Source organism: Lissotriton helveticus, chromosome 11, assembly GCF_964261635.1.
Source record: "Lissotriton helveticus chromosome 11, aLisHel1.1, whole genome shotgun sequence".
NCBI lineage: Eukaryota > Metazoa > Chordata > Amphibia > Caudata > Salamandridae > Lissotriton > Lissotriton helveticus.
This window is the reverse complement of record NC_136072.1, coordinates 839,680,784-839,969,141: the sequence shown is the minus strand read 5'-3', so window position 1 is coordinate 839,969,141 and position 288,358 is coordinate 839,680,784. Positions and strand designations below refer to the sequence as shown.

The 288,358-nt window shown below is 45.6% G+C and overlaps 1 protein-coding gene across 4 annotated transcripts; it reads right to left on the bottom strand.

Annotated features, from left to right (window-relative positions):
- Positions 1–63,622: 63,622 nt before the first annotated feature.
- Positions 63,623–250,455, bottom strand: LOC144791238 (uncharacterized). 4 transcript variants are annotated; one of them, XM_078665890.1, is made up of 3 exons: positions 250,315–250,455; positions 82,846–83,478; positions 63,623–64,353 (listed from the first exon to the last, which is right to left on the bottom strand). In XM_078665890.1, the coding sequence occupies exons 2-3, from the start codon at positions 83,459–83,461 to the stop codon at positions 64,214–64,216; spliced, it is 756 nt and encodes a 251-aa protein (XP_078522016.1). In that variant the 5' UTR covers positions 83,462–83,478; positions 250,315–250,455; the 3' UTR covers positions 63,623–64,213. The 4 variants fall into 4 exon arrangements, with proteins under 4 accessions (XP_078522016.1, XP_078522015.1, XP_078522017.1 ...); XM_078665889.1 differs by lacking the exon at positions 250,315–250,455 and adding an exon at positions 230,482–230,728; XM_078665891.1 differs by lacking the exon at positions 250,315–250,455 and adding an exon at positions 138,829–139,554.
- Positions 250,456–288,358: the final 37,903 nt, after the last annotated feature.

The following is a 288,358-nucleotide window of genomic DNA, read 5'->3' as shown; positions in this document are numbered from 1 at the left end:
TCCACAGCAACAGCAGTTTTCAATGAGGACAACTTTTTGAATAGAAATTCTTCAGGTGAAAGTTTTTTCCGATCTCTTGTATAGGTTTGTACTTCACTGGGTTGTTTGAAGCAGCTCCATCAAATGCATTTGTTGGAAGAAGATCATGCCACAGAATGTCCTTGATAAATACACCCCTTCCTTTTGCTACATGCATCTCTCGGTGGGCCTGCGAAAGTTGTTTTTTTGTAACCTGATTTGTAATGGCTGGTTGGATGAAACTCTTACTATATCAATTAAAGTGTGGACATTTTGCTTCAGTGATTATATCAAACCGCTTTTTCTCTTTCAGTTCAAATCTCTCCTGCTTCAGTTCTGCATACAGGTTCGCTCCATGTTCCAGAACATCTAGTAGATGTGTCTTTTTATCATTATCCTCATATTGTTTGGTCACAAAGTTGTGTAGTCGCAGAGGCTCAATCATTTCAAATGGGTTTCCTTGATGCTGCATGAAATGAAGAAGGCTGTCAACATGTTTATTAAAACATTGGCCCCTCTTTCCCACAGGTTCCTGGTGAGGAACAGTTTCATGATGGTCCATTAATTTTGCATTTTTCATCTCTCTGAAAAAATTGCAAATAGAAAGAACTTCATATTAAACTAGCTGTCATTGAGCAACAGGTTCACTTTTAATTGTCTGACCAATACTTCCCGTGGAGCTTTTCTGTGATCTCTGAATCTTCTGTTCTGGTTTCGTATCTGGAGCCACAGCATTGAACCTTCCCTCTCTGTCTTTCACCACAAAATGTCTTTAGATACATTTTCTGTAGAGGTATGGTGTTTCATGTCTAGCTTCTTCACTCTTTTCAAATGCTAGAACCCATATCCCAGGTAGCTTATGCAATCGAATTCGCGAAACACAGTAATCAAGGACTCCACAGTCTTCACGTGCGGTTCCCAATCGCCCACCCGATCAGCATGTACCAAGTTTTTCACTACAGCTATCATGTGTAAAACATTTCCCTACCACTTGCAAAGTTCTGATTTTTCTTCACAATCTTTAATAAACTCTGCAAACTTGGTTTTCTGATTTTGAACTGAGTGTATTGAACATTGCCTGCCTTTGCATTATGCCTTTTGAAAGAAGTGCACCCTGTGCCTTGTTCACTTCTGATATAAAATATGCAAAACCTAATTTGTCATTCTTGTTCCAGAAAGCATTCCAATGTAATGTTTCTATAGCCTCAGATATCATGAGCATACCTTGTAACAAATTAACATGAGTTCCGCTCAATTCTGAATGGTCAGTTTTGCCTCCAGAGATTTCAACCTCAATAGGTGCATCGTCAATGCCACATCCACTGACATAGCTTCCTGTAAACCGCAACATAACTTTTGTCATGTGGAAAATGCCTATCATTGGATAAAGATCATCAAATTCTGCTGGATTACTCATTAAAATGGCCGCTACAATACAGAAACCAGCTCCATAGCAAAAAATTAGAACAATAGACTGGTGTTCAAGCTGATCACGCACCTTATGGAAATTCTTTAGAGCTGTGTTACGGTTGCGTAGTTTGTGACTGAAGATGATATTACTGGCAAAAACCCAACCTTCAAAGTGGGACGGTATTCTGATGGATACATCTGCCTGTGGATTCCTTTTGAATTTCTCAATGCGCAGCATTCCATAGAAACTTTTCTCCTACATTCTCCCATGTCGACAAGGACGTCACAATGGAACGGCTCAGCATGCGACTCGGTGTGACGTCATCGGAGCCCTAAGAAGACCCTGTCGGAGCCATAAGAAGACCTTGTCAGACTGCTGACGTCAGTTCCCTTTTTTCCGCACTGTCGACGCGTAACAATTTTTCCCCAGGCTCTCCATTTCTGGGAGTTGTCGAAGATGACTACTCCGAGGAAGTCTGGTTTTAAGTTATGCAGAGAATGTGGGGGGCAGATGTCCATCACTGACCCCCATGAAGATTGTTTATGGTGTCTCTCGTCAGACCACGACGTCTGGACATGCACTTCATGCAAGCGCGTGAATCCAAAAGCGCTGAAGGAGAGGGAGGCCAAAGTATTCATTGCCAAGGCCAAACAGCAAAAGAGAGGTCACAAGAGGTCAAGGACCCGCTCGAATTCGCAGACTTCACACACTACGAGGTTTTCGAAGAAACATAAGAAAAAGTGGAGCCATAGTTCTTGGCGTCGCTCTTCGAAGGATGCGACTCCAGTCGCTATCCCTGAGTCTCATAAGTCATCGCAGAGATGAGATCTCTCCAACTCCTTCATCTGGGATGACTCCAGCCCCATCTCGGATCTGAGAGCAGTGACTCCACTGGCTCTGAGAGATACAACGCCTCCACCGTCGCCAAAATCAACCACACCACCTCTGGCTCCAGGGTCTCTGGCGCCACAACCAGAGCCGAATTTATCCCCTCCGAACTGCTCCAGAGCCTGTGATACCAAATCCAACGTATCCTGCTTTCCTGGCTCCGGGAGCTTGTTCGCCAGAGCAGCATACCCTACTGGTGCGCCCGTTGGCCCCATGGGTCTGTTGACATATTCACCTAGGAGATTTGCCACCTCACTTTCCCCAGGCACCACTCCATGCCTTTCATGTCTATGGCTCCAGAGAGTTGGCCTCTTCTGACACCGAGATTTTCGACGCCGTTGCAGTCTTTGGAGGGACGAGCTCCTCTAGATGGTCATCCCGGCGCCGTCTGGTTTCGAACTGACGCCGTCTCAGCCAGCTTCAACTCCTGTTCCTGTGGACCTCCCTTCAACGCCGACCCCGAAGTCACCAGCACTGCGTCTGAGGTTTCAGCCAGAGGCGCAAAGACTGTTGGAGGAAGAAGAGAACCAGGAGAAACATGGCCGGGGTGAGGAGGGAGAGATTGTAGACCCATATTTTGAAGGTTTACAGGAAGCTCAGGGCCAGGACACCTCTCCTGAGTGGGGACTTTCGTCACCAAAGGGTTTGCCAACACAGGAGGTGGTCACATATCACTCTGTGATCAGAAAGGCTGCAGACCTCTTGGAATTGCCTCTTTCTACAGCGGAACTGAGGTCTAATATTCTGACATAGGTGCTCTTTTCCCCTTGCACTATTTCAGAACCTTTACTTCCCTTCAATGAAACATTGACAGAGCCCATTCTTGATGTCTGGTAGAAGCGAATGTCCACTCAAGTGGGTTCCAGGACCGTGGCAAGAAGGTACAAGGTGGGTCCAGGGGATCCTGCTTTTCTGTTCACCCATCGTTCGCCGGAAAGCTTTGTGGTCCAGGCTTCGTTCTCTTCAAGGCGGTCTGCAGGTTCCTTCCCAACTACGCCTGCGGACAGGGTGTCAAAGCGCATGGAGCCATCGGCAAAGAAGGTGTTCTCGTTGGGGAGTATGGCCCTTAAGTCCACAAATGCCACATGCCTTTTGGGTTGTTACATCCATGCCGTCATGGACTCAGCCAGGGAGGTTGTCCCAAAGTTGCCTGAGGAGGTACAAGGGCATTTCTCAGAGGTATTGTCGGATGCCCAAGCTGCTGCCCACTAAGTGATAAACTCTGGTCTGGAGATAGTCGATTCAGTTGCCAGGGCCATGGGATCGTCTGTGGCTACTAGGAGGCACGAATGGTTGCGTGGTTCAGGGCTCTCGTCCAGGTTACATTACTGGATTTGCCCTTCGATGGATCTTACGTGTTTGGGGCTAAAGTGGATTCAGCGCTGCAGCGCTTTAAAGGCAGTAAAACCACAGCAAGGTTTTTGGGACTTCAATCTCAACCCAGGAGTTTTGGGTAGTTCAGCACGTTTTGTAGCTTTGGAAGAAACTTGTCCTTTCGTGCCAGGCAACAGCCACAGCAGCAGCAGGCTGATCCCTTGTACAGATCCTACAGGGGAAAGGGCAGAGGTTGTCTGTGGAGTGCTGCATGACAGCAAGTCTCCTCTTCCTCTTCTGCCCCTCCAGCTGATGTGGCAGGAACGTAGCTCTAGCTCCACCATCCTAGAGCATACTTGTTCCGTGGGAGGACGGATGTCCCATTTTCTACAGCATTGGAGGTCTGTTACTACAGATCTCTGGGTGTTGAACATCGTAGGGAATGGGTATGCCCTACCCTTTCGGGAGTTCCCCCTCCTTTCCCTCCCCGTCAGGGTTTTTGTTCGGAAGAGCATCTTCTGCTGTTCCAGCAGGACATTGTCATTGCTGCAAAATGGTGCAATCAAGGTGGTTTCAGAGCAGGAAAGTGGTCAGGGGTCCTACTCTCAGTACTTCCTGATTCCCAAGAAGGGCTGTCATTTACAAGCAATCCTCGACCTCTAGGTTTTGAATTTTTACCTCAAACCGGAGAAATTCAAAATGTTGACCCTGGCTCAGGTTCTTCTTGTGCTGGAGAAGGAAGACCTGATGGTGTTGATCGATTTACAGGATGCCTATTTTCACATTCCCATCCTGAAGTCGCATCGGAAGAATCTTCGTTTTACGGTGGGGTCTCAACATTACCAGTTTGCGGTCCTTCCGTTCGGCCTTGCTTCCACACCGCAAGTCTTCACAAAGGTGATGGTGGTAGCTCATCTCAGAAGATTGGGAATTCCTGTTTTCCCTAACTGGACGACTGGCTGCTCAAAGCAAAGTCGCCAGAGATGGTGGTGCATCATTTGCAGGTTACAACACAACCAGGCTATGATTCCACTTTTTCAGACTGGAGTGGCTGTTCCAGTCCTGAAGGTCTTGCTGTGAGCATCCTGTGTATCAAGATCTGCTACGCCTTGGCCAAGAAGGAGCCTCCTGAAGGTCTTGCGCCTGCTCCGTCTTTTTGCTTCCTACATGCTGTTGGTTAACACTGCACGCTGGCATATGAGGGCCCCCCAGTGGTTCATCCGCAGGCAGTGGTTTCAACACAACAGAGAACTCGAAGAGGTGGTCAGAATCTCTAGAGACACTGCTGAGGAGCTGCTATGGTAGAGTGTTCCGTGCAACCTGTCTCAAGGGAAGTCATTTCAAACTCCTTCTCCGGTGGCCACAGTGATAACAGATGCCACCACTTGAGAGTGGGGAGTCCATCTGGGGGATCTGGAGGTCAAAGGTCTTTGGTCTCCAGAGGACAGATTGTTTCACATCAATCCTGTAGAATTGCACGCAATACGTTTGACTCTCAAGGCCTGCCTCCCTTTGCGGGCAGTTGGTTCAGGTCCTAACGCACAACACTACAGCGATGTGGTACATCAACAAACAGGGAGGAGTAGGGTTGTATCTTCTCTGCAAAAAGGCTCTGCAACTCTGGTCCTGGGTTCAGGACCATCAGGTTTGCGTAATCGCAAATCATCTGTCCAGAAAACTGCGGACAGTCTCAGTCGACATTATTTGGCCGATCACGATCATCCGGAGGTGGTCCTTCACATTTTCAGGATGTGAGGGTTTCCTCAGTTGGACCTGTTTGCCACTCATGAGAACACGCAGTGCTCGCCATTCTGCAGTCTCCAGTATACGACATGGGCAGCGTTGGGAGACACGTTTCAGTTAGATTGGGGCTCACATCTTCTTTACTTGTTTCCTCCCATACCCTTGATTCCTCTCCTTCTGAGGATAATTCGCCAAGACTGGGCCCAAGTCATATTGATTGCCCTGGATTGGCTGAAAAGGTTATGGTACACAGACCTCCTTTGCCTCTCATTCTACACCCCGACCGCCAGAGCCTGCACTTCCATGCCTGGAGATTGAACTGGGAAACCTGAGTTCCTTCTCTCTCCCACCGGATGTGGTGTACGTTATATTATCTGACACTCCACCAAATCTGTCTGTTCTGGTAGGTGGGCCAAGTTTGTTAAATGGTGTGGAGAGAGATCGATTGATCCTTTGCAGGCCCATTTATCTGATATTCTGAGTTGCTCTATTTCCCTAGTGCAACTGGGTTGTGCAGTAGCTACTGTTAATGGCTACTTGTCTGCCTTGTCGCTTTTCTCTATTAAACAGATCAACCCTCGTTGTTTAAATCTCCCATAGTTATGAGATTCATTAAGGGTCTCACAAATAGGTTTCCTCCCACTGCTTTGATCATGCCTCAGTGGGATTTGAATTTAGTTCTGACATTATTGATGGGTTCCCCCTTTGCATCCAAAAATATATTTTTCAATGCTATAAACCTTAAGGGACAACTATGTAGTGGTTCAATCACTTCTGCTAGGAGGGTGAGTGGATTGCAGGCGCTTAGCTCCAAGCCTCCTTTTACATCATTCCATGTGGATAAGATGGTTCTTAGGACCAGAGCTGTTTCCTGCCAAAGGTGATCACTCCTTTCCACTTGGGGCAGTCCATCACCTTACCCACTTTCCATCCTGTCTCTTACCCTTCTAGAAGGAGCAGAAACTTCATTGCCTGGACCCCAAGAGAACGGTCAGTTTCTACTTGGACAGACCCAAGGATTTCAGGTTGGATGATCAACTTTTCATTAGTTATATGGCCAAGATAAAGGGCAAGAGTGTCCACAAAATAATGCTGTCCAGGTGGATCATCCTGTGTATCAAGATCTGCTACGCCTTGGCCAAGAAGGAGCCTCCTGAAGGTATTTGCGTTCATTTTACCAGAGATAAGTAGTCTTCATCGGCTTTGGCTAGGGGTGTCCCTGTGGGAGACATCTGCAAGGCAACAACTTGGGTTTCCCTCCACACGTTTACGAAGCACTATTGCTTGAATTCGAAGGTGAGTAGGGACTGCCTTTTTGCTCATTCTGGGCTGCAGGATTTTTTGGTATAAGCAGGCATGCACCCTCCCTCGGGAGCGTGACTGGTTGGGGATTCAATTTAAAAGGTGAGGAATCCACAGGCAGATGTATCCATCAGAAGTTACTTACCTTCTGTAACGCTTTTTCTGGTGGATACAGTATCTGTCTCTGGATTCCTCAGTATCTGTCTGGTTACACCAAAAAATAATCAATGTGTATTTTATGTGAAGTATTGTTGGAATATTGTGATACTTGGCACTAGGAAATGTCTATGAGAAAGAATTTCCAGATTTTGTAGTGTTTTGTATACTATGTATACTTGTGAGAACGTTGCCAGTTCACTCGTTCTCCTCGAAGGCATGGATTAAATGGGTGGAACTGATGTCAGCACGCTGATGATGTTTTCTCATGGCTCTTATGACGTCATGCAGATTCGCGTGTGGAGCCATTCCATTGTGACGTCCTTGTCGAGGTAGGAGAGCTGAGAAGAAAAGTTTCTGTGGAATGCGGCGTGTTGGGAAAGTCAAAAGGTGAGGAATCCACAGGCAGATACTATATCCACCTTGCTCTTTTGGGAGATCAGAGCATGAATTCCAGACCCTGGAGGAATCAGCTTTTCTTGATCCTTCAATTCGCACCGAATAAGCGATTTCATAAATTCAGTTAAATCAGCTTTGCAGACCTCAGCATCAGGTAGAAGATCCATGTCCTCAACCACTTTGACACTTTCTGGTAGACTGGGGCATGTTGATGGCTTGTAGTGATGTTGCACACATTGGCAAGGCAGTTGGGTTATAAGTTTGCTGCTTTCATTTTTTATGTCACTGGCCGACACAGCTTTTTTTCCAGGCATCATGTGTGCTGGTTGTTCCAGACAAAGAAGAGCTGTCTTCAAAATCAAAATTATCAAGAAGTGGTGTGCTGACGGATTCACAAGATGTTATAGCATGAGCTGCTAACATGTTCCTGCTCCGTACTATGTCAATATAACTTGTTGATACACAAATCCTATTCATTGAAGTGATTAGCTCTCTACTTTTGCACTTGTCATAGATTGCATGGGCAGTCATCATGTGTATCTGAGTTTTCTTTTTGCCATGATGTAATTAATAAAACATGATTTGGAAAAGACAGTACATTCACACAGCACAAGCTTATCGGTTCATGGGATTGTCTTCCACTTATTCGCTTATATCTTCAAAGCCATCATCAATGTTGTTGATTTCTGTTCCGACCTCACGAACTTCAGTTTGTAACAGTTTTGCTTTGCTGATATTAAACAATGATGTAAAAAAAATTAAGACAACATTAGGCATTCGTGTTGACCCCCATGATTTGTGTGACACTCAAGCATCCCAAAATTGGTCATTAGGTCCAAAAATTTAATCTTTCAGGGCGTTTCTGAAATTGGTTCCTGCTGATTTTACTGTGTACTGTGATCTTATTTTGGCAGTAAGAGCTTCAGGACTCAAAGCAGCTGAGTACATAATAAGTGGTCCATTCTTTTTGTTAGACTGACAAAAACGAATTCTGTCATTGTACATTCTCACCAGAAAAATCTTAATTTCATTATTATGGTTCAATACAGTTTCATCAAAATTGACCCTTAGTTCTCTGATCTCACTGTGAATCTGTAGCCAGCACTCAAGTGGCTTTAATACTTTAGTTCATTTTGCACTCTTTGGAAAAGCAAATAAAGGTTTTCGCTTACGTTGCTGCTGGGAGCTCATTGTATATTCTTATTTTCGAATCTATGCATGCATGCAGTTCAGGTGGGTGTACAAATCCTCTTCAAATACTTTCATCCGGCTGTTTAGATCAGCTTCTTGGCTGAAAACTGCATCTTGGAATAAACTAGCTGCAGATAAAATCATTTTTGTATTTTGAGACTCGCATGCTCTGTGCTTTGTTCTTTCATCAATCCCATTGGCCCTTGTTCTGGCTAACCCACAGATAACACATAGAAGATGGATGGCTACCCCTCATCCACCTCCGACAACTGTTTATAAAGCAGAGGATCTTCAAAGTGGAGGGGCATTGGTTTTGGTTGTCATTGCTTTCTCAGAAGACTCTGATTCTTGTTGTGATTGACAGGTTTCTGCTATTTTTTAACAGATTTTTTCCAGGCTTTTTGCAATACGATTTGTAGCACTTGTTGCATTGATAAAATATTTGCTCCTCTTCACCCATCACTTTCAATCTTTTGTGAACGTGCCATATTTGTCCAGCATCTTAAACTCTTTTCTATCCAGCCACAGTTGGTGTTACCTTTTCTTTTGGATTAGTTTGGCATATTACACATTTATCTTTGTTGAAGGAGTCCTCAGATGTTGTAGTTAGCAACGCTCTGTCAGGAGTTAAAGATCTCTGCTTCTACCTGCTTCGCTCATGTTTATAAATTTGAATCAATGGAAAACCTAAACAAAAACAATATTAACATAAATTGGCAATGTGATGGCTAATACACATGCTGCCTGGTTCTGGGGAGAGACCAGAATAGAGGATACAACAGAATATAAATATCTGGGTGTGAAGCTGGATACAGGCGGACGCTTTTGGCACAGAAGAAGAGCATGAGGCATAAAGGTCTAGCACTAGCACTCTCCCTAAAAACGCTAAACTCTAAATTGACTGGACCGTCGATCCTGCCGCTCGTTGAAGTGGTTTGGGCAAAACTCTTGCCAACAATCACCTACGGCAGCGAGGCACAGAAAGGCAGGGACGCGAAAATACTCAGAGCCACAGTAACAACAGCATATAGGGTCATTTTTGGGCTGCCGAAATATAATTCGCCTGTGCAAATTAGACTTGAGTTTGGCGTTCTGAAACAATCATTTGCTAGACAAGGGGCTTTCATCACTGCGTGGGACAAAGTGCGAAAGCTCCTTGGGGAACGCTAAACTAACAGCTGTGGAAGGAGTTACAATCGCACGCCACATTACCAGCTGCGGAATATCTTTATAGCAGTCTACATAAATTGGGGCTAAACCAGCTTTGGGAAACATCGGCAACTATCCAAACCTTTAAAAAATTAGTGTGGAAGACATTGAAACTTCTCTCATGGCTGAAGGACAAGGCTGCACTATCAAAGAGAGCCCACGGATGGATGATCCTGAATACAACTCTCTGCTTCTACCTGCTTCGCTCATGTTTATAAATTTGAATCAATGGAAAACCTAAACAAAAACAATATTAACATAAGGCGTTCAAGCTTATTTTAACCTGGGATATGACAAAAAATATAAAAATTGATTTTATGAAATACAGATTTGGATTGCTCCCCTGCGTATAGCATCTTCCACCCTGGCTACATAATAAAGGAGGCTCCATGTGCCGCTTATGTGGATCGGCTCAGGAAGACCTGCTGCATTTACTATGCTCCTGTAAAGAACTCCTCAAAGAACGAAACAAAATGCTGAAACTACTTTTCAATCAACGAGGGATTCGCACCAGGAGGCAAGCTTTGCTGGCATGCTTTGCACCTAGTGATACACAATTGAACTGCAGAGTAGTAAAGTATTTGAGACTGTGCAGAAGCAAAATGCCAGAAATGCAGACATTAGGAACCTAGTCAGAAAAAAATACATGTAAATGTGCAAGGTAGTTTGAGGAGACTTATCAGTTTTATCAGCTTGAGTTGTATGTTGGAAGACACTTATGCTGCTACAGTTACTCAAAATCAGCAAGCTTTTTCCAGCATAGTTTTTAGATATAGGAAACATGAAGGAATTAGGTTTATATATGTATATGATAGTTTTTAACTGAACACATTTTTTGTAATGCAACAGTTCTAATTAACTATGCAAAATAAACTACTTGACACAATTATAGGAACACTATTTTGGAAAATGGCGGAAGGGTTTCTCTGAGGATTTTTTTTCTGTCTCTATAAGACTTCTTGACCCCCAAAACCTATGTTTTGACCCCAAAATTAAGTATATAGGTCTCATGGTTCCTGAAATATTACATCATCGCTACAACCCATCCGCCACTTTTAAAAATGTCGTCCAGAAACATTCGACCCGGATTTGCAATATCTACTCCATCTAAATTACTTCTTTTATGATACAAAAACACAAATCAAAAATGAAAATTTATGGACAACAGTTTTGTTACGAAGGTATATCAAGGGGCCAGAACTAGTGGCTAAAAATTAGGCATGGGGCATTTAAAAAAGTACTTGGCAGGGAATATATCCCTACACAAGATGTTGTGATTATATATTTACAAGTGATGCTGTGATTTAACTATTGGTATGTATCTATAAAAATGATGTTGAAAGTGCCTGAGGCAAGAGGCACTATGAATGGTTCTGTAGATGGGATAGAAGAACCTTGTAGCAAAGGTTTTATTGTTGGCATTTGGACTTTCCACATCTGCATTACTTGATGGTCCAATGTAAACTTACCATCATGGGTTTCAAAGTATATAGTCGGCTGAAGGGTATTAAACAAAGAGTACTAAGACATAAAATAACTAGCATTTTTAAAGCTTTCTTTTTCTTCTGTTCTGTATATTTTTTTAACAATAGGTTAAGACAGAACTAAAATCAAAAAGCTATAGATTCTTCGAAGAGACACCTGCGAGATTCAACTACATGAGATATAAGTTGCACCTAGCCAAGTTTAAAAGATTAGTTTATTATAACAGGTCGTAGTTTAAGCTGGCAACAAGAGGTGCCAGTTTGAAATACAGATTATACATACAGTGTGCCAATGAGACAAAAAAACACACCTGCTTGACAAAGAAATTAAAAAATTTACACATGAAGGCTTATGACCCGTTTTTTTCCCTTTTGTTTAGGCTTTCTTTAGTAAGTGTTTTATACCGTTTACTGTTGTGGATGGCAGATATACTATTCTGTATGTGCAGTAGATTTTTCTTTCAATGTTTTGTTCTACAGGCAAAATATTTTCTTGTGGAGAAACCTCTTCCTCAACAAATTTTGAAGGTTCTTTCTTCTCTGAATATACCTTAACTCTTACACTGGCAGAAGTACATTTCTTAGCATTTCAGGAATGGGAATGGGTTGGAGAATGTTAGAAACTACCACCATTTTCTCGAAATAGTGCTCTGGGTCACCAACGCACCAAACCTTTTCAGTAAAATTTACTTAGCTGCAATATTACTCTGTTGTTTGGTAATATTGTGTATTATTGAAACAATTTATGAGTGCAAAGACACCTTTACAAAATGCCTTTTATTTAATCAATCAAGCTATTTACATGTGTATGTTAGACTTTCATGCGCAACTGGCTCTGTGAATTGGGCCTTCTATGGGCAAAGTAATGTGTGAAACTTGTAACAAGATTACTCTGGCAAAGATAAATGAGTGACTTATATCAGAGTGATACATTCCTATATCACCTACCATGACAGTTTCACCAGTATCACCTCAAAATAATCCCCTAATATTCTCAGATCCTTTTTCCCTTCCATGTGGAGTGCCTCAGGGGTCCTCCCTCAGCCCTACACTTAAAAAAAAATAAAAAATCTTTTTATTCTCATAATCAAAAGAAAAAGCATCAGGTAACATATGTTGCTTTCACATTCGCCAAGTATACATTTCCATACTAGAAAATAATACATACAGGATAACATTCAGGGATCACAGGGATTCCAACGCTTACTGTTACATCTCTAACATCTGGAGGAACGCAGATATCCCCTCGGTAACTATTCCAAGCGCCCCAAACCTTCACCCACTTCCCGGGGCAGCCCCTGGCAACGTAGACTGACCTCTCTCCCTGTACATGCACCAGTCTAAATCCTCCATCCACTTCCCGATCTGGGGCGTTTGGCTGGCGCCCCACAACTGAGCGATGATACGCTAAGCAATCATGCACGCCAGGGTCACCCACTGTTTCCCATGAGTTCAGGTCCGTAGGTTCCCAGACATTCAGGACACAACGTCGGGTCTCCAGCGCTAACTCCACCCCCAACACCTCACGGATCCTGTCGTGGACTTTAACCCAATAGTCCTGTATTTTAGCGCAGTGCCACAAAATACGCATGAATGTTCCGGTCTCCCAGCACCCCCTCCGACACTCCCCACTCTCCGCTATACCCATGTGCACCAGTCGAGGCCCCGTGGTGTACGACCGGTGAAGGATCTTCAATTGCTCCAGCCTAAGTCTCATTTGAATGGCCACTACTTTCGGGGAGGAGACTGCCTCCCTCCAGTCCTCATCATCCAGTACTAAGCCATCAGCGCCCCACTGCTCCCTAATGGTCACCAGCGGATCCCCCATATGATTGATCAGTTTTTTATATATCAATGAAATAGTCTTTTCGGGGAGATGACCGTCCAAGACCCGGTCCTCCAAGGGGGAGGCCTCTGGAGGCATAGTGTCTCTGGGGATATTTGCAAGTAGGGCATGTCTGACCTGGAGGTATCGGTAACGCTCGCCCTCCTGCAAATAATACCTTTCCTGGAGGGCGTTGAATGTAAGGATCTCGTCTTTCCCCCAAATGTCCTTAGTCTGTGAGATCCCGATGAGATCCCATTTATCAAAGCCCTTCGTTTTCCATAGGACACCCAACCTCTACGATTTCCACAGCGGGGTCACGAGAGTACGTTTTCCATCCTACTTAAGGTGTCGAGTAGCAGCATGCCACACTTGCACCGCGTGCGCCGGCGGCCCGACAAGGGGAAACCGGCCGTTCCTAGCATATAGAGCCCTTGTGAAATCCCCCCCCCCGGCATCTGACCACGGTCCATCGCATATCCGGGGTCCAGTGGAGACCCATAAACAGCGTGGTTTATCGCCGCTAACTGGGAGGCCCAGTAGTATTTCCGCAGGTCTGTATGTATGTGTCTTGTAAAGCGCACTGCTGCCCTGAGGCGCCGTGGCGCAGTAGACCGCTGGGGAACCCGTCCTGGCTATCCCTGTGAGATGGTCCCTACTGGGTATCTCCAAGGTGAAACCAGGCATCCCCGGCGAATGTGGGGGGCCGTTGTAGAGGTGAGGCAAGCTAATGCCCAGAGTTGCCGAGTGTAATCCCTGGTTAAAGTAGGCACCGAGGCGAGAATTATCGAGTCCGCTAACCCTGGTCCACGACCCTGCCGCGTCGGGAATTGAACCCTGGTCCCGGGCCGTTCTCTGCTTCCGGGTCTGCCGCCTCTAACCAGTGAGCCACACCACTCCACGTCTGGCAAGCCGATCTCTCCGTCGTAGCAGGGAAGAGTAAGCTTGGAGAAAGCGATACGAGGTCTGCCCTCCCAAAGAAGCTGCAGTTGGAGGGACTCTATTTCCTTTAAATATGAGGAGGGCACCGGATCAATTGCGTTTTGAAGCGCGTATAAGAAGCGAGGAAGGGCCATCATTTTAAATAGCACCGCTCGACCCAGAAGGGAGAGCGGCAACAACCTCCATCTCCCCACATATCTGCGGAACCTGGCCAGCGGGGGCCCCAGATTGTTATCATATCTCAGCTTCGGGTCCATGGTCACATAGATGCCCAGGTACCTAAATCCCACTGGCTCAATATGTAGTGGGCAGGAACTCGGAATGATCGGGGGATCTCCGCTGAGTACGAAAAGCACTGACTTCGTCCAATTAATGGCGAAGCCAGAGTACCTCCCAAATATGGCCGGGACATCTAGAAAACTGACCAGAGAGTCCCTGGGAGTGGCGAGATAAAGCAGAATATCATCTGCGTACAGCAAGATCTTGTTTTCCCACTCTGGCATCCAACGCAGCCCTCTAATCAATCAGTCCCAATGGACCCACGCCGCCAGCGGCTCGAGCGCCAGTGCGAAAAGTAGTGGGGACAGAGGACAACCCTGGCGCGTGCCTCTATTCAGAGGGAAGTCAGCGGATTTGTGGTTATTCACCACAACTCTGGCACGGGGACCCGTATACAAGAGACGGACCCAGCTTATAAACTCGTGGCCTATACCCATCTTCCCCAAGACTGCAAATAGGTAGGGCCACTCGACCCTATCAAATGCCATGGTTGCATCTAATGACACCAGGACCGCCAGCTCGTGTATCTTCGAGGCACCTCCCAGGATCCCGTGCAGCCTTCGTTGGTTAAGGGCCGTATTCCGGCGCGGCATAAAGCCCGACTGATCCGGGTGGACCAAAGTGGTAATTACTTTGGCTAGCCTGGTCGCCAGTAGCTTTGCCAGCACCTTAGGCTCGGCGTTTAGTAGCGAGATAGGCCGGCACAGCCCTACACTTTTTAACATCTATGTCACCCCCCTTCCCAATCTTGTCTGCAGCTACAGTTTTTGTGTGTTGTCTGCATAGGAGATTACCACAATTGTGGTGTTGATTTCATCTGAAGAGGATGTTATAGCTAAAAAGTTTTGAAACTACATGGCTCACATTGTGAGCTGGAAGCAAAGAAACTCACTGAAATTAAACTCAGAAAAAACTAAGGTGCTACTCTTTGGGAACGGCTCCACCTTTTGGAACTCTTCATGGTGGCTGTCCAACCTTTGTTCTCTTCGTTCCCCAGTCCAAAAGGCAAAAAATCTGGGAGTCGTATTTGGCACTAACTTATGTTTTTCAGACCAAATAAGTCAAACCACCTCCTCTTGTTTCTTCCTGCTTAGGACTCTAAAGAAGATCTTTCTTTCATACTTTTTTGAATTACAAAGAATGGTCATTGTGGCACTTGTCATTACAAAGAAAGATTATTGTAATTCCTTGTATATGGGCTCACAGAAGAATTTGGTGAAAAAACTTCAATTTCTTCAAAATGCAGCTGCCAGCCTGCTTTTGAAAATTCCAAAATGCGCTTCTATTTCTCAATCTTTGCAGACTCTTCACTGATTACCAGTTAGGGAACTGATTAATTTCAAAGCACTATGTTCGGTGCATAAAGCTCTCCACCTGCCAGGACCAGAATACTTTCAAAAAATCTTTTTCTGGAGGAGGAGCCTAGCCTGCAACCATGATGGCCGCCTGATCCCTCGGCTCCGCCGACCCTCTCGCTTTCCCTCCGAAGGGCTACTGATCCTGCCGGTTATCCTGTGCCCACGTTGATGTTTCGGACCCAGGAAGTTGTCCTGATTCCAACGGTGCGCTCCCCGGCGTGCTCCCTGCAGCAGAGGCGGCGGAACGTCCTTGTCCCTTTCTGGGCGGACTGGCGGTGACCGGGTCTTTGTTCTGCGAGGGCGGCCGACCCTGCTAACACCAACAGCTCCCACTCACGACGGCGCGCGGTCGGCCGACGGAGAGCGGCTGCAGTACTGCTCGTCTCGCTGCAACATGCTACCCCGCCCAGCTCACCTTCACGCTCGCAACACTGTTCCCGCGGACGGTGCTACACTGTGTCCTTTCCCCAGCCTGTAGACTGCTTTGAATGCCTCTTTGCCTTCCAGCGCTGTTGTGGGTGCCATTTTGGACCGAGCGCTCGGCGCTCGCAACTGCCGACACCGGGCTGCACTAAGGGTATCTATGACGACCGGCGCTGCACCGCAACTGAGTGCGGTGTTATAACGGAGTGAGTGGCCCCTGGGCCCCCAATGTGGCTTGCTCTACGGAGTGCTGACCGGCTACTAACGATGGATGTCGACGACCAGTTTTGGGGTGAAGCTTATGTTTGTGAGCCCCACGTGCGGGAAGCTGCTGCATCTGCCTCACCTGCGGCGTCTCTGTCGCTTGACGATGTTCTGAGCGCTTTGGGTACTTTGCGAGCTACCCTATCTACTAATGCCCGGGACCTGGGGGACCGACTTGATGCCATTCAGCCCGCAGTGCCCTCAACTGGCCGTGTTGGTTTTCGTGCTATGACCGCTTCGCCACACCCTGTGCTCGGCTGCCGTGAATTGCCTACCCAGAGCTACGTGGAGACGTTGGAGGACCCAGCCGTGGTATTGCCTGTTATGGTTAAGCTGCAGTGTGGAGTGTCTGGGCTGGTGCAATGGCTGGGGAATAGTTTTGGGACGCTGTGCCGGACTACTCCTTTGTGTTCTACTGGCGTGTCTTTCTGCCCTATCCTGACTTTGTTACTCTTGTTTTGGCCGATCGCTTTTCGAAGGTTGCTGCTGTGTAATTCCCTGTTTTGTGCAGCCGTCGACCACGGGACATTGAGGTGGACAGAGCTCTGTATTGTGGTTGTCGTTTTATCTGCTTTTTCCATCCAAGATGGCTGCGCTACGATGGTGCCTCATCGTCGCGCTCGATCGGAGGGGACAAGGTTGATGATGTTTTTTCCCTTTTTTGCCTTCTGCTGCCTGTTTTGAATGGATAATGCTCGCTGGACTGGGGAGTTGGACGTTGGTTATGCTTTGGGTTCCGGACCCGGGGGGGGGGGGCGGCTGGGACTACTGATGTTGATGGTTTTGTTTACAACTGTTTAGCCCTCCTCCGATCTTCACTGATTCTTTTTTCTTTTTCTCTTTTACTATTTCTGTATTTCGGGTACTCTTCGGGGCGACAGGCACGCTGCTGGGGGGGGTGGCCGTAGCCTCTGCATGCGTGTAGGGTGGGGGGAAGGGGTTTTCTCTATTCCGTTTCAGTTTCTATGGGCCTTCTCTTTCTTTTTCTATATTCTTATTTCTGCTCTCTTTCTCGGGTGGTGGGCGGGATCGATGCGGGGTGGGTAACGACTGGCGAGTAACGTGTTGTGGGATTGTTCATCCTTTTGTATTGTCTGTATGCCGCCATTTTGATTTAGCTTTACGACTTGATGGATCTCTGTTGGTGTACCTCGCCCGCTTCTGTTTTAGACGGATTATATTGACTTCGATCCTTCTCAGCTCCTACTTTTTCGTTATACTTTATAAACTTTAAAATGTAAACCTTCACTTCTCCTACTTCTCGGTATTACGCATGTCCTCAGTGTAATTCAGAATGATTGTGCTTTGTTCCGATTTGCTACCGAGTCGCCATATAGATTGCTACTTTGACCTACAAGATGTTGAGGCCGGCCGGATGGTTGTAGGCCCGTATTTGTTTGCCAATACTGCGTAATAAAGGTTTTTAAAAAAAAAAAAATATCTTTTTCTGGCACTCACCTGGTCGTTTGCTCAGATCAAGTTCTGCCAGACTTGTGGCTGTTCCCAGACTAAATAAAGCTAGATGGGGCGGCAGGAGTTTCTCCTTTTGTGCTAGCAAACTTTGGAATACTTTGCCTTTAAACTTAAGATCGCAACCAAATCTGCGGCAGTTCAGGAAAATGCTAAAAACCTGTTTTTTCTCACAAACAGATGCTATCGTGTTTTTTTCTTTTTTGAAATGCGAGTGCCAAGACACCCTTGGGTAATCGTGCGCTATATTAGTTTATTTACATTACATTACATAAAATATTTGTGCAGTCATGTCGGATACATGTAATTAGAGGGCATATGGAAATTCAAAATCCGATCCAGGACATCTCTGGATGTTGAACGAAAGGAGATAAGAATGTACACATCACTTACAATTGAAGCAATATGAGTGGGAAACCATAGATGGATCTTGGTACATATTATCGTGCCCCCTTGGAAAACGAACTGCTAGTGCCAGGACGCCAGAGGAATACGGCGGACTTTCCCTTTTTTTGCTGACCCCTTGCGGATTTGCTCACGACTCGCCGGACCCGCTTCGCGGGTCCCGCAGCGCGTCGCCTGCCAGGAGGCAGATCCAGTGACCACAGGAGGAGCGCGGGGACAGGCGAGTAACCAGCGGGGCTGCGAGCATAGGCAGGGGACTCCAGCGTCCAGGAGCCCCTGCGCGCCCAATCACCATCACCTGGGCTGCTCTCCCCGCTGGCCACGCCCCCCCGCCAACAGTGGTTAAAACCTGATCTTACCTTGTGCCTGTGGGACCCCTTGGAAAACGAACTGCTAGTGCCAGGACGCCAGAGGAATACGGCGGACTTTCCCTTTTTTTGCTGACCCCTTGCGGATTTGTTCACGACTCGCCGGACCCGCTTCGCGGGTCCCGCAGCGCGTCGCCTGCCAGGAGGCAGATCCAGTGACCACAGGAGGAGCGCGGGGACAGGCGAGTAACCAGCGGGGCTGCGAGCATAGGCAGGGGACTCCAGCGTCCAGGAGCCCCTGCGCGCCCAATCACCATCACCTGGGCTGCTCTCCCCGCTGGCCACGCCCCCCCGCCAACAGTGGTTAAAACCTGATCTTACCTTGTGCCTGTGGGACCCCTTGGAAAACGAACTGCTAGTGCCAGGACGCCAGAGGAATACGGCGGACTTTCCCTTTTTTTGCTGACCCCTTGCGGATTTGTTCACGACTCGCCGGACCCGCTTCGCGGGTCCCGCAGCGCGTCGCCTGCCAGGAGGCAGATCCAGTGACCACAGGAGGAGCGCGGGGACAGGCGAGTAACCAGCGGGGCTGCGAGCATAGGCAGGGGACTCCAGCGTCCAGGAGCCCCTGCGCGCCCAATCACCATCACCTGGGCTGCTCTCCCCGCTGGCCACGCCCCCCCGCCAACAGTGGTTAAAACCTGATCTTACCTTGTGCCTGTGGGACCCCTTGGAAAACGAACTGCTAGTGCCAGGACGCCAGAGGAATACGGCGGACTTTCCCTTTTTTTGCTGACCCCTTGCGGATTTGTTCACGACTCGCCGGACCCGCTTCGCGGGTCCCGCAGCGCGTCGCCTGCCAGGAGGCAGATCCAGTGACCACAGGAGGAGCGCGGGGACAGGCGAGTAACCAGCGGGGCTGCGAGCATAGGCAGGGGACTCCAGCGTCCAGGAGCCCCTGCGCGCCCAATCACCATCACCTGGGCTGCTCTCCCCGCTGGCCACGCCCCCCCGCCAACAGTGGTTAAAACCTGATCTTACCTTGTGCCTGTGGGACCCCTTGGAAAACGAACTGCTAGTGCCAGGACGCCAGAGGAATACGGCGGACTTTCCCTTTTTTTGCTGACCCCTTGCGGATTTGTTCACGACTCGCCGGACCCGCTTCGCGTCGCCTGCCAGGAGGCAGATCCAGTGACCACAGGAGGAGCGCGGGGACAGGCGAGTAACCAGCGGGGCTGCGAGCATAGGCAGGGGACTCCAGCGTCCAGGAGCCCCTGCGCGCCCAATCACCATCACCTGGGCTGCTCTCCCCGCTGGCCACGCCCCCCCGCCTATCACGCAGTAGCCAAGTTTTAAGGAGACTAGTAGCCCCGCTTCGCGTGAGCGAGCGGGAGCGACCGGGAGAAGCCCGGGACAAGGGCGGGACCGTCTGTGGCCGTCCGGGGCCGAAGGAGGCCGGGCTGGGCCACCACCCCTGGTCATTGTGACACTCCATCTACCATAGTAAGTGACATAGTTTCCCTTGTATTGTTTCGTTACTATTATGGCAACTGCTGTAAATACAAGTCCTGTAACCAGCCACTTGATGTCTCTTCCCACGGAGTCTGGCCCCTTGGCCATTGGTCCTCTAGATAAATTCTTTTTTAATCGCTCACTGGCAATAGATAAAGAACTAACTTTGGCAGAGAAGCGTGCCGAGCGTAGGCTTTCCATTGAAATACTCAAGAACTCTACGGACAAGTTTCCAAATATAGTCTATCCCACTCTGGTAACCCCTCTATCATCAGTGAGCATCCCGGTTACAAACAGAGACTCTGAAGCCCCGGGAGATAAAACTACTAAGACTGTCGTAGCAGATTTAAATAATATCAGTGGTAGTATATCTCACCCACTATTGCATACTGATGTGGGTCCTCATGTTGTATCGGCTAATTCCAAAACTGGGGCTAAAAGGAAATGTCCAGCTTCTGTTAAAAAGTGTATGAAAATGGTCCGACCACCACCAAAAATCAGGAAGTTACATAAACTTGTCAACATTGGGAATCCAGTTAAAGAACCAGTACAAAGAACAGGATGTGTAACATCAACTATTCCTACTTCTCAGGATATCCAAGACAAAGTGGACAATTCTTGTTCTGTTCCAAAAGCATCAAGTAATGTTAATGATGTACTATTCGCAAATGTGCTTCCAGAATTGGAAAAAATGTTTAGACTGGTACTTATTCCCATTGAGGATAGAATTGCAAAACTCACAGATAGGTTAAACCACTTTGAGCAAGCAACTTTAGATAATTTCTATTCTACTAAATCCCTGATTAAAACGAGTAGGTTGGAAATAAGCTCAAATCCTCAGGTTGTAAACAACCCCCACACACAGGACAAGGGTAGAAATCCTAGAAATGGCTCACCTTTACCTTCTAAACAAAATAAACCCCCAGCTAAAGTCACCGCAAAACCCTTAGTTAGGGTTGAGAAAGCGACTACGGGCTCTGAATCATCGCAGTCGAATTCAACACATCCCGTACAGTCCTCATTACCCCAGCCACAAAACCAACCGGCCGTTGTAAACGTTGTGGTTACTTCGTGCCAACAAGTGGGTAAAGTACCAACACCTGTAAACACAACTACCAATACACGTATACCTCCTAACACCACGGGGGTAGGAAACAGGGTCAGTGTTAACCAGTCGGCTGTTAAAGCCACAACTGCGCCCCTAGCAAATAATAAACAGGTGCAGAAACCAGCCCCCCAACCTCCTCCCCAAGTTCCCAAACCTATCCCAACGCCCTTGCAAAAGCCACCTCATAGAAAACCCCCGATCAATCTTACTCCAGACTCCTTCCCCTATGTGGCAGTTCTCATCAATGTACCATCTTTACCCCCAGGGCAGAGAGAAAATTTCCAGATGCTTAAAAATAAGACCATGCACTGGTTAAAGGAAAATCGTCCTCTGCCGGGTGACATTGATGGGTTAATAATAGGGGCAAGGAGAATAGACTGGATGGGTTATACACCAAAAACCCTGGGGGGGGACTGTATAGTGGTTAATTTTCAAGATCCTAGGGTGGTGGGGTGGATAACAAGGCAAGGATGGGGAACAAATAAGGGCGGTATTGGTATTGTGGACCTCACCTTTTTTTACCCCAGATCAACAAGTGTAACTACAAGTCTACTCATCGAGCCCATAGTCCCCCCAATGGCGCTACGGCCAGTGATTTCTTTACCACCTCCCCATGTTAGCTTTAATTATACCCCACATACACACAATAATCCCCATGTAGGATGGCAGGACTCAGGGTGGGGGTATTGACATACTGGTATTGACAACGTGGGTGGAATTACAAAAGAAGTAGAGGCGCCAGGTGATGTCTGTGGTAATATTATTGCTACAGACATTATGGAGAATAGCACTGAGGCCGGGTGTGTGACCGACGAAGGTGGTTCTAGACTAGGAACATTAAATTCAAATGTCGTACACCCTGTAATGGATGATTTAGCTGTGGCCACAGTAGATGACCCAGAAAGGCTGGCCAGCCTAATGGGAATATCGATGTCATCCCATGAATCTCCACTTGTCAAAGCCAGGGATGGGTCAAATGTAGATATTGGCACCTTTTTGTCTTGGAATGTCGCCGGATTGGCTAGCAAGTTGGACTCCCAACTTTGGGTGGATTTTATAAGTGGTTTTGACATCTGTTGTTTTCAAGAAACCTGGGCTTGTGATCCACTCTTTTGCTTAGGTTACTTGAATTACTATATACCTGCCACAAAAGGGGGAAGAGGGAGGCCAAAGGGTGGCCTAACTGTGTGGGTTAGACAGGGTTTGCACATTGATATAAAAATCCTAGACCTGGGAAATAGTGATTTACAAGCCCTTAGAATCTCTGTTGTAAATGGTCCACCAATAGATTTATACAATGTCTATGTGAGAGGTGGTAAAGTAACAAATTCATCTACAATCGAGTTGTTGTCTGACGTTATGGAGGTCAATTCCCAGGGTAATGTAAAGATAATTGCTGGGGACCTAAACAGGACTTTTGAACCCTTGACTTGTACAAACGTCCTCATCGAGTGTGAAGAGGACAATCTATGGGGAGTACCTTCTTTAAACTTACAACCTGTGAAGCAATGGACTAAAGAGATTCTCCTATTAAATGGAATATGTTCGGAATACGGTCTAAGAGCCCTCAATGGTAGGACACCTGGTGATAAGGAGGGCAGTTTTACCTTTGACAATGGTATTAACAGGAGCCGAATCGACTATATACTGTGTAGTCTCCAGCTGTGGAATGGGGTTGTTGACATGGCAATCAGGCCCCGGGTTGAAAGTGATCACAACCCCCTATGTGTGTCACACAAGTGGTGGAATGCAGGTTCAGGAAATCCTAATGAGACACATGACGAAACTCCTCTGTTAAGTAATGATGAGCGAAGGTTAAAATGGCCCAAGGTGCTAGCAAATGAAGTCACTATGACATATATAACTAACAAGGTAGATTGTGCAATTTCTGCGATTGAAGCAGTAGCCCTAGTGGCTCCTGGGGACAACGTTATCACAGAAATCCACAATAAGTTATTCTCCGCTTTAAGACCATGTTTTTTCATAAAGCAAAGAAAAGGGAAGAAAACTAAAGAAGTGGGTAGGTGGTTCGATAACCATTGTAGAGCAGCACGTCTAGATTTGGGGCATGCGATAAGGAACAGGGATCGTGCCTCAGTGACAAAGAATAGGAAATTGTACAAAGCAGCCATTTATCGTGCAAAAAAGAAATGGGACGAAGATCACTGGGCCCAACTAAAAGAAGCCTCTGATAATAAAGACCCAATGTTATTTTGGAAAATTATCAAGTGGGGTAGTGGTGCGGGCCCAGCAAAACCCGACAATAATGTATCAGTGGAATCCTGGGTTGATTATTTTGGGCCCCAGTACGCGGAAAGTAATAAGTCTGTGACAGCTGATGAAATAACACCGGTCTACGCAATCGAAGATCTTTTTTTCCTTAGTGAAGTAGTAATTGCCATTAGTTCTGCGAAATGCGGGAGGGCGCCAGGCCCAGATGGTATCCCCCCTGATATTTTTAAATATGATGTGGCCAGATGGGCGAGATACATCCTGCTTGTAGCAAATGCTCTAGCAAAGGGGGCAGTGGTTCCAGATATCTGGAAATGTGCAACCATTATCCCCATCCACAAGAAGGGCGACCGCTCATTGCCTGCTAATTACAGGCCTATAAGCTTAATAGCCACCGTGCAGAAAATAGTCGGGAGAATGGTAACCAACCAGCTAATGGACTGGGTAGAAGATAACAGCGCCCTCTCGCCATACCAGGCGGGATTTAGGCGTGCTACTAGTACCATCGACCAGGTCTTTCGCTTCACTATATTGCGGTGGAAGACCGTTGAGCTGGGGAGGGGCAGCCTGTATGTCGCGTTTGTTGATCTGCGGGCTGCGTTCGATCTAGTCCCCAGGTACAAACTATGGTCGGTGCTCCAAAAGTTGGGGATTCCTGCAGAACTGCTAACTTTAATCATGCGACTGCACGAATCCAATTTTGCCAGAGTCCAATGGGGAGGAAGTAGCGAGACAACGGTGGACTTTCCTGTTGAAAGGGGTGTTAGGCAGGGATGTTCCATGGCCCCTCTGCTTTTCTCGTTATTCATTAACGGGATAGTCGAGAGAATGTTGAGGGCTAGTGTTGACGCCCCATCGTTAGCGGACACCAGGGTCCCGATCCTGATGTTCGCTGACGACACTCTTATTTTGTCTAAGACTCCTATGGGGCTGCAACGTGCATTAAGCATTTTTGATGCTTTTTGCTTGGAGCACGGGCTTGAGGTAAATGTAGGAAAAACTAAACTAATGGCCTTCTCTGCTGGACGCAGAAGCTATCCTAAAATTACCCTAAATAACAGCAGGCTCGATATAGTCAATGAATTTACATATTTGGGAGTGCAGATTGCGGGGGGGACTGGCTGGACGCATCACGTGAACAAAGTAGTCCTAAAGCACCAGCAGCTATCGGGTGTCCTAAGGGGGGAACACCGTAAATCAAAAACAAAACCTATAAAACCCGCCCTGACGGTGTATGACGCGAAGGTTCTGGGTGCTACCTTATACGGCGCTGAACTATGGGCTTGGAATGGTCTGACGGCTCTTCAGACCTCCGAGAACAAGTTCATGCGTGGAATTACAGGACTTCCACAGAGCACCCCCCTAATCCCATTGTTCCTGGAGCTTGGTAGACGCACGATTATCGACAGAGCTCGATTGCGGCCAGTTCTTTACTGGAGACACCTTTGGACGACTCCGGAAATAAGACAGTACGCTGAGAGTTTTCTGTGGATCATCAAGGAAGACGTCTTCCATAAAATAAAATGGTTAAAACATCTGAAGACCATGTTGGAAAATCTAGGGTTTTCAAATCTTTGGAACAACCCCGAGGGAGAAACCTTCCCAAGTAAAGAAGCTCTTAAAAAACAATATTGGGATTGGGTGGGCGGCAAGATGCTGAATGACAATAGGGCAGATTCTATGTCTGGCCGTTTCCTGGAGATTAAAATTTCACCTGTCTTGGAAAACTATTGGGATAATGTTACGGTACCAATGGACAGGAAACTTGTCTTCCAGCTGAGGTCAGGATCTATCCCTCTTAATAAATTGACATCTGGCTGGCACAGATCCACTAACAGTCTATGTCCTGCCTGCGAAATTGCCGAGGAGAGCCTTGGCCATTTTCTCTTTTCATGCGAAGCCTACGTGAATCCGAGGAGGAAATGGCTCTCGCCGGTATGTAAAAACTTGGGGACACGCGAAAGTTCAGTGGCCCTAAGAATTTTATGCACAACACAGCAGGATTCGATAGTTATGGGTGTCGCCAAATACATGGGTTGGGCTTGGGCGATAAGACGACGGTTCTTGGGGGGTTGTATGTAATTAGGAACTCCTTTTTAAAGTTTTTTATGTATTGGCATATATTGTTTTATCAGTAATGTTGTATGAGCTGCACTGTGTTTAATGAATTTTTTTATTCTGTATTATGTATTTTGTGTAAATATTCTGATTAATGTGCTTTTATGAGAATTGTCTCGAATAAAGCTTATACAAACAAACATATTATCGTCACCAGGTTTAGTATGTTCTTTGTGTTGCTTTAGAGAACATGCAAAACATACAAGGAAACGGTGTTACAGGTAAAACATTGGTTTGCATGTTTTTTCCCCAAAAGAAATCTAGTAACCATTCTACGTTTATTAGACAATAATATATTTTGGTGTCTCCTTACTGGAGCACGTGTCCTTTCCTCAATCGCTAATTAAACAAGCATTGGCAAAGCCAATAGGTGTCGCCGATGCAAGAGCTATTTGCTTTGCCAATACGTTTTAGTCATGTTGAACACCAGTGAGGCGGCTGTTCAGGATTGCCAAAAGTTAGTGAGGTAAAGGTGAGTGGCGTGGAGTGTCATAAAGTCGAGTTGAGTGGAGTGTTAGGGAGTATCATAGAGAGTCACGCTGTGACACAGAGTAGAATTGAGTGGAGTGGAGTGTTGTAAAGTGTTGTGGAGTGTAGGGAGTAGACTGTTGTAGAGTGGAAGGGCGTAGAGTTCAGAGACATAGAGTGGAGTAGAATGTCAGAGTGCAGTAGATTGTTGTAGAGTGGAGTGACATATAGTGGAGTAAAGTGTTGTAGAGTCGAGTTGCGTGGAGTGGCATTGAGTGTCATAGACTGGAGTGGCATAGAATAGAGTAGTAGAGTGGAGTAGTGTGCTGTACAGTAGAGTGGAGTAAAGTGGCATAGAGGGAGTTGCATAGAGCATTGTAGAGTGGAGTAGTGTAATAGAGATGCACAGGGTGGAGTAGAGTGTTGTAATGTGTAGTGTTGTAAAGTGGAGTAGTGGCCTAGAGTGAAGTGGGGTGAAGTACAGTGGTGCAGAGCAGATTGGCCAAATGTTCAGTGGCATACAGTACACTAGTTTTGAGTAAAGTGGTATAGAGTGCATTGGCATAGTGCAGAGACGAAGTGTAGAGTGGCGCAGAGTAGATTGCCCAACTCCATTGTGTGCCACTGCACTCTCCACCACTGCAGAGTGACATAGAGTGGCTTAGAGTGCAGAGGTGTAAAGTAGAATAAAGTGGCGTGGAGTGGTGCAAGTAGAGTGGTAGGAGTAGAGTGCAGTGATGCAGAATAGAGTGTAGTAGTGTAGAGTGAATTGGCATAAAGTGCAGTAGTATTGTTGCATTGAGTGGTTCATAGAAGACTGCAGAGGTGCAGAGAGGAGTGTCATTGAGATCTGTGGCTGAGACTGCAGCATTGCAGAATAGAATTTTGTAGAGTACAGTGGTGCAGAGTGCAATGCACAGAGGTGTAGGAAGCAGTGGCGTACACTACAGTGGTGCAGAGTATAATCGAGTACAGTGATGTAGAGCACAATCGTGCAGTGGTGTAGAGTGTTGGGGAGTATAGTGGCATGTGGTGCAGAGTAGTTGGCGCAGAGTGCACCGGTTTTTCGTAAAGTGGTGTAGAGTGTATTAACGTAGAGCACAGTGGCACAGAGTACAGTAGAGTGCAGTGGCATAGAGTAGATTGTTTCAGAGCAGAGTGAAGTGGCGTGAAGTGGTGCAGAGTAAAGTGGAGTGATGCAGATTGCAGTGCAAAAGGAGAAGATGATGGACAGAATACTGAACAAATCAAACATTCATCCCCTAATCACAGATCTGTTTTAATCTATAATGTGTTTGCTTACCACGCCACCCCAGTTTCGATCCAGTCATATGCAAATCAGTCTTGACCGGCTCCCCAGGGGAACAGTCTGGCCCGAACTGCCAGGCCAGGTCCCCCCGGGACGGGAAACAAGCATCCTCTGACCTGTTTTGGGGTATTGCACCATATCAGCCGGGGCTTGAATCCGGTGGCACAGTGAACGCGGGACCCACGTCTGGGCATACCCTTCACACTTAGGGTCACAAAAGCAAAAAGAACATGATGGACGGAATACTGAACAAATCAAACATTCACCCCAGTCACAAATCTAGGATTGGTCCATTGTTTTTTTTCTCGCCATTCCAGTTTGGACCCAGACATATGTAAATCAGTCTTGACCCTGCTCCCAATGAGAGCAGTCCAGCCCGAACTGCCAGAGTGCAGTGGCATAACGTAGTGGTGTAGAGTGCATCGGGTAGTGTGCAGTGTTGCAGAATAGAATGGAGTGGCGTAGTGTGGAGTGGCCTAGTAGAGTGGGGTAGAGTGCACTGGCATAGAGTAGAGTGGTGTAGGGTACAGAGCGTAGCATATAGTGGTGCACAGTAAATTAAAGTTATGTAGAGTGGATTGACATAGAGTAGAGTGGCGTAGAGTGCGGTAGAATGGAGTTACAGAGTGCAATGGTGTAGAGTGGCATAGAGTGCATTCGTATAGACTGTTGTGATATAGACTGGTGCACAGTTGAGTAGAGTAAAGTGCATTGGTGTAAAGTGACAGAGTGCAATGGTGTAGAGTAGAGTGACAGAGGGCAGTAGCATACAGTGTTGTAGAGTATAGTGGCGTACAGTGCAGTGGTGCTGAGTAGATTAGAGTACAGTGTATTGCTTTTGAGTAAAGTGGTGTAGAGTGCAGTGGCATAGAATAGAGTGGCTTAGATTGCAGTGACGTAGAGTGCATTAGCTTACAGTGGTGTAGAGAGTGCAGTGTTGCAGAGTAGAGCGGAATAGAGTGTAGTGGTGTAGAATGGAGTAGAGTACATTGGTGTAGAGTGAAGTAGAGTGCATTGGTGTAGAGTGCTGTGGCGTAGAGTGATACAGAGTAAAGTGATATAGAGTGCAATGGTGTAGAGTGATACAGCGTGCAGTAGCATAGAGTGTTGTGTAGAGTATAGTGGTGTACAGTGCAGTGGTGCTGAGTAGATTAGAGTACAGTGCCTTGGTTTTGAATACAGTGGTGTAGAGTGCATTGGCGTAGAATAGAGTGGTGGAGATTGCACAGGGCTCGAACTACAGGTCTCTAGAGGTGAGACTGGAAGACTTGTCCCTTCTGGTCACTGGCATAATGAATCACTGACAACTTTTAAAGATTGATCATTTATTTTATATCTGCACTTCTTGAAAGGAGGGGTATTACTTGACATTACTCGGGTCGAAGAGTAGAGCAAACACAGGATGTGGCCCAGTAAAATTAGTTTAATATGTACATGGAAGTAGTGCTGTGCAGGCAGGTTTTGATGACAGTGAGCCTCATGGTAAAAATATCATTTATTTTAAACGAAGACTGAGAAAAACACATTCTAAAATTCACACTGTACTTTTCGAGCAGCATCAGAAGTAGGATCCTGTGAAAGGAACACTTAATGATATCACAGGCCCTGTAATGTGATGTCATGGAGCCCCAGGTACGCGCAAAGGACATGCCTCCGCTCAAACAGAGGGAAAGGAGACCGCTGCTGGAGAAGTCCTGTCAGTAGGATAGGATCGTCTTTCATTTCGGCACAGAATCATTTTTATGATTAAATAGATTTCTTCCAGAAATGCTTGCCTGGCCCCCCTGTTAACCCGAAACACTTGGTATCACCCACAAAGTGGTGATGTATGATGACAAGTTGAAAAGTCTCCATTGTGACGTGTCCTTGGTATAAAACGCTGGTAACCAAGCAGCTGCAGCAGTGCACTGAAAGACTTCGGACGGGGAGGCCCGCTGCTGTGCTGAAGGCTGAGAGGCCGAAGCCTCAGGGGCTGAGCAGGGTCCAGAAAGGAAAGGGGGGTTGGGGGGCAGGGGTGAATCCAAGGTGAGTGAATAAACCAAACGAAAACTGAACTTGAAACCAAACTGAACTTAAAACCACACTGAAAACTGACTTAAACCAGTGCTTTAAATGGAAAAAGAGAAGTGCCGGTACTCACCAAATTGATTAGGGTGGGCCTGGGAGGGGCGTGTCTGGGGGCGTGGCTTCGAGGCAGCCTTGTACACTATCAGCATTTTTTTCTTCAATGTAAAGTGCCCCTGTGCCCTTGGAAGTTCTGCTCATAGCTGCAGGGTGTAATTGGTGTTTGTTGTAATTATATATGGCGTGAACTTAGCCCGAGGGCATTAACGTGAGAAGCAGAAGTTATACGCAAAAACAGACTTTGTTTTTTTTAATGGCACAAGGAGATTTAAGTGATTTGCCCTGGATCACAGGATGTTGAACCCACGCTGGGATTTCACCTGTGCCATAAAAACAAAAAGTATGCGTTCATGTAGAACTTGTGCTTCTCATGTAAAGCACTTTGATGCCCTCCTGCCAAGTTTTCACTATATATAACTGCAAAAATTGACCAATGTGCCCTGCACACACGAGCCGAACTTGACCGAAGGGCGTGAGGCGCTCTGACCGACAATGGCGCTGCAACCTTTCCCTATAACTGACAGCGCGACAGTTCCAATGTCGAGAGCTCTAGTTGTCAAACCACATGTGTCTTCCTGTCCTGTCAGGGTGTGAGCAGGGCCGGCCTGTAGAGTGGCGAGCTGGGCCCAGGGCGCCAGTATTCCGAGGGGCGCAAGGAGCTGAGCGCATTAAGGGAATACCATCAACAGAACGCATGTCATTTTGCAACCGCCTTGTTCATGTCCCTGCTTCTGTCTGACTTGCCAGATTAGAGTTGTTTTAGTCGTTTATGATTATGCTTTTGTGCAATGTTTTAACACCTCATTGCCCCTTTCTTTGCCCTCTTTCACCGTCTCACCCCTGCTGACACACACCAACAGACCCATCACCGTGAGGCAGCTGAGCTATAGGTGATTTAGGTGAGCTGGGGAGGTCCCGAGGTGTTTGGGTTCACAGGGCAGTCACTGATCATCCAGGGATTGACCAGTCAACTTAAAAAGGACCCCCTGCTGCCTCATTTCAAAAACAATTAGCAAGGGCGCCAAATGCCTAAGGCGCTATCTTAACAAATGCCGGCTCCGAGTGTAGGGCTGCAGCCGCACCTAGAGCTGGAATACACTCCCATTATCTGTCATGCACCCATAACCCAGAGACTGACCACAGCATGCCTGTTACTGGGAGTACCGGTACTCTCTAAACACAAGAAGTCCCGGTACTCAGTGCGAGAACACGGAGAAGTGCCGGTATTCAGTACCGGTGAGTACCGGCCCATTTAAAGCACTGCTTAAAACTGACCTGAAATTCAAGTTTACCGTAATGATTAATTTCTTCACCCCTATTTGTGAAAACCATAGTCCCTCCAGCTCCCCTTTCACTTTCGCCTGCTTCTCTTCCATCTCCAACCATGCCGCTTCCCTAATCTCTCCTGCCCTTTGTACATCACATGTTCATACTCTTCCCCTACTCTCTAGTTCCTTTCCTACCACTTCTCTCCTTTCATTTGACTTCAAGTCCCTTCCCTCTCTCCCTTACCCCTACTCTCTAGCCCCATCCCATTTCCCTGTTTTCGATACCCAATCCGTCCAGTCCTCTTACCAGCACCTTCTGTACCCAGCAATCCCCTTACCCTATGCACTCTTTTAAATCCCTGCCCCATACCACTCCTTACGCATGCCTTCAACTTCACTACCTTTTGTCATTCTTTCCCTTACTCCCTTTCATCTTCTTTTCCATCCACTTCATTTCACATCCCATTATACTATACCCTTTCCCATCCATTTCAAGCTCAACCCGGGTCTCCCTCACTTTCCCTACCACTACATTCCCTTATATCATCTTACACATCTGATTTTAATCCTCCCTTTCAAATCCCTTACCTTCACCTTATCTAAGCATTCCCTTCTCTTCCTTTGCCCTCTGCTACCTTCACATTCCCTTGCCAATCTCTCATCTTTCTCTTTGCCTCTCCTCCTCCTCTCCACCCTTATGCCCTTCCCCCTCTTCTTTACCTAGCTCTCCTCTCCCCTTCGCTCTCCTCTACCCTTCCCTATCCTCCCCTTCCGTCCTTTCCCATCAGCTTCTCTGGCCTTTTGCTTCCTTTCTCCCCTCCTCTCACTTCACATTCCCATCAATCTTCACCTCCATTTTTTCTTCCCAGTTATTTCTGCTCTCCTTTTCTTTTCCTCTTCTCCTGTCTTCTTTTTTCTCCACCTTTAATTCGCTATCTCTCCTCCATCTTCCCTCCCCTTCTCTCTTTCCCTAGCTTGGCTATCCCCTCCACTTCCATTCCCTCTTCCTTCCATTCCCTTCTACTTTACTTCCCTTTATTATATCTCCTGTCCTAACCCCTCTTCCCTTCCTTATTGTTCTCTCTTCCCCTTCCCCTCACCATCCCATACCTTTCTCTTGTCTCTTCCCTACCAATTCCATATTGCCCCTCTCCTCTTTTCATTCCTTGTCTCTCCTCCCCTTCCCATTGCTTTCTATTCTCTCTTCTATTCTTTTCCCTTCCCTTCCTATACCATAATTTCCTTCTCTATCTCCTAAACATTTCCCTTCCCACCTTCCCAATCCTTTCTATCCTCTGCTCTCCCTTCCCTTCCGCCGCCCCATTTTTCTCATCTCCTTTCCCTATCTCTCCCCTTCTCTTCACTTCACTTCCTACAATATCTCCTCTATCCTTCCACTTATGTTCCTTCTCTATCTCTAGTATCCGTCCCCATTCCCTTCCCATCCCAACTTCACAATTTCTATTGTCTCCACTTCCCCCTTCCCTTCCATTTAATTCCCTATTCCTTCTCCTAGCCTTCTCTTTCCTCTCTGCTCACCCTTCCTTATATTCCTACATTTCCCCCCTCGTCTTCCCTTCCATTCTTTCCTTTCCAGTCTATTCTATCCTTTCTGCTTCCCTTCCTTCCCTTTGTTTTCTTTGCCACTCCCAGACTCCCCAGTTCTTCTTTCTTCCCCTTCACTCTACCATATTCTATCCTTTCCCCCTTGCCATTTATCCTGTTTTCCCTTTTCCCCTGCTGTCCTCTCCCATCTACTCTCCTCACCCTCCATTCCCTTACCATGCCTTTCCCTCCACTCCCCTTCCCTATTGCTCCTCTCTCATCCTGTTCCCTTCCTTCTTTCCACATCTTTCTTTTCTTCTCTTCTCTTCTCCTCCCCTTCCTTTCCCATTTGTTCTCATCCATACTTTACCTTGTCAATCATTTCCTCTCCATCCCCTTCCCTCATTTCTCCCCTATCCCTACTCTCCTACCTATCTCATCTATCCTTTCTCCATCCCTACTCCCTTCCGACTTCCTTTCCCTCCATATCGGTCAATTCCACTGTCCTCCCTTGACTCACTTCCCTATCCCTCCTACCCCCTTCCTTATTTTCCTTCCCTCCCTAACTCTTCACTTCCCTTCCTACATTCTCGTCTGTATTTCGCTTTCCCCCTCCCTTTCTTCGCCCCTTCCCTATCACTCCTAACCTTTCCCTTCCTTGCTCAGACCTCCACTCCCTTCTTTCCCTATCTCGCCTCTCTTCTTCCCTACCTTCCTTTATTCCTTCTTTATCATCTATCCCCTTCCCTTCCTTCCCTACCGTCCTTCCATATCTCATTTCCCCATCCCTATCTCTTCTGTCCTTTCCCCTTCTCTTCTCACCTGTGTTCCCCTTTTCTTTCTTCCTTGTCTTCTCTCCTTCCTCGTCCCCATCTCTCCTCCTATACCCTCCCCTCTCCTTCCTCAACTTCCCTCCCCTTCTGTCCCTATCTCTTCTCTCATTGTCCCTTCCTTATCCTTGTCTTCCCTTCCCTATCACTCCACTCCCTTCCCTTTCTCAATTTCTTCTCTTCCCCAGTCCTTTCTCCCTATATTCTACTCCTAACCCTTCCCTCAGTCCCCATTCCATTCCCTTACCTTCCTTATCATTCCTCTCCTAACCTTCCTTTCCCATCCCTTCTTATCTCACTCCTCCCTCCTTTCCCCTCCCTTCCTACCCTGATCTTCAGTCCTTTCCCAGTTCACTTCAATCCCCTTCCCTATCTCTCCTTTCGTTTCCCCTTCCCTATCACTTCTACCTCCTTCCTTTCCCTCCCTTTCTATCCCCTTCCTTTCTCTTGTACCTTCCCTATATCTCTTGTCTACTACTTTTCCCTTCCCTTGTCTAGCGTTGCTTCCTTAGTTATCCTTTTCCCCTCTTCCGTCCCCTTCCCCCTCCCATTTCCTTTCCCTTTCTTTCTTCCCTATCACTCCTCTGCCTTCTCCTCTGCTCTCCTTTATCTCCCCTTCCTTTATCTTTTCCTGTTCCCTCAGCCCCTTCCCTATCTCTCCTCTGACCTCTCTTACCCTTTCCTATATCTTCTTTACCCTTCTATATCTCTCCACTTCTCTCTCACCCTTTCCCTGTCCTTCCACCCCCTTCTCCTTCCCTAGCTCTCACCTTCTCTCCCTTTCCTTCATTCTGTATAAGAGATAGAGTAGGAAGGGAAGGGAATGGAAGGGAGAATAGAAGGGTTATGGAGAAGAGAGATGAGGGAGATAAAGGGAATCATGCGAAGGGGAGAGAAGAGGAGCAATAGGCACGGATGGAAAATGGGAAGAGAAAAGATAAGACACAGGGATGGAAAGAATGGAAGGGAAAGGAATGGGACTGTAGAGAAAGGAAGAGAATAGGAGAGTAGAGACAGGAAAGTAAGGAAGGGATGGGAGACCAACCCTCTGCTGCACACAGCATTCAGCTATGCACAGTGGAGGTTGGATGTAAACTATCCGCAGGCGACCAACTCTGTGTGTAGAAGAGTGGGTTGTGTTTTTTTCATTTTTTGTTGGCGTTTTCAACTACTGTTTTTATTTTTTATATAATTTTAAATTTTTCACATTTTGTCAGCTTTTAGGGAGTTTGTAAATTGTTTTGATGCTATTTTTAACTTTTTAAAAACCTTTTACTGCTTTTAATTTTTACACAAGTATTTGTGTTTTGTTTGCAGATGCTGCTCAGTGGGTCTTCTATTAACATCACCACAGGCCACACTTTTGACAGTGTCTGCAGTATATCCCGAAATGCTGCATGATGTCATCATTTTCATAAATTTTTTGTTGCAGTACTTCCTCTGGAGCACTTGTTCTCTTTCTCCAGCTCACTTCTTTTGTAACTCTGCCCGCGCTATGCTGTTTGGGTACATAGTCCTCATGTACCTCTACATTCCAGTGGTTCCCACTGAATACTGGCCAGTCTGGACTCCGTGGAGCACCTTCTGGCACAGATTGCACATCACCTGCTGCGCAGTATTTTATTTCCCAGTTGGAAGGTCAAAAAAACTTCCACACCAGTGTTTCTTTTACTGGTCTTTGTGGTGCTGCAGAAATGACGTCATCATCTTCAAATTGTGTCCCTTGCATAGACATGTTGGATGATGCAATTGGTGTTTGCAGGCCTCCAGTTTTGTTTGAGACCATGCTAACTTTGTATTGTATTTAGTGCAAAATGTCTATGTTAAACACCAATCCAGTAACAAGGATTAGGAAAATCATTTAAGATTGTTTCCAAAGTGTGTAGTGTGTCCTGAGTGGCCAATCAAATGGCTACTTTTACTTCATTTTTAGGTCTCGGCCTGCGAAAGACTGCGCACATGCGCAGTCTCGCTGGCGAGACTTAATGGGATAGAGAGAACATCACTAGCGAGGTTAAGCCCCACCCCTCTTCTCCATCGGCTGGCCTCCTAAACGGTGGCCAGCCATTGGTGAAGATGTCCTAGTGACGTTCTTCTTTCAAATTCTTTCTATCTAAGCCCCGTCCTTTTCAGATTGGGGGCCGTGTTTTCCTGCTGAAGTAAAAGGTTCCTTATCTTCTCTAAGGGTCCAGGTGGCCCCATAAAGATGATAAGGAACCTTTTAAGTAAGCAGGAAGTCCGGGCGCCCAGTCTGAAAAGGACGGGGCTTAGAGATGGCGAGCGTTTGTTTAATTGAACCGCTGATGGCGGGGCAGATGTTTCCAGGCGGTGGACTCAGTCGTTAGTTTGGACGGAGCACAAAGGGTTGGATTAGGTTCTGTGTTGAAATATTTTTTTTTGTTACGATCTCGGCGTCTTCCTTGTTAATTTTAACAATCTGGCCGTCTAGGCAGGTTGTTTTTATTTCTACGCGCTTTAACTGTTTTGGCTAACTGTCTGTTGGGGAAAGGTTTGAGTAAAATCGTGGTGGGGGAAGTCGAAGTTCGAGCATACGTAGAAGACGGTCCCAGCTCCCCTCCCCCTTTCTGTTCTTCGAGTTGAGTTGAAGGTCAGACTATTCGCTTCAAGTTTCTTCTGGGTTTCGGTTGTTACTTTGAAGTGGAAGATGGCGGCATCTTTGGAGATTTACGTCAGTGCGCACGCCGGTGTCGTGCATCCTTTTTTTTTTCTTCCCATGTGTGGGGCTATCGGGTAAATTATGTACAGCGCGTGTTGTATCGTTGTTTGCACTCAGGGTTTCAAACGGTAAAGCACAACATCACCGACAAACTGTGCGGCTGAGAAGGGAGGAGCCACTCTCCCGTCCGTCCCCGGCTCTGCCCATGACTGTGCCCGGCTCCTAGCCGCTGAGGGCGGCCGGACCCGACACCCCAGCCCCACTCCTCTCTGGGTGGCAGCGTGGGGAGAGCTCGACCCCCGCTACCCATGCCAGCAGCAGCCGAGGGGCAGCAAAGCCTTCAGAGAGGACACGGGCGGGGAGTTCGCGGGGAGGCACCATGGGGAACACCGCGTCCTGCTGCGTGTCGTCCAGCCCCAAGCTGCGCAGAAATGCCCATTCCAGGCTGGAGTCCTACCGGCCTGAGACAGACCTGAGCCGAGAGGACACGGGCTGCAACCTGCAGCACATCAGCGACCGGGAGAACATGGATGGTAAGAGGAAGGAACTTTAAAACTGAATCCTGAGACGTCGAGATGGCTGGGTGTCCCTCTGAGGTTAGTGGTTGAACAGGCAGGTCTTAGACTGTTTACAGAATTCCGGGTGGTGAGTGGTCGCTTTTATATTAATGGTACCTCAGAAGGAGCTCACGGGCGGCTTTGGGAACTTCTGGCAGAAAGGGGGGGTTGGTACATGGATAACTGTAAAGGAAGTCGTTGCCATGGCGCAGTTGTTCTGCACAGCAGGCCATGAATAATCAGATCCATTACACCATAGACATGAGTGATGAGCTTAGGCAAGAGAAACCTAGCATTGGCACCAAGCACCTTTGAACTCCAGAGAGGGATGCGCGTGACATCATAGTCCGAGGGTAGCCTCAGTCAGCACGCGGGAAGCCAGCGGCAGATTTACTGGTTGCCTCTGAGGCGGCGTCTCCCGTCTGCAGGCACTGCGCAGTCTACCCCTGCAAGCACAGCCTTGATGAGATGCAGTCACTTACTGCCACCAACATCAGTCTGGTGGAACAGACAGCTCCCAGTGTGTTCTTTTTGTGTGCTCGCTCTCTTTAACACACACGCACTCAGCAACTCTCTTAACATTATTTCTCTCAAGGGCCGATTGCGAAATTAACCCTACACATTCTTATAAAGTATGTGCAGAAGGCCTGAGATGTGCTCTCAAGCCTGGGAATTTGTCCATCCTCCCTAGCCTACATGCCAAGGCTATCCACGATTTAGAATCTTTATGTAGCTTATAACCATCGGCTGTACATTTGTTTTATTAATAAATGTTTGACGTGTGTGTGGCTCTGTGTGTGTGTGGCTCTGTGTGTGTGTGTGGCTTTGTGTGTGTGTGTGACTTTGTGTGTGTGTGGCTCTGTGTGTGTGTCTGTGTGGCTCTGTGTGTGTGTGGCTCTGTGTGTGTGTGGTTCTGTGTGTGGCTCTGTGTGTGTGTGTGTCTGTGGCTCTGTGTGTGTGTGTGGCTCTGTGTGTGTGTGTGCGCCTCTGTGTGTGTGCGCCTCTGTGTGTGTGCGTCTGTGTGTGTGGCTCTGTGTGTGTGTGGCTCTGTGTGTGTGTGTGGCTGTGTGTGTGGCTGTGTGTGTGGCTGTGTGTGTGTGTGGCTCTTTGTGTGTGTGTGGGTGTGTGTGTGGCTCTGTGTGTGGGTGCAAATGCAATAGGTCTCGCATTTGCGAGAGATTAAGCTATTGGCATTGTAAATGACAATGCCATTTATTTATCTGTTTTTAAAACCAACACATAAATAAAAATGTTGTCATTTACAAAGTCAATTGCTCTAACTTTTGCAAAGGCAAGACCGTTGCATTATAAATGCTTGTTTTTTTTTACCTTCCACTGTTATTTCGGTACTCCATCGGGACCCATTAAACCAATATGAGGGTCCAGACGGAATCCTGCTTGGATTTACTTCCACTTCCGGGTCCCGAATAGTGTTCACTATTAAGGGGCAGTTTTAGTTAAAGTTTAAGCCTAACGGGTTACTCACAGGTCCAAATGAGAAAGGTGTCTGGAAGGGTTTAGGGAAAACTCTGCGTTTTTAGGTGACACAGTACGGCAGTACCTGAAAACGGTACACAGCACCTATAACTGGCTGAGAAACACCATCTCTTTGGCTAATGTAATAGGTCTAATGTATTCCTAGGATGACCCCGCTCTCTTACCATTATTAGGGTGTGATAGTTGAACATTCACACCCTCTGTAGTCTTTGGAGCTTTGTTTTTTCCAAAGATATTTTAGAATGAACCGTAATGGCCTCTCCAGAAGAGGACAGGGAAAACAGAACAGCAAAGAGGGAGCAGCAAGAGAATGAGCCATGCACCAGACAGAAGTGCTTTGCGTGGGAATGTTTTGGGGGTGTAGCTTGGTCAGTATGATTGGGATGGGGAGTGAGCTTCAGATTTCCCAACAATCACGCTGGGACATTATGTTAAAACACATTATATGAGAAGCAGGACATGAGGGGTCTTACGAGGTAGTGGATGGAGAGGAGTGCAGATTGTTAGGGGTATTTATAACACAATTTTTTTCAAACTAATCAACATTGTTTGAGGCCTTCAAAACATAGATGAGAGAGAGAGTGTGTTTTTGTCAGTAGGGGCATATAAAAATCCCATTTGAAATCTGACAGACACTTCACATTACCCGACTGAAAGCACTTGTACCCAACTATTTACTACAGAATACATTATTTAAGGGGGTGTAACACCCCAAACACCCCCTGGAGCTACGTTCCCGGTTTTACTAGTGAAGAAGGGCAGTAGAGGGTCTCTACAAAGATCATGACGTGCAAAATCTGAAGTTGTAAATTCTCCAAAGAACTTAAAAGAAGTGCTCATTTGGAACCTCTGCCATGTGTAAACACATTATGTCTTACCACAACAGGTCGCTAATCCCTGCAAAGGCAAGAGTGATAAAGAAGGAGCATCGACATCCACAGCATTTCTACCCACCGTACAGGCTGGGCACGCTGCTCCTCCTTATGCAGCTGCCGCCTTGAGACAAGACCGCGACTCCCTGTACCAGTGATTGCACTTTATTGTATGGGAGAAGAGCAGTGTATAGCAGGAGGAGAAAGACTGTTCACTGCCCGGGGAAAGCTTTGCAAAAGTAGTTGATTTTAGGCTTTGTTTTGAAATCCAAGTGTTGATTCCCTTTTTCAGTTGTATTGAATTACAATATCTACATAGCCAAATCTTCCCTTATGTGGGACGATGACGTGCTTGCCTACAAGGGAAGCACACTACACCTTGTAGGGTGTGTGGCTGGATGTGTGGCGTCTTTGCTTTGATTCTGTGTGGGAAGTGTTTTCATGTTGCATGTGAGACCACAGAAGTGAGGTAACCTTGTTGTGGGGCGGTGTGCTTAGCAGTGTGGGAGACACGTGCAGTTTCTGATTTTCGAGTAAACTACCAGCTTTGATAAGCTCTACTGGTCCCATTATGTTATTTCTTGAGTTAATAGTATACTTAGTGGGTTACTGCATGGGGTTGTCCATTCTGAGATAGTTTGTTTAAAGTTTACGGTCCTGAATAGGAATAGGTTAAAAAGAGAAATGCGGAGAGATATGCTGGAATGGATTTTTGAGAAAATGTTCTGACAGCTATTTCAGAACTCGGGCCTCAATCCCTTAGTACTGAGAAAAAAAAAGAAATGGCCCATAAGGGGATAGGGTGAGCAAACTGTGACCTCCTGGCCCATATTTGGGGTGACCCTCCCTTAAAGTACTTTTAAAAAATATGTTTAGTTAACGTAGCCATGGTTTTAGGGACTGAACCAAAGGTACCTGTAGGAGAGTAGGGTCTGCTTCTTATCTTTACCCCTACTTTTTGCTGGTGTTTCACTGTTTTTCGACTTTAGTCTGGCTGGGGCCCTGCTATCCAGGACCCCAGCCAGGGTCCTCTCCAAATTGATTGCAAGTACTTTAGTTACACTCCAGTTTGGTTACTGGGGTACCCTTGTGAGTCCCTAGTATGTGGTACCTTAGGTACCAAGGACATAGGTACCCCAGAGGCCTACCAGGTGCTGAAGCATGTATTATGCCTCCCCTGGGAAGCCTTCAAAAATGACACCACATGTCTGCTACTGCTGCCTGTGTTAGGTGGTGTATGCACCCCTTACTTAGATATAGGTACCCTATATCTACCTTATATCACTACACATATAAACCTATCAGTAAACCATATGGCAGGCCTTATCAATCCTGAAGGCAGGGTGCTGGATTTTGTGTAAGAGGGTGCCCATGCATGAGCAGGGCCCCTCTGCAGCCTTCGGAATCTATTCTCTGGGGCTGTTCTGTGATACTCTTAAGTGCATTATAATCTCACGGTAAATGCTAACTTTGGAATGGCTGCACGGAAACATGTTGTGTTTGATGTCAAACACTTTGGAATACTACCCCTCGCCAGTTCTAGAGGGAGAGACATGTACACACCGGTATACCCGGTACCAGTTTAAAAGAGCCCTGACATCACAAAATGGATGCTGCAGCCACAGACACGAGTCTGGCCTCCTGCTGCTGGACGAAACTCCGGCAGGGGAGGCCTGGACAATAGGTTTCCTGTCACAGGGAAGTGTCACCACATCCCAGACAGGCTTTAGTGTATTGGGGCTGGGTGGAAGCACTCCAAGAGTACTTTGAAGTCTGCACTGGGGGCACATTCGGTGTCCCTGTGCATAGCCCAGTTCAAGCCGGTTGCAGGGGCTACCAGCCCCTGCTCTGACGCAAAACTAGACAAAGGAAATGGGTGTAGCCACCCCTCTTTCCAAACCCTCCCATAGGTGGGTCCCCAGAGTGTGTCTAACCCCTTCCCTGGGTATAAGAAAGGAATCCCTGACTACAGGACATTAGATTACACCTGGACGAAACTCTGATACTGAATCCTGGAACTTCGACGATCTGCATGACGCTGGATGACTGAAGAATCTCCTTTAGAGTAAAGGAGTTACTACCCTGCTTGGCAGGCACCAAAGATGCATGTGACCGGTCTGCATCTCAGATGCTTCCGACAGGCTCTGAAGTAATTGCAACCCAGGAGGTTGATTTCCATACTTCTCCGAGGCCGACCTGAGTCCCCAGCAAAGCTGACACCCTCAGCCCTCGTGAGTACCATGGAACCGGAACCCCTGGACACCTGCACTTGCAAGTGCATTAGTTTCTCGACGTCCCTTGAGGCTGTGCATTGGGTTACTTGTAGCCCAGACCCCGAGCACCTTTTCCACTGAAGATTGCCGGCCTACACTCCACGAGTGTTCCGTGAGCCGGCCCTTTGTGTTTTCGCTCGAGGTACCTTCGCGATCTCTGGTCCGTTGACTGGTGGGTCCCTGAGAAGGCAACTTTGACTTTCCTTGGGATTCCCTGGTTGCTCCAGACGTGCCCTGACTCTCCACCACCTGGTGAATCCCCCGCACCGAAGCATCTTTTCTCTTCCTGCATTCGTTGCTGTTGCCAAGGCTTGTTGGGTCCAATCCGGGCACTGACATCGTCTATCGTGCCGCTGGTCACTGGCTAGTGACCCAGACTCTGTCCCCTCTGCTTTCAGGTTCTCCTCATCCTCAATCCAGGCTTGGATCACACCAGACACTTTCCACTTCAACGGCATCAGCACTTTGCAGCAGATCGCCATTGAAATCAACAACGATTCCCGACACCAAAAGACACCTATGCACCCTGGGTGAGGTAACTCGAGTACTCCGGTGCTCTCGTGGGTGTTGGCCCTAGAACCCCTTAAGTCTAAAGGGGTTTGCTCAAAGTCCTCTCCTAAGTGTCCTTAATCTTTAAATTTCCAACCGAGACTTTCCCCATAGAAGCTAATGGAGTCTCTCTACTGTGTTCTCACACTGCACGCGTCCCCGTGGGTCCCCTGTGTCACCCCCTTGGATGGTTCCTTGTGGACCCAGCAATTCTACAGGCTCTAGTCCTTGTGTCTAGTCAAGTCGTGGTTCTTATACCACTTTCTGAATATCTGGTTTGGTCCCCCCCTGTGGCCCAGTGTATATTGTGCTATTTACTGAGGTTCTATTGCATTGAAATTATGTTCCTTGCTCTGTAATCTCATAAAGGGATTACTAGAGTGTTTAGAAATAAATACATATATTCTATATATATACCTTGTGTGGATCTCTTTTCATTTAGCCATTCAAGAGGTTATAATCTGGTAAACCAAGCTGCTTTACACTCCTTCAAGACTTACCCTGAATGCTGCTCTCCATAGCTACCACTAGGATAGCTTTCAATAAAGGTTGTCTTAAACCTATCATCAATAAGGGTCGTGTGGACTGGTGCAAGGTGCCCACTAGAATAGTGGACAGCTTATGTCAGGCCAACTTCTCACAGTGCCAAGCTAGGCCTTCCTGTGTGGACCTGTGACACCAATCTGGTACTGCGGTACCAGAATTATTATTATTATTTTTTAAATAAGAGGGGTCTGGCCAAAGACTAGTCCCGGAGGCCAACTGCCAGTGAGCAGGCCATATTAAGGGTGCATTCAGGCCAAATATAGGCAGGTTAAACATTTTAAATTAATTTGGGGCTAACGAAAAAGATTATGATTATGTTGCTACTTCTTTAAGGAACAGATTTGCAAAATTCAAATGTAATGTATGGCCTAAGGGGTGGTATTAATGTGACACTGCTAAATGTTTTACAATTCAATTCACTCAGCTTTTTATACTTCAGTTACAATTTCACCGTATTCAATGCCATTGTTTGGTCTTGGAAACCTGATCATCCAAGGGCAAGTTAGCAACTCCCCACAGTGTACAAGAAAATGGTAAAATTGGAGGTACCCCACCTCAGCTCTCTTAATCTCTGCGCAGTCTACTAGTTAGGCTACATAACAATCCGCAGTGATGACACTGCACTGGCCTATGTGGAGCTACACCTTTGAAATCACTGACCAAGGGGGTGATATTTTGTCTACTTCTAGACCGCTGAGAAACTCATCACAGCATTTGCAGGATCACCTTAGCAGTAACACTGCAACCAAAAGGGTCAATATTTCAGGGTTGGGCGGGTCTTGGCCAGCCGCCGACCGTGATGGCCGCGATCTAAGCCAGCTCCGTAGCTGCCCTGATTAACACCTATTACGTCCATCATAATCCAGCCAACCCTGACCGTGAAACATTTCTCCCTGCAAGCAGTGTAGGGGGAGGAAAGCAGATGTGCCCCTTAATGGCCCCTGGGAGCTTCTCAGAGACTGTGGCGGTGCTGCCAGAGTGAGCTGCACGCAAACTGCAAGGTCGCAGAGTGACGGGCAAGTGGAGGAGCAGATCACAGGCCAGGACGACGAACCCAAGAGCCGGAAACAATCAGGTGTGACACCGCGGCACGAGGAGGCCGGAAGCGCGGCGACTGCCTGCCAGGCCATGACTGTGCCGCAAGCAGCTTCCTGAGGAGTGGCGGTGGCCCACATGTGGAGGTGGGAGTGGAAGCGACAGGAGTGCCAGAAGAGTGTTTCCAGCTGGTGACATCTACCGCGGCTTGCCAGGGCCATTGCTGATTTAGATGGGGAGAGTGAGTGAATGGAAAGGGGACCTTGGTGGATGCTACCCCCTCAATGGCCCATCGAACATAGACCGGGGCTGGGATGTTGGATTAGCCCCCTGCCCAGCCAGAAAGGAGTGTATTTTAGTGAGGAGGTGCTGTCCACATGACTGCACGATTGAGTGCACCCCTGGGGGTGAGGACCAACGGAGGCCACAGCTGGTCCCTGGTGTGGGTCTGGGACTGCTTGGCCTTGCCCATCAGATGAAGATCTGACCTCACAGCTTTGTGGGATTGAACCAGTGGAAGAGCCTGGGAGAGGCCCTAAAGACGATATACATGACCGGGGCAAGGTGGGGGACTAGAGATCTCCCATCCCTCCGGTCGCAGGGTGCGGCTTGACTTGGGGGATTCTGGATGTGGGCCTGGAGTACCTTGACGCAGGGCTGAGGATACAGTGATGGGCACCGGGTTCCTATTGCAGGAGAAGGGCTGCAGGGCAATTGTCAGGAACCACAGAAGAAAGCCAGCCCAGACAAAGTATACTGTAGTCATGGCCTTGCCTGCCACGGGCGCTGGGGGTCTGAGTGGGGAGGGAGAAGCGGATCCCCGCCCTGCAAAGGAGCCTCCTCTTCTGGAAATCATGTCCGCAATTAATGCACTGCGTACCACACTGGAACCTAAACTGGATGTGGTCAGAGATGATGTTAATCTTCTAAGGGCGGACCTCTGCAAAATGTCTAAAAAGTGACGGCACCGGAAACTCAGGTCTCTGGACTGCAATCTACCACCAAAAGACTGGAGGAGCAAGTCCGCACTCTGTTCAAACAAAATTCAATCCTCATGGCCAGACAGGACAATCAGGAGGGTTGGTCCCGACGTAATTTTCAGGGTGGTTGAATTTTGAATTTGAATTTGAATTTTAAAATATTTGTAAAGCGCTCTTATACCGAAACCGGTTCCATGGCGCTAGATAGCCGAGAGTCAGTGGGGAACGAGCTAAGCTGCAACAGATCTGGAGAACAGAAGAGTCTTCAATTGCTTACGGAACTCCAGATAGGAGGGAGACATTCTGAGGGAAAGTGGGAGTGAGTTCCAAAACGATGGGGCCAGCACGGCAAATCTGGCCCCACCAGCCTTCTGTTTCCTAAAACGAGGGACTGACAGAAGGGACAGGTGGGTAGAGCGGAGTTCTCTGGGCGGAACATAAGGGGAGATAGCTTCGCACAGGAAAGTGGGGGCGGTCCCAGCTCTGGCCTGGTAGGTAGTACAACCCAGCTTGAAAAGCGCCCTCTCCCTCACAGGGAGCCAGTGGAGAGACTGAAGCAAGGGGGTCGTGTGATTGGACCTTGAAAGGCCAAAAATCAGGCGAGCCGCCTGATTTTGAATCAGTTGAAGTCGGTGGATGAGGTAAGCCGGGGCACCATTAAGAATAACATTCCCATAGTCAAGGCGCGACAGCACCATGGCCATGAGAATGAGCTTAAGTGCAGCCGCAGAAAAGAAACGTGAAACCCTCCGGATGGTCCGGAGGGAGAGGAAACAAGCAGACACCACAGAACTGATCTGAGTGTGGAGGGTAAGCTGTGGGTTAATGAAAATGCCCAAAGTTTTAACTTTAAGAGCTGGGAGGGGGGGGGGACCGAGAGAAGGGGGCCAGAAGGAAGGGGACCAAGGGCTGCAACCACCCCCCGTCAAGACCAGCTCGGTCTTGTCCGGATTTAATTTGAGGTGGTTGCAGTTCATCCACCCCTGGATAAAAATCATAACCTTTTGGAAATTAGTGGACGAGGAAGGGGATGATGAGAGGTCAAAAATGAGTTGGAGGTCATCGGCGTAGTTGAACACCGAGACCTCCATCTGCTGTAAAGAAAAAATGAGGGGTGAGATGTATAAATTAAATAATAAAGGAGATATGGACGAGCCTTGTGGTACTCCACAGGTTACCTTCCGAGGGGGGGCCGTAAAGTTAGCCAGTTGGACGGCCTGCTCCCTGTCGGTCAAAAAGGAGCGGAGCCAGGCAAAGGCCGTACCCCCAATGCCCGCCGCTTGGACACGGGTTAACAAGATGTCGTGGTCCACCGTGTCAAACGCGGCGGACAGGTCTAACAGGACTAGGGCCTGTGGCCGGCCAGTGTCAATCCCCTCCCTAAGTTGGTCCATCACTGACACCACCACCTTCTCAGTTGAGTGCAGCGGGCGGAAGCCCGCCTGTCGGGTGGAAAGGGCGCCGGTGGATTCTACGAAGGAACTGAGAGACCGGGTGACGTGGGCCTCTGAGACCTTCGCAAGGTAAGGGAGGAGAGAGATGGGGCGGTAGTTGGAGGGTAGAGATGGATCCGCCCCTGCCTTTTTCAAAATCGGGATGACAACTGCCGACTTGTGTGCGGAGGGAACAGTGCCACTGCTGAGGGAGTGGTTAATAACGGTCAAAGGAGGAGAATAGCAATTAGAAAAAAGCTCTTTGAGAGCAAATGCTGGACCTATATCCAGGGGAGATCCCGATTTAGTCCGGGCCAGGAGAGGAAGCAAAGAATCCCGGGTAAGGAGGGGAAACTCAGTGAATGAGGGGGTGGGTAGGGTATGGGGGGCAAGGAAGGAATCCGAAGGTGAAGGGGGAATGTTGGCCTTAATGAGGGCAATCTTTTCAAGGAAATAAGAGCTAAGGGTGTTGCATAAAGTCTGAGAAGGAGGGATTTTAAGGGTCGCCCGGTCAGAAGCAGCGAGCTCGTAGACAGTGGCAAAGATCTCCTTTGACTGGTTGTCAGCCGACAAAATTCTCCCTGAAAAGTACTCCCTCTTAGCTTTTAGGATGTCGTGTTTATACTCCTTCATGGACTGAACGAAGTGAGTTTTAAGCTGGGGACAATAGGAACGGCGCCAAGCACGTTCAGCTCTGCGGGTGGCAAGCTTTTTGTCCCTTAAGGCAGGGGTAAACCAACGGTTAGCCGCATGGGCGCGCTTGATGGTCACTCTCTTGAGGGGGACAGTAGAGTTGCACGCCTTTAGCAGCCAGTTGTTAACAGTAGAGAGTTGGGTAGGGAGAGGAAGGTCGGAGAGCTCAGGACTGGTGGCCGCAAGGGCAGAGCAGACTGCGGGAGGAGCGCCTTGTCCCATTTTCTGGCCCAGATGTTTTTGGGCAGGGGGGGTTTGGGCGGTCGTCCAAGATCGGCCGTGAAGCAAATGAGCGAGTGGTTGGACCAAGAGCACGGGGCGATAGTTGGAAGGTCCATGGGGATGTTAAGAGACCAGATTTGATCGAGTTGGTGGCCTTTAATGTGGGTAGCCGTGCGAAGCTGAGGAATGAAGTTTAGGCTAGTGAGCAAAGCCGTAAACTCCTTGGATCTGGTGTCTTCAGCCTGGTCATTCGGCCAATAATTCAGGTCTCCAAGCAACAGTATAGCGGAATTATTCACCACAAGCGTGGCCAAAAGATCCTCAATGGCTGATAGAAACTCGGGAGTGGATTTGGGCGGGCGGTAGAGAAGAATACAGGTTAAAGGTACCCCGAAAGAAGTGGAGCGGACTACCAGGCAATCCACGTCCGGAATCACGGGGGAGGGTAGGGTTTGAAAAAGGAAGTCCGAACGGGTAATTAGGGCCACGCCGCCCCCCGTCTTCCCTCCTGGGCGGTCCATCCTAATGGCCGAGTAATTGGGAGGAAGTATAGACAGCAAACATGGGAGCGAGTCATCCCTAAACCATGTTTCCGTCAGGAAAAGCAGGTCGGGCTGTCGTGAGTCGAGCAGATGGAAAAGCTCGAGTTGGTGTCCCACCGCAGACCTGGTATTAAGAAGGATCGCGAAAGCACCAGGTTTAGGATCGTCAGGGGTGCCTAGGAGAGTGTTGGCAGATCTAGAGGGCATCACAGTAGGGGTAGGACAGAAAGGAAAGAGCTGAGGGGCGGAAGTATCAGGGTGCAAGGTAACCGGGTTGGGGTTGCGTAGGCCAAATGAGCCAATGCGTTCCAATAAAGAAGCTGGCGGTGAACGAGGGTGCCAGAGTGAATGAAGAATAGCTGAGGAATACCTGAGTGGAGGGAGGGAATGATGACCGAGCCCGGGCCCCGGCCAGCCGCGGACGGGCGCAGACGGGCTTAACTCTGGCGCGACTCCGGCTCGCCTACGTCGCGCCCGCTGCGCTCGTCCGCTGCGCTGACGGAAAGGGGCCATCTAAATAGTGATGCGGTCAGGGGGAGTGGCTGAGGTGTTCCAGGCCAGCTGCCCAACCCAAAATGGCGCCCACAGTCACCGGGGGTCGCCGTTAAGCGGACAGCCCACGGTAGGTAGGTGGCTTTAGGCAGGCTATTAAAGACCAAGTGGCGGCTAGTACTCAGCGGAGCCACGAAGAGAGTAAAAAAGACAATAGCCGCTGCTCGCGATCAGCAGGGCGGGGGGTAGGTAGATGAGGTTGGTGTCCTGGAGGGGGCAGAAGGACAGTGTCGATGTCTGTCTAGAAGACTTGATATTGTATTCCCTCCAACCTAAAGGACTATCCAACTTCTTCTCAATTGAGAGCTCATAGGGTACTGGGCCCTGTCCCAAAGCCAGGTGCACTGCTGCGGACCATTACTGCGAAGATTTTTAACTACAGAGATCACAACGCAATTCTGCAGGCAGCTAGGGTGCATGGTGACCTCCAAATAGACAATGCATCGATCTCCGAATTCTCCCTTCAGGTACAGAAACAATGTAAAAGCTTTGATGGGGTCAAGCAAGCCCTGTGAGAGAAGCCAATCAAATACATGATGATGCATCCTGCCAAATTTAGAGTCATAGGAGATTGAAAGACCGGGCACTTCACCACACCGGACAAGGCTTGGTCGTGGGTGGAAGGTTGGAGAACAGTAAAAAGGATGGGGAGGTCAGATGGAAAACAAGGTCCTCCTAGGTCGCAGGGAGGACTAGATGAACAAACCTCACCGGATGGCCGGGGTCAGGCCGTCTCCTGAGAAGACATGTCAGCAGATGAGTACCTATATTGTGCTATGTGTTGGACATGTAATATTGATCTATGTTGATTCTCTGGGGCTGGGGCCGTTAATTTTTCCTGCTACCTTGGACATGCAATGTTGATTTGTGTGGCCTCTCTGAGGCCTGGTGGTTGGAGAACACGCGGGGCGAGGCAGCCTGTTGGTGGGTCTCGCCCTCGGGCATGGGACTGCAAAATTGGGACGAACATGTTCCAAACTGTTCTAAAGGGCTATCTTTCCGGGCAGGTAGGTGGCAGTGCAACCCACCCAAGTTATCAAACGTTATCTAAGGGGTGATAGGCACTCTGCTAGTTGGTGGGTGGGCGGTTTCAAGCTCACGAAGCAGGGTAGCAGAGAGGGGCTATTCATGTTGAGGCAAGGGGAATGGGGAGTTCTTGGGTTTGATGCATGTGCATACGTTGGTTGTTTGCTTGCTTGGTTGTTACTACGGTTCATCTACTGATCATGCATGGTGCTCGGTGCGTTTACCATCTACATTGCATAAAGGGGAGGACAAATGCTTTATGGGTGGAAGGAATATAGACAGGTTGGGACATATCTTGATTTGATGGGACACCCCAAGACGAATGACCTGAGGTCTGTACCTGAAATGTGAATTGTCTGGACAACAAGATTAAGAGGACGCTGGTTCTCCAGTATTTGCAAAAGCATGCTCCGGATCTGATCTTACTCCAAGAGACCCACTTGAGGGATCAACATTACAAAGCGCACAATAGGTTTGGGTATCAACCTGTGGAACATGCGGGTTATACCAAACTCACAAGTGGTGGGAATCCTGCTTTGACGATCTATCCTGCTTGTTGTGCTCCGGGTCTGGCATGACCCCCAAGGTAGATATATAGCACTTTCCGGATTCTGGGAGGGTGAGAGTCAATGTCTGCTCAGTGCGAGACCCACCGCGTCTGCATGGTAGTACCCTTCCACTGGTGAGCGCTCTATTGTTGAAAATGCCGGACAACATTTTAGTAATGGGCGGGGATATGAATGCGGTGGTGGAGCCATGTCTTGATAGCGAATCTGGCTCTGTCCTCAGTCCTCCATATTCATGAAGACATTAGGGCTTGTGGACCTCTGGTGGCTCCACCACCCTCCAGAACAACAATTTACCTACTATTCTGCTGCCCACAGCAGCTTCTCCTGCCTTGACCATCTATATACACTACGGTTGCACGTTAGTAGATTCAGGCGAGCCCTGCATCATGCAATGGGTGTATCAGATCACTCCCCAGTGGGTGTAACATTAGACGGAGACACGCGGGAATTTGTCCTGCCCCCACGGATTGACCCTTGGTTTTTGAAAGACCGGGGCCTCAGGTAAAACATAAAGGAGCAAGCTGACCTCTACTTTACAGAGAATACAGGGATAGTTTACTCAAGCGGTATATTGTGGGGGGCGTTCAAGGTGGTCCTAAGGGGACAGGTGAAGGCCCTCATTGGGCGGATAAAGACGGATTATCGCCTCAAATGCACTGAGGTTGAGTCGGAGGTCTTGGCCCTTGAGGAGAGTGTGGTGAACGGGGGCTCTGAGGATTCTTGACAGAAATTGTGTTGTAAGCAACAGGAGTAGGGACTTGGTAGAACATAGCGCACATAGACATGCACCTGCGACACAGAGATGACTGTACGACGTCGGAGATAAAGCCAATAGACTGTTTACTTGGCTTGACAGACAGAACAAGGAGAGGTCCTGGGTCTCGGAGGTGATAGACGAGTTTGGGGTAATTTACACGACAAGCGGCTCGATAGCCAACTTCTTTGCCACATACTATGAGAGGTTGTATGAATTTGCAATAACTAGAACAACAGAAAACTGCGAAGATTTTTTGCGAGACTTCACCCTGACTGAACTCTTCACGGACGATAAGGAGGCGTTGGATGTTGGCCTGACTGAGGATAAGCTCACTGCAGCAATACAGGTCTGTTGGCCTGACTGAGGATAAGCGCACTGCAGCAATACAGGTTCTACAACCTGGGAAAGCCTCTGGGCCTAATGACCTGCCAGTGGAACTATACAAGGGAATGGCGGGGACAGTGGCCCCACATATGCTGGCAATGTTTTGTGAGATGCGGGATAGGGGAGTGCTGCTATTAGACCAAAGGGTAGCCACTGTGGTGGTGATACATTAGAAAGGCAAGCCACCTACAGAATGTGATTCCTATAGATCCATATCTCAGTTAAATATTGAGACGAAAGTGTTGGCAAAAGTGTTATCGACCAGACTGAAGACTGTCATTACATCCCTAATTCATCCGGGCCAGTCCGGTTTTATGCTGCAGCGTAGCAGCCCACCTGAAAGAGTGGCGTGTATTTGGGGTGCCACATGAGACAGGAGGGCTTTGGGCGGACCCTGCAGTGATGTCCCTTGATGCTAAATGGCGTTTGATAGTATTGAGTGGGACTATATGCTAGGTACGCTAAGAAGAATGGGTCTGGGTCAGGGCCTGAGTTTCTGCGCATGGGTCGGGCTCCTACACCCGGAGCCGTTGGCCAAAGTATGGGTTAATGGAGTTATCTCCAGAGTCTTTGCCCTTCACAGGGCTACGGGACAGGGATGCCCTCTCTCTCCCATGCTCTTCACTCTGGCTCTTGAGCTGCTCGCGACGTGGGTGAGATGTGATCCACTGGTATGGGGAGTGCAATGTTAGGGGGAGTGGGAGGAGCACATTTTTATAGGGTGCACAAGGCGGCGAGGGGCAGGAGAGGTCATGAGGGGGTTCTGTACTCGTAACGGTGAGAGCGAGACTTGCCCCAGTATACCCAAACAGTTGTGTGTTTGGAGCGAGGCTATGAGATTTCTCGGTTGGGATGGTAAATTAACTATTATGACCTCACAGTGGAGCAGTGACACGTTGTGAGTGGTGGAATGCTTGAGAGGCTTCTCCGGATGGGAACTCATAGAAGTGGCGCATCTGGAGGGACGTTTGGCGGGCTCAGGCCTATGTCTCGTTTGACACTTTAAAAAGTTACTTCCAGTTGAGGGAAACAGAAAGATTTAAGTACTTAAAGCTTGGACACGCATTGCGGAGAAAGTTGTTGGAGGAGGAGCAATTGTGAAGCCTCCCCTCTGGAGAACAGCCGCCTCACGGAGGACTTTCCGGAAAGGAAAATCTCGTTTATATACCTTAAGCTGCTCAATAACTCCCCTGACCACTGGTAAGGTTGAGGGAAGCTTGGAGGGGACCTGGAGGATGAAGAGTGGGTGGAAGTCCTAAACGCCCACTCAAGCTCGATTCCGGCTGATTTAGCTCCAGGTTCTGCATTGATCCTACTATTCATGCACCGTGTTGGTAAGAATGGGGATGGCAAATATTTCTGATTGCTTGAGAGGGTATGGTCAGGAGGGGACCTATTTTCACACTCACTGGGCGTGCCCAATAATATAAAACTACTGGAAGGGGGTTATAGAGGTAATGTCCCAGATGCTATCGGTCACCGCCCATTGTGTGCCAAGTGGCTGCTGCTGGTGGCACTGGGAGGTGCAGATTGGTCGAGATATCAAAAGATGTTTGATGCTGGCGGCGGGAGCTAAATTGAGTGAATGGAAGTCAGATCAGGACGATGCGGAGGAGGGGGGAGGCGGAAAAAGGGACCTACAAGAGCAGGGGATGTCCGAAGAAATGGGAACAAGTGTATGGGGCATGGCAAGCATATAGGGGATTTTGAGGTGAGGGTGTGGGGAATGTTATGACTGTCTCTGAATTGAGGGGGGCAACTACTAGCCTGCAAGATATGTAGGAGTCAGGCCGTAAAAGCGCCCCAGTCTATTAAATTATGGTACATCACAAGTTACTTCCTGAGCTCTACAACAATTCAAATCCACTGTATGTATATTCATGTATTCGATTAATTATTAGGCAAGTGCAGAAGTAATGTCTCTGAAAGTTCTTCTTAGTAGATAATCAAAAAGATGGTAGAGATGGTAGATCCACTGTTGTATACAAATCCACATATCCAACTTGATAAGTCGTCCAAAGTATTTTAATGATCGTTCTCCAAAACAACTTCTTTCGCAGCCAACACGTGTTTCGTCATATGCTAAATACATGCATCAAATTACTTCATCAGGGCTGCAACCCAGAAAATTAAAATACACAATGTCAATAAATCTCTCATGTATTCAACTCTTGTTACACCATCACCAGAAAAATGAAAGATTTAGACAAATCAGAGAGACGTATAAGATACTTAATCACCCTCTGTGCAAATTGGTAAATAAAAGATCAGTAAAGTCAAGAATAAGATTAAATTAATCTGTACTCAAACCACACCAGATAGAAAGGTGTACTGTAGTTTAAAAGTCCAAAAAGGTCCCAGTCCCAGAACATGAGTATATCTATATATATAATTTTCCTCGAATAAATCATATCATGTCCATCCTTAGACGTGTAATAGATAAGTTCAGAACAAAATACGAATCTGAAACAGAATTATACCGGCCTGATCAATACTAGTACATTTAATCCCGATACATATCCAAATTATACACAAATATATCTACAACATCTCCTATTTATTGATTGCCACTGTACCTCCTAAAGGTAAAAACAACATATCTGCGAAATCATCATTTTACAAACAAAGAAGGAAGTCACTCTATACGAATTCCTGACAACAGCTTTAACGTTTCCAAGATTCAGGGTTCGCCAAATTAACATGTGTATATACATCCCGGTTATGCTTAACACATTTCATACATTTAATCTCCCTCAAATCAAAAAAGGTCGTGAGAGTGGTCTCACCTCATCTGTATCACGAGTGAATCACTGTAATCCAGTCTCCAATATTCCAATATCACTAGTAACCACTCAATACTATTCAACCAGATACACAAGTACATGTAACTGGAAGAAAAACAATACTATAATCACAAACCAAATCTATATGTATAGATTAATCCACCCCCTCGATGTCAGTACTAACCTGTCTCGAAGCACAAACAGTCCTGCGATCACGGGCTGGCGTTGCCCACAAGCGCCATCTTTTTATTTCGACCGCTTTTGCTAGGAAAACGGGAGGCCCCATTTTGTACGTTGTTCATAGTGTATATTAAGTACATAATCCTTCACCTTATCGGTAAGATAAATTAATAGGTTCCAGCAACTGAATAAGAAGTATTATAGGAGCTGAAAAACCAAATCTAACATAATATTACAATCTCAAACTCAGAAATCTATCTTAAGCTCAAATTCACCCTGTTATTCCCGTATACCTGCAACATATCTATTATCTAATCTGCTATCAAATAAATTGCGTATAAGCAAAATACATTACATGGCAGACAACTTCGGGATGGAGACATAGTCCTCTCTCTAGTCCCATTAGAAACAACAGCCACCAGGACTCTCGATATATCCAAAAGACGATTACTTATCTACTCATTCCTAAGACTAATAAGTGCATCACTAGTTCGCAATGAAATTGTCATTATGACAATTCTCAAAATAAAAAAGTTTAAAACTAAAAAAATATATAAAGTTTAAAAACTAAAAAAAGAAGTGTTTGGCTGCTCATAGCACAATCGAACCGGCAGCCACACGGTTCCTAACCTAATCCAAAACCACTCACACACAACCTAATGTTTCTCATTCGTATCAAATTTCTGTTGTGATCAGTGCCAGTAAATCATTAATTAGTACGAATTCCTTCATTAGTAGGAGGATGAAACATATGCTGGCAATGTTTTGTGAGATGCGGGATAGGGGAGTGCTGCTATTAGACCAAAGGGTAGCCACTGTGGTGGTGATACATTAGAAAGGCAAGCCACCTACAGAATGTGATTCCTATAGATCCATATCTCAGTTAAATATTGAGACGAAAGTGTTGGCAAAAGTGTTATCGACCAGACTGAAGACTGTCATTACATCCCTAATTCATCCGGGCCAGTCCGGTTTTATGCTGCAGCGTAGCAGCCCACCTGAAAGAGTGGCGTGTATTTGGGGTGCCACATGAGACAGGAGGGCTTTGGGCGGACCCTGCAGTGATGTCCCTTGATGCTAAATGGCGTTTGATAGTATTGAGTGGGACTATATGCTAGGTACGCTAAGAAGAATGGGTCTGGGTCAGGGCCTGAGTTTCTGCGCATGGGTCGGGCTCCTACACCCGGAGCCGTTGGCCAAAGTATGGGTTAATGGAGTTATCTCCAGAGTCTTTGCCCTTCACAGGGCTACGGGACAGGGATGCCCTCTCTCTCCCATGCTCTTCACTCTGGCTCTTGAGCTGCTCGCGACGTGGGTGAGATGTGATCCACTGGTATGGGGAGTGCAATGTTAGGGGGAGTGGGAGGAGCACATTTTTATAGGGTGCACAAGGCGGCGAGGGGCAGGAGAGGTCATGAGGGGGTTCTGTACTCGTAACGGTGAGAGCGAGACTTGCCCCAGTATACCCAAACAGTTGTGTGTTTGGAGCGAGGCTATGAGATTTCTCGGTTGGGATGGTAAATTAACTATTATGACCTCACAGTGGAGCAGTGACACGTTGTGAGTGGTGGAATGCTTGAGAGGCTTCTCCGGATGGGAACTCATAGAAGTGGCGCATCTGGAGGGACGTTTGGCGGGCTCAGGCCTATGTCTCGTTTGACACTTTAAAAAGTTACTTCCAGTTGAGGGAAACAGAAAGATTTAAGTACTTAAAGCTTGGACACGCATTGCGGAGAAAGTTGTTGGAGGAGGAGCAATTGTGAAGCCTCCCCTCTGGAGAACAGCCGCCTCACGGAGGACTTTCCGGAAAGGAAAATCTCGTTTATATACCTTAAGCTGCTCAATAACTCCCCTGACCACTGGTAAGGTTGAGGGAAGCTTGGAGGGGACCTGGAGGATGAAGAGTGGGTGGAAGTCCTAAACGCCCACTCAAGCTCGATTCCGGCTGATTTAGCTCCAGGTTCTGCATTGATCCTACTATTCATGCACCGTGTTGGTAAGAATGGGGATGGCAAATATTTCTGATTGCTTGAGAGGGTATGGTCAGGAGGGGACCTATTTTCACACTCACTGGGCGTGCCCAATAATATAAAACTACTGGAAGGGGGTTATAGAGGTAATGTCCCAGATGCTATCGGTCACCGCCCATTGTGTGCCAAGTGGCTGCTGCTGGTGGCACTGGGAGGTGCAGATTGGTCGAGATATCAAAAGATGTTTGATGCTGGCGGCGGGAGCTAAATTGAGTGAATGGAAGTCAGATCAGGACGATGCGGAGGAGGGGGGAGGCGGAAAAAGGGACCTACAAGAGCAGGGGATGTCCGAAGAAATGGGAACAAGTGTATGGGGCATGGCAAGCATATAGGGGATTTTGAGGTGAGGGTGTGGGGAATGTTATGACTGTCTCTGAATTGAGGGGGGCAACTACTAGCCTGCAAGATATGTAGGAGTCAGGCCGTAAAAGCGCCCCAGTCTATTAAATTATGGTACATCACAAGTTACTTCCTGAGCTCTACAACAATTCAAATCCACTGTATGTATATTCATGTATTCGATTAATTATTAGGCAAGTGCAGAAGTAATGTCTCTGAAAGTTCTTCTTAGTAGATAATCAAAAAGATGGTAGAGATGGTAGATCCACTGTTGTATACAAATCCACATATCCAACTTGATAAGTCGTCCAAAGTATTTTAATGATCGTTCTCCAAAACAACTTCTTTCGCAGCCAACACGTGTTTCGTCATATGCTAAATACATGCATCAAATTACTTCATCAGGGCTGCAACCCAGAAAATTAAAATACACAATGTCAATAAATCTCTCATGTATTCAACTCTTGTTACACCATCACCAGAAAAATGAAAGATTTAGACAAATCAGAGAGACGTATAAGATACTTAATCACCCTCTGTGCAAATTGGTAAATAAAAGATCAGTAAAGTCAAGAATAAGATTAAATTAATCTGTACTCAAACCACACCAGATAGAAAGGTGTACTGTAGTTTAAAAGTCCAAAAAGGTCCCAGTCCCAGAACATGAGTATATCTATATATATAATTTTCCTCGAATAAATCATATCATGTCCATCCTTAGACGTGTAATAGATAAGTTCAGAACAAAATACGAATCTGAAACAGAATTATACCGGCCTGATCAATACTAGTACATTTAATCCCGATACATATCCAAATTATACACAAATATATCTACAACATCTCCTATTTATTGATTGCCACTGTACCTCCTAAAGGTAAAAACAACATATCTGCGAAATCATCATTTTACAAACAAAGAAGGAAGTCACTCTATACGAATTCCTGACAACAGCTTTAACGTTTCCAAGATTCAGGGTTCGCCAAATTAACATGTGTATATACATCCCGGTTATGCTTAACACATTTCATACATTTAATCTCCCTCAAATCAAAAAAGGTCGTGAGAGTGGTCTCACCTCATCTGTATCACGAGTGAATCACTGTAATCCAGTCTCCAATATTCCAATATCACTAGTAACCACTCAATACTATTCAACCAGATACACAAGTACATGTAACTGGAAGAAAAACAATACTATAATCACAAACCAAATCTATATGTATAGATTAATCCACCCCCTCGATGTCAGTACTAACCTGTCTCGAAGCACAAACAGTCCTGCGATCACGGGCTGGCGTTGCCCACAAGCGCCATCTTTTTATTTCGACCGCTTTTGCTAGGAAAACGGGAGGCCCCATTTTGTACGTTGTTCATAGTGTATATTAAGTACATAATCCTTCACCTTATCGGTAAGATAAATTAATAGGTTCCAGCAACTGAATCAGAAGTATTATAGGAGCTGAAAAACCAAATCTAACATAATATTACAATCTCAAACTCAGAAATCTATCTTAAGCTCAAATTCACCCTGTTATTCCCGTATACCTGCAACATATCTATTATCTAATCTGCTATCAAATAAATTGCGTATAAGCAAAATACATTACATGGCGGACAACTTCGGGATGGAGACATAGTCCTCTCTCTAGTCCCATTAGAAACAACAGCCACCAGGACTCTCGATATATCCAAAAGACGATTACTTATCTACTCATTCCTAAGACTAATAAGTGCATCACTAGTTCGCAATGAAATTGTCATTATGACAATTCTCAAAATAAAAAAGTTTAAAACTAAAAAAATATATAAAGTTTAAAAACTAAAAAAAGAAGTGTTTGGCTGCTCATAGCACAATCGAACCGGCAGCCACACGGTTCCTAACCTAATCCAAAACCACTCACACACAACCTAATGTTTCTCATTCGTATCAAATTTCTGTTGTGATCAGTGCCAGTATACTAATGTCGAAGGTTCTCTTAAATCATTAATTAGTACGAATTCCTTCATTAGTAGGAGAGGATGAAACACCCATGTGGGGGGCATAAAGGGAAAAGTAAAGTAGAAATATGGAGTAAATATTACTTCACAGTTATAATAGTTATGTTATCACAGTATCTATGAAGTATTACTACATCAAACATAGTTATATGTAAGATATTTTTGACCAACATAATTAATATACTAAATAAGTATCCATGAAATGTTCCGACATCAGGCATTATTATGCAACAAAATATTCCCCCAACAACAGGTATAAAGCAACACTTATACACAGCATTTAATGTCTCTAAGTTAAACGATTTAAAACTAGTGGTTAAAACAAGATTAGCAATACATATGCTAATACAGTTTGATAATTCTAGTAGGGGGTCTCCTCATTCCCCTAAGAAATATTGAAGCTCAGAGTCCAAATTAAGGCCATCTTCAACCACTCTAAGTTTCATAATCCATCTAGCCTCAACACGTCTCAATTTAAGTACCCTGTTGCCGCCTCTACTATCCATACAACATGTTCTATTCCATGGTACATGAATCTATGCCTCTCATGTTCATGACAGTTCTGAACTAAATGGGCTGCAATAAGATACCTGGTATCACCATTTTTAAGTGCACGGAAATGTTCCATCATTCTGTCTCTCAATCGTCTCACAGTACTTCCCACATAAATCTTATTACAAGTGCCTACTATGACGTAAATAACAAACATAGTGTCACAATTGATATATGATTTGATACTGTATTCACCTGAGTTATTATATTCAAAATGCTTAATCTTCTTAATAGCCCATCTACATGAGCTACATTTTACACAATAGTAGAACCCTGTTAAACGGTTAGTTAACCAGTTCTCTTTGGATAAAGGTCTCGGGTAACTTGGGCTAACTATATTCGCCAAAGTTACATCCTTCCTAAATGTTAAAGATGGTCTGTCTGTAAGAAAAGGTAGAATATCTTTATCATTCTTGAGCAAATGCCAGTATTTATCCAACATTATATACAATTTGTGACTACCTGTAACAAAGCTGGTAACAAGCCTAATCTTCTGTGATTGTGATTCTTTGGTCGTCACTTTCCTTAATTTCAATGTATCTTCTCTTTTTAATTTCTTAGCCTTTGATATAGCCTGAGTGATAGTTTTCTTGTTATAACCCCTATTTATAAATCTGTTAGCCATATCCTTCAAATTATATTCAAAGTCCCAATCTTGTGAGCAATTCCTCCGGGCTCTAAGCATCTCTCCGAATGGTATTGAATTAATTTGGCTCCTCGGGTGGCAACTGTCAGCATGTAGAAGTGCGTTGCAGCTAGTCTCTTTACGAAACATGCGACTACACAGTCTATCCCCTTCTACAAATAGCTCTATATCCAAAAAGGTCAAATGTTGTGTATTAAAAAATTTTGTAAACGACATGTTAACATCATTGGTATTCAGGTGATCAAAGAAGTCTTGAAGTTCCAATGTGGTCCCTCTCCAAATCAGGAGACAGTCATCAATGAATCGTCCCCAATAATAAATGTGATCAATCCATCTTTCACCTTTGGGGCCCAGATCCACTCCGCCTCAAACCATCCCATAAAGAGATTGGCAAAGGACGGAGCAAATCTGGAGCCCATCGCTGTCCCAAGCTTCTGTCTGTACCACTTATTATCAAATAAAAACATATTGTTCTCAAGTACAATTTTAGTCATTTCCATAATCATGTTTGTATGCTCAAAGTATTCAGCAGGTCTTTTGTTAAAAAAACTCTCCATAGCTCTCATCCCCAACACATGATCAATATTAGAATACAGTGAAACTACATCCAATGTTGCCAGAATCATATCGGATTCCCATGCAACAGCACTCATTAAATTAAGCATGTGTTTGGTGTCTTCAATATGTGAAGGAAGGTTCTTAACATATGGTCTTATAAACAAATCAATAAATTGGGACAATTTCTCTGTAGGTCCACCGATGCCCGAAATAATGGGTCTACCCGGTGGTTTCTGGATTTCATGGATACTTATTTAGTATATTAATTATGTTGGTCAAAAATATCTTACATATAACTATGTTTGATGTAGTAATACTTCATAGATACTGTGATAACATAACGATTATAACTGTGAAGTAATATTTACTCCATATTTCTACTTTACTTTTCCCTTTATGCCCCCCACCTGGGTGTTTCATCCTCCTACTAATGAAGGAATTCGTACTAATTAATGATTTACTGGCACTGATCACAACAGAAATTTGATACGAATGAGAAACATTAGGTTGTGGGTGAGTGGTTTTGGATTAGGTTAGGAACCGTGTGGCTGCCGGTTCGATTGTGCTATGAGCAGCCAAACACTTCTTTTTTTAGTTTTTAAACTTTATATATTTTTTTAGTTTTAAACTTTTTTATTTTGAGAATTGTCATAATCATGACAATTTCATTGCGAACTAGTGATGCAATTATTAGTGTTAGGAATGAGTAGATAAGTAATCGTCTTTTGGATATATCGAGAGTCCTGGTGGCTGTTGTTTCTAATGGGACTAGAGAGAGGACTACGTCTCCATCCCGAAGTTGTCCGCCATGTAATGTATTTTGCTTATACGCAATTTATTTGATAGAAGATTAGATAATAGATATGTTGCAGGTATATGGGAATAATAGGGTGAATTTGAGCTTAAGATAGATTTCTGAGTTTGAGATTGTAATAATATGTTAGATTAGGTTTTTCAGCTCCTATAATACTTCTTATACAGTTGCTGGAACCTATTAATTTATCTTACCGATAAGGTGAAGTATTATGTACTTAATATACACTATGAACAACGTACAAAATGGCGCCTCCCGTTTTCCTAGCAAAAGCGGTCGAAATAAAAAGATGGCACTTGTGGGCAACGCCAGCCCGTGATCGCAGGATTGTTTGTGCTTCGAGACAGGTTAGTACTGACATCGAGGGGGTGGATTAATCTATACATTTAGATTTGGTTTGTGATTATAGTATTGTTTTTCTTGCAGTTACATGTACTCGTGTATCTGGTTGAATAGTATTGAGTAGTTACTAGTGATATTGGAATATTGGAGACTGGATTACAGCGATTCACTCGTGATACAGATGAGGTGAGACCACTCTCACGACCTTTTTTGATTTGAGGGAGATTAAATGTATGAAATGTGTTAAGCATAACCGGGATGTATATACACATGTTAATTTGGCGAACCCTGAATCTTAGATACGTTAAAGCTGTTGTCAGGAATTCGTATAGAGTGACTTCCTTCTTTGTTTGTAAAATGATGATTTCGCAGATATGTTGTTTTTACCTTTAGGAGGTAGAGTGGCAATAAATAAATAGGAGATGTTGTAGATATATTGGTGTATAATTTGGATATGTATCAGGATTAAATGTACTAGTATTGATCAGGCCGGTATACTTCTGTTTCAGATTCTGTTTCAGATTCGTATTTTGTTCTGAACTTATCTATTATATGTCTAAGGATGGACATGATATGATTTATTCGAGGTAAATTATATATATATAGATATACTCATGTTCTGGGACTGGGACCTTTTTGGACTTTTAAACTACAGTACACCTTTCTATCTCTGGTGTGGTTTGAGTACAGATTAATTTAATCTTATTCTTGACTTTACTGATCTTTTATTTACCAATTTGCACAGAGGGTGATTAAGTATCTTATACGTCTCTCTGATTTGTCTAAATCTTTCTTTTTTCTGGTGATGGTGTAACAAGAGTTGAATACATGAGAGATTTATTGACATTGTGTATTTTAATTTTCTGGGTTGCAGCCCTGATGAAGTCATTTGATGCATGTATTTAGCATATGACGAAACACGTGTTGGCTGCGAAAGAAGTTGTTTTGGAGAACGATCATTAAAATACTTTGGACGACTTATCAAGTTGGATATGTGGATTTGTATACAACAGTGGATCTACCATCTCTAACATCTTTTTGATTATCTACTAAGAACTTTAAGAGACATTACTTCTGCACTTGCCTAATAATTAATCTAATACATGAATATACATACAGTGGATTTGAATTGTTGTAGAGCTCAGGAAGTAACTTGTGATGTACCTTGACAAACCCCGAATTCCTTATTTAGGGTTTCTTAGGGATAGAGTGGTAACCTATCCCGTCTTCCTTGGAGCTCACGGTAATTACAGTTCACGATACTTTGCATTTACATCTGGTTGTGCGCCGGACCGTTGACCTGGTTACCATTTTTTATGATTATATTATATTATGGATTTGTCATGTGCAGTGGGGAGCTACCCACTTGCAAAGTATATAACGTGAACAAAATTTGGCTCTATGCACTTATCATGTGATGAGCAAAGGTCAATAAAAATAATTAAAAAATATTTATACATTGCAGGGTTCATTAATATCATGACTGCAGTAGACTGGTATAAATCTGGGAAAGGCGAATAACTACATGAATCAGTGTTTGCATGATTTGCGCCATGTATTTTGTCTCATTCCACTTCCTTGTCCCTGTTCGCAATCCATGAAGTTTTCCTAGGCAAAATGATCACTGTGAAAGGAAGTTGGATTAGTGGTGTTTCCTCAGACTTCTTAATGCCGATTCTGCAGCCACCATGTTTATATCTGAATTGGGATTACATAAAGACTGTAACAAGGGTCTTAGACTTCTAAAATCTTCAATAAAGAAGTCATACTTCAAATAGTTTTAAAACTCGTGCAAGGCTCATCAGTGGATGTACTCATAGATTTATTGACAAAGAGCTATTGATGTCCTGTGTGAGTTTAGCTGATCACAGGGAACATTTCTTTTAATCTGCACACCAACTTGGACTTTTCTATACGTGCCTTGTGGGTGACATTGTTTGGGGGAACTAGAAGTCAAACATTTTATAAAGGAATTATTTCATTATGGGCACCTGGATTGTAAAAGGATAAATCCTGAATTGAGCTAAGTCTGATTCATCCTTCAATTCTACTGTTTTCAATTGTTTTCATTAATGGTCAAAGAGAACTTTCACTACAAAACTCAAAGATACACCGTACAGGTACGAACCGCAAAGCAACAAAAGCGGCAAGCCTGTGTTAAAGGATCATAATTTAGGACCAAGATGCGTCAGAATTTTGGGGGGTAATATATAACATATATCTATCTGCTAAAGCAGACATATGTCCCTCATCCTGATGTGAATGTTATTAAGGAGAGACACATGCCCGCATAGCATCGAGAGGACTTTCTTGTGATGGGGTAGAGGAAGAGAGCATGGTGCTTTCTTGTAGTTGTAATACAGTTGTGTTTGTAAAGCAAGTAGGTTTTCAACAAAGTGAAGAACTAGAGGAAGAGTTTCCTGTGGTAGATCTAAGGTGAAGTACTGATTGAAGATGGGCAGCTGTCTAGTACAGCCCTGCTATAGCCTTTACCCTGATCAGGCCCCAGCCCAGGTTGCCAGCGTTTTCACTCTCTAGATTTTTCTGATGAAGAAAAATTAATACAGAAAACATGGACAGCATATTCGAAGTTGGTAAGCAGTTTATGGAAGACGCTCTGGTTGTCTGTGGGCTTTATTTGGGCGTGGCTTTGCAGGTACGTCAGAGAAGTGGAATTTAATTCTTTGTTTTAAGAAGATCAGTGGAAAACTTAAATGGCTCCGTTGTGAATTGACCAGTAAAATGGGGCAGTAACACTAGATTGGGTAGTATTGTTACCTGATGGTAGAACCACCTGGTAACAATACTGTACATTACATGTATGAATTCTGCAATGGGGAATAACATGCAGGAATCAATATTTTCCTGCTGCCTTGTTCCCAATTCCAGGCCCTGCTGTTAGCAGGCGGATTTTGTGACCAAAAAACACATGTGGAAATACTAGGAGCGGTATCACCAGGTGTGGTTATACTACCCTGTTACTGCAAAGTGGGTGGCACTTGTAATCTCAGCTGGCAGTAATACCAATGAAAACTATGAGGTAATAACTCCATGCCCTGAATCACACAAATAACACAGATTAAAGCTTAATAAAACTTCACATCAAATGTTGGTTTTATTAGCTTATTGAATCGTTTCAAACTTTAAATTTAAAGTACAAGAAATAATGATGTTTAGATAAATTCAAATTAGATTGTTTAAGGCGTCTCACTCAGCCCATTTGTGCTTTCTTTTAATTTCTTAACTCAAGTTACTCTAACAGATTAGGATCTTTTGTACCTCAAAACAAAAAAACATATACATACAATATACACTTTGAGGTTTATTAACCAAATGTTCAGTAACACATTTTAAAAAAATGCATTCTTTTACTAAGTTGTCCAAATAAATAAAATATAAATAAAAGGTCCCTCTGTAACTTGTTACACTTTTTCCAAAATGCAATTTACACACATATAACTCACATTAACTTTACATGGTGCTTCACAGAAAATGTCCAGCTGACTTCAAAACAACTAAGTGATTAATCCGTGTGTTCTGCTTAACAGTTTTGGATTTTAAGTACTATATTTGATCTAACATATATTAAATGTTCTGCTCTCGGTCTCCGCTACTGTGGCCACAGGAAATACTGCTATGGTCATTTCTAAACTAAAGTAACAAGTACATTTAAATGAAAGCCAAACTGAATTTGCGTTATTGCCTCATAGAAATTATACAACGTTTTCCAATGTTTTTCTCAATCGTAATGTCAAATGTATGTGCTGTATTGAATTGACCAGCAGCTCAGGCAGCAGAAAAATATAAAAATAGTGATTTGAAAAATATATTTGTGATTGCAAGTATCCTGGCACTATTTGTACGACACAGTGTAAGTGCAGAGTTTTCCAGAGAGTTCCTCTAGAGCTTTGTTTCGAATTCATCATGGTTTACTTCCAGCTCTTTCTTGTGCATCTCATTTTCAATTATGTACACAGAGCATGTTCTTTCAAGGGCCTTTTTTCTCCACATGGAACGCAAGAACTGGTAGGTAAGAGAACCTGAAAGAAGAAGACCAAAGCACGATCAAAGTCTCACCTGAAGTTCAGATTAAAAGAAAGAATCGAAAAGCATTTTTTTTTTTAACTATCCGTTTTATTCTCCCATTTCATTCCAACCATTTGCGATAATTGGTAAATATTTCATATGGAATCTGCAAAGCAGGCATAGCTCTAGGAGTTATCAGTCATGAGAGAACACACGTTGCTCTATGATTTGCAGACGACACAGTGATGAATGGATTACTTAGTGGGCCTAGTTGCACCTGAGAATGGGCTATGTGTACTAGTAACAAATACAGGCTAGATTAGCAGTTTGAGTTTGAAGTCTTTGCTTTGCAGGCCTATACTATAAAGTTCCTGGGATGAGCTGGAAGACGGTTTTGGGAGGTGAATGAAATGGCGATTGAAGACAAAAAAGGTACGGAGTTCCTCGGTGGCAAGTTTGCCACCTGGTGTGTACTCGAGGTGGTGAGGAGGTGGGGAATACCTCCTGTCGGAACTAGGACCTTCACACACCCAGCAAGCAAGGTGTCAAGCTTCATCATATGGGTCTGATCCTCGTCGAGCCGGCGCTGCAATGCTCGACGGGCACCCATAAAGGGGCTCTTTATCGGAGATTTTTTGTTCCTTGCTGTATATATGCTGTGGGTGTGAGGGGCCTAGAAAGGTGTAGATGTGGTGTGTGGATTAAAACAGGTAAGGGAATCCTCTGTGATCATTTTTATTCTGAAGAGGTCCCAACTTGACTTAAAAGGAAAGAGGAGGACGACTATTTTGTTTTAATGTGACAAAAAATTAGCTGTACCCCCAGATGGTCAACATGTTTCTCGCCTCAGAATGTCACTAATTGATCAGTTGGCGATTCCCCAGGGCCAGGTGACTAAAAAACTATCTACAGTGAGTGGTGTGGTGCAACGCTAACTCCCAGTGGTTTAATCCGTGGGTTATTGCCCCGGAGAAAGGCAGCAAACCTCTTTGGTATTCATATGCTGCCTCATCGGATCGCATTGGAGTAATTGGACACTCAACGTAGTGTAGTGTCTCTGCTCCCGCTCGGAGCTTCGTGGCTCACCTACCCGCTCCGATGCATCCAGGAAGGTCAAAACGGCGATTAACTTATATTTAAAAAACTGCTCCTCCTGCACCATTGAAATCATGACCCTAGTGCTGCAAGATAACTGCACTTATGACTGCCTGTTTAGTAGTTAAATATAGTATTATTTGGTGTTTAGAGGCGTTCTGACAACTGTTGGCCCCAGTGTCACTGCACATGCTGCTCATTCAAATCATGACCCTGTTGTCTGCAAGGTAACTGCATATGTGACTGCCTCTTTAGTAGTAAAGTATAGCAATATTACGTGTTTAGTGGGGTGCCTAGAGCTTTTGGTCCTGTTGCTACTGCCCCTGCTGCGCCATTAAAACCATGACCCTTTGCCTGCTAGATAAATGCACTTGTGACTGTCTTGTTTGGTAGTAACATTTAGCAATAATCTGGGTTTAGTGGGGTCCATGGAGCTTTTGGCCCAAGTGCCACTGCACCTGCTGCACCGTTCAAATTAACTGTAATGTAACTGCACTTGTGGCTGCCTGTTTAGGAATAAAATATAGCAATATTAGGTGTTTAGTGGTGTGCCTGGAGCTTTTGAACCGCGTGCCATTGGACCTGCTGCACTATTGAAATCGAAATCATGACCCTAGTGCTTGCTAGATAACTGCACTGTTTAGTTGTAAAATATAGCAATATTAGGTGTTTAGATGAGTACTGAGAGCTTTTGGGCCCGGCGCCACTGCAACTGCTGCACCATTCAAATAATGACCATGTTCCCTGCAAGATAACTGCAGTTGTGACTGCCTATTTAGTATTAAAGTATAGCAATGGTTGGTGCTTAGTGGAGTTATGAAAACGTTCGGCCCCGGTGCTGCTACACCTGCTGCACAATTTAAATCAAGCCCCTTTTAGCTGCAGGTTAACTGCAATTGTGACTGCTGTATAGTAGTAAAATATAGCAATATTAGGTGTTTAGAGGAGTTCTAACAACTGTTATGCCCGGTGGTGCACATGCACCTGCTGCACCATTCAAATTATGACCCTATTGTCTGCAAGGTATCTGCAGACAATAGGGAAGAGGTGTGGCGTCGCGGCTAGGGCGACTGACTCCGGCTTCTAGGGATCAAGGTTCGATCCCCGGCACCGGTGGCAGATTAGCCCAGCACCATGTGACTCTGGGCAATAGCTTGCTTAATCTTCCCGACGGCCCCCAGCGCCTAGAGACCCTTACGGGTGATTGTGCGCTTTACAAATGTAGATTATTATTATTATTATTTGAGACTGCCTGTTTAGTAGTAACATATAGCAATTGTAGGTGTTTAGTGGGGTGCCTAGAGCTTTTGGTCCTATTGTCACTGCATCTGCTGCACCATTCAAATCAAGTCCCTTTTAACCGCATGCGCGCTGCGGCGATTTTCGCGCTACACAGCTTTTTTCAAAAAGCCGCGTTAGATGACGAGCTCAGCTCGTCATCAGCGTGCAAGCGGCGCAACTGATGACGAGCTGAGCTCGTCATCAGCGCCGAAGGGGTTAACTGCAAGGTAACTGCAATTGTGACTGCCTGTTTAAACACATAATATTGCTATATTTGATTACTAGAGGAGTTCTGCCAACTTTTGTGCCTGGTGCTACAGCACATGCTGCACCACTCAAATCATGACCCTGTTGTCTGGTAACGGCACTTGTAGATGCCTGTTTAGTAGTAAAATATAGCATAGCTCTTGCATATTAACTTTATATTTGACTTGCAATATTTATTACAACATTTAAATTTGATCATAATGTCCAAATAGATTAAGTTGAAAAAATCAACTTGATAATGCCTACAAAGTGCAAAGCAAGGCAAGAAGGCATGAATAGGAAATATCACAAACGTTCTAAGGCTAAAGCATCAGCTTTAGACAACTAAGTAATAAAAAGCAAGAATTGCAGAATACTGTTAGAAGCTGTATACTTTTTCCATGGGAAGAGATCTGATCTTGGCAGTGAATGGGGCTTAGATAGTGTGAACAGCTTTAGAAGTATCGTAAATGCATGCAGAGAGGGAAAGTTAACAAAAAAAGTTCCACACAAAAGCAAATGAACACAGGACTTTGGCTATGGGAACTGACAAGAGCCCCCATTTAAGAATGAATATGCTACTTACCAGTATGCATCTGTTCTTGGCATGTAGGGCTGCTAAATTCACATCTTTTGCATTAGATCGCCGCCTAGTGTTGGGTCCGGATGATCGCACATTGTTGTCCTGGAAGAGTCTTCGAAGTATCCTGAGATAGGTGGCTCCTCCCCTGGACTACAGTGCGCATGGGCATCGGCTCCATCCCCAGATTGTTTTGCGCCATTGTGGCAGAGATGGAGTGTAAAGTGTAAAGGATGTCCATGCTAATGATTGAATGCAAGAGTATGTCTGCAGCTGCGACAGGCACCGGGGAGGAGGGTGGGCGATATGAATGTTAGCAGCCCTACATGCCAAGAACAGATGCATACTGGTAAGTAGCATATTCAGTTCGAGGCATGTGGGCTGCTAAATTCATATCTTTTGCATAGAATATATAGCAGTCCCTCCATTAGCGGCAGTTGCCCGTGCCAGCTGCAGAAACTTGAAAAAGTGTTTTGAGAACAGCCTGTCCTACAGCTGCTTGCTGCTTGGAATGCACATCAACACAGTAATGTTTTGTAAAGGTATGTGGTGTAACCCACGTGGCTGCTCTACAAATGTCTTCTAAAGGAATGTTCCCCAGGAAAGCCATAGATGCCCCCAATTTGCGTGTGGAGTGCGCCCTTGGGGGTATTGTCAAGGTACGTTTAGCCTTCTGATAACAGATTTGGATGCACTTAACAATCCACCTGGCTATTCCTGCTTTGGAAATAGGGTTGCCTTTGTGCTGTGGCGAGAAGGCAACAAAAAGTTGTTTTGTTTTCCTAAAGTGTTGTGTCCTGTCAATATAGTACATCAACGCCCTCCTGACATCCAAAGTATGAAGCATTCTTTCCGCCACCGTTTGTGGGTTTTGGAAGAATGCAGGCAAGTCAATAGTTTGGTTGAGATGAAACTGTGACACCACCTTCGGAAGGAATTTGGGGTTAGTACGCAGTACCACCCTATTTGGATGAATCTGAAGGAATGGCTCTTGTATTGTGAGCGCTTGCAGCTCACTAACACGCCTCAGTGACGTAATAGCTATTAGGAAAGCTACTTTCCACGTTAGGAACTGGAGTTCACACGAGTGTAGTGGCTCAAAAGGTGGTCCCATCAGTCTGGTGAGGACCACATTGAGGTTCCACACCGGAGCTGGCGGTGTTCTTGGGGGAATGACTCGTTTCAGACCTTCAAGAAAAGCCTTAATGGCAGGCACTCTGAAGACAGAGAGATGCTGCCTGTTCTGAAGATAAGCTGCTATGGCGGATAGATGTATCCGAATGGAAGTGTACGCTAGATTGCACTTGTAAAGATGTAACAGATAGCAAATGATGTTAGGGATAGATGCATCTAGCGGGTTGATGTTATTAGCCATACAGTAAATGACAAAACGCTTCCATTTTGCAGCATAGCATGCTCTGGTAGTAGGCTTTCTCGCCTCCTTGATGATGTCCATGCATTCTGGAGGTAGGTGAAGGTATCCAAACTCTATGACTTCAGGAGCCAGATCGCCAGGTTGAGCTGTTGCGGATCTGGATGCTGAATGTCTCCATGGTTCTGCGTCAAAAGTCTGGGCGTGAGGCGCAGCCTTTGATGCGGCACCACCAAGAGTTCTAGAAACGTGGTGTACCATGCTTGGCGCGCCCACGTTGGAGCAACTAGGATGAGTGTCATCGAGTGCTGCCTTAGTTTTCTTGCCACCAGCGGTATCAGAGGGGCTGGCGGAAAAGCGTACGCAAATCTGCCTGACAAGTTCATCCATATCGCATTCCCCTGCGACTGTGGGTGAGGGAACCTGGCGGCAAAGTGTTGGCATTTTGCGTTTTTGTTTGTGGCAAACAGGTCTATCTTCGGCTGACCCCACTGCTGGAAGTACGGGCGGAGTACTGATGGGTGTAACTCCCACTCGTGCATTTGATGGCTGTATCTGCTGAGCAGATCCGCCATCTGATTGTCCTTGCCCGGGAGGTGTTCTGCCATGAGGAAAATGTTCCTCTGAATGGCCCACTTCCACATGCTCTGAGCCAGATGAGACAGCTGTGGCGAGTGGGTGCCCCCCTGCTTTTGAATGTAGTACATCGCGGTCATGTTGTCCGTCCGGACTAACACTACCTTGTTGCACAGATGTACATTGAAGGACTTGAGCGCCATGAAGATTGCCATCAGTTCCAGATAGTTGATGTGCATCTTCTGTTGCTGCGTCGTCCATAGTCCCTGCACTGTGTAAGTGAGCAGATGAGCTCCCCATCCCTGGAGAGACGCGTCCGTTGTCAGGATAATCTGTGGCACTGGCTCCTGGAACAGTCGGCCCTTGCAAAGGTTGTGTGGATTCCACCAATGCAGAGAGTCGTATGCCCGACTGGTAACCAACACTAGGTCTGTTAATTGTCCCTGAGCCTGTGTCCACTGATTTGCTAAGCACTCCTGGAGCGGACGCATATGTAAACGTGCGTGAGGGACTATGAAGATGCAGGAGGCCATCATGCCAATCAACTGCATGAACACTCTCGCTGGGAGCGAGTGTTGTGGTCTGAACTTTTGGATTAGAGACTCCATGCTGTCTATCCTGACTTGGTTCGGCTGAGCCATGGCCGTCAGGGTATTGATCGTCGCACCTAGAAACTGCCGGACATGTGCCGGCTGAAGATGCGACTTTGGGTAGTTCAAGGAGAAGCCCAGGTCGTGAAGGAGGTGAATGGTAGACGACATGTCCGCGGCGCACTGTTGTTCCGACTTGGCTTGGACGAGCCAGTCGTCTAGGTAGGGGTAGACATGGATGTTCTGCCTCCTGAGGTGCGCCGCTACTGTCGCCAGACACTTGGTAAACACTCTTGGAGCTGTGGTCACTCCAAAGGGCAGGACCTTGAACTGATAATGCTTGCCTTGGATAGTGAACCTGAGGTATTTTCTGTGGGACGGGTGTAGTGGAATGTGGAAATAAGCATCCTTGAGGTCCAAGGTTGCTAAGAAGTCCCCTTGGTTTAACAAGGGAAGAATCTGTTGCAGTGTTAACATATGGAAATGTTCTGACAGTATATACAGGTTGAGGGGACGCAGATCCAGAATGGGTCTGAGAGATCCGTCCTTCTTTGGAATAAGGAAGTACAGGGAATACACCCCTGTACCTTCCTCCTCCACTGGCACGAGCTCGATTGCGCCTTTTTGCAGCATCACCACTACTTCTTGCTGCAATAAGTGCAAATGCTCTGCGGACATAGGCCGTTGCCTTGGTGGAATGTTGGGTGGAGTGGACTTTAACTCTAGACAATAACCGTACTGGACAAGTTTTCGTACCCACCTGTCTGTGGTGATGTTTGTCCAGACTGGCAGGAACTGCTGGAGTCTCCCCCCGACAGGTGTTAAATGGTCGGGGGGCAGTGACAGAGAGTCACTGTTTGTTTGGGGCAGAGGAACGGGAATTGTTGTTTCCTCTGCCACGTCCTCTGGTGTTGTTTCCTCGATTACCCCCTTTGTTCTGCTTGGGGTACGAGGACTGTGCTCCACCTCTAGAGAACTGCGACTGTTGACCCATCTGTCCTCTGGTGACTCCACGTGCACCTGAGCGACGAAAAGTGTTGCCCCGGAACTGTTGTGATTGTAGGGCCCCCATAGACTTAGCTGTTTCGTTGTCTTTCTTAATCTTTTCGAGGGTGGTGTCAACATCAGGACCAAACAGTCTATCAGGATTGACGGGCTGATTGAGTATGGTTGTCTGAATGTCCGGTTTAAACCCCGATATGCGGAGCCACGCTTGTCGTCTCAGCATGACGCTAGTGTTAATAGCCCTAGCCGCTGTGTCTGCGGCATCAAGTGCACACTTTATGGCTGCATTGGAGATTAGTTTGCCCTCTTCTATAAGCAGTTTGGTAGGCTCTTGAAACTGCGGAGGCAGGTGTTGTAACACTTGCTCTAGGGTGTCGTAATGCGCCCTATCATAACGTGCCAATAGTGCTCGTGTATTTGCAATACGCCAGAAATTGGCAGCCTGCGCAGCTACCCTTTTGCCCCCTGCCTCCAGCACTTTTGACTCCTTGTCTGGGGGAGGAGCTTCACCCGTCGTTTGGGAGTTCGCCCGTTTGCGGGCATTTGCGACCACAAGGGAGTCAAGTGGCAACTGTCCCCGAATGTATGCCGGGTCTGCAGGCGCTGGTCTGTACTTCTTCTCGATGCGAGGATTGACCACCCTCGCCCTGGTTGGTTCTTTAAAGATGTCCGCAGCATGTTTAAGGACCCCTTTGAGCATAGGCAGTGTCTTTACTGTCCTTTCAGAGACTGAAAAAGTGTCAAATAGAAAGTCTTCTTCAACTGGGTCAGCATGCATGTCCACATCATGATTAGCAGCTGCCCGTTCAATGAGTGCATGAAAACCTGCAGAATCTTCTGTTGGGGATGCACGTGCAATGAAAGGCTGTGGGTCCTGCCCCACATTCTGGGTGTCTTGGTCACCTATGTCGTCATAGGAATCCTGCTGTGCATCAGGGTAATTGATGGGGAAAGTGTATTGGTCATCTTCTCCATATCCCTCACCCTCAGAGTGTTCAGGGGAAGGTGTTGGGCTCCTTCTAGGAGGAGGCTGTATAGGTTCCATCAGGGCTGAAGCGTCCTGAGCAAGGCGTTTCTTCTTTAGTGGGATGACATAAGAGTCCACTGGCTGTGAAGTGATCTTTCGTTTGTAAAGGGTCAATTTGCCCGTGTCTGCGTCGATAAAACGCTCAGAATCTTCTTCTGAGTCGAGTAGTCGACCTGAAAGTGCTCCAGACGTTGATGATTCCGACGTCTTTGGCGCCGATTTTGTGATAAAGGCCTTCGGTGCCTCCTTTGGCGGCAGAAGGAAGAGAAGTTTGCCTGCAGGCTTTGCCGGCAAGTCCATCGGCTTCTGGTGCGACGGCGTCGGAGCCGGCGTTGCAGAGGCCTTCTCCCGAATCCTCTGTAGTGAAGAGACGATGGGGGACGCGTCACTCACAGCGACACTTGGCGCCGACGAGGAGGCCTTCACCCTGCCCTCGGATCCGACGTCTTGTTGGCCCTTTTGAGTCATAGACGTGGATGCTGCAGCCGTGGACACAGAGTCTTTGGACCGATGTGTTGAGCTTCCAGCTTTCGATCCGTGTGATTTTGCAGGCTCCGTTTCCACCACGCGTCCGACTAACGATGTCCCAGTCGGCACCGGAGTCTTGTCGCTGGCTTTGGCGGGCTTAGACGGCGTCGCACTTGTCGACCCGTGCCGATCTCCCTTCTTAGAGGAAACCTCCTCCGCCGACGATTTCGACACCGTCGAATCGACAGTTTTCTTCGACTTCTGTGGACCGGAGGTCGACGGAGTCGATGAGGCAGCAGGTTTTGGTGTTTTTGGTGGAGCGGCCGCCATCTTAGGAACGCTCGAATCCGTAAGTTTCGGTTTCGGGTCGGCCATTTTAGGTGTAGTCGATACCGCTTGTTTCAGTTTCGGTTTCGATACGGGCTTCGCAGCAAGTATGTCCGTGGCCGGGCCTGAGGGCGGGGCCGTGGCTTGCGGTGCGGGGTCTTGGGTAAGGCCGACTGGCGATCCCGTGACCCGAGCCTGATCCGTGTAACCTTCGGGGCATAGCTCATCCCCTGAGCTATCTTCCGCGGCCCCATAAACTTCTTCGACGTCCCCTACCTCGTCGACGTATTCAAGGCCTTGACCCACGACTCCTTCGTCGTCTTCCGGATCCGCCTCGATGTCCGTCGCGGGCGGTGAGATTTGAAGATGATGGCTCTGGCCCTCCTCTTCTTGGTCGCCGAAGATGTTTTCTGGATCCGGGGCCGCTTGTCTGGCCTCAAGGCGCACCGCACGCCGAAGTTTGAGTGTCTTTTTTGACCTGAATCTGGAGCAGGCCATGCAGTTGTCCTCGTTGTGGTCCGGCGAGAGGCACTTGTTACAGACCGGGTGCACATCGATATGTGGGTATTTTGACCCACAGACGGGACAGTACTTAAACGGGCTCCGCTCCATGGCAAAAAGTTGCGGTCGGGTTGCGATGAGAAGGCTTCGATGTCCGAAGAGTGATACGACTCCGTAGATTCCGACTCAAAGAGACGGAAGAACTCGAGACCGTAAGCAAACTATACCGACGCAATGAATCTAAGGCCTTTTGGCCGTAAAAAAGCTAGTTTTCTCGGTTCCGACAGAGAGACGTCGAGACCGCATCCGAACCCAATGGCGGAAAAAAACAATCTGGGGATGGAGCCGATGCCCATGCGCACTGTAGTCCAGGGGAGGAGCCACCTATCTCAGGATACTTCGAAGACTCTTCCAGGACAACAATGTGCGATCATCCGGACCCAACACTAGGCGGCGATCTAATGCAAAAGATATGAATTTAGCAGCCCACATGCCTCGAACACATTAAATACAAGAGATTTCACAAGCACAGCTTAAGCACTGTGCAGGCAAAAAATAAAATTTGGGCTTTTCAGAAGCTTTGGTATAGGCAATGATAAAATGGAGGTTGTGAAAAGGTTCCAGCTTGCCCAACTGGTCCAAAACCTTTTTTATTATAAAACAGCCGGGAAATATAGGACTCGTTACTTAGGGCTAGGCAGTCACAAATATTTTCCTATTAGAACTGACCTCTAGTTTCGCTCAGATTGAGGACCAATACAGCAAAGGGCGTATTCTAAACATTTCCTCCAAATAAGACACTATTCCAAGAGACAGTAAGTGGGACAGCTGGATGGAACAGTAACCTTCTAAGAAAAATATTTTCCACCTCCTGTAAATCACTCAACATCCAAATAGCTCCGCAATTCAGCACCATAGGTAACCACAGATAAACCATAATGTAATCGGTCTCTATCCAAGTTTAGAGGCGACCCTGAAAACAGCTTCACTTGCCCTATCAAATTGTTGCTAGCTAACAGTATATAAATGTGCCCCACTGAAAGAGGAATCCATGTGTACCCAGGTAAGTAAAAGTTTGAACACACCCAATCTGTATACCACACAGATAGAATGGCAGTGAGATTTCAAAGATTTGGGCCCACAGGTCATAATAACATTTTTTTTTTTGTTTTTTTTAAAAAAAAAACTTTATTGTTATTTCAAGGAAATACAAGCACGGGCCTACAACCATCCCGGCCGGCCGCTAGTCAAGTCGTACGTTCAGCGAGGCAGCATAAAAAGATACAGCAGCCCGAAGATCAGGGCACGACAAGTGACCAGGACATAACTTGTATTCAAGCGCACTGCGTATGATTCAGGATTCGAGTAGGTTCATTTTACCATAAAGAAAGAAAATCCAGAAGCAACGCCATATGGTCATACATGTTCCTACAATAGCAAGCATGAAGCGGGAATCCGCCAAGAGTGCGATTACAGTTGAAGAAACGGGGGTAAGGCACACGAGTCAGGATAAATGTAAAAAACACATACACTTCGTGGCGAACCGCACCCCACCCCTCAAAACGAGACAGACTGTAGGAAACATGGAAAACAGCGACACCAAAAAGAAAAAGGTCAAAGGGCCATAGAGACAAAGAAGGAACAAATCAACAAGCCCCACCCCCCTACCCTGCACCCCTGCAGAAGGCTACGGCCTACCCCCCCCCCCCGCCAGCAGCGTGCCTATCGCCCTAAATGAGAGACCCGAAATACAGAAGAAGAGAAAAAGGAAAAAGAAGGAAAAATGCGGAGAAGGGCCATCGATTTAGCTACTCGACCCCCCCTCACCCACCGCGCACAGTAGACATCCTAAAAGCAGGATCCGAACAGCCGCAGTACACATTAATCATCAATAGCGCGAGCACTAACATCCCCTCTGAGTGGCCCCCTAAGCACCATCAGCCAACAATGAGTTCCACTATGTCCCAGACAATCTCACCCCTGGCCTTTTCTATCAATAGCACCAACAGACGTCCAGTTATCAATCGGCATAGTAAGCAGTGTGGAGGGTCCAACCGATCCGGGCGGGCCGGGCAGCGCCGTCACTCCATGGGACTGTAGCCCCCAAAACCCAGCCGAATATGCATGGCGGAAGTCCATCTGTGTCAGTATCGACACCGGAAACAACCTCCGGTCCGCGCACCATCTCACCAGCCAGGAAGAGTCACACAAAGCAGTAAGCGTTGAAACGCCGCCGGAGCAGTCCAAACCATAGATCGACGCAGTCTCCTCAGCCGCCGAAGAAACAAGGGCCCCGACGAGTCACTCACACATACAACAGGTCTATCTAAAGCGGTATCATGAACCGGGTCTATTGGCGTCTCCACAAACGTAGGCGTAGCTGGAGCATTCAGTACTGACGCAGAAGCGAGCACATTGGCACTTCCTTGAGATCGAATCACGCCGATGTGGAGCGGAGGGACAACAATGGCGGCCATCCTGCTTCCCAGATCCCTGGCGTCTCGGATCAGGGTCATTTGCAGAGTTGTTAACGCAGCCAATATATCTCTGGACGTGGGCTCTTTCTCGAGGTGCCAGGGAGCTGCCCGCCGACACCGGGAAAAGTCGGAAGTATGCCCGGACAAAACACTGGAATGGGGGGCCAAGTGTCGTGCACACCCCTCGACCCTGCTGTATCGCACTGCCCACAGGGCTCTCCGCTAATCGCACTGGGTCGGCACTGTCGCCATCGGCCATCAAGTCTTCGGTTCCCACCGGTCGACTCCTCACCATCACCAGAGGACGCTGTTGTGGCAGTCGCGGCCGGCCACTCTCCTCACTCGAGACCCCGGTCCCAACTGCGTGAAGGCCGCTAAACAGTCGGGGACATTACAACGGATCTGCCGCACGTAGAAGCCTCGGGATCAAACGGTGAGTGAAAGTCGTCCTTCGCCTACTTAAATATGCCGTTGCGGCTCAGGATGGTTGCCAGGATATACACGTGGGGTGAGAAGGCTCACGGAGCCGAGCGTTTACGCAGCCATCTCGGTCGCCATCTTGGCTCCTCCCCCCCATAATAACATTTTTAATTAGGTATGTCTTGAGGTCCAAATTGGCATCTACTAGCTTTTGAAGTCCGTTGGCTATTTTGCCCTTGCTACAAATCATACTCGAGCTCAGACAGAATGGAATTCTGCTTGGCCTGAGTTTCCAATCTTGCTAAAAGAGTTCTGCCCCCTATTTTCAACATTGGAATCCAAGAGTGAAATAGGGTAGTAAAACTTGAGATCACCTCTGCTTCCCGTCTTAAAAATAGGGATGATGAATGACTGGGACTGAGACAGCGGCAAAATGCTCCCCACAGTAGCCTTTAAATCATTGGTGAAGATTGGGGCCCATAGATCAATCTAATTTTTAAAAACATCCAGGGGGACCCTATTTAAGCCTAGGGCCTTACAATATGAACTCTTTTTAATAGCTATTATAACCTTATGAACATCAAAGGGTGGATTGAGGCAAACACTTCTCTTGGTCAATGACAGAACCCTGAAATACCTGAAAAGAGAAAATCTGAGTAAGGAGAGGAGTAAATCCTACTAAAAATGATCCAACTACCTGGACACTGGTATCAGGGCTTCCAGGCTAAAAGAGGGCATTCCATTAAAATACAGGGAGTTTATGACCTTCCAAAAGACACAATTGTCATTAGTGCCACTGGCTACAATCAGCGATGCCCACACTAATCTTATGCACACCTTTCTAGCTCACAGGACATGTGTGCACCCTTGTCTGCACGCCTGAACTTAAGATTGCACTCTAGGTATATTTTGAATGATGACTTAGCAGGCTGACTCAAACCATATTTTAAGCTTAACCCTAGGGGCACCTAAATAGATAATCAGTAAGGATGTGATTGAGCAACAAAGTCAGTCAAAATAACCCAATATGTTATTTGTTTCTGCATCCTCATCTAAACAGGTTATACAGACGGCTGTGTTCTTGGAAAGCAGGTCAGAGCACAAGCGAGTGGGATTGCCCTTGACCATTTCAACAGCCCCCTTTGTTTTTGACTAATTCGTCCTCTGGGATCCTTTCGAAAGGGATGCAAAGGCTTTGTATAGCACATATCCACACTGATAATGGTTTTATGGCCACTTGCACAATTTATAGTAACCAAGAAATTGGACACAAAAGGGGATGATGTATCCTCCAAGAATAAAATAAAGTCAATAGTGTCTGCAGCTTCCCTACCTGTAAACATGGGTGTCAAGAGAAGGACAGAAGGACACGCATCCTGTGCAAAAATAAGATTGTATTTTACCAGAGAACACCATTCAGGGCTTCACCATAGGTATAATGATTAAAGAATGATCGATCCTCCTTACTAGCATTAAAGACTCCACGCATTGTTAGAAGGCAGATTACAGAGAAGGGCATTACATTCACCAGTCCAAAGAATAAATAAACAATACCCTTTTTCCTTTATTTATCTGTTCACATAATAATGTTAGTATTCTGATTATCAAAATTGTTGTAAAATGTAATCATCAAGATATTAAACAATGAAGTGTAATGGATATGTAACAATTGGAAGTGCTGAGAGGCAGAAAAAAATCATATAAACCTTTCCATAGCTTAAGGCCAAGGCTAAAATGGCCAATCCTCTTTTGCCTCTGCCCGCCCTTGAAGGCATGACTGGGTTGTAAAATGTAGCCATTCATGTGGAAGACAAGTGGAGCTCAAGATTCTTGTAGGCAAATAAGATGAAACTGCCTATCTAATAGAGACATCTAGCCTCAGATTCCTTAACTTTTGAATTCTCCCCAGGCGCCAGTCTGGATCCAGACATTTTTCAGCAGTCCCTCTGCGTGCCAGGGGACAGCGTCAGATGGCTCAGTGATGACGTCGACTCCGGTCAGTGGAGTTATATAAATCCCCTCTGGCACGCGCACATCAGTTTCTTCTTTTCTGCACTGTAATGTGGAGCCAGAGAAGCGGGTCCCCAGGTCAGTTTTTTGACCTGCTCTGATACTTTGTTTTGGGTGGAACAGTGTGCTTTTGTCTATGTCTACATGTTTCAAACCTTGTGGGTCTTGTAACTGACATATGTCAGTGACGGACCTGCACACAATTTGTATGTGGTGTTTGGGCAAGCACCATGACGCCAAGGATTCCGGCTCTTGCTATTAAATGAAGCAGAAATCTCTCAAGGTGTGGTGTTTGAAGTTGTGGTGGCATGTGGCACGGTCCTCGGAGGCTTCCCAGCCTCGGTCTTCGTTGTCCGGGGAAGAGCATTTGTGGGGTCGATCTAGGAGCCGAAGCCAGTCTGGAGGACATCGTTCTCTGTGGAAGTCAAAAGGTAAGGAACGGTACACGTTGCAGCATTCTCGGACTTCACCGTGTGGAGACTCCGTATCCCATGGCTCCTCCCTCTCGACGGTTGAGAAGGTCATATGCGACTCCGCACCGCGACACCCAGTGTTTCCAGGAGCCGGGGCGTTAATGGCTCAGATGAGGGAATATTCCTTGCACCTCATCTTTGAGACCCTAGCTCCCTCCGGAGCGCCTATAGGCCTCAAGGAGGTTTGTGGGGCGCCATTGGAGGGTTTGTCCTCTGTGACGGTTGAGCCGTTGGAGTTGATAGGTCGGCGCCGGTGGACGTCGGCTGGCGCAGGTACACCGTCCTTTGAGATCTCGGCCTACGATGCCGTACTTTGCTCAGCCGATGAAACTGATGTTGGCGGTCAAAGTTGCTTCTCCTCCTTCATGTAGGTGACGTACAACGTCGGATGCCAAGTCAGCTATTCAAACTGAGGGGAATATGCAGGTTTTGGGTTCCTTCTCAGGAAGAGGTTGTGGGAACACAGCCTTTAGTCGATTGAGGCAGGGTTCTTTCTGCCCATTCCTGACACTGATGTGCCTCAGATGGATAAGAGCTGGTTGTCTTCTCTGGGAGAGGCTAGTAGCCTGTATTCTTCACCAGCTTCAGGGTTGCTTTCGCCCCCTGGCCTTGCTAATGAGGCAAGTTCCTCCTTTGCAGACATGCTAAGGAAGGTGGCTAGGGTTTTAAGCTTGTCAGTTCCTACAGTACAAAGGTCCACATACCCTTTGATTGAGTCCTCTTTCAGGGACACACAGGTAAAGAACCTGTTCTTCCGTTTGGGGAGGCCTTGTTTGATATTTTATTAGGTACTTGGGCCAGCCTTAGTCAGGGACATAGATGGACTGGAATATTGCACGGAGATACCTGCCTGCACCTAGAGACCCAGGGGCATATTACCAACAGCTAGCGATAATTATCGCTATGTTGGCTTAGCGGCAATAATTTTATCGCCGTGTTGTGGTGATTTTTATCGCTTAGGAGCCTTGCTATTATCAAGGTTTATCTCCTAAGTGATAAAAATCGGCCGAAATGCATGAATATCGCTGTAAGGTCAGCGATATTCATGCAATACCGAGCTAATGCTCTTAGCCATGTTATCCACCTCCCATTGGATAACATGGCTAAGAACTGCTCAGGGCAGGTGTTAGCTTTTGGAGATATTCGCGCTTAGCGCGAATATCTCCAAATGTTGGTAATAGGAGATAGCGATGTTAGTCGCTAACATCTTGGAACGCCCACTTTGCATGTCATTAGTGATAAATATCTCTGATATGCAAAGCGGGGCCCAAGATGGTCGCTATCTCCTACTAGCTGTCGCTAACTGGTGTTAGCGACAGCTAGGTAATAGGGAGATCATTTTATCTCCGCTTTCTTGGGTTTTAAAGCCAAAAAAGCGGAGATAAATCCCTTGATAATATGCCCCCCAGTTTGTCCTCATAGACATCCTTCCACTCGTAGCTTGGTGACTGAGCTTGTGACTTCTTCACAGGATGTAGATTCTATACCTAAGACTCCAGTGGGTAAGGAGTCTAGGAGTCATGATGTATGTGGTAAACATATCTTTGTGTATTCAAGCTCAGCCTTGAGATCCTCAAACACATCATGTGTGCTGGGGCGATATTCCCATGCTTTATGGGATTCGCTACAGAATATGTTGCCATCTCTTCCGGATAACCTCCGCTCGGAGGTTGGTGATTTGATTAGAGATGGTCAGCAGGCTGCTAGGCTTACCATAAGGTGTGGTATTGACACAACAGACTCTGTAGGTCGGGTCATGGCATCGGCAGTGGTATTAAGGTGTTGTGGTTGGTTGGCAACTTTGGGTTTCTCAGAGTCTGACCAGTTGGCTTTGGTCGATATGCCATTTGATGGTGCCCTTCTTTTTGGGAGTCACGCTGATGGGGTTCAGAGTTATAGTTTTTTTCTTTTCTGTTGCTGGTGTAACTTGTCTTTTTGCTTGAGATGCAGACTATTTCTTTATAAAAGAGTAAGCATTGTGGGGCATTCTCAATGTCCATTGTTGGTTTGACCACTTGGTGTTCCTGCGAAGGCAGATGTTTTGTTCGCAGTACTATTTTTCCCTTTTTTAAGTTGGTATTGATTTAGATGACTGAGGGAGGTTTCCCTATGTCCCTTGGCCTCTGAGGATGAGCTTTGTGTTCAAGAGGTATCAAGAGACGTGCCTTCTTGTATGAAAGAATTTCTGTCACAAGCTTCTTTAAAGATAAAATATGCATGTTTTGACCTTTTGTTGTCTCTCATAGGGACACGTTGGTATGCCAGTGGTAAGTCTGGTATATAGGGACGCACTGGTCTTTACTAGTTAGAGTAATCAGCGTAGTATGTCCTCACTAATCTAGTGGTGTGCATATTTATTATGGCGCCGGTGGATTCAGAGCCTATGTTTTGTATTCTTTTGAATACATGTGGTTTATCCTTCATTAAAGTCCTTTTGGCTATGCGTTTTATGCTGCAGGTCGTTTTCTCTTTCTGTGCGGACTATTTCTTACAAGTGTTTCAATTTCTGAAGGATTGTGCGAGTAAATTCAGAGTTTATGGGGTATTCTTTGGAAGACATGAATTAGTGGCCTTCTCCTCTGTGGGAGAGGATAAGTATTTCATTTGTTCAACCTTGGAACATGACGGCGTGAACTCTGTATCTTACGATTTGTGATAGGCAGTGTCTGAAACAATCTTTTAGAGACTTCTAGCTGCAGATTCCTTACCTGTTTTTGCTCATCCAGTTCATGGTAGGAAAATGTACATATTGCCCTATTTTCTATCAAGTTTTCTAGGGTGAATAAACCCACGTGTGCCCTGTGGAAGATCATTTTTTCTTGTCATAGCATGAAACTATTCAATGAATTATTACATGAGTGCATCTTATCAGTCTGCAAAAAAACTTGACCATTGTGCCAAAAAATGAACGAATTGCCATCATGTTTAAAAACTTTCTCTCAAATGCCCCTGTGTGATCTGTGTGTGGCTATTTTTGCCCTACCACTTTAAGAGTTCATAAACCGTCACTGCACACAACGGGGTCTGGGTGTTAGGACTGACTATTTTAGTTCTTTTAGACGTTTTCTGATGGATCAGTTTGATTTATGTAGGTATAAAAGCAGATGAACCCAAAAACTACAGTGTTACCATGAACTACTTAGATTGTTTTACTGAATGAATATCACCCCCCCCCCCCAGTATATCGTGGTACCAGAAAATATGAAACGTTAAGTACATATAAGAAAGTATAGATGTACTATTCCTAACTCCACATCTACCTTGAAGATGTATGCACCTCGTAGGCTCTTATATGTGGAGCTAGGTATAGGAAATCTAGACTTTCCAGTAGTATTTGTTCGATATTTTATCCTGAACATTGTGTCAATATGCTCATTGTCCAGGTGCATGGTCTACACTCTTATTTTTCTTTTTATTTGCGTTTCTCATTTTTGCCATTTCTTATTTGCTTGTATTTCTTGCATATGCGCAGCATGCTGTTCCCCTAAACAGGCCACAAACCCAATGCAGCTACCTGTTTACCTAACAATAAGATTAACTAAGTAGTCTCAAATTCTGGAAACAAACAAGTACACTCCACCTCAGCCAGTTAACACCTTGGCATGGGGCTGTGTTGGAATGACATTTACGGATTCAACTTCTACAGACAATTAAAGATGATACTGCAGTCATGGGTAATGACGGTTGGACATGGAACAAAGTGAGTCTTTCTTTCATTGTTACTGTCAAATAGCACTTACATGGCACATAATCTGCTATTAATATTTCACTGCAGCACACTTTTATAGCAAATAACTCGTTTTCTCTAATAGATCACTTTATAGAGATTATGTGAAGGCCCCACCAATTCACTGTTAAAAAAGCATGTTATGTATTCCTATACTTTTATGACACACTAAGGCACTTAGACAAACCTTCTTAAAATGACTACGATTTCTGTAATTTTGATTGTTACAGTGGAAAATATGGGGATCTTCAGTCTGATTTGGGCGTCACCCAGGAGGGGTGCTTGCAGTGAAGGGCACCAGCTTTGGAATCTGATAGTAAAGCTTACTTACTCACTAAAGCGGTCAGGATGATGGCCCCCATGGCAATGGCGAGGATCTCGGCATAAGACATGCCCGACGGATCCGGTGAAGCCGTTCCATCAGCAGTCCGGAGCATCTCCGGCTGGGTCACCCCTGGGAGCAGCTGGGCTCTCTGGTTGGTGAGTGATGAATTGGTGGCTGGTAATGAGCCGTGGCTGGACTCTGCCGCAGCCGTGTTTTCAACAGGAAGTGACGACACAGTCACCCAGTCTGAGGTGTGTGTTGTCTGCTCCACAGTTCCACCTGCCAATGAATCACTTAGCAGTCCAGTGACCCCAGCGGTCTCTGCTGTACTGAAAGCTTCCTGCTCTAAAGACCCGTTAGTGTTGCTGTTCACAGTGGCTTGAGGGTGGTTTGTGACAGGTGTCTCTGTTGAGTGTTGAAAGGCCGTTCCCGTGTTGGTATAGGAGTATACATCGGAGGGTTGTAGGGAAACCGTCGCTTCAGAGGACTCCCCAAAGATTCCTGCATTTGTACTGCTGTTTTCAGATATACCATAGCGTCCTGCTGCCTGGGAGGTCGGTTCTGTTAATGATAATGGACTGGCGCCCACAGAAGTGATGCTTTTCAACTGCATAAGCACCATAATCCTGCTCAGCAAGGCTGCGGAGACAAAAAAACAGACAGTTGGTAGTCAGAAAGTGTATTCATTTCAATTTCGGCATGGCACGGGTAGAACTTGAAAATATGTTTTATCTTGTGGTGCATACACATTTGTGCTAGCTACTTGGGGCAGGTAAAAATCCGGATGATTTGACTTGGAGGCAACCACAATGTGATTATGCGAATAACACTATCAGAATGAACTATCGATTTCACATGTATGCAACTCAACATGTTACCTAGTTTGCTGATGACATATGAGGACAGGAGAGGAAGTGATGCTGGTGAGTCTCATTCACACCCCCCCCCCCCCACTCGCACACACCTTTGAGCCATTGGACGTTGAAAACCCCCAGTTGGCGATGCCCCTAGACATTCAAAGGTTCAACCATCTTAGGCTACTCTTTTCTCATCGGCTGCCTGTGCACAGTTTGCAGAGGTTAGTAAATCTGGATGGATTCAGTATGTGGGAACTCAAAACATGTTTTGGTGTAAAGGGGAGGACGACAATAGGATGGTGACAGCAGAGGAAGCTCAGACTGTAGCCCAGATAAGGGGTAAGTGGAGGCCTGAGAGCCAGCAGGCTGCGCATGGACGATTAAGTGCATAGATTCTGGGGTATGTGGGCAGTAAAGTGACGTGTATATGTTATAAAGCAAATCCAAAGGGGATGATGGACGGAGTGTTGAACATTGCAAGCACTCGCCCCCAGTCAACTGATCTGGGTTTCATCCATCATCATTCTTTAGCTCACTCCGCCACCCAAGTTCAGACATGGCCATATGCAAATCAGTCTGACCCTGTGCCTCATGGGAACAGTCCAGCCCGACCTGCCAAGCATTGTCTTCCCTGGACCGGAAACAAGGATCCTGGGACCGGTTTCAGGTTCATAACCCTCATCAGCCAGGCTATCTTGAATCCAGTGGCAAAATGAGCAAGGGACCCACGTCTGGGCATACCCTGCCAACTTAGGGCGAACAAAGCAAAACCAAAGGTGATGATGGAAGGATATATGAGCGTGTATGCTATGGCAAATTAGGAGACAAGATGGCAGCAAGACTGGCGGAGATTGAAACGGTTCTGCACACGCTCCTCAAGGGTGTTGGTTTCGGACTGTTCGCATCAGCTTACGGAAGCTGAGGCTTTACACCCGGTCCAGGCCTCAGGTCAGCATCCAAGGCAGAGGCTGCCATTGTTGTCTGTTCCACCCACCAAGGCTCAGCAAAGGCGAGACTCAGAGGTGGGTAGATTATTGGGAGAGGGCGACACAGAGATACGTTGGTCAAATCAAAGGGTACATTAGTCTGGGGCTGATCAGGAGGGTTTGGGAAGCAGGTTTCACCATAAGGATATGAAGGGCTAGGAAAGGAGAAGGGGGAAGTGGGCCCCTCACCATGGATAGACGGAAGATGGTATGAATGGACAACAGTCATACAATGGGGAGCAATCGCACAGCAACATAGGCCATAAGGTAAGGGTAGGAGGAGTGAGTAGAAGAGGAATGCTGGTGTGGAGTCATGGGACATCTATTAAGCCATGAATTGGGAAAAGGAGACATTCAGACTAGAAATTGAGGGGTTCAGAATATTACACACGGGTGGGAGCGATACTGGAAGTGTTGCAGGGACAGATAGCCGAAGTGGGTAGAGCACCAAACATCAACTGTTGAAGAGAGAGACACTGAAAGTGTCGCAGGGGCACATAACAAAGTGGGCAGAGCAATGACCGTGGTGGCCGGTAGTCCAGGAAGGAAAGGGTCAGGGAATGCTCTAAATGTCCGAAGAAGAGAAGCAGAAAAGGAGTGTCAGGAGGACACAGTGCAGCAGCCTCAAGGAGCTGGTTGACAGGGGAAGTTTGGACACTGATTCGGCCCATTTCAGACCGCAATCAGGGAGGACGCCAAATAATTGGCTGAAGGGTGGTGCAGATCAGGGACAGGCCTGGTGCTAGAGGGAGAGAGGGGAAAGACGTGGCAAGCTGGTTATGGGGAGTAGCAGTGGTCGAAATGGGGGGGGGGGGTGACAGTAGGGGAACTGTGGGCGGAGAATCAAAGGGCGGGAATAACCCGAGGACTGGATCAGTGGGTGGAGTCAGAGGTGTGGCGAGAATACACAAAATATCCCAATTTGTAGTATTTGTTTGGCATTTCACTGACCAGTTTTTTATGTTCTTTAATTCAACCGGTGGATACACAAGGTTATTTAAGGTTTAATAAGAGTTAGTGACATTAAAATACATTCACAAAGTGGGACATGTTTCCAATCACAGAATGTCCCAAATACGCTTAAAAGTGGAAGCACAAGCCATTTGTCTCAGAGCCATGGATTTTCTGTCATCAACCCTTCTGCTTTTTTCCACAAGAGAAGTTCAAACATGAATGGCAAAATATCCTAGTTTACAAATGTTTTCTATATAATTATGGCTCTACCATATTTGCCATATAATACACCATCTGGGGCCTAATCTGACAATTTTACATATAAATAGTTTGAAGCTCAAATGGATCAAAAGTTACAAACAAAATATGACTTGTGTTACTGCTAAGTGGACGGCTCTTTGCAAAGGTTGACTGATCACCTTTCTCACTGCTGCATTTGTATGTTACACTAGTACTAGTAAGACAAAACCTTTCCAGAGACAGTTCGCATGTGTTAGAATGTCAAAATATTAAAGTATCAGAAAATATACTGCATTACGCTGCAGCCTTTTGGTTGCTGCATAATTTGGTCAACACTGTGGCATCATTTTTGCCTCCTTTGCAACATAATTCCAGTGGTCCCAAAAGCAGGCAGCTAGGATTGTGACTTATAAACTGCAAGTAACAAAAGGAGCTCTCTGACAAAGCAGTAACCCTCTGACCTATTTACATTATGTGCACTTTGTGATCTGCATGGTACATGTTCTTTATAGCAGACACATTAACCGTCTGCGCTACCTTTCCATGAGTCAAAACTTCCACTTGACAAACCTCCACCTCTCTCTCTCTAGGAAGAACATTAATAACGAGTTATCATGACATTTTCATTGTTTCTGAAAATTGCTGGCGGCCAGGAAGGAGGCAGCAAGATCTTTTAATACCATAATATACTTGCAAACCAACGCCCCCAACCAAAGTCATCGTCTGGTGCAGTCACACCGGTCGCACTGCATTAGAGCGGGCCCTTCTCAAGGGTCCTGTGACCTCAGTGACAAAGTTACTGTTGTTCTAGGGTGTGCTACTTCATAGGCCTGCTCGTGAGACTGGAGGTGGACTTCAGTATGGATTGTGGTGGATAGGCCTTCAAGGTTAACCCACACTTGTCACCGCTAGGGTCTATCTGTGGTGCTAAGATGCCAAGTCTTCTGAGGTCTTGTGGAGTCTTCTAAGGTATAGCATGGGAATGTGCTCCCTCAGGAGCGTGGTCTGGGGGACTTGTCACGATGGCTGTACCTGGTTCCCCAGTTCCAAATTAGGCAGCTCTGACCATAATGCCATATCCTCTCCCTCACTTGAATACCATACGGCCCCACTAAAAGAAACTCACACTGGCTTCAACTACAACCCAATTGTGCTCCGCTATAAACACCTGGATGCAACTCAAATCAAATTACGCATTAGATAAAAGAAATATGCTGTCCAAAAAAAGTACCAACATCCTGTAAAAAGCAAACAATCTTGCATTTCATATGAGTAAGTAAAGCATGTGAAATGTAAGCAGGGACAACATGGTTACCTTAACGCGTTTACACTTTTTACTGCTTACACATTTTACACTGAGACTTAATGGTGAAGGATGGACCAAGGAGGGTACCAGAAAATTGCAGCTAAGGCTAAGGATGCAAATAAGAACCGAAAATGTTCTTGTCGGTAATGTTGATTTAGAAAGTGTATGCTATGAGCGTTACTCTAGACGATCAATCTCTTCAAATCAATACATTAATACTGACCTGCCCACACAGGTGGGTTGAGAGGGGCGAGTGTGATAATCTGCTAAATGTGTTTCAAGGACCAGCAGCCCCATCTGGAGTGTTAAGATTACCCAAGAGCAACATTTCAAAATAGTGCAAGTGTTAGAGGAGGTGTTAAAGGCTAACGAGTTCAAAGTGACTGGCCAACCTGAATTACACTTGCAGGGTAGTTACAGCTGATCAGATTTTTGTAAGGGAAATGGAAAAGTCTATGCCCTTATTTAAGTTTGTAAAGAGTGCATTATAACTATTTACACATTTGGATGTCATTTTTCAGTGTACCACTGTACACAACAGTGTGACAATCTGGGCAAACGTTTTGTGAATCATTCAAAGGACAGAGAAACAATGATTTTATTTACATGTTTGAATATGGGAATATTAATATCGAGTTCGACACCAAGATGTTTAGCAAAAGAATGAGGCGTTCCCAATTCAGCAGTCAAAGCTCATAAAACACTGGAGAAGCAGTTACAGAGCACACATGACATCTGTCTTTTCGTTTTCTTTCAGGCAATTGGCCTTTATTAATGATGCAATGTAGGACATACGTGTGGCCTAACAGCTAGAGCGGTCGACCTCCAAGCTGGGGAACAGGGTTCGAGTCTTGACAGGGACGCCGAACATCCTGTAATTCTGGACAAATCACTTAATCTCCCTGTGCTTAACAAAACGAATGTATGGTCTGTAACACAACTGTTGCTTATGTAAAGTGTTCTGATACCTTCGGATCTAGTTTGCGCTATATAAAACAAAACACAAAAAAGTCCCAACGTTAGCTTGGGTGACAGATTAGTTTTCTGAATTTGACATGATAATTTGTGAGTCATCAGATTAGGAGACAGCTTCAAAACGGAATTATCTGACAATATTGGCTAGATGGTAATGATAAAAACGTGTGTGGCTCAGAGAACACTTATATTATATCCCACAGGATATTGTCATTTCACGGGGGCGACAGGGCAGGAGCCAAACTGCCTGGGATCTGGAGAATTAGAGCTCAGCTAGCCAAAAATATAACTAAACAGGGTGGAATGGGATACAATGTTGAAAGGTTGAGTAGGATCAAGGAAGGTGGCATCACCCTGGTCCAGAATAATGCGGTGGTCATCTGTGGCTGCCTCTATAATACATGAGGGCCAAAACCCATATTGAGAGGTGTCAAATAGATAGTTGGATTCAAGTTAGTACACTGTTTATTTACTACATTCTCTACAAACCTTAAGTGTTAAGGAAGGAGCAAGATTGCAGAGTAATTGAAGAGATACAGTAGATTTTTTCAAGAGTGGCAGAACTAAAACTTGTTTCTAAACTTTAGGAACGGAAGCAGAAATTAAGGATTTTTTTTTTAAATCTGTTTATTTTATTTTCAACAACAGCCGGGTACCGGCAAATACAGTACGAGTTCACCATAAAAAAAAAAAACAATTCTCTCCAATACATATATCTTCATTTTAACATCCACATATGAATGGAGCAAGGATCATTACATAGCACTACGTCCATAGAATATCCGATCAACCATAAGATACAGTGCTATCCGAAGAGCTGCAGATCATAGTTCAACAGATGACAGGGGCCTGGAGAAGCCATCACTTCTGCTGTCAATTGGGCCATTAGTTTTGGCCTTTCTTTCTGCAGCTCCGCCGTCAGGGAAATGCAAATGTTCCATATGTACTTATTCCATTATCCCCATTTCTGACCCCATTTCTTGGGGCACCCCGTCCCTTAAACACTGACTTTCCGGCAGACATTGTGGTGTCCATATCCTTTGCTCAATCACTCAAGAGCGGGACCGCCTCTACCCCCCATGTTTGTGCAATGTTTCGTTTAGCAATGGTAAAGCCCATCAAGGCCCAAGCCTGTTCAGCATGAGAGAGGTCAGTCGCCCCCCAAATATTTAGCAGGCATAGGTGAGGAGACAACTTTAGGGACTTGTCACATGCCCTCTCAAGTTGGCGGGCAATCTTTCCCCAATAACCCTGAATTTGTGGGCATTCCCATAATATGTGAATGAAGGTACCTACTTGATTACAGTGTCGGAGACGAAGCGGATCAGGGTGTCTACCTAACTTGAACAGGAGTTTAGAATCAAAGTAGACTCGATGGAGGATCTTGAGCTGGAGGAGTCGTATGCGCATGGGAATGGCCACTTCTCGAGGAGAGGCCAGTGCCTCACGCCACTCGTCGTCCTCTATCATTCCCAGGTCCTTCTCCCAGCCCACCCTCAACTTTTGCATCGGATCTGCACGGTTATTAACCAGTTTCTTGTAAGTGAGTGAAATGGCCTTGCAGTTCATGGGATCCAATAACAACCGGTCCTCCAGGGGGGAAGAGACAGGGAGGGGGACACCCTTTGGCAGGGCAGAGGATACAGCATGACTGATCGGCAAATACCTGAAAGTCTCGGACTGTGCCAGTTGGTATTTTGCCTGAAGTTCTGCGAATGTGTCCATCATCCCCTTCACCCACATGTCTCTAACCGTGGATATCCTGATTGTGTCTTATTTGTCAAACCCAGGGCATTTACTGAGTTGGCCCAGAATATCAGGTTCCCATATTGGAGTCGCCTTTGTCAGATGCTTGTGCCAGCCCAACCTTCTGGTGACACCGTGCCAGGTCTCGACCGTACGTGCCGTGGGGCCTTTGAAATTGAGTTTGCGGGGATTGGTGTAAAGCGCTCTGTTATAGCTGCCCCGTCCCATAAGCCAGTGATCTGTTCTAAAATTGGGCTCATCATGGGGGCCAAACACCCATCTGTTGACTGTGATCAACTGGGACGCCTGATAATAGTCTTAAATCTGGTAAACCGATGCCCCCGTCATACCATCCCATTGTGAGCTTGTTCATTGCTATCCGTGGCGTACAGTCTTCCCACAGTAGGCCAGGTAATACTGTTGACCACCAGGTGCTATACGGACTGGGGGTGTGCTGCTTTTGGGCTCTACGAGATACAGATCGGGCGTTTTCCAGCCTTCCTCCTGCGAGTCGGCCGTGGCCTAAGGAAGGGTTTGTGACACATACTGTACGCCGATCGGAGTCATTACTTTACAGATCAGGTCAAGGTGCACAACTTTTTGGATGGTGCACCTTCTATAACCTTTCTCTTGCTCAGACTAGACATGATTTATGTCGTTACCTGTACCTTAAAGTGAATACTCAAGCCCAGCTTCTCTTTAATTTTTGATTCGGGATTCGATCAACTTGGAGGACAGAAATATTAGGAAGACCTCCAGTTATTCTCCAGTTATTCTCTTCAAATATTTACATAACCGATTCATACTACAGCAGTGATCACCATATTCTTGCCTCCGCCGCTCGACTGACTAGACCATCGACGAGCTACCAATTCATTCTTGCCCTGAAGAAGTCCCATCCGGGACGAAACGCGTCAGCTGTTCGTTTCTATCTATTGGAATAATAAAAGAACTAATCAAGAAAATTTGGATATCACTTTCAGTGTCTTTATAATAAGTTCACTGCCTTTTTACAGTTCTGATATATGGTGCACCTGTGCTTATAAATTTGATACATGTTAAGTTCTGTATAGACTATCACTGTGATGGTGGGTGTGGTATCAGTGTGAACATAAACCCCAGTCCACCATATAAAAGGGGAAATTATTGTTGAGGTATTGTGGGTCAGGTGCATTGCTATGAAGGTTCCGCCATCTGCCAGTTTTTAGTAATACTGTTAATTTGGGAAAAGTAAGAATCTAGGACAGGGTTGGGGGTATTCTGTAATGCGTAGATGAAACACGGAAACGCGAGCATTTTGAACAAGGACGCGCGCTCCAGGAGAGTAATTGAGAGAGAACGCGTCGGATTTGAAGCGCTGAAGAGGCCCGAGTAAATTTTGTTCAAAGAAGAGATCAACGTCTGGAGTGACAAAAATGCCCAAATAACGAAAACCTCTGGGAGCCAGCGAAATCTCGTAGCCCCGAGGACCAGCTGGGGAGCACCCCACAACGCGTACATCTGGGATTTGGACCAGTTTATACGGTATCCAGAGTGGGCACCGAAGATGTGGAAGATATGGAGCACCCGTCGCAGCGACCGCACTGGGGAAGCCAGATATAAGAGGATGTCATCCGCGTAAAGCGAGATGCGGTCCTCGCAGTACGCCGTCCATTTAAGTCCCCGTATCCCCGGATCTCCCCGGACCCGTACAGCAAGCGGCTCCAAAACTAGGGAATAGAGTAACGGAGACAAGGGACAACCCTGTTTCGTGCCCCTGCGAAGTGCGAAGGTGGCGGAACGATGATTACTATATACTCAACCCACATCACATGTTGTTGTCAATAGTCTAATCCAGCGTGTCAATTTGGGTCCGAACCCCATGCGGGCTAAAACGGCGAAGAGAAAATCCGATTCAATTATATCAAACGCCATAGAGGCATCTAATGATAATGGAATCGCGTCGATGGTATTAATCCTACCAAGAACCCCATGCACCCGTCGCAGATTCCAGGCCGTGTTTCCCCCCGGCATAAATCCTGACTGATCAGGGTGGACCAGGTCAATAACATAAGGGAGGATGCGGTTCGCCAGGAGTTTGGACAGGATCTTGGCCTCGACCGTAAAGAGGGAAATTGGGCGGTACGAGTTACAATCTTCAACAGACTTATTTGGTTTATGAATGACCACGATGGCCGCGGTTCAGATATCTGCTGGTAGGAGACCTGACTCAAAACATTAATTATATAAATTCAACAAATGAGGAGCCAGCAGTGTTGTCATGAGTTTAAAAAGCTCGACGGGAAGCCTGTTGGGCCCTATCGCCTTACCGGATTAGACATCTTGTATAGCCTTTTGAATCTCCGTCACTGTAATGTCTACCTCCAGGGCCTCTCTGTCTTGTGGGGAAATGTTAGTCACAGCAATAGAAACTAGGAGGTCAGCCGACAGCGGGGCTTGAGATGTCGACGAACTAGTGTAGACCACCTCATAATGGATCGCAAAGGCTATTAGTTGAGGGTCGGTAAGGAGCGTACCCTCAGGGTTGGCAATCACGTGCACCCACCTAGCAGCCTTTTCCCTTCATTCCAGCCACGCCAAAAGCTTGCCTGTTCGCTCACCCTGATCATAGATCCTATGTCGGGAAGAAAGAGAGCGCGCCATGGCGTCCTCCAAAGGAAGCTGTCTATAATCCTGTCTCTTGACTGCAAGGCTATGTTGAGTTATGTGGTTGAGGTTCCGCACCACCGACTCCTCCAAATCCGAAATATCCGCCTCCAGTTCGATTACCCTCTTAGATCGTTCCGCCCTGTGTCCCAACATTAATGACAATGCCCTGCCCTTTATGGCTGCCCCAAAAGCACCCGACAGTGTCACTGCTGAGTCAACAGAGCCCATATTTCCCACAAAATAATATTCTGGTTCCTTACGGAGAGACTCTATAATATACAGTATTTTTAACGCCCACGGCTGTATGGTAATAGAGCCAGGTCGTCCGTCCGCTGAAAGCCCAAGGACGGGGGAGTGGTCAGAGATCCCACGGGTCAGGCAACTGGACCCTGTGAAAACATGAACATCCTGGTCATGCGTGAACATGGGCTACCATGCGCCCCTGATTGAAATGTGAAGCATGTGTGCAGCGGATTAAACCACCTCCAGATGTCCACAACCCCCAGGGTATTCACGATCCCAAACAAATATGAGTCTCTAGGGGTGGAAGACAGTCCAGAGAACCATCCATTGTGAGGTTAAAATCACCTCCCAACACTAACACCCCCAATGGCAGTTCCAACAGAAGGGTACCTACATCACGTAGGGTCAGTCGCTGTAGTCCAGGGGGGCAGAAACAACATTAATGACAAGTCCCTCCCAGGAGCCCGTGACCGCGGAGTATCTGCCCTGAGTGTCAGTCCAGGGTCAACCCTTCCGGAGCAGAATCCGCACCCCGCTGGAGCCCGAGGTGAATCCGGAGTGAACCGCCATTTTATAGCCTTTCCTTTTCAGGGCCCTACAGGAATTCCCAACTAAGTGTGTCTCCTGCAGCAACACCAAATCAAGCTCATTCCGCTTAATATATTACAACACGATCATTCCACGTGGACAACTTGAGTGTTAAACCATGGGTCATCACGTCAAATCAGTGGGAATCAAATAATGCCTGTTAATCCCACATGGCAGAAGGCGGCTTAGGTGGATGTCACATGTGTTGTTACCAGCAAAACCACTTATGAAATTAAAGAGTTCAACATTGAAGTGTACTGGTACCAAACACAAAAAAACATAATAAACAAACCCCCCCCGCCTCATCCCAGAATGAACCCCCCCACCCTGCCTCCCTGCAGAACTGGCCTGGAACCACCCGCCACCCCCAACTTGCAGAGTGCCTGTCGCCCACCCTCAACAACTTCAGGAACGTGTACAATCCCACTCCCTAAATCAGTAGATAATAGGTCAGTTCACTAGCCCCGGCCCAAATACTCCGCGAGTGAAAGGTACATCAGCAAAATTCAACATTCAAAGGATAAGCGGCTGAAAAGACCTGAACACCAATTCTCGGCGAGCATCAAAGAAACCAAGCCACATCAATATGTACATCTAGCTACCCATAAGAATGGGGGATCCACAGCCAAAATATATCAGTTAGTCCCAGCAAGTCATAACAAACAAAGGAAGCATCGTGTAAGCCTCTGAGGAGGTCAGTCTCCCGTAATCACCCCGTAGGGCTTTGGGAACTTGCCTCAGAGGGAGGCGTGGACTGCGGTTGCTTACGCCACTCGTTGAGTTCTCCAGTAATTGGTGTCGACTTGTATAATTTCTTGCCAACTGTGCGCCAGCCATCGAGCCAGTCTCAGGCGTCCTCATTGTGGGGATCGCCTGTCCCCGAGGCCTAGTGGGTCATAACACACGTGCGTTGCAGACATGCAATAATGAGACACACACACTGAGAGTGCTGGTCCGGACAGGAAGTGCCGTGCCACTTCTGTCCTTTTATTTATACCTTTCTGGCCACGCCTGGCCAGAAAGTGATACATAGTGTGTCAGTGCTTCCGGGGCTCAGGAGAGACCCTCGGAGCACTAGAGCGCTACATCCCTCCCCAACTTGGATTTTGAAAACTTAACTTTTGCAAACAAAATGTCAGTGGTAGCTCAGCACCTGAAGTCAGCTAGCTTCTGGCTTGGCTTTGGATTAGGTCTAAGTTCATACCTCCATCTGCCTCGAGCCGGCGCTTGCTCCCCCTTCGGGCTGGGTGCAGAGGTGATCGCTTCGTCCTGGCCAGTAGCGTTCATGAGCGTGCTCGCATCACTGGGTCTACCCGCTCCTGCCTCGGACTCCTCCTCTGCTTGATCAGGTGTGTGTTGTCGAGTAGCCGGTATCTGTTTGAACCAGGATACGTTCCTAGTTACTTCTTCTCCGTCCCGGCGAGCTGTGACCGCGGTACCTCGAGTTTCCTTGACGACCCACGGTTCCGGCTCAAACGCCGTGTTGAATTTCCCTCCGGGCCTTCTGGTCCGGATAAGCACTGTCTCGCAAGGTGTTATGTTTCGGGACCGGGCATGCCTTTTGTGACTCGCTTTCTCATTCGTTCTTCTCCGCCTCTCTTGAGTGTGTCCGGGGGAGTATGGCGCTGGTGCCCAGTTGTCAGCCATAGGGAGTAGGTCTCTTCTTGGTCCGGCAAACATCAACGCCCATGGTGACTGTTGCGTGGTGCTGTGGGGTGTACTTCTGTACTCCCGTAGAAACAGTTGGAGCGCTTCCTCTGGGTCCTTTCCTTCAGCGGTGGCGATTCGCAGGATTTTGTTAGTTGTCCTCATGAACCGCTCCACTTCACCGTTGGCTTGGGGCCATTGGGGCGTGATACGGTGATGACGGATGCCTAGGTTGTGTAGGAACTCTCTGACTCGCTCCCCTGGAACGGGGGACCGTTGTCCGTTTTGATGACAAGAGGAACTCCAAACATGGCAAAGGACTTGCTCAACAGTGGGCGGACGTTGGCAAAGCTGGTGGAGTTGGCAAGATCAACAATCGGGTACTTTGTGTAATTGTCAATTAGCACGACAGTGACTCTCCCATCTGGGAAGCTCCCAAAGTCCAGACTGAGCCATGACCAAGGTGATGGAGCATGTTCTTCCGTGATGATTGGTGCGGGATTGTCTGCAGAGCTGGTTATCTGGCATGCTCGGCATTGACGCACCACTGTGTCAACCGCCTCCTCAAGGTTTGGGAACCAGACTTTCTCCCGCATCCTGGCTTTCATTCGGCGGGTGCCTTGGTGTCCCTCGTGGGCTAGGATAGTCGCCCTGTCTTGTAGGGTCTTGGGGATGACCACTCGGTGACCTCTGAGGATGAGGCCATTGCTTGCTTGGCTTAGGTCGTGTCGCACTCTCCAGAATTGTGTCAGGCGTGTTCGATCTGCTTCACTCCAGTCACTGACGCCCTTCAGAAAGTTTTCCCAGGACCCTGACTGAATGGCAGCTGTTACCCGCTGGATGACCGCGTCGTTCACATACTCAGGTAGGATGGCGTCGGCCGTGAGGGCCTGGGGACATGAGGCAGCCGACAGCATGTTCACGAAGTGCTCCGTGGGGTTCTCAAGTTCAGCTTGTCGGCCCTCGTCTTGGCCTGGATGCCTGGATAGAAAGTCTGCGGGATTCTTGGCCCCAGGGCGGTAGGCGAGGTCCATTTGGTACTGCTGCACTTGTATCGCCCAGCGCTCTATCCTCGGAGGTGGATGAGGGGCGGTGCCCTTGAACAGAGGTATCAGCGGTTGGTGGTCTGTTATCATGCGGAAAGGGTGTCCAGAGATGTATAGGTGAAAGTGAGCACACGCCCACTTTACTGCCAGGGCTTCCCTCTCGAGTTGCGAGTATCTTGCTTCGGTCGAGGTTAGTGCTTTGCTTGCGAATGCCAGTGGTGACCACGTGCCGGGTTCAGTTTCCTGAGATATCAAAGCTCCTAGACCAACTGGGCTGGCGTCAACCACTATCTCGGTGGGTTTGGAGGTGTCGAAGTAAGCCATCGTTGTGCTGTCTAGCAGCGCTGTTTTTATTTGGTCAAATGCTTTGGCTTCAGCTTCAGTCCATCGCCATGCGTTTTCTTTCTTCGTTAGGTTTCTCAGCGGTTCCGCTATGGTGGCCAGGTTGGGGATGAACCTCGCACAATATTGCGCCATTCCCAGGAAGCTCCGCACCTCTGACGCTGTGGTTGGTGCAGGGGCATTTTTGATGGCTACTGACTTGCGTGGGTCAACAGCGACTCCTTCCGACCCGAACACATAGCCAAAGAACTCGATGGACTTCCTGAAGAATTGGCACTTGTCCTTGTGCAGGGTTACGCCATACTGTGCGAGTCTATGCAGCGTTGCTTTTAGCCTGTTGTGGTGTTCTTCGCTCGTCTTGGCATGGATCAATATGTCGTCGCTAACGTTCAGCACCCCCTGGAGCCCAGAGAGGATTTCTTTGATCGTGTTCTGGAAGATCTCAGCTGCAGAAGAGATTCCAAAGTTCAACCTTTTATAGCGTCTCAATCCAAGGTGCGTCGAGAATGTTGTGATGTATCGGCTTTCTTCAGCTAGTCTCAGCTGGTGATATCCTGCATTGAGGTCCAGTTTGGAAAACCATTGGGCGCCATTTAAGTCGGTCAAGATGTCATCGACTGTAGGTGTGAGGTGTCGTTCACGGCGAATGGCTTTGTTTGGGATCCTCATGTCAATTCAAATTCGGATTTTGCCCGGTTGTTTCGGTTTCTCGGCTATGACCATGGGGGATACCCATGGCGTTGGCCCGGACACTTTTTCGATCACCCCTTGTGACTCTAGCATGTTTAGTTCTTGCTCCACTGCGGCCCGCAAGTGGAATGGCACCCTGCGGTGTCGGAGCGCAATTGGTTGCACAGTGGGGTCTATGTGTAGCTTGATAGGTGGATGCTTGATCGTGCCAAGGCCTGTGAACAGCTTGGGGAACATGAGTAAGATGTCCTCTACCTGCAGTGCCCGTACTGCGTTCGCGAAGGCAATGAGGCCTAGGTCTTCTGCCGTGTTGCTTCCTACCAACAAGTCCGCCTCCTTGTCGATCACGTGGAACGTCGTTGTGACTTCCTGATCCTCTGCTCGGACTTGCACCATCATCTTACCCCGTAGCGGGAGCGGGTCGTGACTGCCATAGGTGAAGATCCTGGCCTTCGATGGAACAAGCGTGGGCTTGGGGTTGAGTGCTTTGTAATGCTGAATGCCCATTACATTCACCGTGGCTCCGGTGTCGATGACTCCGATGGCCGGTGATCCGTGGATCTGTATCTGGCATTTGGGTTGCGGTCGTCGGCTTTTCTTTAGTTCACTGACAAAAGACACGAAATAGCACTCATCTTCGTCATCTGTAGACGAGTCGTCATACTGTGGCTGCTGTGGTTTGTGTGATCTCGTGGAGCGTGACGCCGTGGGCTCCTCTAGCGACAATTGTTTGATCGCTCCGGCGGCTGATCGTCTTCCTAGAGTGCTCCGCCCTCGGGAGCCTCCTCTGCACACGCTGGCGAAGTGGTTGGGGATGCCACATTTGGAGCATGTCTTCCCACGTGCTGGGCAGCCATCTTGGGCGTGTTCATCTCTGCCGCAGTAGCCGCATGGTGCTTGGCGTCTGGATTTCGTCGTCCCACGCCCTCTGCTTCCTCGACTCGACATGCGCACCGCATCCACCCGTTCTGTCTTGATCGCCGTCCCTGTCTCATGGTGTGGATTGAGGGCCGCCTCCATCGCGGTGGCGCGGGCATCAGACAGTTCATGGGACCGCGCAAGGATCAAGATTTCGTCGAGGGATATCCGCGGCTGTCTCAAGATTAATGTACGCAGGTGCTTGTTGCGACAGCCCTGGATGAGTTGTGCTGTGACTTCCTTCTTTTCGTCATCCTCGGTGCACGTGCTTATCAGGTCTCGCAGTCGTGCGTGAAACGCATCCATTGTTTCGCCTTCCCGTTGTTTAGCTTGGCGGAACTTGAACCTCTCGTAATGGGGATTCAGCTGGGGGTCGAAATGGGCGTTCAGTGCGTTGACGGCGGCATCAAAGTCATTGGCGGCACCTGTGTTGGGGAGGTGTCTAAATAGTTTGTACAGCTCTGTGCCTCCGAAGTGCAGGAGCAGGGAGCGTTTTACTTCATTGTCTTTTTCTCGGGTGGCCGTGAAGTAATTGTTGAGCTGTCCCAGCCACACTGCCCATCGGGGTGCTGCTGTCCCCGGGTCAATTAGCTCACTGAAGGGCGGTAGCGCTTGTAGTTGCGCATGTGCGGAAGGTGCTGGAGCCTGGGCTGCAGGGGGCGCTGTTGCCTGTGACGCCCCTCCGGTGGCCCCTCCAGTGGCCCCTCCAGATGTCCCTCCTGTCGACATGTTTGCGGGGCAATGTGCTGTTCACCACTCTGGTGCTGGTGGAGTTCAATGAGACTTTCCTGCGTTTGTCTGGCTTGTTGGGTTGCCTTGTGCTTGTTTTATATTTTTTTTTTTTCTTGCTTGTGTGAGCAGTGCTCTGCCTTCCTGCTTGCGTGGGTGGCGCTGTGTTCGCTCCTCTGGCGCTGGCTCAGTACAATGGAATGGTCCTTTGTTGGTATGGACCCTTGAGTTGCCTTGTGCTTGTTGTGTGCCTTTAGTTTGCTGGATGTTGGTGCATGCTGCCGGATGCGCGTCTCAGCGCTGCCCCAGTCTCCCAGCACCCGGCGGTGTTGGGCCTGTGCGCTGCGTCTCTCACCTCGCGTACTCACGCGGTGGGGGCTTAAAACCTGCTTCGGCCTCGTTCCTCTGCGCATGCGCGCACTTCCCCGACGGCCGGCTGGGCCTTCTTCCAGCGCTTCCTTGCCTCGCTGCGGCGCGTCGCTTGTACCGGTCCCTGACGCAGCTCCTCACATCCGCTGCTTACCGGTAGGCGATTTTTCTTCTTTTCTTCTGCTTCTGGGTTTCTTGCGTTGACCTTCGGTCGTTGGGCCGGCGGGCCTAGGCTGGCGCGGGGTTCGGCGTCTCCGGCGCCTTCGTCGGCTGGTGCGCTTGGGGGGGTTTATGTAGATCCCACCCTCGTCGCCAGTGTGGGGATCGCCTGTCCCAGAGGCCTAGTGGGTCATAACACACGTGCGTTGCAGACATGCAATAATGAGACACACACACTGAGAGTGCTGGTCCGGACAGGAAGTGCCGTGCCACTTCTGTCCTTTTATTTATACCTTTCTGGCCACGCCTGGCCAGAAAGTGATACATAGTGTGTCAGTGCTTCCGGGGCTCAGGAGAGACCCTCGGAGCACTAGAGCGCTACACTCATGACTAGTGAAAAAACACTGTTTACCATCCGATTCAATTCTGAGTTTCACTGGGAATTACATGGCATATTTGATCTCTTGGTCCCTAAGAGCTTGTTTCACTTCCAGGAAGCTCCGGTGTTGTTTCTGGAATCTTAAGGTGAAGTCCGGGAAGAACGATACTTTACTGTTTTCAATAGTCAATGGGGGTGCAGTTTGTAGGATCAGGTCGCAGTCACAATAATTAAACACTCGGGCAAGAGGCAGGCGGGGGGGGGGCTCCTGGTTTGGGCCTACCCCCTGGCACACGATGGGCTCGCTCAATAGAGAAGCATTTGGATAGGCCTTGTGGCTGGAGACGCTTCATTATGAGTTCCTCGACATAGAGATCAGCAGCTGGCCGATCCACCCGTTCCGGAATGCAAAGGATTCGGACATTATTGCGCCGCATTCTGCCTTCATACTCGCCGAGTTGGACTGCCATCGCCTCGTGAGAAGAGCATTTGAAGCTTTTTGAATGCAGCCTTTCTGCTGGAGTCCATATAAGAAGGTTTTTGTTTGTTGAAACCACTGTGAAAGGTGCAAAAATCAAAAACAATGATCATTATGCACTGGGAGAAAAATTCCAGCTTGTCAGGCGCATTGCTTTTTTGTTTTGTATAAATAAACGACTGGTCTATGGGTTTGTTTCAGCAAAGCCGGCCAATGCCAAGAGGGCTGCCTCACATTACATAGTCAATGAAAGTGCTCCTACCATGTTAGCTGATTCATTTTTTGCTAAACTTCCTTGGCATCATGGCAGGTATCTTCAAGAATGACAGGCCATAATATGTATATATATGACCCTTTTAGAACCTCATGTAAGGTTTGACAGTCAGACAACAAACCTGCCATTGGTGGACATGCCACAAAATCTACAGTTATTGGTCATTCTGGAGGACATATTTCTTCTCATACGGTTCCCATGTACAAAGCGTGAATCACTTCGGGGAAAAGAACTATGGCACCAGGTCCACCAAGATATGTCGGCGTGGGCACTTGTTGTCAATGTGTTATTTGTCACAACGACAAATCAGGGATTCATATTCAGAAATTGCATCAATAATGTCCCCAACAATGTTGAGGTCCCACAGAGAAAAGAAAAAGGTCAAAATGGCAGGGAAGAAGAGAACCCTAACCAGACTATTTAGATTGAACCTCACAAGTATTTTACACTGTCTCTAATTCCAGGAGATTGCCTTCGGCACAGCAGATGGCTAATGCACCAGAGGGTACTCCACATGCCCCGACACTTCTTCGTTTGCACTTGTTATCTCGCATTCTAAATGGGACTAAAGTGAGGATCTGTAAATGGGAGGGGGGCAGTTTCGACACTATGGGGCATATTAGCAAGAACCTCGTTAAAATTATCGCCGTTTTAGCGTCAGGAAACTGCAGCTAAAACGGCGATAATGGGCTTGCTAATATGCATTATAGAATTCCAATAGAAGCCCAGGTTAGATGTGCAGGACATCTAACCTTGGCTTCTATTGGAATTCTATAACGCATATAAGCAAGCCCATTATCGCCGTTTTAGCGGCATTTTTCTGCCGCTAAAACGGCGATAATTTTAACGAGGTTCTTGCTAATATGCCCCTATGCACCTTAATTTTGTTTCCTTTGGTCCAGTATACCTTTTCATTGTTATATTATGTCTTGTCTTGCAAAACAATGTGTCTTTAAAATATACTTCAGGCATCCAAGCATGAATATACATTTATTGTTTAAATAAACGTAGAACTATATTAGTTACAGTGTCATTTTGTCACAAAACCCAAAATAAATATGTACAAACAAAGATAATATGACACAAAATAAATATGGATGAATAGAAACGCAAATATAAAAAAAAATACCATAAAACAGGAAGCCATAATTATTACACACGTAGGGGCATATTACCAAGGGGGGCGATAGGCAATTATCGCCGGTTTAGCATCCGTTTTAGTCCACTAAGCAGCAATAATTCTATCGCTCTATTAGCAAGCTGTCGCTAACTGATGTTAGCGACAGCTTTTAGGCGAAAACGAGCGGTTTGGGGCCCGCTTTGCATGTCAGCGATATTTATCGCTAATGACATGCAAAGTGGGCGTACCCAACCGCTTAGCGACTGAAAGCAGTCGCTAACGTCGCTATCGCCTATTAGCAAGGCAGGCGTAGCGATGGAAATATTCCCGCTATCGCCAAAAACTAAAGCCTGCTCAGACCAGTTCTTAGCCATGTTATCCAATGGGAGGTGGATAACATGGCTAAGAGCATTTCGTCGCTAATGCGTGAATATCGCTGTATTCACAGCGATATTCACGCATTTCGCCGCTATCGCTGGATATTTTAGCACAATGGAGAAAAACGTTGCTAATAGCATGTTTTCTCCGCTAACATATCCAGCGATAGGCAGCGATAAAAAAATCACCGCTAAGCCTATTTAGCGATAAATATTGCTACTTGTTGGTAATATGCCCCGTAATTCTTCTTTTGGACAGCACTTACCTCTTCTTTCTGTAGTTGGAAAAATTAGTTTATACACATCACATCTTGCAGCTGAGAGATTCAGCACATAACATAACTGGGCCTCTGGAACAGACGAAAGGTGTAGCGATGGGCCATCCACAAACAGAACACAGGACACTGTCCTGCGCCAGAGGGCAGCGAGCGCAGACGGCTGTGTGCAGTGGATAAGGCACAGGATATGAACAGCCACGCGGATAAAGTCTGAGAACCCTTCACACACAGAGCCTAGGGCAGTGGCACGGAATTGCACCCTCACAGGAATGTACTAGCCGCAGGTTATTTACCTGGATTCACTCACATTTTTATCAAGAGTGAGGGGGTTCAAGAATGCGGGCAGCCAGTCTAGGTTCTTTTCACAATGAAAAAAACACTGCTCTAGTGCAGGGTTGCCCACTCTCGGTGCAAGGGAGTCTGACCCGTGCTCGATTTTCAGGCTAGCCACTGACTATATAAATGACACCAATTCCAATTCAGAATGTACGTTTATGAAGAAGAAAGTCTAAAAAACTGGCATAGCCCACCCCCTTAAACAACCTAATGTCCCCTGCACTGGAAATATGAAATTCGCCACAATCTGGTTATTGGCAGGCATTTCATTTTGTTGTGCATGCCAATGCATTTACAAAAAGGTCTCTTTGACATTTTGAAATGAGTCAAATGAGAATAGCAAGAGGACAGACGCATTGCGGCTGGCAAGGGCTAGCTTTTAGCTGATAAACTCAGAAAAAAGTGACAGATATGATTTTGGTAAAAAATAATGACTGGGTGTTTGTTGGATTTTACATTGTGGGCCATTGAGTGGCCAAAAGAACGCGCTGGGTGCCATTTCTCCTTTAAAACAGACATGATAGGGGGGGCATCTTAGAATTCTTTGGTTGTGTGCTAGCAACCAGTTTGCAAACACACCACCTACAAAATCGGGGAAGAAACGTACATGTGCATAAGTTAGAATTGTTTACAAATTGACTACTTTCTGGTGCACTAATGCACAAGCTAGCAGTGATTCTCAAACTTTTTACAACCAGGACCCAATTTGTAAGAATAAGAAACTTTTTGCAACCCACCTAGGTTTAAGGAAAACGAGGTCATTTTTAAATGTAAAAGTGGACATGCTTTCAAAATGCTGCGACTTACCAAAATAACATACTCTTTACAATTTGTTGCATTCCTCTCTAGCAGCAATTGCTTGTAAAGGTCACAACCTTGACAAAGTCACCAACCTATTACTAAAGCATCATGTGGGTAGCTTACTGTCATTTAAAAACAGCACACTTTTCATTGAACTGGTCACTCAATTTGTACAGACAAATACTTTTTAGGAGAAAGCTATATTGCACACAAATGATTTGTGGAAATCGGGATTCAGTGAGTATTTATCATTTGTGCATTTCCAAATAAAAGTGTCTTGATTTATTTTGAGCCTATTAAAATCTCAGTTCAGAATTACAAAAAAAGTGCTTCATTTTTGCTTTCCTTACTTCTGAAATATTCTGAAATATATGTACAGTTCATTTACAGGCATTTTACATTTAGTTGTGCCTTACAAAACATGATACCCTACAGTCTTTCCTTTCAATGCAGCAAAATTGTCACATTGTTCACTTAAAAAACCCATCTCACTTTTACGTCAGAGAATAAAAAGTAAACACCAATCCCATGTTAAAAGAATGAGCAGCAATTTGTCAGAGGACAGAGCCTGAGATTTGACCTATGGATTTGAAGCACAGCAAATGTGACAACTTAAATACAAAATGTAAAGACATATGTATTCATTGCTCTTTCGTGACCAACCAACCCAGTTTGGAAAACATTGCTTTAGCCCACTTCTCTGGACATACCATTATGATACCCCATAAAACGACTCTCAAACAAGTCCGTTATTTTAAATAAATAATATATATATATATATATATATATATATATATATATATATATATATATATATATATATGTATAAATATATATATATATATATATATATATATATATATATATATATATATATATATATATATATATTCACTGAAAAAACCATAGGTTTCAGGAGTTATATAGTTAGGAATTCGCTTTTAAAAAACCTTTGAAATTCACTCAAAAAACTATAAGTTTTAGTGGTGTTATAGTTAGCTGGACATTTTACTCATACAAAACCATTGAAATTGCTCCTATATAGTTAGTTGTACTAACTATATTTCGCGCACCCGCAATCCACTGCTGATGATGTCACATATTAGATCATTCATGACATGGTCAGTGACATCACTGATGACATCACTGATGACATCATCCAGTGAATGTGGTTTGCTTCGTTATTTAAATATGCATTATATATATAGCAATTTGCTTCGAAGAATAAGTGGATATATATAAATAAATATTTGGATGGAGGATTTAGTAGCAGTGTAATTGACTGTTTACTTGACCAATTTATAATGTCTCACTAAATATAGTGGATAGTGACTAAACTGTGTGAATATCTGTATCACTTTGTTAGTTGTTGTGTAAACTGATTCTACAGTTGGTTACTAGCTATGTGAAAGTCTATATTAGTTATTTATTAGTTAACTGAGTATTTGTATGGGAGTGTGAAAGTGTGTGTGGTTCGGTGGGGGGGGTGTGACTGTCCAAAGATGTGTGAATAGTTGATTCAGTAGATATATGAAGTTAAAACTACATGTTCTAACAGTTGTTTGGGTGAGTGAATATCTTTATGGGTGTGGTGATGAGCAAATGTATTTCTCAATGGTACAGGTCCAACAAACTAGAAAAATAAAAGCCAGTGTATGTGTCAGTTGTAGTATATAAATAAGTATACATAAGACACAATGATTGTGTGAGTGACTGTATGGATAACTGTATACTTGTAATAATGATTTTATAATTCACTAAGTATGACTTACTATCTAAATGAATAGAAGAAGTGGTGTTTGTATAAGTGTTTTGCTAAGTAAATATGTAAGTATGATTCATTGTTTGCATAAGTGAGTAGGATGACTTCATATGTGAATAGGATGCGTGCTGTTGTTTAATGTCAATATAGATGTATAAGTATTTTTGATAGTGTTCTATTGTTCATTGACAGCATGTATGCGTGAATCCATAGGTAAGTGATTAGATGTGTGTATACATCTATGCATCACTGAGTGGATTTTTAGATACTTGTATTGCTGTGACAATGGATTTAAATATGATACTCTGTATTTTACAAAGAGTGATGAAAAATTGTAATAGTGTATGGAAAGGTGTATGTGATTGTCACGTGGATGATGTCATCGGTGATGTCACTGACCATGTCATGAATGATCTAATATGTGACATCATCAGCAGTGGATTGCGGGTGCGCGAAATATAGTTAGTACAACTAACTATATAGGAGCAATTTCAATGGTTTTGTATGAGTAAAATGTCCAGCTAACTATAACACCACTAAAACTTATAGTTTTTTGAGTGAATTTCAAAGGTTTTTTAAAAGCTAATTCCTAACTATATAACTCCTGAAACCTATGGTTTTTTCAGTGAATTTCAAAGGTTTTTTAAATGCTAATTCCTAACTATATAAGGCCTGACACCTATGGTTTTTTCAGTGAATTTGCAAGGTTTTCTAAATGCTAATTCCTAACTATATAAGGCCTGAAACCTATGTTTTTTTCAGTGAATTTCAAAGGTTTTTTAAATGCTAATTCCTAACTATATAAGGCCTGAAACCTATGTTTTTTTCAGTGAATTTGCAAGGTTTTTTTAAATGCTAATTCCTAACTATACAAGGCCTGAAACCTATGGTTTTTTCAGTGAATTTCAAAGGTTTTTTAAATACTAATTCCTAACTATATAAGGCCTGAAACCTATGGTTTTTTTCAGTAAATTTGCAAGGTTTTTTAAATGCTAATTCCTAACTATATAAGGCCTGAAACCTATGGTTTTTTCATTGAATTCGCAAGGTTTTTTAAATGCTAATTCTATTAGCGGATAACGTTTTTATATATTAAAACGTTTTTTAAATCTCAAATGCCTGCTTTGCTAACAGAGTTTTTAAGCACAGGCTCTTTTGTCTCTGGTGGCCATCTTGGGAGACTGCATATCAGAATTGTTTTAATGAAATATAAGAGGATTTGAGAAGTCACTCAAAATGTGCCCTAATTTTTCTTTCTTCAGCACTAATCATAATTTCTATGGCAAAATGAACCCCCTCATTTTGTTCCTTTGCAAATTAAATGTTTTAAGTGTTAACACTTTATTCCAATCAAGATGACTTCAGGTGTGCCATACTTTTGTCATAAGTAAGACTGTTAGCGCTCTAGTTGTTCTTTAGAACACTCTGGGACATTCTGTCATTGGGCTATAGTTGGGCTACATTTGGCTGATATTTGGGCTACATTTGTTTTTTTTTGTCTCTGGTGGCCATCTTTGGGCTACATTGGGCTACATTTAGGCTCTAACATATATATAGCCCAATGTCGCCCAATATATATTTTTTCAAAGTTAATTTTCGTAAAAAACACTGGAGCACATATCTTGAGACATAGCAAAGGCACATCGGGCTACCAGTCCCTACAATTTTGCCAAGTTTGGTGGAAAACCATTCAGCCGTTCGGGCTAAAAGTGAGTCCAACCGCCCTATGGAAATTAACATGGGGAAAACACGTTTTGGGACCCCCCTTTTATCTCGGCCCCCGCTAGACGAATCCCCCCCATACTTTCAGGGAAGGACCGGAGCGCCGCGAGGCAAAGTTAAGGAAAATTTCAGGAAGATTCCTCAACCGGCGCCAAAGTTATTCCCAATAGAATGTTGCGATTTCCCTATGGAAAACAATCCTAACTATATATACCTACTGGCTATCGCCAGTAGGTAATATACATATATATATATTACCTACTGGCGGTCGCCAGTAGGTAGTTATAGTTAGGATTGATTTCCATAGGGAAATCGTAACATTCTATTGGGAATAACTTTGGCGCCGGTGGATGAATCTGCCTGAAGTTTTCCTCAACTTTGCCTCGCGGCGCTCCGCTCCTTCCCTGAAAGTTTGGGGGGAATTTGTCAAGCGGGTTCCAAGATAAAAGGGGTATCCCAAAATGTGTTTTCCCCATGTTAATTTCCATAGGGCGGTCGAACTCACTTTCAGCTCGAACGGCTGAATGGATTTTCACCAAACTTGGCAAAATTGTAGGGACTGGTAGCCCGATGTGCCTTTGCTATGTCTCAAGATATGTGCTCCAGTGGATTTTGAGTAATTTAGGTTAAAAAAATATATATATCTATAAGCGCGCCCTGGTACGCGTACCGGGGAGCGCACCGGGCGCGCTACGCGAGTTCGCACGTGGAAAGCTGATTGGCTCTCGGGTGTCTGTCAACATTCCAAACAGTCCTGAGCGGCCGCCATCTTGTGTCTCGGTAGGATCGAGACACAAGAGGTGGCAAAAACAAAGGGGGAAATATCCAAAAGGGGGCAGGGTAGACCCCCCCTGACCCCCTAGGTTTGATGTGGGGGTCATAAAAGGGCCCCGCCGCATAACATTTATTTTTTTTTAAATTCAATTTTCACGAGGGGAACACCCGGTACGCGCCCCGGTGCGCGTACCGGGGAGCGTACCCTGGAGAAATAACAATGACAGACTTCTTTACAAATGTAGCATTTTTTAATACATTGGAGGGAGTTCTTTTTCATTTTTTTAAGAACACAGCTCTTTGATGAGAATTGGAGGTAGCTCTGAAAAGAACTTTTGTTTTTCTTCTTTTTTTTAACAAAAACAAAAACAGGGAACTGGAAACAGCTCAACAGGAGCCAAAAAATAAATAAAAATTAGGCCTGGGGATGGCAGCGGTGGTTCTCGAGAGCTCGAACCATGAGTGTGACACTTTGCTCCCCATAGCAAAGAAGATGGTCACATTTTCGGCATTTTAATATAGCCTGATTAAAAGCAGGCTGAATATTTGGTATCATCTCCTGCTCACGCCGACGCACAGAAGGTGTTGCTCCACCGGTAGAAGTAGAGCCACCATCCCTGGGAGCCTCTCGTGCCAGAGCCCTGACACTCTCCCGTGCATAGTTCTGGGGATGTTTCCTTGACACGTGGCGTATCATCGTCCAGTTCCCGAAGCTGTATTTTTTTCTGGGATTTCCTCTCGATAAGATGGTGTGGCATATTTTACACTCCACCTTTGGAGCATTTACCTTCTTCTCCCCCTCTGGAATTTTGAAAAATTTCCAAATGAAATGTTCCTTCACAGTTTGTTCAGGAACCTCCTCATCAATGAAATCTTCAGTCTCATCACTGCTGCTGGATGCTCTTGCAGCCATGATAATAGAAGTAAATATGACACAGGTGCCAAAAGTAGGTCTTGCACTCACAAAAGTGAAACAAGAAGTGAAGGAAATGGATGGGGATTTCAGTCTTTGTAAAAAAAAAAAAAGTTAGGAACCAATGAAAAGTGTTATTTTCAAGTCACATGATCTGGGCTTTCATCATTTGGAAACCAAAACTGATCTGCACCAATGAAAAGTGTTATTTTCAGATCACATGACCCGACGCGCTTACGCTACGTGCCCCGGGGCGCGCCCGTGGTCGCGCCCCGGGGCGCGCAGCGTAAGCGCGTCAGGACGTTGCGCGATCGTATGCGCTCGCGTGCTTCCGGGTGCGCTTACGCAGTGCGTCATATGACGCATCACGCGGCTACGCAAAACGTCACGATGTTGTTTTCGTTAGCGGGAATAGCGCTAACGGGACGCTCCCCGGTACACGCCCCGGGGCGCGCCTTAACATGGCGCTTACCCGAGCGTTCACCGGTACGCGCCCCGGGAGCGCCCAAGGGCAAAAAATAAAAAATAAAAAAATAAAAATTACATAATTATACAATATAAAATTCGTTATAAAAAATATTACTTTTCATACCTATAGAGATTTGCTATTAAAAAACCATTGAAATTCACTGACAAAACCATAGGTTTCACACCAGTTATAGTTAGGAATTAGCATTTAAAAAACCTATTAAATTCACTGAAAAAACCATAGGTTTCACACCAGTTATAGTTAGCTGGAAATTTTACTGGCATAAAACCAATGAAATTCCCATGTTATAGTTAGTTGGACTCACTATAACTTGCGCGTGCAATGCACTGCTGATGACGTCACATATTACATCACTCATGACATGGTCAGTGACATCACTCATGACATCACTGATGACACCATCCAGTGAATGTGTGTCTTTCTGAAAAATAAATATTAGTGAGTAATGTTTAAATATTTAAATATATGTATTAGTGTTTCACTTTGTGTATAAGTGGCTGCATGGGTTGGTGAGTAGGTACATGTGTATGTATATTGGTTATTAGATGTTTTTCTTAGTATCAGTATGAGTGTTTGTATGGTTTGGTGGAGGTATTACTTAGCACATAGATGCATGAATGACTGACTCTCTCTTTGTATGTGTTTTGAAGACAGCATATGTGCAGGACTGTATGGGTGGATGACTGTGTATATGTGTGTGTTACTGAGTGAATGAGTGTCTCACTAGTTTCTTTATCAGTAACTACATATGTTTTAATCTAGTGTATGTGAATATTGATGTATATAAGTGAGTATATCTGAGAGTAAGAGATTGTAAGAGTTCCTATTTAAATTAGTATGTGTTTCTATAAGTGATTTTTTAAAAGAGTAAGTATGTGTAAGTTTCCCTAGAAGTAAAGTGGTAGTGTGTGTATAGCTGTATATGCAAATAAATGGATGTTCAATAGTTTATTTGCATGTGTGAGTATGTGTGTGAGTAACTTTTGGATGACTGTCGGTGTGTAACAGGATGTATAGGTGTATCACTACATATGATGAGTGAGTATATGTATGAGTGACTATATAGAACTGTTGGTGAATGAGTGGATGTGTATATAGATGGTAGAATTATTGAATTGGTTGTTGTAACTGGTATGGGTATCTCCATTTTTTTGAAAATTTTAGTTTCTATTTTTGAATATGTGTTTCAAGAGTTACATTACAGTGAAAGGAGGTCTGTCACTCTGTCACAAGGATGGTGTCATCAGTGATGTCATGAGTGATGTCACTGACCATGTCATGAGTGATGTAATATGTGATGTCATCAGCAGTGCATTGCACGCGCAAGTTATAGTGAGTCCAACTAACTATAACGTGGGAATTTCATTGGTTTTATGCCAGTAAAATTTCCAGCTAACTATAACTGGTGTGAAACCTATGGTTTTTCAGTGAATTTAATAGGTTTTTTAAATGCTAATTCCTAACTATAACTGGTGTGAAACCTATGGTTTTTTCAGTGAATATATATATATACATATAATCCAGTTTATATATTGTAACCTTGCTATCTGCAAATGCTGGAATAAAATTTGGCTAACCACGCAGGAGTGGCATTGAGTGCTCTTTTTTGAGTAGCTTTCCCGAGGATTGAGGGACTCAGTGTTGTGAAAATATATATATATATATACTTTTGTCCTTGAAAACTTTGAGAAATTTGTGACATTAGGCATTCATTCGGTTAGAATCTGTGTCACTATTTTACTTAAAATGAATTTATTCAGAAATCAAATTTTTACTGTGTGTCAGGCAATTTTAAGTCACATTAATTTCATGTGTCTTTGTTTCCCTCTTTTCCCGAACAATTGCCAGAATATATGTAGTGATAGTATGTTGTCCATGTCTATAGGTGTCACATGGTTTGCACACGCAGTTTAAAAAGTTCAGGTGTGAGGGGTTTTAATTGACTGTGATCAAGGGCATCCCGCCCGAAACGCGTCAGTTTTCTTTCTCTGTTAAGCGTTGCTTAATAAAACTCTTGCCTGAATACTGGATTCGTGGAGTTGCCTGCTTTCCTGGGGATCCGGGACGGCAGTCTTGCTTCTTCTTGTTTTCGAGACGTATTCCGCGGAAGGTGGTTGCTTCCGCAACGAATCCACTCCTTTCAAGTGTCCGACGTCGTCAACCAGGTCTGGCTCTCTGTGTGAACAGGAATTTGACGACGGACCCTGCCTGGACGAAGTAACACGCCTTGCCGGGGAAGAAAAGCATTTACCCGCCCACAAACGCCGAGCGCTGAAGGAAGCCTGTGGAGTGCAGTATTTTGAGCACCACGAGCAAGTAAGCAAGCAAGCGGCTGTTGGAATAAAATACTGTGGAGGGTTCCCCGTGAGGCGGTGAGTGAACATTCTTGGCGGTGAGGAGGAAAAAGGCATTGTACGGAGGGCGGTGTAATTGTATCGTCCTCGCTGCACTACAGAAACGAAAGCATTTACGCTTAAGCAACAGAGACTGAACTCGAGATGTCGGATGACACAGTTAAGGGGCGGGAGGCGGCTTCGCTAATTTTATTCACCAACTTGCCGAAAATTCCTCAAAGAGGAGCTTCTAATATACCTGGCATAACGGGGGCTGCACAATTACAACCCCCATCGGATGAAATGAAAATAAAGGCATTAATGAAACGCCTGGAAAAAGTGATGAAAAGTGAAGTCACCAAATGGTGGGAACACAAATCATTGACTATGTACATAGCAGAGGAACGTGTTCCACGAGGCTTACGCATATTATTGGCACCTAATTATGAGAAACCCCACCCAGAAATGCTAAAAAAATGGGGGAAAAGCAACTTGGAGGCTTCAAAAAATTTAATTCTTATACTAATAGAATATGCTGAGATAGACCGTGATATTCTGCTTAAAGAGTTGGCAACCATTAATGAGGAATTACTCAAATTTGAACCAAATGATTTAATCACCTCATTAAGAAAGGATATTCAGGAGAGAGTAAATGGACATGAGGAAAAAATCAAAACCCGTAAAGCGTGGAAATTTGCACGTGATAAAGATGATTACGAGCATGGAAAAATCTACACGTTTGCACGCAAGTTTGAGGATGCCAAACGCTTGAAAATCAATCAAAACAAGGCATTGCCGCAAACTGACGGGGGAGCATCCTCAAGCCAACTAGGTACAAGAGAGCAACAAAGAGAGCATGTGCCTAGCACAAGTGATTCCAACTCTAATTTGAGCAGTTTTGATAGCGAGAATTCAACAACTGGTGAAGATGGGGATGAGCCTGTATTGGTTCTTGATTTGGGCGAAGAAATTGATTTTTTAGTCAACGCCCGACTGCAAACCTTGCGTCCACGCAATCAGCAACAAAAACAGCAGAAAAAAGGGCCAGAATCAATCGGCGCAGGAAAGAGCGACGCCGAAAAAATAGATGCAAGAAACAACAACAAAAAGAAAAAATTCTGGAACAAGAAGAAAAATCAAACGAAAAAACAATAATCAATCTCTCATCCCAAACATTAACGATAGCGGAACAGCAATTACTCAGTCTTGGGTTAACATACTGTCCCTTGACGGACTTCAATTATTCAACCACGAGAATAGATATATTCCGCTATATTCGAAAGCTCAAGCTGTCTAAATTCTTTAAAATCAAGCAGAATTCAAGCACAATGGAATCAGACTCAGCGATGTCAACCACTTCTAATCTCCAAGCAAGTGACGTAAGAGGATTACTCACTCTGTGCCAGTTGGACCAAGATACAAATGACATGGATGATAATATATCGACTCAGGAAGAACTAAGATCTGCTGAAATCCCACAGATGGGAGCAGGATCGAGCCCATTCAAACCGTCATCCACATTTATGCCCATCATGCCTAAGGATGCAATAGATTCATTTCATGATGTGGTAATATCAGATTTGAAGAAATTACACCACCAGGTTAAACATCGTGGCAGGATTAAACATGACAAGGAAAAACAATACTGGGACTTTGTATCTAAACTAAAAAACGACTATCGCAATATAGTGTGCAGTTCCGACAAGGGCGGCAATATTGTTATATGGCCACAGGAACAATATATTGCTGAAGCAATCAAACAGCTTTCGGATCCGTCATGCTACACAAAAGCAGATGTCAAAATGTACGACAAAGCAAGGGATAAATTGAGAAGACTTCTCCTTCAATACAAAAGGGAGGGTTTAATCTCTATTCAAGAATTCAAATTCCTGCATGTCGAATTACCCTGCATGGCTCGTTTTTATTTAATACCAAAAGTTCACAAGGAAGTAACACCCGTACCGGGAAGGCCAATCATTTCAGCTATAGACAGTATGGGTGAACACCTTGCTCAGTATATTGACTATTTCCTGCAACCTTTGGTGGTGAAACTGCCTACATACATCAAAGATTCGGGACATTTTTTGAATAGAATCCATAACACCACCTGGACAGATAACTCTCTGCTAATTACGCTAGACATTGAGGCTCTGTATACGAGCATAGAACATCAGAAAGGTTTGAAGGCCATGGAGTTCTTTTTGGGGACCAGGCCGGTTGATTGTTATAACCATAGCAAAATGCTCGTTGCATTAACAGCATGGAGCCTCAACAATAATTTCTTCATGTTTGGCAAGGAAATATATCTTCAGCAGAGAGGGGTGGCGATGGGGGCCTGCTTCTCCCCGAGCTACGCGTGTCTTCACGTGGGGTTTTGGGAGAGGCAGGTCCTCATGGGAACTTTACAAGAGATTTTTAAAGAACATGTCCAGATGTGGGTAAGATTCAAAGATTACGTGTTTTTAATTTGGAGGGGAGATGTTTCCAGTGCACTTGCGTTCATTGATCAACTTAATGACAATGATTACAATCTAAAATTCACTCACCACATCAGTGAACAATCAGTTGATTTTTTAGATGTAAGGGTATATCACAAACTGGGCAAAATTGCAACCACCCTTCATAGAAAGATCACTGCAGGCAACGCAACTCTGCACGCCAGCAGTTCTCATCCGCAGCACACTATAGAAAACATCCCCTATGGAGAACTGCTCCGTCTAAAAAGAATTTGCAGCAGTGAGGATGAACTAGAGAGATGCACTAATGAAGCACTTAGCAGATTCAGGAGGAGAGGGTATCATGCAGACACCTTAAAGAGGGCAGTTCAAAAGGTCAATAGAAAATCTAGGGAATGCCTTCTTCAGCAGAACAGTGACAAACCAATCACCGAAACTAATTCTGCAGAATCTGAATTAAGATTCATCACACCGTACAGTTGCCAGAATAGGAAAATTAGATCAATCCTTACTAAGAGCTGGCCGATACTACAAACTGACAATGTGATAGCATTTGACCTCCCTGATAACCCTAAAATCACTTTCAGGAGAGGACCAACCCTCCGAAATCATGTTACCAATGCGTTTCCCGAAATCCTCAAACCGAAAAATTGGTTCCCGCAACATCAGGGCTTTTTTAAATGCTCTAGTTGCCGGGCATGCAAGTTTGGTGTAAACACCAGTACTTACATGACTCCCTTCAGTCCCACGCCTGTCAAAATCAAAGGCAAATATGATTGCAGAACGGAGTTTGCTGTGTATGTCCTGACGTGTACTTGCGGCCTGCGGTACGTTGGGAGTACTCGGCTTGCGGTGCACGTCAGGATTTTACAGCATCTCCGGGCAATTGTAAATAATGATAATGCCTACCCAGTGGCGAGACATTTCAAGAGTGTCCACAATAATAATTTGGAAAGTCTCAGCTACTTTGTCCTTACCTCTGTGCCTCGTCCTCGTAGAGGAGGAGACAGAGACAAACTACTCCGCCAACTGGAATCCAGAATGATATTAGAGTTAGACACTAAGGTCCCAAATGGGTTGAACACCACTGAGGACCTATATCATTTCCTATAAAGTCACTATACCTTGTATACACAAGCCTTAATATAACATCTGGTATCAGGAGGCGTTGTGTATCTTTTTGCCTAAAGATTTATTAATGAAGTCCGCCTCCCCACGCAGACCACTATAATTAATTCACCAAAGTTAATTAATAATTGTATATACACCCCTTTTTCTGTTTTTTAGTAAGTTGTCTTACTTTCCTTCACCTCGCCCCTTGTATATATTTCACGTTTGAACTTTGAATCAAATTTACCATCACTGTATGTTGAAATATGATGCATGTACAACTACCATATTCAAAGTCAAACAATATTTCATGATTTTGTTTATTTTTGTTTATCTTTATATGTTGTTACTCACTAGATGTTGGGTACACAATCCCAGTAATTTTGTTGGGGTAATTATACTATCAGACGTAGGAAAGCTGTTTGGGAAAATAGAGGCTGCCATCAGTAGTTTGATGTCCTCTTAGCCAGCACAGTTAGGTGGGGTTGCCATCTTTTTCTAACGATGTCCCCATCTACTTACAAACAGGGTATGAATTATTTGATTTTTAGGTAGTTTTGTATATATTTGTATAGTATTTATTGAGTATCAAAATATCGTCCACTGAACATAGTTTCCCCAACACAGATGTACATATGAAATATGGTCGTTTGTATATAGAGTAAACTGACGACAATTATTTGTACATATATGAGTGACATTAATTTTTATAGGTGTATATTTATATTCCTGTACAGATATTGATTAATCAATAGTGTCAACATATTTAATTTAAAATTTGGGTTAGTTCGTGACATAATTATGATATTTACTTTATTCAATTTATTTCTTTACTGTTGATATATATAAATGATAGAATCTGTACTACTTTTGTCCTTGAAAACTTTGAGAAATTTGTGACATTAGGCATTCATGCGGTTAGAATCTGTGTCACTATTTTACTTAAAATGAATTTATTCAGAAATCAAATTTTTACTGTGTGTCAGGCAATTTTAAGTCACATTAATTTCATGTGTCTTTGTTTCCCTCTTTTCCCGAACAATTGCCAGAATATATGTAGTGATAGTATGTTGTCCATGTCTATAGGTGTCACATGGTTTGCACACGCAGTTTAAAAAGTTCAGGTGTGAGGGGTTTTAATTGACTGTGATCAAGGGCATCCCGCCCGAAACGCGTCAGTTTTCTTTCTCTGTTAAGCGTTGCTTAATAAAACTCTTGCCTGAATACTGGATTCGTGGAGTTGCCTGCTTTCCTGGGGATCCGGGACGGCAGTCTTGCTTCTTCTTGTTTTCGAGATATATATATATATATATATATATATATATATATATATATATATATATATACACACACACATATACAACCCACAGTTTGCTTCAAAGCATGATGAGCACTCAGGAAGTTACAGCAAAAAAGATTTATTCTTGATTACACGCTACGCGTTTCGACACTCCTTGTGTCTTGATCACATGTTAACCACTCTGTCAGAGTGCTTAACGTGTAAAGAGATATTTCTTCTTATCTGTGTATTTTAATTTTTACTACATGTTACCAAAAGCACTTCGCACTTTATATATTTATGTGTATTTTAACATTGGTACACGGGTCTGTTGAATTGGTCCAGTTGCAACAGAGTTATAGGGATGCAGTTAGCAACGTTCCATTTTTCTTCCCTGGAAATATGTTATTAGATTATACAGCCACTCTAAAAACGATTGCCCATTATGACTGTGTATTTTGCTTGGTACAAAATCTGTCTGTTTGAAAGCCTTAAACTTGTGAGTTATGTTCTTTAATTGTGTACTTCACAATGATTTTCTTGGCCTTTTGTTTATCTCTGTAACAAACTGCAGTAATGTTATACTTAATTCTGTAAGAATTTGAATATGTGTTTTCCCCCTTTAAATAATATATGAATGTTTTAATTGGTGGTGGGAAAGGGTAGAGCTGTCCCTTTAAAATGGCACTCTGTGCACTGAACTCTATGACCCAGTAGAAGGCTACGGCCCAAACGCTAGGTTTTAACATGCACCTTGCACTTTGCTGGTTATTTGCTTTATAATTTATGGAAGCAGTTGAAGCCAAATCAATCGCTTCTGTATTGGATTCCTGTGTGCCGTCTTTCTCTTTCTTTTGGTCTTGGTGAGGGAGTGGTGAAAGCAGGACTGTTCCCAGAAGCTTTCGTGAAAATATATATGTATATGTATATTTGGATGTATGTGTATATATATATATATATATATATATATATATATATATATATATATATATATATATATATTATCCCTTGGCAGTCGTCACTGGGTGGTTTTAGTTAGGACCATGTTCGTATAGGAAATTTATTTTTGGTTTGCTTGTAACTTTATTGCCCTTTGACGAATCATCACGGAACTTTACAAACAAAAGTTTTATCCACCTCAGCACCTTCCTGGTAAGTTTCAGGGTGCTCCGTCAAGTGGGGGCTGAGACAAAGGGGGGGTCCTATTACTTGCTTTCCCCATGCAATTTCCCATCGGAAAATTAGACATGGCTACAGGCAAAACATCTGAATGTAATTACACCAAATTTGGCAGAAAGATAGATTTTTGTCCAGAGAGTATTCTGTTTGTGGTATGGTGTAAATGAATTCAGTAGTTTTATAGAAATTAAGGTTAAAAATATTTGTATATTTAATGCCACAGAGAATCCACGGACCTGACAGATCTAAACATAAGATCTGATTGGCTGCCACCAAAGTAAAAAAAGATGTGGCGGCAGCCATTTTAGGCCTTGGGTACTCTGTCCCCTGTCCTGAGAAAAGAAGTTAAAAAACATATAAGGTGGCCTGAATGCGTTTCCCTGCACCCTCTAGGCTGGGGGGCACCCAGGGGCCATAAATATATATTTTTTGTTAAATTTGAGAGTAAATTAGCTGAGGATCCGTGGATCAATAGTAACATTTTAAAAGGGGGGAGGGCTCCTGTCCTTTTCTCCTAAAAAAAGGCACCCCAGGGTGGGCCAGGGTCTGAGGGCGCGGGGGGGGTGCAGAACGCCCATCCTTTTTTTTAAGGGAAGAAGGGCCTTGGCAACCCATCCACCAGGGATGATAAGTACATTTATGGGAGGGGGACATGCGACCTCCTTCCACAAGCCTCAGAGAGGTCCCGGGAACCCATCTCTAAGGTTGAGTTTTAAAATTTAAAGTAGGGAGTCGTCTGGCCCCCCTCCCCAAGCGGTACTACAGCTCCTGGGACCCCATTCCCCCATGACCAATTATTTTTTTTATTTTAGGGAAGGGGGCATGCGACTGCCCTCCATGAGCTGTAGAACAGCCCAGGTGACCCCATGCTCCGGGACTGTAAGTATGGCACCCACATCTGTATAAGAGAAAGAATAATAAATTAGCGTCCAGGGGCGCACATTTATTACTCACTACTCCATGAAGAAGTGCCCTTTAATGCACTATTTTAAATGCATGTTGATGCCCTAATATGGGCAGGAGCACCACCAGCATCTTATTACGTGTTGGGGGGCGGGGGGGAGGCGCTGCAGGAAATACAGCAGACTCTCAGAAATACTGACAAATATTAATCCGATGTTTCCTGAGGTTTATGTAACATGACCCCAGGAAAAGTTTATCATTTTTTAAAGCATTCTCAAAGCTGGAGCTTTTCCTCCTTGGCTATGGAATGCAGGAACTCCTTGTGGTAGGTCTTATGACTCAGAGCTGACTATAATCCCCCCCCCCCCGCATGCACTGCTTATGACCTCACATATTACATCACTGATTACATGTTCTATTGCATCATTTATGACATCACTCGACTCTAAGGTACTGCGTTCTACTCTACACCACTGTATTTATTCTATTCCACTACATTCTATCCCACTCTAATCTGCACCACTCTACTGTACAGCACTGTACTCTGTGCCACTGCACTCTAGTCAAAAAAATATAAACAGACGGACCCCTTGGTTTAATCAAACAATAGGATACTAATAACAAGTGAAATACAGATTTATCCTTTGATTCCTTTTCACTTACAAACAAACACCTATACTCACTCATACACCTTGTCTCCCTTATAAGGCCCAAACAGTAAACCCACAAAATGTCAGGAGTAGAAATTAGTACAATTGTTTATTAAAAAGGATTATTTGTTATTTTCTAAGTGTGTCTGTTATTTTTTTTAAAAAAGAGCTGTTAAAAACAATACAACATTTCCTGGTAATGCTAATACATTCAAATACAAAAAACATTACATACACAATTGTACCCTTCTACTAGTAAGTGAAAGGTCAAAAACAAATTAATAACAAAGAAATGCTTCAAAATGATAAAAGAGAAAAAGAAAAGACAATACACTTTGTCATTCAAATGTACACAGTCGTAGAAAAGATGCCAACTGGACCCCGATACGTTGACTCCCGTTTAGTATCTACCGATCCAGCCAACAGTACGAATTGTGCAAGTGATGCGTCAACGCGTTTCAATGGTGTTATTTCACTTTATACCATCTTCTCAAGACTTTAATATTACTCTCTTTATTAGAAATATGTGTGAGTCTGATTGTAAGGGAGACGAGGTGTATGAGTGAGTATAGGTGTTTGTTTGTGAGTGAACAGGAACCAAAGGATAAATCTGTATTTCACCACTGCACTCTAAGCCACTCTAATTTGCACCACTGTACTCTATGCCAAGGCACTCTACACCACTGCATTGTACACCACTTTACTTAATGCCACAGCACTCTGTGCACTCTACTCTGCAGAACTGTACTCTCTCTTCGCCACTGGACTCTACAGCACTGCACTCTGCGCCACTATAATTCGCCCCTCTACCACACAGTGTTCTCATAAATGATGTCACTTGAGATGTCATGAGGCTTGTTATGAATGCTATGATTTAACGTTTAGTTTGGCAAGCATATTGACAACACTATGTACGGAGGTGCACAAGTTATAGTAAGTTTTGGGTGAGCCGTGAACTATAAACGTAAGTTATAACTATAAAGATATAACTATAACTTTTGAATTTCTAATGTTTGTGTACTTTGTGTTGTTTTTGTACAGAAATATAAATGAAGCCCCTTAACTAAAATTAATCTTTTTCATTGAAAATATATATATATATGTATACTGCTTCTTATGTTATGTTCCTAATATATATATATATATATATATATATATATATATATATATATATATATATATATATATATATATATATTCACTGAAAAAACCATAGGTTATAGACCATATATAGTTAGGAATTAGCATTTACAAAACCTTGAAAATTCACTGAAAAAACCATAGGTTATAGACCATATATAGTTAGGAATTAGCATTTACAAAACCTTGAAAATTCACTGAAAAAACCATAGGTTATAGACCATATATAGTTAGGAATTAGCATTTAAAAAACCTTATTTTACTCACACAAAACCATTGAAATTCCATATATAGTTAGTTGCACTAACTATATATCGCGCACCCGCAATCCACTGCTGATCATGTCACATATTACATCATTCATGACATGGTCAGTGACATCACTGATGACATCACTGATGACATCTCAAATGACATCACTGATGACATCACTGATGACGTCTCATTTGACATCATTCTTGTGCTAATACGATAAACCTCTTCAGACTCTAATATAACCTTAGATACACTCAGTGTATACAGACACTCACACACTGCCACTCATCCATGGAGTTACTCACACACCCAGTCAGTCATGCAAAGAAACAATCTCACCTCCATTTCCTCAACTATACAGTTATACACACCTTACTTATTGAAACATATACTAACACATATTTACTCTCTTATACAATCCCTGATACAAGTTCACAATGATCGATACAACCACTCACTCATTCAGTGGCTCTCATGCACAGTTATTTATATATGCCAACTCTCACATGTACTGTGTTTTACATATGTACTTACTATGACATGTAGCATTGAGATATCCATTCACTCATCAATACACTCATGCACACAGTCAACTGCCCATGTAGCTGTTTCCACATGCACTCTTGAACTCATACACCTAGTGAATAAACTGCTCACACATCTATGCACAGAGTCACACACCTTCCAGCCACCCCCACACAAACTCAATCTCCCATAGAAATACTTGGGCAACCAATTAATAACACATATAGCCTCTCGTATAGCTAATGATCAACACATGCAGCAGTTTACATCACAACAGACATAATGATGCACAAATTAAGACAGTTTAGTCACTAACCCATGCATTCAGTGAGACACATTTAATCACTCACTCATACAGTCAGTCACGCACCTACTAAATCCTTCATCCAGACACTTATACATCCACTCATTCTTCAATATGTAAGACATATTTTAACTTTACAGAAACATACAGTCACTGGATGTTGTCATCAGTGATGTCATCAGTGATGTCATTTGAGATGTCATCAGTGATGTCATCAGTGATGTCACTGACCATGTCATGAATGATGTAATATGTGACATGATCAGCAGTGGATTGCGGGTGCGCGATATATAGTTAGTGCAACTAACTATATATGGAATTTCAATGGTTTTGTGTGAGTAAAATAAGGTTTTTTAAATGCTAATTCCTAACTATATATGGTCTATAACCTATGGTTTTTTCAGTGAATTTTCAAGGTTTTGTAAATGCTAATTCCTAACTATATATGGTCTATAACCTATGGTTTTTTCAGTGAATTTTCAAGGTTTTGTAAATGCTAATTCCTAACTATATATGGTCTATAACCTATGGTTTTTTCAGTGAATTTCATTGGTTTTTTAACAGCTAATATCTGTAGCTGTAAAATGTATTCTTCTTTAAATCCAAAAATATATTTTATATGTTTATGAATAATTTATTTTTTTAATATTTTTTTTTCTTCGTTCCCGCTTCGCGAATCGGGAAGCTTCCCGTTAGCTGACCTTGATGCCGCGAAATAGACCGCGAGCCGGTAAACGTTTATTTACCGCAAGTGCCGCGTTAGAAAACAACATCGTGACGCCTCCCGTCCGCATGACGTTTCACGTTGTCGCGTGATACGTCATATGACGTGCTACGTTAGCGAACTGGTACGCGAAGCGAGTCTCAAAGCGCAGGTTTCTGGAAGCAAACCGGGAGGCCCTGCAAAGCGCTTAACGTAAACACAGCAAGTCATGTGACTTGGTAATAACACTTTTCATTGGTTCATTTCACTTTTGGTTTCCGAATGATGTAAGACTAGGTCATATAATCTAAAATGAACACTTTTGATTGGTTGAGAACTCTTGTTTTTCCCAAATGATGAAAATCCCTCCTTCTTTCCTCACTCTGACTTTCATCATTGTGAGAGAAAGACCCTTTGTGATCACTGAGCAATGGCTTCTTTAGTAGCTTCAGCTGGTGCTTCCCCACCACCTCCACCACATCCAAGGAAGAGTGGACCACCTGCTCAAGTTATAATTCAGCAAGAAGAGGAAGAAGAGGAAGACGAGGAAGAGCAGGAAGAGAGGCAGTTTTTGCCTGAGGAACCCAGGACGTCTCACCGGAAAGAAAACTTCATTTGGCAATTTTTTTAAATTCCCAAAGGTCAGAAAAAAGTAAATGCAAGATACGTAACTTGCCTTATATGTCAAGATAGACTGTCCAGAGGAACCGAGAAAAAATACAGTTTCGGAAACTACACAATGCATCGCCATATGACTAGGTGGCATCCTAACAACTACAGTGCTGCACAGTTTCGGAACGACCTAGATAATCTCCCTATTATGGCCAGAAGATCTGTTGTACCGGAAGTAACGGGACCAGAGGGCAGGGAGATGGTGCCAAATATACAAATGAGATTTGGTGAAGTAAAACACATCTGCGTATTTTGCGATGGATTCATTTGCTACGGAGAAAGAAGCATCACTCTGATCAACAGAGCTATTGACTATCATATGCAAGTTTGTACGAAACGCCCAAAATAATAAATACTTTTTTTTTGTTTTGTTGCTCCTGTTGAGCCCTTTACAATGAATCGTTTTCATTGCCCCCTCCAAGAAAAACCCCAAAAAATATAAAACTGTTCAGAAAAAATCAAAAAAAGTAAAAAAATGTTCTGAAAAATAATTAAAAAAATATAAAACAACAAAAACAATAAAAAAAAAAGTTCTTTTCAGAACTACCTCCCCGTTATTAAAAAATTGGTACAATATTTGGAACTGTGCCAACCTCTATTTCTCGTAGTACGCTTCCCAGTTCGCTCGCCGGTACGCGAACCGGAAGCGAACCAAAAACAGTAAGTATAAGGGAAGGAAACAGACACTTATGTTAAAAGAAAGACAGCTATAGGGGAGTAAACTAGAGATACTATTACCCGTAATCCACTGCTGATGATGTCACATATTACATCATTCATGACATGCTCAGTGACATCATCAGCAGAGGATTGCGGGTTTTTTGGCAACGTGCCTTATCCACGGTTTAATAACGCTGCCTTTTGCTTTATATAAGTTTTCAAATTGTATGAAATATATACCAATAGGTCGTTATGAACCTTTAGGTAGTGCTTTTCTTCATGAGGTCTGGTCGCTTCCATACACATACAGATGTTTCAAAGATGATCAAGAAGTTTATCTGAATGGAGAGGAATGCACTGAGACGCCAGATCATTCACTAATGTGTAGGCACATACAGTTACACGGTTCATGCAACAAACACCGACCAAATATGGCTTGCGTGTTGCAAGGCACGCCAGTTCCTGCTATCATCCCCACGTTCAAGTTGTTGGAAAATGGTAGTTATTTGATGCTCAATAATGAAGATTGTTCTGAGTTAATTAAAAGTATTCCTTTTATCGTAACAGTAAGTGAACGGGTTATTTGCTGCAGAAATGTTCTATTTTCTCCCACACATGAACATAGGGAGTTTTCAATCTGGCCACAAATACCAACCTTGGGAGAGATTTCAACGGCATGGCAAGAATAAGAGCTCTTTTGTCTCAGAGAGAGGTGGCCTTGAGTTCGGCCCGTGAAACTTTCGTGCTTCACATAGCGAACACCCGTACAGAGGTGCAGACCCTTTTCAATTCAGATTTGCCTTTCAATTTCAGCAAGATGGTTCGGACTATCTTTAACGCATCCTCCACAAAGGCCCTGGCGCACTTTTTTAAAGTTGTTACCAGTGGTCTCGTGACTTCATTTGAGAAAATCTTTGGAGTCATCCCTGCTTTCTTTCATTCTATTTTCTCCACTCTGCTTCGTGGATTGGCATTTTTACTTGCATTACCAGCGGACGCTCTTGTGCTTTTTTACATTTTTAAATATGGATGTCCCTCCTATGCAACCTCCCACCCTGCAGCTGCTGACACTGTTCCGCAATCGCATGCTAGAATATTATGGCACAATGCCGTTGGCGATATTAAGCACGGCATATGGATTATCTTTTCGATTCTCCTACTTCACCTGTGTCCAGCCTGTATTTCACTGCCTGACCTGTGATTTCGATTGGGCCATTGATTTGTGTCTCTGCGGACCGGTTTCTCCTGACGTCGACTTTAATCAGCTGATGACTCCTATCATTACTCACGAGTTGGTTTGTCCTGGCGAAAGGATTATGGCTGTGGCATTGATGCATGGACTAATTGGTCCCTGGAATTTATTGGCGGCAGCACAGTCTTTCTTGGAACAGAGCTTTCTTGAAAACCCACCGAGCTGTCCTCTGATGGTGATAGAGGATCCGGTGCTGGGAGAGCACGTATGTTCTTTTCCGCTTTTAAATTGGATGGCTGAACTGTTTTCGGATGAAGACGGTGACTTCCTATTGGAGGCTGTTGCAGCTTATTTTGCATACACAGTTATGTCATAGACCTTTTTCATGTTTAATATGCTGAGTACTAGCATTTCATTGACAATTCATTGACTTATTTGTCAAGTTTTTATTATTTACCTTGCCTATTGGCTTAAGACTCGATAAAGTACTTGGCTGTTTTATTTTTCTTTAGCATTAAATTTTCCTAGTTTTTAATGCTTTACCTTGCGGACCGTCCACATATAAACTTGCAATCTGCTCTCATGGGATGGCACTTCTATTATCTTATTCAGTTCGTTTCCGGATCATGGGGAGGTGTCATCTAGGTCCTGGATATCTTTACACCGTGTTAAGTTAGCATGGGCTCATTACCGGTTTAAACGCCATTTTTCCTTTTTTGCAACTTCTGCACACGACACTTAGTTGTTGCTTTAGCTTTCCACCTAGTAGTTCATCGTGGTTTACATGAGAATAATATGTTATTGCTCTACTATCTGCTTTGCTTGTTAAACTATATCTGTACAGCGAGTGCTAAAGTTTCAAGAACAACACGATACAGAATTGTTATGAGGTCTGATCTCCACGACTTCATACTCATAACATAAGTGCAACTTCTGCCAATTCTGGGCATGAGGCAGGTTTTATATTGCTTTGCCGAACACACATACACAACAGTTGATGCGGTTCACATGAAGAGAGAGCTGGTGTATGCTGATGTGATTCCTTCAAATCTAAGACACTAAAGTATGGGCACGCCCTAAACCAACACAAAGAGATCTTCTTAGCAAATAATATAATATGTGTATTAGGGAGGGTGAGATATAAGCAGCCGCGGGCCGTGGAGGGAGTTACGGTGAGGCAGGGAGGCGGGGAGGGGGAGAAGCAGGGTGGAGCCCTCTCTACCCTGCCCCTCCCCCTCCCCGCCTCCCTGCCCCACCGTAACTCCCTCCACGGCCCGCGGCTGCTTATAAGTGTTGCTAACTCTTATTCATTTACAGCATGTTAACATACTGTCACCATTCGCTTTTTATGTACTAGTAACTATGCTGGTAATTTTGCTACTGATAATATGTGTACTTGTATTCTCCACCCTGCTTCTCCCCCTCCCCGCCTCCCTGCCTCACCGTAACTCCCTCCACGGCCCGCGGCTGCTTATAAGTGTTGCTAACTCTTATTCATTTACAGCATGTTAACATACTATCACCATTCGCTTTTTATGTACTAGTAACTATGCTGGTAATTTTGCTACTGATAATATGTGTACTTGTATTATCTAAGATACTACGCCTGAGAAGACGGCATTAGTAAATAAACATTTCAAATACACATGTGTTCTTCTTAACTCCATGTTCTGGTTTCTAAGAAATATATAACGACCGACTGTTCATGAGTTCCACGTATCCTGAGGTACTATAAGTTCATATTCTGGATTGTCTAAACATTGAGAGTTTGTTATATCCAATGTGACACTGTACCTAGCTTGCTAAGGAGTTTTTGATTGCTAACGTGAGTTTTGGGACACCCTAATTCGCCGAGGTTCCAATCCTCTGTCCACAGTTCTGTGTGAGAACAGAAACCCTGCGACAGGGGCACCCCCGACCCTTGCTGGAGCTTCATCACACTTGCGATACAACTCCAGCAATGCGCCACCTTTACGGCACAGATACATCACGCATCTGTGCTGTTTTTGCCCCATGATGCGCCGCATTGTAAATGCAGCACACCATAGGTGACGGAACAGCGGCACAGAATGACTAACACATCCCTGGTGATGCGCCAGTCATCATAAATGTATCCCTATGCTTCTTATCTTGTTAGAGATGAACCGCCATATGTATCATCAAAGTTTTTTGCATTTCCTAAATAGCGAACTTTAAGGAATAAATAGCGATTCTTTACCATTCCTAGTTTGCGATTAGCTATTTGCTAATTACAAATTACCCATTCATTTCCTTCATTTCCATAGGGCGGTTGGACTCACTTTTAGATCGAACGGCTGAATGGATTTCCACGAAACTTGGCAAAATTGTAGGGACTGGTAGCCCGATGTGCCTTTGCTATGTCTCAAGATATATGCTCCAGTGGTTTTTACGAAAATTAACTTTGAAAAATATATATTGGGCTACATTGGCCTATATATATGTTGGAGCCCAAATGTAGCCCAATGTAGCCCAATGAAGCCCAATGTAGCCCAAAGATGGCCGCCAGACACACAAAAAAACAAATGTAGCCCAAATATCAGCCAGATGTAGCCCAACTATAGCCCAGTGACAGAATGACCAATCAGCTTCGCAAACCTCCGTTACGCGAAGCGGAGCGCTGTTACAGATATATATCTTTTTTTGAACGTTAATTTCTCAAAATCCACTGGAGCACATATATTGAGACCTAGCAAAGGCACATCGGGCTACCAGTCCCTAATATTTTGCCAAGTTTCGTGCAAATCCATTCAGCCGTTCGATTATTATTATTATATTTTTTTTTGCCCCGCGGGGCCCTTTTAAAACCTCCACATCAAATCTAGGGGGTCAGCGAGGATCTACTATGCCCCCTTATGGTTATTTCCCCCTTTGTTTTGGCCTCCTCTTGTCTCTCGATCCTACCGAGAGACAAGATGGCGGCCGCTACGGACTTTTTGGAATGTTGACAGACGCCAGAGAACCAATCAGCTTCGCTTCACAAAGCTCCGTTGCGCGAAAAGTACGCGTCCTGGGACGCTGCCCGGTCCGCTGTTACAGATATATATCTTTTTTTAAACGTTAATTTCTCAAAATCCACTGGAGCACATATATTGAGACCTACAAAAGGCACATCGGGCTACCAGTCCCTACAATTTTGCCAAGTTTCGTGCAAATCCATTCAGCCGTTCGGGCTAAAAGTGAGGCCAACCGCCCTATGGAAAACTCAATGTTAAAAACACGTTTTGGGACCCCCCTTTTTTCTCGGCCCCCCCTTGACGAACCCCCCCAAATTTTCAAGGGCTGCTCAGAAACAAAATGTGCCATTTTCCTGAAAATTTCAGCCAATTCCGTCCACAAACGCCAAAGTTATTAGACATAGAATTTTCAAAAATCCCATAGAGAAAAAATCCTAACTATATATACCTACTGGCGACCGCCAGTAGGTAATATATATATATATATATATATATATATATATATATATATATATATATATATATATATATATATGTATATCTTCCACCAAACATCCCAGCTTTCAGGGGCGCACTCCCAACAGGCTGCACCATCGGGTGATTACACAATGACATAATCTCGCAATGCAGCTCCACACATAGGCCTAACTTACTTGAGAGAGGACGGGGAAAAAGCTCAAAAACTAGATCAAGGCGCTACTGTAGAAGTAGGGGTAGTAAAGAAAGACGCAGGCTCAGTCTTTGTTGATCTTGACGGGAAAAGGGGGTCTTCCTACTGCTTAAGGAACAGATAATTTCTTAAAACTAGCCTCCCCCAGTCACAAAACAGCCAATTGTTCCTAAGTGTTCTAAAAGAATCACCCGTAAGGCTCTGAAGCTTCAAACAAATAAATCCATTACTAAAAAAGGGGGCAACCTTGAGACAGACGAGGGGGTTAAAACCCCCAAAATAAAGATCACCCCATCATTAAGATCTTATTTTAAGATACAAGAGCGGGGTCCGAGCAGTGAAAAAACCCAGGAGCAAGGGAGGTTAGTAAAACCTAGAGCCGAGATGGAAAAGTGTACAGCAACGGCCTCAGTAGACGGTATAATAGACGGCTCAGAAGTGGAGATAACAGAGCAAGATCATTGCTCCACTCAGGCTCCGGCCCCTTCCCAAATTCAGGTCCCCAGTCCAGTCCCCAGTCCAATCCAGAGCCCGGTTCAGAGCCCAGCTAGAAATACATCCAAAAGTCCCTCTAAAAGTCCACCTAAGAGCCTGGTTAAGAGCTCAGAATCATTCCAGGATATACCGCGAAGTAACACGGATGTGTTTTTGGAAAAAAGGCTGGATGAGATTAGATCAAGGCTCGAAATATCTGAGGGTAATCAAAATAAGATACATGAAAGATTTGAGATGCTGGATGTCAAACTCAATGCAATAAGCGAGAGGGTCACTAAAGTGGAAGAAGAAATGGAAGTATTAAACAGAAAAGCATAAACAACCTAGAAGGAAATTAGATCCCTAAAAGCCAAGGACAAAAGTATCGAAGAAAAGCTAGAGGCATTGGAAAATCAATCCCGAAGATGTAATCTAAGACTTCTCAATGTTCCAGAAGGTCGAGAAGGCTCAGAAGTAAAGAAATTTGTGGTATCGCTTCTGGAAGAACACTTCCCTTGGAGTAAATCATGCGGGCTTGAAAATGACATCCAGCGGGTGCATCAGGATCCCTTTGGTAAATCCAAAGAGAGAAAAAAATCTGAGGAAGATTTTAATAAACTTTAAGACATATACACTTAAAGAAAAATTTCTGAGTGAGGCTCTGAAAGGCGGGTTATACAACAAAGATGACTGGTCTTTTAAAATCAGATCAGATAACGCTAAAGTAACACAGGACAGGCAGTGGGACCTAGGGCAGCTGATGCCTGAATTAAAATCTCTAGGTGCAACTGTCCAAATGAAATTCCCCGCTTCTCTTAGAATAATGTGGAGGAATAAGATGTATAACATCAGAGAACCCAAGGAAGTGGAAACGTTCCTCGACCAAATGCGCGAGCAGATAAAAATCCAATCACTGACACAAACACAAAAATAACTTAACTTACTTACAGAGAGATCAGTAGCGCACTCCTAGAGAAATATATAAATAGAGGCATGGAGCTCAAAGTGGGCTAGTAATAGAGCCCAAAGAGAGAAAAGGGAGGCTTCTCCAAGGGGGAGGGTGTGTTCTCCCTATTTATTTTTGCCTCTCTTCAGCATCATTTTGGTTTTAACTTATACACTTGAAAATATAAAAGGAAAGGAAAAAAAATGGGTGAAAATGCACGGGGGATGGGAGCAAGTTAGGGGGAAAACAATTGTTCTCAGCAAATTATACGACATAAAAAGGAGGAGAAATTCGGGGGGTGGCGATACAAGAAAAAGAAATGTTGAAGAACTTAAAACATATATAACTTCTTGGAACGTAAACGGGCTACGAACTAAGAGTAGGCGAAGTAGGATCTTTGAGTATTTGAAATCAATTGATAGCGAAATAATAATTTTACAGGAAACTCATCTACTAAAAAAAGAATGGGAGGAATTAATGAAAAAACTAAACTGGGTTGACTCATATACCCCTTTACAATCTCTATACACTCATTTGATTTCGGCGTCAGGCCCACTTATCTTAGGTGGAGATTTTAATATTATTCTTGACCCGAAAGTGGATCGGTACCCTAGGGGGAAACACGCAAATCTTCCGAAAATGAGAGAATGGTTGAAAATATACAAAAGGGATTTGAGTCTAATAGACATCTGGAAAGAGAAGGGAGATAAGCAAGAACATTTTACTTTCAAAAACAAGAAATTAGGAATACAATCTAGCATTGATTTCTTTTTAATAGATCAATTAGAAAAGACACAAAAAGTGGTCCATTTACCCGCCCATCTCTCAGACCATTCAGCAGTACAGATCACAATCCTACTAAGAGATGAAATGAAGGTCCCAAGATGGACGATGGATCGTACGATTCTTTTGGACCCCGATATCAACAATCAACTTATATAGGAGACTGAACGATACTTTGAGATCAATAACGAGGGGGCCTCAACTCAAATAGTAAGGGACGCATATAAGGCTGTGATTAGGGGGACGATTCTAAGTTTAGCATCCTATAAATCTAGAGGGCTTAAAAATGAGATTCATAGGCTAGAAGAAAAACATCCAAATACTAGATCGGCAAATATTTGCAGATCCTGGGGGGCTAGAGTTAGAAACACAGAGATTAAAGCAAAAGGACACGCTTTCAGAAATATTGGAAAATAAAATCAGGGAGAGGTGGGAATGCAGCAAACTGGCCCACTATAAATATGGGGAAGGCTGTGGAAAATTGTTAGCCTGGAAAACAAAAACTGACAGGTCTAGAAATAAAATCGGTACTATAGATCCACGTATTCCATCCCATAATGGTTCGGAGGAGGCGGTAATAAAACAGGAATTTATCGCTTTTTTTGGAGATCTCTACTCTGAGGATTGTAACCCAACTGTAGAAGAGATACATACATTTCTAGATGCACAGAACACCCCTAGACTCACACGGGAAGATAGAATTAAATTAAATGCAGAAATAACAACTCTAGAGGTAGAAGACATTATAAAAAATCTAAAAAGAGGTAAGGCCCCTGGCTCGGATGCCCTCCTGAACGAGTTTTATATTAAACTAAAAGACACACTAGTCATCCCTCTTACTACCTTTTTTAATAAAAAATTTCTAGAAAATGGTAAACTTCCAGAGTCCTGGAATGATGCAATAATTTCCATCCTCTTAAAACCAGGCAAAACCCCCCAAAAATGCGAATCCTATCGCCCAATATCGATTTTAAATTGTGAATATAACATTTTTACACAAATAATGGAGAAAAGACCCGGGAAAGTAGTAGGGACCCTGATAAACTCCCATCAAAAAGGCTTCGTGGCAGGAAGACATCTCCAAGACGTAACACATGAGCTTATTGGAGCGATTGATATAGCCACCTGTGAGAAGTTACCTCTATCTATAATTACTATTGACGCTGCTAAGGCGTTTGATAGAGTCAACTGGATCTATCCAAGTGAGGTATTAAAAAAATTTGATTTAGGGGTAAACATATTGAAGATGGTGCAAAACATTTATAATTCCCCTAAAGCAAAAATACTAATCAATGGTGACCTAACTGAAAATATTCTGATAAAGAGGGGAACACGTCAGGGGTGCCCCCTCTCCCCTCTGTTATTCAATTTTTACATCGAACCAGCAGCTGAAAATCTTAGGAACCATTCTTCATTTGCTCCCTTTTGCTATCAAGGTTGGCATAAAAAAGTGGCCCTCTATGCTGACGATCTTATGATTTTTACTTGTGATCTGAAGGAGGCCCTAAAAGCAACAGAAGAGATTTTAATTAACTTTGGAAAAATCTCTGGCTACCAAATAAACAAGTCTAAGACAGAACCCATGACCTGGAACGAGGAATTCTTGAGCCCCTATAATAAGGATAAAATTAGATATTTGGGTATCGATCTAATTAAAGATCTAGATAAGGTGGCCCAGATTAACTTACACAGAATACAGGTGGAGGTGAAAAAATTGCTGAAAGTTTGGAGTGGCCTTCCATTATCGATTCTGGGTAAATCAAACATTCTTAAAATGTCAGTTTTGCCGAAATTTACCATTGTCTTTGGTGCTATTCCGTTGGAGTTCAAAAGGGAGACCCTAAAGAAAATTCAGGGAGAGTTGTCAAGTTTTATTTGGTCCTCTAAAAAACCCAGAATTGCCTGGAGCAAACTAAGGAGAAGAAAGAATCAAGGAGGGCTAGCTAGCCCTGTTCTCCTAGAATACTGTAGGGCGTTCCAATTTAAATCCAGCAGGATAATGCTAGGCCCATATGAAGATTACCCAACGTATATACAGAAAATAACAAACAACACCAGCCATTTCCTATTTAAATTCGATCACCCGAAATTTTAAAAAAGAGTTACGCTGAAGATACTGAAGGCAGCAGCCAAGTTATGGTACTGTATAAGATCTACCTTGGATATTCCTCTCTACAGTGATAAAGCTCCAATTTGGGACTCGCCGAGCACTCCAGAGTGTCTTAAAGATTGCCTGGCGATTCCCCTAAAAACAGCTGGAATAATAGTATGGGGACAACTTCTGTTCCAGAACAAGATTATGGAATGGGAGATCTTATATGAAACCACAAACTCATTACTATCTAAGTTTAAATATTATCAACTTCTAAGTTGGGCAAAATCACTTAAAGAAGTTAGGAAAGGCAACGTACCACTAGAAGTAAAGATGCTGGAAAAACCCTTCAAGAAAGAGATATCTTACTGGTATTGGGCTCTAATTTAATCAGGGGAGGAAGAATTCCGGATTCCAGAGAGAATATGGGGGAAAGAGCTGCCAACGATGGATACAAACAATTTATGGCAAGTATCTATGAGCAAATGCTGGGCTATTGTGACATCTGCTGCACTAAAAATAAATCATTTATATACTACCCATAAAGAGTATTGGACTCCAGAAAAACTATCAAAATTCAGCAGGTCCACAGTGAAGAGCTGCCCAAAATGCGGATTGCTGAGGGCCTTTGACCTGCATATGTTCCGGCAGTGCCCCCATCTCGATGGTTTCTGGAAGGAAGTGGGTAAGACCTTAGAAGAGGTAGTGGGAAAACACCTAACCGTGAGTACTGACTTAAATATTTTTGGGGTGACGGGCTCAACTTCAGCAGAAAAGTTGACAAAACGTGAGGAAAACTTGGTTTTTCTATTGATACTCTTGGCTAGGAGAGAGATATGTGTAAAATGGATTAGTCCAACTCCTCCTCTTCAAAGGGAATGGCTATCTTCAGTGTTAAAAGTTTACAACCAGGATAAAAAAAAGAAACCCTTTTCTAAAAAGTATAGTTTCTGGGAGTTATGGTTGAATTATCATATGGGCTTATAGGGTTTGTAGTGTTTTTATTTTTTTTATTTTTTTATTTATTCATACATACTCCTTACTTCTTGTGTTACTAAGTCCTATGATTAAGTGCGAGCAACTTAAAATAGATGAAGGCTAAAAAAAGAGTAGCCATAATGGCTAGCTCATCCCCCTCCGAAAGTAACCTTCTCTAAAAGTAATTGGAAGTAAGGGGTTCCTTTTGTTTTCCTGAATCACCTTGTGGATTCTGTCGGATTTAACCTTGGATAGCAGTGTTGGTTCAGATTGTACATAGGAAAATAAAGAGGGACCCAGAGATCTTCTTACTATGAATGTTGCACAATGAGGACAAAAAAAAAAAGAATCCACATCCCTAAAGTCACAAGTTAGTAACCTGAGACTCTGTCTTAATGAAGGTCTCCCAAAGTAGGAAGAGGAAGACATAGTGGCGAGTACATTCTTATTCCACCTTGTCAAGTTCAAGAATATTAACTGCATCCACCAAGAACCAAGGGCTCAAATAGGGATGTACGACATTACAACGCATGCTTTTACCACGCATGCCTTTACATCGCAGTTTTTACAACGCATGCTGTTACAACGCATAGCGTTAAGGGGTGCTGGATAGTGAATAGTTTAATTTACTATTCCAACTCCAGTCCTCGTGGATAGTAGGGAGGTGTCGGATAGTAAATTAAATCTATTCCCTATCCTAGAGCGCCCCCCAGCACTATGCGTTGTAATGACATGCGTTGTAATAGTTGCGTCGTAAAGGCACTGCGTGGTAAAAGTTGCGTTGTAAAGGATGTTTCCCCTCAAATAGTTATAGCTATAGTGAACTCATGGTTGTATGTGGAGCTACAGCTTGGTTAGATCCCATATTTCAGCACCTCTTAGAAGCTCACCTCCAGATAACCCAAATAGGGAATTGGATTAATCATTAATCTAAGAAAGTTTCATGTATCTGAGCCAAAAGCTGGCGACACTGCTTTTCTGTACAATCTACAAATTCACTTTAAGGTCCTAGGCTTGACCTTCAAGTGCTTTCATTGGGTTCCTCCATCCTTCCTGAAGCAAGAGTTGAATCTATAAAAGCCACATGGACTGCTGCATTTTCAGGGCCGATAATTAGTTGTATGCACTTATTTCAAGTTAATATTGTTACTACCCATCTTTCATAGATTTACTGACATGCAACAGGCATTGTAAGCAAAAGATGGCCACAATATTTTAAGAATTCTATGCTGTAATGCCAGGGATGCCAGAGCCAGCATTAAGAGAGGGATGGAAACCATCATGCCAACAATGCTCACAATATGCCAATTATTGCCATCCTTATGCTAGGACCAGGAGTAGCTAAAAGTGGGTAAATGCATTGGTACCTCTGTGGCATGGATGCTTAACTCATGTCAATAAATAGCATGGCTATGGCAGGGCCAGGGTGCAATAGATGCCCACAATAAGATAAACATTGCCACCAAGATGTCAGGCTCAGCATTATGTCAGAAGATTCTACTCTCAGGCTCTCAGCTATGGATGTCATTAATATGCCAAGGACATACACCATTATGAAAGGGATGGTATAGTACAGGGATAAGCATCCTTAAGCCACGTTTGCCCATATTAGCCCGAGAACTACCAGCATTATGGCAAGACGTATCACCTTCATGTCAGGGTCAGCATTATGCCCAAGATGGTATGAAGCATGTCATGGATGTCCACAGTATGCAAAGAATTACTATACTTATGCAGAACCAGCATTATGATAATGGTGAACAATGTATCCTAAGGACAACCATACACATTCTGCAAAGAATTGCCATCATAATGTCAGGAATCATTATGCAAGACCTGGTCCTTATTGCATCATTGAGGCAGGTGTAGGTTATCATTGGCCCTGGGTAGCCTAATACAGGAGTCAATGCCAGGCTGACAAGTCACCTGGCACGGTTGTATGATGTTACACCGCATGCTTTTACCTTGCATGCCATTACAACGCAATTTTTTACCCCGACTTGCTGTTGAGGATTGCGCTGGATGTTGGAATAATATAATTTACTATTCCAACTCCAGTCTGTGCAACAGTAGGGAAGGTGTTGGAGTTAAATCCAACACCTTCTACCCCCTAAAGCAAACCATTTTTGTTGTAATGGCATGTGGGGTAAAAGCATGCGTTGTAACGCATGCAGTCTAACGGTTGCTTCCCACCTGACACACACACACAAGCTTTCTTACACCAAGCACTAACTCAGCAATTACATTTATATATTACCTGTCTTCTGCTAATCGCCCTATCACAATCCTCCGACTTTGCTCCGGCTCCTTGCTCTACACCGTGCACAGAAGACAATGGCGCGTTTCCATCAGTAACTCATAACCGTGCCCCTTATAGACACAGAGCTCAGGAAGCAGGGACAGAGGGGGCCTCGTGAGCCCTTGACTTAAGTACAGGTCTGATGGAACCCAGCACCAGAGAGCATCATTAAAGTTGCTTCATAGCGCAGACCAGTTACAATAAGGCCCCCTCAATGAAAAGTCTGCTAACCAGTACCAATCTTGTTGACAAGAGTTACCAATGTCTTCCAGTTGCCCAGGTCCCCCAGGTTTCAGTCAGTGAAAGAGAAAGGCAGGTTACCTAGTGAAGAGCCAGAGAGCCTTTCACATACTGAGGAGGGGATGTAAAGCAAGCAGATTCTTTTCAGGGTCACAGGCATTCTGTTTGGCGCTACAGCCAATGAGCAAATGGCAAGCATTTCCCCAGCCAATCCCAAGCCATTGCACAGTCTATGAAGCCAAATGGTCACTGAACAACTGCGACCCCCCTGCTTAATCCACTTATGGTAAGAGTTTCGCCATCTAATCCAAGGTAAACATGTTTTCTCACCGCTGCTTGAACGTTACTTATTTGATTGGAAGATTGGAAGAAAATGATTAAAAGAAACAAAATGACTAGTTTAATAACTATTAACCTCTAATCTTGGGTTCCACAGTAGTGTGCTACTCGCCACAAAGCACTTCACCGCCTCATTAGGGCTACTAAGTGCTATATAAATTCCATTTCCAATTATATTTACAATTGTTTGCGAGCACCTGAGCACCCAAGCTCTGGCCCTGCTTACTATTTATACAGTGTATTAGAGGTCCATTGAGGAGAAATAACTGGAATCTGGCTAGGTGGGTCCTAAAAGATCTCTCTGCTGCATTTGATACAGCCAACATTGACATCTTTACTGGATCCCTAAATGTTTCAGTGTTTTCTGGTCACGCACTAAATTGGTTTGGGTCATTTTTGACAGATTGCAAATATCTTGTTGGGGTTCCTCATGGTTCTTCATTCCTGCCCATACCTTTTAATTTGTATATGCAGCCTTTGGGGAATGTATTACATAATATGGAATTCAAACTCTGTCCTATACTGATGACTAGCAGATACTACTTAACTTTAACTAAAGGCAGCCAAACCACAGTGGGCATGATTAATTAATTAATGAATTGGATTAAGCAGGGGAGAATGTTTTCTATGAATCCATGACTGGGAAGCCAGCAACATCCTCAAATTAAATGTGGGGAAAAAACTGAAATCCTACTTGCTGGCAATAGGCCCACAGCCTGGACACATAATCTCTGGCCAGCCTATGTGGTGTCCTTCCCAGCCTCTGTCGTCTCAGCAAACAATCTTAGCAAGCTCTTTGTTCACAAACTTAGGGCCTCATTTGCAAGGAATGGATGCTTCAGCATTGATGCGTTAAGTTCCTTGCACCTGCGTCAAATGCTCTTGCGACACCACGGATGCACTGTATTTACACTACAGGGCTCTATAGCGCAAGGATTAACAGATGCGTAAAAAGTTTTGACCATCTGTTGGCACAAAAGTGGCGCATTGCTGGAGCTAGTCGTAAGACTGATGCAACTCCAGCAATGCGTCACAACACATAGGCAAGTTCCAGTGTAAAAGCCCTGCTTCAAACCTCGTGCCTGGTCTGAGCAGGCATAGGGATGCTGACACAGTCAAGCCATAGAGTAACACAGTGAAATGTTGTAAATTTAACTGCACCACTTCTATTTGGCTTTTTGCATGGGTACACCTACCCTGCATACATTATACTGGACGCAGGAATAATGTGACACAGGGCTCTACAAACAGACGCATTGGACCCAGTGTGTCAGTTTGTAGATATGGAGCAGTGTGGTGCACTGATTGCACCCCCGCTGTGTAAAAAAAAAGTGACGCAACTGCAGCGCAAGAGCCTTTAAATAAGACCAACAGTTTTAACATCAAAATTCTGAAAGTGTGGTACTCTTGCTTTCTCTTATTGCACATTCTAAGAAAAATCCTTCCTTTATTGATTAGTTATGATGAGCAGATATAGGGAGGCACAACTTTTTTCAGCATAGATTATGGAGATGCTGTGTACCGTGGCATGACAAAAGCCTCAATCAGGAAGCTCCAAGGACTTTAATATCTGCCCCTAAGTGTGGAATCAGGTTTAAGAAATGTGTTCATGTCTCTATGGCTCGTCAGTCACTACACTGGATTCCAGTAAAGCACCACATCTTCTTTAAAGTTCTCTTTTTTCCACCAGGCTTCTATTGCACTGACCCAATATGCTTGACAGATCTGTTGACGCCTGTTAGACCTGGGGTTACCAGTCTACATAGGGTAGCCTGACACAGAGCGGGGACAGCTAATCTCCAAGGCAAATGTGTTGTGCTTACAAAACTCACTCACAGTAACCCAGCGTTCCACCACTGAAAATAAGGACGCCACACCGGTTTAGAAAAATACGGCTTACTTTATAAAACTCTGATTGGTATCTTCTGGATTCTTAGCAGGAATTACATACAAAACAGTAAAATGTCTCCACATTCAATTTCTGACATTCTTAAGACTTTACTGTACATAAATAAATACTTTTTCCACAAGTTGAAGACTTTCCGTATTCACCCTGTTATTCCACCTTTTAGCTTTTTGTTCCCCAAAATAGATGAGGTAAGCAAAAAAGACAACACTTCCCTATGAGGAATTTAGTATGTACTTTACCCCTCACGGTTCATTGGCTATTTCACTTTTGAAGTTCAGGGTTCAACTTATAGCTCCGTAGGTGATTCGGTTGTATTCATAAATATCTCTGAGCAACCAAATCTAGAAATGGAATAGGCAAATTACACATTTATCACAGTTAGCCTTTTAAATTCCTGCTACAGTCGCCTGACCTGTCTAGTTCCCAACATGAATTTCTCTAACATCGAATTAAGTACATACGTCTGCAATAAATTCACTCTTATCCATGTGAACGTGTACCAGAACCTCCTGTGTGCTTTTGTTTGTCCACACTCAGAGTCCCCTTGATTAATAGCACAAGAATCTCCCCTCCGCCCTCCGAGAAAGTCTCTTCACAAACGGGGAAGTGTCTAATTTAGACAGAATAGAAATCGGGGCATTAAGCTGCGAGGGGATTACAATCTGTCGAGGTACGCAGCCACTACCCGCAGCTTGGGCCCAAAATCTCAGTCACGGTTTTCTCCTAATGACCTTGCTTCCTTATTATTCACAAAAGTTAAATGGAGACGGCCCACCTCAGCGCTGATTCCTGGCTGAATTCCTGTCAGCAAATATCGCGCTGTGCTTGAGCGCTCCTACGGTTCTTCCCACGCCGGCTCTGACAGTACTACCTGGGTGCCTCGGGGTTCCTCCCCGTGACGGGCTTCACCCGGGGTAGTTCCCGCCCAAGTCCGGCCTCCACTGGCTTCTCCCCTCCCCTTGCGCTGCCGCCAATGCTTAGGAGGGCGGGGACGTCACTCCCACCTTTCTTCCCGGCGAACTCCTTCAGCAGCTTCCGCCTCCCCTCAACGGCACTGTTACGCGGCTTGGATGCTCCGCCAACTTTGCGCGACACACCTCACCTCTATCACCTGTCGCGTGAAGGTCCGCCACTGCAGCAAAGCCCTGAAGAGTCGCCGAACCACCCACCACTCTGGTAGGTTCTTGGGGTTGGTAGGGCCACCTCAGGCAGAACACGGCTGTAGGCAAAGTAGTTCTTGCCCCGAAGTCACACAGCGGCTACGTTCCGTTTTACTTGTCGTGAGGGAGGAAGAGGGGGGGGGGTCAAGGAAGTTCAGTCCAGTGAGGTCGCGATCACTTCTGGGGGCTCACACACCCTGGGTGATACCAGGGCTAAAGGCTGGTACACTGATTGGGCTAGATCGGTGGATGTGGGGTAATGTCAGGAAACAGGAAGAGCAGCCCCAAAAGGCGGTCAAGCTTCCCACTCTGCGCCGACCTCCTACTGCCACAGCCTAAACTCCAACTGGCCCCAGAATGACAAAATGGCTTCCCAGGTGTTGGCCTTATATACTCCTAGTCCCCTGTGTCCAGAACAAGCCAGAAGGTTCTAGAACCTCCCCATAGCTCCCTATGGCCCTAGACCCTAAGGTAAAAATCATGGCAGTTATAAGCCACCATTTTGTGAGTTTACACATTTAGTCTAAAAGGCACTTCCAAAAAGGGCGCCAAGGCCTCAGAAAATCATAGGGACCCAGCAGCACCTAGCCCCCGGGACAACATCAAAAAATCCCAGTGGACATGAAAAAGGAAAAAAAATGGAAAGTGTTAGGAGGCAAAAGGGGACAAAAATAAATAAATAAAAGGAGGGACCCCCCAAAGGGCCGACAGGTCTAACAACGCCTCTCATATGTCATCCAGAAAACTACGCACTTCCAACTACTCTCTTCTGAAAATGTCCCATGCTCACCAAGCTGGATTTGGCGGACAATCCTTCTAATGCCTTGGCCTTAAACTCTTTAATGAGATAAGTCTACACCTGCACCTCAGTTTAAAGGGTCCCTAAAATGCATATAATCTGATACCAAACTTTATGTGGAAATCGTTGGACTGGTAGGCACTCCAGCTGCACAACTAGAAGGAAAACAGAAAATATCTGCTTGAGAGATTGAGGTCATACTTGTGTGCATCACATTCACTCGCCTAATAAAATCCTATGAAAATGTGCTGGATGAGATATTCTCCAGCCTCTATAAATGAGAGTAGGGACATTACCAAGTAAGACGCCTAATTGGGACATACTGATATTGCCTCATAGGACTGTCATTAATGCCTAATGGAGCCAGAGCTAAAGTGGATGCAAATGGTTGTTAGCACCTATGCTCTCCATATAGTAGACAGTCTTATACTGCACAATTGCGAGATTATAGGGTGGGTAACAGCACCTAGAAAAATACTCTTTTGTTTCCGATCACACATTTCACCTCAAAGGAGGTGACATTTATGAGCGGTCACCAGCACAAAATTTGCGAAGAAAATTTGGGAAAGGGCACTACATGTTAGTCCCTAATGTGTTGGTATGGCACAAGACAAATGGATTTTTATGTTTCCTGTAATTCTGGACTTGGCATTTCCCCGTGTTTGTGGGTGTCAGAAGCGGGCAACTAGAAATCACTCCCTAGCAGGGATTTGAGGATCCACATGGGGAATTACAGGTGTAACAATATTACAGTGTCAGCCAATCAATATCGTTTGATTTTACTAACATTTTTTCAGGTAGCCCTCTTCATTCATTGGCCGGTTATTGTGTCATTCACATGTTTCCTCCACTCACTACAGCATAAGGTGTTGAGCAATGGGTTAGTCCTCTTCAGTCACTGGCTAAATTTACTGTTAATGACGGCCTTCTGTGCTTTCGCAATGAGCACATCTACACAATAAGAAGTCCCCTTAAGTGCCAGGGACTACTTTGGAAATCTATGTTTATTGCGATAAAAAAAATGTTTTGCTTTTAGATCATTTTTTAGGTATTGCCCAGGCAACGGTTGCGCTGTTTCTTTGAGATATGCTGTATTCAGGATATGTTTATAGGAAAGACAGGAGGTAACCCATAGACCACGTTGGGATGGGTGTATCATGTGAACAAAAACAATTCCCAACAGGTATTATTTAAAAGACGGTTTCAATTGAGTATGCCACAGGCATTACTGAGAACAGAAAACAAGGAGTCAAAAGGTTTTGAAGGAGGGGTGGTATTATTCACCAAGGACAAAGGGGCAATAAATATGCATTTACAGTTAAGACAGTAACTGCGATATGCGTCATATGATTCAGGCTGTGTGGACCACACAGCCTGAATCATATGACGCATATCGCACTTAAAGCTCTTACCAGAAAATAATTGTTTTTCCAAGTGATTGTAACTTGTTTTGTAATTGAAGCTTTAATTGATGTATATACTTTCATTTATGCGCCACTTATGCTGTTTTTAATAGCACTTGCACCTTTTACCTCACTTAAAACTGTATATAGCACCTTGCACCAAGTGCCACTGGGTTGTCACAAGATCTAATCTTTACAGTGCTGTCTTAACTGTAAATGCATATTTATTGCCCCTTTGTCCTTGGTGAATAATACCACCCCTCCTTCAAAACCTTTTGACTCCTTGTTTTCTGTTCTCAGTAATGCCTGTGGCATACTCAATTGAAACCGTCTTTTAAATAATACCTGTTGGGAATTGTTTTTGTTCGTATTCAGGATATGTGCATGACGTTCTACCCATCATTTTAATTGGCTCTTGTGACTGTCATTTGTAAATGGTGGCTTTTCATTGGCCAATAGGCTTAGTAGTCCCTCCTTAGTACCATCTTTTATCTTCTTGTAGCCTCCCATGAAGACACCCCCTGTTACATGTGCTGTTACTCTGCACCAATTAATTATAACCTCGGAGCACTATTTTCTTAAATAGCTTCGTGCTGTCTGCTTTTGTGCATGACTGCCATTTTATTCTATTTACTTTTGTTACAATCGCGGCAAACTTTAAACATCTTAAGTTATAGTGTGGCTGCTGCAATTGCATTAAAAGTAAAGAAATAGAAAAAAAGTTTTTTCAATTTCTTTACGTTTTAAGTAATTGAGGCACCCGTGCTTTGGCGTAAGATTTTTACAGATAAAGCGCGAGTGCTGCGATTGAATATCAATGCAATTGCGCTTGCATTACTGAACGTTTGAGCTATTGGCATTTCCTTATTATTAGCAATGGAAACAGCTCAAACTTTCAGCAATGCGAGACCTATTGCATTGCAAATACTTATTTTATATTGATGAGGGCCCAGCAGCTTCTCCAACAATACATTTTTCTAAAACACGATGACAAAGCAAAGCAAGCACTGACAAAGCCAAAAGGCTGGATGCCAGCGTCATTGGCTTTGCCAGTGCTCGCCGTGTATGTATGTGCTTTTTATTTGCACTTGTACCATGTTGGTGAAACCATTTACAGTTGTTTCATGGTGCCTTGAATTCACTACAATCATTTTTCACTCGAAACTATGTGCAGAAAAACTATACAGTAAATGCATTATTGTCCAAATTTGCATGAATATGACCACTGGCGCACTTAATATTTTGAACATGTACAGCACCAAAGCTGGGATGGCACAGTACCTGGTACACACACATTTTCGGGAAGGTTGGCACCTATGTGCCTGTCTAGAGCATCGTAACGTAAACAGTGGCTGCGCTGCTCCAAATAACAAAGACCTACTAGGTAGTGGCTACTTCTCCTTCCTGGAAAACCAAAGAATCAACAGAAACAACAGTCTATAATTGACAGTAGCAGAACCAACAGGCTGCTGATGTGGAATATCACATAAAAGAGAGTGGTGGCAGAATTCACATATTCAGTGACTCATCCTCTTACATTACTCACAGTGACTTAAGCATCCACTCCATAGATCTGCCTTTAACCTACAAGTCACTCATGCCTATCTGTACATCTGTACATCTTCTGCAAGTGTGATAAGCTTGTAATCTTCCTTCCAGGGAATGGAAGATTGCACTTACCGCCTTCTGTGAGAGATGGACACTTGCTTTAAAATTGCACGTGTTCTGTGAGGAAGCAAAGCTTGCACTGCTGCTGCTCAATTTGTACCTGTCCTGTCATGGGAATACCCGTGCTGATGCTTCCCAAGTTGTACGTCTTCTCTGAAGGAGAGAAGCCTACCCTGTTTTTAGGCAAGGTGTACCGGTTCTATGCAGAAAGGGTTTCCACTGCTGCTTCCCAATCTTATGAAAAAACTAAGAATATTTTCAATGCTTGTCTCCAGACCATTCAAAATCAGGCCGCTCGTCTCATCCATCGACTCCCCAGGTCTCATCATACCACTCCCCTACTCAAGTCTCTCCATTGGCTTCCCGTCCTGCAGAGAGCCCTTTTTAAATTGGGATGCATAGTCTTTATGGCCCGCGCCCACACGGCTCCTATTTTCATCAATTCTAGGATCACTCACTATTGCCCCTGCAGTGATCTTCGCTCTTCCAATCAGGCACTCCTCAGCGTTCCCCGCTTCCGTAAGTCCAGAACTGGCGGTACAAGGTTCTCCATCCTTGCCCCGCAATTCAGGAACTATCTTCCATTCTCTATTAGGTCCATTTCCAACTATATGCTGTTCTCTCTCTGCTATCGCCTTTCTTCTCCAGCGCCAGGAAGCCGCTCGGTCACAGTGCGCTCTATAAATTCTTTCAACTTGAACTTGAACTTGTGCATAAAGTGCCTAAGCCAGTCAGGTTCCTACAACTAGTTTAAGCCCCAGGTGCAACCAAACCTCCTGACTGTGTTTTCAGTTCCAGTCCGGCTTCCCAACTTGACCAAACTGTGTGACCCTGGACACCTAATTATCTTTCCTGTGCCTCCTTTTCCGTGATGATCACATTTGAGACCACCTTGAAATAATTCAGTTTGGATAGGCACTGTACAATAAAATCAACATTTTATGTGATTTACTACACCATAATGTTGCTCCATTGGCTTATGTAGGAAAAACAAAACAGTTGACTCGCCTTGAGTCATTAATAAAATCATGAGGACAGAAGGGGTGTGGTTTGCTAATTCTAATAAATGACACTACTGCAGTGACATAATCTAATGTGCTTAAGTGAATAAATAAAAAATACACTTATGGGGTTTGGGATGGGACTGGGGCAAAAGTGCCTTGCATGTACTTCTAGGCACAAGGCCCCACGTCCTCCAAGGCCCCGCCATCTCCTTACAATGTGAATGTTTTGTTTGAGTTGGCAGGTCTGCAACAGCCAGCCGCATGTTGCGGGCCTCCTCAAGAAGTGGAGCCTACAGAAATGTGCCCCACCTGCCCCCTCTTCTGATGCAGGTGAACTAGGGAATGTTTCCCAGTACTTGATGTGAAATACCAAAAATCCTGAGGAAGACGCCTGGCCCCAGAGAGGCAAGATTTGGGCACCCAAACATGTCATAAAAGAGAAGTGGGGTGCATTGCTCTGCCCTGCCGTTTCTAATATTGCAGTAGGAAGACAGCAGCAAAAAGCATTTTAACTCATCCACATACAAATTTAAAGAAAGGTCTGACAGTTTAACAAAGGTAGAACATAAATATTGAAATAAGTGAAAACACACCCAATCTAGGGAGCCCATATTTAGGAGACAGTAGAACCAGTGTAGTGGAGTACTCTCAGAAGTTTCACATTACTAAATGTGTAATTTATTGATGAAGCATACCACACTCGACAGATGAGAATTCATCATCCTTTAATTGTACATGAATTTATGGTAAGTCCATAACAAGTTTGGCAAATTTTTCCAGGAGTTTTGTACTTGTATCTTAATGTATATGCATGGAAAGCATCCAACAGCTCTTTAACACCCCTCACTCCATCTTTAGTGTGTTAGCTACCTGTGTTGCACCTGCCTTGTATGGGTGAGAGAGTTGTGTGATGTTCCTTCTGGTATTGCCTGCTCGCCTTTCTTGTTCATTGTGTTAGGGAAGGTTGCACACCTGCTTTTCATGTTGGACATTTATTGTATTGTGAAGCTTGGTATAACGCATTCCACTACACAAAAGACAACATCATTTGCATTGCCAATGCTTGTTTTGCACAGAAGGGAGGGGCAAATTATGTGGCAGGGTGACTAAATTGTGAACAAGAAAAGTCCAATTAGATTGTGAAATGCTGTACATTTCTCATTTTACAAGTTATCACTACGTGGTCAAAGGTTTCACGATATTAACACATATACAGTGATCATCATCTGAATGGTGATCTACCGCTGGGTGACAAAAGGCTTGCCACTCCGCTGTAACATGTGTGATAACGTTTTGTTTTTTTACTTTTCATCCGTTTAAACTACAAACAACTTTTTCTTTGGTTAAAATCAGTAAATTATGGAGAACATGGTGGATTATGTGGAAAGTACAGCAAATCCATAATTATGTGGAAAACAATGTGGTCGCAGAATTGCATATTTCCAGTGACCCTAGTTTAATGCTTGATGTGAGTGAAATCTAGCAAAATATGTGAGCAGAATTTATATTTTAGTTTTACGTGTGAAATACACAGTTTTGAGATGGACTAGATGACTTTGTAAAATTGTAAAAGATAGTTGACAAATTGTGCCATGCCACATAACTTTTTTTGCCATATCTGCCTTTTAAGTCAACATCATGTTGCATACTGGGATTTTGAGCCGGTAATAATCAAGTTTAAAGAAAAACACAAGCTCCACAACGCGTTAAAAGCTGGGAATGACTGACAATATCATTTATTGTTATGCCACTTAACAGCCTAGTGCAATTGAAAATAAAAAGTAGTCCCTGCCTTTCTTTCTTGTAGGCAATCATGCCCTTATCAGTCCGGTAGGTGAAAGGGCAGAGATTGCATTTCGGATGAAAATACGAGCATATCCCTACTAATAGGCTAACATTAACATCTATTGGAAAATCAGCAAGTTAAATACAATATTATCTCCCAGACCAATGTGAGCAGCAGCAGCGGCTCCTACGCTATGGGGGAGGAGCGTCGCCCACCTGCCAGTAGCTGGTATTTAAACAATAATAAACTCTAGTTTACAGGCTGTAGGGGGAGTGTTGGCCCCTGTTATTCAGTGCGTATGACGGTATGGTCAGAAGTCTCAGGTCAGTCAAACTATCATGCGCATTGAAGCTCTCTCCAACCCCACCTGTGTTGCCGGGTTGGAGAGAGCCGGCACAGGCTCCCAGTCTAACTGGGAGCATAAATAATCGGCGCTCAGGCGTATCCTGATGCTACTTTCAGCAGAATGAAAGCAGCATCAGGATTGGCCGCAGTGCACTCTGACGCTACTTTCAGCAGAATGAAAGCAGTATCAGGATTGGCCGCAGTGCACTCTGGGAGCCTGCGCCTGCAGGAACGTGGCGCTATGCAGCGAGCATTTAAGTGTTTTTTTATTTTTATTATTTGTTTCCCCTTCCGTCCTCCCCTCCCGATTCCCCACATCACCCCTGCAGAGATACAAAGGAAAAGACAATCTGCTGGGGCCTGTTTCCCAAGAGGAGTTTGGAATGATTTATTTGAAGCATCTGGTCACCAACGTGATGCGGCCTCCATTGATCAGGTGCAGCACAGGCTGCAGGTGCTGCCCCACAAGAGCAGCAGTGTAGTGTATCACATTACCCGAGAGCTGTAAAGGAATTTGCCTGTGCGCAGCAAATTTGTCTCTACCTTCCAAAGAGCATCTTCTTGCTCCTGTTGATGTTCACCTAGTGAAACCTTTCCTTTCACTGTGGAAAGTTATAAAGTTAATCATTTTTTAAACTGTATTTTAGCCATTGCACCACAAGATTGTTTAACCATGTATTTGTGTTCAGTAAATGCAGATCCAAGCAGGATTGCGCGAATAACCAACCCTACAAGCCCCTCTTCACACTAATTAGCTGCAGGGTTAAAGTGCAGAAATTCATTATTTAGTTATCCATGTCAATTTTCCGCCTGGTAATAAAGCATCCATTAACTAAGGACACTTAATAGTCCAGGTTCTTGACTGCTGAAGTAACGTTGATGGCACAGTTAGCAGTCCTCCCAATCCTTTACAAAAACAATAGTCTCTAACTGTAGTTTTGCTAAAAGCCATCTTTAGAGGAACACAGAGTACTCTGGTCCAATCAAAACTGTGTATGTACTTGTGTGTGACATTTGTTAAGCTCTGTAAGAGGTGGGGAAATGACAGAGGCTGGGCTACAAAAGAGAAGGTAGCTGAGAAGAGCTGACAAGAATCATACATTTCTTCCCACTCTAACCACTTTCATTTAACAGAAATTCAAAATGTGGCCCAATCCTAAACAGAGTGAATCATTTCAAGTTCCATACATTTTCCGTGGTATTTTTCCGAGTTAAGGTTCACGCTTAGATCACGTGTTACTTCATGAAACATAAACACACATTAACCTACAAGGAGATCCAGGGGATAATAAACTGGTCAAAATCCTACATTTTTCCTTTTAACCCAGGGTATACTTTGCCGGCTCTTTGCCAATCTTGGAAGATGGGATAGCATGGAAGATCAAGACATTTTGATATTTGGGCATTAACATCTACCATGCTCCAGTTGATGTTTAGGATAGAAATCTGGGTAGGACAGTTTGGGGTCTAAAGAGCATAGACTGAATTTTGGACGCCAGTGCCAATATCTGTAATGGGACGAATAGCAATTGTTAAAATGCTGATTTAATGTCAGGACCGGAGGCTCCGATTATGCTATTCTTTCTTCACTTTAATTATAACTTGACTCCACAGCAGCGAACATTTTTTAAACCAATATTTCCTTTTCATGGAATACACAGAAACACAGATCAACAGATTCCAAACGCGTTGAACGGACTACCAATCCCATAAGTCCACCTGTACACCATAACATAGTCCTTCCTCCATGTCCGCACGCCCTAGAAAGGTCCCACACATCAGCAGTCCTTCCTCTTTCTTCGCAGCAACAGATAAGTCTCTTTCCTGGTTTCTCTCACGTAGATGCTGTTTCATGTTCAGTGTGCTTTAATTATAGGTTGTTGGCGGGTCTTTGCCTCGCCTTGGGGGTTTCTGGTGTTTGGGAGTTGTTCCCTGTGTTTTTCCTTTGCAGATTCCCCCTGCCGCGGGAGCTCCGCTCCTTTTCATGGCCCTCCAGAGTGTGCAGCGCTTCAAAAAGGCCGCTAGGGGGGAGCTCGTGGCTCTCGCTGGTCTCCGCAGCGCATCTTCTCAAAATGAGCGAGACGCGTCGTGGGAGTCACAGCGAGGAGCCTTGTCCCCCACGGCCGACAAACCCGAACGCCCCCGAGGGGGTCTGTAATTTCCGCATTGTTCCTACACCCCGGCGGGGGTCCGTATTGCGGTAACACCACACTGTGAATCGCCTTCGGGCAGTTAGTCCTGCATTTTTAAGCGCGCCTGGTGGCAGCTGGCGTCCTGTCAGGCTCGGCCTGAGGACGCGCACGTTTGGGGCCTGGGCAGCCCACGCACTGGGGTTTCACCCCACCTTGGATATCTTGCAGTCTACCAGTCTGCCCATATTTGTTAAGGGTTTCAACCCTTGGTGCCCTGTGTGCTTTCAGTGGTTTCAGGACTTTCTGTGTTTTAGGGGTGTAAACCCTTGGTGTCAGTTAGTGCCAGAAGGGCATTTTAAGGTTGTGTGTGTGTAATTTTAGGCTGCCCTCCTGTGAGGTATAGCGGACATCATGAGTGCTGATGAATATTATGAAGAGGAACAGCAATGCATTCCTCTGGATCACCACTTCTTTCAAGCAGTGGACGAGTCCATCTTTAAGTCTGTGAATGATGTGGTCACGCCCATGGAGGAGTGTTTGACGAACCACATCATTGCGGAGTGTTCCAATTTGGCCCAGGGCTGCTTGGATCCCCCTAATCCCGTCTCTACCTTACCACAAGGGGAGGGTCCCCCGGTTCCTAAGAAGGGGGGCGTGTGGAGGAGGGTTCGGGGGGGGGTCCCCGGGGGTGGATCGGGACGCTTTCAACCGGGAGGCTTTTGTCGCAAAACCGTCCAATCTGCCCCCGGGTCCTTTCCCGACCCCAACTCCCGCGGAGTCCTTTGGGCCAGCTTCGCCATCCTTTGATGGCAGTTCCCCGGAAGACGAGGAGGGGTCTTCACGGTCCTGGCGGCCGTCCACTTCTGCAGTTGACTTGCCTCAGGATGATTCGGGCATGCTTAACCTGGATGACATTGTCCATCCGCAGTCAGCGGCTTGGGCGCCTGGGGACAAGGTAGCCAAGTTTGTGGCGGGCCGTCTCCGCAAGCCCTTGGAGGAGGCAAGGGGTTGCTTGCGGGCTGAGTGTCCCAGACCCACTTTGGCAGGGAAGGTGGCCTGTACGCCAGAGCTTGACTCCAAGATGGCCACCTTCCTGGCCAAATGCATGAAGGATCCCCGCAAGGGCATAGATCGGTCCTGGCGCTCCTGTCAGGACAAGCTCCTTGACGTGGTGGGGCCCATTACAAAGATTTTAGGTTTGGCAGAGGAGGCGAAGGTAACTGGCGCTGCTATCTCCCCGGACGTTCTCTCGAATTGGGCGCAGCGGGCGATTATCTTTTTAGGTAATGCCAACTGTGCCCTTTCGACCGAGCGGCGGCGCACGCTCCTTATCAAGCTGGACCCCAAGTTGGGTGACCTGGCTTCGTCGGAGGCAGGGCCGGTTGCGCTGGGGGGCCTCTTCGGAGACCCCTTTGTCAAAGAGTTGAGCAAATTTGTGGCCACCTTCACGAGCTTGGATAAGGCCCGATCCAACATAAAGAGGGTTTTTCAGAACTGTTTTTCCAACGGGCCGGTCGTGGTAGGGGCCGCGCGACCGGCCGTGGCCAGCAATCCAATCCCGGCAAGGGACAAGGCTCCGCGTGGGGGCAATATACTACTTCCGACAATTTCACCAACTTCTATCCAACGAGGGGACAGAAGTTTTGTGGCCGTGGAGGATACCGGAACAACGCAGGCGGACCTGCAACCGGCTGTAAGTCTGATACCTCATTCTCAAGACTCTATTTGGGGTCGGCTGGCACTGTTTCAGGGAGCCTGGCGAGCGATCACTTCCGATGCCTGGGTGTTGCAAACAATCAGGGGTTTTCACATCGAGTTTTACGATACCCCGTACCAGTGAGGACTCCCTCGGCCTATCTTGTGCTCAGAGGCTGACGATAATCTGGTAGACTAGGAGGTCTCCGAGCTGTTGCCCAAAGGGGCCATCTGTCAGGCGGTTCTCCACCCCCGAGGGTTTATGAGCAATATCTTTCTCGTGGACAAGACTGACAGGGGGCGGCGCCCGGTGATCGACCTGAAATAATTTAACGGTTGGTTGGTGTATCGGCATTTCAAAATGGAGGGGATTCATCTCCTCCGGGATGTGCTCCTTCCGTGCAATTGGATGGCAAGGTTAGACCTCAAGGACGCGTATCTGGTCATTCCTATTCATCTGCCTCACCGCCGTTTTCTACAGTTCCGATGGCGAGAGCAAATTTACGAGTTCAACGCCCTTCCATTCGGACTGTCTTCAGCACCATGCTGCTTCACAAAGGTCCTCCATCCGGTGGGGGAGTTCCTGCGGGGCCAGGGAATTCGGATGATCGTTTATTTGGACGACATCCTCCTGATGGCTCAGTCCCCTCGGGCTTTGTCCGATCACGTGCGCCAGACAGTCTCACTTCTGCAGGACCTGGGGTTTGTTGTCAACGGGGACAAGTCGGTCCTCTCCCCGACACAGTCTCTTGTTTTCTTAGGCTTCGTGGTGGACTCGGTCAACGAGTCCTTGAGCTTTCACCCACGCAAGATGTCCAGAATAAGTCACCTGCTGCGTCAAACGGTAGCCAGGACTCACATTTCCCTCAGGCAGATTGCCCGGATAGTAGGACTGTTATCGTCATCCATTCAGGCAATCTTCCTGGGACTCCTGCACTATCGTGCACTACAGCGATTGAAGGCGCATCATCTTCGGAAGGGGTTGTCTTACGACCAGCTAGTACCCTTATCCGCCGAGGTCAAGGAAGAGATGTCCTGGTGGCTCGCCCACATGGACGCATGGAATGGCAGAGCCATCTGTGGGGCAGCCCCCGACATCGTCATAGAATCAGATGCCAGCAGGTCGGGCTGGGGAGCCCGCTGAGGCGATTTTTCTACTGGAGGCACTTGGTCATTGGACGAACAGGAGCTGCACATCAACTGCCTAGAGTTACTGGCAGGTTCTTTTGCGGTCCGCTGTTGGACCAGGGACAGGATTCGCTTGTGCGTCCTGCTGAGAATGGACAACGTGTCCGTGGTGCGTTATATCAACCACCTGGGGGGCTCTCGGTCCAAAGCTCTGGCGGACTTGGCAAAAGAATTCTGGGGGTTCTGTTTGGCCCACCACGTGTCAGTGATGGCGGAATACTTGCCGGGTCAGGACAATCAGGTAGCGGACTGGTATTCCCGGTTCCTGACGGATTCCAGTCAGTGGAAGCTGGATGTCCGGGTTTTTCGATGGCTGTCCAGCCACTGGGGTCCTTTTTCAGTGGACCTCTTCGCGTCGTGCTTGGATCATCAACTCCCGAGGTTTTACAGTTAGAGGCCGGATCCGCTGGCGCAAGCGACGGACGCGTTTCTCCAAGACTGGAGTCGGGAGCAGAGTTACGCGTTCCCGCCGTTCTCCATGATTGTCCGCTTGGCGGCCCAAGTCCGTCGTCAGAAGGCGGAGATGGTGTTGGTGACGCCGCTGTGGAGGTACCAAGTATGGTTTCCAGTTCTTCTGGAACTTTCTTGGGATTCTCCAATCCTACTCCCCCTGTTTCTACTGCTTCTTCAGAATCCGTAGGGAGACCCGCATAACCTGGTGGTTCAGGGCTCTCTGCCTCTCATGGCATGGCGCCTTTCCGGCGACGTTGGTCGCTCCCAGGTCATTCGGGATCGGCTGAATGTCTTTTATCAAAAGCATGGACAGCCAGCACCTCAAAACGTTATCGGTCCGCCTGGACGAAATGGTTACGTTGGTGTCTTCAGAGGGACTTGGATCCCGTGGTCGCGGGAGTTGTTCCCATCTTGAACTTCCTGGCTGAACTGGCAACGAATGGTTGAGCGTACCGCACTATCAACGCTATGCGTTCTGCTATCTCGGCGGGTCATGAACCGGTTGATGGCACTCCGGTTGGGGAACATCCCTTCATATGTTGGATTTTGAAGGGTATACGTTTGTCCTTGCCCCCGGAACAGAGGTATTCAGTCCTGTGGGACGTAAATGTTGTTCTCAACTTATTCTTATCTTGGTAGCCTAACAGGTATCTCTCCTTGAAGGAGTTGTCGGCTTAACTGGCTATGCTACTGTGTCTGGTTTCTTGTCGCAAAGTGTCGGATGTCCATGCTCTTGTGTCGGCACGCGTTTTTTTCCCCGGAATGGGTGACCTTTACCATTGGTCGTCGGACTAAGTCTGCTTCTAGGACGGTTTCCTATCCGACCTTTACAGAGATGCCCAAACTCTGTGTGGTGCAGTGTCTCTAGGCTTATGAGGACTTAACTTTAGATCTCCGCCCACCGGGCGAACAACAACTCTTATTTGCTCTAAAGAAACCGCACAAGGCAGTCTCTGCCCCTACCATTGCAAGGTGGGTGTGTTGGGTATTGCAGGAGGCGGGTATTGACGTAAAAAAGTTTGGAGCTCATTCTGCCAGGGGTGCCATGGCATCAAAGGCTTTTTCTCTGGGTGCTCGCCTGGAAGATTTGATGTGAGCAGCAGACTGGTCCTCAGAGTCTACCTTTAAACAATTTTACTTTAAACCAGTGTTGGACGTTGCTCATTTGGTAGTGAGTAAGTTTTAAACTAGCATAATCAGAGCCTCCGGTCCGGACATAGAATCGAAATTTGCCTAGCTACGTAACGGTAAGTTTCATTTCTATTAAGGACACGGAGGCAAGGATTATCCCTCCCGTGCACTGTATGCGAACCCGCCCGTATGGCGGTAAATAAATGATTTTCCGTGTCCTATTGTGTAGATGTCATTGTTTGCCTTCTTGTTACATTGATGAATGGTTTGACTCTCTCGGGAGCTTTACACCCATATCTTGTGTTTTAGGTCATGATGGGGCCAAACAAGATCAGTGATTCCAAGGCGTTTGCGCGAAGAAAGAAGAAGGACTGCTGATGTGTGGGACCTTTCTAGGGCGTGCGGACATGGAGGAAGGACTATGTTCTGGTGTACAGATGGACTCATGGGATTGGTAGTCCGTTCAAGGCGTTTGGAACCTGTTGATCTGTGTTTCTGTGTATTCCATGAAAAGGAAATATTGGTTTAAAAAATGTTCGCTGCTGTGGAGTAAAGTTGTAATTAAAGTGAAGAAAGAATAGCATAATCCTCGCCTCCGTGTCCTTAATAGAATTGAAACTTACCGCTACGTAGCTAGGCAAATTTCGATTATCGCTAGTTTTCATATAATTTCAGACACTCAGTAGACTAGCAGGGCTAGAGACTGGCACAGAGTTACCTTCTCAATTTAGAAACTGCCCATAAAAGCAGGTGGGACAGGACTCCGATCTGAAATATTATTTCGCCGTACAATGACTTTGAGTATTCAAGTGGTTATTATCTCATTCTCTGGGCAAAGCGGGCTTTGAAGAGGAGAGATGCATTGATGGTACCTTGCAAAGGCTTATGTGCCCCATGAAGCACCTGCCTGTTCAACTGTTCACTCATATGTGGACTACACTTACCTACTGAAACACAGTTATGGACTCATCAACAGGTACTTTCCAAATTCCCAAATTTCAAAAATAGAGTGGAGGTCTAAGAGAATGATAGCAGCAGTGCCCCCAGGTCAAGTTGTTTCCTAAAATGTTTTACTGCACCCAAAAAGCCACATTCCATACTGAAACTGGGACGAAATCCAGACAGAGTGGTGCAGGAGACATGGGGTCTCCAAATAGCAAGACAGCTGGACATTGACATGCTTTTCTATGATCTTGGCACAGATAGGAAGTAATGAAATTGAGCAATAATTAGTCCAAGTTTCAGGATCGAAGATAGGCTTTTTAAGTAGAGGACCAACATGGCATGTTTCTATAATGAAGGACCTCTACCTTCCATCAAAGAAGTATTTCAGAAGCAACAGAAGGCGTGGATTTTCGATCTTTTTAATCTTTTCCAAGGAAAGAGAATCACAAGGGGATCCTGATTTAATAACCTCTAGCTGGGATACAAGTGTGGTTAGATCTTAGAGGCTTAAATTTCGGTACGCTAGCCTCAAAATCAAGACACGCATCCAATCTCTGGGAGATGTTCATGACCAATCTCTACCCAGGTTGTCTTGAAACAGCAGAAAGGAGTACATAATTGATATTGACTATCTCCTCATGAAAGGATTTTGAAATCTCCTCACAATTGGACAAGGAGAGGTCACCTGAGGCTGACACTTTCGAACGAACTAACAAGGTTTAACAATCCCAAAAAGCTCTTTAAAAGAGTTTTGACCAGTTGAGATTTTGTTGGAATAGAAGTCCACTCGAGCTGTACGACAGGCTTTAAAATACAATTGAGCAGCTACCTTTATTTTAGCGTTGGTTCCTCTACCATACGTTTTATGCCATATGCGTTCTAACTGCTTGCACTTTTTCTTAAGTAGCAGTAGGGAATCAGTGAACCATGTAGCGGGCATACAATGTCTTTCAGTGCCTCCTGCTTTAAGTGGCAGGACAGGACCTTATCAAAGGATGTGCTAATCCAAAAGTCAAGGGCGCCAGCGTCATCATCCAGAGAGCCATTGATGTTTGGACGTCCTTTCTGTAGATAGACACTCAAAATATAAATATTTAATTTTGTCTGAGGATGGTAGCTCCTGCTCGAAGGTATAATGGATTGCACTGGCCCTTTAATCTAAAGTGATATAGGAAGTGCATCTGTCCAATATAGAGGCATAGGTTTCGCCTATACAAGAGAAGCTAAATTAGTAAAAATGGGTCAAGAGTGGGTCCTGCAGAATGTAACAGCAATTAGCCAATGATGCGAAGGTATACAGACAAGGTGTTATCCACAACGCTGTTTGGATCATCAAAATGAATGTTAACATCACCTAAAACAGTAAAGTTAGCAAAATGTAAGACAAAAGGAGAGATGGTCTCAATTATGATTGCAGCCCAGCTACTCACAAGACCCGGGTGTGTGGTATATTAGAGCTTCTGAGATGGCGAATTGCTCAGAATTTAGATTGGAATATTAAACCCTTCACAATCAGGTTACCTTTAAAGGTTCAGTGTGACGGTTAAATATTGCTTTAAAAATAACAGAGCAATTCGACCTTCTCTCCCATCACTGCGATCTTTACTTACAATTCTACATTCTTAACATCTATCAGGATTGTCAGATTTTATTTTGATGCTCTTTTAGGTTGCCCCTAATGTTTCACTGATCATGCTGATTTTGTTCAAATGATAAGATCTTGCGGTGCATTGACGTCATACTGGGATGAGATTACTACTGAGCTATCCATAGGTATGGAATGCAGTATAATTAATACACTTGAGGCCTATGTGCTGGGTCACTTTATGCGTCCACAGACATACAAATCACCTGAGATGTTTGTAAACCTTACATTCATTTTACTTTTAGCAAAACATGTTACAATGAATTGGAAAAATTGGTAACACGTCTCTAACATCCAGTAAAGCTGTATATTTAGCAGTTGGAGGATTTAATACTCTCAAACTTCTCATAATCTTTTTAGTTAATACATTCTGTCCCACAGAAACACTGTATAGTAAAGAGTGACCTGCTGGCATAGCAGATCTTTAATCATTCATGGTTCTATAAGATAGACCTGATGTGAAGAGTTCTGAAAGGCAGCTCACAACATTCACTAAATCAGTTGAAACAGGATCATAACCTTGTTGAAAACACCAGCTAACCCATTTGTCCCATGCCAGTCGATATGCTTTCCTTGTTCCCATGACTCAGCTATGAGTCTGATATCTCCTTCTGGACCTAGGAGAATCTCTCTGAACGAAGGAATTAGAATTGGGAAGTCTGTGCTCATTTCCAAAATTATTGGAAACCAGGCTTGTGAACTCCAAAGGGGAGTTATGACTACCAAGGTCTCTTTGTAGCGACGAGTTTGAAGGAGTAGGCGAGGTAGCATGACAAAAGGCGGGAAAGCATAGGGAGCTTAACCTCTCCAATCTTAGAGAGAAAGCGTCTACCTTCTGAGCTTGAGGATCTGGTCTCTAGCTGAAAAATTCTTTCAGTTGAGTGTTCAATCGGTCCACAAACAAGTTTGTCCTGAAGGGGTCCCATCTGGATTGGATATTCAGAAATATTTCTCTGTCTAGTCTCCAGTTGCAGGAGAGCTTGAAATTCCTGAAGCACCAGTCCGCTACACCATTGTTCAAACTAGGAATGTGTTCCGCTATAACTGAGACTCCTTTGCTCAAGCAATATCCCCAGAAACCCTTTGCCAGATCCGATACACCTTTGGAGTGGGGTCCGCCCAGTTTGTTCACATATCGGACTGCTGACACATTGTCCATGCACAACATTACATAGCATTTCACTGACTTCTGGGTGAAGCAGCAAACTGCAAATGAACCTGCAAGTAACTCTAAGCAGTTGATATGGAACTTCTTCTCCTGATCTGTCCACCAACCCCCTGTTGATGAATTCCCACATCTCGCTCCCCATCCTTCCAAACTCGCGTCCGATTCTATCAATAGGTCAGGTTCTCTTTGTCTATGCTAACGGTGGACTACAAGATCTTGAGTCGCATCCTGGCTACCAGGCTCCTGCCGCAGATGACTACCCTGGTGCATAGGGATCAAGCGGGACTCATCCCGACCAGGAGCACCTCGATGAATATTCGTCGTCTGGTCCGAGTCATTGCTGGTGCCGATGCATCAGCCCGGGATCCTGTAGTGTTGGCAGTTGATATCGAAAAGGCGTTTGATAGCCTCGAATGGGACTACCTGGATGGAGTACTGTTGAAGTTTGGAGTTGGGGAGGGGTTTCGGAGTTGGACGAGGGTGCTTTATTCGTCAGCGAAGGCGCGAGTACGGCTGGGGCCTATAGTGTCTCCGGCTTATCCGGTTTGTAGGGGAACGCGGCAGGGCTGTTCGCTGTCTCCTTTGCTATTTGCTTTGGCGATGGAGCCGCTGGCAGCTCAGGCAAGATCGGGCGCCGTGTATGACGGGATAGCGCAGGGACCTGAGTCGCACTACATATCACTATACGCCGATGATCTGTTGTTGTACCTGGCAGATCCTGGGCGAGCTCTGGAAGATGCGGTGGACATGCTGAGTAGATTCGGGAGGTTGTCAGGCCTTAGGGTGAATTGGTCCAAGACCTGTGTATTTGAATTTGAATTTAATTTGAATTTAAAAACACTTATAAAGCGCACGTACACTGAAACAGTTTCATGGCGCTGGTAAGGTCCCTACAAGAGAATAAAGAAAAGAGAGCTAAGTGCCAAAAGCCAGCTGAAATAATAATGTTTTTAGTGACCTCCGAAACTCCATATAGGAGGGGGAGAGTCTTAACGGTAGGGGGAGATCATTCCAAAAGGAAGGTGCAAGTACCGCAAACTTCTGCCCCCCCGCCCGCTTCTTTCTAAATCGAGGCGTGGTTAGTAAGGCCAAGCTCGAAGAGCGAAGATCTCTAGTGGGGACATAGGAGGAGATTGCCGAATTGATAAAAGCAGGGGCAGTCCCCGCTCTTCCTTGGAAAGTTAAACATCCTAATTTAAACTTGGCTCGCAGTTTTATAGGGAGCCAATGAAGGCTCTTGAGTAGTGGGGTCGAATGGTGGGACCTTGATAGTCCAAAGACCAGTCGGGCAGCCTGGTTCTGTATCAGCTGCAGTCGCTGCACAGCATAGGCCGGGGCTCCATTATAGATAATATTGCCATAGTCAATTTTTGACAGGACCATGGCCATTAAAATAAGTTTTAAGGCAGGGGCAGAAAAAAACCTAGCAACCTTCCTAATCACTCGAAGTGTAAAAAAACAAGAGGAGACCACCGAACTAATATGTGAGTGGAGTGTTAATTGATTGTTAAGCATAATCCCAAGTGTTTTAACTGAACAGGAGGGAAGAGGGGGGGACCAAGTGAAGGGGGCCAAAAAGAAGGGGACCAGGGGTTGGCAGCACCGCCCGTCATCACCAATTCTGTTTTTTCCGGATTAAGTTTTAACTGATTGATGTTCATCCAGTCTCGGATAAATAGCATGACGGACTGGAAACTGCCAACTCCTGAGGGAGAGGAAAAATCAAAAATGAGTTGTAGGTCATCTGCATAATTGTATACAGTGACCTCCATATTCTGTAAAGCAAACACCAGTGGAAGAATATACAAATTAAATAATAAAGGGGAATGGGCAGATCCCTGGGGAACACCACAGTTGACATTACGCTGAGGGGCTGAGAAGGTGCCTAGATGAACTGCCTGAGTGCGATTCGTCAGAAAAGACTCGACCCAGGCTAGTGCCAACCCCCCTATCCCTGCCGCCCTGACACGTGATAACAAGATGTCATGGTCCACAGTGTCAAAGGCGGCGGATAGGTCTAATAAGACCAATATTTTGGGGGTGTTGGCATCAAGTCCCTCCCTAAGTTGGTCCATAACCGAGATCACCACCTTCTCGGTTGAGTGTCGTGGTCGGAAGCCAGCTTGGCATGGCGCTAGGTAATTGCTGTCCTCAATAAAGGTGCTCAGCACCTGGGAAACATGTGCCTCAGCCACCTTTCCCAGATAAGGTAGCAGGGATATGGGGCGGTAATTAATTGGGGAAGAGGGGTCAGCCCCAGATTTCTTCAGAATGGGGATGATGGTGGCAGATTTGAGCACAGTGGGAACCAGGCCATTAGAGAAAATGTCATTTATTACTGTGAGGGCAGGAGTAGGGCATTCCCATTACGGAAGACTACACTCTGCCCACAGCTTACAAGAAAGGTGGTCTGGGAACCCTCCTGTTTCACCTACTTGGGGGTGCGCATTTACCATGAGGCAGTGGACCTCTTAGAGGGGAACGTGGAGCGCTGTATTCGTGCGCTGAAGGGTTGCATGGACTTCTGGGCCTCCCTCCCTCTATCCGTGTTGGGTCGGGGGCCTCTGTTGAAAATGGTAGCACTCCCGCGGCTACTCTATTATTTTCGAACACTACCGGTATGGATCCCGCAGAGGATCTTTAGAGAGTTGAAGACATTGGTGACCGGCTTCCTTTGGGGCCACGGACGGCGCAGGGTAGCATTGACTACTCTGACGAGGCCCAAAACCGAGGGGGGGATGGCCGTCCCCGACTTTGAGTTATATTATCTGGCAGCGCAACTCCAGGTTTTAACACAGAATGTAGCCAGGGAATTCAGGGGTCCTGATCACGACCGGGGGATTGGCATCCAGAGACATGTCTTGTCTTATATCATAATGCAACAGAAACTGGATGCGACGGGTCTTACGATAGAGGAAAGGACGCTTCAACTGTGTTGGAATAGGAGCCTGAAGAGGGCAAGGAAAAACCGGCCATATGCACCGGAGATACCGCTGGGAATGTTGACCGCGCTACCACACGGGGGCGATTGGTCCCAATTGTTGACGTGGGAGGAGCTGGGCCTGCAGATGGTGGGAGACCTCTATATGAATGGGACGTTAGTCCCGTTCCAGACGTTACAGAAGCAATTTGAATTACCTGACGGTACATTCCTACTGCACGCGGCAGTGGTGGCAGCGATGCAGCGATATTGGGGGGGGGGGGCTGACAGAGCCGGAGGTGACCATGGCATGCCAATATGTGGTAATGGCCGCGGGCACCGTCAAAGCTGTGACTTGCCTCCATACCAGAATGTTGAATGAGGGACTGGTTCCCTTGTTGGCGCTAAAGTCGCGCTGGGAGGTCAGCATGTTGCATCGGACCTGGAAGGGAACGAGGAACGCGCGATTTCAGCAGGTGCATTTTTTCATTGTCCATAGGGCGTACTTGACTCCGGAGAGGTTGAGACGGCACTTCCAGGTGCTTGACGCCGTGTGCCCGAGATGCTTGGCGCCAGAGGTAGATCTAGATCACCTGCTGTGGGACTGCCCGAAGTTGGGGGAGTACTGGCCGGAAGTGGGGGAACTCCTGAATGCTGTCACGGACAGGGAGATAGATTTTGATATGGCAGCGTGCCTGCTCCTCTGGTTCCCGCATACTAGGAAGACTAAAATAACGAGCAAATTTATTGATTTGGGGATCATGCTGGCACAACGTGAAATAACCTGGCATTGGAAGTCCAAGGAAGGCCCGTCAGTGTGGAGATGGAGGAATGAGCTGTTGAAGTGGGCGGGCTGCGAGAGTGTTCTCAGGATGCGGCAGGCAACTAGGACTGGCAATGAGAAATGTCTGGAGCTGGCGAGGTCCTGGGAGTTAGTGGTACAGGCGTTACGGGACTACATGACAGACGATGCAGAGGGAGAGTAGAGATAGGATGGAATTCCATGTGGATCGAATGTTTGTGTGTGGATCCTGATGGGTGGCGTACATCAGTGCTAGGAAGGTTTGTGGGTGCCCGCATTAGCAGCAGTTGTGGGGGGAGGAGGGGGGGATGTTCGTGGGGTAGGTGGTTCAGCACCGCGAAGCAGTTTATTAGACCCAGCTGGCCCAGGGAAGAGATGGACAGGACTTGCTGGGAGCGAACGAGGGAGCAGCCTGGGGCTCGACGGTGCAGGGAGGGGAATGGGCGTTGTGGGGTAAAAGCAGATACTACAGGACATGACTGACCTGACGCCCGGACGGGGCACACACTGGAGCATCTACCGGAGATGGAAATTTGAAGCGCCGCCCAGCCTCCGGGATGTGGGCTAACTGGCTGTGTATTGTACTTCTGTCATGTTACCGGTTGGGATGCCACAAGTGTACTGGTTGGCCTATTGAGTGATTTTGTTTCTAATTCTGCAATAAAAATATATTTAAAAAAAATAAAAATAGGTCAGGTTCTTCCCAAAAAATGGCTCTGCAATTCCATGCCTTCACATTCTTCAACCACCAAAGGAGTTCCGTCCTCGATTCATGGTTTAGAGAGATCATCTGAGAATATGATTGTGTTGATCTCAGAGTACCTGCTTTTAGTCTCTGGCGAGCTCGATAGTGTAATGGACCTGGGAAAATAGCTTGAATTGTGGACGATAGAAGACCCAGGATCCTTGCTCGAATTCTTAGGGGAGAAGACTTTTTTTTTTTTTCACAACTGTGTTTATTAAATGTTTAGGCAGATCATATGTACAGTTCTCCATAGTCAGGAGGACACTGTCAGTGGGAAACATACAACAGAATGCATGAACAGCCTAGACGTTCAACTATCCCCCCTCCCACACACCTGCCCCCCGCCAACAACCCCAAAAACCCCCACTACCCACCCCTTATCCCACCCTAACCCGGTGCACGTGATCACTATCAGCTGCAGTATACAGTGTAAAGCAAACTAGGCGTCCTGGAGCCACCTAGGCCCCGAGGTCACTGCTGGTAGGCAGTCCATCCTCCAGGTCGATGGGAGGCTCCAAAGTCAACCCCCTGTAATCCGCCCACCGCCTCCAGATCTTATAATGTTTTCGGGGGCAGCCCCTGGCCTCAAACACCGGCAATTCCAATCCCATAAGAAAATCCAAGCCCGCCCTCCAGGCGCTGAGTGGGGGGGCGCGGGCGCTCTTCCACGCCCTTGACAAATCCCGTTTGGCCACAACTAGACCCAGCAGAAGGAGGTGACGCTTATAAATGTTACCCCCCACTTGATCCAGGATATGCAGAAGACCCAGTCTGGGCGTGCGAGGAAGGTCCCACCCCAACACCTCTGACAAGCTATTCCATACTTCAAGGAGTCAAAACAGGAATTACCACATCCGATTAGGAGTCAAAACAGGATTACCACATCCGATTTGGGTGGTAAAGAAAGCCCTCACACACTGACCTGGTCAGTGTCATGCTTCATCATCGGGCCCCACCGAAAGAGGCCGAATGCCTCTTCGGTGTGCTACGACGCCAGAAAGACTGCGGAGCTGGTTTGTGTGTGGGGGGCGTGCTCTTGTTTACAGTGAAATATTAAAAGTGCCTAAAAAAAGGGTATCAAAAACTAATTTTAATGAATGATCCCTGAGGCACAAAGCAAAGAGTATTATGTGTCTGTATTTACTTGCCAAGGTTCAGGATTGGTAAAATACAGGATATACTCAAATTCTTTTAGTCAACATGTTTCAGCCATAAGGGTGGTATATTACCGAGGCATTCTTCAGGACTAAACCCCGGCGGTATGGGCTCTCTAATCACCCACCCTAACCTGGGGACGTGAAAGTGAAAATTATAAAAGTGAAAAAAGTGCGTAAAAATGTTGGAAGAGTAAAATACTCAATTCCAAAAAATACTCCGTAAATTTGGAGTGTCACTGCACCTGTAAAGTGAAAAACAAAGACAAACAGAAGACAGACATGAACATTGTTAATATGAGCCTTCCTTCGTTGTCATAGTGCTCCATGATATGTGGCTCAAGTGGTGTTCCCAAAGTAAACATAGATTTTATGCACCATCCAGATAGCCCCTAGAGGATGATAGCAACTAGCTCTGGGAAGTGATGTGCTAGAGGTGTGCTATTTACAAGACAAACGATTAAGAATGGGGGGATTAAAAACGCAAATGCGTGTACTCCTTATGAAGGGATCAATGGACCTCAGAGGTCTGTGCCCCTCAAGTTGGTAATAGAAGGTATAACTCTCACTTTCAAAAGGGGCGCTACTAGCACCATGGGTCTCGGGAGGGGATCGGAGCGACCTGGCACATCCTAAAAAAGAAGAAATGGTACAGTTGCAAAAGCCTGTGCACGAGCAGATACTTAGCTCTATTGGCAGATGGAGCAGCGGTCTCGTTTTCAGTGGTTACTCACGCCCTCAGCGCTCTCGACCCGCTGCAAACCTGGTTGTGGCCTCAATGTCGGACCCCGAGGATAGAAAGCCGGGGTCGGTAAGCCTGTTTTTAAGGAGCTCGGTCGCGTATGCGACCTGTTTCCGGGTGGGCGTGTCTAGCCGAAAGCGAGGCTTGGGACGCACACGCCCACCCCGGCGGGCTCCGCAGTCTTTCTGGCGTCGTAGCACACCGAAGAGGCATTCGGCCTCTTTCGGTGGGGCCCGATGATGAAGCATGACACTGACCAGGTCAGTGTGTGAGGGCTTTCTTTACCACCCAAATCGGATGTGGTAATCCTGTTTTGACTCCTAATCGGATGTGGTAATTCCTGTTTTGACTCCTTGAATTGTGGTCTATAGAGATTTCACTTAGATTGACCAAGTGTTTGATCTGACCTCTCTTTTCTTGTTTTTGCATAACTGACTGGGGACTAAGAGAGTGTCTCCTTCTCCCTACCTCTCCCTTTGTTGTTAAGTATTATAGCAGCGCACAGCTGTGAGAGCTTCTTTTTACTACCGGCAAGAAAATCCCCTTCATTGCTGGGTTTTAAAGATTTACTCCTTTTGCCTCACTTGTACTACTCCACCATGGCGAACATGGGCCTGACATATTCCGAATCAGAGATAGAGGAACTGATGTCGGACACATCGATATTTGCAGATCCCCAAATATCACAGGCAAAAGCTAATACCACTGAATGGGAAAATCTCACAGAGAAAAAAAGAGAGCATATCCGCACCATTCTCCATGGGACTATCCTTAAACAATATCTGATGTCAAACGCGGCACCCAAAGGGTTGCTAGTTACTAATGCCCCTCGTATCTTCCTGAATGATGCGACCTTCCGCAAAGACTGGGCCATGATCGCTTGGCATTGTACACGCGACTGGCTAGTCCTAATTATCAAAACAGCGCTAAGACTCTCTGAAGCACTGATGGTGGAGATCACAGAAACTGAAAGAAACTTTAAAACCACGATCACTGGTTTTAAAAAACGGTTGGACGAACTCAATAAGGAACTGAATGAGTACAGAGATAATTTGATGCAGTCGAAAGCAACCAAATTACAAAAAGATCAAAAAAAGTTTGAGTTTGAAAAGGTGTATCCCTATTCTGCTCCCACTTTCACCCCCCCTACTCGAAACAACAACAAATCTGACCACTCTGATGATGAGTCTTCCAACAGCAGTGGATCGAGCAATAGCTCATTCAAGCAAACAAAGGGAAGAGGGAATCGTGGAAATAGAAACGCAAGGGGCAGACAAGGGAACCAAGGTCAACATCATCAATGGCAACCACCTCAAATGATGATGGGCCATAATCCCTTTGCCTTTCACCAACCTCAGTTTCCTTTCATGGGCTGGAACCCAGGTTTTATGCCCCCACCCAATTTCCAGAACCAACAAAGGCAGCCATTTTTAGAGAGCGGCCGGAGAGGGAGAGGAAAGAGGAGAGGCAACAACCGAGTTACCTGGGAGGAGGACGACTCTGTAGCGAGCCACACTCGCAGCAACCAACAACCAGGAACGAGCGGGATGTAAGCCTAGTGACCAATCTTTCTACCAGAGTACTAACACCCACTGAAGTCCAGGTGCTTGAGAAAGGCCTGGGTTTTGTTCCTAAAGCCAGACCTGACAAGTTCAAACTTCACTGTGAACTTGCCAGTTTTTTCCGAAAACTTAAACTGAAAGCTTTTTTCGAAGGCAAGGATGACCCCAACGAGGCTACAAGAAACGGTGATACAGGTTTGAGACCAAGTTCAACCTTCACCCCCCCTCCTCACACCACGCCTGCAGCGATCACAACCTTTGAGCAGGCTGTATTCAAAGACCTAGAGTCCTGTGAAAACCCCGTAGTTTTCGGTAATTTCAGCACTGCTGAGTATCAAGCACTGCAACAACTGCAAAATGACAGCACGATTACTATCAAGCCGGCCGATAAAGGCGGGGGCATCGTCATTCAAGACACTATTGACTACGAGAAATCATGCTATCAATTGCTTGAGGACACTCGGAACTACACCCCACTAACAGTAGACCCCACTGCAGTCCTCACCAATAGGATTACGACCCTTGTTGAACAGGCAGAGGAAGAAGGACAGGTGTCCAAAAACGAGGCTGCGTTTCTGAGGAATTCCAAATGTGTGATACCCTATTTTTACACATTACCGAAAATGCACAAAAACAGACTTCCTCCACCAGGCCGTCCGATTGTCTCGGGTATCGGTTCTCTCCTTGAGCCCCTATCCGAATTTTGTGACTACTTCCTGAAACCTTTGGTGCAGTCCACCCCAACTTACCTCAAGGATACCAAAAGTCTCCTACGCCTACTATCAGATGTAACCTTCCCGGAAAATTCAGTCACTCTCGTTACCCTGGACGTTGAAAGTCTGTACACGAGTATCCCCCAGGACGACACGATCAGAGTCCTGGCAGAATCACTAGACTCCACTGAATGGGATCATCAAACACCCAAAGCCTTCATTATCGAGTGTGCCACAATTGCCCTTAAAGAGAACTTCTTCTCTTTTAAAGACAAGCTTTATCTACAATGCTCAGGGACCAGCATGGGCAGCATTTTTGCTCCAAGCGTGGCAGGGTTGTATGTAGCAGATTTTGAGGCCAAATACATCCTGCCTACCTCCCAATCTTTCTCATCTTCAATGCTCCTGTGGAAGCGCTACATAGATGACATCCTACTACTATGGACTGGGAATGACACCGATCTTGATCTATTCCTTAATTGGATTAACACCCTAGACCGCAATTTGCGGTTTACAAACACCAAGAGCAGATCTGAGATTGTCTTCCTCGATGTTGAGATTTCGGTGCAAGGAGCTGGCCTTAGGACTAAGACACATCATAAGCCCACTGCAAAAAACAACCTCCTAGAGTTCAGTAGCTTTCATCCCCGCCCTTTGAAGGAAAACCTCCCCTATGGGCAATATTTGAGACTTAGGCGCAACTGTACCTCCCTTTCGGACTTCAAAGAACAGTCCTTAAACCTTACTGGGAAATTGAAAGACAGAGGATATCCAGCACCTATCCTGAGTAAAGGTTTCAAGAGAGCGAGGAACCAACCAAGGGAGGCCCTGCTAGAGGAAAAAGTCACCAACCCGGGATCAATACCCCTCACGTGTGTGACTACATACAGCAGCCTGTCTAACATGATGAAAAAATCCATAAACAAACATTGGAACATACTGACCTCTTACAGGGAGAATTGGGAGAAACCTCTATTCTCTTTTAAAAAAGGTCGTAGTCTAAAAGACGCCCTGGTGCACACCCGTCCAAAGGACAAATTCCCTGAACCCACGCCTACAGTCACCAGCGCATGGGGTATGCCAAAAGTTGTAGGGCATTTCCCGTGCTCTAACTGTAGTGTCTGCCATCTGACAGAGGCGACCAAAACTCTGTCGCTTGAAGCGGGCAAAGTATGGACCCAAAGAGAACATACTAATTGTAACACCATGAACGTGGTGTATTTGATCACGTGTCCATGCCAGCTACGCTATGTCGGCATGACAACGCGCAGAATAAAACAACGTATCTGCGAGCATCGGAGCAATGTTAGATGCAAAAAACTAACCACTAAATTGAGCCGCCACTTTCTGGACAGAAACCACACTCCGAATGACATGAGGTGGACGGTAATCGAAGAGGTGAAGGGTACAGCCAACATAACCAGTAGACTTTTCGAAAAGGAGCAACGTTGGGTGTATCGTCTGGGCACCAACGTTAATGGGCTTAACGATGACATTCCTTGGAGCTCAATACTATCTTGAGAGAAGTATTGCTATTTCTGATCTACTACTCCAACCATTACTGGGAACTATCTGTCTGCCAAAACCAGTCACTCCATTTCCTGTGATTCTCATTAATGACTAGTTACATCTAAAAAGTCCAGTCCTGACACCCAGAGTCTAGACCTTTTTAGTGCCATGAGCGTTTGCTCTAAGGTAGAGTCCTTTGCCTCCAACATAGACCTATTTGTGCTAATGCTCTAAATAAATGACGAGAACCTAGTAGTTCTGGATCTACTAGTATTTCTGGCATTAGCGCTACAACGCTATTCGTCCTAGCAACTTTGTCCTCACTACCCCGGTGGAACACTACCAGCCGACATCCAAGCCTCGTTTTGAACAAGACTGGGCCCGCCGGGGTGGGCGTGTGCGTCCCAAGCCTCGCTTTCGGCTAGACACGCCCACCCGGAAACAGGTCGCATACGCGACCGAGCTCCTTAAAAACAGGCTTACCGACCCCGGCTTTCTATCCTCAGGGTCCGACATTGAGGCCACAACCAGGTTTGCAGCGGGTCGAGAGCGCTGAGGGCGTGAGTAACCACTGAAAACGAGACCGCTGCTCCATCTGCCAATAGAGCTAAGTATCTGCTCGTGCACAGGCTTTTGCAACTGTACCATTTCTTCTTTTTTAGGATGTGCCAGGTCGCTCCGATCCCCTCCCGAGACCCATGGTGCTAGTAGCGCCCCTTTTGAAAGTGAGAGTTATACCTTCTATTACCAACTTGAGGGGCACAGACCTCTGAGGTCCATTGATCCCTTCATAAGGAGTACACGCATTTGCGTTTTTAATCCCCCCATTCTTAATCGTTTGTCTTGTAAATAGCACACCTCTAGCACATCACTTCCCAGAGCTAGTTGCTATCATCCTCTAGGGGCTATCTGGATGGTGCATAAAATCTATGTTTACTTTGGGAACACCACTTGAGCCACATATCATGGAGCACTATGACAACGAAGGAAGGCTCATATTAACAATGTTCATGTCTGTCTTCTGTTTGTCTTTGTTTTTCACTTTACAGGTGCAGTGACACTCCAAATTTACGGAGTATTTTTGGGAATTGAGTATTTTACTATTCCAACATTTTTACGCACTTTTTTCACTTTTATAATTTTCACTTTCACGTCCCCAGGTTAGGGTGGGTGATTAGAGAGCCCATACCGCCGGGGTTTAGTCCTGAAGAATGCCTCGGTAATATACCACCCTTATGGCTGAAACATGTTGACTAAAAGAATTTGAGTATATCCTGTATTTTACCAATCCTGAACCTTGGCAAGTAAATACAGACACATAATACTCTTTGCTTTGTGCCTCAGGGATCATTCATTAAAATTTGTTTTTGATACCCTTTTTTTAGGCACTTTTAATATTTCACTGTAAACAAGAGCACGCCCCCCACACACAAACCAGCTCCGCAGTCTTTCTGGCGTCGTAGCACACCGAAGAGGCATTCGGCCTCTTTCGGTGGGGCCCGATGATGAAGCATGACACTGACCAGGTCAGTGTGTGAGGGCTTTCTTTACCACCCAAATCGGATGTGGTAATCCTGTTTTGACTCCTAATCGGATGTGGTAATTCCTGTTTTGACTCCTTGAATTGTGGTCTATAGAGATTTCACTTAGATTGACCAAGTGTTTGATCTGACCTCTCTTTTCTTGTTTTTGCATAACTGACTGGGGACTAAGAGAGTGTCTCCTTCTCCCTACCTCTCCCTTTGTTGTTAAGCTATTCCATACACCATTCCAGAACCGGGTCAGACCCACACACGACCACACAGTATGTAGCAGCGTACCTCTCTCAGTCCCACAGCGCAGGCATTCAGGGGTAGCGATGAGGCCAGCCTTCCACAGTCTCTCTCTGGTGTAATAGGCCCTATGCAGGTATTTAAACTGTATAAACCGGAGTCTCACCGCTATTGCCGCCAACATCCGTCTGAAGATGTTCCAGGGCATATGCCGGGTCACTGCGTCCACCGTACCACCACTCATTCAAAACCAACAAATGGGAGGCTTGATAGTAGGATAGAATGTCCGATGTAGCGAGACCTCCACAGTACGTGGACAAGAAACAAGTCCGTAGCGCTACTCTGGAGGCACCCCCCGCCCATAGAAAACGTCCTAGTACCGAATTTACTCGACGGAACCATTGCGGGTCGACCTTGTACGGATGGTTCTGCAGCTGGTACAGGAGTCTAGGTAGGGCGACCATTTTGAAGACTGCGGACCTGCCATAGATATTAAGAGGCATGCGAGACCAGGTTTTGACGTCCGACTGGACCTTGTCCCAAACCGGCGAGAAGACTTTTTTTAAGTATCTTTCTTAGTTCTTTCCTTACTTTGTTTCCTGGTAATTTCAGTTCTGCTTTTACTGTATCTACCACAAAACCCAGGAATTGTGTCTGTTGGCTTGGTACTGTACAAGATTTTGTCTTGTTTATAACAAACCCTAAATGTTCTAAAAGTCGTAGTGTGAGGTTTGTATGAAGGGAGACAGTCTGTTTTTATTGAACCATTATACGAATGTCATCGCGTTATATAATTTGTCTCACTCCCTTTTCCCTGAGCCAGGAAGTCACGGGGCGTAGAACCTTGGTGAAGCACCAAGGGGTGGACAAAAGTCCGAAAGGGAGACTGCAAAATTGATATAGCTTTCCCTCCCATGTAAATTGGAGGAATTTCTGATGAGGTCCCCAGATTGGGATAGTCAAAGATGCGTCTTTCAAGTCTGGTCTCGTCAGCCAGTCCCCTTTCCTTAGGAGGTCTCTTAACACCTTCGGTGCTCATGACGAGCTCAGCTCGTCATGAGCCACGGCGCTCCGGTGCTCATGACGAGCTCAGCTCGTCATGAGCCGTGGAACGCTCAGGTGCAGGGAGAATTCCTCCGCTGTGCTGAGCGTTCCACGGGAGCCAATGCACCTGTGACGAGCTCAGCTCGTCATGAGCACCGTAGCGCCGTAGCTCATGACGTGCTCAGATCGTCATGAGCATGCGGGCGCTGTGCGCGCCCCCCTCCCTGCCAGCACAGCGGGGGAATAACCAGCGCAGCAAAGGGGTTAAAAGATGTATTCCTTCCATCTTGAAACGGTGGTAGATTACCCAATGATTTAAATCCTTTAGATTTATAACTGGTCTTTGTTCCTTGTTTTTCTTATCTTCCAGGAAGATATTTCTAAGGAAGCCTATTTGTGTGCCTTCTATAATTGCCCCTTTCATTAAAAGTGCCTTTACCTCTTGAGAGACCAGTTTCTTGTTTTTGGGTGAGAAATAAATCTCCAATGGGCGTCTTGTTTGTGAAGGGGTGTTGAGGAAATCTATCTTGTATCCCTTCACTGTATTCAAGACCCATGGATCTTGAGTTACTAGATTCCAATTCCCAGAGAATTGGCGTAGTCTTACTCCCACCTTTGGAGGGGTATCTGAAAGGTCTTTTAAGGTTCCTACCTGATGAAAAAGAATGCTGTCTCCGTTCGCTCTGAAGGGTCGTCCACGGTTCCTCTGTCTTTGAGGGAAGAAGTGTTGGGTGCTGTTGGTATTCTGTGATTCTCTGCCATGGCCCATGAAGGGTCTTGAGGGAGGTAGTCCTCGGCGGGGGATGGTTCGAACATCTCATCTCCAAACAAATCCACAATACCCATTTTGGATCCCGAGGCCTTGGATGCCTCCTCTGAGCTTCCCAATCTTCTTAATTTGACCTCTTCGACATCAGTGCTGAACTCAGAACAGGAAGAGAATTCAATTTCAGGTTCCAAATCATCATCGCTGTCAATGGTGATAGGGAGCTCAGGGCCTTTCTCTTGCCCAACTCGGGTGCCAGAGGCACCAATCTTGTCACCGCCTAGAGAGCGTGAGAGTGTGATGAGAGCTTAGAGGTTTTGCTTTTCTTTGCTCCTTTAGGTGGAATTCCTCCAGAAGCCCTCTTTCTTGGAGCCTTACATGCCCTTTCTTGGCCACTAGTGGAAGAGGTGTGGCGCAGTGGCCAGAGTGCCCGACTCCGGACCACAGGGTTCACGGTTTGATCCCCGCCTCTGACGGCAGGTTTGCCCAGCACTATGTGACTCTGGGCAATAGCTTGCTTAATCTTCCTGATGGCCCCAAGCGCTGGGACACCTCCGTTGGAGGTAGCTGTGCGCTTTACAAATGCTGTCATTTACTTTGACATTTACTAGTAGATGGCCAAACTAAATTAGAGATGTTTTTGATTTTTTTAATAATAGTTTCATCAAGAGAGCCCAAAGCTTTTTCAATTACCTTGTTAACTGTTAACTAGTTCCTCTAATTTATCCTCAATATTAGCTTGAGGTGGAGGTGCAGACATATTGATAATTGAGATAAAATTGCTTAAAATAAATATTCAGTAAGTAGGGAGGACTAGTTAAATATGGAATGTGTCAAATAAGGTATGGAAATCCTTAATTTAACCTAAATAGCTTGGTATTGTAAAATATATAAGGAATTGGTATCCTAAACAAATCTAATATGTTGTATTACATCAAACAGCTTTAGTTGTGCTCCTTTCCTACCTAGTGTGAGAGGCAGACAAGAAAACAGCTGATCGTTAAAGGATCAACAGCTGACTAGACTCGGATCGAGCCGGTAGTTGCAACTGTCATTTGTTTTATTCCCAAGAACTGGAAATGGGGGACGTATTGAAGTACACTATGTTCTCCCAATTATTTAAAGTGGCTGTCACGCACGTACTAGACGTGCGTGGCAGCCCACTAATGTCCTTTCAGCTAATCGGTCTTTAGGCCGGACCTCCTCAAGCGATATCAATCGCACTGAGGGGTCCGGCTTAGTGCAGAGGCCCGTTCGGCTTAATTAAGGAGAGAGAGCCTGGGGGGGAAATGCCATGAGATGCATGCTGGCTCATGAACAGCCTCGCAGATGCTCAAGGCCGGTGAGAAATGTTATTATTTGAAGTTGAAAACAAGAAAGAAATTAGCATGAAAGACGGGGATAAATTCTGGTTCAGAATAAAACTGGAGGTTTAGTTACAGAAAGAGAAGGATAGAAAGACACATTTAAAGGAATTAGGACATAACTGAAAGCATTCCACATTTGAAAAACATATATAAGGGGGAAAGAAAGGTTAGCAGTACTCTAAATAGTACTCAGAAGCTATGTATATAGAAATATTGAACAGCATGAAATATAAAAAAGGGTAGTACTTAACTTTGTGAGCAGCAGCAACAAAGAAGGAAGATGTCTGCCTGTGGGGGGACTTTATAGCACATTGGAATGTTCATTGAAGTTCTGTATTCTTCAATTGTTGCTGCTGAGCTGTGGCAATAAAGGAGATTTGCATAATGTTGGCCTCCGTGTCATGCCTTAAAATTGTATACTGTTAAATACGTTAAATGGCTGGAGACAGAAAGTGCACACCTGCACAGGGAATAACGAGTGGGACTAAGAAAGATCTTTATTATACACAAATGGGATGCAAAACAAAAGTTTTAAAATCACATGGTAGATGGTGGACGTCCCCTGTAGATTCCACTGACTACTAATGGATATTTCTCACTGTGATATGGAATACCAGGTGAAGGAAGGGGCCTTACTGAATAGATATCAATATAAATAATATTGTAATTATGGGATTGTAATCCAGAGGGCCAATGCCAATAGAGATCCAGTTGTCTTTTCTCTTGTGGTCTTTGGAACGGTTGGTGAGTTGAGGAGGAGTTATAACAAAAGAACTGCTTGTACCTTTGAAACATATCCAAAATAAGGAAAAAAGTACACTTGACCGCACATTTTATTGTAGATTAATAAAAGATATTGAAGTTCCATTTGCAGTTTCTATGCTGGCCATATGGAAAAATATATTAGTCTGTAAATGTTGAACTGTGTTACTAAAAATAGTTTTTTAAAACCTATAAAGAGATCAGTTAATTTTCTAGCAGGCCAGTGCCTTGTAATACCAGTAATACCGGGGCTCACAGACTAAGGTGTAGGTCTCATATGACATGACTGACTTTTCCCAAGCCTTTTGGGTAGGATTATTCTTCAGACCAGTGTCATCAACATTACCATTTGTTAGTATTGGCATGCCATTGTTGTTCTGTAGTACCAGAGGGGCGTGGGGTTCTATTTAACTAGTATTGCATGAGCGGGGCATGGCTGCTAAGTTATAGCGATACAAAAGAGGATAATGGATGGAGCGTTTGAGCAAATCAAACACTCACCCCCAGTCAACTGATCTGGGTTTAATCCATCACCATACTTTAGCTCACTCGGCCACCCCAGTTCAGACATGGCTATATGCAAATCAGTCTGACCCTGTGCCTCATGGGAACAGTCCAGCCCGAACTGCCAAGCCATGTCTTCCCTGGACCGGAAACAAGCATCCTGGGACCGGTTTCGGATTCATAATCCTCATCAGCCAGGCTATCTTGAATCCAGTGGCCAAGTGAGCAAGGGACTCACGTCCAATATCACCATCATCGGCGATCTTAACATCCACTTCGATGCCACGGAGTCACCAATGGTCAGAGGTCTGCTTGACGATCTTGAAGCAGTACAACTGCTCCAACTGGTTCGTCATCCCACCCATGAGGGAGGTCATATTCTTGACCCGGTTTTTACAAATCTTCAACTGGCCGAAGTTTCTCCCCCCCAGACCTATGGGTTGGAGTGACCATCACCTCATTGAGCTTTTTGTTACAATGGCAACACGTTCTACAGGGAAGCCCGATAAAACAACTTTCAGGCGACCCTGGAAAAAGCTCAAACTGGAGGACTTCCATCGTCTTATGGCCATCTCACCTCTGGTCCTTACGGATGACGTCGCAACGGGGTATAACGCCCTGTGCGATTGGATCGTTCAAGCGCTTGACGCACTAATCCCGGCCAGCTGGAGTAGAAACCGTTCTTCTCAGCCTACTCCCTGGTATTCGGAGACGCTTAGGAGGGCCAAAGCCATCTGCCGTCGAGCCGAAAGAGCATGGAGGAAGAACTACGACAGTGATCTGAAGGTGCGGTATCTTGCTGAGGTAAAGGTGTATCACAGAGCTGTCTGCCGGGCTCGAGCCGACTACTATGCTGTGGAGTTCCAGGCGAGTTCCAATCCTTCCAAACTGGTTTTTAAAGTCTTGAAGGAGCTCACATTGAACAGACTTCCTAGCACGGAGATTTGCTCCCTTGCTCACTGTGAGTTGTTAGCCAGCTTCTTTGTGGAAAAAGTAAATGCTATCTACCGCTCTTTTCCCAAAGTCGATTCTGACAGTACGTCTTTTACATTGCGTACCTCACAGTGCTTGGCCTCGTTCCTTTTACCTTCAGAACAGGAGTTCAGTCTCCTTGCGGCCAAGGTTAAGTCTGTTTCACCAGATGACCCTCTGAGACCAGCCCAGTTTTTGGACTCTGCGTCTGTTATCCTTCCTCCTATTCGACATCTTGTGGATCAATCCCTTACCACCGGGTTGGTCCCACCCCGCTGGAAGGCTGCCTGTGTAATGCCCATCATAAAGAAGCCTGGTCTGGATCCGCTTAAACCGGAGAGCTATAGACCTATCTCCCTCCTTCCATGGGTGACAAAGATCACAGAGGCTCACGTAAACAACATCCTAACAAAACATCTGACCTCTGCACACCTACTGGATCCCACACAGAATGGTTTTAGATCTGGGCATAGTACAGAGACGGCACTCCTTTACATGGTTGAACATCTCCGCTCTGTACTAGATGCAGGTCAAACGGCGGCACTGGTCTTGTTAGACCTTAGTGCCGCCTTCGACACTGTATCCCATGCCATTCTTATTCAAAGGCTTGGTGAGGCGGGCATATCTGGCAAGGCGCTGGATTGGTTCCAATCGTTCCTCTCGGATAGATCCTTTCAGGTAGTGGTTCCACCTTTTAGATCCAAGTCTCATGCCATCACCCAAGGAGTTCCGCAGGGATCGGCGTTGAGCCCCACTCTCTTCAACTTATATGTACAACCTTTGGCGGTGGTTGCGAAGAGTTGGGGTCTCACAATGGTATCATACGCCGATGATACCCAGTTGGCGGTGGTCCTCAATGGGGACCCTGATCCATTGGCATCTAACTTCGCGGATGGTTTGAGGGCTGTTGCCAGTTGGCTTACAGCCAATTGTTTACAGCTCAACGCCCTCAAAACCGAAGTGATGGTAATAGGGAACCGCCCTGATCTGTGGGGTGCGAGCTGGTGCCCTAATGAATTGGGTCCTCCCCCAAAACCCGTTACCGAGCTAAAAAACCTCGGTGTGTGGCTAGACTCTAAACTAACCTTCGCATGTCACACTAAGAAGGTAGCATCCATGTGCTTCGGCATCCTGCGGGGTTTGAGGCCTATCCTCAAATTTTTCGATGCCCCCACACGCCAGATGGTGATCCAAGCTAGTGTTTTATCGAGGCTGGATTATGCTAGCGCGCTGTTTTTAGGCGCCAACCAGGCGGAGATTATGCGACTCCAACGGGTACAGAATGCGGCCGCCAGGGTGCTGGTGGGCCTACCTCGCTTCTGTTCAGCCCGCAGTACAATCTCTAAACTGCACTGGCTACCAGTAATTAGACGCATAGAGTTCAAGACCCTTTGTTTTGCGTTCAAAATTCTTATTACTGAGACCCCTACCATCCTCCAGCATCTTTTGACTCTGTACATCCCTTCACGCAGTCTGCGCTCTGCAGGTCAGAAACTAGCTCTTGTCCCACGTTTCCAAAAATGCAGATTAGGTGGTCGATCGTTTACAGTGCTGGCTTCCAAGCTCTGGAACGCGCTTCCTGTCCACATTCGATCTCTAGAAGATCTTTTTTCATTCAGGAAAGCAGTTAAAACCTATCTTTTCCCATTGCCCTATTAAAGCCAGCTTATTTCCTAGTTGTTGTCTGTTGTGTTACCTTGTTTGATATAGCGCCGGGACGCCCCTTTGCTGGGGCAGCTGCGCGCTCAAAAATTTGATTAACATAACATAACATAACATAACGTCTGAGCATACCCTGCCACACTTAGGGCGAACAAAGCGATACAAAAGAGGATAATGGATGGAGCGTTTGAGCAAATCAAACACTCACCCCCAGTCAACTGATCTGGGTTTAATCCATCACCATTCTTTAGCTCACTCGGCCACCCCAGTTCAGACATGGTTATATGCAAATCAGTCTGACCCTGTGCCTCATGGGAACAGTCCAGCCCGAACTGTCAAGCCATGTCTTCCCTGGACCGGAAACAAGCATCCTGGGACCGGTTTCGGATTTATAATCCTCATCAGCCAGGCTATCTTGAATCCAGTGGCCAAGTGAGCAAGGGACTCACGTCTGAGCATACCCTGCCACACTTAGGGCGAACAAAGCGATACAAAAGAGGATAATGGATGGAGCGTTTGAGCAAATCAAACACTCACCCCCAGTCAACTGATCTGGGTTTAATCCATCACCATTCTTTAGCTCACTCGGCCACCCCAGTTCAGACATGGCTATATGCAAATCAGTCTGACCCTGTGCCTCATGGGAACAGTCCAGCCCGAACTGCCAAGCCATGTCTTCCCTGGACCGGAAACAAGCATCCTGGGACCGGTTTCGGGTTCATAATCCTCATCAGCCAGGCTATCTTGAATCCAGTGGCCAAGTGAGCAAGGGACTCACGTCTGAGCATACCCTGCCACACTTAGGGCGAACAAAGCGATACAAAAGAGGATAATGGATGGAGCGTTTGAGCAAATCAAACACTCACCCCCAGTCAACTGATCTGGGTTTAATCCATCACCATTCTTTAGCTCACTCGGCCACCCCAGTTCAGACATGGCTATATGCAATTCAGTCTGACCCTGTGCCTCATGGGAACAGTCCAGCCCGAACTGCCAAGCCATGTCTTCCCTGGACCGGAAACAAGCATCCTGGGACCGGTTTCGGATTCATAATCCTCATCAGCCAGGCTATCTTGAATCCAGTGTCCAAGTGAGCAAGGGACTCACGTCTGAGCATACCCTGCCACACTTAGGGCGAACAAAGCGATACAAAAGAGGATAATGGATGGAGCGTTTGAGCAAATCAAACACTCACCCCCAGTCAACTGATCTGGGTTTAATCCATCACCATTCTTTAGCTCACTCGGCCACCCCAGTTCAGACATGGCTATATGCAAATCAGTCTGACCCTGTGCCTCATGGGAACAGTCCAGCCCGAACTGCCAAGTCATGTCTTCCCTGGACCGGAAGAAAGCATCCTGGGACCGGTTTCGGATTCATAATCCTCATCAGCCAGGCTATCTTGAATCCAGTGGCCAAGTGAGCAAGGGACTCACGTCTGAGCATACCCTGCCACACTTAGGGCGAACAAAGCGATACAAAAGAGGATAATGGATGGAGCGTTTGAGCAAATCAAACACTCACCCCCAGTCAACTGATCTGGGTTTAATCCATCACCATTCTTTAGCTCAATCGGCCACCCCAGTTCAGACATGGCTATATGCAAATCAGTCTGACCCTGTGCCTCATGGGAACAGTCCAGCCCGAACTGCCAAGCCATGTCTTCCCTGGACCGGAAACAAGCATCCTGGGACCGGTTTCGGATTCATAATCCTCATCAGCCAGGCTATCTTGAATCCAGTGGTCAAGTGAGCAAGGGACTCACGTCTGAGCATACCCTGCCACACTTAGGGCGAACAAAGCGATACAAAAGAGGATAATGGATGGAGCGTTTGAGCAAATCAAACACTCACCCCCAGTCAACTGATCTGGGTTTAATCCATCACCATTCTTTAGCTCACTCGGCCACCCCAGTTCAGACATGGCTATATGCAAATCAGTCTGACCCTGTGCCTCATGGGAACAGTCCAGCCCGAACTGCCAAGCCATGTCTTCCTTGGACCGGAAACAAGCATCCTGGGACCGGTTTCGGATTCATAATCCTCATCAGCCAGGCACCTCCCATCTTGAGTTTATAATTCTTTTAACTGCGTGTGGAATTGTGGAAAATTTTGGCACGAATACCAATCTGTCTTCTCTTTGTCTATTCTGTGGTAGTTACCGTTCTTCGCGTTCTTTCCTCTGTGCACGATTTAAACAGTCCTCTAGTATGTTTTCTGGATATGAAAAACCCATGGAGGTACCCGTAAGTTGTGCATAAAATCGTTATTGCCATTCAAAATAGCAGTGATGTGAACACATTTTTCCACGATTTCACACGCAGTTAAAAGAATTATAAGCTCAAATTGGGAGATGTTGGAGAATGAGACCAACTTCAATGGCATTTTTTTAGAGAAACCACTCTATGCATACACAAGGGGCAAAAATCTTCGAACTTTACTATCTACTCCTGAACAGAAAAAGGATTCAATTGAATATAGAGGAACTACCAAATGTAATAATTGCATACACTGCAATAATGTAATAACAGGAAATGTGTTGACCCATCCATCGACAGGAAAGAAAATAAAGCTTCAGCATACGAGTGATTGCAACTCCAAAAACGTGATATATTGCATTAAATGCCCTTGTGCCGAAGCTTATGTAGGGAAGACGGAGCGTAAATTGAAAATCAGGGTAACGGAAAAGCAAAATTAGCACCCGCAGTACTACGTCTACCCTTGCAACACATGGGGAAGAGGCAAGACAGGCCATTTCACAAGTGAGGTTCCAAATCATTGAGACAATGTGGGCACGCCCCGGGGTAGACATCACTAAGAAACTGCTCCAGAAAGAAATTTATTGGATCAAATGTCTAGACACCATGATTCCAACTGGGCTAAATGATCGGCTAGATATGAGTTGTTTTCTGTGATACATATTTTGCACTGACAAAGAAGCAAGCATATTGAATGATAGACATATAATCAAATAAGCACACAGATAGCCTAGCTAATCTGGGTGATGCTGCATATAGCCCCTTTGCCGTGCCCCTATCCCATCCTCGTAACTAAATTGTAAAGAACTCTCTGCAGTATCGTGAGTTTAGTACACGTAATTTCTTTATTGCATTCACAAACACAGGCTCCTTGAGGGCGGAGTGTAGCGTATGATGCTACTTACAGGTGGTATGGGCTGCCTATTTGAAAAAATGCCACAACTGTGGTAAAAAAAAGAATAAAATACTTTTTTGATTCAGTTCTGCAGGTTACTGAAAGTTGGGAAGACAGTGACCTCAGCACAACAACCCGTTTGTTGATGCCATTTTTATGCGAAATAAAACACACTTTTATCCAGAGCACGTTTCCCCCCCAAATTAAAATTTTGCTATATTGTGGCTATTTTTTCGGTATCCTCCAGGAGATTCCACAAACCCTGGGAACCTTTAGAATACCCAGGATGTTGGGGAAAAGGATGCAAATTTGGCATGGATACCTTACGAGGACAAAACGTTATTGGACATCTAAGCACAAACTACCCCAAATAGCCATAAAAAAGGCTCTGTGCAGGAGGGGGGGCAGTTAAAGGATTAAAATGTTTGTCATTTATATTTTTCTTGTCATGCTAGTACGGCACTCTGTGTTATCTGCTGCAGTCATTGAAAGTCACCTTTGCCTTAGCTATACGCTAGTTGGTCCATTCAATAAATGCTGATTATACCAATGAACTTCAATAAATCCAAGTTTATTAAGCAAAAAGTATGGTTTTTAGACTGCCAGAGAAAAACATTTTAACACCCTATTAAACTGCTGACAGAATCAACATGAGATGCCTGAAATGTATTGAAGGACTTGTCTTTAGCAAGAACAACTACAGAGACTTAAAGGAAAAAAATATATATTTTATTACAAAAGCACACAAGTTTATTTCCAGGGAACTATTTTGTTTTAGACAGCAGAGGTTATACATCTCCTTAAAAGTTTTTCTTCTCAACGCGATCCTCTGTCAACTATTTCCAAATTTGTTTCTATTTATACTCTTACAGTACAGGTACAGCTGCCCAGTTCTCATAGGCTCAGGGACATGCATTCAATTTGGCAGACAGCTGTGCAGTGTATACTTTGCATCCGCGCCTTATCTACAAAGTGCAATACCGTGGTGTCAGTCACTACAAGAAGTCACAATGCTGGTGCACCCCCAGATCTGGCATATGATTCAAGCATCATTAAAACTCATGGAGAAAGAGGGTGTGCAACGAGCATGCGCTCAGGGCTGGCAATGATCTAGGCCCTGTCTCGGTCCCCCGCAACAAATGACCAGGTGATGCTGGCCAGGACTGAACCACGAGCGGTTCGCCCCCATTAATTTAGAGGAGTTTTGTGCTGACGTCTGCGAATCTGAAGGGAGCCCAGGTGGCTCAGTGCAGAGACCTCGTGTTTTTACAGCGGAATGGGCCACTCCCGCTAAGTGTCTGGAGACCAACCTGGCCAAAATTTCTCTCTCATTCCCAATGCACATGTTGTAATTTGCATTCTTGTGTCCCTGCGCAGACACCATAATTTGTCATGCATTCCAGTATCCCTGCGCCGACACAGGCGTCCTATTTATGTGCCTTCAACCAACTTCCAGTTTGTGGTTATAACCAATGTGAAACCCATGGGTGATCCAGGATATATATATATATATATATATATATATATATATATATATATATATATATATATATATATATATATATATATATATATATATATATATATATATTCACTGAAAAAAACATACGTTTCAGACATGTTATAGTTAGGAATTAGCATTTAAAAAACCTTAGAAATTCACTGAAAAAAACCATAGGTTTTAGGGGTGTTATAGTTAGTTGGACATTTCACTCGTACAAAACCATTGAAATTCCAGCGTTATAGTTAGTTGTACTAACTATAACTCGAGCGCCCGCAATCCACTGCTGATGATGTCACATATTACATCATTCATGACATGGTCAGTGACATCACTGATGACATCACTGATGACATCTCAAATAACATCACTGATGGGTGGTGGAGACTGGGGTTGTTAATCTATGTCTTACCTACTATGTTGCAAGCTTAAGACACAGTAACAACCAGAGCCCCTTACTTTGTGTCCCCCCCATTATTTTGTCAGTTAGGGTAGAGGGAGAAAATGAAAAGGAGTAAACAAAATATCTACAAATGTACTGTACAAGAACTGAAGAACAAAGGTCACATATAAAAGAAGAAGTTACACAAAGGAAGACTGCACAAGAAAGAAGGCAGATCTTGTACACAAACAGGTACGTCTACAAAAGAACAACAAGTGAACAAGACTAAGAACACTGGAACAAACGGACGCTGCGGAACAGATTGCGATAAGACGTAGAAAGACACTGTAAAAAAAACAGAGTTTTACAGTAAAAAAAAAAATAGCCCCTATCACTAATTTTTATTATACCTGGAGATACCATCCCCCGGGGCTTATATAATACATTGGAGCCCGTGAGGGTACCCCCAATGCCACCACGTTCCCATCCGGCTCCCCCCGTCCTTTGGGAACCAGCATTACTGTTCCTCAGGGAGAGCAGCTAACAAGTTTCCGCCTCTCTCTTCCAAATAGTAAAGCAGTTTCCAACGACATTCTGGGAGCCACCTCCCTCCCGGGGCTCTGTGTGGGGGATTGGGTTCCCCACACTGTTTTTTTTTTTAAATGCCCCGGGAATTCGACCGCCCCGTGGACTATTAACCTTTATACCGCAAGAGCCTGCACTTCGTTTTTTTATTTTTCTACGGCGAAATGTGCGGATCCTACACCCATCCCGCGATTTAAAAAATATATATATATATTTCCCCCTATAAGTCCTTGTGTGACCCCCTGAGCCGGCCTCGGGAGTCAGGGTGTGTCTACCCTGCCCCCTTTGCGAGATTTGCACACATATTTCACAGACTTCTTCACCCTCGCTTCTACTGAGGCACAAAATGGCTGCGAACAGTTCCTGGTTTCAAATGTTTACAACCGCTTGACAGCCAATTAAAATTGAGCACGTGATCGGGACGGTGCACTTATTCTACAATGACAATACTCGCACAATCCGCGGATCCGTCGCGCCCATAGATATATAAATGACTTTAACCCCAATTTTCTCAGATAAGCCAAAGGCACAAGTCGGAACTGAGGACTACCTCTGTGCCAAATTTGGTGTAATTCTGTTCAGCCGTTCGGGCTGTAGCCGTGTCTAAAGGTCCTATGGGAAATTGCATGGGAAAAACAAGTTTTGGGACCCCCCTTTATTCTCAGCCCCCGCTTGACCAATCACCCCCAAATTGTTAGGGAATGAGCGGAACTGAGCTGGCCGAACGTTTGGAAAATTTCGAGAAGATTCATCAATCGGCGCCAAAGTTATTGCCAATAGGATGTTGTGGTTTTCCTATGGATAATAGGTCCTAACTATAACTACTTACTGGCGACCGCCAGTAGGTAATATATCCTCTAGCTTCTCTTGGTCTTCCTTGCCACACCTGAACGAGAGTTGCGTCGTCGCTGGGACCCCTCGAGAGCAGGTCCTGTAAATAACCTCCAAAATTACGACGCCGTGTATGGTTTCAAAAAAGTTTATTTAAGTTGCCGCTATCAAACGCGTTTCGACTGTAAACAGTCTTGTTCACTGATAACAAAATTGTGAACGCGACCAATATTTAAAGTGCATTATGTGTTTCAAAACAACTCCCATGACAAACTAGAATCGTGATTAACATGAAAACAGACTTGTAGTTTCTTTTCAATACACGGACATTTCAAACAGATTAAACCAATATATGACTGTTTTCACCTATGGTGAATAATACAGCATACAATATTTGGTACTTAAAAAGAAAGCGTTGTAAATAAAACCCTGCATTAAATAGTTTGCAGAAATCTGACATGGCGTATTTATCGATACAATTTTTACTGTTTGCTTTTTACTATGACTGCGCACTTTAACAAGTACGCAATTCATTTCAAAGTAAACTTCAAATTCATGTTTCTATTCTGCTCAAGTGACCTTAACCCCTTCGCTGCGGCGGCTATTCCGCCGCAGCGCTAAGGGGAAGGCGGGTGAGCTGTGCTTGTGACAGAACGGTTCAGTCACGGCCCCGCCCGCCCATTAGAACATCAGCGCCGGCGCGGAATTCGCGGCGAGCGGGCCGTGACGGAACCGTTTCGTCACCAGCACAGCCCACCCGAGGCTTGTGATGGAACGGTTCCGTCACGAGCATGGGAGGGGTTAAATACAACCTTATTTACCCTTGTGCTTCTTTTTGCATAAATACACCACAATTTCTTTTTAAATTGGCTTCATACATTATGCCCTAGTGGGCCTAAAATTTTTATCCATTGCGAATTCATTATTTATGATTTTTTGGTAAAAAAATATTGTGACTAACTACCTCATAGAAGTCTTCATTTCCTTTTAGTCTGCTAAAATTCCTCCTATTTACATTTAAAATTCATCATTACACATTGTTGCTCATGGCAGTAAATGTAATCATGCATAATTCATCTACAAATGTGTGTGCAAGTCTTCTTCCATATTTAATCCTCCTGGTTGGTTGGAGTATAACTCTATGATGTAGCGAGACTCCAAACGTCTCAATTTCCTTTCTCGATTGCCCCCTCTTGTGCTCAAATCCACTGCATTAATTACATAGTAGTAGTAGTAGAAAAGCTTTATTCGATTTCACAAAATATAAAATCATAAAAGCAACAATTCATTTGTTAAATCAAACAATCCAGTAAATTACAGATAAGAACAATAAATAAATTCATAAAAAGTTTTAAGAACTAATTACATTTTCTTTTCCTCAAGATACTGTTTAAAAAACCTGACATTATTCCAACACAGTATGCATCATTTAAAGATTGTAGGAACAATAGAGCCGGGCGACATTGATGCCATGAACCTTGTTTTTAAAAAAATGGTTTTATCCATCTAGTCCTTTCTGCTGAATAAAATTTACTAAAACATATTACATGCAGAGTAGATTGGTCTGATAGATTATCGCACGGGCATTTACAGAGCATTCTGGACCGATCGTTTACTTTAGGGAATGTAGTTAGTCGAAAGAAATAGTCGAATCTAAATCTTGTCAGAATATACCTATCGTAGCCCTCCTGACACCAGACCAAATAGGGTTGAATTGAGGCCGAGACCAGGGTAAGTTGGTGTTGTAATACGTTTTTTTTTATTTAGTTCCACTCGTAGCCTTAATGTTTCTAGATGGTTCCAACAGAGCGACTTTAAATCTTTCCTCGTTATATTGTTTAGGGAGTCTGGCTTGTAATAAAACTCAGGTCTCCCCAAGTCATTTGTAAACTTGCAGATGTAACTCAGCCATGGAATCTTAACGGCCTAATCCAAACCCAAGGAATCTTTAATTATGTCTCTATTTAAAACCAGGTCAGGTGCGGTCCAGGCTCTGTGCCATAGCAGTAAAGGTTGCATGCTTATCAAGTCGCTGACATAGCGGATGCCCAGTTCAGAATGACAATTAAAAACAGACGTACTTTGAGGATTGGCTAAAATAAATCTTAAAAAAGCATTTTCTACCTTTTGAATGGATGAGGTATCATAGACTCCCCAAACGCCTGCTCCATAGATAGCTGTGCTTATGCACATAGCCTGATAGATTTTTAGCAGGATTTCAGGTGGTCTTTTCCCCATTTTTCTTGCGAATATCATTAGTGCTGCGCTGCTCTTTTAAACATCAATGTCCTGCTTCTAATAGCTGGTCCCCAGGACCCCAATTCTTCTAGTATGATGCCTAAATAGGAGAATGTTTTGGTGGGTGTAATTTTCGCTTTCCCAGTGAACAGGGGGAAGGATCTAGTCTTGCCCCTCCCACAGGTCATAACAAAAGTTTTTTTAACATTAAGTTTCAGGCCCCTTATATCCATAAAATTTATATAATTGTCTAGTGTCGTCTGAAGGCCAATTTGTGTTCTCGCCATTAAGACAGCATCATCGGCGTACAGGAGCGAAACAATCTGGTTATGGTTAACCTGGGGTGAGTCTCGTACTTTGGCCACCAATTCTTTTTCCAAATCGTTGGTATATAAGGTAAAAAGAAAAGGGGCAAGTATGCAGCCTTGTCTGACTCCTCTCCTCACGTGAAAAGGCTTGGTGCATTCACCTTTTAAACCAAATCTCACCTTGGCTGTAGCACCTGCATAGAGTTGTATTAAAAATATTATAAGTACCTCGTCCACCTTCATGTCTGATAAAATCTGCCATAATCGACTGTGGTTTACGCAGTCAAAAGCAGCGCTTAAGTCTACAAACGCTGCATATAATTTGCCTCCCTTAGCCTGGGTATATTTTCCGTGTAAAATGGAAAAATTTAGCACCTGCTCTACAGTTCCCTGCCCCCCCCGAACCCATATTGTACTTGACTTAATACGTTAGTATCTTCCACCCATTGTTGGAGGCGATGCAAAATAACCCTGCCTGTAACTTTCATAAAGGAATTAAGCGGGGATATTGGACGATAACAGGAAGGGTTATCCCGGTCCCCTTTTTTAAATATAGGGATAATCACCGATTCGGACCAGTTTTTAATGAAGCCCATCTCGCAACTTGATTCAAGAACTCGGGTTAATAGTGGGGTCCAGAGTTCGACTGAGTACTTGAATAAGTCGATCGGGGTGCCATCAATTACATAAAATGTTAAACCCCGGGCATCTTTACTGTGTACTTTCTCAAAGTGTCGAGCCACGAATAAGATCTATCCCCATTTGTTATGGCCCTCAGTTGCTATAGGATTCTTTTATGAACCTCTAGAATTGTGCTGCCCACGTACCGCAGGCCACAAGGGTACTGCAGCACGTACACAGCAAAACTCGTCTTGCAAGTATATTTTCCTCTGATCCTACGCATTCTGTTGGACAGGCCTAGTTTGTATTGTTCAGTGTTTGTAACATGCGTACACTCTTTACATTTTACTCATTTCACAAACCCTTGTTTCTTATTCAAACATGTTGTTTTCGGTTGCGGCTTCCTTAGATTGTTCCTAAACAACGCCTGCTTAAATTACCTTGCCTTGCGGAATGTAATTTGTGGTCTTCGAGTCATACTCTTGCCCAAGAGTGGATCATTTTTAATTACATGCCAGTGTTTGTTCAAAATTCTTCTTACTTCATCATGTTGTGACTGAATGTTGTGATAAGTCTACACTGTGCAACTCCTCCCTCTTTCTCTTTGAGGCTTTAGTTATGCCACTGTCAATCCAAGCATCTGGGTACCCTCTGTTTTTAAATCTTCTTTTAAGAAAATTCTTTGTTTGTTTCCCAAACCTCACAACAATTTCGTCTAACTCTAAGACTTTCCCATAGGGAATACTGCACTTGAGATTTACAGGATGGAAACTTTTTGTGTGCAATAGTGTATTCCCTGAGGTTGGTATTCTAAATAGCTTGGTTTTCACTCTGCCTTCATGGACATACACAGTTAAATCAAGAAAATTCACACTGGAACAGCTGACATCACTAGTGAAGATTAAATTCAAATCATTCTTTTGTATTGTGGTAATAAAGCATTTCATTTCTCCCTCAGTGCCCTTTCACACTAGGAATAAGGTGTCTATGAAACGACTCCAGTGCATTATGTGATTGCCCCACTCATTTTGGTACTGCTTCTGGATCATCTGCTCCTCCCACCAGCCCATATGCAAATTAGCATAGCTGGGGGCGAAGAAGGTGTCCATCTCAGTACCACATACCTGATGGTATAGTTGCCCATTAAACAATAAAAAGTTACTTTTCAAACATTTCTCAATCATTCTTATAATCATTTGGGTATGTGTCCACAATTTTATCGGTCTTGTACCCAGAAAGTGCCTGGCAGCTTGCGACCCATCCTCATGTCTGATTCTGGTATATAACGTTGATACATCAATAGTTACCAACAAGTAATCACTTTCCATGGGGAGATCATAGATTCTTCGCAAGAAGTCCCCTGTATCCTGTATATAGGACGGAGCATCCTGACTAGAGGACCTCAAAACAAATCTACAAATTTTGATGTGTTTTCTAGGGCGCTACCCATAGCTGAAATTATTGGACGCTGTACTACTGAAAAGTAGACATAATTCCGAATTTAGGGAGGGGTAATATGTGTAGATCTCTCAAGATTTTCCCAAAGAAACTAAATATTGAAATATTGAAATACGATTAGGAAACAGCCATTTGTGACAATATTTTCACCTGTAACTGTTAGCCTGACTTATAAGCAATGTATTATTACATTCACTAGACAATTTTGGTTGGTGGAGATATAGGGTTTGTGCATTCTCCAAGAACCAGAGGTACCCAGAGCCAACAACGGAGCTGCACCGTACAATGGTTTTTCATTGTGTACTGAGTATAAACCAATTAATATATTAAAATATGTAGATTTTAAAATAGGTATCAAGGTAACCTATGTATTTCTGAAATGGACACAAGATATGGAGTTTAGGAGAAGTTGTTATTTGTACATCTCTAAATTATATGCTTGAATGGGTACCCACAAATTCAGAGGGTTTTTTCAAAATTACTTCTTTCTTACACACTGGCTTACATTTGGAAGGCACAAATGCAGTGAAATCAAAGTGGTAATAACAATTATCCTATTATTCTATGCTCCCACTTATCTTCTGATAAAAATTGTACCTCGTTTGTGCAGGTAGGCCTAGTGCCTGAGACAGGAAACAACCTGAAACGCAAAATGGATGCATCACATTTTTCCACTCAAAACTGACCTGTTTTTTGCAAAGTGGGTAGGTGTGGATTTTGGGATCTAGCTCAGCCAGTACCTAGAGAAACCAAGCAAACCTGTACAGTTTTTAAAACTAGACACCTAGGGGAATACAGGATGGGGTGTCTTATGTAGCTTTCACCAGGTTATATTTGCCCAAAATCCCTAGCAAACCTCAAACCTTGACAAAAAACACACATTTTCCTCACATTTCTATGATACAAAGTACTGGAATTTGCAGGGAGCCACAAACTTCTTTCCACCCAGCATTCCCCTAAGTCTTCCAATAAATATGGTACCTCACTTGTGTGGGTAGGCTAGTGGCCGTGACAGGAAATGGTCCTAAACAGAACATGGATACATTAAATTTTTCCACTCAAAACTGATCTGTTTTTTGCACTGTGGGTAGCTGTGGATTTTGGACCCTTACTCAGGGGGTCCTATGAAAACCTAGCAAATCTGACCATTACTAGACAAGTGGAGTAGTCCACGGTGGGGTGTGTTGTGTGGCTCTCACCAAGTTGTTTTACCCCAAAATCCCTTGCAAACCACAAACTTTGACTAAAAACAAACACATTTTCTTCGCATTTTTGTCATGGAAAGTTCTGGAATCTATGGGTAGCCACAAAATTCCTTCCATCCAGCATTCCCCTAAGTCTTCTGGTACCTCTCTTGAGTGGGTAGTCATAGTGCCTGCAACAGGAAATGGCCCAAAACGCAACATGCATGAATCACATTTTTTCAATCAACACTGACCTGTTTTTTGCAAAGTGGGTCGCTGTGGAGTTTGCTTCACCTAGGGAAACCTGTTCATTTTTTGAAACTACAGACATAGGGGAATGCAAGATGGGGTGACTTGCATGGCTCTTACCAGGTTGTTTTACCAATAATCCCTGGGCCCAAAACGCAACATGGATACATCACATTCTTCCTCTAAAAACAGACTTGTTTTTTGTAAAGTGGGTAGCTGTGGATTTTGGGGCTTTATTCTGGTGGCACCTAGGGAAACCTAGCAAACCTGCACATTTTTTAAAACTAGACAGCTAGGGGAGTCCAGAATGGTGTACTATGTGTAGATCCCATAAGGCTTTTTTACCCTCAATGACATGCACCCCTCAAACTTTGCCTGAAATCTCGCATTTTCCTTACATTTCTGTGATAGAAGCTTCTGGATTTCGCAGGAATCCACAAAATGCCCACTACCCAGCATTACCCCACTTATGAAGAAAAAACGGTGCTTGACTTGTGTGGCTGGGTCTTGTTCCTGGGATAGGAGCAGAGCAAATCAAAGTCCATGGGAGCCCTTCTGTGGGGGTTCCTGTTGACCTTGGTTTGATCCGTTCCTGTCCTGTTCCTGCCCTGTCATTGCACTAAAAAACAAACAAAAAAACACACACAACAACACAATTGAGGCTGCTCAGGAGGCCTGATTAGCCTTATGTAAAAAAATAAAGGACTTCCTGTGGTGTAGAAAACCAGAGTGTTCTCTACTTACTTCCCCAGTGTCGGCCAGTGGCTGACCGATGCACGAGGAAGAAGTGCGGGTGTTGGCTATTTGCCAACATCCACACTTAAAAGGTTGAAGGACAATGTTTGAACTGGAAAAAAGAGCCATTTTTAGGTCTCGCCTAAGACAGAGCACGTGCACTGCCACTTCCGAGAAGGAATGTACACTACAAGGGCTTGGAGCCCGTCCATTGCATACCATTTGTTGGCTTCGTTGTCAATCTTATTTGCTGTCTCGTTAATGGCCAGCATGTGGCGCAGTACAGATTGGTTAATTGTGATTTGTGTCCTTCTGCAGTTTGTGCAGTGACTGAGGTGCTACTTCTTCCCTTTTCGTAATTTTTACTTCTTTCCCTTCCATCCCGTTTTCCATGTTGCTTCTTCCACCTCACCCCTTTTCCCATGTTGCTTCTTATCCTTCCAACCCCCTGTAGTCCGTGTTGCTTCTTGTTGTCTGCGTTGCTTCTTCTCCTTCCACGCCCCGTTGTCCATGTTTCTTCTACCGCCTCCCACACCGCGTTGTCCGTATTGCTTCTACTGCCTCCCACGCCCGTTGTCCATGTTGCTTCTACTGCCTCTCATGCCCGTTGTCTGTGTTGCTTTTATCGCCTCCCACGCCTCGTTGTTCTGGTGCTTCTACCACGTCCCACACCCAGTTGTCTGTGTTGCTTCTACCGCCTCCCACGGCCTGTTGTCCATGACGCTTCTACTGCCTCCCTCGCCCTGGTGTCCGTGTTGCTTCTACCGCCTCCACGCCCTGTTGTCTGTGTTGCTTTTACCACCTCCCACGCCCTGTTGTCCATGTTGCTTCTTCCACCTCCCACACCGTTGTCTGTTTTGCTTTCCCCTCCTGCCCCGTTGTCCATGTTGTTTTTCCCCTTCTCACTCCCTGTTCGTGTTGTTTCTTGCCCCTCCCATCCCGTTGTCTCTCTTGCATCTTCCAAAAACCCATTTATCGTGTTGCTTCTTCCCCTCACACCCCCACTTGTCTGTGTTGCTTCTTTCCCTCCGATCACCTGTGTCAGTTTTCTCTCCCACGCCTAACCCCCTTTTATCTGTCTTGCTTCTTCATCTACCACCCATTCTCTGTGTTGCTTCTTTCCAACCCACCCTCCTTGTCGTGTTGCTTCTTCCTCTCACCCGCTTGTCTGTGTTGCTTCTCTAAATTCACCCCATCTGTGTGACTTCTCCCCCTTTTGTTTGTTTTTCCCCCTCCCACATCTGTTGCCTGAGTTGCTTTTTCTGATCCCACACTCCTTGTTGTCTGTGTTGCTTATTGCTCCTCCTGTCCTCTGTTGTCCATGTTGTTTCTTCCTCCTCCTGTCCAGGTTGCTTATTCGTGCAGCTTCTTCCCCTGCCACACCCGCTTATTTACCCCCAACCGCCATAAGAAACAATAATGGTATGATGCAGCCAGTGCTGGCTGCATCACAGGGCCTTTTTTTACCGTCCAGTTGCCCATTCCCTTCAACCGTCCCTCCTGTTGTCTGTGCTGCCTGTTCCTTACAAACCTCCATCCTATGGCGCAGTCAGAGCTGGCGGCGACATACCATATTTTCTAACCTTTAGCTTCGCAACCCAATTTTGTTTCTGGCATTTGTTGTGCAATGTAAATAAAACACATGCAATAAATAGAAATATATTTTTTTGTGTGTAGTAGCTTACCCGTCGCGTGTTGCTGCGATCTCCGAAGAAAGGAAATTCAAGGAAACTCGTTATGATAACATTCAATTTACATTGTCATTTTTATTGAAACATATTCATTTTAATATGGAAAACATTTCAAAGTCTTGTTTTAATTCTATTTATTTATTCGAGTGCTTGTGGATACACGATTTTTTGTTTTTCAGTCTGTTTAGTACATCAGTATTCGAAAGATTATAAGGGCTCTGGGGGGCCGATATTTGAAAAGAATTTATGCCAGAAACCTTCGCGAGAGTGTACTCATCAACTTCCCAAAGTTTCCTGGCGATCGGATGAATGCTGTTTTAATTCTATTTATTTATTCGAGTGCTTGTGGATACACGATTTTTTGGTTTTCCGTCTTGTGCGTACATCAGTATTCGAAAGATTATGAGGGCCCTGGGGGGGCCGATATTTTTAAAAAATGGATGCCAGACACCTTTGCGGGAGTGTACTCGATAATTTCCCAAAGTTTCATGGCGATCGGATGAATGGTTTTTTCATTCTATTTATTTATTCGAGTGCTTGGGGATACACGATTTGTTGTTTTTCCGCCTGGTGCGTACATCAGTATTTGAAAGATTATGAGGGCCCTGGGGGGCCGATATTTAAAACAAATTTATGCCAGAAACCTTCGCATAAGTGTACTCAACAACTTCCCAAAGTTTCATGGCGATCGGATGAATGGTGTAGTAATGCATAAAGGACAAACAGACAGACAGACAGACAGACATTCGTTTTTATGTATATATATATATATAGATAGATAATAGAAATGTGAAGGAAGCAAATCCAACCTGGATCAGAGTCGGACATCTTGAGGACCAAAATTAGGTCCACAAATATTTCCTGAACAAAACATTTTCACTGTTTCCATGAAGGACCTAGACCTCTGAAGTAGTCACAGCACAGGCTTCCTAAAGATGTCATTACTTGTCTCTAACGGCTCGAATGATATTACTCTTTTGTTACATGTGTGAATGCGCCTCACCAAGGGACAGGCTGACCCTGCTCAGTTCTTCAATCTCAACTGACTTACCTCACAGCATTCTAGCCTCAGAGTACTACATGCATCAAACATATTCTAGCGGAGCATCGAGACACTGAAATGCAGATACCATATTTGCCTACGCAAGGGGTGATTCAGCACAGGAGACACCTTCCACCATGAAACAGAATAAGCAAAAGTAAATCTAGCTTCTCGCCCAATCAGAGCGCACAGGAACAACATTTCTTTCTTCTTCCACAATGAACCAACAATACTACAGATAGTTACACAGCTTATATGTAGATGATAAAACATCATAAAACCAAAGAAACAAACTTGCACTCTGTTCTCCCTTGCACTGGCAGACACAAACTGACAATCCCATACAAATGGTTCAGGTTATGGGGCACCACTAGAATTATTTGATTGATCTATCCAACCACATTTGAAGTATGAAACTTTAGATTAAACAAACTCCTCACTGCAGTCATTTCCATGACCAGGTTCACCAACATGGGTACATAATAACCCCAAACAATGCGGTACATAATAACCCCAAACAATGCAACTATTACCATGTTCTCTAACACACACCTCGTTCCACTGGAGTAAACATGTGTGCTTCGTTGCACACTTGACGTTGCAGTAATAAATACTGTGCTCGGACACTGCATATTTATATGCTACACTCTGGTGTAAGGCACTCTGAAACGCTATGCACTTTGTTGTCGACACTCTGACAGACTGTTTTCTGCAACACTTTGGACACATACACCTCATTGTGTGGCACTCTACATGACCATGCACACCTATACCACACTCTGATGCACAGTCTTCAGTAGTACATAATTATGCACCATACTCTGGCGCAGCGCGCTCTTCAAATCTGCGTACGTATACCAGCGCTCAGATGCCTTTATAGGCAAGTAAGGGTACAATCAGCATGTGAGTACAATAGAAGTAATACAAACGACAATCTCTCCTACACACCACCAAAGCAGAATGGTTACCCTATTTAGTCCATTATTGTCAACAACCTTTGCTGCCAATTCAAGTACCACAGCCTCAATCTTCACTACAAGTATCACAGATTCTGTGCTCCAGCAAGAAGACTTATAGAAATGCAACAACCATACAACACTACATCAGGTAAAAGTGGCTAACACACCATTCCCTCTTTCCACAACGAAGCAGCACATAAAGGAACACCTCCCCTAGATCAAGGGTTAATCAGAAGTCTAAAGGGCATATTAGCAAGAACCTCCTTAAAATTATCGCCGTTTTAGTGGCAGGAAACTGCCGCTAAAACAGCAATAATGGGCTTGGGCAGGACATCTAACCTGGGCTTCTATTGGAATTTCATAACGCATATTGGCGTTTTAGCGGCAGTTTCCTGATGCTAAAACGGCAATGATTTTAATGAGGTTCGTGCTAATATGCCCCTAAGATCGGCCAGGCTCCTTCTAATAGAGCTCTCAGTACAATCTTTGAGTGATGTTTAATTAGCACATTCGTTACATCATAGGACGTGATGTCACACGACTTTTGCCACTGATGACTTTACAAGAAGTTACATAAAATGATAAAAATGCACAAAGTAAATGTAAAATTAATAAAATAACTCAAATTTGTTTACTAGCAATCATGCACAAAGAACACAGCCCTAAATGCATGAAATGGATGGGCATGAAGATTAAATAATGGAACATGTATTATCACCAAACTTTTTCTGAAGTGTGTACAGCAGTTGCTGTAGGAGGTCTGCCACCAGGGTAAGAGGACTTCCTGTAGCCTGGTCAGTTACCAACAGTAGCAGACCTGCACACAACAGAAGTCTAACCCACATTTTAAGATATAGTTTCAGTTCTCACCAGGTATAAGATCCAGCCTAGAGTGGATGATTGTTCAACTCGGTCTCTAAATGTGTGAGGTTCACTCGCAATGAGGAAGAATTGTGGTCTCTTTTCTGTCACGGGCAATCTTCAGTTATCAAGGCTTTAACATCCCTGAAAGTTTCCGTTGGAAATGAAGTCTCAGATCACCACCCCACTTGGTTTCATCTGTGCACTTGCTGATTTTACCATTACCCACTGCCCCAAGCAAAGTGCTGTCAGGCTGTTGTGGCAAGCAGCATTCAAACACCCCCCCAAAAAATTGTCACAAATCTCAGGCACAGCCGGAAAATGGTTTACTGGTTAAAATCCACTTCTTGAACCCCTCAAAATCCAGTGACAACCAGCTCTATTGGCTAAAAGTAAGAGGGTGGAAAAAGGTAGCCATAGAAGAGATATTGTAAATGGGCTGTGGTGATCAAAGCAGTGAGCAGAAACAAAGTCATTCTGCTGTATGAAACGGACCTCGAATGGAGCAAGGTGCACTTAGAAAGTTCATCAAGTGTGAACTGTCTCTAACAATCCCACACAAGTTCACCAGCGTACCAAACAGTGATTACAAATAACGACCAGTGAAACAAGAATTGGTGAAACAGCATGGACGTAGCCAGGTTACTCACATTAACGCCCACTACAAGTGTTTCCTCAAGAATAAAGAACAATGGGGCATATTACCAACAACTAGCGATAATTATCGCTATGTTGGCTTAGCGGCTATAATTTTATCGCCGTGTAGCGACGATTTTTATCACTTAGGAGCCTTGATATTATCAAGGTTTATCTCCTAAGCGATAAAAATCAGCCGAAATGCATGAATATCGCTGAAAAGTCAGCGATATTCATGCGTTACCGAGCAAATGCTCTTAGCCATGTTATCCACCTCCCATTGGATAACATGGCTAGGAACTGCTCAGGGCAGGTATTAGCTTTTGGAGATATTCGCGCTTAGCGCGAATATCTCCAAAAGTTGGTAATAGGAGATAGCGATGTTAGCGACTCTTTCCAGTCGCTAACATCTTGGCACGCCCACTTTGCATGTCATTAGTGATAAATTTCTTTGACATGCAAAGCGGGGCCCAAGATGGTCGCTATCTCCTACTAGCTTTCGCTAACTGGTGTTAGCAACAGCTAGGTAATAGTGAGATAATTTTATCTCCACTTTCTTGGCTTTTAAAGCCAAAAAAGCAGAGATAAATCCCTTGATAATATGCCCCAATGACTTTGCTGAGCTACCTAGAGTTACCAATGGTTAGATCAGTCATCTAAGAACTGATTTCTAAAAGAAATTCTTTGGTGGAGGTAACACCATATTTATTGCTGGTTAGATTCACCTTGAGTCCACTCTAGAGGTTCACACGTCAACCACGTGTTTCGACATAGATGGACGTTTGCTACAGACAACCCCAACTAGTGCTGGACAACTCAAATGTATGTAACTAATCACCTTTGTGTAACAACTGAACACATCTGGAGATAATACAATCAGTGGGACATCATGTAAGTAGGGCAAGACCTTGGAAGATGTTTTACCAATAGTAATATACTTGAAGTGAATTGACTGGTGTATTTGATAAATTTACATACAGCCATTCAGTGGTGAGCTCTTAAGATCACATGCAGTGAAGGTCAGAAATCTTGAAACCAATTAAGTAATCCTGTGTGACAGTAGATCCTAAAGTCTTTCATGTGGTGACCTACTAGCATGGCCTTATTATTCCTAGCAAACAGATTTTCTTTAGTTTTATACTCAATTTTACTTTGTTATTTCGTTGTGTTAATAAATATGTTAGCAAGTTAGTAAGTAATTTGTATTGTTGTTTTGGGTAGAAATGTGTAGAATACATCACAGTAGCTATAGCCTTGTCATATTAATTTTCACACTCTCAGGTGGGTTTAACTTTTTACCCTGTCAAATGGCATTTCAAGATTCGTTATTGAAAACCATCATGATGGGGGCGTGACTTGGACGGCAAGCATGGCGGACGCAGCCTAGTTGAGCTCCGTCCCCGCCAGCCGATCATCCGTAGAAATATCCTGTTCCTCCCCATCAGACTACGGCCCGAGAGTAGAGCTTGGTGCAAGGGGCCGCGGGGCTCACATCGGCACACTCTGAGCCGGTTCTGCGCTGCAGGAGACGAGTGCGGGCAGACAGACGCGGTGCGGCCTAGGCGGCCTCTGGAAGCCGGGGAGCTCGAGTTTCGCGACCCCGGGGAATATCACGCGGAGGCGGCCGGGACTCGGCCGGAAGGCGGCCGACCTGCAGCGGCGGAGGGTCGCGCCTGGCCATATACATCTGGGGACGCCTTGGCCTTGAACCGGGGGGGTGCTGGTCTTGATACAGCGGCCCCGCAGGAGGCGGCGGAGCACATCGGCCCGGCCGGAGGGCAGAGAACACGCTGCCGGAGCGGAGCGGCCCAGCGAGTACCCCCTCTTTCCGCTGCGGCTCCCTCCCGGGCAGTGAGGGGCAGAGTACTGGAGTGGTGGTGACCCCGAGAGACCCATCGACGGTGTACAGGCCTGGAGCAGCGGCGGCAGCCAGGGACCTCGATTTTTGTATGGCCCAGCAGTGCATCAGTGAAGCAGCCCGGGGCCTGGCAGTGGAGGACGCCGGCCGGATACCATCGTGGGGCCCGACTGGCCCGGCCGCCAACATCGAGAGCCCCTACAGAGCGGGTGAGGAGCGGGAGACCCGACGGCCCTGCATTGAGGTAAATGACAGGGGGCCCCTTAGGCTGCAGCGGGAGGATCAGCGCCACACCAGATGAAGGTCGGCGGTGGTTGAGGCCTGGTTGAGGGACACGGGGACCCAGGTTACACACCACTACCGGACCTAGACCTTGAAGGGCGCAGTCAGGGCCAGTGAACGCCGTGGTGAAGTGCCAGGCCCGACTACTCGGCGGTCGGTTCGGACCGCGGTGGGCCCCCGGTGGCGTAGTGGGCGGAGATCCGACGGTGTCCACTCGGCGGCCTTGGACATTAGCGCAGAACACTAATCATGACCCGCGGGGCAGGTGGAGGCGGAGGAGGCCCTAAGCAGGGACCCATCGACAAGTTCTAGGGCCGGGAGGCAGCGCGGGGGCCTCCGGTGGATCCCAGGCGGCCGGGCCAGACAATGCGGCGCTAATGGCGGCCATCACCCAGTCCTGGGACGCGTTGGAAGCCAAAATTGGAGAGGTGGGGTCAGATGTAACGCTCCTTCACCAGGACCTGCGGAATGCGGTCTCCCGCATCACAGAAGCCGTAACTCTAATATCTGGGGTGGAAGACGACGTGGTGACTCTCAAACGCAAAGTAGCTACCCTGGAATCCACACACAAGGGCCTGGCGCTTCGAGTGGAGGACGCTGAAGGGCGCGCCAGGCGCAACAACCTCCGCTTTGTAGGACTGCCCGAAGGCTGTGAGAAGGGGGATATGGAGGGCTTCCTGACGCGATGGCTTGATAGCTGGGTCTCACCTGAAGCCCTGTCCAGTTGCTTTGTTATAGAAAGGGCGCACCAGGCCCTCATGCAAAAACCGTCGGAGGGAGCGAGGCCGCGGCCGGTGATTGCGAAGCTTCTCAATTACCATGACAGAGATGTGATCCTCAAACAGGCCAGAGCGAAAGAACCCCTGCGATATGAAAATCGCACGATTCTGATCTTTCCAGACTATACCCGCTTGGTACAACAGCAGCGCCAGTCCTTTACGGCGGCCAAGGCCCGTCTACGAGACCTGAAGATACAATATGCACTTCTTTATCCAGCCCGCCTGAGAGTTATTTTTCAATCTCGCACACACTTCTTTGATTCCCCGGAGGATGTGTTACTATGGACAGACGAAATTAGACCGGTGAAAGTGCACACTCCCCCGGGGCGAGATTCTGACTCTTCACATGATGATGCGCAGTCGAGATCCTCCCGACGTAAGGACAATTGGAGATCCCGATCCCGACAGCGGTCCGTGTCAAGTACTGCTTCGGAGACGGCGACTGGAATGGCCGAGAAACAGAAGAAGGGCACGTGAAGGCGCCTAAAGACATACTGCGGACATATTGACTTAATTCCCTGCTTATCTGGGGACAGTGCTCGCGGGGAGAGCGAGGTGTTTGTGCCATGTGCGAGACCAAGCGAACGGATGAGGGGTGATTGTGGATGGGGGGGGAGTACATGGGCAGGGGGGGGGTTCATTTCAGGTGAGGGTGGAAGGGAGTAGGTGTTGGGCGAGTTAACTGCAGTTATGGGGATCCATTGGTGGGGTGGGTGTTCGGTCTCGTTGGAGGCGGAAGCCGCGGTGCACCGCGACAGGTACTTCATCATTTTTTGAGGTATGGGGTGGGGGTGGGGGGTTAGTTCTGAGGAGTTGGTGGGTGTTGCCATGGGGGGGGGACCGCACGGCTCTGATGCGATCGCGATGGTGTCTGGAAGCACACACAGGTGGCGAGTGTCATGGTTACTGGCTGCGAAGGGTCCTTGATGTCGAACCTGGATAGAGGGGCCGTTGGGCCTGGGGCCACACTTCGGGTCCTTAGTTGGAACGTGAGAGGGGTGCTGGACAAAATCAAGTGGGGAGCTGTCCTGAAACAAGCCAAAAGAGTGGGGGCAGATGTTGTTATGCTGCAGGAAACACATCTTCTGGGGACTAAGATACTATGCCTCCAGCGCTTTGGCTACAGTCAGGTTTTCCATGCCGGTTTTGCCAGGGGATACAGAAGCGTGGCCATACTGGTGCACCGCAGGGTCCCATATGTACACTCCACTCACTGGATCGACCCGCAAGGTCGATACATTTTTGTTCAAGGTACCCTTGGGGACGAAGAGGTAGTGTTTGGCTGTGTGTATGCCCCGCCCCCCTTGCAGTGGTCCCTGGTTGAAACAATCTTGACGGTGTGGGCGGATATCCCGAATGTGTTGGCTGTCATTGGGGGTGACTGGAATGATGTGATGGATCAGGCGCGCGACAGGTACAGGCCTGGGGGGGGGGGGGAGACAGTAGCATCCGGACATACCAAATTGCATGATATGACCAGGAATCTGGGATGGGTGGACACATGGAGGTATATGCATGGCACACAGCGAGAATACACCTTCCTCTCGGCAGTCCATCACTCATTTTCTAGGCTGGACTATATCTTTGTCCCCCTGGCGGCTCAGGGTAGGATGGAGGCCGCGGATATTTTGCCACGGGGGCTGTCGGACCATTCTCCGGTGGCGGTTACTATTAGATTAGACCGGAGGAAACAGCAGTTTCGTTGGCGCCTATCAGTTTGGCATTAACAGCTGGGGGATTACCAGGCCCACATGCGGAAAGCCATAGCGCAGTATCTGGCTGAGAATGCTGGAACTGTGGCGAATAAGACGACGCTGTGGGAGGCCATGAAGCCTACATTGAGGGGCATAGATATAGCGTGGTGTGTGGCGGCCAAGAGGAGGCGTAGGGAGACTCTTGATCAAGCAGAGGCGGCCATACGGGACTTAGAGCGGCGTAGTGGTTCAGGGGAGGAGGACCGGGCGCTGGAGCAACTGCTGCTAGCGCAACAATCCTATGCTTCATTGCTACTCGATGAGGCGCGGCAGATGTGGCTGGCGACTCGCAGCAGGGTGTACCAATGGGGGGACAAATCTGGGACGATGTTTCATAGGTTGTGTCAGAGCCAGTTCCAAACCCAGACCAATCCGAGAATCATTGATGAGTCCGGCGCCCTGATAACCGATCCCATGTCGCTGTCGGAGAGCTTCGCGACTTATTATGCCGACCTGTACTCCCCGCATGAATGCATTGACGAGGAGTTGATTGACAAGTTTATAGCGGATCTACTGCTGCGGGCGCTCTCAGATGAAGCCCGCGATAACCTGGATAGACCATTGACTGAGGACGAGCTAGGAACCGCTCCTGGGGAACTAAATACAGGGAAGGCCCCCGGCCCCAATGGCTTCCCCAGTGAATTCTTTAAGAAATTTCATCTCCAGCTAGGAACCTAGTATAGAGCAGTGGTAGAGGAGGCACGGGACCTGGGTTACATGCCCCAGGACTGGAGACACGCAGAGGTGGTGGTCTTTCACAAACCTGGTCGCCCCCGAGCAATACGCGTCGTATCGCCCGATCTCCTTATTAAATGTGGAGGCCAAAGTCTTAGCTAAGGCACTGGCCAATAGATTGTTGCCATACATTTCCGATCTCGTACATCCGGACCAAGCCGGCTTTATGCCCAAACGGGTGACGCGGCACAATATTAGGCGGGCCAACGTCGGGGTCGCGGCGATTCAGTCATCCGGGGTGCAGGCGGCGCTATTTGTGGCGGACATGGACAGGGTGTTCGACTCACTCTTTTTCGCTACTGCCACGGCTGAATTTAGGGCCGGTCTTTCTGTCATATGTGAAACTGCTCTATACCGACCTCACAGCCTCTGTTCGGGTGGCGGGGGCGGTGTCACCGACTTTTCCCATCCAGAGGGGCACCAGGCAGGGTTGTCCCCTCTCGCCTTACTTATTCGCCTTAGCCATGGAACCCCTGGCCGCCTGGGTCCGAATAGACGCGTAGATGAGGGGCCTTGAGTGGACTGGTGACCTGTCTGACCGCATCGCACTTTATGCGGACGACGTTCTGTTCTTCCTTACAGAGCTCAATAAGTCCGGGCCACGCCTCATGCGCATCCTACAGATCTTTGGTGAGACGTTGGGCCTATACATGAATTCATGCAAATCCACTCTCTGGGTGTTGGGGAGAGGTCTGCCGATTGGAGACTGGGCTGCAGAGCTTCAGAAGGCCACAGGGGGAATTAAATATCTAGGGGTGCTCCTTACCGAGATCCCAGCTGTTGCTTGGGAGCGCAATGTGGTGCCGGTTTGGGATCGGACTCAGGCAGACATTAAGGTGTGGTCCCGTATGCCGTTGACCATATATGGCAGATCGGCCATCTTTAAGATGGTAGCCCTGCCCAGGCTGTTGTATCAATTGCAGAACCATCAATACCCGATCCAACCCTCGGGGTTTAAGCGAGTAAACACGGTCCTGGGACAGTTCCTCTGGGAGGGCGGCTCCATCAGGGTGGCGCTGCGCACGTGTTTTCGATCCACATATGGAGGGGGGCTGGCGACCTCAGACGTTCTTTCCTATTACCAGGCGTCCCATCTCCTCGTCCTGAATGAATGGTGGTATGGGGACAGGGGAGACCCGGCCTATGCGCTGGAGAGACTTCTAATGGAGCCACACACACTACACACGCTGCTTTATGCACCAAAGGTACGCAGGGCCTTGCCGATGGTGACGCAGGTTGTTTTCGACGTCTGGCGGCGAGCACTGAGGCGGATGGGATGGTGGCAAACCTTGACCGAGGAGACCCCCCCTCTGGCGCAACGGCCGCCTCCCGGGTGTGGCAACCCTGGTGGGATTCGCGGGATGGGACGCCATCGGCATCTCTAGACTAGGGGATGTTATGGCTGGGACGACGCTTAAATCGTTCCAGGAGCTGAGAGTGGAGTATGACATGCCCCATACGCAGTTCTTCCGTTACTTACAATTTTGCCATGCCCTGGCCCCGGATCTGGAGGGTCTGATGTCCCTCCCTGAGTTTAGCCCACTGGAGGCCCGAATCTTTATGGGGGAGTTGGATACTAAAAAAATTCTCGCATTTATCAATCGTTGATCATACATTGCTCCTCTGATTTATGCTCCCTTAAGGAGAAATGGGAGGAGGATGTTGGGCCGCTGGAGGAGGAGGATTGGAACGAGGCGCGGCCATCTCGATCCGCCTCCGGCTGATTCAATTTAAATACTTTCACAGAGTATACTATACCCGGCATAGGCTGTGGAGGGCGGGACTCATTGCATCCCCAGAGTGTGCTAGATGTGGGAGTGAGGAGGGTACTTTCCTCCATACATTGTGGAGTTGTGGGCGCCTGGATAGGTTCTGGCGTGGTGTCTGGAATGGTCTGGATGAGGCGCTGGGCTGGGTGCTCCCGCGCACGCCACGCTTGGGCCTGCTGCATGTGTTAGAGGGAGTGGGGGGCAACCTGTACAAGAGACATTTGTTACTACTGGGACTTACGATATCCAAGCGAGACATAGCTAGGGCCTGGAAGGACCCGCAGCCCCCGTCACTTCTCGTTTGGAAAAGAGGCCTGGATTTCTGTATGGGGATGGAGAGGCCCATATTTCTGGCCCACGGATGCCCCAGCAAACACTACAAGATATGGAAGAGGTGGGCCGAATACAGGGGTCTTTGGCTAGAGCCCCAGATAGAGCAGGATCCCGATCCAGATGTATGAGTGAGCTCGATGATTGGATGGATGTGTGCGAGTGGCTTGATCGATCGAATGCCGTGCGGGGGGGAGGGTTCAGGGTGGGATGGGAGTGGGGCTAGTTGGGGGGGTTCGGGGGGATGGGTGGGGGGACTTGTTCACTGTAATTGTTCCCGTTGTTTCGACTGCGAATGTAATGACGGATTGCGTTATTGTATAAATATATAGATACCTTGCAGATACCTCTGGGATACAGAGATCTGTGGCTACATATGTGATCTGTCAATAAAATCTGTTTTGAAAAAAAGAAAACCATCATGATAAACTAGAAGGAAAAGCTGATTGTTCAACGTCGAACTTCTTGGCTGGTGATCTGGTTTAAGAATAATAAAGAACTGTGGACTCGGTGTTAGAGTTTGGTAGCAGCAGGATATGCAACAGACATCGGATGGGGTCTCTTTTCACCCTATTTGGAGTGTATACATGCCCAAAAACCCTCATTAGGGCAGGGTGGAAATCTGTGCAATTTTAGCAGATGTTCCGTATCTGCCAAACTCCAGATAACTCCGAAAGTTTTTGCGTTCCTAATCTTTACAGTATTCATCAGCAACGCAGAAGGTATCAACCAGTACCAGCAGATTAGCTAATGATTCACATTACCCTGCCTGCATATGTGCGTTGCATGAGAAATGGTAGCTGATCTGCGGTCCTCCTTCAATATGCGGTATGCTTTTTAAAAAAATGCTTATCTATATGAGCATCTGTGGTTAACATAACTGTGAGCATTCTTGTGGCATTTCCGAAAATAAGTGGCTCATCCTTCAGATATTGTGGCCATACTTTACAACCTTCTGGCTATCCCAGGCGAAACAGTGGCCCATCAGTGAGACAGTGTGGCTTCCTTAACAACATCCTGGCTATACCTCAAATATCAGTGGCCCATTCTTGACGTGAAAGGCTATCCTTGACACACTGGTCCACAGCCACAATGTTGTTAATCCTTGACTTGCAGTGGCTATCTTTGACATAATTATGGCTAGCAATGGCATAATGGTCGTGGAAATCACTACCAAATGATGGATATTCCTTAAATGTGATCATTCAAAATAGATGTAGAATCTGTTCATGTGTGTACAATCGTTCTGGTCGGTGAAATTGACATGCTGATGTTTTGGAAACCAAACATGTATTTGAATAAATATGGCACAAATCATATGGGTCCATGGTGCCGCTTGTGTAGGGTCTTTCGTCATTAATAATGTGTTCTACGACATTAGCACTGCTGCTCTCTGGGGCCTAAGTATGTAAAATGATGTAATCTCTATGTAACTGATCCGTAGTATTGCTATATGTCTCTGTAGGATGTCTCTACCCCTGCTTTGTCTTCAGGCCCGTAGCAATGGGTAGATGTTTAGTGGGGCATGGCCCCAAGGAATAACTACAGGAGGGCTTCAGTTCTCAATATTTCAAATTAGTTTGGTTCCCCAGAAATATTTTGTAATTAAAGGCACAATATGTTGACATTTTAAAGAATGCAGCATATTTTACAGTTTTTCTAAAGTGTTACCATTATTCAACATTTACCACTATTAGTCATAACAAATAGTTTTTTTTTGTTTTTTTTACAACTGTGGGCTGCACCACCAAACCATGTATCCAAACACAAACATAATGATTACATGTCCATCCAATGTTGGAAATGTTGGAAATTTCTTTATTCTGCCCCCAGCGATCGGCTGTGCAAGACGGAAGGGGACCGCGCACCCAGGTGATCTCAAACATGAAAAGTCCTGCACGCCAGAACAGTCAGCTGCCACAACCTTTCAGACAGGACAAGCCAAAGCTGGCATCGCCTCTTAAATATAAGATCAAATGAACACCCAGCTGGACATTATAGGATATAGTCACTGAGGAGTTGAATGGCCAACGACACAAGGAACTTCAGGGCATATTATCAAGAACGGCGCTAAAAATTATCGCCGGTTTAGCTGCAGAAAACTGCCGCTAAAGCGGTGATAATGGGATTGATCATTTGCCCTTGAGAATTCCAATAGAAGTCCATGTTCTGGTGTGAACATGGGCTTCTATTGGATATATTATAAAGTCCATTATCGCCATTTTTGCTGCTAAACCGGCGATAATTTTAACGCCTTTCTTGATAATATGCCCCTTCATAAGAAACAAGACAGAGAATAATTTGTAATGGTGGCTCTGGAACCATTCAGAAGAGACATTTCTAGTTTCCCAGGATATTTCGGTTTACTGTGACCTTGTATGATTGGTGAAGAAACTTTAATTCGATAACATTTCGTAGGCTGCAACTTGATTTGAAGGATAATTGGTCTACCACAACTGTGCACTATTGAAGATGAAATTTTTAGGACCGATATAAATGCGCAACGCTACGTTTTGAATATAAGGAACTCGGTTTATTGAGGTTAGTGTCTCACTTGATGTCAAGACCATAGGTTCTAAGGATAGTACTGTTAGTGGCACAACAGCCATTTAATAGTTCTCGTCGCTGGTTTTGAGAATTCAGCCAGCAACAAGTTTGATACGTACAACAGCCATTTAATTTTCCTTGGCCCTTGGAAAAGGAGGGTGACATCCGGGTCGGAGTTCTTATTTGAGCCAGCCTGGCAATCTTGCCCTTTTTTAATACAACCACAAACAGTTTGATAGCCCCGACGAAGTTCTTGTCTAAAAGAACGAAACGTGTTGGCTGCCTGGTGCTCTATTTCAAATAAAACAAAGGAAGAATAAAGAAATGTCAAACATTTCCAACATTGGATGGGCATTTAATCATTATGTTTGGATAAATGGTTTGGTGGTGCAGCCCACAGTTGTAAAAAGTATATTTTGGTCATTCAGACTGCTCCTTGGAAATGGCAGGGGCAGTGGTGCTGCACACCCTGGTAGCATAGTGCTTAATCTTTGTTTAACTGTTTTAGGGTATGAGAATAGAGAATACTGTCCTCTAAATAGAGGGAGGTACGTCACATACACTCTTTAGTGTTTAAGTGGTTTTGCTGTTTCCCTTTTTTTGCATAACAAATAGGTAATGGTACCCATGTAAGCACAGTGAGCAAGAACACTGGGAACTGTTAATTAAATCTCTGTTTTAAATGGTATTTTCCATGCACTTATATCTAGTAAATTTAAAGAAAACGAATTAGTGCATACATGCAATTATGCATGGTTCTGTGTACCCTCCCCAAGACGCCTTTGGGGGAAAAGTAAAGCAAATCCAACGTTTCTATGTACATTTTCTAAACAGCAATTGACAATCATTGATTGGATTTTTAAGGGAGCTCTAAATCATCTTCAGAAAGGGAGACCTCAATGAAACAGTCAGTAGGAGAGATATAAAAGGTAAGCAAAGGTTGTTGGGGGAGCATGGGCATAGTTAAAGGAGTGAGTGTGGTGATAGGCCCTACTTAAAGCAGCAGGAACTTGCTGGGCAGCTGCACAGTCATTGCTTCTGAGCCTTGTGCCCAGTAGCTAATCTGTGTAAATGGTTTCAGGTAGCGAACACTGGAATTTATCTTTTGAGACCCAGACTTATTTTTTATTATTAAATGTTGACCCCAAACAAAAGCAAGATGGGCAGAAAAAAAAGAAAGGGGAATAGAAATATCAGAAAATTATGACAAAGACAACACACACGGACAAAAAAGTTCTTGCAAGAGTAAGAAAAAGAACTAGACAGCGTAGATTGATGGAAGAAAGAGGCATGTAGTGGAATTAAGACTTGACAGCCTTAGTATTCAGCAACCTCCCCATGCAGCAGGTCTATCCTCATTGAAGCCCCACTGGACTGTTTCTAGAAACAAAAGTTGTATTCTGTCAAGACTGACTGCAACAGGCAGAGGTTTGGGTTATTTTAGGCAGGACTGAGGGTACATTGCTAACTGACTCCCATATTATCTAAAAAAAAAAACAACGTTATGAAGTATTGCTGATGTTCAGCACTTACTAACACTATGCCTTCCTAGTGCTGTTGAAGAATGTTGTTTAGATGGGACCACAGGTGTTCCTATTCCTATGTATATAGTCTGAGTGTCTGTGGTCTCTGGTGTGCCTCCCTACATTTGTATGCAAGCATTAGTGCTTCAGCGTCAGTGATCATGTGTAATATTTAGGGCCCAATTCACAAAAGTAATCTCAGACAAAATCCAAACTTTACGATTTTCGTTATTCACAAAAGGCATTTAGGAGTAGTGAAAGTAGGATTCCTAACTTTACAACTTTTGGTATTCACAAAGGGCATTTAGGAGAAGTAAAGTGTAAACTTATGACCAAAACTTAAGTTTAACTAAGACAAAATCCTACGTTTATGACTTTCGGTATTCACGAAGGGCATTTAGGAGTAGTAAAGTTAGGAATCCTAACTTTACTACTCCCAAATGCCCTTTGTGAATACCGAAAGTCGTAAAGTTATGATTTTGTCTCAGATTTCTTTTGTGAATTGGGCCCTTAGTGCCTATATCTGTGCGTCTGTGTATGCGTAGCTCTATTGCCCAACTTGGAACTACAGTGTAAATATAATGATTTTAGTGTAAGTGTCTTTCAGTATCTTGATATTAGTGTCCTAATGCCAATATCACCTACTCAGTGTTGGTCACCTGATGTCCACATGTGTCCCTTTAACTGCCTTTGTGTCCCTGCGTCAGTTTCCCAGTGGTAATATCCCCATCATTGTCTGTGCCATTTTCCAAGTGTCGCATTTCCAGTGCCACTCAATATCTGTGGCTGTGTCTCAGTGGCAGTGATGGACTGCCCTATTGCTGTGCAAGTTTCTATTGTCAGTATTGATATCTTTAAAAATATATATATATACATTTCACGCCACTGTATCTTTTTAACAATTTTAACTTCTTTCTGTTGCATTTAAGATGAAATGTGTTTTTTGTCTGTTTTATTCTAAATTGTCATGATTTTAAGTAATTGAACAATAAACAATTACTCCCTGATATCTTTGTCTCTTTGTCAATGTATCCCTGGCAGTGTGCTTGTGCTGGTATTCCAGTGTCTCGGTACATGCAACAGTTTCCTTGCGTTAGTGCTCTAACGCTAATGACCAAGTGTCAGTACTTCCATGCTTGTTGTTCATGCCCTTTTTGCATGTAGAATCTCTGACTCAATATTCCAATGTAGACAGCCTTGTCTAAGTGCCTCAGCATTAGTGTTTGTGAACTTATTAGTGTTACTGGATTATTGTTCCTATGACATTGTTACTTCATGAGTATGTGTCCCTGTATTTTTCTCCCATCATGAGTGCTCCAGTACCAATATCGGTGTATCAATTTCCCCACCTACCCATGTTCCAGTGGCAGTGCCCTGGCACTAGTGTACCAGTGTCATTGCTCCCCTTTTAGTTTTTCTGTGCAATTGTCCTTGTGGCCATGTCAGATTATCAATGTCAATATACCATGTTAGTTTGTGTCTCTGTGTCAGTGTCCACTTTTCCTTGTGTCTGTCTGTACCCAAACAGGGTTTCTGGGAAGTAACCCCTTGGCAGTGTTGTAGTGCCCAATGTCCATGTCAGTGTCTCAGTGTAAATTGCCGTGTCTTTGACCCTATGTCCCTCTTCCCACATTTCCTCAAGGCGTGGGCTTTAAACAGAGACCTCACACCCCAGCGCCCAGATACCCCCAGGGATGACAGTGCCACGCTCTACAAATATTGATTGATAGACTGATATGTATGTGCCACCATGTCAGTGCACTTGTGCCAGTATCTCAGTGTCAGTGACCTATCTCAGCAACCACAGGTTAGTGTGTTGCGTCCACCCAGTAAGTGCCCTTGTAGCAACCGATGTTTTGTTCAAGCATAAATATCTAAGTGTTTGTCTTAGGGACTTTAGAATATAATCTCCTGATGCTACTGACCACGGCATTGGACCAGCATCAATATTTGTGCAAGTGTCTTTGTCCCTGTTAGAAATGGATTTCCTGGTTGGCTAGGGTATGCGCCTAAGCCAGGCAGAATCCACCACTCTAGTCAGGATAAGGGGATTTCACGTCTAAAATAACCCCTTGGAAGCTTGGCACGAGCAGTCAGGCTTTTCTCAGAGGCAGCGTGTAAAGCATTCGCATATAACAAACAGTAATACAGTGAAAACACTCAGAAAAGGACAACACACCAGTTTTAGAAACATATCCAATATTTATCTGTGTAAAACAAGACCAAAACAATAAAAATCCAACCTATACTAATTCATAATACTAATAAAGCAAAAAAAGACTTAATATACAGTTCCTTTAGATCGATAGCTTCCTCCGGGGCTATCACAGCATCATGAACAAACAAATACAACAGTTCCAGTCGGTCGCGTTGTTGCGGGCCAGCTATGGTGTTGCGAAGACCCATAAAACAGTACCTTTGGAGAGGCAGGGCATCGGACCGTGTGGTGAGCTCTGGAGGAGCGGCATCTGTTCTGGAATTCGGTGCAGGAGTTATCCGGCCCTTGGTGCCTCAAGCATTGCAGGTTGAACTCCTTGAGTTTGAAGTCAGAAGTGCCGGCGTCGGGGCTGCGGTGTAAAGCGGAGCGGTGCTCGGAGCACTGTGGGCAATGCGGTGTGTGGAGCACACAGGTCGCGGTGCAGACAGCAGTGTTGGTTGATGAACTGGAGTCGATTGCGCTGGTGTCGGTGGGCCAAGACTGCGGTGTGGGACTGGCTGGTGTGTCGTGTAACTTACAAGCGGTGCCCCCAACCCATGGTGCAAGCGGCGACGTTGATGTCAGTTTGGGGTGTCGCAGTCGGTGTGACCAGGGCTGAGGTGCGAAGTGGAATGGTGCTCCATGTTCTCCATGAGCGGTGCCCATAGGTCGCAGTGCAGGCAGTGTCTTCCGTGATGGTGTTGCGTCATCGTCTGGGATACCACGGCTGCTGTATGAAGCGGGGCAATGAGGAGTGCGGTGCCCACAGGTCACAGTGCAAGCAGCGGTTCGGTGGCGGCATCATTGGTGAGACCAGGGTTGCAGTGCCCTCTGCGGTGCCTTCAGGTCACTGAGTTGGCAGCGGCATTGTTGGCGGCATCAAGTTACTTTTTTCCTGTGTGGCAGATGAAAGATCCAGTTCCACAAGCCGGTACCCAGAAGAAGTTGAAGGTTTTGATTTCCCTGAGACTACCAACAGGAGGCAAGCTCTACATCAAGCCCTTGGCGATGCTTAGAATGCAGAAAGAACAGTCGAGTCTTTTCCATGCCCACAACAGAAGGAGCAACTGCAGGCCAACCCAGCAAAGCAAACATCAAAGTGGTAGACTCTTCTCACAGCTCGTCCAGCCCTTTTTCCTGGCAGGTTCCTTAGCCCAGCAGTAATCTAAAGTACTGGGGTCAGGGCCCCAATATTTATACCACATTTCCCTTTGAAGTCGGCACAAACAAAGTTCCACTAGCATACATAATTCAGTTCTTCCTGGCTCAGGCCTTGCTAACTCCAGGAGGTGGATACAGCATTGTGGAAGACAGACACAGTCTTTCAGGTGCAAGCTACAACTCCTCCCACTACTCTAAATGCAGCCAGGTCGATTCAGGCTGGGTACGAATCACCCAGGAAAGGCAGGAAACACCTCAACCCCCCCATGTGTATGTCTAGTGTGAATACACAACCCAGCCCCTGTCAGTCTAAAACCAAGACAATGAGTACACGACAGGCAGAGGAACATAGATGGTTAGACAAGAAAATTCCCATTTTCTAAAAGTGGCATTTTCAAACGCACAATATCAAAATCATCTTTACTAAAAGATGTATTTTTTTTATCTTGAGTTCAGGAAGCCTAAACTCCATTTCTCTATCTTGTACCAATGTAAAGTTATGCTTGTAAGATGTTACAAAGCAACTCCCATGTCAGCATATGGGACAGATAGACTTGCAACAGTGAAAAACTAAATACACAGTCTTTCATTATCAGGACATGTAAAACACACCAGTACGTGTCCTACCTTTCACATACATTGCACCCTGCCCATGGGGGTGCCTTGGGCCTACCTGGAGGTTGGCTTACTTGTAGGAAAAGGGAAGGTTTGGGCCTGGAAAGTGGGTTCACTTGCCATGTCAAAATAGCAATAAATACTGCACACAGACATTTGATTCACAGGCCCTGGGCACACACAGTGCACTGTACTAGGGACTTAGTAGTGAAACAAATGAACCAATCATGGAAACACCAATCCATAAACACAATTTACATGGAGAGCATATGCACTTTAGCATTGAATAGCAGTGGTAAAGTGTACAGAGTCTTAACACCAACAAAAACAAGGTAAAAAAGGAGGCCAAAAAGCAAAATATCTGATGCTAAATCTGCTGAAAAAGCCAAGTCTAACAGTCCCCAAGTCAATATCGCCATGTTGGCACTCCATTATCTCTTTCCCAGTGGTACTGTCCCAGTGAAAATGCCCTTGTGTCAGGATCACTGAGGTGCAGGTGTTCATAATGTGTCCCATGTCAATAGTTGTGACTCATGACAATGAACGACTTCCAGTGCCACATTGCCAACATCCCCATGCCATTGTTGGTGCCACTGGTCAGTGTTCTAGTGTCCGTGTCCCAATGTCAGTGTCCTTGCATCAGTAACCTCTGTCAGCATTTCAGATACACTAATGATGTGTTTTCCAGTCAGTGTCTCTGTGTCAGTATATCATGTCACAGTCTAATATTATGTCCCGCTGTTTAGTGTCAATATGCTTTTGCCCTGGCATCCCTATGTCGGTGTCCCAGCATAACTGTTCTGTGCCTGTGTCCCAGCATTAGTGTTTGTGTCCCATGTCCACGTCCCAATATCACTGTTTCTGTGTTGGTATTGATGGTCCTCTTTCGGTACCCCTGTTCCAGTGCCCTAGTGTCAGTGTTAATTTGCCTGTCTCATTAGCTTACTGACAGTGCCCAATTGCTAGTGCTCCTGTGCCTATTTGTCACGGTGACCACATCAATGTCTCCATGTCATTGTTGGTTTTCCTTTGCCAGTGTGCTAGTGACAGTGCTGGAGGTTCATTGTAATCGCACCTGAGTCATTCTTGGTGTAACTGTGTCACATCCTAGTTTCAGTGTAGGCTCCACTGTCATTGTACTAACCTTAGTGACTCATTTGATGGCAGTGTTTGTGTATAAACTATCTATAGCCTCCTAGGTCCACTTCAAAGTACCAAGGGGATACAGATGTACCAGCAATTTGGTGATAAAAATGCGGATCATGGATGATGACGTGTATTGAGAAGTATAAATTGAAAAAGCAAGATCTGAAATAGCATTTTAAGAAGAAGACCCTTTAAAAAAAAAAGGGTGAATTGAAAAAACAAAATAAGCATTTGATTAATATATGTCCTAAAGTTATGCATTCAGCCTTATGATTATCCCCACGTCAGGCTAATTTTCTAAATAGCCATGCAGGAGCAGTTTCATTGATCATTTGAAAATGTAAGAATTGTTTGAGGTTTATTTCACAAAACTGGTAGCATATGTCTGTCTTAGGTTGTCAATAGAAAGACAGCCTCCCCATCCCATATCCATCCCACACACGCTCACCTTCCCACCAGCATACAAATCAGTGGACACACATGCAGACATAAAAATGCACATTGTTTAGCATCTAGATAAGGATCTGAAGCTTTATATCACTAAAATATAATATACAGACTTTGACACTACCTTTACAGGCCATAATCTGTATTTCCTGCAGCTGACATTGCTGTCCCTCCCCCTTCCAATGCCAGCACTGGTCTTGCATGGCTCTATCCACAAAGTCTTAATGCTGCCCTTTGAAAAAAACTGAGGGCATTATTTATGAAGGCCTGCGCCACACTCACTTTTAGTGATGCTGCGGCGGAGTAAATAATGCGCCATATTGACGAAGTGACGCATCTAGGCAGATGCGTCACTTCGTAAACCACTGCACTACATTATACCTGCTTCAGGTATAATGTATGCAGGGTGGGCATTCCCCCGCAGGAAAGGGTCGTAGTATTGGTGCAGTGAAATCTATAGGATTTCACTGTGTCACTTCCAGCATGCCTGTGCATCAAAACTTTACGCCGGCCTCATGCAGGCTTACGGGTGACGCAGGCCCTTTCACATGGGGCTTGCCCCATGTGAAACGACGCATTTCTGGAGTTGCGTCTGTTTTCAGACACACCCCAGCAATGCACCACTTTTGTGCCGATAAATACGTCAGCAGTACTAACGTATCTATCATTCCTTGCAACTAGATGAGTCATACAGTAAATATGACGCATCCATCATGTCGCAAGGAGGGTGCAATGAGAAGTGCCGCTTCGCTGCTTTCACGCAGCGATGCAACACTTCTCATAAATGAGACCCCGAAAGTTGTATTTTCATTTAATTCAGCAATATCTGTAAACCCTGTAGTTCTGCACACTTGTAAAGACGTCAGAGCATATATTTCTCTACTACAATAAGTTGTTGGAATTAGGCTGAGGGTGGAGGATTCCTTCTTCAAAGAGAAGAAGTCGTGTCAGGTAGTTTCATCTCTTCAGGCACAAATAAAGAGGTGCTGGAATGGGTAGGGAATTAGAAACATATTCACTGCAGCACTACAAGAAACATCTCGCTTATCGATTTTTTTCATTATAATGTAAAATAAGTTTGCATCCTCTTTCATCCACTCACTTTCCAAGACCTACTTTACTCTTTTAACAGTTTTGAGCCACGGTAATGGGATCACAGAAGACAGAACCTCTGTCTCCCTTCTCAGCCCCAGAGTTGGACTGTGATGGAAAAGAGAGTCAAACATCAAAATAAACCTGGACCAATTAGGGAATTGGATTGCTAGAAAAATCCCACATTTGCAAATCAGAGCAGATGTGAGCTTACAGAGACATACTGTATGACTGCTTTGCAAAGTATGGGAGACTGCATGCAATTGAGCTTGCAGCATGCAATTGATGTGGTAATATCACGGAAATCAACTGTGAAAAAACTGCTTTCCAGACCATAAAACAGACCACAAACTGCACAAAATAGCTAACCCACAGACCTTCCAGACCAATCCTTCTGCTACTGGTAGAATGCCCCACAGAACAGACCTACCCTGCTCAGCCCCCTTATACCAACAACAGGCATTTCTTGACTATTCATTTATTAAATTAAAACTGCTTGTAACACAAAGAATGGGTAAACTTTATTTTGCTGTGATAACCATAAACAGAATCAAAATCTGACCTAACCTTCAACTTGATTCACGGCCAGTGTATGGTGCTGTAGTCTCAATAGGTGCTGCAGACTGAAGAGAAATGTTGTTCCTGTTAGACTTGGGGGCGTAGTGGATAGGGTCCGGGAGAAATGTTTTCTCCTACCACCCTGTGAAAAATCATTACAATGTTGCTGCTTTCCCTGTCCCAAAGCCTCTGACTCTGGCATTAGCAGTGACTTTCCATGCAGGAAGTTTCTTTCTCTCCCCTAAACCATCATCAAAAGCAAAAGTCATTTGTGCAAAAAGTGAGGCCTGTTCCCTGATTTCTTTTTTTTAAGATTAGAACTGCCTGTGGGATAACATCACCAGTTCCACAAGCCCTGCAGAGTAAGCTTTAGTATTGAAAGTTATCTCTGAAACACTGGCAGTTGCATTTACGGGGGCCAGGCATTTTTATAGGGGGTGTTCGGCCCATTCAGCCTACGCTCCTTTGCCTTTGTGAGATTCGTTAACCTTTGATTTTCCAAGTATATTGTCAGACACATAAAAAAACAGGAGGATGAACTTTGATGGGGAAGGATTAAAAATTAAGTTAAAACAAATGTGTACATTTTGAGCATGCTTTGATAAAGCCAATATTTCTGCCGTTTTTAATATGAAAGTGCTCGTTCATCCACTGGTGAGTCTGTGTATGTTGGTTTGTGGATGGGGTAGTGGGTGAATGTGTGAATGAGTCAATGGGTGGGTTTATGCATGGATATGTAAACAGTACTGAGACAGTTCCTGCCACCAATAGATTTGCAGCCACCCCCAACAACTTGTCCTTGGTCATAAATGCTTCTATTCATCATGGCTCTTCTCTCAGGCACATCACTGAACTGCTTCATCTCTACTAATTGACTGTCGCGCCTTGTTCCTTTCTATAGTGCCATGAAGCCTCCGGGCGTACGAGCGCTCAACAAATGCTGACTAACATTAACATTAACATTAACATTTTACCCATTCATACATAAATGCACTTATCCATTTTTTTCCATGTGTTTACTAACTATTTATCTACCCAAGCGTTCACTTATGCAGTTACCCGTTTATCCATTTATGCACCCAATTACTCATTTATTCATCTCCTCACATAATCACTCACTGACCCATTAATGAAGGCACTTTCTGATCTACCAGTTTATCTATCCTTTGACTCCCCATATAATTGGCAATAAACAAACACCTTCATTGTAAAAAAACAAAAAATACATACCTACAGGTTTTGTTAATGCTTGTTTCTATAGTTTGATTTGGCCTCCATGTGCAGAGGAGCGTGAAATACATACAGGAAACAAGGCCATATTTAAATGTGTTTATTTCTTTTTACAAGGGCTTTGCAGTTTGTTTAGAACATGGTTTTATAAAACAAAGAAGCATTTACCTCTGATGCTGGACGAATATCTGACTAAATTATTCAGTGTTAGGTCGAGTACTAATTCTACTACTCGGTACAGCACTAGCTTTAGAAGAATGCAGAAAGCAAGATTATGGCGAAACACCCAAAGGTGCAGACCTGCATGCATTTTTCTGTATTAAATTTGAAGTGAGCAGGTTGAATAGTGTTAGGAGTGCAGGGGCAGCCTGAACTCTAAGCCGCAAGACCCCTGATTACAAACCCTGATGCTGTATTCAATCACAAATGAAGTTTTCCTCTGTGCGCTGAAGCCCACTCCTATGCATACTGATGAAGCCGCCTTGATTCATGCACAAAAGTAAAGATGGAGAACTGCAGCAGCACTGTGCTTGCCAAATAACTTCGAGCTGAGTGGTGCCTACGAACAGAAATCCTGCCCAAGAGGGTTCTATGGAACTTGTCTGCCCTGCTAGCGTCCAGGGCAGCTGAGTGAGGGGCTGCTAAAGTGAGGCAAACATGCTGTGCGAATGTAGTTTGTATATGCATAAAAAATAACCATGTGCATACTAACTACCTTATGCTAATGTTGACCTTTATATGAATTATATTAAAAATGGTGTTGCAGTCAAGTTTTTCCGCTCTACTTGCGCCATTTGATTGTAAAACTTATCTACTACTTGTCAAGTACTAAACAAAATGAAAAGTCGTTCGGAGCTTTGGAATAGGAGGAAACACACACTGAAGCAGACACAAACAATTATATTTCAACTACTTCAGTCGCATACCTCGTCCGTTGTACTCCAACGAGTAGAGTCAATGGATTGAGGCTGAAATGAAGTAAGGTAGCAGTCCCAGAAGACACAAACAACTTGCTGGTGCCTAAAGAAGGCTACCAGAAATTTACCTAAAAGCACACCTAATCATTTTTGACACAAATGCACAAAGAATTCTTAAATATTCAAGACTAAGTGCATTTCATAGAATTTGTGTAGAACATTAGCTGCTTTTTCCCTCCTCCATCGAAGTCAAAAGTATGTTGATGCTTCTCTATATGGCTTATCATGAGCTCTCTCTCCCGAGGGTGATGAACATGTTCATTAACTGGATTGACTAAGTCAGTGTTTTTTGTTACTTGCAGACTCTCCGAGAATGGCTATAACCGAAAAAAATCCACAAGGATATTGCAGCTTGGATTTGAAAATTTAGAGTCACCAAAATGGAATTGTTGCAGCACATACTTGCATTTTATAAAGCGTGTTTTTTGATTGACTATCATTACCTTTTGCATAGTTCTGTTTAATGAGTTACATTTAGAAGTAGTGAAGAAGGCCCCTGGGCAATATAGGTATGATGCTTGTCTGGAGGGATATTGCAAAACATTGGGTAATAAAATTAAGTAATGAGCAAACACCAGGAGACTGAGTTTGGCAGACAGGGTATTTTTCTGCAACGATGCACCCTCTCTGCCAAACTCACAGTCCACCTGTCCGATTTATAGATAGACAGACCCTAAGTATGTCAACATGTTCCTCCGATGGCTGCACTGAGCACGGACCGTCGGAGGTTACTCATCTGACTACCCACCCTATTTGCAGTGGGAAATCTGATTGTTTTTTTTTACCTGCCTGTCACTGCCAGGTGACACCTAATAGTAACGGACAGTAAAAAAAAAAAAAAATATATATATATATATATATATATATACACATATATATATATATATATATATATATATTGACCCCACCTTAAGGGGAAAAAACAGACCTGGTTGTCTGTTTTGACAGTAACTGCGCTCTCTTCTATTTGAGAGGAACATTTCTGAAGCGTTTTCAACACCATTGACAGTTCACTTTTCACACCGTTGAAAGTTCTCTACAATTTGAACACTGAAGAATCTACCTAGGAACATAAACGCTGCACTGTGCCCACTCCAGTATAGCATGCAATCTTCTATCACCTGTATTGCTCATAATAAACAGCCATAATGCGTTGTGGTTATAGTGGTCATTGTTGGCCGCAGTTTTGTTACGAATACATGCATATACGTTGGTCATAATTTTATGACTCCTGGCCGTAAATGATCATTTGCGAACTGTCATACTTCGTTTGTCCTAAATCATATACTTTGCTTGTCATAACACATTGCCTTTCGTAAATCATTTGTGCATCTTAAATTTGTAAATCGCACCAACAGTTCATTGGTCAGTTCTTTTGTAGGCTTATCTCCTTTCTTGCCACTTTTGGGTCATAAAATTGTTCTGTTGGTTTCCACACTCTTTGCGTGTGTGGGGTAACTTCTCCCTGGAGTTAGGCCCCATCTCGCTACCTTGTTAGTCTCATATTTGCCCAGCCAGCCGGCAGGGTCTGGGCTGCGAGTGTTGTCTCCATTTGATACCCCGTTTTTGTCAGGCCTTCTCACCCTGCCGTAAGGCATCCCAAAGTGAGTGGCCCTACTCCTACACACCGACAGTCGATGTGTCTCCATAACCAACCATTGTACCCTTACTTATCCGCCACTCACTCCGGGAGGCTAACGTCTTCCTGCAGCTCCCGCTCGCATCATCCTCTTTTTAAAAAAATGTTTTTTACTTGCAGGCTGCAAGAGACATTGCGCCCCACAGGTTATCCCAGAACACACGCATCCCTTCCTCCGATAGGAGACCCCATCTCGCCCAAAGAGCTCTGGGCGGCCTAGGTGGATAACGCCGTGCCTGATGCTTTCCAAGCTGTTGGTTTTGCAGAACGTGTTAACTACAATGTTCAGCTTTCTCCTCGAGTTTTAAACTGCCTTGTGTGATTCGGCCCCCCCACAGACCATTCTACTCATCAGCTCCAACCAAATGATGGACGTATTACCAAAGCACCTCGCCGCCTCTGTTAAATCCGTCTGGATGGCCTTGAGGAGCACCTTCCTGCCCAGTTGGGCTGGGTCGTTACCCCCGAGGTGGATTATCAAGATGTTCGGGTGCCACGCTGTGTGCGCCTGCAGATCTCTTAGGGCCTCTGGCAGCTGGTTCCATCTCATCCACGTATGCCCCATGTTAGACCTGTCAGCCCTACGGTGGTCTTCCTCTACATTTTTTTGCCCCCTTTGCCTCCTACTGGACCCACATTTGTGTTGGACTTAGGACTCTGGGCCACTTACCACTGCCAAACAGTGCTGAGGTGCAGGTGGTCTCTCTTAAAAGCTTGGTGACCCTAGAGCATCAGCCACAGGCCCTGCTACTTCAGTGAGGCCTACCCTTCATTTACATGCTGGTAGTCTGCATGTTCTGGGACTTTTTGTAACTGTAGCCTTTTGTCCCTGGTTGACAGACAGGTAGGAAAGGGAACACCACAGAGCCTCCTGGATTTTTCCAGAGATTTCCAACCCCTGGATTCTTCCAGAAGGTGCCACCCTTCCCGGTCACCTGACATTAGGGTATACTAGGGAGGGTTCTGGCCACACATCTCTGTTACACTGCTGGACCGGGAAGACTCTCTGCCGGAGTGAAGACTGCTGTGCCAGGAGGACTTCTACACTACTGAGGCTGACTGCTCCCAGGAACTGCTGCCCCAAGTTAGCTGAGTTGCCCTGCCTGCCTGCTGATCTTGACTTACCAGAGGGGACCCAAGAATACCATCTCCAGTGTGTCTCCATAAACAAGGCTGACTGACTGCCTGGTTATGAGACTCCAACCAAACTATAATGACTGTCCCTGCAACAATGCATGAGGAACTGCCTTGCTTCAAAGAGGACAACAGCATTTTTAGAAAACTGCCTCTACAGCGCTGTGAGCTTAAAATCACCGCCGCCGCACGGGAGCCTCGGAAATCCTGCGCGCTGACCCGCTGACGTCAGAGCTGGGATTGGTGCAGGCGCGAGGGGTGTTGCCCGGCAACCAGGGCATCCCCGACGTCACTGCCACAGGGAGAGGGAACCGTTCCTGGAGACCGCCACGCCAAGGCCGAAAGGGTTGCCCCGCTCCTATTAGGGGCAGCTGTGGAGTGAACCCGGCATCCTGGGCGACCCGCGTAGCTGGTGGCCGCCTCAGGTAACAGACAGCGTGCAGGAAGCTGCCGTGTTGGGGGAAGTTCGTGGAAGCGGGGTGTGGGCGCCAGTGACTGACTGTATGTACTAGCGGGCTGCCGAAGGCTGGTGTGACTATCCTTCTGGAAATGCTCCACTTGAGAGTTCGTCACAGAGAGTAATGCCGGTATATTCATTTTTAGAAATACCGGTTGGAACGAACTAAGAAGAGTGAGGACTTCGACCTTGCTGATGGAGGGTAAGCATGAGATAGAATTAGCCAGAATATACAAGTTGAGCACTCGGACGCTTAAGTTTGCAGCGTGGTTCCTGATGTAATTTTGTTTTTTAGTAATGTCAAGTGGTCTACTTGTGATGGATATTAGACCCTAATACCAAGACTGCAGATGGATGCAGGATATGACTGTATGGAGTTTTGAGTGATAACGATGGGCTTTGGATCGCACGTTTTCCACCTTGCTTGTGTAGTTAGTCCACTAGCACGACGTTCTTGGTAGGATTAACATGGATGTAAGAATGATATCCCCAAAAATGTATACATGTAAATATGATATATTTGATTTCCCAGGTAGAACCTTGTTTGCCCTAAAGTCCTGAGAATGCCTGAAATCGTGATAGGCTGAAACGCACCTACAGTTTTTCGGAAGGCACCTTTGCAAAAAAAATGTGAACATACGAAATAAACTGGGAGGAGTTTAAATATGAGGAAAGGTTAAAAAAGGACTATACCTTGGATGCTCCTCCTATTATTGCTTTGGTGACCTGTTTATAAGGAATGTTCTTTAGTAATTAATTGAAAACATCCTTGTTGATATTATTGTGGGTAAAGAACCCTGAAAAAGGTTCAAGGATTTTTGTGCTAGTCTGTACATAATAAGTTTGTTTGTATATTGTATATATATGTTGGAGTGGTGTATATATATATGTAAAATAGAGGAACAAAAAAAGAAAGATAATCAATTCCTTGAGAAAGATATGGTTTATTAAATGAAATGTATAAACCAGTAAATTGATTTCTTTGAACTTTGTGGATTGCAAGCTAGTTGAAGGAGTGTAAAAGAAACTCATGATTCATTTCTACAAGAACAACTTTATTGAGGAAGAGATAATTAATGGTATCTGTTCCTAGAAAGTATATGTAAATGCTCCATAGGCATCACATTTATTACCTTTTGTATCCTTCTGGAAATAGCAGGACCGTTGGTACCGGCATAGTTAAGTAGCGGTCCTGTAAACTCTGCATCTTGGTCTGCCTAAAGTAACGCACAGGCTCAGAGATACTTCAAACTGACCATCGCTTAAGGTACTGCTATATTTTAAATGTGCCGAACTGTTCTGCCAAGGTGGTACAGGCTCATAAAGACTGTGGGCAGTGTCTAATCTACTGCAGGTTGAAACTGTTTTGTTTGCCCCAGTACTTCCCATCTAAGAGACAGCGCCAACATTAAAAGATTTTCAGGCCAACACAGATCTGAGACTGAACTGGTAAAGTGCACAATCGTTTGCCTAAAAGAAACTGCCAGATGTGAAGAATTATTTCCTTCCCCAAAGAACACTGTCAACAAGTAGTGCACCTTAAGCACTCCTGGCACATATGAACTGACTGTGATTTGATCTTGCCTGAAAATTGGATTTTCCTGATTGTTGTTCTTGCCTGAGATATAGATGAAGGTACATATATTTTTATGAAAACCTTTTTACTCATGGAGTGTGCTATTTTTCCAACTCCTTTTTGCCAAGTCCCATTGGTTTTCTCTACAAATGTCTGAGGTCCTTCTAGCAAGATGGAATTTGAGCTGCCAACCTGGAAACTTACACGGCGGCGCAGCTCAAGGAATTCTGGGAGGAGAAAGGGGTGCCCTGCAAGCGAAGCACCAAGAGGGCAGAGCTTCAGAAAGCCTTGAGAGCATGGGTAACGGCCCACCCAGAAGGAGATGGGGACGGGCTGGGACCAGAGCATGACGCCACAGGAGATCTGGACCAACTGCCTACAGATAATGGGGACAATTTATTGCCAGGGCCAGGAATATGCTCCAGGGCAGGCAGTAGTGTCTCAGCAATGAGCCTGTCCTCAGAGGAATTGGCAGACAGGAGGGAGGAGAGACAGCTTAAGTTAGAGCTTGCCAGGTTAGAGAAGGATCGTGAAGAAAATAGGCTGGCCATGGAGCAAAGGAAGCTGGCCCATGAGCTCAGCCTGAAGGAGCTGGAATTCAAAGCCCTACAAATAGGGGCTAACGGCGACACAAAAGGTGGCAGCGTACCTCCTGAAGCTTCACCTGAGTCCAGGTTCTATATGCCTAAAGATGTTGTGGCCAGTTTGTTTTAATGTGGGGGATGATATTGACATGTGGTTAGCAGCCTATGAGGTGTCTTTAAGAGCCCATGGGGTCTCAGAGAGTTACTGGGAAGGTAGCCTATACGGTGGGGAGGGACACACTCCTTACACTAGACAAGGCAGACCAGATCAACTATCCTGTTATGAGGGAAGCGTTAGTCAAAATTTTGGTCTTAACCCTGAGATGCAGAAGTTTAGGAATAGCCACAAACTTCCCACACAGAACTGGGTAGATTTCCTGGATTGTGCTAGTAAAGCATTGGAGGGTTGTGTGTGTGGCAGCAAGGTAACTGATTATGAAGGGCTGTTTAATTTGTTCTTGAGAGAGCACCTTCTAGAGAAATATTTTCCAGAGCTGTGCAAGCTGACCAATTTCAGGGAGCTTGTGGAGGAGGCGGACACCTGGGCCAGTACCAGGGTGTCCAACAAGGGATCTGGGGGGGGACCCCCAAAAGGGTAGACAGGGTTTCCACCAGAAGAAAGAGGGGGAGATAAAAAGAAGGAGTTCTCCAAAGGCCCCCAAAACAGATCACAAGGGAAAGGGTTTGGATCCCAGCCCCAATCTGGCCACCAGAAGCCCCCTTATCCTGACAAAGGTCAGCAGCCCAAAACTGTCCGGTGCTACGAGTGTGTTGAATGTGGACAGTATAAGGGGCATCCCCAGTGTCGGAAGAGAGCACCACCTCCCACGGTAGTCAAAAACCCCGGGGTGGCTTGTGTAGAGCTGGGGGAGGAGCTGTCCCTAGATAATAGGGGTGACTGGGCAGGGTTGACCTTTGTATCCCTAGGAGTCAGTGAGATGGTCCCAAAGATCCATGTGCCCTCAAATACCACCAAGTATAGGCAGTAGGTCACCATCAATGGTCAGGGGGTGGAGGCTCTGAGGGACACAGGTGCCAGCATGACTATGGTGAGGAGCCAGCTGGTGTCTCCGGAGCAAGCGGTGCCCAATGCATTCCATCCAGTTGTGATGGCTGACAACAGGGAGGGCCACTATCCGGTGGCTCCGGTTCCCTTTGAGTGGGGAGGGGTTTCAGGCCTTCTGAGAGTAGCTGTAAGCCCTGCCATGCCAGTCGACTGTCTACTTGGGAATGATCTGGAGCATACTGCTTGGAAGGAGGTAGAGCTCAAAGCACATGCAGAGATGCTGGGGATACCAGAGTGGGCCTGTGTTACCACACGGTCCATGGCTACCCGGGAAGGGAGTCTACCAGGGCTGGAGCCTGGAACAAAAGGCCCAGCCAGCTGCCAACAAGGGAAATGCCCAAGGGCATGGGCTACCCGCCCCAGAGGGCCCACCCCGTGAGATGGATGGGGCCCCCGCTGCTCTCGCACCGGAGTTCACGGAGGGTGACTCTGCTCCCTTGGGAGATTTGCCGACCCCTGCAAAGTGGCAGGTGGAAGGAGGGCCTACCCGGGAGGAGTTTTGTCGGGCACAGAAGGAGTGCCCACCCTTGAGGGCATGCGGTGACAGACCACAGCCCAGGCAGCAAGAAGTGTCTCTGGAAATTACCACATTTACTGGGAGGACAGCCTCCTTTACAGTGAGCCCAAGGCTCCTGTGCATGGGTCATCTAGGGCCTTAGAGGTCCCCCCAATGCTACAGGGCCTTCCTGTTGAAGTTAGCTCATGAGATCCTCTAGGCGGGGCACTTGGGCCAAGACAAAACTTTTGCGAGACTAGTCCCACATTTCTATTGGCCTAGGATGAGGATATCCTCTGATACGTTTTGCAAGACCTGTGTTTCCTGCCAAGCTAGTGGGAAAACAGGGACCAAATTGAAGGCCCCCCTGGAACCACTACCAGTCGTTGGTACCCCCTTTGAAAGGGTGGGCATCTACATTGTTGGGCCAATGGAACAGCCAACCTCTTCTGGTGGACCACACCACCCGGTACCCAGAGGCTATCCCTCTGAGGACCATCACTGCACCTGCGGTGGCTCGGGCCTTGATGGGGATATTTACCTGTGTGGGCTTCACCAAGGAAGTGGTGTCGGACAGGGGCACCAACTTTATGTCCGCCTATATGCATGCCATGTGGAAGGAGTGTGTGGGTGACTTACAAGTTCTTCACCCCTTACCACCCCCAGACCAACAGGCTTGTTGAAAGATTTAACAAGACCCTGAAAGGCATGACCAGGAGTCTGCCTGAGGAAAAAGTGGGACGTCCTCTTGCCATGCCTATTGTTCTCCTACAGGGAGGTACCGCAGAAGGGGGTGGGATTCAGCCCCTTTGAGCTTCTGTACGGTCACCCTGTCACGGGACCTCTCAGCCTGGTGAAAGAGGGATGGGAGGAGACTCCAAGGAGGCTCCCCCAAGATGTAGTGAGCTACATGTTGGCGTTCCGCAGCCAAATGGCTAAGATGTGGAAACAGGCCTCTGACAACTCAAAGGCCAGCCAGGTGGTTATGAAGCAATAGTATGACCAGAATTCCCATCCTGTGGAGTAGGAGCCTGGACAGAGGGTGTGGGTCATGGAGCCCAGAGAGCTCAGTACCCTCCAGGACCGTTGGACTGGTGCTTACAAAGTCCTTGAGAAGAAGGGTAAAGCCACTTACATGGTGGATCTTAAGACCCCTAGGCAACCTCACAGGGTGCTGCATGCCAACTGCATTAAACCCCACCATGAGAGGTCTGAGCTCACCTTGCTGATGGTGACTGATGGGGCTGAGGAAGCGGAAAGCGCGCCTCTCGCCGACCTCTTTGCTTGCCAAGAAAAAGATGGATCGGTGGAGGGAGTGGTCCTTTCATTGTCCTTGATGCCGGAGCAACAGAGCGACTGCCGCCAGGTCTTGAAACAGTACTCCTCTTTGTTCTCCCTTATTCCTGGGATTACCCACCTGTGTACCCATGATATGGACACAGGGGACAGCCCCCCTGTCAAGACCGAGTCTTACCGGCTGTCGGATAAGGTGAAGGCCAGCATCCAAAGTGAGGTCACCAAGATGCTGGAGTTGGGGGTGATAGAGCCCTCCAACAGCTCCTGGTCCAGTCCGGTGGTTCTGGTACCCAAGGCGGCCCCGCCAGGAACCACACCTGAACTTAGGTTCTGTGTGGTCTACAGAAGACTTAATTCCCTGACCAAGACGGATGCTCATCCCATCCCTAGTGTGGATGAACTCATTGACCGTCTGGGAGCCGCCCAATATTTGAGTACCTTTGACCTTACGTCAGGGTACTGGCAGATGGCCCTGTCGGAGGGAGCCGAAGAGAAGTCCTCTTTTTCCACCCCGGAGGGCCACTACCAGTTTCGGGTGATGCCCTTCGGACTGAAAAACGCTCCTGCCACATTTCAGTAGCCGGTGAACTGGGTACTCTCCGGTCTAGAGGCCTTTTCCACTGCCCACCTGGATGACATCGCCGTCTTCAGCGGCAGCTGGGAAGAACATCTGTGTCACCTTCGGGAGGTGCTTCAGGCCTTGCAGCAGGCGTGCCTGACTATAAAGGCCAGCAAATGCCAGATCTGACAGGGGTCGGTAGTATACCAAGGACACCTGGTGGGCGGGGGAAAGGTGCAGCCCCTACAGGCCACGATAGAAGCCATCCTAGCCTGGGAGCCCCCCAAAACCCAGACTGAGGTCAGGGCTTTCCTAGGCCTCACTGGTTACTACCGCCAATTTGTCAAGGGTTATGGCAACATTGTGGCTCCCTTGACTGAGCTCACCTCCAAGAAACAACCTAAGAAAGTGATTTGGACCGAAGCTTGCCAGAAAGACTTTAATTCCCTCACGCAGACTATGTGCACTGCACCTGTGCTTAGGGCCCCTGACTTCTCTACAGAGTTCATTGTTCAAACGGACGCCTCTGAACATGGCATAGGGGCAGTACTTTCGCAATTCAATGAGGAGGGCCTGGACCAACTAGTGGCTGTAGCGAGGTGTAAGAAGACAGCTGCTGCACTGATTGGGTAGTCACCCGTGTGCAAGTTCAAGTCAGTGACCCCGTATGCCAGAGGCAGCTGCAGTGAAATTAGCCATGTACAGCCTCACTGCCATGCCAATCATGTCATAGCTCATGTGTGGGGAGTGTATTCGGGGACCCCTTATGCCAGGTGGATCTGCTGTAAAGATTACTACTGTGCCGATTGGGTCGTAGCACATGTTTGGAGTGAAGTCTAGCAGAGACTCTGAGCTTGCAGGGAGTTCTCCAGAAGGTTAAGATGAAGCAATAGGTGAATGCCAGAGAGTTTGAGAGGGAAAAGCTAAGAGTAGCTAATCAGGAACAAGAGTAGTCTGCGAGACTGAAGGACTAGGCTTGGGAAGAGAAACTGCAAGGGATGGAGGAGAAACAGAGAAAGGGAGGAGACAGAAGGAAAAGGAAAGCTGCAGAGGGAAAGGGTATCACTTAACAGAGAGAAACTTAGGATGTCAGCAATGACAACTCCATTTGGGATAAGTGACTCTACATCCAGTTCAGGCCAGGTTGTAGTCAAGATTTCAAGATATCTTGTGTATGTCTTTGTGGAAAATCTGGACATCTTAGAATGGTTTGTGAGCTTTGAGGTTGCTTGTAATGTGCAGGTCCTAAATGAGGTGTCTAAGGCAGCTGCCTTAATGGGGCACATGCAATTGGAAAGGACAGTCGTCATTAGAAGGAAGCCTCAGCAGGTAAGATGGTCCTCGGGTGAATTAATGAAGCTCTGATTAGACTGTTTGGGCTGAATCCAGCTCCGTACTTTCAAAGGTTCATGGACTTCAAGAGAGCAGATGGGTTTCTGTATGAGACTTAGATTCACGAAGTATTGCATGACTGGAAAGAGAGGGTTAGAGAGGTGGTGGCTAAGGACTTTCAGGGGGTTTTGTACAAGGAAGTGGTAGAACGCGGCGTTAGCCTCTTTGGCTTAACGCTGCGCTCCACCACTTCTGAAACGCAAGACTGCACCATATTTACAAGAATGTGGTGCAGCCGTGCGTTTCCCCAGCGATGGCGCTAAGTTTAGCAACTTAGCGCCAATGCAGGCACCCTTGCACCATGGTACAAGGGTGTCTGCGTACAGGGAAGGATTGTTTATGTGTAGGAAGATGTCCCTTCCTGCACATAAACAATCCTAAAATGCCATTCTGTCACTATCATGTGTGCTGCTCCAGGCAGCATACATGAAAGTGACAAAATGGCATTTCTTTAAAGGTTTATTTATGTACAGGAAGGGGCTCCTTCCTGTACATAAACACACCATGGCATTTTGCTTTTTCCATGTGTGCTGCACAAGGCAGCACACATGGAAAAGCAAAAATGCATTTCTCCTCATTTCGCCAACTTAAGACCAGGATTTACCTGGTCTTCATTTTGGCACTGCTCCTATGTACGCCACCCTTGCACAAAGGGGGCAGCGTCAAAATAAATGGGTGTTGCAGTGGAACTCACACTGCCCACCCTTTTCACACTAACCATAGCCTGAAAGGGGGCCTTGTGTACAAGGCAGCGTTTAGCCACATTAAGTGGCTTAACGCTGCCTTGTACATAAGGCGCAGCCCCTATCGCCACCACAACATCAGTAAAAGTGACGTTGTGGTGGCGATAAGGGCTTGTACATGTGCCCCTCAGTCCCTTAACCAGTTGATTGCGACAGAGATTATAGGATAAGTGCTCTACCACACTTAGGCAATAATTGGCTGATCTGACATAGAGGGATTCAGAGAGGTTAGAAGTGTTGGCTGACAAGTGGTTAGCTAACAGTTTGCAATGGACTAGAACAGTACATTTCAAAGCCAAATGGGGAGAGAAACTTTCCAGAGACTAGTTCAAAACCGGAGTGAAAACACCAGGGTAATGCCCATGGGACTCAAGGAGGGCCTAGGCAAAGTGGGAATGGTGTGTCTGGGAAGGAGCATCATGTGATAGAGGGACATGGAAATTCTTCCAAGACAAAGTGGTGACTTGTTACAAATGCCACCAGGTGAAACACTTCAAGAGAGGTTATCATGCGAAAAATCCTTACTGAGCAGGATCTGTGAAGCAAGCCTGTTACTCATGGGTGAATGGACCTGAGAGGGCTTGAGTGTGCTCAACCTAGTAGCTATGGTGATCTGAAAGAGGGACTCCGATGCTCTGAAGCATATTCATCCTAACACAATGGGGTTTGTGTATAAGGTCCTTTTAAATGGGAGGAAAGTACCTGCCCTGAGAGATAGTGGAGGCTTCTGTATTATGGTTGGCAGTAGGTACCTTAAGCCTAAGGAGATGTTCTCTGGTACCAAGGATAGAGGTTTGGTTGTCAGTTGAGAGGGCATGGGGTGTCTGCTTGCCAGGGTTGAGATATAGCTCAGTGGCAAGGCGGGCAAGGTTAATGTCGATGTAAGGAAAAAGCAGGGTGCTGGATATCTCATGGGCAATGATTTGATCGCCAAGGGCTTTGTTTCAGGACCGGAAGCCTTTATGGCTTGGGCCACATCAGCCGTATTGAGCAGAGCACAGGCTGCACGTTAACCTCAGGATGAGACTGCAATCCTCACTGATTTGCAGGGACCCGAAACAGGTATTTTGCAGGAAAAGGAATGCTCCAGGAAGGCAGTAGCTGTGGAGGTCATTGCTTCTGCTCCCAAGGAAGAGGAGAATTATTCTCCTGAAGCGGACCAAATGCTGGAATTTGGGTCGTTTCCAGAGCTGCAGGGTTTTCCACCTGCTGGTTGGCCTACCCAGGAAGATTTTGGCAAGGCAGAGGAAGAGTGCCCTATGCTTGGGGGACTTTGGCAGGGACCTAATTAACTGGTCAGCAACGGAGTGGTTGGGAAACACTATGTTGGAGGATGGGCTACTTTATAGTGAGCCAATGAATCCTAAGCAAGAAACTAGCAAGAGGATAGTGGTCCCATTAGTGCACAGGAATTTCCTGTTGCAACTAGCTCACAAGGTGCCCTTGGCAGGAAACTTGGGCATTATAAATATCCATGATATGTAGGGCTCTCTATTCTACTGGCCAGGGATAGGCAGAGAGAGGTTCTGTAGAACCTGTCTAGCTTGCCAAATGAGTGGTAAGTCAGGATGAAGGACAGAGGTGCCATCAGTGCCTCTATCAGTTGAAGGTGTTCCATTTGAGCCGGTGGGAATAGATATATTTTGTATATTTGACCCTCCCTCACAGTTGGGTAACAGGTAGATCTTGGTTGTGGTGGATCATACCAACAGGTAACCGGATGCTGTACCTCTGAGAATGACTGCACAGGTGGTAGCAAGAGCTCTCTTGGAGTCTTTTCTAGTGTCCGATTTCCGAGAACTGTAATTTCTGACTGGGGAACCAATTTAATCTTCTCTTACATGAGAGAGATGTCAGAGCAAGCTGGTGTGACATCCCACGTCTTCACGGCATACCACCCACAAGTTTGGTGGAGTGGTTTAATAAAACACTGAAGAGCATGACTGGAACTCTGCCAGTGGACCTCAGGAGGAAGCGGGGTCCACTCCTGCCATGTTTCTTATTTGCCTACCCAGATATTCCGCATAAGGGTTAGGGTTCAGTCCATTTTGAACTCTTTGAGCAGTCTGGACACCTAGTGAGTTGTAAACTAACCATCATCAAAAAAGGTTGGGAAGGAACTTCAGAGTCTCTACAGAAGGATGCAGTGGACTATATGATTGGCCTCAGGAAGTTGATAGCACAATACATGAGTCAGGCAAAGGAAACCTGACCGGCTAGCCAGGCGCGATGAAAGAGTGGTACGATCAGAAAGCTATGTTGACTGGGTATACGAAAGGTCAGGAGGTATTGGTGCTAAAGCCTATTTGTCCCATGGCTTTGGAGGACAAATGGTGTGGGCCATACAAGGTAGTCCAGAAGGGTTCAGAGGTTAACTACTTGGTGGACACAGGTGCCACACGGACCCCAAGAGGATATTCCATATGAACAGACTGAAACCTTACCTTCGGTGAGATTACACAGTGAATGTCATTGCTTTGGCAGAGGAAGTTGAGGAAGACTGCAAGCCTCTTCCTGGATTGCTGCAGTGATATGAGAGTGATGGCATTGTGGAAGGGGTTCAGCTAGCCCCTGAGTTAATATCTGAGCAGCAGAGACAGTGTAGAGAAATGTTGGTGTGGTTTGCCAAACTCTTTTCGTGGACTCCAGAATTGACACCGGCCTGTGTGCATGACATAGACACAAGAACCAGTCTGACAGTGAAGGACAGAATGTCTGACTGTGTTCAGGGATTTGTTAAGGCTGAAGTTGCAAAAATGTTGGATCTGGGGGGTCATTGAGTGATCTCATAGTCCGTATTCTAGTCCTGTGATGCTAGTACCACAGCAAGGGACTACCGAAGTGATGGTCTTTATAGACTATGGAGCCCTCAGTGAGGTAACTAAAACTGATGCCCATATCATCCCCTGAGCAGATGAGCTTGTGGATTGGTTAGGGGCTGCAAAGTGCTTGAGCACCTTGAATCTGAATAGTAATTATTGGCAGGCTGCTTTTGCACCAGGTGCCAAGGAGAAGACCACATTTTCTATGCCAGATTGGCTATATCAGTGTACTGTTATGCCCGTTTGGCGACTTAATCCTGCAATAACTACAGCTGAGAACGCCTTAACCACTGCTCCTCGATTAACACTGTCAATGATCGCATTGAGCCCTCTTAGCGTAGTCTCCCCTTGCACTCTTAGTGCGTCCCCTGAATGAGTTACACCATTATTTTATCAAACAAATCTTCAATTGGGCATTTATTGTAAAAGTTCAGATAAGATAGCTATATTTGTCTCTAGTCATTCCTACAAATGAATGCCTTGCTGTAATCTGATTAATTATCTGCCAGTAGTACCTGAATCCATTTAGCCACTATTTAGAGAAAGATATACCCTGCTGAAAACCCCACTGTTTTGCCAAAAAAATTCAAAAACATTTTAGGGAATTTAAGGTTTTTCTTGGACATGACTACATTCTTGGATTGCCCTTTCAGAACATCTGGATTTTCACATTCTTAGGGGGTTCCTCCACACCCCACTACAGTGGATTCTAATGATCTTTTCACGCTAGTCAATTTGCAAAAAATGCAAAAGCAACGAAGTACGATGAGACTTTTGCATAAATGTATAGCCTTTCGTACTTGTGCTATCATGGCACACGCATGCAGAGTAATTTATCCTCTTGCGAACCTCAAAATGGTGCAACAGTTCACCAATTCTTCAAAGGTCCAGCCCCGTTCGCTAGTTATTTACAGCACCCTCAATAGATTGCACTTTTGAAACAACCACGCTTGGTAGTGGTGGTCATTGCACAGCAAGCTGGTAGGTTCTGTGTCGACTGGTGCAAATTGGAGAGGATTGCCGAGTTTCCCCAAAAACCTGAATGCAATTTTAAAGTTCTCTATCGTCTACAGAACCGATCTTTAACCAGTTGGACACGTGGGAACCAATGCAATCCGACTGCGTAGGATTTTGCGCCATACAATATCAAAGGTATTAAATATTCCCCATAACACACCGATTGCATACAAATAATATTCACATGTCGGACGCCGGTGCGTCAATGCATATTAGCAAAGCATGTGGCTATGCTCTAAAATAGTTAATGCACTCCCTACGACACATCGAATGCATGAAAACATTTTCTCTGGAATACCAAAATATATACAATTAATTTATACACACAGAATGCACAAGAAGAAACACGAAAATAGAGAACTAGGAAGAGTTTCTGGCAGCTCCAGAGAAGTGTATACATGCCAACATTTTCGAAATGGGGGATTTCAAAACAAAATCAGGGGGTTGTATTTTCCCAATTGGCTTATATTGCAGCAGGAGCGATTTTAGGCAGGAGGCACCTAAAAGAAAGGAATGTTGTGCCCATTCTGAATCCGGGCTGTTGGCATGTATAAACGTGGCGAGCCTTTAAAAAACATATTTGAATCAAATGTCTGTACAACGGTTTTTGCAGTTTATTAGCACTGTAAATGACAGGGGGTTTCATAACTCAAACAATAAAACCGAGAGATTAAGAAAGAACAAAGCTGCACGTACCTGAGAGTAAAGCTACTCTGAAGGGACACCTCTTTCTCATCTCCGCCTACGTTAGGGGAATCCTTGCAGCCAGTCTGCTGAGCTCCTTTCTTTCGCGCGCGCAGCCCAGGGTCTGGCGTCGCGCGCTCAAGGCTGGACCTGATGTTCTCTGCATGGAGAGGGGGCGGGCTCGTGATAATCCACTCTCGGTTTACCAACTCAAAGGACGCGCGTCGGCTGCGGGAAGTAACTTCTGTTGGATAAGGCTTCATTTTATTTTTAACGGGGGTCTGTGCTCGGGCCTTGAGGCATTGATCACCCCACGCACGCGTTAGACCAGTCCAAGGTCTACTGTACTAAGCAAACAGCGAGTCCGGGAGTCCCTTGCTAGTCGAGTTACCTCATGCACACGTGGTGGTATTTCCAATCAGCTCGGGCCCTCTTCAGCCAACAGTCGATTGCAGCCTGAAACTAGAAAATGTGCTTTCAACATTAAAAGTGTCGTAGAACCGATATGATTCTGTGGTTGAGCGTAAAACCACTAAGGTGGTGCACGTCATGGTGTGGAGCCGTTTAGCTACTAAGCAGACGACTTTATTATAACAAAATTGACAACGCGTCTGCAGCAGCTCTCAGCAAAAGTTTTTTGACCTATATCAACCACGGCTGGAATATATATATTTTTTTTATTTGACGGATCCTCAGATTTGCAAATTAGAACGTTCTGCCCTAGTGGAATGTGGACGAATGTAGTTTTGAGCTCCAGCACGCCAAATGGAGATTGTCAGCTCTTACCCAAAAATATCATACACAATAAAGTTTTTGTAACTAAAGAACAGGGTCGAACTGGCCTTTATGGCTATCAGGCTGAGCCTGATGGGTTGGCCTGACAGTGCAGTGTCTGGGCGGAGTGGTTTTTGGCTCTGGGCCTGTTTTATGGACTGCTCTGCTGGTTTATACAGTGGATTACCTTGATATTAAAAGAAACAATGCCTGGAGCAAGCTCAAACCCACGAAATATTCCATACGTTGCAAAACAATTTTACAACTCGACTCTGCACGTTGAAAACAGCCCCAATGTTTGCAAACCTGGGTCGCTTTTTTAGCTTTCTAAATCACTTATAGGAATCACAAATGGGGACACTACTTCCTGTCACAGTCCGACCTTGATAAAATATAGGAATGTATGAGGTAACACCAACTGGGTCAACAGAGCAGCACAAACATCCCAGAAGCTAAGTCAAAATAATATCCAGGGCTACCAGGATATGGAAATAAGTTAGGTAACTGGCTCATAATTTGGACTAGAATCTTTAGGATTCAGGGCCAAATTCACAGAAATTCAAGGGTTGAATTTATATCAGTTTCTGTCTATGTAAGATTAAATATTCGTACCCCCATCTCAAAATTACAAATGACTTCTATCACTCTATGGTGGAAGTTGAAACTATTTTTGGATATTGAATTAAGAACAATCAACACCTATATTTCAGATACTGGTGTTTATTTAGCCAGCCACTGGGTAAATAATGGCGTTTCTGTGTTCAAGTACACATCCCAGCAATCACCCATACCTGCACCATCGTATCATGTATGTCAATATCGGACACCCAACATCTGCCTTTTTCTGTCAAGATGCGAACGTTGGGTTGTGCAGCTTCTGCTTTTTGAGGTCTCGCATGTAAAATAGTCAGTCAGTCAATAACTTTATTTCGGCCAACTAGGACCATAAAAGTGCTTTGTTAACAACATACAACCAACATGAAAAATAAATAACAGTGGACCATGTGTTAATATATCTACAATTATTACAGTGTACAAAATATTATGACATTATCATAAAACCAATTAAAACGGTTATTGAATTAATTTAAGACTAGCAGGTATTAGGATAAAAAACAATAAATTCATTTGAGTCTAAAAGATATCAAGATAAAAAAGCAGTGGCAAAACAGAAAACTGGGACGAAGTTCCCTATTAGACCCGCATATGGCCTATAAAATAATATGCTTGATGTAGTCCCCAATATCACTTTAGAAAGCCCCTCCGCCTATGCCACATGCTCTTTAAGAAACGTGATACAGCAAATACGATTGGGGGTGGGTGTCGTATTTTAATAGTCGATTGGCCTCTAAACAACGCCTGAACCCTAGGTTTCTACATATTTGCATTAACCATCATTTGCGTGGCAGGTGGTATGCGGGGCAGAAAAACGGTACTTGAATTTCGGACTCTACCCTTTAATTACACGCCTGGCAGTCTTCTTTGGTCTCTGTGGCCCATTTGCTAGTGAAGCTCATTAGTGGGATGGTCCCCATTCTAAATTGTATATACAATTTCCTGGCCAGGGGGGGGATGGATCACATCCAAGAAGGATTCTTTTCTATATTCTGCCTTTACTTGGAGGAACTCTGCTGTTAACCGACCACCAATGGTCCTTTCCTGTAGGGTTTGTAAATTATATTGCCTATAATGCAGCACAAGATCTTGCCTAGATATTAATGGGCATGCTGACTCTGGCGTTTTCCAGAGGTCCTGCCTATCGAGCCTAGCACAGAGGTCCCTTACGTGTGAAAGCCACGGTATTGTCTTATTAGTAAAATACAAAGGATCTCCCTGAGCTCTGCTCTGTAGCATGACAACTCCGGTGTCACCCATACCCTGCGCCAGAATGTAATGGGTCTAAGGGCAATCTTCGTCAATGGGCCACAGGCCCAGGTCCATACAAAGGGGAACTAAGGGGGGGCTACTAGGAAGACCCAGTAGTTGCCTCATAAAGTTGTTCTCTGTTTTCAAAAGATTAGAGGAAGAGCAGTGTCCCCACAGTTCAGCCCCATATAAAGTGGCCCCCCTGGCTTGATCTTTATATATTTCAACAAGTGCAGCTGGCTTAAACGTTGAGATTGTGTACATCTTCATGATCCCCCCCACCGTCTGTGTTAATTTATGATTTGCCTTCGCCAATTGGGGTTCCCACTCAAGATGTTCTGTTAGTGTGATACCCAGGTATTCGAATATCCTGACCCTTTCCAGGAGGGTACCCTCTAGGGAGGGATTTGGGCGGGTGGTTTTGGGGGGTTGAAAACCATGAATTTGGTCTTGGTTAAATTAATCTCCAAGCCCCTCAATTTACAGAACTCCGCGAAGCCGTCCAGGGTACGTTGTATACCTGTTTATGTTTTGGACAACAGCAAAGTGTCGTCCGCAAACATCAACGCGGGTACCCTGCCCAAGACTAACTTTGGTGCATCATTATCTTTGATGTCATTGAGATGGTCGATGAGCCCATTAATGTAAAGACAAAATAGAGTGGGGGCAAGCACACATCCCTGGCGTACTCCCTTTTTAACCGGGAAGTGTGCAGAAAGTTCTCCATATTTTCCACTTCTTACTCGCGCATAATTCCCTGTGTGTAGCCTCACTAACACGTCAAGGAGATATGGTGGAATCCTAAGGTCATGAAGTACTTTCCAGAGTTTCTCCCTGGGGACTAGGTCAAAGGCCGAATTCAGATCAACGAATATAAGATAGAGGCTGCCACCCTCTATACTCACCGTTTTCCAGAAAAGTAGTTGTAATCTGAATATCTGGTCAACGGTTGACGTACTCGTTCTGAAGCCGGCCTGATACGGACTTAGTATCTCCTTCTCCTCAATCCAACCCTGCAATCGATCCAAGACAACCCGTCCCATCAGTTTTTGGGTGGTATCGATTAGACTGATGGGTCTATAATTTGTGGGTAGGAGAAGACAACCTTTTTTATGTATGGGAACTACTCTACCCTGTGCCAGGTTTCCGGGGGATCCATGCCCTTCAGAATAGCATTAAAAAAAAGGGCACACAGGTAAGGGGCACAGTTTTTGGGTTCCATCCGCAAGAGATCCCCAGGTAATTTGTCTAAGCCTGGGGCTTTATTGGACTGCAGTTTAGAGATAGCATTTCCCACTTCGACCATGCTAATTTCCCACAGCCCCTCTAGTTGGCACTCCTGTAGAGGCCTCGGAGAATCAATAATACCACCCTCTACTTTCTGCTCAATGCACAGTGCCCCAAAGTGTAGTTCCCAAACTACGGGGGCTATGTTAGGCTCTAAGGTAGGTCTCCCTTCCCTATCACCAGAGCTTACAATTGCCCAGAATGATTTCAGGTCCTTATCATTCATGGCAGCCCTAAGGGCTTCCCACTTGTCTGCTACCCAATTTTTCTTTTCTGTTTAAATAGCCCCTTTGTACCTGGCCCTGAGCTGTTTTATTAATGACCTATCCTTTGCCTTCACTGCATTTAAAAGATCCTGCTTGGCTTTCTGACAATTTATATTAAACCAGGGACATTTGGGGCATTTATTTTCCCTTGGTTTCGTCACTGGGTAAAATACATCAAGCAATGTTCCCGTTAAGTGCTCATGAATTTTACGTGCCCTATCTTGTGGGCCTGTGGGGGGCTTGTCCCATCCTACCTCCCCCATTTCAGCTAGAGATGGTAGTACTAGCTGATATATATTGGCCAATTTAGGAGGAGATTGCTGTATAAGGCTCCATCTGACTCTCCGTCTGTTGTCGGATAGTTTTGATGCATTAGACTCTCTGGTGGGCAAAGGTGGGGGATTAGACAAGCCCATATTTCCTATTTTCACAGTCATTACCAGAGCGTTATGGTCACTACCCTGTCTCTGGTGTACATAAAAATCAAGAACCTTTTCCCAAGACCTGGTTTCCACCAGGATATAATCAAGCAGGGAAGTCTGCCCCTCTCTAATAAACATGGTCAGGCCTGGCTGATCAGACTTGGTCCTCCCATTACATGCCTTCAATGAGAGGGCCAAGGTGAGTGAATGAAGTTGCATGGCCAGTGTTGACCAGACTTTAATCGGTGTAATTTGTGGATCAGGTATCGACCAGTGCTGGTCTTCTTCAGTGGGCGCACCTAAGTATGGGTCAGTAAGAGGCTCGAATTGACAATTAAATTCGCCTCCTACGATCAGCAAAATTAATGGGTCCAGAGTTGGTATAAAGCGCCCCAACTGATCTATGGCCCCCGATTCCTGTCTGTTACTCACCGGTCTGGAATATACATTGATAAGGGCTATTCGTACCTTTGTGGGGAGTGTCAGCAGAACACATTGAATATCAATGGTGGGGGATATCATCTGCTCGGCTTTAACCCCGAGATGGTTAAGCCACTTGATGGTCTCCCCCTCCCCTCGAAGTGGCCATGATATTAAAAGAAGCAAAGCCTACTCTCTGGTGTTCTTCCCTGGTCCTTGTCTCTTGAAATAGGCAAATGTCGTGGTTGTCCACAAAACGTCCCCAATTTGGACAAATTAATTTATTTTTAAGACCCGCCAGGTTCCTTGACAGAATCCGCATACTATCACCCTGTTCTTTTAATCTGCACTGTGCCTCACTAATGTTGGCACCTAGGGCGGGAGGATCGTTAGTATGATCTCCGGGTAAGCTACCAAAGGCCCCCCGGTTCCCCTTTACTACTTGTTACTAGGTGTGAAGCAGCCTGAGCCCTCCCTGGCCGTGTGCATACCAGCGGCAAGCTAGTGCACACGGCACTAACCGGGCTACTCCCCCCTACTGGGCGGGACCCGCTGAACTCCAATACTGCCCTTTGTACCAGCCACGGAATTTGAAGGGTTATCCCCTTTCTGAAGTCCCTCTCCTAGTCAGTCCACCCCCTCTAGACCTTCATATCTATTGTGCACCATGATGTTAAATTGAAGGCGCCTGTTGTACACATCCCATCTACTCTACTTTGCAGACCCAAAGCCCATCTTGTGCACTGCAGGTACTGCACTATCTGTTAAGAGTTGTATGTTGTTGGGAGTAGAAGAAATCTAAAGAGCGGAGACTAATTCCTGTTGGAACGTTCTGGCGGTTAGTAGGGGTGTCAAGTAAATTTCTGACTGGGTTGAGGTTTTTAAAATTGATGACAACACACTCCCCTGGGTCTGTTTTTCTGCGGGTTTCCAGCCACCCTACTCTTCGAACCATAATAATCTCCCCAGCTCTGGCATGCTCAAAATGTTTATATCTCGCAAGTCAGAACAGGCATTTATTCCTTAGTTCGAGTTGGGTCTCCTTGGCATTTAATAGAATTGATGGGGTTCCTGTCAGTATGACTACATATGGAGCACATGCCGGGGAAAGATTTATGTGGGGTAGATGGGTTTTGTCGGTCACACTCCTTACTACTTTGGGATCGTGTTCTGGTCGCCTGGTGTTATTACTGTTGTCCCCCAAGATTGGGGGATGGGGATTGTCACTGCCACTGGGGCCAGGGGGAGTACCCTCAACTCTGGGGCCGCTATTTGGGATGCTATTACCCTTCTTGTTTTTGTTGCTCTCTGGCCCTCCTTCTTGCAGCGTAACCAAACTCTCCATAGTATGCTCTCCCCTTATTGTGTGTATTATAGATGGAGTTTCCCAATTGAGGGCTGTTTCAGTCTCTCCCCTCACTTTCTTTGTAGTGGGCGTTGGAAGTGCGCCCCCAACCTTCATTGCATGCTACCTTCATTGCCTGCTCAAGTTTTTCTAATCTGATAATTAAGGGGGCTAGTTCTCCTCTTAGTGTGGCCCTCACTTTATCGTGGAGTGCCTCCATCAAATTGCGTGCCCATGGTGGGTAGTTAGTGTCTCCACTGACAGATTGGTGGCTAGCCTGATCGGGTTCTAGCTCTGTACTCTTCCTAGTACCCACCATGGTCTCCCCACAGAATTTTTATTCCTAGGACCACTCTCAGCGGTTAGCTTTCGTTTGCAGTTTTTGGGGATATTAGTGGACGATCTGCCCTTGCGCAGAACCTTCTTCAATGTGATGTCCTGGATTGGTGTTGTACTAGGCTCTGCCGGCTGTGTTTGGGGCGAAGTTGCCGGAGATAGTGGATCTTGTGTATGAATAAATATATCTGGTGTGAGTGACAGCCTCCGCTCCGTGAGCTCGATTTCTGTATTCACCATCCCTATGGCCCTCTGCAGCATTTTGTCTATTGATGTTTGGGGTGGTGGAGGGGCGCTAATAGTTTTGTTTCTGCAAGGACATACCCTTTTCCCCATATTTCCACTATCTATCGCTTGGTTCATACACCCAGTTCGGCCTAGGGGAGGGTGGGGGTAGTGCACCTGCCAACACAATTAGCACCTGTTAACACTATGCACAGCAGTCCCCTATTTAATCATACTCCCCCCACAGTCCTGGGTGTTTAATAGTTTTTTGGGGACTAACCCGATTAAACTATGCTGTAGTTGAATGTCCCCAACTCAGTCCCATCGCACTGTGTCAAGTCCAGCTGATTACTGTCTGAAAGTCTGTGGTGCCCAGGCCGTAGAGGCGAGAATGATGTTGAGAGGCTTACCTACAATCTTCTTTTCCTCACTAGAGCCAGTGAAAACGGACAAAGGGTGTGGCCCAGCCCAGCCTCCTCCGGCCTCTGACGGACACGGACGGGCCCGCCCTTGGCCCGGGCTTTGCCCAGGTAGCGCCCGGGCACGCCCACGCACGTTCCGTGCTGCGGGAAGGCCGTGCTGGCTAAGAGGGCCTCTGGCGCCCTCTGATGATGTCCTCACCTTGCGCCACGCAGGGCCTCCTGGGTGTTGTAGGCCGCCGCCTGGCCGTTCCCCTCACGGCGGTATGGCGGCACGGCAATGCAGCTGGCCCCGACAGAGCCTGGTAGGGGCAGTGTTGAGGGTAAAAGAAAGCCATACCCCTCACGGCAGGCAGTGAAAGAATCGACACATGTAATAGTGCATTTGCTCTCGCTTGCAAGAAATATTGTTTTCCACAAGAGGCTTGGAGCCCACCCATTGCTTACTACTCGTGGGCTTTATTGTTACTCTCATTTGCTGCCTCTTAATTTGGCAGCATGTGCCAGTTTCACTTCCTCTTCTTTCATCTGGTGCATGGACCAAGTACTTATTGCTTCATTTTGATTAGGTTTCTTCTGCTGCTGGCATTGTGATTAAGGTACTGTTTTTTCTTTATATCTTGTGCAGTTGTCCTTGTTGCTTCTTGCTTCCCATCTCCCACTCCTTCTTGTACGTGTTACTTCTTATCCCATAGCCCTACCCACCCGTTGCCCATGTTACTGCTTACCTCCCAGCCTCCTGTTGTCAGTGTTGCTTCCTCCCTCCCAACCTCCAGTTGTCTGAGTTTCTTCTCTCCCACTCTCCCGTTGGGCATGTTGTTTCTTCCCTCACACCCTCATGTTGGTGTGTTGCCTCTTCCCTCCTACCCTCCCATTGGCCATGTTGCCTCTTCCCTTCCGCCCTCTTGTTGGCTGTGTTGCCTCTACCCTCTTACCCTCCCGTTGGCAGTGTTGCCTCTTCCCTCCACCCTCCCGTTGGGCGTGTTGCCTCTTCCCTCCCACCTGCCTCCCACCCTCTCATTGGGCATGTTGCCTCTTCCCTTCCACCCTCCCTTTAACCATGTTGCCTCTTCCCTTCCACCCACCCATTGGCTGTGTTGCCTCTTCTCTCTCCCCCCCTCCCCCCCCCATTGCCGTTTTGCCTCTTCCCTCCCTTTTGGCCATGTTGCCTCTTTCCTTACACCCTCCCATTAGCTGTGTTGCCTCTTCCCTCACACACCCCTTGTCTGTGTTACCTCTTCTCTCCACCCTCCCGTTGGCCATGTTGCCTCCTCTCTTCCACCATCCCGTTGGCCGTGTTGCCTCTTCCCTCCCACCCTGCACCCTCCCCAAGTCTGTGTTGCATGATTATTGCGCCTCTTAGCCTACATGCGCTATAGGTTCATACATTTATGCTTGAGTGACTTTATAGAAACACATATGATGTGACACGATTGTCTTTACTATCATGGGACTCAATGGTGTCCACTATCCACGTCAAATTTACCAACTTTTGGCCATCTAAACGCACCGCAACAACTAATTTTTCTATGTCCCATGGCCTTTTCTTTTGAGGAACATTAATGTTTGAAATGCTTTTACTGCTTGATAAACACTTTCATAAAAATAAATAACTACTTAGACACACAGCCAGTGTCCCCACCCAGCCTGTCTAGTTTTGTCTGCCCCCTTGGCTCACCCACTTCCATAAATACAAATCAGAAAATAACATCAGTCAAAATGTTTCTTTTGGCCCTGAGTCTTTTTGGACAGGAATGCAGTTTAGTTGTATATCAAGGGCAATTTTAAAATGAAAAGACCGGGTAAAATGTGTTATTACATTTCTATATGCATCTTTGTTCCAGCAGCGCTGTTAAGTTTTTTCGATATGTTGTGTACATGGAACAGTTTACTTCTCTGGTAAACTCCTTTCCAAATAAAGTCCTGTTATTTTAGAGTGACTGTGCCTGCTCCCACCTGCCACACTTCCGGTCCCCATACCTATTTCGAGTGGGGGAAGTTCCAGGGTGCACCAAGAGTTTTCCCTGGCAACCCCTCGGCGGTGATGGGCATGCCTCCCTCTTGCGGAAGGGGTGACCGTCACTTATACCCTGCCTGTGCCTGCTTCAGCCTGTGCATGGCCGACACGGGCAGGAAAATACAGAATGGACCCCCACCCACTGGGAGGAACATTCAGGTGCATTGGAGCTATTTGTTTTTTTGTTTAGCGAAAACAAACGCCTCTCTAGGAGTATGTTTTCTCTCTAAACAAAAACGTTTGCTAAGTGGGCACTATAAACATGAACCCCCCTTAGGCAAACCACCAGTGCTGTGAAGGAGCCACAACACTTCCATTCAGAACATATACATTCCCGCCAGGCATGCCTGACGTTCCTCCATCAGAGTGATGGATGGGATGTTCTCTGCTCCCCGGTCAAGCGGCAGACAATACACCAGGCTCAAGATGAGGTCCATTGAGACTTCCATGAATACTTGTAGGTCTAGTTACCGAGGTTAAACAAGCATTTACAATGCAATGGTTTCGCCTTTGGAAAAGTTTGAGCTATTGGCATTGTAAATGAATATTTTTTTATTTATGTGTTGGTTTTGAAAACCGATAAATAAATGGCATTGTCATTTACGATGCCAATAGCTTAATCTTTCGCAAATGCGAGACCTATTGCATTTGCACCCACATGCACACACACAGAGAGCCACACACAGAGCCACCCACACTATTCCAGCCCCTCAAAACTAAAAGAAAGGCTTAGGGGGCAAAAATGAGTATTTTTATATGTACATTGCATCAATAAATAACTGTTGCTGTGCTCATCTGTAAATTAGACAAAAGTCACCTCCATGTGACAGACTGATTTAAGTGCAAGTGTTGACAATTAGGTGACGATGGTTAGCACCAGCAACCACTGGCTCAAATTAAGCACTGCCTGGCTCTGAAGCACGTGATGGTGTAACACAGTAGGCAGTCAAGTATGGTGTACATAATCATACTGAAGATTGACTCCTATCGTGATCTGTTCCAGCGTAGCTACCTGAGGCAGTGACAGGGAGGGAGCTACTGTGGATTTGTTCACCCCAAGTATCATACGGAGATCCAAATTACAACCTGCTCCCCCATAAAAATAAGCGAGGGGGGTACAATCGAACAGAAGTCAGTGCTTGTTGCATGCTACTTGCCCATCGCCACCAGAGGGCGCCAGTTATCATCCAATCGGTATCAGCTATATGCTGAGATTGCTGCCAGAGAGAACAAATGAGTGGGCTGTGTAGAAACGTTCAGGAAGGTGGGGGCGGCGCAGGGGAACAGGGAGTGTGAGGCGTTGGTCGAACGTGTAACGTGGGGAAACGTGTCAGAATAGATAAAATAGGTGAATTAGAAAAGAGGCGATCAAACAGGATGCTATAGAGAGACAGAATGAGAGGGCGCAGAGACGGGGGTGGAGATGGTACATGACAGTGAAAGAAGCTGGGCAGTGAAGGGGTAGATTAAGGGGGGTTCGGGAGGGGTGGGGCGATGGAGTGGAGGAGGGAAGGATGAGCTGCGTGCCACTGAGTTGGTGCACACAGACGCCTGGCGCTGTAGTGTCTGTGTTATGTTGTGCTTGAATACTCAGCTTTCCAATGTTTCGCTTTATCATGTCCCCTGTGTAAGGGGCACGGGTCGGTTGCAGGTTAGTGGCTTGAAAGGCGGCCTTTTTCCGGAGGGTGGGGGAAGGATGCAGCTTGAGCCGCGAAGAAAGCAGGCAGCTTCCACGGACATCAATCATGATGTGCCGCTGCCTAACAAAGTTTGGTTTTTTAGTCTTCAGTTTTCAAAAGTCTGATGCCCCCCATATGCCAAAGCAAGCAATTATTTCATTAAATGCCTTAGACACATGGCCGCGCTGCGCATTAAAGAGGATTATTAAAGCCCAGCGGCTCCTCCTACATTTGCCTTCGTAAGAATCGTAAACCGCCTGTAATCTCTGCAGCAGGGCGTCCAGGGCCATGTCTCCGGGTCTCGGCCAGATCACACCCTCTTGTGAAGCAGAGCTGCAGGGCGAGCATGCCCCTTCCACAGCCGCCTGCTCTGCGGCAGTGCTCCGCAGCCCTGCATGGCAATGACTCCCCTGGCTGTGGCACGAGGTGCAGCCGAAAGCGCAGGCAGGCAGTAGCCTTTTCCTCTGCTGTGCGGCGCAGGCTGCGCTGCCGGGGGATTCGCTCGCACCGGAATCACTGCTGCGGCGTCACCGGGCACTGCTGGCCTGCTCCCCAGCAGGGACGGAATCGGGGCTGTGCACACGGGGTGAGCTGGCATCGGACGGCGGTGTCGTGCTCATGCAGGGGTGGTGGGTGCAAAGTGACACTTGCAGTAAATACCAAGGAACCGCTCTTATTATTTCAAGGCTGGGGGGGGGGGGGCGGGGTGTTGTCCAGTTTCAACAAACTACCGCATTTTTTCCTTCTAAAGTAGTCCTGGGGCTTGTGTGATGCTTGGAACAGCTTCCCCGAAACTTCGCTTTCTTTCTCATCCTGAGCTATTTTGAGCTCCTTGTCCAGCTTGCCTTCGAAGAAGCAGAGCTTACCCTCGTCTGTGAAGCCGTTCTTTTTGACGAGGCCTTCTTTCAGCTGCCCGCCAGAGTGGACACTGATGCCGATCTCGTGCAGCTTGCCCTCCGTCCTCTGCCATTCGAACTCAGTCTGTCCGAAGTCTGAAGTCCTTCGGGCGTCCATGCGGGTGTGTCCTGACGGGAAGCTCTTGGCTGGCCTGCTCTTGCACAGCGGGCTGTACTCGGCAATAAATGTCCCTGTTCTCGCTTTATCTTTCGTAGATGTAAATGATCGTAACAGTTTAATGAAACATTTCAGAAACAAGACAATGTGTGTGCGAGGCGGGTGAAGCCATATTAGGTGAAATTAAACCCCGTTCTACTGCCGGATCTATAATCAATTTGTTGCATGCGGTCTAGTATTGAATTAACTACGTATAAGCGCCCTGGTCGACTCGGTTCCCAAAAGATGTAATAGGCTGTGGTACGTTAAAATGGAAGGCAATGAGAGAGCGATCTTAAAGAAGTTTGATGGGGAAAAAAAACAAGTCAGGTCCCGGGCCGGCAGCCAATCAGAGCGCGGCCCGGGAAATGACGTCACGGGGGTGTCCCAGGCCGGCAGCCAATCGCAGCGCGGTACGGGACAAAGGGGCGGGGCTTAAAAAAAGCCCGAGAAACGCCCCCGAATCGCGTTTTCCCCGAGAAAGCGCGATTGACAGCCTCTGTCTCCCAATGGCTAGCCTCCATTTATGGAGCTAGCCAATGAGAGACCGAGGCGGGTCATCGATCGATATAGAACTCAAGAGGTTTTGCTAGCGCATGCGTACTTCGTACGCATTGCCGAGGCAAAACCTAAAAAGGGTCCACTGATCTAACAAGGGAGCCAGATAAAGATAGTATACATTTGCGGAGAGTGAGACATTCGAGGAGTACGCAGCAGAGTGCATTCCTGGTGGAAATAAGTAACCAACTTGCTGAAAATGATTACCAAGAAACAACTAAAATTTAAAGTGATCATAGAGCTGGGTGACTCCGCGTACATGTGGAAGACCTCGTGATTCACAGTGTCAAAGGCAGCATATAAATGTTCACCTTCTATAATCTATATTACCCTCAATCTACTTCAAAATTAGGAACATTTACTTTCAGAAAAAAAGCAATACAAATATTAACAGGAAGAAGGCTGTCACTACTCTAGACCAACCTAACATTTGGCACAACTGGAAAACAACAAAAGTCTGATCTGAACTGTCAAATGTGGTTCCTTTATATTGATCATACCTATTTACATTGGCCGCATAGATTATATTTTGCAGTTTGACAACATTAAGGAATTGCAACGACCATTAAAGTTCACCAACCCCATAAACGTAAAGAATAAAAATACAGACATTAATAGGCTGTAAAAACACACACTGCCTGATCTATCACCAAAATGAAAGCATCTATTCTATACACACATAGAAACAGCAATCGTCCCATCTCAAGCTGGTTGGCTCGTTTAAGAACCCAAAGATCTGCAATAATACAAAGGCCCGCTACCCATCCTTCTGGAAGAGAAAGATTTGGAGAAGTCCAAGTCTTCCCAGAAAATTGAACAGGCATTGGCATAGCCAATAGGTCTCGCATTTGGGACCTTATAAGTGTTTAGCCATGCAACAGTTGGTGTTGTTGCACCAAGGATATTCTGCTGCTTAACCAAATCCTTATAGGGTCCAAAAAGCGAGACCTATTGGCTATGCCAATGCTTGTTTGTTTTTGTTGCTGTTTTGTTTAAGTTGCTGGATCTACAATAGCTGGACATGGTTTTTGTTAACAGTTCTTTGCATCAAATAAAGTTGTTTTCATTGCTCTGAATGTTGTTTCCATTCTGGTTGTAGGAAGCAGTCATTCCCGGGGGTGTGGGGGCTGCCTAGCTGTGCGCATGCACCGAACTTTGCAAATGAGAAAAAGCCTGGTGCAGGCGCAATTTACAAGTGTGGAGTGAGTGAGCACCAGGCAGCATGACTCACTCACACAGGAGTACTGGTTGAGTATGTTACTGGGAGTGTAAACGTATCCTTGAAATTGGGCACTCCAATCTGGTTCGTCAAAAGAAGACAGACTCCTTTGTAGATCATCAATTATTTATTCCAAGATTTCATTTCCTTGGATCACAAAAGTTCAAACAAATTAAATGTTCAGATGAGCTTCATTGGACCAAATAGAGATCATTATTGGTAGGTTTCAAAAGTGTGCTCCGATGCATTTCGGGCAAAAGGGTGCCCTTTGTCAAAGAGCTCTGAAAACACAAAGAAATAGAACGCTTTTACGATACTGAGCAGAGCTCATAAAACAGAATGACATTAAGGTGAATTGTATGGACCAAAGTGTACATGGACATGCAAAAAATCGTGTTGAGTGCCATGTTGTACCTTATAGACCGTAAAGGATGTTGACAAGGGTATGCGGGGGCGTGCAAAGGTGATGCTCGGTATCATAGTGTTTTAAGTTCCTTATAAACCGTGTTGGGATTAATTAAACAAGCAAGTGAGTCGAAAGCGCGGGATAATAAACAGAAAATACTTGCATTTCATGATCATTGAACGTAGTTGGGCTTCTGAAACAAAAACGTGAAGAAGCGTGTAAGTAAGGGTGTGGGACCCGAAGCGATCGGGTTAGGGTTAGACTAAGGGTCAGTGCGTGCAACTTACTTGGTTAGTAGGTGTGGGAAACCTCAGCGGAGTAACTGGTAGGCTAGCAGGAAAGTTGCGGAGTGCGGCGGAGTTGGTGGAAAGGACACCTCGCGGAGTGAGAATCACGTGATGTGTAAAAGGTAACAGAAAAGGGACTAGATGGGAATAGTGAGCAAATCGGCCAGCAAATCGGCCATATTGGAATGGTGTGAGGGAAAGTGACATAGTGTGCAATGTCAATACTCAAGTTATATCAACAGGATGTATATACAAAAGATACAGGTGTGGAACGCATATGTACCCCGAGGGGTATTACAGGAAACAACTAAGTTCAATTCGGTCATTAAGACCGTATGGCTTCATCGCCTGGAGTCTGTAAATCCAAGATGTCTCTCGTTGAAGGAGTACTTTATTGTTGTCTTTACCTTCCGTTTTGCGGATGGTTTCTAGCACCAGAAACGTCAATTGGGCCACATTATGGTGAAGTTCATTAAAGTGTATTGCAGTTTTTGATTTCTGGTCCGGATGTTTGATTTATGTTCGTTTAGGCGAATTTTGATTTTTCTGGTGGTTTACCCACATATATCACACAGGAGTTCATGCACTGCACCTGCATACTCAGCATGGTTTTAGGAAACTCGACCCACTCCCTCCCGGGCATCAAACACATATTTAACAAGAAACTCTGAGAGGAGCCTGACTGCTGCACTGACACCTGGTGGTGTGTGTGCCCGGTGGTAGCGTGCACTGACGGCTGGTGGTGTGTGTGCCTGGTGGAAGTGTGCACTGACGGCTGGTGGTGTGTGTGCCTGGTGTAAGCGTGCACTGACGGCTGGTGGTGTATGTGCCTTGTGAAAGCGTGCACTGACGGCTGGTGGTGCGTGTGCCCGGTGAAAGCATGCACCAACGGCTGGTGGTGTGTGTGTGCCTGGTGAAAGCATATAGTGACGGCTGGTGGTGTATGCCTGGTGGAAGCGTGCACCGACGGCTGGTAGTGTGTGACGGCTGGTAGTGTGTGTGCCTGGTGAAAGTGTGCACTGACGGCTGGTGGTGTGTGTGCCTGATGGAAGCGTGCACTGAAGGCTGGTGGTGTGTGTGCCTGGTGAAAGGGTGCACTGACGACTGATGGTGTGTGTGCCTGGTGGAAGCAGGAGCATTCACAGTGATAGAAGACACAAATGAAACCAACAAAGAGGGAGGGGGAGAAGGGAGGGGGTAGTGAAAGCAGAGGAGCCTGATTACAGCAATAAAAACACAGATGGCAGCTGTGCACGTGCACGAGCTCGTGAACGCAAGCTGTAGGCCAGCAAAAGCCTCTGGTGGCACTTTTGAAAGCCACTTACTAAATGTCTCGAAGAGACAGCATGCGCTGTCTCAGGCGAGACCTAAAAATGGCAGAAGGCAAGGAATGACCACTCACTACTACAACATTAGTTACAGAAATAATGAAATACTAGTTTGACAATTGTAACTACAAACAACTATATCCTCAGAATAATAAATGACTTCAAAACAAAAACATTTGAAGTATTTGGTGATTTACAACTGTATCGTACAGAGGTAGATGAACTTTATAATTCAATGCCGAAGCTAAACTGTGATTTATCTAACTGCATCGAACTTAAAGAGGCAATCTGAATAAACACTGGGCCACACCAAAATCATACATTGAGGCTTCATGGCAATGAATTGTGAATATGCTGCCATTACGTCTTCATTACTTAAGAGGAGCTTATGAGTTACATCGCAAATGGAATGCAATAAGTTAATTTGCACATCACTCACCATTGTGTGCAGGTAATTACTTAGAAATTAGAGTTCCCGCCTTCAGTTTTTACAAAACATGTTTTTCCTTCACCACTTTAAAATACAACTGAAACTAAAATGTTATTTATAGGGTCAAACATGCTAATTGTATTATCACTGCCTAACAAAGAAACTGACTTATGTGGTCTTAGAAGTGATTATTCAAAATATGTGCTTGGCTAAAAATGAGATTATCTTTACAAGATTCACTTCAAACCACCTAAGCAACAGACAACTGATTGGAAACAATATAGAGATTAATACTAACTGTATTTTATATATGTACACATATGAAGACATACCCTAACTTTCAACAACACAAAAGAGCCCAGACTCTGTTATTCCACTTGAGCTTTTGTTTTTTTAAGCATTTGTAGGTCTTGCCAGGGTAATGCTGTCTTCGAGACATGCTATAATCAGGATATGGGCATTCAACACACCCAGCGCTTCTGGTTGTTTAGTTGGCTTGTCTTTACTCTGGTTGGACAATACTGTCCATCTATCCCGCCTTTGTGTGCTTGGTTCCCTCCCAGTGGACATCCCAATTGTTGATTTTGGTTGGCCATCTGTTGCCTCCTCACTTGCACTCCTTCCCTCCCGTCATTGCTGCTGCAGTTACAATTAACAGGAACAATTTTTAAATGTTATTTCATCGAATTAACTAATTCAGAAGCACACTTAAAAATTAGCATTTTTTAAATGACCACTCAATACATCAAAGACAGGAACTGTTAACATGTAATCCCATCCAAACTAGTCACATTTTATTTTGATTTGATAACACCATGCATAGCAATGCCCATCCCTCATTCAGGATGACGTGGAATTATATTCTTTTCGGGTCGTGATATTATATGGCGCCAATAAATGTATTTGTAAAAGAAAACATTAAAAATCAGCAATATCGATATATATTGATTGCGTCGGTCCTGCTCAGCCCATAAATATTAATGACACTTGCAGTACATTCATTATTAGCCAAACTCAACATTGCAGCTGGAAGCGTTTGTAAAATGAAGCAACGCTTCCTGATGCTACTTTAATATAATACATACGAACTTCATTTTGAGTCACAGAGTTTATTGTTCCAACCTGCGTTATAAGACGCAAATTCAAACTGACCGTTGGAAATGGCCCTTTTCGCAGGGTTATCCCTAAACGTTTTGCTTCTTCCTCCTATTTTTTCCTGACCTGTTGTTGTTGGCTTTAGGACTCTGTGCACTTTACCACTGCTAATCAGTAATAAAGTGTATATGCTCTCTGTGTAAACTGTAATTATGATTGGCTATCCATGATTGGCATATTTGATTTACTGATAAGCCCCTAGTAAAGTGCACTGAGTGTTCCAGGGACTGTAAATCAAATGCTACTCTTGAGCCTGCAGCACTGATTGTGCCACCCACATAAATAGCTCTGAAAAGGAAACTCAGGCCTACCACCCCAGTGCCTGTGCTCAGTTTGGAAAATGTAATGTCAGCCTGGCAAGTGCACTCACTTGCCAGGCCCTGACCTTCCCTTACATGTTAGTCACCCTTAAGGTAGGCCCAAGGGAGCCCTGTGGGCAGGGTGCACTGTATGTGAAAGCCTTGATGTGTGTGGCATGTCCTGATAGTGAAGTACTGCCAATTTCGTGTTTCACCATTGTAAGGCAAGCTGTTCCTATAGGGTAGAATGAGGAGTTTGCTTATAACAACTTATAAACATAATTACCCCTGGGAACAAGGTAGGAAAATAAAGTTCAGTATGCCTGAACTCAGAATCTAAAGATGCATCTTTTTGGAAAGGTGATTTTTAGATTCTGTGTTTGAAAGTACCACTTTTAGAAAGCAGGTATTTTCTTGCTTAGCCATCCTGTGTGCTTGTGCTGGGTTGTGTATTGACTGTCTGGCTTTGGGGTGACAGGGGCAGGGGAGGTGCAGTGGCTCCAGAGAGTCTGGATGAGTCAGCGCAAGGCTGAATAGGTGTGGTCTGCATTTGGAGTGGTGGGAGGAGTAGCACCTGCACCTGAATAGACTGTGCCTGCTGTCCACAAAGATGGCTGTGCCCCCTCTGTGGTGTGTCTGGAGCCAGGGCTCACACGGACAATGGAGGTTGTTGTGCACTTGCAAAGTGCCTCCCAGAACTGGTTTGGACTGGGCTCAGAGTCCTGGGCCAGGAGAGAACAAAGAGATTTACTGTAAAAAAGAGGGGCCCATACCCCAGACTTTTAGGATCATCCCTGGAATTCAAGAGGACCCTTTGCCAAGGAGAAGAGCTGGATAGACTGAGGAGAAGTACTGCCCCTTTGCTGTGTGCTGTGTTGGGTTGGCTGCAGATGCTGTTTCTCCCAAGGAAAGGAGAAGGACTTTCCTGTGTGCTGTATCCCATGCCTGAAGGAGATCTCCAAGGGCCTGTGTGTGCTGGCCTCCTGTTCTGAAGTCTCAGGGACACACAGACTTCACCCCCAGCTCCCCTGAACCCTGCTGCTGTGAGTTATGCCAGGAGGTGCCTTTGCCAGTATTGGACCTCTGGAGGTTGTTGCTGCTGTTTGGGAGCTGGTAGAGAGAAGGAACTTGAAGAACCACAAAAATGATGCATCTCCTTTCTTGTGGCTGCTTTTATGGCGCATCTCCACGGAGCTAGAAGAATTTCCACGCATCGCCGTGCCGCTATGAAATCCGGTGCAGCGCCTGCTGCCGCTGCAAAAATCAACACATCAAGGGATCGCGGCTGAAGAAAACTGATGCAGCGCCGCTTGCTGCCACATCGATTACCGACGCATCCCTTATTTCCACGCATCGCACCTGTGCTACAAGTTTTTACGCATCACCTGCAGACCGGAACCGTCACGAAGAATCTGCGCATCACTTCCCTCTACAGACCGGATCCAATGCATCAACTCCTGCGTGCAGCAGAACTGTTGCATCGCCTCCCCAAGTTCGCAGGAACGGATGCATCTCTTTGTTTTAGACGCTTCTTCACTCTGCAGCTTTTTGGGCGTGTGAATTTTGACGCAATTACAGGTACTTTGTGTAAAAGTCACAAATCCATAGTTTTCTATGGTATAAGTTCTTGAAACCTTTTGAGAGTCATATTTGTAACTTTGTATGTTGGATTGTTATCATTTTGGTCTTGTTAAGTTTAGAAAAAGATATTTTATTTTTCTAAACTGGCGTGGTGTCCATTTGTGGTGTTTTCACTTTGTTAGCGTATGTGTTAGTGGAAATACTTTACACATTGCCTTGGGATAAGCCTGTCTGCTCATGCCAAGCTACCAAGCGGGTGAGCAGGGGTTATCTAAAGTGTGCATACCCCTTACCCTGACTAGAAGCAAGGGTCCCTATTTGGATAAAGGTACCTGCCTCTGCCAACTAGAGACCCCCCCATTTCTAACACTGACCAACAAAAAGTATCTGATGTTGTTGATAATTGCTGCAATCCTTCCAGGGTCAACATTTGTGCAAATTCCAGCATATATGAATACAGAATGCATATTTACTTGCGCGTCTTTAAAATGTGCGTCACATTGGCTGGTAACACTGGTAGTGGCCGCGCATATATCTGCTCACAAACGGAAACATATCGATGTCTGCCTTGCTGTCCCCAAGATGGCAAACCAGAATATTTTTTGTCAAATGAAAGAAGCTGAAAATAAGAGGAAATAAGAACTGCTCGTTATTTCTCACTCTAGCAGATAAAAACATCTATATGAGTCTGTTAATTAGATGTACACAATTACTGAAATATTTATATTTTTTTCTGCATTTATCATGTGTCCATTACCCCATCCATTTCCATTTTATAGGCACAAACAACTAAAATTAGCTGGAGATATCCATGCTACATTCAGCCACACCTTTATGTGGAAAAGGGTGTGTTTATAAAACAGTGCATGTTATATCGATTATTCTGTTTTACACATCAGTGTGGGGTGCGAGCGAAGTTGTCTGTTTTGCAAATTATAAATGCTGATTCTTGTAAACAATGGTACAACACATTGGGTTATTCCTGTCTAGGTGTCCTGTTGGAATTTGAAACTTTGAGCTATTGGTTTTGTCAATAGCTAATGGGACATCTAGTGACAGCCTGTGGTACTGCACCTTCACAACACAGTTCTCCTTGAAGAACATTGCAAGCTGTGATAACCGGTTTTCCATATCTTGGATATTAAGTTGGCAAATCAATATTCGAAATATCCGCTTATGCTACTGCTGGGTTATTTAATCATAAAAATAAATAAACAAACAAAAACAAAACATTAGCATTTGCGACGGCAATAGCTCAAAGTTTCACTAATGCAAGACCTATTGCATTGCAAATGCTTGTTATGAATATATGAGGTAAAAGGATTTAGAGACTCTTTAGTAGAGATAATACTTTCCCCATAATTAGTCAGAAATTATAGCTAATCACAAAAATATATGTAAATATATTAAATCTATTTTAAATGTAAGCTCTTTGTGCAGGCATCTCAGAATAAGGCCTCACAAGTTCATTGATCTACTTATAACACAGGACCAGGTATGTTTCATTCAAGGTTGTTAACGTTGTGACCATGCCAGAGTACTCTTTGAAATAATTGGAAGATCTGGATTTATGGATTTCCCTGGCTATGATACTCCATATATGGTGTATATGCGGTGAAGGTATTTTATTTCCCTGAATTCTGAATACTGGATTTTCTAAGAGACCTGAAATGGCGTATTTAGACAGCAGATTATCACTCAACAGTATCTTCCTAAATTATTTTGTATGGGTGCAGCATGTGCATAGCTGGCAAGTTTCCCAGGTCCCTCTGTGATAAAGAATTCAAAGAAAAAACAGGAATGGATCAGCGCATCATTCAAGGACCTAGAAAACTTGGCAGAGCTGTATGTGTATTTAAAACCTATATATATATATATATATATATATATATATATATATATATACACACACATCCAAGCAAAAAAAGGTTACCCCTCGTGGGACTCATGCCTTCAGAAAAGTATCACCTCATGTTGGAGGCAGTAAGCAGAGGCACTATTATGTTTTCCATTCCATGTGTTTCAGGCCACCGCCCTTCATCATGGACTGCATTGGTGAAAAGCACACATACTGGCGTTTTCCATTTTTAATTTTCAACTGGTCACGTGTCACTCTGAGATCATTGCATTATGGGGCTAGTAGTGTCAATATTCAATCCCATGTGGGACGCTGCAGTGAGTTTCAATAAACCACATTTGTCGAGGAAACTGAATGTCTCTGATTCGTGCTCAACCGTGAAAGACCTCTTCCTGCTCCATATGAAATCCGCTACTGTGAGCAGACTCGGACCCGCACTTGATGCGGTGGCGTTCATCCCGTGGCTAGGGCCGGCCACTAAACATCCAAGCAAAAAAGGTTACCCCTCGTGGGACTCGTGCCTTCAGGTAAGTATCAGCTCATGTTGGAGGCAGTAAGCAGAGGCATTATTCTATTTTCCATTCCATTAACATCACCAGTCCAACGTGTTTCAGGCCACCGCCCTTGATCATGGACTGCATTGGAGAAAAGCATGACAAGCACACATACTGGCGTTTTCCTTTTTTAATTTTCAACTGGTCACGTGTCACTCTGAGACCATTGCATTATGGGGCTAGTAGTGTGAATATCCAATCCCATGTGGGACGCTGCAGTGAGTTTCAATAAACCACATTTTCCGCGGAAACTGAATTTCTCTGATTCGTGCTCACCCGTGAAAGAGCCATTTCTGCTCCATATGAAATCGGCTACTGCGAGCAGACTCGGACTGCCGAGTTTATGGACGAAGACGAACTTTCGCTCTTGCAAGGGTGTTGCCAGCTTGAAGCTCCTTGTGGCGGCCGCAAAGCTGGGCAGGACCCCGTCTTGGACATTGGCATTGTTTATGAAGGGCAATTAAGAAACTGAAAGCAACCCAACCACTTGGTTTTAAATGGAGTGCACTACATCATCCACAATACCGTGCGGATGGTCACGCCCACTTGGGCAGGTGTTGGAAGTTAAATTGTGCACCCCTAGCAGCGCTTTCAGTTGTCATGCTCAAACGCCACTGAAGAAAGGATTTCTCCTGAAACGCGTCTGGCGTGCATGGTTTTATGCTGTTCCTCGTTGGTTTCCTGCTGGCAGGCTGTCTACTATTAAATTGTGAGCTGATTTATCTTTGTGTGGAGTCTCTTCAATGGGGTATGTATATATATATATATATATTCACTGAAAAAACCATAGGTTATAGACCATATATAGTTAGGAATTAGCATTTAAAAAACCTTATTTTACTCACACAAAACCATTGAAATTCCATATATAGTTAGTTGCACTAACTATATATCGCGCACCCGCAATCCACTGCTGATGATGTCACATATTACATCATTCATGACATGGTCAGTGACATCACTGATGACATCACTGATGACATCTCAAATGACATCACTGATGACATCACTGATGACAACATCCAGTGACTGTATGTTTCTGTAAAGTTAAAATGTGTCTTACATATTGAAGAATGAGTGGAAGTATAAGTGTCTGGACAAAGGATTTAGTAGGTGCATGACTGAATGTATGAGTGAGTGATTAAATGTGTCTCACTGAGTGCATGGGTTAGTGACTAAAGTGTCTTAATTTGTGCATCATTATGTCTGTTGTTCTGTAAACTGCTGCATGTGTTGATCAGTAGCTATATGATTAACTATATGGGTTACTGATTGATTGTCCAAGTATTTGTATGGGAGACTGAGTGTGTGTGTGGCTGGCTGGGAGGTGTGTGACTCTGTGCAGATCAATATGTACTTATATCAATGATTGTATAACAAGGTAAGTATGTGTTAGTATATGTTTGAAAATGTAAGGTGCTCTATGTTTAACTGTATAGACAAGAAAATGGAAGTGTGATTGATTCTTTACAGGACTGACTAGGTGTGTGAGTAACTCCATGGATGAGTGGCAGAGTGTGAGTGTCTGTATAGGTGTATGAGTGCATATGATAGTGTTGTAAAGATGAGTGATTGTATGTATGAATGATTGTATGGGTGAATGAGTGAATGTGTGTGTAGACGTAGGAATCAGTGAGTACATATGTAGTAACTAGTATTGGTGTGTCAATGGTTTCAAAAATTATACTCTGTATTTAACACTGGGTGAAACAGAGGTTATATTAAAATGTGAGGAGATGCATTGTATTGTCACATGAATGATATCATCAGTGATGTGGTCATTGATGTCAAATGAGATGTCATCAGTGATGTCATCAGTGATGTCATTTGAGATGTCATCAGTGATGTCATCAGTGATGTCACTGACCATGTCATGAATGATGTAATATGTGACATCATCAGCAGTGGATTGCGGGTGCGCGATATATAGTTAGTGCAACTAACTATATATGGAATTTCAATGGTTTTGTGTGAGTAAAATAAGGTTTTTTAAATGCTAATTCCTAACTATATATGGTCTATAACCTATGGTTTTTTCAGTGAATTTTCAAGGTTTTGTAAATGCTAATTCCTAACTATATATGGTCTATAACCTATGGTTTTTTCAGTGAATTTCAATGGTTTTTTAATAGCAAATATCATAAGCTGTCGAATGTCAAGTACGTGGTAAGTGAAAACATTTTCGTGTTTATGCACACTGATCTGCTTTGAATGGTGCCCCCCCCCCTCATTTCTATTAGGAGTACTCTCTCTTTGCACATAGTGAAGGGTAGTTAACGCAGGCCTTTGCCCCCGTTGTAATACGTCGTGCCTGCTTCTCTCTCCATTTGATTGATTGTTATCCAAGTATTTACTGTTTTAGAATTGGTTCTCTTTGGTTCATTCTCTATTTACAAACAAACACAGAGTCGCAATACTCTGTTTAGTCTTTGCAGATAACGAAAAATCGTGTAAAAAAAAAAGAAAAGGAATCGAGCAAAATCAGTAGGCCACTAATGGGATCTCTTTTTGACCTCGCTAAAATAGAAACATTAGGAACAACCCCTCATGACAAATACAAAACTAGTGAAATGAACTGAACTCCACACAATGATGGCTGCAAAACAGCTCGGCTCCGCCACCCACCCCGCCCAAAATAACGATAAAGAGCGGCTGCCATGATTGGTTGCGGAATGGCCACGACGGAGCTACGAAATGGTGCTGCTCTCATGCTAACCCCAGCTTCAGTCTGAAACATCCAGAAACACTGTAGACTACCAATTCGATCAGTTCCGGTAGCGCCCCAATGTAACCCGGTAGAGAAGAACTAGCCCTCCCCTCTTTGACTAATGGTTCTTGTTGCCTGTCCCTTCTGTTGTAATTTAACAGAACTATTTAGCCTGCTGAAAGGGGTTGTGTTCCGACCGCTGGTTGGTGGAGACATTTTGACGATATTCTGGACCTGCGTTGTCGCGTATTGCGTCATATGACGCGCCGCGTTAGCGCATCCGGAAGTCATCCGGGGCGCGCAGCGCGTAACGTAAGCATAACAAGTCATGTGACTTGTTAATAAAACTTTTCATTGGTTCATTTTACTTTTCTTATTCTAATGATGAAAGGCTTGGTCATATGACCTAAAAATTACGCTTTTTATTACTTCCGAACATTATTTTTTCTTAAATATATGTTATAATGTTCCAGGCTAATGTACTTTCCCGGAAAATTTACAACTGTCCTGCAAGTAAAATATATTCTTTTTTCGAGAAAAAGAGCGTTTCTTCGTCCCATGACGGAGCCGTTGAGCAAAAGAGGGTCGACCTGCTGTCTTAGTCGCCGATACGCCTGAATATGAGATTCTTATCGATCACTTTATGTTGCAGGAATAGAAAACACAACAGCCCTTGACCATTTATCTTTACTGCGTTCCTTCGTATTATACCTTTTACCCTTCATGTAATTGGTCTGCTTTATTTCACTTGCCTTTTAATGATTCTAAAACAGTGACTATTATTAAAAACTTTACCAATGTATATACTACTACCATGTTTTCTTTTAAAAACCTTTATTGTGAAAATTTCATTATACAAATACGAGCCTATAACCACGTGGGCCGGCCACGGAGCAAACTGTAATCGTATATGATGAGTAGACATTTACACTGTAGAGGAACGTAACGGGCGGGCCATTAGGTTGCAAGAACTAAGGTGTCTAACAGTTACGGAATCGGTGGACGTACATTTTATAATTAAAATACGACAGGGCCAGTTACAATAAAATTATCTAGATATACATTTGCGGGCAAGTACCATGGGTGACGTTAATTCGAACTTTCAATAGTACAGTAATCAATAACACATCAGAACTTAATATCAATAGGGATGTCGAAATATTCAATCAATTCTCGTCCCCGCCCGCCATGTGCTTCAAAACTGCATACGTATCTCGTGATTTCAAGGTTCTGCAACCAGTACACAACAAGGAGTTACGAGTCCCATTTATTCCGGCGCCATTTTGGGCGAGGACGGGCAGGTCCAGGATATAGTCAAAATGTCTCTACCAACCATCGACTATGATGATGTTCATATGCTGTATTTATTAGAGTAACACTCATCTGTCCACATGAAATTAATTTGCCACAATCTAAACATGTCATTTTAATCTTTCCAAAGTTCTTCTAAATATTTGGGACCGTTTCCCTTGCCTCTGATGCTGTCAGTGCCACTTCTTTGATGAATGTACTAGCAGGTCAGGGGTTCTCCTCCAAATCTCTCTTTTATGCAGCACTATAATTAATTGGTGCCACCTCTCCATATGACGATGCATGGTATAGTTACCATAACTATATTTTTTTTCGGTTCCTCTGGAGAGTTCATCGTGGCAGATGAAGCGTGTAACGTACCGGGCATTTACCTTTTTTTGCATGTACAGGAAAGGAAAAAAAAATCGAGCGTCCGAGTTCTAAGGTGTCCCAGGGCCATTTTAGTGGACCAGGCCCAAATCCAAAGAACAGGCCGCCATTTTGAGAGTCCTGTTGCAGCCGCCTGTCGCTGTAGCATCAAGAGCAGCCGAAACTCAGCTGAATGGCAACTGAAACGGTAAAGGGGCGCCCCACTACAGCAGACGAGCCTCCACCTAGGAAGGCCCGTTCACGCCGCCTCCCCCCCCCCTTCGGGCACCCCACGCCGTTATTCGGAGCAGTATTGTAGGATGGCCACACCAGTGCGGCAACTTGCTAGACATCACCTCGGTGGTAACCGAATCTCAACGCCTTGTGGTGTCTTCTATTCAGAAAACATTGTTATGCTGCCTTCGACCTATTCGCCGCAAGTGCGCACGCAACTCAGCTGCATAGCTTGCTAGACACCACCTCGGTGCTAACCGAATCTCAGCGCCTTGTGGTCTCTTCTATTCCAAACAAATTGTTGCGCTGCCTTTGGCCCCATTCGCACATCGGTCCGCTACTGACGCCATCTCACAGGCTAATGGGGCGCCCCACGCCGAGTTTCAGCATTGTAGGATGACCACACCAGTGCACCTTACTAGACACCACCTCGGTGCCATCCGGATCTCGGCGCCCCACTGCAGATGAAGTGCCTCTCAACTATGAAACCACCACGGTGACATCCGGATCTTGGCGCGTTGTGCTGCCTTCGGCCTATTCGCACATCGGTCCGCTACTGACGCCATCTCACAGGCTAATAGGGCGCCCCACGCCGAGTTTCAGCATTGTAGGATGACCACACCAGTACAGCAACTTGCTAGACATCACCTCGGTGCCATCCGGATCTCGGCGCCCCACTGCAGATGAAGTGCCTCTCAACTATGAAACCACCACGGTGACATCCGGATCTTGGCGCGTTGTGCTGCCTTCGGCCTATTCGCACATCGGTCCGCTACTGACGCCATCTCACAGACTAATGGGGCGCCCCACGCCGAGTTTCAGCATTGTAGGATGACCACACCAGTACAGCAACTTGCTAGACATCACCTCGGTGCCATCCGGATCTCGGCGCCCCACTGCAGATGAAGTGCCTCTCAACTATGAAACCACCACGGTGACATCCGGATCTTGGCGCCTTGCGCTGGTTCCGGCCTATTCACACATCGGTCCGCTACTGACGCCATCTCACAGGCTAATGGGGCGCCCCACGCCGAGTTTCAGCATTGTAGGATGACCACACCAGTACAGCAACTTGCTAGACATCACCTCGGTGCCATCCGGATCTCGGCGCCCCACTGCAGATGAAGTGCCTCTCAACTATGAAACCACCACGGTGACATCCGGATCTTGGCGCCTTGCGCTGGTTCCGGCCTATTCACACATCGGTCCGCTACTGACGCCATCTCACAGGCTAATGGGGCGCCCCACGCCGAGTTTCAGCATTGTAGGATGACCACACCAGTACAGCAACTTGCTAGACATCACCTCGGTGCCATCCGGATCTCGGCGCCCCACTGCAGATGAAGTGCCTCTCAACTATGAAACCACCACGGTGACATCCGGATCTTGGCGCCTTGCGCTGGTTCCGGCCTATTCACACATCGGTCCGCTACTGACGCCATCTCACAGGCTAATGGGGCGCCCCACGCCGAGTTTCAGCATTGTAGGATGACCACACCAGTACAGCAACTTGCTAGACATCACCTCGGTGCCATCCGGATCTTGGCATCTCAACGCCTAGTGGTATCTTCCATACAGAAAATATTGTTGCGCTGCCTTTGGCCCCATTCGCACATCGGTCCGCAACTGACACCATCTCACAGGCCAACAGGGCGCCCCACGCCGACTTTTACCATTGTAGGATGGCCACACCAGTACAGCAACTTCCTAGACATCACCTCGGTGCCATCCGGATCTTGGCGCGTTGTGCTGCCTTCGGCCTATTCGCACATCGGTCCGCTACTGACGCAAACTCACAGGCCAACGGGGCGCCCCACGCCGACTTTCAGCATTGTAGGATGGCCACACCAGTGCTGCAACTTGCTGGACACCACCTCGGTGCCATCCGGATCTTGGCGCGTTGTGTTGCCTTCGGCCTATTCGCACATCGGTCCGCTACTGACGCCGCCTCACGTGCCAACGTATTTTCTCCGCATTTTATACCCTATGCCGCATAACAGGTCATGTGACTTGTTTATAAAACTTTTCATTGGTTCATTTTACTTTTGGTTTCCTAATGATGGAAGGCTTGATCATATGACCTAAAAACAACACTTTTCATTGGATGAAAACTTTTTTTTTTCCCAAACGATGAAAGCCCCACCTTGTTTCTGGATGTTTCAGACTGAAGCTGGCGTCAGCATGAGAGCACCACCATCTCGTAGCTCCGTCGTGGTCATTCCGCGAGCAATCATGGCAGCCGCTCCCCACCAGAAGCCTACAGGAGTCGGGGGCCCCCAAAACTTTTGATGAATCCTCAAGGCGGAGGGGACGCTTTCGAGAATGGGGTCCAAGACCTAGCAGACAAGCGTCCGATTTCCAAGGTGTCCCAGGGCCATTTCAGTGGACCAGGCCCAAAAAGGAAACAGCCTGCTGCCATTTTGAGAGTCCTGTGACAGCCGCCTATCGCTGCACCGCAAGAGTGGGCGCAACTCAGCTGAATTGCGGCTTTTGACACAGTGGACCAAAAACGGACGGAATGGCAACTGAAACGGTAAAGGGGTGCCCCACTACAACAGATGAGACTCCACCTGGAGAGGCCCGTTCACGCCGCCTCCCCCGGGGCGCCCCACGCCGTTATTCGGAGCAGCATTGTAGGATACCAAAACCAGTGCGGCAACTTACTGGACATCACCTTGGTGCCATCGTTCTGCTGCCTTGGAACTATTCGCACAACAGTTTGCTACTGATGACCCACCCCCCGCGACGCCCCACGCCAGAAATCTGGACGTTGTGCTGCGTTGGGACTATTCGCACAGCCGACCGCTACTTCGTTGTTTTTCTCTAAAAATGTTTATATGTTATTACTGTTTTTGTTTTCTTGTATATATTTATAAGTTATTAAAGTTTTATAATCTTACTACTTTGTCGGAGTGCTATATATTTTTAATGTGACACATAATTGTAAAAACTTTGATGTACAAAGAGTCATCCCTGGAATCTTCCGCTTCAGGCTCGGTCCCCTCCCCAATCACAATACAGGATGGTTTTCAGATAATAGGAACGCGTCTGCTGTGACGGATCTCATCGAGTGTGGGCCTTGATCTACTATAACTCCTTTGAAGAGGGGTGATTCTTTACAGCTGGGGCCATAAACTACATCTGCAGGGCTAGCTGATACCCTAGGACCGGCCTGGACAATCGGACACAGAGGAAAAGGAGTGTCAGAGGGTGCGGTAGTGAATAGGGCGAAAGGGAGGTGTCGGGCGGGCACAGGGTGTGATTCTCAGGGAAGAGCAGCGCAGATGGGGGGAGGTTTATTACCCATGCATAAGACAGAGAGCGGGGGTAACCACTGCCTGGGGGAGATGCTTGCGAGGGTGGGGAGCCATGCTAAGGATCGACAGCGTGCACAGAGTGGGTCTGGTCAAGGCATCTAAAATGACTGCCGTGCACGACAAAAGTGTGGCATTTGAAAAAAGACAAGATGGCGCAGACAATGTTTTTCAACACTTCCTGATTTCCTTTGAATCGAACGTTAACAGACGTTGGGGCATATTACCAAAGTTAAGCCATATTTATCCCTAACGATGCTTAGCAACGATTTTTTTACCGCTAAGCATCGTCAGAAATTATCGCAGATAAACCTTGCTATTATCAAGGTTTATCGCAAATACGATAAAAAACGACCGCAATGCATTAATATCGCTGAAAACTCAGCGATATTCATGCATTACCGAGCTAATGCTCTTAGCCATGTTATCCACCTCCCATTGGATAACATGGCTAAGAACTGCTCAGGGCAGGTGCTAGCTTTTGGAGATATTCGCGCTTATCGCGAATATTTCCAAAAGTTGATAATAGGAGATAGCGATGTTAGCGACTGTTTCCAGTATAAAATATATATGTATTTATTTACTAACACACTCCTCTGAACACTTTATGAGATCAGAGGCAAAAGCACATTACAAGTTACGTAATCAGAATACTTTAAATAGCACAATTTACAGTTAGGCCCTAGGGGCGCGTAAAACCATATACTAAGGAAGTGGTATAAGAACCACGACTGGGGAAAAGAAAAGGCCTAGGGCCTAGAGAATCGCTGGGGCTACACTATCTGACCCTTAGGTTAGGAGTAGGAGGCCCACAGGCAGCGCGTGCAGTGTTAGTACACTCACGCGAGAGTCAATAGAAAGTCAATAGGAACTTAAGAAGGTAAGTAACGAAGATTTAGGATACTTTCGGTCTAACTAGGAAGATACAACTAACAAAACTAGACACTAGGATAGTCAATCCCTACAGGAGCACCGAAGTACTCACGTTACCTCACCCACGGGCTGCGGGTGCATAGGTGTCAAAGTGTGTCGGGTTTTCTCGTTGATTCCTATGGAGCCTTGGAAGAAGATACTGCAGGCAACCAGGAGGAAGATGTCCGGGTGGAGCCAAGGGTGGATCGGAGTTGAAGAAGACCTGAAAGCAGAGGGGACAGAGTCTAGGTCACTAGCCAGTGACGGGGTGGAACCAGGAAGGAACCAGACGTCATTGAGGAGCAATCAGGTGCTGTCGTGAAGCTTGTCTTTGAAGCCACGCGGACCAGGAGGCGTCGAGGATGACCAGGTGCTGGAGAGGAGCTGTCCCACGAAGGTTCTCGCAGATGGAGGGGTCGACTTCAAGATCGCAGCCAACAAGCCTAAGCAAAGGCAACCCTACGCAGGATACACAAAAGGCTTCGGGTGCAGACCAGTTGGGTCTGAGGCCCTTCACCTCTTCAGGGAAGCAAGGGCCAGTCTGGAGCAACCAGACCAGTGATGGATTTTCAAAAGGATCGTCGTCACAGGGCTACTAGCCAACTGGCCAGCAACCGGGACAACGCGTCGAGCAGAACACAAGCAGAAGGGCCCCAGGCAGATCTCGTGGTGTGGAGGGCTGGTCTTCGGTGCGGGTGGAGCTCGGTGTCGGGATGTCTCAGTCCCCAGGGCACAGCTTCGAGGATGCCTCAGGAGCTGCGCTGTTAGCAAGTTGAAGACTTTCCAAGTTGCCTGGTTCCACGGGTTCCGACGCCTTCCACGGGGTTCAGCTGTGCTGGAGTTGTGAAGTGGGGTCAGAGAGGTCCGGGAGTTGAGGTCTTGTCAGGCTCTGTGCTCGGGTTCCGGCGGGAATGGGGACAAAGCAAGCCGACGAGTTGCTGGATGGTGCCTGGTTGCCCAGGGTGGTCACTCCTTGGCCACAAGGGAGATTCTTCAGTCTTCAGCTCAGATGAAAGTCAAAGGGTCCAGAGTTTCGTTTCAAGTCGATTCCAGGATTAATCTAAAGTCCCGGGTTTCAGCTCCTACCTTTATACAACTAAAAGGAGCTGGATTACTTTCTAGGTCCATCCTATGGGTGGGACCAGAAAGGGGGGTGGTTACACCCCCTCTCCTTTGTCCAGTTTTGCGCCAGAGCTGGGGCTGGAGTGCCCCAGCACCGGTTTGAACTGGACTATGCATGGAGCACCTAGTGTGCCCCAGGCAGTGTCTCAATCTATTCAGCCCTCCCTGTCCCAATACACAAAGTCCTGTCTGGGGTGGAGCTCGCACCTCCCCAGGCAGGAAACCTATTGTCCAAGCCTCCCTGACTGGAAGGACTCCCAGCAGCAGGAGGTCAGACTTGGGTCTGTGGCAGCAGCATCCATTTTGTGATGCTGGGGCTCTGGTTAACTTTAACCGGGTACAGTAGTTTTAACATGTCTTCTCCCTCTAGAAGGGTGGAATGCTACCCTGTCGCCAGAATTGGAGAGGGGGTAGTATTCCAAAGCGTATGACACCTAACACGACATGTTTGGATAAAGCCAAACCAAAGTTAGCATTAACCGCGAGGATTATAATGCACTTAAAAGTATATGGTATGGCAATATCATAGAACACCTATAAGGACATGGTTCCGAAAGCTGCAGACAGGCCCAGCTCATGCTAGAGCACCATCTCACACATAACCAAGCACTCTGCCTCCAGGATTGTTAAGGCCTGCCATAGGAGTGACTTATAGGTTACTGTGTGTCTATATATAAGGGTAGATATAGGAATACTATACTAAGCAAGGGGTGATTACATGACCTTGCCCCAGCTGAGTGATCAGCCAGTTGTGTCAGTTTGAGTGGCCAGCCAGGGGTGGCATAATACATGCTGCAGCCCCTGGAAGGCCTTTGTAACACCTATGCCCTGAGTACCTAGGGTACACTTCTACAGGGGCTGACAAAGTGTACCAATTCCCAATTTGGTATGTACCTACGGTACATGGAGTCCATTTTATAGAGAGAGCAGATAGCCTGGGACCCTGATTAGCAGGTTCCCAGGCCAACTAAGTCGAAAACCAGCTAAACACAAGGCAAAAAATCTGGGGTAACCATAGTCAGGTATCCACCTTCCTACGAGCGGAACATAGATAATGTTAGAAACATACAATAGGTATAGTAACATCATATAGAATGTCATTAGCCACTCGTTTAGTCAACATATATGCAGTGAATGGACCCCACATGTCACGTGGCTGTGAAGCACTAGACAATCCTTCCGCATAGCAGGTCTGTTGATCCCGACAGTATGCTATATCCTGTAACCAATGTACTGGTTTAGGCTCAGGTCTGCGCAGGTCTGCCATCCCAGTGAAGGGAGACTCTGCGTTTCGCCAGTAATAGCGCTATGGCCACTAATCTCCGATTGACAACTTTAAGTTTGAGCACATTTCCTAACAAACAAATTTTCATATGACATGCTATTTGTTCACCCACAATTTCTGTTAATGCCACTGTGACTTCCCCCAGAAGTCAGCTACTTTTCACACAGGTTCGGGTTCAGCAAAGAAAGGTTCAGAGTCAGGCTGGATCTCAGCGGCCCGCACAGGTTCAGCAAAAGTTTAGAAGATCTCAGCTCAGATTCGGGCAGGCTCTCAGCGGTGGCAGCTCTCTCTCAGCTGCAGTGTCCCGCACAGGTTTAGCAAAAGTTCAGAAGATGCCCAGTCCGTGGCCCTTACAGTAGAACTAGAGGCTCCGGATTACTCGACGGGGGCCTCACCTGCAAGCAGAACTCCTCGCACAGGAATTCCGACGGCTGCCGGGGTGAAGTCTATTGTCCCTGAGACTTCGGCAGGAGGCTCTCTCGATTTAGGCCTTCGGGTAGTTTTTTCGGCAAGCTGGGTGAAAGTTGCAAAGTCCTTTCCTCTGTTCACTTGGACATAGTTTCGTCTTGACATCCAGAAGGAACACACTTTGCCAAAGTTCCAGCGCAGCATTTTATACCTAAAAAGTCTTTGTTCTCCAAGGTTGCAAATCACTGACTCCAGTCAGAACCAGTTTGGTGGGGTCAGGGAGCACTTGGTTTACGAGGTGACATCCTGCCCTTTCAGAATGAGGGGGCTGCTATTAGACACCCAGTGGGAGGTGGAGTCATCATTCACCTTGTCAGGCACTGCCCTGCTCTGATCAAAGAGTCACCCTCCCCGCGCTTGGAATACCGATCCCTCTCTCGAGCCAGGTCAGACCCAGCTGGCCCTGCTGCTCCAAAACCAGACGGCCAATATGCATATTCGCAACAGCCCGCAGTAAAGCTTTAAACACGAAACAACCGCGTTTTCAGGAAAAGCATTTCACAACATATGATACCTAAATGATCCTGACTAAAACGTGGCCCTCCCTGGCCTGAGCATAAACATATCATACTCGAAGTTCCTATCGGGTTCCTAATGCCGGATAGGGTAATAGAAAGTAATCCTTAACTAACAGGCTATACAGATGTAAGCATTAGAGTTATCTATATTCACACAGTCATTTATATACAGGGAGCATTCGCGCTGTGGCACTGATTAGCAGTGGCACGGCGCCCAGAACATCTACATCCAGCCAACATACAAGACAGGAAGAGTCACAGGGGAAGGGAGACCCACGCCAATGATGCCAGGTCTAACAATAAGTAGTTGAGTTAAAATTGTATTGGGATTCTCTTCTGCTGAAGTTAATTTGAGCAATGCGTTTTCCACTTCACACATAACAATTTCAGATTGAGCATGGCTCACTGGGTCACAAAGCGGTGCCTGACATGTTTCTTTAGTTTATTGATTATTTTGTTGTGCTGCATTTTGTATTTCGGCTTTTAATGTTTCTTCTTGTTGAAGTTTATCTTAGAGCATTTTGGTGTATATTGGTATAAATGGACATTGTTAACATGGTTGGATGTTTTGAAAGGCTGCTGCATAACTTTGATAATTCCAAGTATGCTCCTTCTTCTCATCATGGATTGAAAAGTTGAAGTAAGCAGAGGTCGAAATGCCAATTGTTTTGTGTATCATGGCAGCTCTATTTACATTAGTTAATTAAGCTAGGTTTACAAAATTTTAAAAGGTTGATGTCTACCATTTTCAATAAATTTGTGATTGTTTCCAGCTGGTATAACCTTTGATCGGAAGGCAAAGTTCTGTGCAATTTCGACTAAGTACATTTCTTCCAGTGCTGGTGAACGATTGGGGTTATAGACGATGATAAGATTTCTATTTAAAAATGTCATTACTTTCAGGATTTTGTCTTAAGAAATTTACAATTTCAAGAAAAGATTTTAAGGTCCTTTTGTGATTGTCAGAAATTGAGAGAGTAACCATTCAGTGGAGATGCGTTTTCCATATAAACACTACCCTTAAGTCAATCAGCACATTCACATGTTTTGTATTCTTAGTGGCTGAGTATCGTGAATCCTGTAAGATTTTGTTTTTGGCCCAAACTTGTTTTCTGCAGATACGTCATCCCAAAAAGCTTTCAGTTATGTTATTTGCGCCTTTGTAGGATGTAGCATATTGAGCAATACCTGGGCAATTGTTGATTACAAGTTCAACATCACTGTTAGCATTCCATAAGGTTAGAATTGCTGGGGTGTAGTCAAAGATATATTTGCACTTTGTAGAATGTAGGGTGATTTTCAAGTCAATGAATGTCAAATTACTGACAAGCAACTGTCTTTGTAAATAACTACAACTTCTGTACTGTGTGCTTGTGCTGGGTTGTGTATTGACTGTCTGGCTTTGGGGTGACAGGGGCAGGGGAGGTGCAGTGGCTCCAGAGAGTCTGGATGAGTCAGCGCAAGGCTGAATAGGTGTGGTCTGCATTTGGAGTGGTGGGAGGAGTAGCACCTGCACCTGAATAGAGCTGTGCCTGCTGTCCACAAAGATGGCTGTGCCCCCCCCTGTGGTGTGTCTGGAGCCAGGGCTCACACTGACAATGGAGGTTGTTGTGCACTTGCAAAGTGCCTCCCAGAACTGGTTTGGACTGGGCTCAGAGTCCTGGGCCAGGAGAGAACAAAGAGATTTACTGTAAAAAAGAGGGGCCCATACCCCAGACTTTTAGGATCATCCCTGGAATTCAAGAGGACCCTTTGCCAAGGAGAAGAGCTGGATAGACTGAGGAGAAGTACTGCCCCTTTGCTGTGTGCTGTGTTGGGTTGGCTGCAGATGCTGTTTCTCCCAAGGAAAGGAGAAGGACTTTCCTGTGTGCTGTATCCCATGCCTGAAGGAGATCTCCAAGGGCCTGTGTGTGCTGGCCTCCTGTTCTGAAGTCTCAGGGACACACAGACTTCACCCCCAGCTCCCCTGAACCCTGCTGCTGTGAGTTATGCCAGGAGGTGCCTTTGCCAGTATTGGACCTCTGGAGGTTGTTGCTGCTGTTTGGGAGCTGGTAGAGAGAAGGAACTTGAAGAACCACAAAAATGATGCATCTCCCTTCTTGTGGCTGTTTTTATGGCGCATCTCCACGGAGCTAGAAGAATTTCCACGCATCGCCGTGCCGCTATGAAATCCGGTGCAGCGCCTGCTGCCGCTGCAAAAATCAACACATCAAGGGATCGCGGCTGAAGAAAACTGATGCAGCGCCGCTTGCTGCCACATCGATTACCGACGCATCCCGTATTTCCACGCATCGCACCTGTGCTACAAGTTTTTACGACGCATCACCTGCAGACCGGAACCGTCACGAAGAATCTGCGCATCACTTCCCTCTACAGACCGGATCCAATGCATCAACTCCTGCGTGCAGCAGAACTGTTGCATCGCCTCCCCAAGTTCGCAGGAACAGATGCATCTCTTTGTTTTAGACGCTTCTTCACTCTGCAGCTTTTTGGGCGTGTGAATTTTGACGCAATTACAGGTACTTTGTGTAAAAGTCACAAATCCATAGTTTTCTATGGTATAAGTGATGGAGCGGTAATTTCTTCTGGTAGTTTCTCAATGTAAAACCTCCATGCTACCTCTAATTTACCGCTCAAAAGGTGTTGGGCCCTTCACACCATGTATTACCTTCAGGAGACTTTAAATAAAGATGAACAGTCAAAATACAATTATTATTGTAAGCCAAAAAAGAGAGTTGTTGAGTATTTTAAAGGGTTTTATTTTCTAGTCAAAAGTTAAGTTTTTCTCTGACCCTTTATTCATTAGTAAAATATCAATCAGGTTACAGAATTTGGAAAACAGGAAAAATATCAATAATACAGAACACATTACAGTCTGCATATAAGCATTACATGTAGTTATGAAAATTGTGGCGCAAAAGTCTTAAAGAGTTTCTAAGAAAAACAGTCTTGCAAAGCTAATCAATAATTAAATAGTTGGCAAAAAATCTCCCATTAAGAGAAATAAATGCATAAATCAAATAAATCTTTTTAGACCTAATTAATTAGTCAAAGCATAAACTTAAAGTTTAGCATCTAATTCTAGAGAGCCTTTCTATCTGTTGCTGCTCATGTGCATCTCTGTGTCTAAAAAGCAAAAAGGAGGGAGACAGCCCGCCCTTCACAAGACCTCAAAGGAATGCGGCCTGATGTGCCAAGATATGACGTGGAAGCAAGAAACCTCCCCCTGAATCTCCTCGGACGCAAACCTGCCCTTTCAGCAATCTCCCGGGACGTTTCTCGTACCTAACCCATAGGATGTCTGGCCTAATCTGTTCCTTCTCTCAAGGGCTCACACACCCCTAATGAGCCTAGAAGCCAGCTGAGCTGAGATAAAAAGTAGACAGCCTCCATCCAGAGAGGACAGTATTTATACCCTAATTATTGGCAGAGTACACAAAGATGTAGCATCTTTCAGGAGAACCTTACGTGATTGGTCAGTCATAAAGGCATGAGTTCACAATACCCTGACTCATTCTAAAATCCTGACTTCACCAGTTTTATCAAAAGAAGCGCACATGACTAACTACATTTATAAACATTTGCAACATTTACTAGGAAAAATGTTTCATTCTAATTCATCCTTCCTTCCACAGCGTAGTCAGAACGGATACTTTTAACTAACTGGTACATTGGCACAGTCACAAAAATGTACAGTTAAGGTTGTCCTTGACTTTTTGTCATGAGGAAAGCTGCCACAGTCTGCGCATGCTCCCTTCTCATTAAATTGCAAGTCATGATGGATTCACAGGCAGCCATGTTTTGTGTAGGCCCCAAAAATAAAACAAACACAAAGATAATATTAATTTCATGTAAATCAGTCCATTATGTTTCCCAAGTGCATTATTAATTCACACACACATTATAAAAAGAGGTGTTATTAATTGAAAATGTTTATCAAAATATGCAACAAGTCAAAGTCTATTAAGACAGGAATAATAAATCTAGATTACATGGATGAGCTGGGAAGAGAGAAACACATTTAATGAATCTTCAAAGGTAAAAAGGCCACTTTTTCTCTACATTGCAAAAAACACATGTTAATTCAGCAAAAGCATTTTCAGACTGAAGTGAATAGGCCTCACTTTCATGTTTTTCATGTGCCATGTTTTTAACCTGCACCAAAATGTGCGTGGCAATTTAAATGCAGCCTGTCTGAAGCACAAAAAATAAAACAATGCATGTCTGCAGATGAAATCTGCTCCATCAATCCACCCTTCTGATAAATCAAATCATAATAAAATGATTTATAATTCATCACACATATTTAATTTCACAAGTGACAGTATATTTTTTTTTTTTTTAATTGCAAAAGCTGAGCATATAACAATGCTACTTCTATTTCTAAGGCAAACACAAGTTTGGTCTGTAATCAGATCATATATAGCCAAGCTCAAATGTTTTAGTGCAGAGATCTGTAAGTAGCTTCTTGGAACAGTTAGTCTTAAAATAAGTAACTAAAATAATAAAAAAGGAATTCAACAGGACAGTTTCAGCATTTCTTTGCTCATTGTCATCAGCTTGTCATCAGTATGGCTCATATTTTCCATGCAAATTGGACTACTTAGGTGCTGGGAAACTCTGACAGAGCACCATCAATCCTTTGCACTTTTTCAACCAAGGCCTTTCACTCTTATTTTCACTTTGATCAGATTCAGATGTTTCACCACAGCATCTCTCAGATCAAAACCGTTGCACCATCCATTATGCAGATCTTGTGTAGCAGCTGCAATCTGGTGAGAAACTGCACACTGTACATCAACCAGACCTACACAGCAATGGCTAGTGTTCTCCTCAGTGTTTTCAACAAGTGCATTTGCATATGCATTTTCAAGCCACTTTAGTGTTGCTGAAACACAGTCTTTTGCAAAAGGTAACTCAGTGCTGCCATTGTGTTGCTTTATTATGCTTGACACTTCAGGCAGATAGCTACAATCCATTCCTTGTCCAATCTGTTGTTCTGCACTTATTATCTTTAAGACCACATTATGATCTGATTTCAGAGAAACTGGCAATCTATACCTGGGCATCAGTCTTTGCAATAACACATTTGCCACTTTGCAGTTGTCATTTTTCTCAAAAACAGTTCTGATACAACCCTGTTGTGCTGCTTCAAAAACATTTTCTTGAGCCTCTTTTAATTCAACTGTGAAGATTCCATTGAATGTACATGCTAACAGAACACAAATTTGTGCAACTGAATTAGCATTTCTCTCTCCCATGACAACAGTGACTCCCAATTGAGCAGATATACTGCATGTTATGGTAAGGGAAATCAATTTCGAATTTTGGGCTGGGGTAATAACTAAAAGCCATGAAGCTTTGACAACATCATGTATAAGGAGCACAGCATGTGCTGCTTTTAATGTGTCACCTTTTAAACATAGGCCATCTACAAAATGGACATTGTTGGGCTGACTCAGACAATCATCCTTAAAGTCTGAATTTGGCTTTATGCATATTTTCATGATATTTAGACACTCATATTCAGTTTCATCATAATCCAATTCATTTGCTGACATTTCTGTGAAGTTAGGGTCAAAGGTCATTGGGCAATACATCACAGACCTTTGAACACAGTCACCTTTTTCAATAGGCAATGAGAGAGCGCAGCCCTCCCTCTCACTGCAAATTAGTGTATTTTCTTTCAAATAAACTTTCATTCCTAGTGCTGGGGCGCAACATGTTTTCTCTTTCAACTCTAGGAATGCTTTTGTGCAATTGTTGTCCAATGGAAGCGGATCAGACACACCTGAGTGTGTCAGCCTCAGTAAAGGCTTAGCCACTAGGGAAATGTTTAGTAACCACTCTCTACAGCAGCTAACCATTCCCAAAAATGTCCTGACTTCTTTCTGAATTTGAGGTGGATTCATCTTGGAAATTATTTCCACCTTCTCTGGTGATACCTTTCTACCTCCCTTTCCAATTTTGTGTCCCAGATATTCATCTTCTTTTTGACAGTACTCCTGACTATTCTCATGCAATGGCACTGTGACATGAACTTGGCAAACATCAATAAAAATAAGCCATTCTTCACCACATGGAATGTGAAAAAATATATTGGCTGGATTCGGTACCACAGGACAACATGGAAAAAATATGCTTTTAATCTCCTGCACTATTCTGTTCTTTTTATTTTGTTTCTGTGAACCTATGATCAGAAAGTTACATAAACTTCTAATCAATTCCATCAAAAATCCTTTTATTGGTAAAATTCCTGCAACTGATTGTGTTCCTGAATACATGTCATCTTGTTCAAATTTTAATAAGACATGTTCTGCACATTTTATTAACCTGGCATCCTTCTCTGTGAACTCTCTTATTTCTGTGTTTATTATTTTTTCCAAAGCAGAAGGTAATTGTTCAACTGTCTTTTCTGAAAATAATGCTACAGCTGTCTCTTGTTGGGCCATTTTAAAATTGACATCCTCATCAGGAACCTGAAAATGAACATTATCTGATGTACAGTAATCTGAGCTGCTTGATTTGCAAAATAATTGTTTTCCTGCTAGGCCTGAGTCACAGACAACAGTTTTGCAATTTTCCTCAAATGGGCCTATTTTTGGTGCACATTTTTCTAAAACTGGGTTTGTCATTTCTTTGTTTAAAACTCCTGCAACTAAATCTGGACTTTCCACTGCCTTCATGATGGATTCACAGGCAGCCATGTTTTGTGTAGGCCCCAAAAATAAAACAAACACAAAGATAATATTAATTTCATGTAAATCAGTCCATTATGTTTCCCAAGTGCATTATTAATTCACACACACATTATAAAAAGAGGTGTTATTAATTGAAAATGTTTATCAAAATATGCAACAAGTCAAAGTCTATTAAGACAGGAATAATAAATCTAGATTACATGGATGAGCTGGGAAGAGAGAAACACATTTAATGAATCTTCAAAGGTAAAAAGGCCACCTTTTCTCTACATTGCAAAAAACACATGTTAATTCAGCAAAAGCATTTTCAGACTGAAGTGAATAGGCCTCACTTTCATGTTTTTCATGTGCCATGTTTTTAACCTGCACCAAAATGTGCGTGGCAATTTAAATGCAGCCTGTCTGAAGCACAAAAAATAAAACAATGCATGTCTGCGGATGAAATCTGCTCCATCATAAGTTCTTGAAACCTTTTGAGAGTCATATTTGTAACTGTGTATGTTGGATTGTTATCATTTTGGTCTTGTTAAGTTTAGAAAAAGATATTTTATTTTTCCAAACTGGTGTGGTGTCCATTTGTGGTGTTTTCACTTTGTTAGCATATGTGTTAGTGGAAATACTTTACACATTGCCTTGGGATAAGCCTGTCTGCTCATGCCAAGCTACCAAGCGGGTGAGCAGGGGTTATCTAAAGTATGCATACCCCTTACCCTGACTAGAAGCAAGGGTCCCTATTTGGATACAGGTACCTGCCTCTGCCAACTAGAGACCCCCTCATTTCTAACACTGACCAACAAAAAGTATCTGATGTTGTTGATAATTGCTGCAATCCTTCCAGGGTCAACATTTGTGCAAATTCCAGCATATATGAATACAGAATGCATATTTACTTGCGCGTCTTTAAAATGTGCGTCACATTGGCTGGTAACACTGGTAGTGGCCGCGCATATATCTGCTCACAAACGGAAACATATCGATGTCTGCCTTGCTGTCCCCAAGATGGCAAACCAGAATATTTTTTGTCAAATGAAAGAAGCTGAAAATAAGAGGAAATAAGAACTGCTCGTTATTTCTCACTCTAGCAGAAAAAAACATCTATATGAGTCTGTTAATTAGATGTACACAATTACTGAAATATTTATATTTTTTTCTGCATTTATCATGTGTCCATTACCCCATCCATTTCCATTTTATAGGCACAAACAACTAAAATTAGCTGGAGATATCCATGCTACATTCAGCCACACCTTTATGTGGAAAAGGGTGTGTTTATAAAACAGTGCATGTTATATCGATTATTCTGTTTTACACATCAGTGTGGGGTGCGAGCGAAGTTGTCTGTTTTGCAAATTATAAATGCTGATTCTTGTAAACAATGGTACAACACATTGGGTTATTCCTGTCTAGGTGTCCTGTTGGAATTTTAAACTTTGAGCTATTGGTTTTGCCAATAGCTAATGGGACATCTAGTGACAGCCTGTGGTACTGCACCTTCACAACACAGTTCTCCTTGAAGAACATTGCAAGCTGTGATAACCGGTTTTCCATATCTTGGATGTTAAGTTGGCAAATCAATATTCGAAATATCCGCTTATGCTACTGCTGGGTTATTTAATCATAAAAATAAATAAATAAAAACAAAACATTAGCATTTGCGACGGCAATAGCTCAAAGTTTCACTAATGCAAGACCTATTGCATTGCAAATGCTTGTTATGAATATATGAGGTAAAAGGATTTAGAGACTCTTTAGTAGAGATAATACTTTCCCCATAATTAGTCAGAAATTATAGCTAATCACAAAAATATATGTAAATATATTAAATCTATTTTAAATCTAAGCTCTTTGTGCAGGCATCTCAGACTAAGGCCTCACAAGTTCATTGATCTACATAACACAGGACCAGGTATGTTTCATTCAAGGTTGTTAACGTTGTGACCATGCCAGAGTACTCTTTGAAATAATTGGAAGATCTGGATTTATGGATATCCCTGGCTATGCTACTCCATATATGGCTGGCATATATGCGGAGAAGGTATTTTATTTCCCTGAATTCTAAATACTGGATTTTCTTAGAGACCTGAAATGGCGTATTTAGACAGCAGATTTATGGTTATGATTAAGATCTTCTGTCTTTAAGAGTACAATGCTTGTTTGAGGCCTCCTCTACACTACTGGATCAAATTTGGAGTTACAATCGCTGCATAATCTTAGGTTTTAGTGATGAGGTTCTGTTAATAGTTCATCGGTCATCTTCTAGACACCAGGGGCCTCATTTATGAGGCCTTGCGTGAGCTTTGCACTTCCGATGCGTCACTTTTTGTGACGCATTGGCGGCGTAAAACTTGCCTCTTGATGCGCACTATTTACAAAGTGACGCATCTAAGCAGATGCGTCACTTTGTAAACCCCTGCGCTACATTATACCTGCGTCAGGTATAATGTATGCAGAGGTCACCCGCAAAAAGCCTCGTAATAGTGAGATTTCACTGCGTCACTTTTAGGACGCTGTTGCGTCAAAATCTTGCGCATGCCTCACAGCAGGCGTAAGACTGACGCAAGCCCTTTCACATGGGGCTTTCCCCATATGAAAGGAAGCATCACTTTTGTGACACACTCCAGCAATGCGTCACTTTTGCGCCTACAGATACGTCAGAAATACTGACGTATCTGTAACTTCTTGCGACATCATGTCGCAGGGAGAGCGCAGTGAAAAGTGACGCATCGCTGTTTTCACGCAGCGATGCGTCATTTTTCATAAATGAGGCCCCAGGGCCGCTTTGCATGAGGTAAAATGAAAGACTTATTTTTATCTTGATTATCACTCAGCAGTATCTTCCTAAATTATTTTGTATGAGTGCAGCATGTGCATAGTTGCCAAGTTTCCCAGGTCCCTGTGTGCTAAAGAGTACAAGCCCCAGAATTCAAAGAAAAAACAGGAATGGATCAGCGCATCATGCAAGGACCTAGGAAACTTGGCAGAGCTGTATGTGTATATCTCCAAGCAAAAAAGGTTACCCCTCGTGGGACTCGTGCCTTCAGGTAAGTATCAGCTCATGTTGGAGGCAGTAAGCAGAGGCATTATTATGTTTTCCATTCCATTAACATCACCAATCCTACGCGTTTCAGGCCACCGCCCTTCATCATGGACTGCATTGGAGAAAAGCATGACAAGCACACATACTGGCGTTTTCCATTTTTAATTTTCAACTGGTCACGTGTCACTCTGAGACCATTGCATTATGGGACTAGTAGTGTCAATATTCAATCCCATGTGGGACGCTGCAGTGAGTTATAATAAACCAATTTTTTCGAGGAAACTGAATGTCTCTGATTCGTGCTTTCACGGGAAAGAGCTCTTCCTGCTCCATATGAAATCCGCTACTGTGAGCAGACTCGGACTGCCCCGTTTACGAACAAAGACGAACTTTCGCCCTTGCATCGGGGTTGCCAGCTTGAAGCTCCTTGTGGCGGCCGCAAAGAGGGGCAGGCCCCCGTCTTGGACATTGGCATTGTTTATGAAGGGCAATTAAGAAACTGAAAGCAACGCAACCACTTGGTTTTAAATGGAGTGCACTACATCACCCACAATACCGTGCGGATGGTCACACCAACTTGGGCAGGTGTTGGAAATTAAATTGTGCACCCCTAGCAGCGCTTTCAGTTGTCATGCTCAAACGCCACTGAAGAAAGGATTTCTCCTGAAACGCGTCTGGCGTGCATGGTTTTATGCTGTTCCTCAATGGTTTCCTGCTGGCAGGCTGTCTACTATTAAATTGTGAGCTGATTTATCTTCGTGTGGAGTCTCTTCAATGGGGTTTCCTGTCTGTTTGGATATATATATATATATATATATATATATATATATATATATATATATATATATATATTTTTTATTATTATTTTTTTTTTGTCATGCTTCTCTTTTCATTTATTGCAACTAATCGTTGTAGTTTGAATATTTCTTTCTCATCAAGATGCATTTCCTCTATGAAAGCAACATACTTTTTCTCTGAAGAATTTTTAGGATATTCTGCCACTTTATTTTTTTTTTTGTAAATATTTTTTTTATTGCAGCAAAATCAGAGAGTCATACAGTATAATCAAACCATTCCAATTGATGTTCAGTTGAAGCGCCGTCCCCTTACTCCTGTGTCACACAGCCATTCAGCTCACACCCCTGAGGTCGAGCGGCAAAGTCACGGGCAAAAGGAATTGCGCTGGTACAATCCGTGTATAACTAAAGCCACCAGTTGGATGGGAGATGGCAGAGCTGCTTTTTAGTCCTAACACACCCTCTCTCATGTCTCAAGCCCAGTGGAATCAGGAGTCAACGTACACCCCCCGCTAACAAAACCCCCTCCCTCCCCCCGTAACATCCCCGTCCCCAACTACCCCGCCCCCCTCAACCAGAGCCCCCCCGACCACCCCCCGCCCCCTTCCGGTCCCCCCACCCCCCCAGGCGTGCCAGATAGTCACCTAACCGAGCTCTCATCTCCTCTCGTAGGACCAGATCCGAGACATGGCAACAGGATTTGTCAGCGAACAGTCATAGTTCATCACATTGGAACGCAAGGGTAGTGAAGCAGCAAGGTGGGCCTAAGCCGTCCTCTCGGCGGGCGGGTGCCCCGCCCGAGCCGGACTATGCACCGGGGAGTCCTCTTCTTCCTCGTCCAGGCGTATGAGATCGAGGACCAGCCCCTCCCACGCCCTGGCTCTCTCCATTGCCATGTCATTGTCTATCCTGAGTGCGGCCCGCAGGCGAAGCTCACCCTCACATCTAGCCCATTTAAGCAGCTCAGCCCTCCAGCGCTCAACCACGGGACCCCGGGATGCCTTCCACTGGGACGTAATGGCCCGCTTCGCCAGGAGGAGCCCCAAGTCCAGGAACTTGCTAGTGACTTTGTTCTTCGATGTGTGCGGGAACCAGTGTAGCATGCAATGTGCCATGGTGAGTTGCAGGTCCCTCCCCGTCACCTCCCTCAGAACCTCCACTACCTCCTCCCAAAAGGGCCCCAGCTCAGGACAAGACCAGAACATGTGCCGGAAGTCCGCTGGGTCCGCCGGGCAGCGCGGGCAGGATGCCGGGTGGGCCGGGAAGTATTTATGTAGCTTGTCAGGGGTTAGGTAAGCCCTATGTAGGACATAAAAGTGCACCAGCTGGAATCTCGCGTTGCGCGTGCCATTCCGGGCCCTTTCCAGTATGCCATTCCAGGCCTCCTCGGGGATCTCAGTCGCCAGATCAGCCTCCCATTTTGCCTTCAAGGCCAACAGTGGAGCGGTGGATTCCGAGACCATGCGTCGAGATAGGCACGTGACCGCCCTGACCGTCCCCGACATCATCACGACGTACTGGCAGCCCAGCGAAAGCGTCGGCTCCGACATGCCCGCCCCCCAGTGCCTGCGGATCGCCGCCGTTAAAGCCGCATGTAGGAGGAAGTCCCCCCCCCGTCAACTCAAAGCGCTCTTGCAGGAGGTCGAAGGGCAACATCGCCCCGTTTTCATACAGATCACCGATGGACGAGAGCCCCCGCTGATCCCAGCCGTCCAGCCCGTGCCACGAGCCCCCGTGCGGCAATGTCTCGCAGAATCTAAGTGGGATCTCAGGTGCGTACGGGACCGTGACACCACACCTCCGGCGGTATCTGTTCCAGCATTTTCTGGCCGTTGCAAACTCCTGCGTGAGATGGAAGTCCCCCATCGGAAGCCCCAGGACAATCCGGGATAATACCTGGACCGGACCCGCCGGCTCCCCCGACCCGTCCGCCTCTCTCCTAGCCCGCGCCACCCACTGCGTCAGCCACTGCAGCTGTGCCGCCAAGTAGTAGAGCTCATAGTCTGGGACAGCTAGACCTCCGTCTGCCCGAGGGCGGAGAAGTGTGGCAAGGGCCACCCTACGCCTGCCCGCTCCCCATAGAAAGCCGATGACCATCGACCGCAGCCGTCGGAAGTAGCTCGCTGGGATCCAGATCGGTAGGGTCCCGAAGAAGTAAAGCAGCCGCGGCAGGGTCACCATCTTGAGAAGCGCCACCCTCCCCATGAGTGACAATGGGAGCGTGCCCCAAAAGTCGAAGCTCCCCTTAGCGTGCCTGATCGCCGTACCGATATTCCCCTCAAGGACATCAGCATTGTCATGAAAGATCGAGGTGCCAAGATATCGCAGGCACCTCTCTTCCCAAGTCACGCCTTCCGTTATTTGCGGGCATTCTCTCCGTGGGCGGGCCGGGAATAGGTGGGACTTCGCCCAGTTCACTCGGAGGCCAGATATCGTACTCAGCGATTGCAGGAGAGTCTTAGCTCCGCGCAGGGAGTCCGCCGAGTCCGCCAGGAACATCAGTAGGTCATCAGCGTACAATGCGATGTGGTGTATTTGGCCATAGACGTCCAGGCCCCGATAAGCCCGGCCCAGCCGGGCCCGCGCCGCGAGAGGCTCGACAGCCAGGGCAAACAGCAAGGGGGAAAGAGGGCATCCCTGACGGGTGCCCCTGCCCACCCCACACATCTCAGAGATAACCCTCCCTGTTCTGACTCTCGCCGTCGCGTTCGTATAGAGCAGTCTCGTCCAATCGACGAAGCCCTCGCCAAGGCCCAGCGTTCGTAGCACATGGAAGAGATAAGGCCATTCCAGGCTGTCGAAGGCCTTCTCCATGTCGACAGCAAACACCACCGCCTCGTCGCCATCGTATGTGTCAGCCTCTAGGATATGCAGGAGTCGTCGCACATTGAGCGCCGTATTGCGTGCCGGGATGAAACCCGATTGGTCCGCATGCACCAGTGCGGGCATGTGGGGGAGCAAACACGTCGCCAAGACCTTGCTCAGGATCTTGTAATCCAGGTTGAGCATGGACAGGGGGCGGTACGCCGATCTGTCCCACGGCTGCTTACCCGGCTTCAGTAGGGGGACAATCAACGCCTCCCTCGTGGTCGCAGGGAGACAGCCCAGCCGCCTCGACTCGTTGTAGAGCCACGTCAGCCGGGGCGCCAGGAGATCCACGTAGGTGAGATAGAATTCCGTAGGGAATCCATCGGTGCCCGGTGTCTTGTTTCTCGCCATGCTCTTGATGGCGACCCGCACCTCTCTCTCCATGATCTCGTCCCCGAGTCGTTTCGCGTCCGCCTCTTCCATTTCCGGCAGGTCAAGACCCTCCATAAAGGACTGGACCTCCTCCACCGAAGGGAGGACCCTGCTGCAGTAGAGCTCTGTATAGTAGTCGAAAAACAGTGCGTTGATCCCCTGCTGATCAAACCTCGCCGCCCCCGCGTGGTCTCTGAGTTCAAGGATGACTGAGCTCCGGCGGGCCGGGTTGGCCAACCAGGCCAGAAGAGCCCCCGATTTGTCGCGGTCCGAGTGCGCCCGCGTTAGGTAGGCCTTGTAATCAAAGCATCGGAGGCGTTCCACCGTCGCCGCCACCGCCTCCCGCGCCCCCAGCAGAGCCTCGTGAGTGTCCGGCCGTTCAGGTCTCTCTCTCTCCATCCTCCGGAGGGTCTCGTCCTCCTTCTCAATGTCTGCCAGTAGTGTTCTCCGCACGCCCGATGACGTCGCAATGCACTGGCCCCGTAGTACGGATTTGAAGGCGTCCCATTCCGTCGTGGCCGAACCCGCCGTGCCCGCGTTCACCTGGAAATACTCCTCGATGCCCGAGGCGATCGCGGCGCGGAAGAGCTGATCCTCCAGTGCCTCAGGGCGGAGCTTCCAAGCCGGTATTCTCGGGCGGATCTGCGACCAGCGCAGCCGCACGAGAAGCGGGTTGTGGTCCGAGATCGAGCGCGTGAGGTACTCACTGTGGCACACTTCCGCGTGCACGCCCTGCGAGCACAGGAATGCGTCAATACGGACATGCAACTCGTGAAGGGCGGAGAAGAATGAGTAGTCTCTGTCCGCCGGGTGGTTAGCCCTCCAGGAGTCGACCAGTCCCCACTGGCGTTGCCAGGCTGAGCGCGCGAGTGCGAGTCTGCCAGCTGCTGCACTTGGAAGTGGGATCTATCCATGGCGGTGTCAGCCACACTGTTAAAGTCGCCGCCCAGTAGCAGGGGCTCCACTAAGAACTGGGCCAGTTTATTGGACAGTAGGGAGAGGAATGCAGGTTGGTCCACATTCGGGGCGTACACGCAACCCAGGTTGAGGTCCCTCCCGTCCAGCTTGCCCCGTACCATTATATATCTCCCCTCCGGGTCAATTACCTGTTGTGTGCATTGAAAGGGGATCCCCGCCCGTATCCAGATGGCCACCCCCCTAGCATAAGCAGAGTAACCTGTGTGAAAGACCTGTCCCCTCCAGCGCCTCTGTAGCGCCTTCCCCTCTTTGTCCAGCAGATGGGTTTCCTGAAGGAAGGCTATGTGTATGCCCCGCCTGACCAGATAGGAGTGGATCTTATGGCGCCTATGCATCGAGTGCATCCCCCTTACGTTCCATGTGAGACATTTGTAGCCTAAGTCGGATCCCATGTCAGAATCCACCAAGCCCCATTCGCCCTCTCAGCAACCCCCCCGGCACGCCTAGGTCCCTCCCTCAACCCCCCCCCAACTTGCATAGTCAAACTACCCCAACACCCACACCCCCGGACAGACAACCAACGTGGAAACCCCATCCAAACTCAAGTATCAAAAAGCATGTCACTACAAAATAGGGCTGGAGAGGCAGCGATGCCGGCCCCATACAGGCCCGAAACCCCCCGCCCCCGCCCCACACCCTTAACAACAAACAGGTGATGTCTCCCGACTCTCCCCGTCCCCAAGGTCTCAGTAAGAAGTCCCGGGGGGCACTCGCACCTTACTGCATAGCGTCCAGAAGTGGCCCCCCCCGCCTGCACGCCCCAATACCTTACTGATGTGGCCAGTGTCCCACGAGCCTCCTCAGCCAAGGATACCATCCGCCGTCTGGGGAGTCACCACCGGCATGTCTGTCTCTGACAGCTCGTGTCCGCTGCTGGAGCCAGGGCTGGGAACACTGGCTTTCGACTGCTCCGACGCGCTGCTGGAGGGGCTGGCGTCCCCCTGGCTGATGGCCACCACTGCCTGCACCGCCTTGGCCCGTTCCTGCTGCCAGCCCGAAGGGGAGCCAGATCGTCGTGTTGGTGTCGTTTCCGTGGAGTGTCTCCTGGGAGGGGACCGTGGTGTGGGGCCCGAGTTCGGCTCCCCCCTCTCATCCAACCAGCTCCAGGCCTCCTGTGGCGTTGTAAAAAAGTGCGTGCGTTCTCTATCGACCACCCGCAGTCGCGCCGGGAACAGCATAGCATAGGGCAGTTGTAGAGACCTCAATTTTCGCTTGACCGCCAGGAAGGAGGCCCGCTGTTTTTGCACATCCCTGGTGAAGTCCGGAAAGATCATGACCCTGCTGTTGTCGATTCTCAGGTCCGGGACACCTCTCACCTTCTGCAGTATGTGGTCTCTGTCCCTGAAGTGCAGGAGGCGCAGTACAATCGGACGCGGAGGCGCCCCCGGTTTGGGGGGTCGCGCAGGGACCCTGTGTGCCCGTTCAATGGCAAAGAACGGCGAGAGCCCCTCCGGGGCCACCTCGGATCGCAGCCAGCCCTCCAGGTAGGTGACCGCGTCCCGCCCCTCTGTGTTTTCGGGGACCCCAACGAGGCGGAGGTTATTGCGCCGAGAGCGCCCTTCACTGTCCTCCGCTCGGAGCTCCAGCACCCGTACTTTCTGTGCCATGTCCGCCAGTGACTTTTTCAGCTCCAGTACGTCCCCTGGGAGACTTTTCAGGGTGACCTCAGAGGTCGCCACTCGCTCCTTCAGCTTCTTGTGGTCGTCCTTCAGTAGGGTCAGGTCCGACCCAATGGTGTCTATGCGCTTCTCAAGAGCCTCCCGCGACGCCACAATCGCCTGCATAATGTCTCCCAGGGAGGGGTCTCGCGGGTGGGCCGAGCCCCCAGCTCCCCCCCCAGGCGGGACGTCGTCGTCAGGGTGCCCCGGGTCGTCCAGCTTCAGGGTCTCGAAGCCCTTCTTCCTGTTGCCACGTGTCATCCTTGCGGGCAGCGCCTGTCCGATGCCTCCGCAGCAGCCGCCGATGTTCCCGCTCCTCGTCCTCCTCAGGTCTGCCGTCCCTTTAGATCTCTGGGCCCGCGCCTCGCGGGGTCCAGTCCGCTGTGTCGTCCAGAGGCCAGGTCCTGTCCCACCAGCGTCGTGGGGCACCAGCGCCCCAGGTCTGGGCACCTGGAGGGCTCAGGCAGGGTGTGCGCCACTGATCACCAGTCCCAGCGTGGCCCCCTGTATTCGGGCGTCCCCGGCCAGTTAGGCGCTTCCTTCCGACCTCTATTTCAGCGCCCCATGAGGGCGGGACTCCAGCAACTCGTCCCCTGCTCTCCCCGTCGCCCTTTTCACGTATGTGCCACCTATCACCTGCGGCGCAGTCTCCCTGGCACTGCCACCGCCAGGAGGGCAGGACAGGCGCTCTCCGCAGGTCCAGCACCCCACACGGCCACCGCGGCCCAGCAAACGACCGTCAAGGCCAGATAGGTGCCTCTTCCCGCCTTCAAAGTCAAAGGCGCGTGGGGGAGGGTAGCCAGTACCTCGTCCCCCGCTCTTCTCGCCGCCTGCCGCACTCGTGTGTCCTCAGACCCCGCGTGGTGTAGGCTCTCCCCTCAGATCACCACCAGGGGGGCAGGTCAGGTGACCCACGCTGTCTCAGTGTTCCACGCGGGTCCAGTGGATCTCCAGCCGGCCGCTAAGGCGATCGCCGGGTCTCTGTCGGCGCCATTTTGGGGTCAGGCAGGCCGATCTTCCCCGGACCCCCAAATCCGCCCGCGAAGGTGGCAGCCTTTACCCCTCACCTCTGCCCGCTCCCGGAGGGTCTCTTCTCACCAGTCGCCCGCCACCTCAGCTCCAGGGGGCTTCTCCCCTTCTCTCGGGCTCCGTCACCAGGCGCGTCTCATCAGGACGGCGGCCGCCATTTTGGGCCGTCCCGTCTCCGTGTGCCGCGCTCACCGATAAAAGTCCGGCGGGGGCAGTTACAGGGGCCCCCGGTCCTCCAAAATCTCCCTGCGTGCCCCTGGTGTCCACCTGGGCACTGTTGGGGGGTCAAGGAGTGAGTCGGGGTGCAGGATGTGTGGTGGTGCGAGGCGGGCACGGAGGAGCTCCGGAGTCCCGCGTCCACCTACATCGGCGCCCTAGCCACGCCCCCGATATTCTGCCACTTTATGATGTGACAGATTTATTTTGCATTGCAGGATATGCATTTGAATACCATTTAAAAAATAAATATATTTATTGATTTTCATAGTATAACAACCATATAAAGTCATCAGTATTTTCACATTGTTACAGAATACATAGCAGCAAGTTGATACAGCATCATTTAGTTCTGGAATGATAGCGGAACATAGATAATGGTAGAAACATACAATAGGTATAGTAACATCATATAGAATGTCATTAGTCACTCGTTTTAGTCAACATATATGCAGTGAATGGACCCCAAATGTCACTTGGCTGTGAAGCACTAGGCAATTCTTCCGCATAGCAGGTATGTTGATCCCGATAGTATGCTATATCCCGTAATCAATGTACTGGTTTAGGCGCAGGTCTGCCATCCCAGTAAAGGGAGACTCTGCGTTTCGCCAGTAATAGCGCTATGGCCACTAATCTCCGATTGACAACTTTAAGTTTGAGCACATTTCCTAACAAACAAACGTTCATATGACATGCTATTTGTTCACCCACCATTTCTGTTAATGCCACTGTGACTTTCCCCCAGAAGTCAGCTACTTTTCACACAGGTTCAGGTTCAGCAAAGAAAGGTTCAGAGTCCGGCTGGCTCTCAGCGGCGGCAGCTCTCGTCTTAGCTGCGGCGGCCCGCACGGGTTCAGCAAAAGTTTAGAAGATCTCAGCTCAGATTCGGGCGGGCTCTCAGCGGTGGCAGCTCTCTCTTAGCTGCAGTGTCCCGCACAGGTTTAGCAAAAGTTCAGAAGATGCCCAGTCCGTGGCCCTTACATTAGAACTAGAGGCTCCAAGGGGGCCTCACCTGCAAGCAGAACTCCTCGCACAGGAATTCCGACGGCTGCCGGGGTGAAGTCTATTGTCCCTGAGACTTCGGCAGGAGGCTCTCTCTAATTAGGCCTTCGGGTAATTTTTTCGGCAAGCTGGGTGAAAGTTGCAAAGCCCTTTCCTCTGCTCACTCGGACATAGTTTCGTCTTGACATCCAGAAGGAACACACTTTGCCAAAGTTCCAGCGCAGCATTTTATACCTAAAAAGTCTTTGTTCTCCAAGGTTGCAAATCACTGACTCCAGTCAGAACCAGTTTGGTGGGGTCGGGGAGCACTTGGTTTACGAGGTGACATCCTGCCCTTTCAGAATGAGGGGGCTGCTATCAGACACCCAGTGGGAGGTGGAGTCATCATTCACCTTAACAGGCACTGCCCTGCTCTGATCAAAGAGTCACCCCTCCCCGCGCTTGGAATACCGATCCCTCTCTCGAGCCAGGTCAGACCCAGCTGGCCCTGCTGCTCCAAAACCAGACGGCCAATATGCATACTCGCAACAGCCCGCAGTAAAGCTTTAAACACGAAACAACCGCGTTTTCAGGAAAGGCATTTCACAACATATGATACCTAAATGGTCCTGACTAACCCTCCCTGGCTTGAGCATAAACATATACTCGAAGTTCCTATCGGGTTCCTAAGGCCGGATAGGGTAATAGAAAGTAATCCTTAACAAACAGGCTATACAGATGTAAGCATTAGAGTTATCTATATTCACACAGTCATTTATATACAGGGAGCATTCGCGCAGTGGCACTGATTAGCAGTGGCATGGTGCCCAGAACATCTACATCCAGCCAACATACAAGACAGGAAGAGTCACAGGGGAAGGGAGACCCACGCCAATGATGCCAGGACTAACAATAAGTAGTTGAGTTAAAAGTGTATTGGGATTCTCTTCTGCTGAAGTTAATTTGAGCAATGTGTTTTCCACTTCACACATAACAATTTCAGATTGAGCATGGCTCATTGGGTCACAAAGCGGTGCCTGACATGTTTACTTAGTTTATTGATTATTTTGTTGTGCTGCATTTTGTATTTCGGCTTTTAATGTTTCTTCTTGTTGAATTTTATCTTAGAGCATTTTGGTATATATTGGTAAAAATGGACATTGTTAACATGGTTGGATGTTTTGAAAGGCTGCTGCATAACTTCCAAGTATGCTCCTTCTTCTCATCATGGATTGAAAAGTTGAAGTAAGCAGAGGTCGAAATGCCAATTGTTTTCGGTATCATGGCAGCTATATTTACATTAGTTAATTAAGCTAGGTTTACAAAATTGTTAAAAGGTTGATGTCTACCATTTTCAATACATTTGTGATTGTTTTCAGCTGGTATAACCTTTGATCGGAAGGCAAAGTTCTGTGCAATTTCGACTAAGTACATTTCTTCCAGTGCTGGTGAACGATTGGGGTTATAGACGATGATAAGATTTCTATTTAAAAATGTCATTACTTTCAGGATTTTGTCTTAAGAAATTTACAATTTCAAGAAAAGATTTTAAGGTCCTTTTGTGATTGTCAGAAATTGAGAGAGTAACCATTCAGTGGAGATGCGTTTTCCATATAAGCACTACCCTTAAGGCAATCAGCACATTCACATGTTTTGCATTCTTAGTGGCTGAGTATCGTGAATCCTGTAAGGTATTGTTTTTGGCCCAAACTTGTTTTCTGCAGATACGTCATCCCAAAAAGCTTTCAGTTATGTTCTTTGTGACTTTGTATGATGTAGCATATTGAGCAATACCTGGGCAATTGTTGATTACAAGTTCAGCATCAGTGTTAGCATTCTATAAGGTTAGAGTTGCTGGGGTGTAGTCAAAGATATATTTACATTTTGTAGAACGTAGGGTGATTTTCAAGTCAATGAATGTCAAATTACTGACAAGCAACTGTCTTTGTCAATAACTAAACTTCTGTAGTATTGGATGTGTTGGAATGCGTAAGGGCCTACAGTGAATACTAAAATGAGTAAGTGCCTTCTGTGAATACCAAAATGGTAGTAAGTTTAGGATTTTGTCTTAAGTTAGTTCTGTGAATCGGGCCCTATGTCTGCAGCTCTTAGCACATTTACGTTCTTAATATTGTAGAACTGTGTAACATAAATCAGGATTTTCTGCTTCTGTCAGGATTTCACCAATTTTATATTTGACTTTTAGTTGTAGAGTTGTTTCCTCTCAGTTTGTGAAAATTTGGAAACATCTGTTGTCCATATATTCACATGTATGAGTGGTGCTTCCTTTGCTTGAAATCGTTTTCTTCATAAGTAGTGTATTACTTCTCCAAGTGGTGGACTTTGTTGCAGATAAAATTTAACCAGCCTTAGATTTTGTGACAGTGATATCAAGATAGATATACATGGACATAGACTGGCATAATGGGTCCAATGCTTGTCAAGTTTGAATTGTCTTCTTGGAGGAAAATATGTATATCATCTCATGTATATTCCACTAAAATGAAGGTATCCAACTGAGCTAAGGTTCTCAAGTTTTGTAAAATGCAACAAACACTGGATTGCTTCTGCTACCAGTAGACTTTACTATCACAATGATCTGCTAAAACTCTAGTTGTCTTCGCCTGGTTGATGGTTTTCAATTTCTGTTTTTCCATTTGCTTTTGCACTGTCATGCTACATTTTGAAGTGTTTACTACAAAATAACAGATCTGATTTCGTGTTTTCTAAATACATTTGAGACATAACATTCGGAAGAGCTTATTTGGCAGGGTGTGTCATATAGTTGTTCTCCCTGTCTATTATGGAAACGGGCTCTGAGACTTTTTCCCAAATAGTTATTGTTATTGTTATTCCTTGCTATTTTTATTTGGTATACATCTATTTCATGTCTGTTAACTTCTTAAGAATGTTGTGGGTTTTTCGTGTACTGATCATAAATTTTGTTAAAAGTATTGTTGGTCAAGTTTTTTTCCTTTTTCGTTTCTTGCCATGTGGCATCACTTTTTTGTCTGAATATACTATTTATATTCCTATATTGAAGGGATTACGTGCACTTACAAAATTCAATGCTTTTCACATTTTTGTGGCATTTACTTCTTGCTACCAGATGTACTTGGCCTTACTTGTGCTTGATTAGTACTAAAGGTTAGTCCTCAAGATCGTTTTATTCCTAAAGTTTTTGTGATTTCACCAATGTTCAAAGGGAGGTATGACTTGACCACCTAGTCCTCAAATTCCTCCTTGTGACTTTTTCAAATAGTTTTTCATTTGTAGGCAAATATTTGAAACAAATAAACTATTCAATCAATAAATCAATTCTTTATTTCTCATTCAGAAACTAATGCATAAAAAGTTCCGATAGAAATATACAAACATATAAAAAAATATCATAAAAAGCTGAAATATTATATGTCTAACCGAAAAACCCTTAAAAACAGTGAATACATCTCCACACTAATTCATCTGATTCTTAAAACATTTAGATTTCTTTGTGTTGTGCATATTATAGGAGTTTTTTAACATTTGATTACATGTTTGCTACTGCAGGTTTTTAATGCTCTGCATAGGCCACCGTCAGACATATTTATGGAGTCTCTAATTGTAACATAACAGCCAGTGCGGTAATGTAATTTCGCTAAGAAAATGTCTTTAATAGTGACACAATAAATCTTTTCGTCTCTGTTTCATAAAAATGACAAAAAAACAATATGTGTATAATTGATTGTTTTGAACGGGAATCGCACGGACATTGTGCCAGTTGTGTCTCAGAGAACACATTCGCTGGGAACCCAGCACAAAAGTTACATACCCCGACCGAAACAACATTTAAAAAAAATCATGGCAATTATTAGTCACACAAGCGAGGTACAAAGATAGACCATGTGCCAGAGGTGGTCTCTTATTAAATTTAATTATCATGGTTTTATCTTTATTGCTCTGTTCTCTTTCATGTGCACGTTTCTCTAATTTTTATTAATTTGGCCTTTGAGAAGTGTTCGCATTGGGTGGGGTCATCATAGCGAGCCACCAATCCCAGAGCGTCCAGAGTGTACCATATATAGTTTAGCCATGTTATTTTGTGCCCATAACCAATTTCATGGCGTCCCTTATAATACATCGGTTTATCTTTACTGCCTCCCGTTTCCAAATTGACAGCTAGAGTAGCAAAGGCGCCAGTTTTATTGTATCAGGAATGTGTAATTACATTGGTGCACGCTTTAGGGGCGTACAGTAACCTCTTGGTGAACCTATCCTCTATTTATTGAAGGGTGTCCACATTGGTTATACTCCAATGGCCGCCCCATATGTTGCCACAGCAACGGTGTTTGCCAAGTAGATTTAAACCATCTCTGGTATTGGTTTGTTGCCCACATTCAATGCAAACCTAAAGATTTCCGCTATACTTTTATTCATCTGTGTAGCTCTTGAGGACAGCATTAATTTCCAGTCTAAGTTATTATCAAAGGTAATGCTTAGATTTGAGAAATTAGCTACAATATCCACTTTTCTCGGTGCAATAGCATGATTTCCTTACTTTTCCCAATACACATAATAAAAGACTTCGCATTGTTCACATCTAAATCAAGGTTTTCCATAAAAGAAACATAATGGGTGTTCCAATTTTGTAGGGCTAAGGGTGTTCGTGCCAAGAAGACTGCATCGTCTGCGTACAGCCGGATGGGGAATCGTGTTGTACTTGCGATCGGCATGTCTATTATCTTTTCAACCAAATATTCATTCAGTATATTGGTGTACAATGAAAATAGGTAGGGCGCAAGTATGCAACCCTACCTTACACTATTTGTTATGTTAAAAGATCTAGTGCATTCATCCTACCTACCGTGGCAAACCTTTGCTGTTGCCCCTACATACAGTTGCCTTATAAAACAGATTATTACTGCCTCTACCTACGTTTGCTCCATGACCTGCCACAAAATAAACAGTTTCTTGTAGTTTAGCGTTATCTAAGCATGTAGTTTCTATTAGTCTATTGGTTTATGACACCTCTAGTAGAACTTTTGTTCCCTTAAATTTGTTGTAACAATATTTGCAAACAGTTTAATCTTTGGGCTAAATTATATGTTCCTTGGGCCGCAATATGTTAAGCAAATTGATGCACTTTTCATTATGTTCTTTTTCTGGACTAGAAAATGATACAAATATATACAAATATGTCTCGGAAATTCTGATGATGTATGTATTCAAATATTCATTTAGTTGTAATTTTTTCTGTTTGAAAAAATATA

Coding starts and splice junctions, on each gene's coding strand:
- LOC144791238 (XM_078665889.1), bottom strand. CDS start 230,521: ATGAGAAAGAGGTGTCCCTTCAGAGTAGCTTTACTCTCAG. Junction 83,479..230,481: donor CAGAGTAGCTTTACTCTCAG/GTACGTGCAGCT, acceptor TTGTCTCCGCAG/CCTTGCTGAGCAGGATTATG. Junction 64,354..82,845: donor CATCCTGACCGCTTTAGTGA/GTAAGTAAGCTT, acceptor TTCTTCTTTCAG/GTTCTCTTACCTACCAGTTC.